Source organism: Puma concolor, chromosome B1 (assembly GCF_028749965.1).
Source record: "Puma concolor isolate L17-30 chromosome B1, mPumCon1.1.hap2, whole genome shotgun sequence".
Taxonomy (NCBI): domain Eukaryota; kingdom Metazoa; phylum Chordata; class Mammalia; order Carnivora; family Felidae; genus Puma; species Puma concolor.
Window position 1 is genome coordinate 114,391,929 of NC_141670.1, and position 252,212 is coordinate 114,644,140.

The following is a 252,212-nucleotide window of genomic DNA, read 5'->3' on the forward strand; positions in this document are numbered from 1 at the left end:
TGCCAGGCTAAAGTACCAAATTAAAATCCTATATCGAGATTCTTATTCCAGATAATTTACCCTCACCCTTCTAGTCACACTCCACTATAAAAACTAGGGGGGAGGGATAGATTGCTTAAGGGGGAAGAAAGGATTGATTATATTACTCTCACTTCCCCACCTCTCTACTAATGTGGTTCTGGCCTGAATCAGAAACTTCATTTGGGTAGGAGTTTTGCAGAACAGAATGGTAGAACACTTCTGGGAAAGAGATCTACAGAATTTTTTTTTTCTAAATCAGATGTGGTATCTTTGTGATAAAACCTGGCACATCAAAGAAACAAAGTGCCTGGAGTAAACTACACTGAGTAGAATGCTCCAGAAGTCTGGCCTCATTCCCAGACTGCAAAATTACCTGGGAGAGACAGCGTGCTCAGGTTACTCTCTTCTCTTTATTCTGATAAAACAGCCTCCCCTCAGAGACCAGGTGTCACACAACTGCCGGCTCCAGCACATCCTGAGGGCTTTTTTTTTTGCTCTCTCTCGGAGTTGTTGGATTGGCCATGTGCTGATTCAAGAGAGCTGGTAGTGGAGTGGAGAAGATCCAGTAGACTTTGATCCCAGAATCGAGTGCTTTGAGTTGTATGTGGTGGTCCATGCCTGTCTCTTTTAGACACTTGTTTCCCTGGAAAAGTTTCTGTCCCCAAGAGTGTAACTGTGTGAAAATTCCATGATGGAATCCCAGAACTTTCCAGTAGTTCAGGTTTTTTTGTTTCCACTGATATTTTGCTATCAGTTCAGGATGATAGTTCCTCCTGTGAGTCACTGTCTCCTGTAGCTTTGTTAAGTGCTCTCTGTCTCATACGCAAGATCTGATTCTTTGCGCCTCAGACCCATTACCATCAAGAAGAGATTTTGCTGAGAATGCACCACAGGGTTTGGCCTGTAGTACGCACACACGGAAGTGAGAGCTAATAAAGCAGCGATACTCTCTTTGTGCCAACAATCAGTATGAAGTGTTAGGACCCAGTTTCCAACGAACCGACGGCCTTGGTCTGCTGGCACCCAATACTTGAGCAAAACAAGGTCAGTGCCATTATAGCATTTTTTTAAATGCCAGTTGTGACAGACTCCCAATTACAAACGTCCTCCAGCCACATGGCAGAACCCATAGCTAAGAACACCCGCACAGAGTATTGAAGAATATTCACAAGCCTGTTGAATCATCCCATTAACTTTCCTCATCCTCAAATACTTTAAAAATTCAGGGCTCATAGAAGGGGAGACAGTAATTCCCAGGCTTCCCTTCCTCCTGAATTACACTTAGAAAAAAGTGAAACAGAAGTTGTTCTGACAATAGAAGAGAAAGCACGCGTGCACACCCATGTGTGGGTTTGGAAAGGTCGTAATAAGGGCATTTTAATTTTATGTCGGGCAAACAAAAGTCTTGCAGTCAGATACACTTCAGTGGAAATCTAGGCCCCAAACTACATTGTAGTAAACTTCTGAGGCAACTCGTTAAATTCAAGAAACCGGTCCCATAAGTCAGGGTCAAGCCATAATTGCAACCCACTTAGGCCAGGATCGAGGGGTCCTGACTCATGTTGGTATTTAAACACTGTTAATTTCTCAACACTTGGCTCTTGAGACTTCTCTCTGGGGGCAGATATCAAGAACTCTCCAGAAGTAGCCTAATCGTGCTCCCCAGGCATGTCAGTTTCAGGCAGGTCTGTCCGGGCATGTTCAGGTAGGAGGCTGCTTGCTGCTAACTTGAAAACCGCTGAGAGATGCAGCCTCTTAGGGGCCCCAGAGCACGTTCAGATAGAAGTTCACCCATAGAAGCTTCACAGAGCAAATCACAGCAATGTTGGACTTGTGATTTTCAAGTGCTTATTTCACAACAAAGAAATATTTTTTTCTTGGTATATTAAAATAAAGTCATAACTTTTGATTTAAAATCAAACTATGTTTCTGGTTTCTTTGATCTCTTGCTCTGGCACTCCAAAGGGGGCATCCTGGACACTACAGCCTACTCAGAAATCTCAGGAAGGTCACTCCACACTTAACACCAATGTTCTCGTGGAACGTAGGCGAGTCACTGGGGGTCTCAAGTAGAGCTCAATAATGACGTAGTCCCCGAACAACTACAGATCCCACAGATACAACACTTCATAATTTACGTGCTTTCCAGACCTATTAGCTCACCAGAGCAGTCATGGGGCAGACAGTCGCAGTTGGATAACCCATTTTACAGACGAGGAAAATTTTCTCGTTAAATCACATGTCACAGCAGTAGAAGGAATGGAATTTTAACACCATCTTCTTAACTTCAGTTTCATTGTTGCCATTCAAATCCTTTGGAAGAAGTAGAGTATATATTAATAAAATTCCAATACCTGGCACCGAACTAGGAAGCAATTTGCCATGTCACTGGACAAAGGGTTTCAGGGCAAAATGTATGTGGGGGAGAATATTTTGAAAGCATAGCACCTCTTCCCCAGGAAGGCACAGCAGATTCATTACCTGCACACCTGTGGACTATTAGCAAGGGTAGTCCTGCACCCAAGAACCTGTCATTTGGGGGATGTTTTCCACAGCCAAATTACTATGAACATGCCTCTTTTTACATCATCTCAGATGAACATGCCTCTTTTTACATCATCTCAGAAGATGGAACTTTTTTTTAAATAAGAAAAAAATTTTTATTTTTTAATTTTAGAGAAAGCACAAGCACAGCAGAGAGGCAGAGGGAGAGAGAGAATCTTAAGCAGGATCCATGCTCAGCGGGAGCCCTACACGGGCCTCAATCCCACGACCCTGGGATCATGGCCTGAGCCGGAATCAAGAGGCAGATGCTCAACAGACTGAGCCACCCAGGCACCCCAAGAAAGAGGGAACTTTATATTCCTTTTATAACCTATTTAACGTATGCTTTTAACTCAGGATAAAATGGGGCAGGGTGGCAGGGAACTCCATGTTACTCAAATTATTTTATTAACTTAACTCAAAAAAAAGAAAGAAGAAAAGCAGAAGCAAACGTAGGGGGTGTTTCTCGTTTTGATAGCAGTCTCAGAAACCCAATACAAATGACTGATAAAACCAGTGATACAATGCAAGCTCCAGAAATGAATGAAGCAAGCATTAAAACATAAAGCATTTTATATCATCGTCTAGCTAACAAAAAAGCTGCACTTACATTATTTCAAAACCCAGAAACTTACTCCAGCAGACTTCCTAGAAGTGGAAACATAAGAATGGGATCCGAATACCAATATTTCAGGAACATGAGCACTCTTGGCTGTTTTTTGCTGTTTCAAAGTGAATGAAATTAATTGGAGTCAGGGAGTGCCTTAAATCAATGATCAGGACAGTTAAAATAATTAAGAGCTCCCCACTGATCGGTCTATAGCTGATTAATCTCCAGTCCTGGCAGATCTGGGGCAGGGTCTCAGTTATTGCCAAACACCTTAGTCTACAGGGGGCCCTGCTGAGAAGCAATGGTGATGGCAGGATGTCCACAATGGGGGGATGGGCTGGATTACACTGAACGCGCCCCCCACCCCCCCACACACACAACTGGATAGTCACACACGTGCCCTTGCATGTGCTGTCTGCCTCATTCCATGCTGTCCTGAAACATCATGTCACTAATAAAAGACTCCAGGCAAGATGAGAAGCTCTGGGTCAGGAAAAGATCAGATCTTACCGATGTAAAAGAGATATATCTAATTCACTATCCATTTTACGCTGTCACCTTTTACATTTTCTTCTGCTTTTCATTGTTTTTCATGTACATAATAACTGAAAGAAGTAACCTTTGGTATTTCACCTTATTTATATATGCATCATAGAATATGTATTTGTGCGGAAAAGATCATACACATACACACTACGAAAACAACATTGCAACCTAAGGGTTAAACACGTGTGCCAGCCCCCTCCTGACACCCCCCCACCCCGCTGCGATCTCACTCCTGGATTCTGCTATCTTTGGTATTTTCAGGCCCCCAGGGTGAAAACCCTGTGCTACACACTGGGCTTTCATACACAGCCTCGTTTTCTATCGACTACACTAATTCCTTTCATACTAGAGGGAAAACTGCCCCCCACCCCCAACACACACACCGGGCATTGCTCTGCTATGTTTTATTTATGAAAACTCTGATGGGTGTTTCTTAAGGCAGCCAATATCTCTCTACAAAGAGAAGGCAGTGTTCACTCTTCCTGCATCCTCCACGGCTCATAGTTCTATGTGCGTTACTATAAAATTCCAGAGCCTTTTTGCAAAACGAGCACTTTGTCTCCAAATTACAAGCAGTTCTAACTTCAACTTCGTCTCAGAGTAATGAAATCAAGACAACATAAATAAACCTACTGAGCTTCCAAACAGACTTAGGCAGCTATGCCAACTCATTTGTTCATTTACCTGTAACGTGAATTTCCCTTGGACCCACCAGCCTGTAGAGACCAACGGTTTACCAGTTTGTAGCTCCCACTGATGCAGGACCTCTGACTTCCTGCCAGGTCCCTTGCATCTAATTCTGGAAACCACCAAGGGGAGTCTTGCAGCCTCTGTCAGGCATTTCTGTTATGCCATCACCCCCACCTCACTTCCTTCCCTCCCTCCCTTTTCCACCAGGCCCAGCTGCTACTGCATCTCTCTGCTGGGACCTGAAGTCTTGCTTTCTGCACAGCCAGGTTCAGCAGTTCTCAGCAGGCGACCACCGCCCACTGCTCTCCTGTGGGGCAGGATGCCTCTTTCCCCTTGGTCACATGTGCCGTGTGAGAAATCTGGCCCGGTTCGCTAGTCAGGGGCCAGGCATGCCTCCAGGAGACAAATTGGGGGAACAGCCATCCTCCTCTGCATGGGCAAAGCTTTCTCCTGGGTTGAGATCAATGGACCTAGTTTCCTTCTCCACTTATGGATAAGTACCCTCCTTGGAGAGTTCATAGCCCCAATGTAACTGGACCTTGCGGCCACTGCATTTGCTCCCCAGACTTACCCAGACACATCCACGCTTAGCAGAGGGCACAGGTAGAGGTCCTTTTCCAGAAGGCCCCGGCCCGGCCCCGTTCTCCTGCGGACTCCCTAACACCTGCCACCACTATAGGTCCAGCCGTCTCCGTGACTCGCTTAAATTCAGCTGAGGCTCCCTGCCACGGCCACAAATAAATAATGAAGTGCAGAGATATTTAAAACAAATCTTTTCCCTTCCAGTAAAAATCGATTTTTGAATTAAACGGGCAAACCGCAGAAAGTCACGATAATTTCTTAGATTTGCTCTGTTTATTCCTGACTCATGGCCCATTTCCTCTGCCTCCAAGTATAAGCACAGGTTAGGGTACGCGTATTTTCTCTTCACTGCACTGTGCTTTTCTACCTTGTGAGGTTCATCTTCACAGTGATTAAATGATTAGTTATTTGTGGACTGTTTCAAGTCTCTCTTCTTCAGTAGACTACAAGCTCTGTAGGACAGGAATCCAGTTTGCCTGTTCTCCCTAGCAATGCCAGGGCATGGCAGAGGGCTGAATGTTAGCTGAAAGGATGAATAAATGTTGGTGTGCAGTTGTGGGTGTAACCTGTACCATTTCAGTGCTCTCACTTCTTTCTCATACCGGCTGTGTGTTTAGTGTGAATGTTTGTACATGTGTGTGTTTCCGTACATCGACAAAGTCCTTGTACTTTTTCATTGTATACTTATAAACAGGCAGAACTGTATTTGCAGCTCCTGGCTCATTTGCTTAGTTACTTCATATTTGCTCACTCTACTGAAAACGTTAAAAATCTCATGTAACGTAGGGTTTGTGATTAGCAAAACTTCTTGTCTAGGACTTCAGAACATAAGCTCTGGGATCCAACTGTCTTGCCCTGCCATCTGCTTGGCAGTAGTTATGGGGCAGGCCTGGGCCTCATTCCCCCCCATCTGGGCAATGGGTATAAAAATGGTACCTACTGCATAGAGTTATTATGAGGATTAAATGAGATAATCCCTGTAAAGTGCTAAACATAGTCCTTGGTATGAAATAATTGCTTAGTAAGCGTTAAGCTAATATTACCACTATTACTATTGCTTTCTCATGTTCTCATTTCTGGGTGGTATATACATGAGCCTCTCTTTATTCTACACCATGAGCCTCGAGAAATTTGCCTATAGAACTCCATTGTCTTATTGTTAAAACACATTCTATAAACAAAGGAAGTGTCTTTTTCAGGCTAATAGATTATTTCCATTAGGGCAAATGTAAAGTTCTTTCCAACATTTTTGTTTGTTTCTTTTGGTAGTCATTCATGATTAGCAAAGATCCTTGAGGGGAAGAAAATATCTTTCACCTAAGCACCCACAGTTTGTGCCCAAATATTATTGTAACCTGTTCTCAGAGATCATTTGTCACCAACAGGCCTACTCCTTGTATGAATATTGTAATAACAAAAAAAATCTTACAGGTGAGTTCCTGCACTCTATAGCTTAAATATCATTTTTTGGCATAATTAATTTAAAAAGTGCCAGGACTATTAATTCAACGCAAATATCTACATGTAAACATCTCAACTGAAACAGAATGGTCTTTTTGTTTTATGGATCTGATGGGTGAATCTGTCAAGAACAAGGGTCTTGTTAGGAGGTTTTCTACTAAAAGAAACTTGACTCCAGGAACATAGATAACTCCCAAATGGTTATTATATTCAAAACACCCTGAAACATATAAAATTCTAAGCTGATTAAACATGTACTTGTCACTCAAAAGTAGTGAGTGAAATATTAATCACTAGAAGCATCGTTCAATGTAGACCTATTCCCTTACCTTTAAGCTCACAAATAAACCTTTCATTCGGAAATGTCTGTAGTGAAGAAAACTGTGTGAATCATCAGAAGCTGCACCTGGGCTGAGAAATCACGTTTGTCTGTCCATTCCAACTAAATTAACTGCATCTCAGAGAGTGTAGGCTACAGATTCTGCTTTAACTACCAAAATTTTATAAACTTCGTTTAATTCAGGTACGATGCCACTAAAAAGGGTTCTCCTTGTCTAGAATTTCAGTGTACTTTCTGTATTACTCTGCAATTATGTTACAGCGACGACATGTTAATTAAAGCCACATGTTTCTTTCAAAATTGCAATTCTAGTCAGTGGATTTATCCAGTGTCCAGCTGTGAAACCAGAATGAAGCCAGTATCCTCAACAAATAGAGTCTTAGAGCCTGTTTCTCCTTTTAAAAAAAAGAGAAGAAATAAAAGAAAAAAATCTTTTATTACATTGAGTTTGTTTATCAAGAAAGATCCTCATTACATCCAAAAAGCTATGTTAGTTCTTCCTAAAATGTCCCATATGTACATATATATGTGCATGTTAAAAAACAATTTGAAGTTTTTCTCCATTTTGAACTGCTCCTCGGAGCTTAATTCATAGGTAGTTTTATTGCACCTAACCATTGATTAAACCTTTCGTTATGAGAACTTTTAAACATACATCAAAGTAAAAAGTGTAATGAGCCCTATATTCCTACCACTTAGATTTAACATTTACTAACATTTTGTTGTATTTCCCATATTCGCTTTAAAGCAAATCCCAGGCATCGTGATATTTTATTCTTACATATTTCAAGAAGCATTGCTTTAAAAAAGAAAAAGACGGGGCGCCTGGGTGGCGCAGTCGGTTAAGCGTCCGACTTCAGCCAGGTCACGATCTCGCGGTCCGTGAGTTCGAGCCCCGCGTCGGGCTCTGATGGCTCGGAGCCTGGAGCCTGTTTCTGATTCTGTGTCTCCCTCTCTCTCTGCCCCTCCCCCGTTCATGCTCTGTCTCTCTCTGTCCCACAAATAAATAAACAAAAACAAAAACAAAAAAAAAAGACATTTTCTTACATAACCATGGTATTGATATTAAGACACCTAGCAAAATTGATAATTTCTTATTACCATCTAGTGGCATTTTTCAAATTTCTCTGCTTATCTCCAAAATGTCTTTCTACAGAGAGCTACTCCTCCTTTTTTCCCATGCCAAATGATTTATTAGAGAAACAGGGTCAGTGGTCTTATGAAATGTCCTACATTCTGGATTCTCTGTTAGCTTGTGGTATCATTTAATTTATTTCTCTGTCCCCAGTACTGCCTATAAATGAGAAATCAGATCTTTTTTTTTTTCAAGTTTATTTATTTATTTTGAGAGAGAGAGGGAGAGTGAAAGCGGGGGAGGGGCAGAGAGAGAGAGAATCCCAAGGAGACTCCACGCTGTCAGCACAGAGCCTGACATGGGGCTCAAACTCACAAAACCACAAGATCATGATCTGAGCCTAAACCAAGAATCAGTTGCTTAACCGACTGAGCCATCCAGGTGCCCTGAGAAGTCAGATCTTAAAGCTTCATTATATTCAGCCTAAGGTTTTAGGCAAGAACATTTTTGGAGGTACTGTGTATTTCTAAAGGAGACGCATGATGCCTGGATTCCCCACTTTTAGAGAGTCTCAGATTGCCCAGGTGGCTCAAACGGCAATCTGCCCCCACTTTATAACGTCAGTATATAATATAATGTCTATATACTGTAGGCATATACTACAGGCTCATACTTTGACATCTTTCAAATGTCTAGTTCCCTATAAGTTTTTCATCTAGTCCTTTTGCCATCCATTCTGATAACATTGCTTGAATCATTTATTTTATTGGAAGTGAAAAATCAACATTTTATCATTTTGTTTCTTTTCTACATTAACTAAAATTCTTTTGCTTAATTAAAAAGCATTCTTCATCACCTCAGGCCATTTGGGCATCCTAAAATAACGTTTATATAGGGAACTATACAGATAGGCAGGATAAGTCCTTAATTCTTTCCTTACATGGCAGTTTTCAAAGTATCATTTTGGTGCACAAGCCACTTCCAATAGTGACAAATGAGTTTTGAAATTTTTTTTTCTCATTCACCCCCTTCTTTTTCTCATTATCTTCATGAACTAATAGAGTTTTATATATTCAATATGTTTCAACCAATTGTAGTCATTATTCTTTTTTGGCTGCTCAAGTTATCCCATTTTAGGTCAGTGGGAGCCCTTTAGAATGGCTGCTTTATCTTTTTGTCATGACCTCAGAAGTCTGATAGCTTCTTTCCTTTTGGCACAATGGGATATTCCTTTCGGTGGGGAAAATTACCAGTTTTTTCTACTCTAAAATATTCATATTTCACAGCGACTCAGAATCCAACTATATCATCAGGTTGAAAATCAACTGATTTCAAAGACTAAAAACCCACTCCTGCTGCCCACAAAAGACATTTTAATTAATATAATCACCAGGCACACACAAGTAAGATTATCAAAGCACTTTGGGCATTTCCTCACTGGTTCTGCAATATTCCTATTAAGTTGGAACAAGACGGTTTTATCCCCATCTAACAAGGTGAGCTGAATAGAAAGTAGAAATTTAATTGTACAGAATATGAGATGCATGTAAACCTTAAGGCATCAGTCATGTTCTCTCACTATTAACAGAAAGCTAGTCAAGGCTTTAGAGAAATTGTACAAAGCAGTCCAAAAAGTATTATGCAAATGAGACTAACTGGCAGTTATTTAATTAAATTCTAGTGAAGTCATTTAAAAGAAGCCTTTTGACCATAAATTTAAATATTTACTCCACATAAAAATAGGTAAAGATTGACCAGAGATGTAATGTGCTGTCTAGAACAAATATTCATTTATTTATTTAGTCAGTAAATATTTATGTGCCTAGACATATGACACATATGACACAGTAACATTTAGTTCTTACAGCTGTGATGTTTTCAATTAATTTCTGGAGATAGGACACACTTTCTGCGAATTTAAACCAATCATGATCAGACTAGCCCATAACCACCAAAGGTAGGATTAGAGTATCGTGATATATTTTAAAGACTTAGACATATGAGGAAGAAATTGGCCTAATTTTCCAAGATATCAAATCCTCTGAGGTCCCCAGCACTTGGCAATTGATAGTCCTTTGTTTTTGACTGTGGTTGGGTTAGAATTTCAAGCCATAAATCTGCTTTATTCTCATTTTGGTTGCCAACTTGTCATTATCACCAGCCCAACCAGCCCCAGCCACCTCATTGTCAGGCATCCTTTGTATCAAAGGGTAAGCTTGAGCCAAATGTATTCTTCCTCAGAGGACTCTCCGTGGCTGAATGGCCCAGGAGATTTCGAACAGGGGGATTTTCCATTAGATTTTACCTCTTTGTCAGCAAACGCCTTGTCACCAGGGCTGTTACTTTTCACTGTTATTTTTCAAGTGTTGTCTGATGGCTCGCTTCAGTTTACAGGGCACCATTGTGGAAAGAGCTCTGTTCTGGGAAGTGAACATTCTAGGCTGCCTATAAGCCCCTCTCTGAACTATTGCGTGTGATTTTGCACAAGCCACTGACCTTCTGTGACCCTCAGTTTCCTCAAAGCCAGATGATCTGTGAGGGTAATGATGACTCCAACTTTTTTCCCCAACTAAAATTAGATATGTCTCTCTAAAATCCTCCTAGAAATCCAAATCGACCAAGGGAAACAAGCTCAAGGTTAGATGCAGGCTACTTTCTTCATTTATGTCACAGTGCTTTTGGTTTTTTCAGCTGGTACAAACTTAAAATTAAGTGAAGAATTTAGGAAAACTAAACGGTATTTGAGGACTTAGAAACCATCATCAAGAACTTGACTTTGATGGGGGGGTGGGGGGGGGTTGCCTGGGTGGCTCAGGTGGTTAAGTATCTGACTCTTGGTTTCAGCTCAGGTCATGATCTCCCGATTCATGACTTGGAGCCTTGAGTCTGTCTCTGTGCTGACAGTGCAGAGCCTGCTTGGAATTCTCTCTCTCTCCCTCTCTCTCTGCCCTTCCTCTGCTTATGCTCGCTTGCTCTCTAAATAAATAAATAAATAAATAAATAAATAAATAAATAAACAAACAAACTTAAAAAAAACTTAAAAAAAAAAGAACTTGAAAACTTAAAAAAACTTAAAAAAAAAGAACTTGACTTTTTTGAGGCACCTGGCTGGCTCAGGAGTTGGCTCACCCAACTCCTGATTTCAGTTCTGGTCATGATCCCAGGGTCATGGGATCGAGCCCTGTGTCAGGCTCCATGCTGAGTGTGTAGCCTGCTTAGGATTCTCTCTCTCTCTTTCTCTCTCTCTCTCTCCCTCTGCTCCCCCCACCCCATTTGTGCTCTCTCTCTTTTTTTCTTAATTTTTTTTTATTGTTTATTATTTTTGAGAGAGAGAGAGAAACTGCGAGCAAGCAGGGAAAGGGCAGAGAGAGAGGCAGACACAGAATCAGAAGCAGGCTCCAGGCTCTGAGCCATCAGGCCAGAGCCCAGTGTGGGGCTCAAACTCACAGACCACGAGATCATGACCTGAACTGTAGTCAGCCACCCAACTGACTGAGCCACCCACGCACCCCTCGTGTTCTCTCTCTTTAAAAAGATTTTTTAAAACAAAGAATAAAAAGAACTTGACATTTTCAAAAAAAATAGGCTGCCATATAGAATTGACGAAATTCATCAGAAAATAATCCAATTCCTCCCTTCACTGTATTGCAGGGATGCAGCCTTGCTTCAAAGTAACTTGAATGTTTTAAGTCTCTAGGTTCCTTCTTTTAGTTGTGGTTATACCCTTGGAGGTTGTATATATAGCAAAATAGTAAAGAGCATGTGCTCCAGAGTCAAACTATCTAGGTTTAAATTTTGCTCTATCAATAACTGGCTGTGTAACCATGGGCAAGTTACTTACCCTCTCTTTGCCTGAATTTCTTTATGAAATGTGGGTAGTAATAGTATCTCCCTCATAAATATATACAATAAAGCTCCTAGATAGCGTCTGGTGCACCTGAGTCCTCAATCTAGGTAGTATGCAGTAAACCAAGCCACCAGTCCTAACCAAAAAAGAGAATTTTGATTTCTTTCAACATACCATCATCATCCTTCATCACCTCCCTCCAAAAGCTCACAAGTCACTACATTGTTTTACAGATCATACAACACCTGCAGGGACAGCTAAATTTTCAAGGCAGTTCAGTAGGGAAACCATAACCTCCAAATATTTCTAGAACACTTTCTTTAATACCTATCCAGTTGCAAATCCATCAAACCCATGCTGGGCCATTATTGCTCTCCTGAGATCTACTCAACAATTCTGTCTCCTGGCAAAGAAAGCAATCCACCTCTTAGGCATTTTTTTTTCCTGAAAGGTCGTATCTACTTGTAGTCTTAGAAATGTCTGTGAATACTGAAATGTGTAAGTTTTTCCCTTTTAACAAGATACCTCAGCCCACCACTCCTACACCACAGATCTCAGCAGCTTTCACTTTCTTTTTTTAAATTTTTTTTTTAACGTTTGCTTATTTTTGAGACAGAGAGAGACAGAGCATGAACGGGGGAGGGGCAGAGAGAGAGGGAGACACAGAATCGGAAACAGGCTCCAGGCTCTGAGCTGTCAGCACAGAGCCTGTCGCGGGGCTCAAACTCACGACCGCGAGATCGTGACCTGAGCTGAAGTCAGACGCTCAACCGACTGAGCCACCCAGGCACCCCTGCAGCTTTCACTTTCAATATTCATAGCCAATAACCTGCACAAAGATCGATCAAGCACTTCCTCTCCCTATGATTGCTGCAATGGTCATATTTTCACAAGAAAACTTTATAAACAGGTTTCACGAAATGCAAAATTTCCCCCAAATTCCTTCACGTATGCTGAATGTGGGAAGAAAATTAGGGTTACTGTTCGAACAGTACTTTTTTCTTTTCTGCTGTGAGAACTGGCCGGAGTAGTTTGAAACTATAAGAGCATGCCTGAGGATTATTTGCTTGTATGTTACAAAGAGATTCACACTTGTAGTTCAGTAGATCACTCTGGAAGCTTCCCAGCAGCTTTCAGAAAAACCATTTTTCAGGTGCTTACATGAAAGGATTGAGACAAAATGGGTTTTTTACACAAAATGTTAATTAATTCTTGTTCACATATTAAAGCATGTATTTTTGTGACTATATAATGTGATACTGTATTCTTTTTTAGCTAGTTGTAAGCAGGAGACAGTGGATTAATTCACCAACTTGGAAATCTTTGCTTGGATTACAGCTGACCAAAAAGAAAAATAAAAGGGGGGGGTGGGGTGGTAGGGGCATTTTTATCTCAAAAACCAATAGTCAGATATTCTTAGGAAAATAGTGTGGGGGGGAATGTGTAAGGAGGCCTTGTGGGAAATCACTGCAATGATCCTTTTAACCCTCTATTTAATAAATTGGCTTGCTTTTCCTCTTCAAATTAAAAGGCCTTTCCACTTAGGCAGAGTTTAACATTAAGGAAAACATAACCTTTGTAGAAGGAAAAAAGGTGGCATCATGTCACAACCATTAAAGGGAACTTTTTTCTAGTTGGAAAACCACCAGCTGCTCCTCCATAATATTATCCACCATGATAATGACAATGATGGCTACAGTGGAGGTTACTGGTGCCCGCCTCTCTTTACCACCTGGAGCACGCACAACCCCTCCCCCCGCCCCCAGCTGCTGTGTGTGTTGGCTGTGTTATATAAAAACACCAAAGAAAACAACTTCAATGTTACAAACACTTCATAAAGTGGAGAGTCTCCATTCGGAGAGCTGCAAAATGGCCCAGAAAGCAGGAAGCTCTTATGAAAATTAATAAAGGGCAACTTCACTACCATGGAGTCAGGAGGTTCAGTAGGGAGAGCTCTGATGCTTGTCATCGATTGCAGGCCCAAGAGGAAGAGCAGGATCTTGCACATAGGTACTATCCCTATCTGGGATACTTCACTATCCCAGGGGAAGGAAGGAAGGCTTCCTCCTCCCACCCCACCCCACCCCAGCAACAGCCCAGCCAATGCCTTGATTCCAACTCAGCCAATGAAAAGCCATGGTACTTTCAGCTCCCAGTTTACTCCAATGGGCTTTTTTTTATTTATAATAGCCTTCCCAACGTCCCACTTTTCCTTTGTAAAAGAAAAAAAAAGTGTTTCTCTCCTTTGTTCTCCAGAGTTGCCTATGGTTTTGCTGTCACTTGCTTGTCCTGGATTGCAGTTCTCTGCCATTCCCGAATGAACCCATCTTTTGCTGGGAAAATAACCAGTAGTTTTATTTTTAAGGTTCACATTAGTTAGTGGCCTGTTCAGGGATCCAGAGAAGATCCCCACATAACTCAGGCTGGTGAGCAAACAGGTGCCAGTGCCCACACAACTGATTGGGTTCGCTGCTTTCTCACCAAACCTGGGGTTTGAGGTTGAGTTTTTTCCTGGATTTCCAGTTCCACGCTTTGTGTCTGAGCTCTCTGGGCTGTATTCAGGATCTGTTTTAAGGCTCTGGTGTTTGTTTTTATCTCTGAGAGATACCCATTTAACCTTCAGTTTGAATCCTGTTTGGAAGCAGGCTCTTGCTACTGAATCTGTGATAGCCTTGGGTCTCACCCCTTTGGACCCAGACTGTTTTTGTTTGAACTGTGCCAGTCTGAGCTGTGCTGGCTTTTGGTCTGACTCCCTTTTGGGGCGGGGCTGTTTCTGTCAGAACTGTGCTAGTGGGAAATGTGGAGGCCTTCAGTCTGACTCCTTTTGGGAGTCAGACTGTTCCAGTAAGACCTGTGCCTATTTGTACTGAGTCCTGCTAGGATTGGACTGTTGCTCCTGCAGCTGTGCTGGCCTTTGGTCTGGTTCCTTCTAAAACTGGACCATTCCTGAAAAACGTCTAAGAAATGGGATCCCAGTCATTAAATGTTTTGAGGGTGCCCCCCTACTGGGTCTCTGGCCAGTTTTATGTTCAAATACTGTGGCCCCTCCACATGCACATTTAAAATTAAGTGGACCGACTTAACCAAAAGTAATTTAGAGTTTCAATGGCCATTATGGGGAACTTTTGATCTCCGCGAACTTGTTTCACTCAAAATTAAATTAGAAATCCATAGTTCCTTAAAAGAAAAAGAAAGGAATACCAAGGAATACCTTTTTTATTTTATTTTTTGAGAGAGAGAGAGAGAGAAAGAGAGAGCATGTGAGCAGGGGAGGGGCAGAGGCAGAGAGAGAGAGAATCCCAAGCAGGCTCCACACTCAGTGCAGAACCAGATGTGGGGCTCGATCCCACAACCCTGGGATCATGACCTGAGCTGAAATCAAGAGTTGGACACTCAACCAACTGAGCCACCTAAGTTCTCCTGAGAAGATACAGACTTCATCTTTTTTTATTGATTAGCTATACTTTTACTTTTTAAGCAGCAGCACTACCAGCATCATATAGACAAAGGTCACAGCTCCCTATACTTAAACATTTTGTCTCCCAAGGGTCATCTCTGATCAACCCTGTAAGAAAATTCATCAAGTTCTGTCTTTAGGTGACAGCAGTGACATGTCTCAAGGGTGGCTAAGATATCCACATATGGACAAAGCTGATAATTCCACCAAATAGGAAGATGTGTTCACACCATGTCATTTGGTTGCAGACAACTGATTTTCCCTGGATTAATACAGATTAGTTTGTCTCTATTTTTTAACTAGCCATCTTTACCTCTAACAGAAACACTTTTATGCCACAGAATTTAATAAACACATAAAAGATTCGATGACACTCACTCATTGGTGTCTTCAAAGAGTCTGCATATGGTTGTAGGTGTTTTGTCTTCTGACACAACATCATTAATGGAACTCAAACATGGGTCTTTGGAAGATATAGACTTTAGATGGGAAATACCTGAGTTTCTCCCCTTTAACCTTTCTTGTTGTGCAAATGTGGCCTTACCTGGCTTCTAACTGCTATGCATTTTCCCTCTTATGTAGAACATGACAACCAGAAAGGTCCATTGAGGCACCAAACGACAAAACCACTAAATATAAAGAACCTGACTACTGATCATCAATGCTTTCAGAGAAAGATCTGGATCAAAGAGGGAAATGTGAAAATTAATATAGGAGAACCTCACTGCAATGGAGTCAGTCAGGAGGTTTGGCATGGCATGGAAGCTCTCATACCCTACTACTTGTCATCAGTTTGCAGACACAATAGGAAGAGACAGACCTGCTGGGACTATTCCGGCAGGATGAAGGAGGGGCTTCCTCCTCCCTGGCAACAGCCCAGCCAGTGAGCAACAGTCACAACTCAGCCAATGAAAAGCCACTGTACTTCCAGTTCCCAGTTTATTTTTAAAGTTAACGCTCTCACAGGATAAAGAATAAGGAATAGGAAGAGAAAAACAGAAAATATCTGATTGACTGGGACTGCATAGTCAACCTTTTTTGAATGAGAAGGAACAATGAAATAAGTGTAGAGACCAGAGATGGTTTAGCATTCAGGGATTGGCTAAGAATACTGTGCCTCTGGTCACATGGACAAGTTTCCTGACGCCAGACTTGGGCACGAGGAGCTCCATCTTGAGCCTAGACATTTATTTCAACAGCTGGTAACAACCCAATGGACAATTGCCCACTCTTTATTACGTATGTGTGTTGGGGTTAGGGGGCAGACAATGCAGACCGTGATCTGGGGCGGGAGCTGCACTGCAGAATTGGTCCCACCTGGGGTAAGGAAGCCAGTCTTTTGTATCAACAGATGGGGCCAATTCTACAGCGCAATGCTTGCTCCAAATCTTCCATGAGGGAAAGCTAGTCTCCAGCGTACATCACACCCTAGTTTAGTTTTTCCTCCTTGTCCTATTGTCACTCCTTCTCTGACTCCTCCTCTCCAGAGGGAACTTTCCCAATAAGTAACCTGAATGAGAAACCCCACATCCTAAGGGAATTAGTATTGCATATGGTCCTAGGAAGCAAAACTGAAGATGGGACTCTGCATCACTAACCTGCTCATCGGAAAGCAGACCACATCACTGGTAGGAGGTGGTATGCTATTATTCCTGCTATGGTGATTGCTATAGACCTTTACCAGGAGAACTGGGATAGAATACAGGTGGAAAGAGGTTCATTAACTGGTGCAAGAGACGGGCATCTGGAAGGTATGTGGGAAAAAGTACCTGTAGGGACTGAGAGCGTTAATAAAGAGAGAAAATGACTGGCAGATCAATTAATCAACAAGTTGAAGCAAAGTACAAGAATAAAAAAAAAAAGGAAAGAAAAATGGCAGTTTTACAGTGACCCTCATCTCCTACATCTGGAAGACTTAATTGTAAGAATAGCAGAAATTAAGAGAGATTGGATTCCCAGCAAAAGCCAAAGTCAGAGCCTTAGAGCGCCTGGATGGCTCTGTCAGTTAGCGTCTGACCCCTGATCTTGACTCAGGTCATGATCTCACACTTCATGAGTTCAAGCCCTGCATCAGGCTCTGTGCCATCAGCACAGCTTGAGATTCTGTGTCTTCTCTCCGCCCTTCCCCGCTTGTGCTCGCTCGTGCTCTCTCTCTCTCTGTCTCAAAATAAATTAAAAAAAAAAAAAAAAAGCCGAAGTCAGGGCCATGGTGGGAAAGAAGTGGGACCCTGAAAATGGAGATGGGGATATTGGAGTAGATGCATTTGAGAACCTTGGCACTCCTGTCCCCCAGAGTCTCTTGAATTCCTGAGGTATGCAGAGGAGGCTCCCTCCCCATTGTTGAAAGGTAGAGCCCTCTGCTCCCCCATACACATCCACTTGAAGAGGGTTCATCTCATTCAAATACCTGACTAGGCAATGCTTGCCCTTCTCATGATCTGACCCCTGCATCCCCTCTGAGCCATCATACCCATAATAATTAGAGTCAAATCCCAGCAAAACCCAACTGAGTAACTGCTGGGTATGCTAAGGATTGAGAAGGATTATCTTCCCAAGCAACCAAACTAACATGGATCACCAGGAGCCAGAGCAGATAGCTGATAGCAGATCAGGAAAGAGAGAAATGGCACAGAACATGACTTACAGCATAGAAAGGATTTGTTCAAGGCTTCCACTTGTATTTTCCGTTAGTTTGGGGAATTTATCATTTTGTTCCTAAGGTTACAAATTGTTTGATCAGCATGATTTTTCTTATACAGAGTGTTTTAAATTTGAATGATTTTATGCAGATCCCCATGACTCCCCACTCCATGAGATGCAGTGGCTTTATATGTTTGCATTACTTCCGTGGCCCTTGAAGGTATTTGTTCGTTGTTCTGCTCTTCTCTCTGACCTTTGCTTTCAAACATCAATTAAAATTCTTTTTATTGCTTTTTGGACCCTCTGAAATGACTTATTGACCTTTCTTGTAACATCTCTGTTTATGTATTCACTTAAAGTTAGCTTTTTTTTTGTATTTAAATTCTATCATAGTTTAATTTCAATTAATATCACCTTTATTCATTCTTGTTTTAAGTAGGTTCCACACCCAATGTGGGGTTTGAACTCACAGCCCTGAGATCACATGTTCGGACTGAGCCAGCCAGGCAGGTGGTCCCTATTCATTCTTATCCAAACTTCTAATCCTTCAGATTGCCTTCTAAAACTTTTTTATTATTCATGGTCACTGTGTGTGAACTTAGTTTTCGGTTATTCATCGGATAGATACTTATAAAATGGTATATATTACAATAAACATGGAAAATTTCATGATCTATTTTAGTGGGAAAAGAGATTTCAAATAGAAGGGGGTGGGGATCTTTGAAAAAGGTATAATGGAACAAAGACAATCCCCAAATCCTTTCTTTTCTCTGTCCTGTTGACCTACTATTCTTTGCCTCTTAAAAATTCCTGCACCTTACTTTTATTTGGTGACTGAATAAATGACTAAAACTAAAACTACAAAATAAAAAGAATCCCATGCCTATCTAAAAGCAGGTAAGCGCCGGGCACTTGGGTGGCTCAGTCGGTGAAGCACTGACTTCGGCTCAGGTCATGATCTCCCGGTTTGCAAGTTTGAGCCCCGCATCCGGCTCTGTGCTGACAGCTCAGAGCCTGGAGCCTGCTTCAGATTCTGTGTCTCCCTCTGTCTCCGCCCTTTCCTTCTCACACTCTTTCTCTCTCAAAAGTAAATAAACATTAAGGTAGGTTAGATTCTGGCATGTCACACTGTGTCTGTGCTCAGGAATAATTATCACCGTCCTCCTTCAACATCTGTCTCCCCAGCTGCACCACACACTCTGTGAGGGCAGCCTCATCTTGTACCCAGCACTTGGGATGTGCCCGTCGCCTTCATAGAGTTTCAGTATGTTTTTGAATGAGTGAATGGAACATAAAAATAAGTGAATAGGGGGCGCCTGGGTGGCGCAGTCGGTTAAGCGTCCGACTTCAGCCAGGTCACGATCTCGCGCTCCGTGAGTTCGAGCCCCGCGTCGGGCTCTGGGCTGATGGCTCAGAGCCTGGAGCCTGTTTCCGATTCTGTGTCTCCCTCTCTCTCTGCCCCTCCCCCGTTCATGCTCTGTCTCTCTCTGTCCCAAAAATAAATAAATGTTGAAAAACAAAAAATTTATAAAAAAAAAATAAGTGAATAAAGGAAGTGATGAGAGAATGGGCCATCGCCAGAAAGCCCTTGCTAATCGTCACAGGTTACTTTTACGGGCTTCTCTCCCCCACCCCTAACCACCCCCTCACTGCCATCTCGAACCCACCTATCCCTTAGCGCCACTTTCTCTTCACTGTCCTGAGTGGTTAGGGTTCCATAACTGAGGCCTGTGTGGAGTTGACAATGGTTGCGCGCCAGGGTCGAGCACCTGCTACTTGGCCTTCTGTGACACCATTCAAGCACCCTCCAGTCACCGGTTAATAATATGCACAGTCCTTTGAACCTAAACTTTCTCATTATCTGTAATTACTCTTTGAGGCACAGGAGATGTTAACAACGAGAAGTGCAATTATCCAGCTTTGCCACGAGAAGCCGCATTTACCAATATCATGATTAGGCAGTCACTAGTTGTAAATATAATCTCAAGCTTATTTCCAGTGCCACCAAATGACAGAAAGTCACCTTTTCCACATGGCCGGGCCAGTTGAGATCAGATAATCACACCATGTTACGCGAGTCCTTGCCTGCAGATATAAGGTAGGATTACTATCAGAGGTGTTATCAAATAGTATTGAGATCTGGTGGCAGAGGTTCTGGTAGTTTCTGCAGTGACAATTGAGAGAGGCAGACTGAGAAAAGAGAAGTAGAACAGAATCTCGCGTCTCATTTGCAGTGCCAGGGAGGTACCGAAGGAACACAGATTTGCCCGAGAATCTTACCTGCCCCCAGGCCCCCCGGCCCTCTCCACACCACCTCACACAGACCCAGATGGCCAGGCCAGCTAACCAGTTTCTTCCTGGTTCCTATGGCAGCTACATGGTAAACTGATTGGCATCACTTCTCTCCAAACCTGTCTCCTGACTGTTGGGGAATTTCATAAAGCTGGCTCTGCCAGTATCTCCACGTCATCTACACAAACCACCCAGAGAAGTTTCTGTGGCGAGAGATGTTTACATAAACACAGCAAAGCCCCCTTACCCCAAGAAAATTATCGTGCAAAAATGTGCCCTTGATGATAAAAGTTGTATTCATCAGGATTCTCACATATAAATGACTGAAACCAAAGCAAACTGGCTTAGGCAAAAAAAAAAAAAAAAAAAAAAAAGATACTGTATTAGTCCACAGCTGGCGAGGTCCAATTAATACAGCTGGAGACAGTTGTTCAAATGATGTCAGCAATTCATAGTCTCTCTCAATCTGCTTCTCTCTCTCTGTTTCACTCTGTCTCTCCCTGTGAGTCTTTTTGTGTCTCTGTCCCTCTGCCAGACTGTCTCTCTTTGTCTCTCTCTCTGTCTCTGTCTCTGTCGGTCTCTCTCTTGCTCTCCGTTTATATCTGTGTCTCTCTGTCTCTGTCTCTCTCTCATGCTGTCTCTCTGTGTCTCTCTCTCTGTCTTTCTAATGCTATCCCTCTCTGTCTCTATCTCTGTCTCTCGCTTTGTTTCTCTCAGTCTCTCTCTGCCTCTTTCTGTCTCTCTCATTTTCTCTCTCCAGTTCTGCATTTCTCTCTTTGGGACTCAGTCTCCTGAAGGCTCTCCCCAGAAGGTGGCAAAATGACACCCAGCAGTACCATCATTATGTCTTATCAGCTTAGCAGCTCAGCCAGAGAGAAAGGGAGTTACTCTTTCTCAGTAGCACCAGTGGAAACCCTACAATCGAGGAGTATATCTTGACTGAGATCAAGTGTCCATTTCATGACCAATCCGTGTAAACCAAGGGATAAGAATGTTGAGAAATAAAGTGAGCCTCACCAACACTGAGAATTGGGGAAGGCTTTTGCCCAAAGGAATGGCAAGTTTCTGTACCAGAAGGAGGAGAAACAAATACCAGGCCGACAATGAGATATGGGTCTTTCTGCTTGCTACAGGTGCTTACTTTTCTGTCTCATTCCTCAGTTAGAGATGCTGGCCTGCAGAATCTTTCCCCTCATGGGGCTGATTCTCCTACATCTGTAGTAATAATACTAGCTCATCCCTTCTATGCTATCTACTTTGTGCTATTTACATGTTTTTCCTCATATATATCTCACAACTCCATATGAATTTGTTACTATTATTCCCCACATCTATAGATGAGGAAACAGAAGCACAGAGAAGTAAGGTAATTTGCCAAGGTCTCACAGTAACTAAGTGGTGGAACCAAAAAGCAAACCAGCCGGCTGGCTCCAATGGGTACTTACATCCACCATACTGTTTTGCCTTTGTAACAATTTTCCTTTATTCGAAACCTAGCCTCAACAACAGGGACGGCACGTGAAATCTTTTTCACCCGAGGCTGACACAGAATTCTAATTTCAGAGCTCGACAGCTCTGTAGTGGATAATGGTACTTGGAATTTCTTTTTTTTACTTTAAAATATAATTGACATAGAACATTAGTTTCAGGTGTACAACATAATGATTCAGTATTTGTATATATTGTGAAATGATCACCACAATAAGTCTAATGAACATCTGTCACCATACAGTTACAAATCTTGTGTGTGTGTGTGTGTGTGTGTGTGTGTGATGAGAACTTTTAAGATTTACTGTCTTAGCAACTTTCAAATATGCAACACGGGATTATTAACTATGCTGTATGTATGCTGTCACCATCCTGTACATTACAATCCCATAACTTACTTATTCTAAAGCTGGAAGTTTCCACTTTTTGACACCTTTCCTGCATTTTGCCCACCCCTCAGCCCCTACCTCCGGCAACCATCCATCTGCTCTCTGTATCCATGAGTTTGTTTTTTTGTTTAAATTCCACATATATGTGAGATTATGCAGTCTCTATCTTTCTCTGTCTGGCTTATTTCACTTAGCACAATGCCCTCAGGGTCCATTCATGCTGTCATGAATGACTAGATTTCCTTCTTTGTGTGGCTGTCTACACCATGGCGTCTTCTTTACGGACACTTAGGTATTTTCCATAGCGTGGCTCTTGTAAATGCTGCTGCAGTGAACATGGGGGTATCTTTTCTAGTTAGCGTTGTCATTTTCTTTGGAAAGATACCCAGAAGTGGAATTGCCGAATCATAGAGTATTTCTACTTTTTTATTTTTTGAGGAACCTCCATACTATCTGCCATAGTGGCTGCACCAGCCTACATTTTCACCAATGGTGCCTGAGAATTGTCTTTTTTCCACATCCTCACCAACACTCATTATTTCCTGTATTTTTTATTTAATTGTAATTAACACACTGTTATATTAGTTTCAGGTGTACTATATAATGATTCAACAATTCTGTGCATTACTAAGTGCACTTTTAATCTCCTTTGTCTATTTCACCCAACCCTCCATCCACTTCCCCTCCAGCAGCCACAGGTTGGTAACCTCCCTCTGTATTTAAGAGTCTGTTTTTTGCTTTGCGTCTTTTTCTTGTCTTACCTTTTCAATAATAACCATGCTAAAAGATGTGAGGTGATATCTCATTGCGGCTTTGATATTCATTTCCGTGATTATTAGTGATGCTGAACAACTTTTTGTGTACTTATTGGCCATCTGTACATCTTCTTTGAAAAAAAATGTCTGAATTTCTTAAAGATTTTTACATTTGATGTATTGACTCAGTCCAAAAAAAGCCATGGAAATAGAGGAAGTCTGAAAAATAACCTTCTCTATAACAGCATTTTCCAAACTTTTATTCACAAACCACTTCATAAATTTTGCTATATCCATATGCCACCTCAACTATTATTTACCTGGAATTTTAATTTAACTTCATCTTAAATTGACACACTTTTTATTTGGGCCTGATATACTTGAAATCATAAACTTGATGTTCTAATTGTCTTTTTCCTAAAACATATTAAATATAAACACCCAGGAAATCAAATTACAATCACAATGAGTGCCACACGTATTACCAGAAAAGGTAAAATTAAAAAGACTGATGACAGGGGCGCCTGGGTGGCTCAGTCGGTTATGTGTCTGACTTCATCTCGGGTCATGGTCTCACAGTTCACGAGTTTGAGCCCCACATCAGGCTCTTTGCTGATAGCTCAGAGCCTGGAGCCTGCTTCAGATTCTGTGTCTCCCTCTCTCTCTGCCCCTCCTCGCTTGCATTCTCTCTCTCTCAAACATAAATGAACATTAAAAAGTAAAAACTAAAAAATAAAATAAAAAGACTGATGATAACACATCCAAACCATTCATGCATCACGGGTGGTAATATAAAATGGTACAACCATTTTGGAAAAAAATTCCCTATATTTCCTCTAAAAGTAAAAAAAAAAATACCTATCCTATAACTTGACAGCTACAATTCCACACAAGGAAGGTGAGAATGTGTACAAAAAGAATAGAATGTTATTCAACTATACAAAGGAATGAACTACTGCAACAGGGATGAAGAAAAACAGGGATGTAGAAAAAAAAAATAGGCTGAGTGAAAGACGTATTAAGCAAAAGCATACCTATCATTGGTTCCATTTATTTGATGTTCCAAAATACGTACATCTACCTATGGTTAAATATATATATATTTATACACACACATAGCAACAGTGGTTACCTGAGGATAAGAAGTAGGGACAGGGATTAAGGAATAACAGGCATCAGGGAGCTTTCTAGAGTGATAGTAATATTCTATATTTGTATAGGAGTTTGGGTTACACTGGTGCGTGTATGCATTTTGTTAAAGTCAGTGAGGTTTACTCACACAGAAAAATAAACTATAAACAAATATTGAACTCTCATTAATGACCTATCTGCATGCTAAAGGGTTTTAGAAGAAATGTACTGATGTCTGCAATGCATTAAAAATAAGATGCAGAAAGTGCATGAAAAATAAGAGGAATTGATGGCTAGATCAAGGGATGGATAGAAGGTTATGTATGTGATAAAACAAGTATAGTAAAATGTTAATTGTAGAATCTAGGTGATAGGTTTATGGGTGTTCACCATAAAATTCTTCCTACTTGACTGTATTTTGACATTTTCCATGACAAAATGTTGGATGAAAAGTAAACACCTAACCATTATAATAAACCATTCACATAGGTACCACTTGAAAGCACATCACCTCCCTCCAGTGGTACCTGTTCATAGTCTGCAAACTCTGCTGTAGCAGAAACTCGCTTTTCTTGATGCCTAGAGTTGCAAAAGAACATTATTCCCGCTCTGTTTAAGCCTATACAGCTGAGTGAAAAATTTATGGTTTAGATTCATATCCATCTCACTGCTTTTCATGTCAAAAATTACACATTTCCTCCAATTTGTCTCAATACCAAGCTTTTCTGAAACAAAGGAACAACTGACTAAAATTTGTAAATGAGCTCTATTCTCCTTCAGGAAAGTCATTCTTGAGGAAAAAAGAGGGATTTGGCTTCTGGAAGTCTTGGTCACTGCACAAATATGTCTCTAATTTAAGGGCATGACAGAAAAAGATCAAAGTTGACACTTACAGAACTTGGTAAGTTTCTTAAGTGCCGCCACTTAAACCATTGTCTCAGATGCTGTTGACAGTCAGCGGGAAAGGCTCAGTTGTGGTATGCAGTTATCAAGCATATAAATCTAATGACAACTCACATAAATAATGATTTGGACTAAAATATTTTTTTCTGACAAATTAATGACAATTATTCACAAGATTTTTTTTTTTAAAGACTTTTATTTTTTTTTTTAATTTTTTTTTCAACGTTTTTTATTTATTTTTGGGACAGAGAGAGACAGAGCACGAACGGGGGAGGGGCAGAGAGAGAGGGAGACACAGAATCGGAAACAGGCTCCAGGCTCTGAGCCATCAGCCCAGAGCCTGACGCGGGGCTCGAACTCACGGACCGCGAGATCGTGACCTGGCTGAAGTCGGACGCTTAACCGACTGCGCCACCCAGGCGCCCCAATTATTCACAAGATTTAAACAATAGGCCTCAGAAGAAATTAAGAAAGCTAGAACAGCAGAACACGCAATATAAAATAAACTACAATAGGGGATTTGGAGTATAGGCAAAATAAACAAAATGATTTTTTTTTTTTTTACAAAGGCAATTACTATCTTGGGCAAGGGAGAAACAGCACTAAAGACAAATATTCAGCAGTCTGAATAGAGTTTGAAATGGAGAGTGTTTGAATAGCTATTAGCATAGATTAAATCTGTGGAAGAAAAGAAAAATGGCACACGCACTTTCTACTTGCTGTGGTATCCAAAACTTCAATGCTTATAAAACACAGAAATCACCCTAATAGGCAATTATAATTACACTGTTTATGGAAATTGTAATTCAAATGCAAACTTCGATTTTACACAATCCAACATTAAAATGAATCAATTACTTCCTGTTAGTGAAAATTAAAAACAACCCGCAATACGGTTTCCTTTTATACCTATGAATATGTGGGTAAACTAGCAGAGGGTAGGAATCAGATCTATGGTTTTTTTCTTGTTATAACATTTATGTGAAAATCATATTTAACCTACTTTAGACAGACTGACATTAATAAGTTTATCTGAAATTTTTAAGAAATGACAGGATGCAGAAAGAAAACTTATCGAGGAAATATGAAGATTAGGGAAATGTCTCCAAGCCTTTGAAACTGCCCCCTAAGGGAAGAGGTCAAACTTCTGTGACTATACCAAAGGGAACTTACACATGGCTGAAAAGGACAAGAGACACTCCTGCCAAGAAGCCAGAGAGAGGAAAGTATGGATTTGGTCCTGATATCTTCTATTTGGCGAAAAAGAAAAACTTTTGTGGAAACAGCATGATGAATAGACACACCATGAACATGGCCAGAATCATGCATAATGCAGTGGTACAGATGCTAACAGACTCACACAAGGACACTTCCATTTATTTTTTATGGGCTTTGAAAATTGATCTCTAAAGTGGTCCCAGGTGAATGTCTCCTTAGCTCAACAAATCTCTGAGAGTACTTTGATTTTCTTTGCATCCCAAATAAATCTATCCATCGTGGCTATGCCTCTTAATTGACAAAATGAAAAGATGGAGAATCAGCCAAGTTTCTGATTAAATTAATGTGCCAGTTCTCTGAATTATGGAAGACCTCTTGCAAACCCCAAATGGATCATATGGTTTTTCTAGGACTAGTTTTTAAAAAGTGAATAAACAATAGGACTGACTCTGACAATCCAGGACTGAAATGAATTGCTACAGGATTTCTTTATAAGCTCCCCAAGCTGGAATAATTTCTTTACCCTCCCCAGTCTCATGCCAGGGAACTTTCTCATTATCCTGTCTCATCCATTCCCATCATCCTCTCTCCACTGCACACTCCTTCAAGTACTTCAATTGTTTGGAACTACCTTTCACTTGAAGCTAAAAAAACAAACAAAAAGCCCCACAAAAAACAAAAACCATTGGAGCCGATTGGAACGGGAGAGCACTGTAGTATCTCTACCAAGGAGTAAGCATCTAAATTAGCGAGTAAAAATAAAATGCGGACATCATTTCCAGTGTCCTTAACGGAGTGGAAGGGTCAGCATCCTGAATACTGGGTAGGCGGGGGAGTATAGAGTGTAAGTTTGAGTTCTGAACTACAATGTTTCCCTCTAGACATCATTTGCAGTTTAGAAGTCACACTTGGAGATTTGGAGGGCCCTACCTGGAGAAGCTACTGCAAAAGGACATTTGACCCTTATAACTGCAAATTTGCACTGAGTTCAGGGATGGCACAAAGATAAAGAATACAATATAAAGGGCTCCTTCTTTAGGATGGCTCACTGAAAGCAAGTCTTTCTTCCAAAGTCTCACTGAAATGATGGAAGAATAAAATCTAAATATGAAAATCTAGTTTAAGAGGATAATTCATTATTTTTTCTTCTCTAGACTATTTTAATTTGACAGGTATAATCCTTAGACAAACGTCAGAAACAAGTTTAACTTAACTGTATGAACAGGGTTTAAAGGAAATCAGAACTGTACCAATTATGCTGGAAAATGACAGTCTCTCCCATCAGAAAAAAAAAAGTGCACAAGTACAAGATATGCAAAATTTGGTTTAGGGAGCCATTTATATAAACATGATCTTGGGGTTTTAGCTACTCCTCTTGTAGATGTATTTTAACATTTGAGCTACCCAGTCGACCCATGGCTCCTGCTGTAAAGGCTGACTAAAGTGCATATTTGTATTATGTCCACCTGCTCTCCTGCCAATAGCTAGTGAGAGCAGTGTGATCCAGGGTAAGCAAACCCAAAAACTGGACCGAGGAACAGGAATTTGGAATTGGGAAATTGGATCAGCTGTATCGTGATTCGTTTGCTACTCAAAGTGGGATCTGTGGGCCAGCAGCATCCATGTCAGCTGGGAACTTGTTAAAAAGTTACACTCCTTTCCCTAGACCTACTCAACCATCGTTTGCATTTTTTATAAGACTTCTGCGTGACTTTGTGGACATTCAACTTTGAGGGACACTGAGCTGGATGCTGGGCAGGGAGCCCTTGAAATGAAAGGTGGTCTAGAAATTGGGCTAGATTGCTCGTGGCACACTGGAGCACAGGCAAGCCAATGTCATGGAGGAACATAAAAGGCTTGAAAAGGCCACGTAGTCAAGAGAAGAGGCAAAGCAGAGCAGATCTGCAGAGTGAAGCAAAGATGTGAGGCCCTGGGGGCGAGGGACTGAGTCACCCCAACTCCATACGGTGCTGCCCAATTCCAGGACCTGGAGACATTTCATTTTCACATCTTGGATGGATGCCCTGTGAACTGTGGCAACTTTACATTGAACAATTCTTCAGTGAAGAATTAGTTCCAATGGGAGTCCCATGCTAATCCCTGATTATTTCTCTATGAGCTTCCTGTGTGATGTAGTTTCTGTTAAAACTAACAAAATTTGGGAAGTTTAGTGTAAAAGGGGGAATAAACCACTTCATAATCCACAGGATCTGTGCCACGTCAGGAGTCCGGTGCTCAGTTTGGACATCTCACTTTTAAAAGGGCACTGACATTTTGGAGTCTGACCTCTGAAGAGAGGCACCAGTGTATTCTGAAAGGTCTAAAAATGTAATCGATAGGGGAATGCAACAAAGGCAGGGATATTTGGCCTCTGGGGGAAAAAGGATTCTCAGGAGCCACGTCTTGAAAAAGGAGATACTATTTTCTAATATTTAAAGGATTAAATGAAGAATCGGTCTTCTAGCTTTCAGAGCCAGCCCAGTGGATGGTTGTTACAGGAAGAACATTCTTGCAATTCCAATGAAATAACAGCTGTCCCTTGAAGTGCCAAGCTGCCCGTGACTACAGGTGTTAAGTCCAAAGTAAAGCGAAAGGACCCTCTTTGGAGATGTGGGAGAGGAAACCCTACTTTGAGGATAGAGCTAGACAACCTTTAGAATATGTTGTATAGCTAAGACTGTCCGCTTACAGGGCCAGGATTACAAGAAGGCTTTTTTTTCTCTTCCGATCATGAGCAAATAGAGTGACTGCTTTAGGGAACCGAGTGATCACTGAAGACCACATTTTTCTTATTTGCCTTATTCTCTGAGAACTCTACTGAGTCTCAAGACAGTTTTTGAATAAGAAGATGGTAACAGTTGTTGGGGGGGGCGGATACAAAGTCGTTTGGAGTCCAAGAGAAACTAAACAAAGCTATGAGTTTGGAATGAGAATGGAACAAACCTGGTCCCAAGAGCTGGAATATGGCGGAGTGTTAAAAAATGCCCATAGAGGGGCGCCTGGGTGGCGCAGTCGGTTAAGCGTCCGACTTCAGCCAGGTCACGATCTCGCAGTACGTGAGTTCGAGCCCCGCGTCAGGCTCTGGGCTGATGGCTCAGAGCCTGGAGCCTGTTTCCGATTCTGTGTCTCCCTCTCTCTCTCTGCCCCTCCCCTGTTCATGCTCTGTCTCTCTCTGTCCCCAAAAAAAAAAAAAAAAAAAATGCCCATAGAGGCAGAGGACCTTAGCTTCTACTTTCTTCCATTTGTGATCTTGATTTCCTTTCTACTTTGATTACTTAAAGTTATCCCTATCCATTATATCATGAAAGAAAGAAGTACAGACAGTCACATTATAATTTCCAGCTCAGGACAAACATATGCATTGCTATATGAATCTGTTGAATAATTAAGCAAACACAGAAGGCTGCACAGGGATTTGAAAAGCAGAATTTAAAACAAAGGAGGAAATCTGAACAATGGATTGCTAAAGGTCAGATTTGTTAATAGAAGATCGAAGCAAATCAAATCACCAAATTTCAATGCCCCTTCTCATCATAATTACAAACATCATTTTTTACCATCCCTAACGAGGTAATTTCAAATGCCAATTTTTATTTTTTCTATTTCCTCCTTTGTTGTACATCACCTTTCTCTCCCCATAACCTCCATTATCCCATTCCTCTTTTATATCCCTCTATGTGCCAAATGTGTTCAAAGCATATAGTAAATAGCATTTTCTGCCCTTCTTCAGGCTCTTGCAACCGTGGAGGAAAATTCCCAGCTCAGAACATGTTAATGCGTCATGCATGCTCCATGGCTTCAGAGATCGAGACTTCAGAAAGCCCAGCTTGGATAAATGCAAGGAATGTGAATAATTCTGCTTTGGAATCCATGAAGTGCTTAGTGGAATTTAGGGACAATTTCTTTTGTGTTTTCACCATCTTGTTTTGCAACTGTGAAATACACATTTTTCCCACTTTTTTTTTTTATTACATGTGGGCAGTTTACAGACATATAGTAATAGTAAAACCACCTACGCACATGTCCATCCCTAAGACTTAGAGATAGAACATTACAGAGATAACCTCAGAAGCCCTGGGTACCCATAAATGAAGGCATCCTCTCCTGGTGCGAAAGACAACTACCCTTCAGAATTTTTTGTCAGTGTCAGAATTTTTTAACGGCCCCACCAGCTGCGTGAGAGTACTTTTCTCCATAATTTTATCACTTAACCCTGCATCCCCAAACAACATATTGTTAGTTTTACCTGCTTAGAAACTTTATATAATGGAATTATTTCTTTCATAAAATTTTCTTTCCTGTTTTCCAGATTAACTCAGATTAAACACTTTTTCAGATTAACCTATTTTCATGTGTGTAGCTATAATTCATTTATGTTTTTTAGCTACTATACAGTATCCCATAATAAAACTATAAAATAATTTCTTTTTCACGTGACTGTTAATGGATATTTATGTGGTCTTCAGGTTTTTGTTATCATGGACTCTTTTTTACGTGCCTTGAGGTATACAGGTGTAAGGGCTTCTCTGGGATATGTGCCTCAGATTAAAATGGATAGGTTGTAGAAATGAACGTGTTCAACTTTACTTGGTAGTCCTAACATGATTATACCAATTAACAGCCCCACCAGCTGTGTGAGAGTACTGGGTGTTCCACACTCTTACTCAAATTTGGACTTGTCTGAGTGGAATGTTTGCCAGAGGCTGAGTGTGAAATGGCACCCCACTGTGGTTTGATTTCCTTGAATACTAATGTGACGGTGTTTCATGCGGTTTTTGGGTCACATTTGTGTTTCCTCTTCTGTCTGTTTTCTATTACAGTTTTTCTCTTTCTATTGTCTTTGGGAAATATTTATATATTCTAGATTTATATCATCCTTTGTCAGTTATATCTGTTGCAAACTTTTTTTTTTTTTAATATTTTTTTTTTCAACGTTTATTTATTTTTGGGACAGAGAGAGACAGAGCATGAACGGGGGAGGGGCAGAGAGAGAGGGAGACACAGAATCGGAAACAGGCTCCAGGCTCCGAGCCATCAGCCCAGAGCCCGACGCTGGGCTCGAACTCACGGACCGCGAGATCGTGACCTGGCTGAAGTCGGACGCTTAACCGACTGCGCCACCCAGGCGCCCCTATCTGTTGCAAACTTCTTAAAGGTACAACTTGTATTTTGACCCTCCTTGTGGTGTATTTTGAAAAACAGAAGTTCTTAATTTTAACGATAATTTATTGATCTTTTCATTTTGGGGGTCTTGACTGAGAAATTCTTCTTTAACCCAAGGTTATTAAAATGTGCTTCTATAAATGTTTTTAAAAGGATTATAGTTTTGCCTTCTTCGTTTAAACATTTTTTTAACGTTTATTTATTTTTGAAAGAGAGAGAGAGGACAAGCGGAGGAGGGACAGAGAGAGAGGGAGACACAGAATCCAAAGCAGGCTCCAGTCTCCAAGCTGTCAGCACAGAACCCAATGCAGGGCTCAAACCCACAAGCCAAGCGGTGAGATCCTGACCTGAGCCGAAGTCGGATGCTCAACAGGACAGACGGCAGGACAGACTGAGCCACCCAGGCGCCCCTTGCCTTCTACATTTAAATGTATATTCTACCTTGGATTGATTTTTATGTAAATGTGTAAGGCAGGGATCTGTTTCATTACCTTCAGTAGGATAACCAGTTTTCTCAGCTGTCGTTACTGATAGTCCTTTCTTAGCCCATCAATGTGCATTGTCCACTCTATAATTTTTCAGGTTGCTGTGTGTGAGTCATTTTATATTCCATTTGTCTATTTGTATATTCCTGTAACAATACTATACTTCTTAGTTGCTATTACTTTATAATTAAATTTCTGATATCTGATAGATCAAGTCCTCTCATTTAAACCTTCTTAATGGGTAGCATTTGATTTTTTCATACATAGTCTATATCCATTTAAATTTACCCACATATTTGCCCTTTCAATTATTCTTCATTTCTTGTATTTTCATGATTTGATCTGGGATCATTTTACTTCTGTCTGAAAAATTTTCTTCAGTGTATCTATTGGTGCATGTGTCCCAGTGTCCTATTTCCTAGGTTTGTGTTATCTAAAGTTACCATTTTTGCTTCATTTTCTTAAACAATATTTCGCTAGATGTCAAAATCTACACTTTAAATATATTTCTCTTTCCACACTTTAAATATATTATTCTATTTTCTGGCTTTCATCATTTCTGTTGTCTTATTTTTGTTCATTTGAAAGTATGTTTCTTATTTTTTTAATGCTTTTCATATTTTCTCATTTTCTTTGCAGTCAAGGTTTTCTTTATATTTCTCTTTTTTTAATTTTTTAAATGTTTTTATTTATTTTTGAGACAGAGAGAGACAGAGCATGAGCAGGGGAGGGGCAGAGAGAGGGGGAGACACAGAATCTGAAGCGGGCTCCAGGTTCTGAGCTGTCAGCACAGAGCCCGACGTGGGGCTCGAACTCACGGAGTGTGAGATCATGACCTGAGCTGAAGTTGGACGCTCAACCAACTGAGCCACCCAGGCGCCCCTCTTTATATTTCTCTTGTTTGGTTTTGTGGCATTTCTTCAATCTGGTTTATCACTTTTCATATATCTTAAAATAGTCTCAGACATTATCTCTTCAAATATTGCTTTTACCACTCTCTTTTCTAGCCTTCTATAATTAAATATATGTTTATTTTCTATTGACTTATTTTCTAGCTTACTAATTATCTTTTCAGGTGTGTCTAATCTCTAAACCCATTTACTGAGTTCTTTATTTTAATTATTGTCATTTTCAGTTGATTTTTTAAAATAGATTCAAATTCTTGCTACAATTCTTTTTCTCGGTATATATTCTTCAGTATATGAACCTATTATTTTAAAATCCATGTCTGTTAACTTCAATAATTGAATCTCCTATAGGTCTATTTATTTTGCCTGTTTTATTCTTTTCTTTTGGTTTTTGGTCAATTGTCTTATATCCTGGTTTACCTGCTAATTTTTTATTGAATACCAAACATCACATGTTTAAAAACTGGAGAAATAATCAGAAGTTTTGAATGAACTTATGTTCCTCTAGAGAGGATTCACTTTTGTTTGTAGCAAAATTAAAAATGAGGTCAGATCATCTTAATCCTATTTGGGAATGAGCTAATTTGAATCTGTTTTTTTGTGAGACCTGGACTGTTTCTAGTTCATTTTTTTGCCTCGGCTATAGCCATTCAAAGATCCTATGTGAAAGTTTGGGTTGGTTCTCAGGGCGACTCCTCTTTCCAGGCCCAAAACTCTGATATTAGTCTCCTAGCCCTCATAAAACTGTCTGCTCACCTTCTCTTCATTTTATCGTGATTCTCTTTTTACCCTTTCATTCTGCTGCTTACAAATTGGTGAATGCCTCAACTAGACAAGTGACACTGAATATCAAGTTTATCTCTTTGCATTTCTTATTCTTTCTATGCAAGATTTTAACCCTTCAAATCCTCACTGCCTTAGTAGCTCTCTGATGCCTTCAAATGGGTTGTTGTTTTTATATTATCTAATTCTTCACAGAAAATGTTTGATATCCTGGACCTTCATAGCCAGACCTTTCTGTTTAAATTTTAGAATGAGTTTGTCAAGTTTTATTTTTTAAATGTGAGATTTTGATATGCCCCGATTCGAGAGACCCCCCGAAAACAAACCACCAGAGTCCAGAATCAAAGCCAAGCGGGAAGGGTCGCTTATTGCAGGTTCAAACCCGGTCCTCCGCACACTCGTTGCCGGTGACGCTAAGAGGCCCCGAGTAAGGATCTTTCAGCTTCTTTTTTTTTTTATAAATTTTTTTTTTTTCAACGTTTTATTTATTTTTGGGACAGAGAGAGACAGAGCATGAACGGGGGAGGGGCAGAGAGAGAGGGAGACACAGAGTCGGAAACAGGCTCCAGGCTCTGAGCCATCAGCCCAGAGCCTGATGCGGGGCTCGAACTCCCGGACCGTGAGATCGTGACCTGGCTGAAGTCGGACGCTTAACCGACTGAGCCACCCAGGCGCCCCTCAGCTTCTTTTATAGACAGGCACAAACAAGTTAGGGATATTTTTTAGAGGTTACAGAGCTGTTGTTGGTTGACATTTAAATTTGAACGCTCAGCAGAACTTGATTGGTTCCCGCCTTTATGTCAGACTACAACCAGCATGCCCTGGCTGGTTTCAGGAACGGGGGGGGGGGGGGGGGGGGGGGGGGGGGGGCAGGTATTTTCTTTGCAGTTGTGAGTACACCTGGTAATTTTTCTCTTAGTCTCTCAATTTGTATTGAAAATTTATTGAATTGAAATTGAATTCAAATATTATTTTGATGAGAATTGACAACTTTAGTATATTAAGACTTCCTACCCCTGAACATGATATATCTTCTTTTAGACCATCTTTCATGTCTTTTAATTAAGTTTTTTATTTTCTCTATAATGGATCTGGACCTGCTTAGATTTATTGATAGTTACTTCATGTTTATATTACTATTGTAGCGTATATATTTTTTCTACCACATTTTCTGGTTAGTGTTATAAAGATATAACACTTTGGGGGTGCCTGGGTGGCTCAGTCAGTTAAGCATCCAACTTTGGCTCAGGTCATGATCTCTCAGTCCATAAGCTCCAGCCCTGCGGCCAGCTCTGTGACAGCTCAGAGCCTGGAGCCTGCTTTAGATTCTGTGTCTCCCTCTGTCTCTACCCCTCCCCTGCTTGTTCTCTGTCTCTGTCTCTCTCTCTCAAAAATAAACAAACATTAAAAAAAAATTGTTTAAGATATAGTAACTTTGTGTTACTTCTTGTAATTTAACTGTAGATTCTTTTTGTTTTCTATGAAAAGCTTTATCATCTAAAAATAATAGAGTTTAATTTCCTTGTTTTCAATACTTGCATATTGTTAAAAATTTAATCTTATTGTCTGGGGAATATTACTGTGTCTACAACATCTAGCATAACATTGAATGAAAATCATGATACTAGCGGAGCATCTGGGTGACTCGGTGGGTTCAACGTCCAGCTTCAGCTCAGGTATGATCTCTGGGTTTGTGAGTTCCAGCCCTCCGTGGAGCTGGGTGCTGACAGCTCAGAGCCTGGAGCCTGCTTCGGATTCTGTGTCTCCCTCTCTCTCTGCCCTCCCTTTCTCACGCTCTGTGTCACTCTCTCAAAAATAAACATTTTTAAAAAATTTAAAACAAAATTCACAGAAAAACGTAGTTAAAATGTAAGCAAGCAATCACCCTCCTCAGTAATAAAAAATGCAAATAAAAAAAAGAAAGTGATGATATTAGGGCATCCTTATCTTGATCTTGATCTTCAACATTTGACCTTAAAATATAATGTTCACTGTGGAATTCTGATAGATTTTTCTTCATCAAGTTAAAGACTTTTCTTATTTTGCTAAGATTTTACATAAATGGATGTTGAATTATATTGAAAATTTTTCCTGCATCTATTAAATTTTTTCTGTTTTGTTACTTTTATACTTATTGGCTTTAAATATTTAGTCAGTTTTTCACTTGCCATATAGTTGTCACTTGGTCATGTTATCTTTTTGCTATATTGCTAAATTAATTTGTTAAAATTTTGTTCAGACTTTTGCATATATATTCATAATTGAGTTTGGCCTGCAATCTTTCTTTCTTTTCTTGTGCTATACTTGTCTACGTTAGAAATAAGTATTATATTAATCCCATAAAACTTTTAAAATTAAAGAACAATTTTTAAGACTTTTTCTAGAGCAGTTTTAGGTTCATAGCAATATTGTGAGCAAGTTACAGATTTCCCATAAATCTCTTGCCCCCACACTGCCTCCCCCTTATTGACATCCTCCACCAGAATGGTACATTTGTTACAACTGATGAACCTACAGTGACATATCACCCACCCAAAATCCATAGTTTACCTTAGAGTTAATTCTTGGTATTGTACGTTCTATGGGTTTGGACAAAGGTATGGCACATATCCATCATCCGTATTATACAGAGTATTTTCACTGCCCTAAAAATCTGTGCTCCACCCATTTATCCCTCTCTTTCAACTCCTGACAGTCACTGATCTTTTATTGTCTCCATAATTTTGCCTTTTCCAGAATGTCACACAGTTGGAATCATACAGTATGTGGCCTTTACAGATTGCCTTCTTTCACTTAGGGATATGCATTTAGGGTTCCTCCATCCCTTTTCATGGCTTGATAGTTCTTTTCTTCTTAGCACTGAATAATATCCCATTGTCTGGATGGGATATATTATCCCATCCATTCACCTACTGAAGGACATTGCTTCCAAGTTTTGACAATTAAGAATAAAGCTGCTATAAACATCTATGTACAGGTTTTTGTGTGGACATATTCAAGTCCTTTGGGTAAATACCAAGGAGTTGATTGCTGGATCATATGACCAGAGTATGTTTAGTTTTATAAGAAATGCCAAACTGTCTTACAAAGTGGATGTACCATTTTGCATTTCCACTAGCAACAAATGAGTTCCTATTGCTCCACGTTTTTGCCAGCATTTGGTGTTGTCAGTGTTCCAGATTTTGGCCATTCTATAGGTGTGTAGTGGTTTCTCACTGTTGTTTTAACATTCAAATCAAGGGTGCCTGGGTGGCTCAGTCTGTTAAGCACCTGACTTTGGCGCAGGTCATGATCTCATGGTTTGTGGTTTTAAGCCCTGCTTCAGGTTCTGTGCTGACAGCTGGGAGCCTCTCTCCCCGTCCCCTGCTTGCTCTTTCTCTCTCAAAAATAAATATTTTTTTACACATGCAAAGTAAAGATGGTGTGGAGCATATTTTCACATGCTTATTATTTGACATCTGTATATCTTCTTATTTTTTTATTTTATGGAAAAAATACGTATAATATGAGAATTAGGTATACCTTAAATATTTGGTTGAATTTTCTTTTTAGATCATTTAGGATTCAATCAAGGAAGCGCAGCACTGGATATTATACAATAAAGAGTTTATTGTAGAAATTAGATCTTACATAATTTTAAGAGCAGCTGGGAGAGGAAGGTCCAGACTAGAGACTTGGAGAATCAGAGGAAAGTCACTTATGAGCATCCCTGATGCAATGAGATGCACAGATAAGGTAAAGTTTGCAGAAGAATCTGCAAAGCCAGGTGCTCCTACCTTCTCAAGTGGGAGCATGAAGCAGAGCCAGTGGGGAGGTTAATGGAAGAGTTTTGTATCTGTGTTAAGTGGTGGCTTGGGAACACTGATATGCATTATATCCAACAATCAGGAAAAAGAGATGAACACCAAGCAATGGAGAGAAGAACAATCTGCAACCTGATAGTAATCACCACAGGGAAGAGTGAGAACTAGCTGGCACCCATGAACCTGTCTTTCACTGTATCTAACCATGATGACCAACCATATCACAAAAACACATAGGAATAAAATTGGGGGAACAGTTCCAGTTTACCAAATTGACACAATGCAAGGCTACCAAATATGTAAAGCTTGATATTTTCCTTGTGGAAAGGTTTAAAAATTTTTTAATTTCTTTAATGAGTTTAGGACTATTCAGGTTTTCTGTTTCTTTCTCTGTCAGTTTTGGTAAGCTGATTTTTTTTTTCTAAGCAATTGTCCATTGGATTAAATTTGAGATTTTATTCCCACAAAATTATTCATACTATTCTCTTATTCTTTAAATGGCTACCATGTCTGTAGTTTTATGCCCTTCTCATTCATAACATTAGTTGTTTATTCTCTCTTTTTTTCTGATTAATATTGTTGTATATTTGTTAAACTTTTTAAAACCACTGACTTTTGGCTTTTTTAATCCTCATTTTTTTCCTATTTAATTAATTTTTCCTCTTATCTTTATGAAATATTTTGTTATACTGTCTTTGGATTTATTCCACTTTTTTTTAGCTTCTTCAGTGGAGTGCTTCTTAGCTCATTAATTTTCTATTTTTTCCTTTATAAGGATATAAAGCTATAAAATTCCCTCTGAGTGCCAGTTTAGTTATATTCCATTCATTGTGGTGTGTAGAATTTTCACAATTGTTCAGCTCTGTGTATTTTCTAATTTCCATTATGATTTCTCCTTTGGCTCATAAGTTATTTGGAAATGTTTAATTATCACTTTATTATTAACTCTAACTTAATTTCATTATGGTCAGAGAATATGGTCTATATCACTAAATTCGTGTGGTCCCCAGAAACTTATTGAAGCTACATTATTAATTAGCACATATTAATTCTCATGAAGTTATATGTTCACTATATATATCCAATTATAATTACTGTACTTTAAAGTCTTCTATATCCTTACTAATGTTTTTGTCTTCCAAGTTTATTAATACCAAGAGTAGTATGATAAAATCTACTGTGATTCTATTTTCTTCAATACTTCTGATAAGTTGTTAATACATTTTTTGCTTTATATATTTGAGGATGGGTATTATGTGTATATGATTATAGAATTGTAATATATTTCTGGAAAAAATAAACATTTTATCATTATGAAGTAATTTCTTATCTCTAATAATGTATTTTATTATTCATCTTCACTTCCCTTCAACTTTGGATATAATCTTTAAGAACCAGTAAAATGAATAGAATATCTGCCCCACTAATTTCTGTAGATTGGATGTGAGAATTAATGAGGTCAAATAAGATAAGGAAGATAAAAATTAGAAGTCATAATGCAAATGTAAGATATAATTCTGGAGAAAAATATTTTAATTCCACAGATTCAAAGACTTTTTAATAGTGCAAACTATCATACATATCCACATTTACAAGACTAGGTAGGCTTAAATAGGATTTGGATATAAATGGTTTAAAAGCTCAATCACAGCCCAGTCATTACCATACTTCTTTAGGTGGTATTTCCTTACCATTGAGGCAACAGGTGGAAATACTAATAAAAGCGGGTGATGATAGTGAAAAATTTTGGAAAGCTGCTATTGACAGAGATCACGTGGTTCTAGAACTCTAATTACATATTCTCTTACCTATCATTAGAAGCCACCACCTGTGTCTTTTGTGCCACTGTCTCCAGTTATAACAAATTAATATGTATTTAAAATTAATGTCCACATTTGACAGGGTATTTCTACTTGGCTTAACAGCTGGCAACAAATGTTAGAGAAATATCTCACTAGAATATACAGACAAAGGGGTTATTCTCATAACACATGGTGTATTAATTACTATTGGAATTATGAAAGTCAACTGAGATTTTCAGAACCCTTATGGGGTTTCTCAAATGCATCTTCTGCTTATAAGCATTCTGCCTTTAAAAAATAGATAAAAATGAAAACAAAACAAAACAAAAACCTTCCCAGCTCTACATAGGCATAGATGAACTGCACAGTGTTGTCTGATACTAACACGGTCATTAATTAATGGTCTCATTAATTTTCTTTATCCAATGCATAAAACTTGATGAATAATCAACCAACATACCCCAAACATATATGTCTGAGGTAGTCATTTTAACGTAAAAAATAAATTGAATGTTTAATCTGTCATGATATTTGTGTACAATGCCCCTTGAAATTCTGACCCAGGGGATTAGGGCTCTGCTCTTTGCCCCATCTTCATGTGCCACTTGCCTGGATTCGAAGCAGTACAAACAAGTTTACCATAGTGTAAGCTAATACTATTGAAACAGTGGTCTTAAAAGGGGCAAAATAATAACAATAATAACATGATTTAATTTTATGGTAAGCATTATGGTAAGCATGTACATGCATCATTTCACTTCAAAGCACAACAATCTTATGACAACAGTAATGTTATTCTCCCCATTGTAGAGATGAGGAAATTGAAGTTTAGAGAGATTAAGTAGTTTGAACAAGGTAACAAAGCTAGTAAGCGATACAATGGGATTTAAATCCAGTCCTGTGGACTTCAGAGACCATCTTCTTAACGACTATATTATGTATTGTCATTATATACATACTGACACCACCTCACCTATATGGAACTGATGTATCTGCATTCTGAGAATGTAGCCTAGAACAGTAAGGAAAAAATAAAAGGATGCAATATGCCAAAAGTCTAAGGGCTAAATTTATATACTTTACTCACTAAATGTTCTTAAACTTGCCTTCAATATACATTTATTCTTACTTTTGGTTACAATGCTAACTTTCTTGGTTATCTGAACACAAGTTTACAAAACAGAAGCAATAAGGAAGGTGATGAGGAGCTTGCAGGGAAGGTAATTGATAGAGACATGAGAGTTGACAGCTTGAAAGTCTATAAGAAAAGTAAAATATTTGGACTCAAGAACCTTTAATATACAGTAAAGGAGCTCTGATCATCACAAAATGGTAGCATCTTATTATGGCTGATGTGTAATGAAGCTCTTATGTTGTCAAGAAAATGTATACTTATGCTTGATGTGTTTTATAAAATGATAGATATACTTATGCTCAACATGTTTTACACAATGATAGAGAAACTTATCCTGGACTAATAAAAGAACATTGGGTGTTTAAAGCAGTAAGGCTTTGAGTATCTCAATACCTCAGAGGTAGTAATAACATCTCAGTTTGTATTGGTATTTGCTGTGACTTTAAGCTGTTTTCACACAAAGGATGATTCATTTTAGAGCTAAAGAAACCAAGGTGCAAACACTTGACTCACTGTCCAGAATGATTCCCTAAATGTTCTCAATGGCAACAGTTTTACTATACTTTCATTATTCTGGCAGATTAATGATATAAGTGAAAAATAGGAACCCAAATAACTCAGGCACTAACGTGGGATTTATAACTCTTAGTTTAGAATGCATCCTAGTAACTGTTTGGAAGATGGTGGTGGAGTAGGAGGACCCTACACTCACCCCGTCCCATGAGTACAACTAGATAACTATGAAGTCATCCTAAATACACCAGAAGTGGGCCTGAAGACAGGTAGAACAAACCTCACAACTAAAGGTAGAGAAGTCACGTCAAAGAAGATAAGAAGTGCAAAGATGGGCTTGGAAAATAAACAGGTAATGGCTGCTGTTGGAGGTGGGGAGCATAGTCATAGAGAGGGGTAAGAGACAGACTAGCACACAGAGAAGCACATGGGGAAAAGGAATCTCCATATCAACTGGCTTAGAAAGCAAGAGGAGCCAAATTCGTGAGTTCTTGCAACCAGCATCAGTTGAAACCTGGAGTTTTAAAGGTCACCAGGCTTGCTTCTGGGAGAGCTTGGAGAACATTGAGTCTGCTCTTGGAGAAAAGGCAGGAAAACATCTCAGGAACATACAGCATGGAAACAGTGATCTGAAGAGCACCTGGGGCACACAGTGGGGAGATTATTCACTCATCTTGCAGCACATCCCAGAGAGACAGCACTCATGGAGAGACCTCTAAGTGAACACAGAAACTGGCAGGTGCCGTGTCCCTCCTCCACCCCTCAGCATAAATACAGAGCCACTTGTGGGAACCAGCACAGCACTGACACTCACTACCTAACTTGCTTACTGACAAGCCCCAACCCCCGTGGAGCTGCCATTCTCAGTTGTGCTTGCTCAGTACCAGGACAGTGGATCCCCTCTACCAGAAGCCCAGCCCAAACCTCTGTTCAAACCACCTCCTGACCTGGGGATTTTGCAGAGCCTCAGTTACGGTGGTGGTAGCGACAGGTCTCATTTCACAAACAGACCAGAGCAAACTTAGTTAAAATGTGCCACATGCAGGCCAGGGACCAAACACTGTTCATAACAGGCAAAGAGGGGCTCTGCCAGTCAACTGGTCTAAAAGATAAAGCAGCCAGGACAAAATAGCAGAGCACACACGGCACCCACTGGAGACACTCCAGGACACACCAGGTCCTGGGAAGCAGGGGCACTGCAGGATCTCTTCTTCATAAGGCCATTGCCCTCAAGAATAGGAGAGGTAGCTGACTTTCCTAACATGTAGCAACAGGCATAGAGACCTAGACTAAATGAAAAGACAGAAATTTATCCCAAATGAAAGAACAGGACAAAACCATAACCAGAGATCTAAGTGAAACATATGTAAGTGACATGCCTGATACAGAATTTAAAGTAATGATCATAAGGATACTCACTGGACTTGAAAAAAGAGTGGAGGACATGAGTGAGACTCTTAACACAGAGATAAGGAATACTATAGCAGAGATAAAAGGCACAATAAACAAAATGAGAAACATGCCCAATAGAATGAACAGCAGTCTGAAAGAAGCAGAAGAATGGAGAAACATCTATCATGCAAATGAATACCTAAAGACAGAGTAGCAATACTTACATTGCACAAAGTAGACTTTAAAACAAAGATGATAACAAGAGACAAAGAAGGGCACTATATAATAATAAAGCGGATAATCCAATAAGAAGATACAACAATTGTAAATATTTATGCACCTAACATGAAACACCCAAATGCATTAAACAGTTACATCAATGGACAGATTATCTAAACAGAAAATCAATGAGGAAACAATGGCTTTGAATGACACACTATAACAGATGGATTTAACAGATATATTCAGAACATTCCATCGTAAAGCAGCAAATACACATTCTTTTCAAGTGCACATGAAACATTCTCCAGAATAGATCACATATTAGCCCACAAAACAAGGCTTAACAAATTCAGATCAAAGTCATACCATGCATATTTTCGGACCATAACACTATGAAACTAGAAGTCAACCACAAGAAAAAAATCTGGAAAGACCACAAATACATGGAAGTTAAACAGCATGCTAAACAATGAATGAGTCAACCAGGAAATAAAAGAAGAAATAAAAAGGTACATGGAAACAAATGAAAATGAAAATACAATTGTCCAAAACCTCTAGGATGTGGCCAAAACAGCTCTGAGAGGGAAGTCTATAGCAAGACAGGCCTACTTCAAAAAGCAAGAAGCCTAGCCTTACATCTAAAGAAACCAGGAAAAGAACAACAAACAAAACCTAAAACAAGCAGAGGGAAGGAAACAATAAACATTAGAGCAGAAATAAATGATAAAGAAACTAAAAAACAATAGAACAGATCAATGAAACTAGGAATTGGTTCTTGAAAACATCAATAAAATTGATAAACTTCTGGCCAGACTTATCATGAAAAGAGAAAGGGCTCAAATAAATAAAATCACAATGAGAAAAGAGAAATAACAATCAACACCACAGAAACGCAATTATAAGAGACTATTATGAAAAACTATGTGCCAACAAACTGGAAACCTAGAAGAAATGGATAAATTCTGGGGCGCCTGGGTGGCTCAGTCGGTTAAGCGTCCGACTTCGGCTCAGGTCACGATCTCGCGGTCCGTGGGTTCGAGCCCCGCGTCGGGCTCTGGGCTGATGGCTCAGAGCCTGGAGCCTGCTTCGGATTCTGTGTCTCCCTCTCTCTCTGCCCCTCCCCCATTCATGCTCTGTGTCTCTCTGTCTCAAATAAATAAATAAATAAATAAATAAACGTTAAAAAAAATTTTTTTTAAATAAAAAAAAAGAAAGAAATGGATAAATTCTTAGAAACATATAAACTACCAAGACAGAAACAAGAAGAAATAGAAAATTTAAACAGATCAATTAATTACCAGCAACGAAACTGAGGCAGTAATCAAAAAACTCCCAACAAGCAAAAGTCCAGAACCAGATGGCTTTGCAGGCAAATTCTACCAAACATTTAAGAAAAGTTAATACCTATTCTTCTCAAACTATTCCAAAATATAGGAAAGGAAGTAAAACTTCCAAATTCATTCTAAGAGGCCAGCATTACCCTGATACCAAAACCAGATGAAGAAACCACTAAAAAAAGAAAACTATATGTCAATATTCCTGATGAACATAGATGCAAAAATTCTCAACAAAATACTAGTAAATTGAATCCAACAATACATTAAAAAAAAACCATTTACCACAACCAAGTAGGATTTATTTCTGGGTTGCAAGGGTGGTTCAATATTCACAAACCAATCAATATGATACATCATATCAATAAGAGAAAGGATAAGAACCATACAATCATTTCAATAGATGCAAAAAAAGCATTTGACAAAGTACAACAACCGCTCATGATAAAAACTCTCAACAGGTAGGTTTAGAAGGAACATGCATCAACATAATAAAGCCCATCTATGAAAATCCTGCTGTTAATATCATCCTAAATGGGGAGAAACTGAGAGCGTTTCCTCTACGGTCAGGAACAAGACAGGGATATCCACTCTCACCACTTTTATTCAACATAGTACTAGAAGTCCTAACCACAGCAATAAGACAACAAAAATAAAAGGCGTCCAAACTGGTATGGAAGAAGTAAAACTTTCACTATTTGCAGATGACATGATACTATATAGAGTAAAACCTGAAAGACTGTCCACCAAAAGCCTGCTAGAACTGATAACCGCATTTAGTAAAGTTGCAGTATACAAAATCAATGTGCAAAAATCTGTTGCATTTCTATACACTAATAATGAAGTAGCAGAAAAAGAGAAATTAAGAAAACAATCCGATTTACAATTGCACCAAAAATAATAAGATACGTAGGAATAAACCTAACCAAAGAGGTGGAAGACCTGTACTCTGAAAACTATAAAACGCTGATGAAAGAACTCAAAGGTGACACAGAGAAATTGAAAGACATTCCATGTTTTTGCATGAGAAGAACAAATATTGTTAAAATGTCTATAGTACCTAAGGCAATCTACACATTTAATGCAACCCCTATCAAAATACCAACAGCATTTTTCACAGAGCTTGAACAGATAATCCTAAAATCTGTATGAAATCACAAAAGACCCCATATAGCTAAAGCAATCTTGAAAATGAAAAGCAAAGCTAGAGGCATCACAATTCCAGAATTTAATTTATATTACAAAGCCGTAGTAATCAAAACAGTATGGTACCGGCACAAAAACACACACATAGATGAACAGAACAGCCCAGAAATAAACCCACAAGTATATGGTCAATTATTCTTCCACAAAGCAGGAAAGAATGTCCAATGGGAAAAACACAGTCTCTTCAACAAAAGGTGCTGGGGAAACTGAACAGCAACATGCAAAAGAATGAAAGTGGATCACTTTCTAACACCATACTCAAAGACAAATTCAAAATAGATTAAAGACCTAAATGTGAAACCCAAAACCATAAAAATCCTAGTACAGAGCACAGGCAGTAATGTTTCTGGCATTAGCTGTAGCAGCTTCTTTCTAGATATGTCTCCTGAGGCAAGGGAAATAAGAGCAAAAATAAACTATTGGGACTACATCAAAAATAAAAGGCTCTGGGGCACCTGAGTGATTCAGTTAGTTAAGAGTCTGACTCATGGTTTCAGCTCAGGTTATGATCTCATGGTTTGTGAGTTCAAGCCCTGCATCAGGCTCCGCACTGATGGTGCAGAGCCTGCCGGGGATTCTCTCCCTATCACCCCTTTCTCTCTACCTGATCCCTGCTCACATGAGTTCTCTCTCAAAATAAATAAATAAAAACTTAAAAAAAAAATAAAAAGTTTCTTCTGCACAGCAAAGGAAACAATGAACAAAACTAAAAGACAACTACAGAATGGGAGAAGATAATTGCAAATGACATATCCAATAAGGGCTTAGTATCCAAAACACATAAAGAACTTATAAAACTCAACACCCAAAAAACGAATAATTCATATAAAAAATGGGTAGAAGACATGAACAGACATTTCTCCAAAGAATACATACAGATGGCGAACAGACCCATGAAAAGATGTTCATCATCACTTACCATTAGGGAAATGCAAATCAAAACTACAATGAGATATGGCCGCACACCTGTCAGAATGGCTAAAATCAACAACAGAAGAAACAACAGGTGTTGGTGAGGATGTGGAGAAGAAGGACCCTTCGTGCACTGTTGGTGGGAATGTGAACTGGTGCAGCCACTCTGGAACACAGTATGGAGGTTCCTCAAAAACTTAAAAATAGAACTACTCTGATCCAGCAATCACACTACTGGGTATTTACCCAAAGAGTAAAAAAACACTAATTCAAAGGGATGCATGCACCCCTATGTTTATTGTAGCATTGTTTATAATAAACAAATTATGGAAGTCGCCCAAGTGTCCACTAACTAATGAATAGATAAAGAAGATATGAGATACACACACACACACACACACACACACACACACACACTGGAATATTATTCAGCCATAAAAAAGAATGAAATCTTGCCATTTGCAACAACGTGGATGGAGCTAGAGAGTATAATGATAAGCAAAAAATCAGTCAGAGAAAGACAAATACCGTATGATTTCACTCATTTGTGGAATTAAAGAAACAAAACAAATGAGCAAAGGGAGGGGGAAGGAAAGAGAGACAAATCAAGAATATACTCTTAAGTATAGAGAACAAACTGATGTTTGGAGGTGATGGAGGGAAGGGTTAAATAGGTGGTGGGGATTAAGGAGTGCCTTTGTGATGAGGACAGAGTGATGTATGGAAGTGTTGAATCACTATATTGGACACCTGAAACTAACATAACACTGTATGTTTACTAACTGGAATTAGAAAAAAACAAAAACAAAAACAATGCATCCTGCAGGCTTAATTGTTGAGTGGGCACATCTTCATTTTCTACTGGCCCACCAGAAATGGAATTGAATCATGCCAGAATGGCCAAATATTCACTGCAGAAGAAAAAAAATATATGACCACCAGTTAGGTGGTTTGTTTTGTAATTTATATGCTTCCTTAAAGTCTCTGTTTCACATATATGCATGAATAACATAATACTAAATGTTTTATCACATATTTTCCTATCGAGCTATATTGTTGCTAGCATATGGCTACTAGCTACAGGAGTCCTATGAAGTTCCAAATGGGGAAGTACCTTCTGCTTCAGGCATGTCCAAATTTGAAGAGCTCAAGATGAATCAATGCATAGAACTAGGGTTTCTCATTTAAAGATTTGAAAAAAGAAAGAAAAAGTAAAACAAAACAACATCTTGCCTATCACAGCTACTCAAATGACTAAGTATTTTCCTTTTCTTCCAAAATTATTTTCAAAGATTTATTATTTAGTGCTTTTAACACATTTTCAATTACCACACAATAATCATTTACTTATATGAAAATGATATGAGTTGGAAATCAAGGCTAATAGGTGAAACTGGAACAATATGGTTTTAAAACAATATAGGGTGGCACAAAAACAGACACATAGACCAATGGAATAGAATAGAAACCCCAGAACTAGACCCACAAACGTATGGCCAACTCATCTTTGACAAAGCAGGAAAGAACATCCAATGGAAAAAAGACAGTCTCTTTAACAAATGGTGCTGGGAGAACTGGACAGCAACATGCAGAAGGTTGAAACTAGACCACTTTCTCACACCATTCACAAAAATAAACTCCAAATGGATAAAGGACCTGAATGTGAGACAGGAAACCATCAAAACCTTAGAGGAGAAAGCAGGAAAAGACCTCTCTGACCTCAGCCGTAGCAATCTCTTACTCGACACATCCCCAAAGGCAAGGGAATTAAAAGCAAAAGTGAATTACTGGGACCTTATGAACATAAAAAGCTTCTGCACAGCAAAGGAAACAACCAACAAAACTAAAAGGCAACCAACGGAATGGGAAAAGATATTTGCAAATGACATATCGGACAAAGGGCTAGTATCCAAAATCTATAAAGAGCTCACCAAACTCCACACCCGAAAAACAAATAACCCAGTGAAGAAATGGGCAGAAAACATGAATAGACACTTCTCTAAAGAAGACATCCGGATGGCCAACAGGCACATGAAAAGATGTTCAGCGTCGCTCCTTATCAGGGAAATACAAATCAAAACCACACTCAGGTATCACCTCACGCCAGTCAGAGTGGCCAAAATGAACAAATCAGGAGACTATGGATGCTGGAGAGGATGTGGAGAAACGGGAACCCTCTTGCACTGTTGGTGGGAATGCAAATTGGTGCAGCCGCTCTGGAAAGCAGTGTGGAGGTTCCTCAGAAAATTAAAAATAGACCTACCCTATGACCCAGCAATAGCACTGCTAGGAATTTACCCAAGGGATACAGGAGTACTGATGCATAGGGGCACTTGTACCCCAATGTTTATAGCAGCACTCTCAACAATAGCCAAATTATGGAAAGAGCCTAAATGTCCATCAACTGATGAATGGATAAAGAAATTGTGGTTTATATACACAATGGAATACTACGTGGCAATGAGAAAAAATGAAATATGGCCTTTTGTAGCAACGTGGATGGAACTGGAGAGTGTGATGCTAAGTGAAATAAGCCATACAGAGAAAGACAGATACCATATGGTTTCACTCTTATGTGGATCCTGAGAAACTTAACAGAAACCCATGGGGGAGGGGAAGAAAAAAAAAAAAAAAGAGGTTAGAGTGGGAGAGAGCCAAAGCATAGGAGACTGTTAAAAACTGAGAACAAACTGAGGGTTGATGGGGGGTGGGAGGGAGGGGAGGGTGGGTGATGGGTATTGAGGAGGGCACCTTTTGGGATGAGCACTGGGTGTTGTATGGAAACCAATTTGACAATAAATTTCATATATTAAAAAAAATAATAAAATAAAAAAAACAAAAAAAAAACAATATAGGGTACTAAGCCTTCATTAGATGCTAGAAAAAGAGGGCAGAATGCTCATTTTATATGTAGTAGGTGACATTTAGTCAAATAGAATCACAATCAGGCATTGTGCCCAATGAGATGGTAAGAGTCAAGAAATAAAAATGGTCTGGGAAAAAATGCAAATCAAACATCTTAGATGAAAATGCTCTTTTCTAAACATAAGTTTTTAAAATAGGATATTTCTGGTAGAAAAGTGGAACCACAAGAAAAGAAGCCATCTCTTCATGGTGACTTGTTGATTAAAGAACACGAAGTACATTTTTTCTTTAATCTGACCAGGGAGCCAATGTTACAGCCTGGCTCAGGACTTCACATGCTCCCAATTTATGAAAAATCAGGTTCACTGAAAACCTTGAAGGAAACAAGGGTTTTCTGGTTCAAAGGTAATGTTATGTTATGAGCTACGGTGGTCTCATGTCATCTCTTTAGTTATCATTGAAATCCTAAAAGAGATAGTAAAAATTTTTTAAAATGTATACTCTATACCTTTAAAGCTTCAGAAATGCTCACTTTTGGAAGAGAAATAGGATTCACACTTAGGAATATAATTTCCTCATAATTGGGAACATTCTGAGTATTGTTTTCTGAGGTCATTTCACTCATTAGGAAAAAAAAATAGATCTTATGATCCTTCAGGGTATCGGCTGTCAATTAAAGCAAAACTTAATACGGAGTACAGAAAAATCTGAATTAACTGGAAGAGGGATCATACTGAACAATTATCTAAGTTACCCTCCTCACCACCAAATCTTTACCAAAATATCTAAGTATCTACCCAAAGAGTTGTGCTTCAGCTCCTTTTTATTCTGACTTCCGGTATAACCAAAGTCTAAGGAGTTGAAGAGAAACACAAGAAAAGATAAGCAAAGGGATTAGCTAATGCATTAACAGAATAATCCAAAAGCCTAAACAGTCTACACTTACTGTATCAGGTGGTATAATGGTAGTAACAATGTCTTAGCTACAAGAATGAGATTTAATTAGAACACCTTGTGTAGTTTTACTTTATAAAGTTACAATGATAGATTTCAAAATTATTTTTAGAAGTGTAAAAATAGGAAGCTTGGCAAATCACTTTGGTTCGACTCTAATATCCCTTACACTATAATTTATTGCTTAACCAGGAATACAATAAGATGTTTATGTTTATAATGATTTTATTTAAATAATTAGTAGAGATTGTTCAAAATGAAAATAAATCTGGAAATTTGCTTACAATCTCATATTTGAAAAAGGTAAAAATTCTGTGCAAACGCATGAAGGGAAAATTTACCATTTTCATTGAAAAAAATTCCATGGGGAAAGGCTAGCAATGCTTGAGAAACACCGATGTCTCTTGGGTAATGTTTTAAAATAAAATATTTTCATTCAAAGATTTTAAAAGAGAAAACATAAGCCAACTAATTCTGAAGAAATCAAATTCTCAGTTAGTACATTTTTTGATTTGGTTTTCAAATTTCATTCTGTGATATTACCAGCATGGACCACACCAATGATAAGTTAAATGCCCACAATGTATCATACCAGTAATTTTAATATTCTAATCATTTTATGAGATTGAGCCAAATGTTCTGTCCAGATAAAAGGAATTACCTTACAACTGACCGAGCCAGTGTGTTTGCCTACTTTAACCCAGATTTCTTCTGGGGCTGCAGAGAAAAAAAATATCTATCTGCATTGACTATTGAAGACAACACAGTGTACAAAGCACTATGTACTTTGGTTTCTAATGAGTTACCTAGTGATTCTCACTGTGACTCTTACTTGAAAATCTGCAGCGGACTGCTTGGAGGAAGAAACAAAAGCACAACTACCTATTTGTCTCCAGGATGCTGAGTAGGTGATTAGTGGCAGAGACTGTGAAACCAAAATCTGTATTTTCTCTATCCTTTTTGAAGTGAAATATTACTGTCTATCAATACAGTTTATACCTCTTGACCTTCCTTTCAATTCCAGTGTTCACTGAGTCAGCTTCTTTTGGTGTGGTAGATCTGAGGCCCTTTGTTGCAGTATGGGGTTTGCTGACAAGAGAGATTGTGACTTCTCAACCCCCAGAGCAATGGGCTGTGCCTCACAGGAAGGGAGATGAAAACCCCACTGCATTCCATGGGGACCAGAGCCTTTATCACTGGATGGTGGAATGCAGCAGCCTTGCTCTGCGCCCATGTACACCTGGGGTTCATTTCTCCGTGATGGCAGTTGCACTGACCCTATACAAAAGGAAAAAGGAATTTTAGGATTCACATCATTCACAATATCCAGCAAGAGAGGCCCTAATAATAGTGGTTGGAGAGTAGGCCTAAAAGATGAGGCACATAATGAATCCATTCTCAGACTACCTGGATCCAATGTTTTTAAAACTTAGTCTTGGTTGGATGAGACGATTCAAAGGCAATACTACCTGACATTCCATTTTAACTTTCTCTGTGCACTTCTCTCCCCATCTGGGAGACTTGAGAACAGAGGCCAGATTTTAAATGCACTTGCATGCCTATGCCCTAGCATGGCACTCGGCCCCTAGCACAGTGCTAACTTAACCTGCACCAACTGATGTTGGTTGAGGTCAATGAACATGGCTCCATGGATCCACCACCAGCACAGCCTGTATTTTAATGGTTTTTCCAGGAGCAGAGAAGGAATTGGCTCAGAGCCAGTCTCAATCTTTTATCTCATTCTCCACTCTATTTCCTTACTGCGGATCTCTTTGTGCACTTCCACCACATATATTTATGAGACAGCTGGACATGATTGGGGGGTGTGATCACTCATACTGGGAGACAGCTTTATGAATGGCCCACAGAGAATGGGTCAAACTGCAGTAGAGTGAGCAAAAAGGGAGATATTTTAATCTCTTCCTGTGTACTCAGCTAACCAAGTTCTTAGTTCTTTCTTGAGTTTAACCATACCTTGGTCAAATCATTGTGCTACTGATTAACTGGCAAAATTATACGTACCTTGACAGTGAATTACTTATGCCATAAAGAATTTGATGCTTTTACCTCCTCAAGAAAAAGTAATATGTAACTACAAGGTACTCCATTACTTTCTAATAATGTTAGTAATAACAACAAAACCCAAGTAACTTTTGAAAATGCTAAATGTGTTCATTACACAAGTAACAACACTAATAACAGCTTATATGAAAACTATATTTACTGTAATTTTAATATTCAATTCTTAAGTGTACCATAATATCCAAGGCTTCCCTCAAGGAAAAAAACTTCTACTGAATTTGGGTTACATGACAATACATGTATGAGACAGAAGTGTAGAGTGAGTTTTTCAAAACAAGAATCCCATGTTCTCTCCATATGGATATCTGAAGAGGAGAGTATGGTAACAAGCATATTTACAAAAAGCAAATGTCAAAAAATATAAGTAGAGTTGAAGCCCCTCTCAGCAGAGAAACTATTTATGTTGGCTCAAAGTTTCTTTGAACCTTTCTAACAGCGTATGATTCAAAACATGTTCAACTTTGTCCTCTGAATTATGAAATAAAACTGACATCTGAGACCCATGCCCAAGATGTCATAATGCAACCCTTGGCAACAGTATTATTTTAAAGGGTGTCTAACTCCATTTCCACGTGAAGCAGACTGAGTTCCAGAGAAGCCTGAGAACCTGGGTTGATTTTATGGCCCCTCTCCCAGTAGCCATGGACTTCACAGATGGCCAGGCATCTGGCTGAGGGCTAGCTCCTGAGAAGACTTGAACACTCCCAAATCGCCAGGAGGACCCCCAGATCAATTTGAATTCAGAAGAACCTTCCTAGTAGAACACAGAACACATTTTCTTGGAGCCATTTATAATTTCACCGGAACTACACCTACAGCTACCAATACAGATCCCAAACCCCGAGAATGACCTCAAAACCCAACTTAATTCAAGTAAGGAGTCACTCATTGTGTGCTTGCTCCAAGTGATCTAGCAGACTGGTATGTGACCAGAGTTTTGAGCAAACGTGCTAACCTCACATAAGATAGGAATCCAATCCAAACACATTTCTCTAAAGTTCTAGGGCATTCCAATACAGCCCAGCTGCTCGCATAGCTTATACAGCTTAACCATTGTTTCTGTGCTTCTTTGAGAGTTTCACATTAAGGAAAACATTCAGGATCCAAGTAAAGATAGCCATTCACCTGTCTCCCGAGAGGAAAACTGGCTAACATCTGCTGCCTCACTGTCCTTGAGGGCCATAGATTGACTTCCATTCCTGAGATTTTGGTGTTCCTTTATAACCACAAACTGCAGAGAATACAAGAGAGGGAAGGAGAGAGAGGACATTGCTATAATTCACAAATTATCTCAACATACATTAAACCAAAGTCTATGGCTTCATTATGTTCATCCTATGGAAAGTGAAAGTTGAAAGGCCCTGCCAAATTTATTGTTCTTGCTAATGGAAAATTCAGGAGCCATACTACTCTACTCATACATACTAGCCATTTAATAGAGAATACTCTATTAAAGCAACTAGGCACTACCAATGGCTTTACTGAAGAACCTATTCTAATTCTGGAATCCCAACTTTTGGGTCATGGATCCCAAGGATACCACTGTTTTACTTTAAGCAATCCAAGAATCCATAAGTGTTCTAACCATTGCCCAAGAGCCAAATAAGATCTCATATGTGTATGTGATCCAACTGTTCAAATATGTGTATGTGTTTACTTTATAAAATTCATTTAAACCTGCTACCAAGTTCTAAGGAATTTGGGGTCATTAATGGGTAATAATAACTAATAGTAGAACTACTATATTTCAGGGATCCACCAAATGCTTTTTCATAGTTGAAGAGCTTGGGAACAAGAATTCTAAAAGGCAGGCCCAGAAAAATCCAGCATTTCTCTTTGGTCAAAAAATTGATTATTTTGTCCTTATGGTATTATCCACAATTGACTGGGCACTTGCAATGCAGGCTAACCAGAGTTCACTGGCTCACATTCACACTAGATAGATTAGCTATTAAAATAGATCAATAAAAAAATAGATCAAGGGGTGTTTGTGTGGCTCAGCCGGTTGAGCATCCGACTTCGACTGAGGTCATGATCTCACAGCTTGTGAGTTTGAGCCCCACGTCAAGCTCTGTGCTGACAGCTCAGGGCCTGGAGCCTGCTTCAGATTCTGTGTCTCTCCTTCTTGCTTTCTGTCCCTCTCCTGCTCATGCTCGCTCTCTCTCTCTCAAAAATAAATAAACATTAAAAAAAAAGAATTGGTCACACACACACACACACACACACACACATAAAGATCGATGATAAAATTAAAGAAAATAAGTTATCTCATGCGGAGGACAAAGGATGTAATTTGCAAGTCCTTCCTCACCAGTGAGTAACCCAGCGGAGGGACTACCCCAAGATTTTAGCTGATCATGCTCTGCTGGCTCAGAAATGGGCTTTCTACAGAAACGAGCCCAGACTCAGAAATACAATGAGGAAAAGGGAACAAAAAAACCTCCCTGCTAATATTTCCCTTTGAGAAAAGTATAGGACGAATAATGACTAGGGAGAGAAATGTTGGTGAATCCCATGAACATGTGTTTTCATTTTCTTATTTTCCACAGTGCTAATTATCTTTCACTGCTTTCTCTTCATTAATGGTCTCTCTGTAGCAATATATTGCAAAAGCACTACATGACCCACTGTTTAAGGGCGCATACTCATTATTTCTGACTGAAGTCAAAATCCAGTCCTCTGCACTGCAAATTTTCCAGCCACATGTGTTTCTTCCAGAAGAACATAAGCCCTAGAATTCTGGGCTGAGCTGGGGAAGGCAGCTGATAGAACCAGATTCGGTTCTGCTGCTTCTCCTGCTAGTTCAGATGCTCAGCTCTCTCTCACTCCCACTAATATCTACAGCAGCAGTTGGTGTTGATGACAATTACGGCAGACAGGACGGCTAGGGGGACAGAGCTCAGCAGCCTGAGACCTCCTAGTATAGCTCTTAACCAACAAGTTGCTCCTAACAGTGGCAAGTGTTTTTGATTTTTTAAAAACTAGATAGAGATTGTTTCTCTCACTCTTCCATGATTTCAACAACATGAATTAAACTTGCTACCCAAAACCTGAATGAAATACCATCTAGACCAACAGAAGCAATAATGGTCATTTAGAAGTCTGCATAGTCATGAGGTCTCAAAGAACTGAGGACATTCTATAGGTAAGTCCACCCAGAAGCACACACTTATTAAATCTGGAGATACAGGGGCGCCTGGGTGGCGCAGTCGGTTAAGCGTCCGACTTCAGCCAGGTCACGATCTCGCGGTCCGTGAGTTCGAGCCCCGCGTCGGGCTCTGGGCTGATGGCTCAGAGCCTGGAGCCTGTTTCCGATTCTGTGTCTCCCTCTCTCTCTGCCCCTTGCCCGTTCATGCTCTGTCTCTCTCTGTCCCAAAAATAAATAAACGTTGAAAAAAAAATTTTTTTTAAATAAAAAAAAAAAAAATCTGGAGATACAGAAGTGGTCTCAGAGGCCACTGAATCCAAACGCCTCCGTGTCCTGAAGAGGAAACAGGAGTTAAATGACTTGCTGAACACTAGACAGCCAATTACTAGGAGGGTAAAGCTAGACTTCACATTGCTTACTTTGTTTGTGTACTCAAGTTTAAGCCAGAAAATAAGTATACACTGAATGCCTATAAGAAGCAGGGACAATGATCACCTGTTAGGTAAAATTGTGGCCATGAGAAAGCTATTCTCTGGGAAAGCACAGTGAAGTGAAGGTGGGGGACTGGGGAAATGGTGTGGGAATGGAGGCAACCTCCACCCTTCCGTAACATCTTCCTAATAATCTTTTCCCTATTCGCCCACAGGTTTCAATCCCACCCCCATGGATCTGCCACATATTCCAGCCTTATCTGCAATGTATACAACAAATATTGCCAGCAGTACACTAAACTAGTCAAGTTACTCTGACAGGTGTCTGGAAATGGAAATTCCAACAGTTTTAAGAGAGCTGAGCCTATCCCAAACTTGCCGTGTACTGTTCCAAGATCAACTGCTGAAGTGGGTGATTTATGAAGCATTTTGAACTTCCCAATCATTATGCTTTTAGGAAAATGTGTAGATTAAAAAAAAAAGAAAGAAAGAAAAGAAAATGTGTAGATTTGCCAGATAAAATATAGGACACCAAGTTAAATTTGAATTTAAATTTAACATTCAGTGTTAAGTATGAATTTAACTAGGTATCCTATATTTTTATTTGCTAAGTCTGGCAACAATTTTGCTGCTGAATTTTACAGATTTAAAAATGTATGTGAAGAAAAGAAATATTAAGAAAATTAGAGCATCAGCTGTATTTCAATAAATAAATAAATACATAAATAAATAAACATCTACAGTGAGAAACCAGAAGAAGAAAGAAGATTAAAAAAAAAAAAAGAAAGAAAATGAGAGCATAATCTTGGGTTTTTAAGACATCCATTTGAAAGAGATTACCTAAAAATTGGGAAAGACTTTTAACATCATCCATAAAAGTGTAAGTTATAGAAAGAAGGTACATGACAGAAAAAAATAATGAGAAAAAAATGAACTAGGATCCATATGAAGCCAATTTCTTGCTTCATGTCCTTCGGTCACATTACCCAAGGTTGGGGACAAGAGGCCATCCCGACCTCGCTGTCTGTAGGCCTACTAACTTCTCTGCTCGACTCTTCATAAGGATTCTTCAAATTTTTTGATGGTAGCTTCTTAGTTCTGCAATGAAGCCAAAGTGTGAGACAATTTCAAAACAAAACACAACCAGAGCCCTTTTAGTGATGGTCAGGGACAACCGCTTTTGCTACTGAAACATAGGTACTTACAATGTATGAGACAGAAGAAATATTAAGAAAGCTAGGAGCATAACTTGGGGTTTTTAAGGTATTCTTTTCTCTGGAACTTTCCAGATGATATTTCATTTTTTCCAAGGTTCTCTGAGATGTTGTGGGCCAGGGGGCAGGGAGCCATGCATTCATTCACTCATGTGCATATACTGACTACTAACTATATCCCAGGTACTACCCTAGTACTGGGGATAAAGAAGTGGAGAAACAACAGCAAAGTCTCTACCTTAATGGACTTACAATTTGGGCGGCAGGGAGTGTCTATGGAAATAATATCATGGCAACTATGACACAGACTATGTTAGCTCCATTTTATAAGTGAAGCCAGTGGGACTAGAAGATAGCAGTGACTCACGCAAGGCACACAGCTACCAAAGGCAACTTAGGAGTTGGGTCACAATGACACAAAACCTAGGCCTCTTCCATTGGCCTGGCGCCCTCTGCTGCTCAAAAGCATCAGATGCAAGGACACACAGTGGAGAACCCAAGAGGATACTATCCCATACTTGCCAAGCTAGGAAACAGAATAGGTCTCTCGCCTCCAAATCTAGCTTTATAAACACTTATTTGTTTGACAAACACGAAGCACAAACTCTATAGAAGGCATGGTGTCATGCACTGAGGGGAAGGGAAGTTAAGGGAGGGAGATCTAATATTAAGCTGCGATCCCTGTCTCCAAAGCAGTAGCCTCTAGAGGCAGAGAGATGGGTACATAATGTATTGAACAGCCATTTAACGCAAGGCAATGAAGGAAATGTTATGGCAAAGATCGCTAGCCAGCTCAAGATTCCGAAACAGTGCTGCTGTCTTGGGCAGGTGGCAGCTAAGTACCTCTAGGAGTGTGACCACCTATCAAATAGGCCTGCCTGGACATCTGATCAAGAGTAGTAAGGAAGGTAGGCACTCCTATGAAAACCATTCTAGAAACTGTGAGTTCAGTGTGACAGATGGTATTGGGTGGTGGTACGGGCTGTTACTGTTTTTAATCAAAGGCATCAAGGAAAATATTGAAGCAAGTGGATAATAGAAACAGTTCCAAGTTGCAAAGTAACAAAGTTATAGTTTGTGACAGAAGTCTTCCTGTTGATTTTCTTACAAGGGGGTCCTTCCAAGAAATCAAGCTTTATGAAGTAATATTACAACATTTAAAAAATTACTTAGTTCCACAAACAAACTTTTGAGAGATATACCAAAGAGTGTTAAGTGCTCAATCTAGACAAGACATGCAAGGGGTAATACAAAAGGAGGAAATAACTGATTATAACTCTTCAAAGAAAATCATTCAGGGGCACCAGGTGGCTCAGTCGGTTAAGCATCCAACTTAGGCTCAGGTCATGATCTCACAGTTTGTGAGTTCAAGCCCCATCTTGGGCTGGGTGCTTACATCTCAGACCCTGGAGCCTGCTTCGGATTATTCTGTGTCTCCCTCACTCTCTGTCCCTTCCCCTGCTTACACTCTGTCTCTCTCTCAAAAAATAAACAATATAAAAAAAAATCAAAGAAAATCATTCAACATGCCTAAGATCTGTACTTACTGGTATACTTTAGTGACATGACAATATTTAGACAAGCAGTTTTAATTTGATCTTCTCAGAATCAATACAGCAGAGTACAAATGCAGTCAAACACATAGCTGAAAATTTGGGTTATCAGTTCCACTGACCAGAACTATTAAGTAAGTAACCATAGATTTGCTCAGAAAGAACTTTGCAGCTCTGGATGCATTCCAGTAAAAAGTAAAAGAAGGCGTTCTGATGAGGTTTTTTTTTTTTTTTTTTTTTTTTTTTGTGAAGAAATAGTTCTTATCACTTTTGACTTAGGTAAATGGGGGTCAGAAGCCAAAAATGTTCTTATTTGTATATAAAGTCTACACAGACCAGCTGAGCTGGTCTTTGAGTTCTAAGTCCAAAAAGCCAGCAATCTGACACTAGCTTTCAACCCAGAGCTCTGAAGAACATCAACAGAACATAAAACTTATTTACTATGTCATAGCCCATAGAATAAGAAAAAATACTTAATAATTATAGCACACATGAACTTGAGTTTCTTGTTTCCATTTTTTCCTCACTATTTGCCAAGCATCTACTTTTCTTTCGGCATTCTGTCCAATGGAATAAATCTTGATTATTCGATATTCTTTCCACAAATCCAGTACCGGGCTAAAAAGTGAAATGGTTATTGTTGGCACTCTGAATTACAAATTTCAAGTTTGTGCTTGAGAATCTTGTCTCTCAAGATGTAAATAAAAGGGTTTAGAACATGTTAGTCTTTAGGGGAAGATTACAGTTCTAAAAAAATCATCATCTTAGGGGCGCCTGGGTGGCGCAGTCGGTTAAGTGTCCGGCTTCAGCCAGGTCACGATCTCGCGGTCCGTGAGTTCGAGCCCCGCGTCAGGCTCTGGGCTGATGGCTCAGAGCCTGGAGCCTGTTTCCGATTCTGTGTCTCCCTCTCTCTCTGCCCCTCCCCCGTTCATGCTCTGTCTCTCTCTGTCCCAAAAATAAATAAACGTTGAAAAAAAAATTAAAAAAAAAATCATCATCTTAATAACATATAGTGTTTATTAAGTCCTATATGCCAGTTCTACACTAAACTCTTTAGTTATTTTAATTCAATTAATTTTGCAATAACTCTTGAGATAAGTACTGTTCTTTGCTTCCATTTTATAGCAAAGGAAATTAATGAATACAAAGGTTTTAGATAACATGCCTGATGTTACTTAAGCATGACAGAGACTTATACCTGTGTAGTCTGACTCTTAGAGCCCACGCTATTAGCCACAACACTAAGATATAGCAGGATCTCAGACAAGCACATCTTGGATGACATTCTGAAATTCTCCACAATGCGTAACACTAGCCTCCTGAATGGTTGTGTAGCGCTGGTAAACGTGATTCGATTTTTATCTGCAGATGGTGGGATAGGTATTTCCCACATTCCCAGAGAACTGGGACTGTTAAATGAGACTTAGGCTCTTTAGCCATATCATGATGAAACTGAATTAGATAAAAAGTCCTCTTTACCCCAAACGCGTTTTGACTCAATAGTTTTGTACAGCAGAAACTACAATAGCACATAAAATGCTTTTCAACATTGATGATGGTGGAGGATGATGTCATTTTTTTAGAAAATGGAAAATAATGGGGGCACCTGGGTGGCTCAGTCAGTGGAGCATCTGATTTCAGCTCAGTTCATGATTTCGCTGTTTGTGGGTTCCAGCACCACGTCAGGCTCTGTGCTGACAGCTCAGAGCTGGAACCTGCTTCAGATTCTATGTCTCTCTCGCTCTGACCCTCCCCTGCTCACACTCTGTCTCTCTCTCTCTCTCTCTCTCTCTCTCAAAAAATAAATAAACATTTTTTTAAAAAAACTTTTGACGGAAAATAAGCAAACAATGTGATACCTATTCCTTCACCTTAATGTAGCATTATTTTTTTAATTAAATGTATAAATATTTTTGTTCCACAGTTTTTAAGTTTCACCTTGAAATTACTCAAAAAACAAAACTGAAGGAACTTCTGGGTGAGGGAAAATACTGATTCCCTTGAACAGAAGTAATAATTTGCAGAAAATTGACTCAGTGGAAGACAGCCATGAGAAATTAATTACGTAGCCTATGGGGGGAAGCATGTGATGCTAAGAGAAAAAAGTGGAATGTAAAAATGCATTATGCTCAGTTAACAACCCCATAAACAACACAGATACATTGACAAAGACTGGAGTGGAACAAGGAAAAGTAAAACCACTGATGTTTCAGAGCAGTGAAATCCTGAGACATTTCTTGTTGTCTTTTATTGTTAACGACACCTTTTAAATAAATGTAGCAAGTCTGTAACAAAAGTTCATCTCAGGGAGGCAGGCATTCTCCTGGGAGGAGCAAGAAAGAGGTTGTAATGGAGGGGCCCGGGGGCTCAGTCAGTTAAGCTCAGGTTTGGGCACCGGTCACGGGTTCATGGGATCAAGCCCTGCATGCGGCTCTGTGCTGACAGCGCAGAGCCTGCTGGGGACTCCTTCCCTCTCCCTCTCCCTCTGCCCCTCTCTCTCTGCCCCTCCCCCGCATGCACACGCGCGCTCACGCGCTCTCTCTCTGTCTAATAAATAAACAAACACTAAAAAAAAGGAAGTGCCAATGGATAGAAAAGGTCACCTGTAGCAGTGCGCCCCCCACAGCCCCAGCAGCAGCAGCAAGACGAGCGCCACCACGCAGACGGCCACCACAGTGACTTGCCGCTGTCTCCCTTGGCCAGCGTGGCGCAGTTCCCATTTCAAGTCCCGGTGCTGACATCGCTCCCCAACATAGCCAAAAACACAGCTGAAACAACACACAAACAGAGGTCAGCAGTAAGCCCTGGCCAAGAACACTTAGAGTTTTCAGATTCGATATCCAGCTGTCTTTCAACCTCTGCATTTCCAGGCTCAGCTCTTTAGAAGCATATGGAAAATCCATCAGGGGTCAGTTGAAAGCACTCTGATTTACACGTTAATGCGGCATGGACTTCCCCCTTTAGTCTGTTTGCCCTGGGATGGATGGGGGATTATTTGCATACCGCCTCTATAAGGCATTGCAGAACATTGATTAAAGATCAGCTTCTGTTAGGTTAAAATCCTGAGGAGCTACCTTTAAGACCAACACAAAGCAACTCTGCCCTAAGAGCCAAGAGAGTTTTTAAACAAATGTTTGGCTAGATTGCAGTGACTGGAGGTCAAAGGAAGGAAGAATTTGAAGGCAGAGCCCCTCACTTGAGACCAGGCTTATAAAAGAATGTGTAGCCTCTGAACAGGAAGTACAGCCTAGTCAGCTGAGGAAACATTTCTTTTTTTTTCTTTTTACAATTTTTTTAATGTTTATTTATTTTTGAGAGAGACAGAGAGACAGAGCGTGAGCAGGGGAGGGGCAGAGAGAGAAAGGGAGACACAGAATCCGAAGCAGGCTCCAGGCTCTGAGCTGTCAGCACAGAGCCCAACATGGGGCTCAAACTCAGAGTCCGAGATCATGATGACCTGAGCTGAAGTCAGATGCTTAACTGCCTGAGCCACCCAGGCGCCCTGCTTTCTTTTTAAAAAAAATCACTACTGACTCAAGAGAAAAGGTCTTAGTGACAACATGTGAACTTTTGTCTATTTTCTTCAAGGGAGAAAAAAACTAAACGGAGGAAAGGGGGCATGCAGGGGCAGTATTTCATTAGTGAAACTGTAACTAGCATTACCAGCCACCAATATGCTTGTCAACCTTTTAGACAAAACTAAATGAAACAATGCTGCCATCTACTGGGAATGTATACTTCCAGAAATTATGGGATCTTGGGTACAACAACTATATTCTATTACTCTTTGCAACGGCATAAACTTTAAAAAATATCCTATTAAACATTTTGAGATACCCACTTGTTAGGAATTTCTTCCCCCCTTGGCCCTGGATCAACTATCTATTATGTCCATATTGTCCGTATCATATGAAGGAATGAATACACAGGGAATTGGTACTGGTCCTTGTGATGGGAAGAGACAGTATGGAAAAAGCATTGGATGGAGCTCCAGAAGATCTAGACCCTAGGCCAAGCTCTACCTCGAGTTGGTCACAAGAGCACTGGAAAGTCACTTTCAGAGAGGGAGGGAAAGGAACTCGCATTTGTTAAGTACCCATGTGTCTGACACTGTGCTAGGCACTTTTACTCATTTTACTTTCGATAGCAAATTCCCATTTTATAGATGAGAAAAATGAGACTCAAAGGCGGTAAGTAACTTGTACCAGGTCGTACAGCTAATGAATGGCAGGGATTTTGTTTGTTTGTTTGTTTGTTTGTTTGTTTAGTAGAGCTGACACACAATGTGACATTAGTTTCAGGTGTACAACATGGTGATTTGACAAGTTTATATGTTTGTTGTGCTCACAAGTGTAGCTACAATCTGTCACCATATATCACTATTACAACATCAGTGACTATATTCCTTATGCTGTGCCTTTTATTCCTGTGACTTATTTATTCCATAACTGGGAGCCTGTGTCCCCCCATTTCCCTTCACCCATTTTGCCCAACCCCTCCATCTCCCTCCCTTCTTGCAGCCATCAGTTTGTTCTCTGTATTTATAGGTCCGATTCTGCTTTTTGTTTGTTTACTCATTTTTTTTAGATTCCACATAGAAGTGAAATTATATGGTTTTTGTCTTTCTCAGTCTGACTTACTTCACTTAGTAGAACATACTCTAGGTCCATCCATGTTTTCTCAAATGGCACATCTCATCCTTTTTGTGTCTGTGTCATATTCCATCACGTGAGCACACACACACAGACACACACATACACACACACACCACATCTTTCTTATCCATTCATCTATTACTGGACACTTAGTTTGCATCTATACCTAGGCTATAATAAATAATTCTTGCAATAGGCGTAAAGGTGCATATATATTTTTTGAATTAGTGCTTTCATTTTCTTTGGGTAAATACCCAATAGTGGAATTATTGGATCATATGGTATTTCTATTTTTGATTTTGGGGGGAAATTCCATACAGTTTTCCACAGTGGCTGTACCAACTTATATTTCCACCAACAGTGTATGAGAGCTTCTTTTTCTCCACATCCTTGCCAATATTTGTTACTTTTTGTCTTTTTGATTTTAGCCAGTGAATGGCAAGTTTGATCTAAATGGTTTTCTGATGTCAGAGCCAGTGTTCTGCTGCATTGGGCTACTCCCAAAAAGGTTTTTTGAGCTGTCTGCACCTCTGAAAAGCTAGTCTTCTAGAGGCACCTGGGTGGCTCAGTTGGTTACGCATCTGACTTTGGCTCACGTCATGATCTCACACTTTGTGAGTTCAAGGCCTGTGTTGTGCTCTGTGTTGACAGCTCAGAGCCTGGAGCCTGCTTCAGATTCTGTGTCTCCCTCTCTCTCTGCCCCTCCCCCCTCCCCATGCTCTTTTTCTGAAAAATGAATAAACCTTAAAAAAATAAAAAAATTTAAAAAAAGAGAGAGAGAGAGAGAAGCTATTCTTCTAGAATGGACCATGAAAGAGAGGATAGGATCTGAGTGTAGTAAGTATAAAGGACCATCAAATTACTCCATGGTTTCCTGGATACTGTTTTAACTCTAGCTATCTTTGGTTATAGTCATTTACTACCAATGCCTAACAGCCTCTTTTAAACTGTTGGATATCAACCTCAGAGATTTTAGGGCCTCAAGGAATATGCCAATCACATGGGCAAGAGTGCTGGGGAGCCAAGGCAAGCTGTAATATCGACGCCTTTCTGGGCTGTATGAGGCCCAGAGCAGTCAGTTAGCATTTCACATGGATGGGCCACCCACTACTAGTTCTTTGGGTTATTAACTAGTCCTGTTAAACCAAGCAAAAGATTCCTGGGTTTATTTATTCAAATAAATTACTCAAACCCGAGTTCATTTGTTTAAATAATTTTAAGAAATTCTGGACTGAAAAAAGGTTCACAAGACTTTTTCACATTGTGGTGTACTATGATCAAGAACTGAGGGCTAGAGTGTGTAGCATTTCTCAAACTGATTTGACCACACAACTTTTTTTCATGAAACATTTCACAGCACTGGAGTTGGGGGATCTTGATCTTGAGAAGACCTGGCCAGAAGGATGTGGGGTGGTTCAAAGCCAATACAGAGTAAACGAGGACCTCCACTTAGCTCAGGAGGCTTGGTCTTCTGAGACTCTCCACACCAGGGAATCTTTGAGGAAGACATGGGGTGTGGAGACATCAGTTCTCACATCCTCTGCACCCCCCAGGGAACTCAGGGATCTCTGTATTGAGGGGAGTTTCCATCACCTGCGAGCAAGGACAGTAGAACAGCCCTTTCTAAACCTGCTCACAGTGTTAAGAACATTCTGCAGAATGATGCCCATGCAGTGTTTCTAATAAAAGTTAGACTGGTGCACACTTCTAGAGATGTGTTATTGTAGAATTTTTAAAAATACAAGGTGAGATCAGCAGGGCAAAAGGAGGAAAGGGTTCAATGTTTGATTAAACCACACTTTTATCAAATGTAGAATTCAAAAACAAAGTTGTGATCTAGATTAATGGGAACTCTGGTGATATTTTAAATATTGCTTTTGATTAAAGGTCCTCAAATGTGAGTGTTATCTCTAGTTTAATTGTCATTTTGTAGCAACCCGTGTTTAAAACACTATCAGGGAATAAGATACTTTCATCAGGATTTAATGACAGAAAGAAAAGCAGCATACGAAAGAGTTGATTAATCATTTAATGAATTGATGCTATTGGGTCAAATGAAAATAATGTACTAAATGCAATACGTAATTGTGAAATACCTTTCACATTATTGTAATGTCTTTTATAATCTAAAAGTAAAGTATCATAGAGAAAAACAAACCGTGACCTAATAAATTTATCTCCGTAATTTCATTATTTTGGATAACAAGAAATTATGAACAAGTAAAAAAAAATGATTCTTATTAACAAAAATCAAGGATAACTACTGTGAACATTGGATTTATTTTAGAAAATTACAACATGCAAATATGAATATGAAAAGGCACCTGGGTGGCTCAGTTGGTTAAGCTTCTGACTCTTGATCTTGGCTCAGATCATGATCTCACAGTTCATGGGTTGGAGCCCGTATCGGCCTCGACACGAGGAGCCTGCTTGGGAGTCTGCTCTCTTTCCCTCTCCCTTTCTCTCTCTCTCTCTTTCTCTCTCTCTCTGATCCTCCCTCACTTGCTTGCATGCTCTCTCTCTCTCAAAATAAATAAACATAAAAATATGAATATGAAGGTAGAATTCTATGAGAATTGAGTCATTTTCACTATATTCATGAACATTTTTCATTATTTTTTGTCTAGCTGACACAATTTATAATGCAAGACCGTTCACTTTGTCACATGATATAACTTGTTCTTCTAACAATTTAGACTATGCTTCTGCTGATTACTATTCATAAAATAATAAAAGCCTTTAAGCTTATAGCATGTATTCATGAGGATCAGAATATTTTATCATGTCTTCCTCAGGCACAGAGAAAATCATCAATGAGTCAGGTGTCTAGCCATAGGAGACCTATTTATTTTTCAGTACCTATCAGTTCCCCCTGATTGACTTCAAAATATAAGATCCATTAAGAGTAAAATTTGATGCGGAACTAGATACTGTGAGTGTGGTTTTCTCAAAAGCTCCAATGGAAATGTTTTCTGAGTAAGTTTGGTAGAGGGACCTATGGTTTCAGGTCACCCTCAGACCTGCTTTTCAGTTGACCGTGTCCACCGTGAACCTGTCATGGGGACAAAAAAAGAGCAAGGGGCAGCAGGTGCTGCTTCCAACACTTGTTACTAAACCACAGAAAATGTAAACACCAACTATTAGAAAATGAAGAAAAAGGGGCGCCTGGGTGGCTTGGTCGGTTAAGCATCCAACTTCGGCTCAGGTCATGATCTCACGGTCCGTGAGTTCGAGCCCCGCGTCGGGCTCTGTGCTGACCGCTCAGAGCCTGGAGGCTGTTTCAGATTCTGTGTCTCCCTCTCTCTCTGCCCCTCCCCTGTTCATGCTCTGTCTCTCTCTGTCTCAAAAATAAACCTTAAAAAAAAAAAATGAAGAAAAATAATTTCTTTGCTAGTTTTGAACACTGAAGGTAAGAAGTTCAATGTGAATATATAATAGTTTTGTAAATTCGGAAACGCATTGTGGGTGTTCTCCATATATGTGGCAGAAAATAAATCAAAAGTATTAAGGGATTCTTTCACAAACCCAAGTTTTCAGCCGGAACGAGAGGTTTATGCCCCAGACTGTACCAGTAGTAACATCAAGTTAAGTAAAAGGGAAAATCACCAATTCTTTAAATGTATATTTACTGTTGGCAGCTTGGCAGTGGGGGGTGATGTGTAGGGAGGGTGCAGCATGCACACACACACAATTTATATACGTGTATTTATATATTTCTACCTAGCAAAAACCTACTTATAGAAAACTCTCCTTGACACAAATCTTATCAATTAGCTAAAAGTTACAGATTACAATATCATATCTCTGTGCCACCACAAAGATAGCTCGACTTACTTGCATGCGTATCTGTCCACTGCTTCAATATACATACACACACCGTTATAGAGGCAGTACCCGTCATAGGATGGGGGGCATTCCTGGTAACTGTTTCTCACAGAATAGCGGCCATCCTCCATGAGAACAGAAGGAGGAGTAGAGTCTACAAGAATCAAAGACATTACCCTTACTTTCTGAAGTGATTAGATCTTTCAGGTCTTAATATCAGGAATTAGTCTCTGTGAACAACCTGTGATACAGTGTCCTTTAGGGACAAGAATCGTCACAAGTGACTCTAGTTTCACTTTCCCAACCAGACTTCATGTCATTCACCATGAAGTCAGCCATTCTTTCTTTGGGTTCAGTATTATCTGACAGAAAGCATAACGGAAGCAAGTAAGAGATTGGTCAATTCTAAATAATTCCATGAATCCCAAGTCACTGGTCTCATTATAAAAGTGCATCTGTCATCCACAAACACACACTAACTGTGTAAAATGACAGACAGCTTTAAGAGGGTCTTACTGAACAACAACAGATCTTTTTATGGCTCATCAATCACCCACCAGTATACAATCTATTACACCCAATACCCTGAAAGCCTCAAAAATTTCTCCCATACAATGCTTTCTTCTAAAAATAATTCAACTTTCAGGGGAGCCCTCAAAGACAAGACTACCAACTTTGACAGAAAAGAAATGTTACCATAAGAGAGGGAATGTCAAAGTGGTAAAAATTCCTTTTATTGAACGATTCTCTGCTCATTAAAAGGAAAACATTAGGATGTGTAACCGACTATATAAGTATTAGTAGTCCTTCAATAGTTTTAAGAAGAACAAATTATTTGAGAAAAATAATGTGTTAAAAAAAAAAGATCTGGGTAAGTGCAGAAATTTCCCTTCTTGGGGTGTTTTCAGAGCTGAGACAGGTGAATTGCTGACAGTGGTGGGGGAAGAGTCCCTGATCCTGGGTTCCAAGGTTGGGGTGAAGGCAGCTCCCTTGTGAGGATGGTGAGAACATACTGCCTGTTGGAGAGATGCTTGAGGAAGCAGAAGTCAACCATTAACATTTAAAAAGGAAAAAAAAAGAGATGAAGTTCTAATTCAGATCAAGAAATACTCATTTTTAAGGTAATATTTTAAAATCTTTAAGAGTGATTCAAAATGCTAAGGGTCTAGATGTCCTTCCTGGCCTGCTTTGACCTGCGAAGTTTTTCCAGCAGTCCCAGAAATCAACATTACAAATTAAGACATTAGTCACACAGTTAAAGACAACCATCTGTATTCTCACCTTTAGTGAATTGTAGTGATAAAAACAGAATTTATTCCAGATGCTATTAAATTAAGAAAATTTGGACTATTTCACATTCTCAAGCTTAGCATCAACCGAATCAGGAAAGTAAACTCACCAGCCGATTGAATCCAATGATTTTCCAGAATCTCTAGAGCAAATACATTGGGGTACAGAATTTTCCAAAATTAAGCCCCTTCCTTGGATTTAGACCACCCACCAACCTACCAGGACATATCTGTCCAGGTTCAGACAGGGTGCCGGCACACATGCAGGTGTAGTTTCCCTCCATATTTGTACAGGTGGCATTTTCCCCACAGGTGTGTATGCCCAACTGGCACTCATCAATATCTGCCAGAAAAAAAAAAAAAAGGAAGTAGGGAGGAGAAAAGTGAGGTGCAGAGGAGGAAAAAGGGTTATACTATTGGAAGAGCCAACATTCTGGGAGGGGAACATATTCAACTTTTGTCATGCTGCGTGCTTTCGGAGGCTTTGCATATTTTGATTAAAAAATTGTATCCTGGGGCACCTGGGTGGCTCAGCCGGTTAAGCGTCCGACCTCGGCTCAGGTCGTGATCTCACAGTTCGTGGGTCGAGCCCTGCGTCAGGCCCTGTGCTGACAGCTCAGAGCCTGGAGCCTGCTTCAGATTCTGCGTCTCCCTCTCTTTCTGTCCCCCTTCCCTGCTCACACTCTCTCTCTCTCTTTCTCTCTCAAAAATAAACATTTAAAAAATTTAAAAATTATATCATGAATATTGGACACAAAGATGAATGGAGTCCCTCAGCTGCCTGCCCATTCAGGTGTTCTAAACTCCTGAAATATGGCTGGATGTTTTCCTGCTGCTTGGGAGAAAGGAGACATCCCAACAGCAGCTCAGTGGGGAGGCTGGAGATTGGTAAACTATCTCTAGGCAAACATTTAGAAAATCAAATCCTAAAAATTCATTCTTAACTTTTGCAAATAGACCTCCAGTCATTGACATACATGTTATGTCAAATAAAACACTTCTGCATTTTTCCTACAGAAATATAAGCTAACTCATCCCTTTCTTTCCCAACTACCATCATTTTCTTTCTCAGTTACCACCCCCCTGACATCTAGATCCTTCCTCTCTTCAACTTTGCATTACTAATAGAACGGCCTTACTCCGTTCCCTGCATCCCATCTGTCCCCCACTCTACTCCTAAACACCAGTGCCAGATTACTCTTCCTAAAGCACATTGCCCATCAGTACACCGCTTGCCTCAAATGCTGCCGGTGGCTCCCTGCTGCCTAGAGCTTAGCTGCCCAAGGTGGCCGCCACTGCCGTGTGTGTGTATGAGCATCTGAAACGGCAGCCAGTCTACAATGACATGCTGTAAGTGTAAAACACTTCCCAGATTTGAAGACTTAGTACCAACATGAAGCAAAAATGTGAAATCTCTCAATAACTTTTATATTGATTACATATTAACATATTAATACCTTTGACATATTGGATTGAATAAAATCTAAAATTAATCTCACCTGTCTCTTCGTACTTTTTGTAACATGGCTATTAGCAAAATTAAAGTCATATATGTAACTTACATTACACTTCTGTTTGATGGTGCTGGTCTAGAGAAGTAAAACCCCAATGACTGATGCTCAGCTTCTAGTCTCCTACATATGTAACCCAACCCACTTGTTATGAACTGTATTGAATCTCCCTCGAGATCCGTATGTTAAAGTTCTAACCCCCAATGGGACTATGTTTAGAGATGGGGACTTTAAGGCAGTAATTAAAGTTAAATGAGGTCATAAGAGTGAGGCCCTAATCCAACAGAATTGAAGTTCTTATAAGAAAAGAGAGAGAATGATCTCACAGCTCCTGAGTTCAAGCCCCGCATCAGGCTCTGGGCTGACAGCTCAGAGCCTGGAGCTTCAGATTCTGTGTCTCTGGCTCTCTCTGCCTGTCCCCTGCTCATGCTCTGTCTCTCCCTCTCTCTATCTCTCTCAAAAATAAACATTAAAGCAATTTTTTTTTAATTTAAATAAAGCAAAGGAAGAGACACCACATGCCCCACCCCCCCCCCACCCCAATGACAGCAGGAAGGCATGTGAGTATGCAATAAGAAGGCTGTGGTCTGCAAGCCCAGAAGACCTGCCACCAGGAATTGAATCAGCCAGCACATTGACCTGGAATGTCTAGGTTCCGGAACCGTGAGGAAATACATTTCTGTTGTTTAAGCCATCCAGTCGATGCTGTATTTTGTTATGAAGGCCTGAGCAGACTAAGACATCGCTTTGCCAGTCTCAGTCTGTTTCTCTCACACCCACTACACTTAGGGATCAGTTGGGCTGTTCTCTACCTCCCAAATAGACCTGTAATATGTTTATTCCTGGAATTCCCCCCCCCCTTCCTTCACATTTCTAATAAAAATTTACTCTTGAGGTGCCAGGGTGGCTCAGTTGGCTAAGCGTCTGACTCTTGATTTCAGATCAGGTAATGATCCCACAGTTCCTGGGTTCAAGCCCCACGTCAGGCTCTGCACTGATAGTGCAGAGCCTGCGTGGGATTCTCTCCCCCCACCCCTCTCTTTCCCTCTGCCTCTCCCCACCCCCTTAAAATAAATAAATAAAAATTCCTCATGCCACAAGGTCCATCCATAGTGATATTTCTTTCATGAAGTCTTTCCTAATACCTCACACAGATATTCTCCCAGTTGTGAATTTTCACTGTAGTTTTTACTTCTCCCATGATGCACACCCTTCTTCTCTATTTATTATTAGCTCTATTTCTTCTAGATCCTGCTCTTCTCGCAAACAAGCTCTACCTCCAGCATTCTGGTCTTCCTCACAGGTCCTACTGCTGTGTCTTTCCACTAATAAGAGCTAAATGAATATATGTCACATTGAACTGCTATCCTGATGGCTCAAATTGAGTCTTTTTTTTTTTTTTTTTTGCTTACTTACGATTTATAATTTCTATGAACTATTATCTTGAGAGTCAGAGAAAGCTTTTCTAAGAAGCAAAAACAAAGATACAGTCTTGGCCAAAAAATACAACTACTCTTAAGAATAAGAATAACAACAATGGCACTTATGTGCCAGGCATGGTTTAAAGCACTATATCTACATATATACGGAGAGGAAGGAAGGAAAGAAGGGGGAGGGAGAGAGAGTCAGAGAGAGGGGGAGAGGGAGGGGGGAGGGAGACAGAGAGGGAGAATGACACACACACAGAGAACAAGAATAGGCCCATTCTTCCATGTGGCCTGAGGATTCCATGCCATCCGGGTAGTCTGGGCCATGATGCCCTGTTGTGTGCTCACTACTGGAAGGAGGTAGGTTAGTGACACAGTGAGAATCCAGACTACAATGAGTTTAAACATTCAAGAAAGTATACCTTCTTTTCTCTTCAAAGCAAATTAAATATAAAGCCTGTTTGTCTAAATTATCTATGAGCCTGCTTAATTAGAGCAGTGACATTTCCCTGACTGACAGCCAAATATGTGCTTAAAAGAGCATTTACAAATGACTGTGGGCTCCACAAAACTAATCTGATAAAGGTCTGATTTAAACCAACCAGATCCAGAAAACTGGTAGTTATGACTGACTTCATCTTCAACCTCAACATGTGGGAGAAAGCAATAGCATTTTAGTGTCTTATCGGGTCATCTGCCCCTCACCGTGAAAAGATTTGTATGTTTTCAGAAGGAAAAGAAAATACTGAAAGAGACATGTTAAAGCCCTGTTAAACTTCAGATAACCACTTCACTGGGCCGTGATGGCTTCAGGCATGTCCCCACTTGTGCGGACTACTATGCTACTGACACCTGGAATGATGGCAGACATCCACTAAGTGAACTCCCAACCCAAAGCCACACCCAGATCTTGGCAGAGGATGGTAATTATGAAAAGAGGTCTTAATCATGCTTTACTTGTATCCAAATGTCAGTGACTTGAATCTCCCATCTTTTTTTTTTAATGTTTATTTATTTTTGACAGAGACAGAGACAGAGTGTGAGCAGGGGAGGGGCAGAGAGAGAGGGAGACACAGAATCCAAAGCAGGCTCCAGGCTCTGAGCTGTCAGCACAAAGCCATCAGCACAGAGCCCAAGGTGGGGCTCAAACCCACAAACCTCAAGCCAAAGTCCGACACTGAGCTGACTGAGCCACCCAGGTGCCCCTTGAATCTCTCATCTTTGAAACTTATCAAGAGCCATCTGATGAACCCCTTCATAGAACCATTTTTCCTTTCTTTCATGCACATAGCAGTCACTTCCAACAGACCTACAGCAGCTCTGCAGTTCACCACAGTTCAACTGCCAAATTCAATGACAGTGAAAATGCTGTACAATTCCCCCGAGGATGGCTCGAGGTATAGAGTGTGGGTGAGGCACGGGGGTCACTCAAATCCCAGAGAAAGAAAGGCAGAGCGGCAAACCACCTCTTCGGGGTTTTGAAGCTGACGACTGCAGTCATAGCACAAGGGCACAAACCTGACTATTCATCAAGAACGGAGATATGTCAGTTTGAACATCACGCAACTTCTCTTTCAGTCCTAACATGTGTGGCACCTAAATTATAGCCTGTCTTCTCCTGACCCACCACACCCACCGTGTTTCATGATTCTCTGAGGCCTGCCTCCACCCTCCTCCCTTGGCACACGTGCTCTCTTACCAAGACAGTGAATCCCATCTCCCCGGTAGCCTTCTGAGCACTGGCAAACGTAGCCGCCTTCAGTGTTGATGCACTTGGAGGAGGTGGGAGGGCAAACGGTGGTGCTTGTCCCACACTCATTTATATCTGTGGGCAACATGACCAACTAGTGAAATATGTACACAAATGAGAGTCATAGGAAAAAAGAAACATAAGCTCAAATACAATCTTTCAGCCGCTTGCAGATGCTATTTGCAAATGTAATGCAGACTCTGCATCTTGGTTGTAAAGTTGCCTTCTGAATCCATTTCTACAGATTTCTCAGGTGTCTGATTAGCTAAGTATGTGTATATACATCACATTGTGCCAGAGTTTCAGACCATGAGAACTGAGATTTTTACAGTAGTCACTAACTTAAAATTTCAAGGCTATCAATATAAAATAGAAACCTATCCAGCAAAACCTCAGCTTTTAGGGGAGAAAGTTGTGTTTTCATTGGAATTGTTGACTTCATAAATTTGACTTGAACTCAAATTCATGTTTCTGAAGCTAATTATATTTTTTCCTTTAATGTCAACTGCATATATTATGTAATTTTAATATAAACTCACTGAAATATAACCACATATCATGTGTTTCATATATTCTATATATACTATCCATCATCTTTTTAGCTAATATCAAATAACTTATTCAATCCTGTTGATCACATAAATCTTCTGGAGATTTTGAGTCAGTATTATCTAGTTCACTGTTTTCCAGATATTATGTGTATTGGCCTTTGCTCTTACCAGAACATAGTTTTCCATCACCAGTAAATCCTTTCAAACACTGACATGTGGCATTTTCTCCTTCTGAAACACACTGAGCCCATGTACCACATCTTATAGGACCACAGTCGTCATTATCTGCAAACAGGGAGAAACCCATCAGATTATTTGCAGACCTCAGGGGGGGAAATGGACTTGACTATTTGGGGTTCTACAGAACATTCCAGCACTTCCTTTCCTGAGTTCTGGGATAGTTAACCTCCAAATAGAAACAATTTGTTGACCTATAAGCTTTATCTATATTAAAGGATCCACCAGCCATATGTTTCCATTTACATGCTCTCAATAAGTCTCTAGTCTTAAAGACCTATTTGGTGTTCAAAGAGCCCTGTGTGAACTTGTTTATCATTTTTTAAAAACCATTTGCAAGTCTGAACCATAACATTCCTAGGAGTGAATGCACTCAAGTTTCAAAAGTTGTATTGTTTATTTGAGAATTTCCAACCATCATGACATACAATAGGGGTCAATATATTCTTATCCCTCAAAGAGACACAGACTAATATACAGCAAGTAGATCTGTGTACCAACATGGCAGAGAAACAATAAATAACAATTTATTATAATAACACAAGATACAATAGAAAGATTTATTGTCAATTTACTAAGATTATGTTTCATATATAAGAGAAATGTATGTCACAAGATTTATGCAGTGACTTGCAAACTTCAAGGCACTTTTACAAAAGTCATGAACCATGCAAACTAAATGCTGTAAATGGATCATTTCATTTCATACTCCATTGAAATGCAAATGCCCCAGGGGATGGAGCTACATGTTGAGCCATAAACATGAGCAACTTTTGTGTTTTTTTTTTTTTCTTTTGACTACTCATGTATATAATCATTCTCCAAATGTCTCCTCTCTTTTGGAGTTGGGGGGCCTGACATACCACAGCAGGATATGAACTATCATCTCTCTATTCACTGGTAAGTTTGCTCATCTGAGTACCGAAGAGGTAAAAGAAGCACTCTAAATTTGTCCATAAATAAAAGAAAGTTAAATGATCTAAGTAGGATTCAGGTTCCATGTGAATGTAGACATTGGGTAATTGCATTTGATTTGCTTAGCTATTTGAGTGAGGTTTCTCTTGTGGGAACACATGCCCTTCATTCTTGCTTGGTCCTCTCCTGTCACTCATGACTCTTCAAGATGGATAAGTTCAGACTAAATCAATTATATTTGATTTGGCATGCATTTGGAAGACTAGCGCTCAAGTCACAAGGCTGTTCAGTGTATAGTGGGCAGTATCCAATTACCCAAGACATTTTAAATCACTTGCAGAATTGCCTTAAATTAGAATATGGCTCAGGATTTATTTGGTAACTTGCAAACCCCAAGGCAGCTTTTGCATAATGAAAAGCAATGGATGTGCCGTTGCAGGGGGATGGGCCATAACCAAAGTTCTTTCTGCCACAAACTTCCTCTGGAAGGAATGCCTAGGCATTCACATTCCTCTTCTCCAAAATATCCAAAACACAGGTGACACTTTTTGTCCAATCTACTTCACATGATTATTGTAAGGACTTGGAAAAAAAAAGTGATTTTTGTCTAAGTTTATTTATTTAAGTTAGCTCTACACCCAATGCAGGGCTCAAACTCATGACCCCAAGATCAAGAGTAGCATGTTCTTTTTCTTTTTCTTTTTTTTTTTTTAGGTTTATTTATTTATTTTGAGACAGAAAGAGAGCGAGAAGGGGAGGGGCAGAGGGAGAGGGAGAGAGAGAATCCCAAGCAGGCTCCATGCTGCCAGTGCAGAGGCTGACACAGGGCTTGGTCTCTTGAATCATGAGATCATGACCTGAGCCAAAATGAAGAGTCGGGTGCTTAATGGACTGAGCCACCAGGTGTCCCAAACTTGAAAAAACGTGATTTTTTTTTAAAGCCTTGAGAATAATAAATTCTACACATATGTAAATAAGGACAACAAAGAAGAAGCGTATTGTGACCGTCTGAATCAGAATTAGCCTTATCACATTAGAAAAGACTCTTGATGGGGCACGTGCATGGCTCAGTTGGTTAAGTGCCTGATGCTTGGTTTCAGCTCAGGTCATGATCTCACAGTTTCATGGGCTCGAGCCCTGCACTGGGCTCTGCACTGGCAGTGCGGAGGCTGCTTGGGATTCTCTCTCTCTCCTTCACTCTCTGCCTCTCTCCTGCTCATGCTGTCTCTGTCGCTTCCAAAATAAATAAATAATTTTTAAAAAAGAAAAGACTCTTGGGACTATTAATTAAACTAATAAAATTAATTCATTTAAAAGTTCCTACTATATGTCAGATCCAAAGAGAGCCACAAATACAGTGATAGAGAATATAGACAGGGGTTCTGCTTTCTTGTGTAATTAATTATTGAAGTACACGTGCGATAAGCACTCTCAAGAAACAATACCACATTCTAAGAGAGCTGAAATAACTCTCATCTTACCTTGTTAGGAGAGTAGGAAAAGCTTTCTGAGAGATCTGAAGGATACATAGGACTTGAAAGGGTATAGAAAGAATACTGTGGGCTGAGAACACAACATCAGTATGTTATAGGCAAGGCCAGTATAACTGAAGCTGGCCATAGAAAGCTGAGGACAGGGGTGCCTGGGTGGCTCTGTCCGTAAGGTATGACTTTGGCTCAGGTTATGACCTCACAGTCCATGAGTTTGGGCCCAGTGTCGGGCTCTATGCTGACAGCTCAGAGCCTGGAGCCTGCCTCAGATTTGGTGTCTCCCTCTCTCTTTGCCCCTCCCCCCATTCATGCTGTGTTCTGTTTCTCTCTCAAAAATAAGTAAACATTTAAAAAATTTAAAAAAAAAAGACGAGGCTAGAAAGGCACACATTGAGGCTGTTGAGATGTGTAAGGACTAGTTCATCCAGGGCCCAACAGGCCATGTTAAGAATTTTAAATTTTATTCATGAATTTAGAAGAACTCGTTATTTTTGTAAACCTGACCATGAAACTTTTTTATGATTGAATTTCTTTGCCATCTTCTATGCAGATCTACTTGCTATATACCAGTGTCTGTGTCTTTGGTGAATAAGAATATATTGATACTAACCTAAAATCTCTTATACCATTTTCAAATTCTTTGTGGCATAGATATTTTGTTTAAATGAAATCTCACTACAAAACATAAATATGACCCTTAGCCTAACACAGGTAGAACTAAAACTTTATAGACTAAGACAAAATAGAACACAGTTTAGATATGGAAAGAGGAGGCAGTTTTCACAAAGGCAATCAATTCCATCCATTCTGCACAAGGTACAGTACAGTCTCAGGTATGAAGCCAGACACAGCCTATTATACAGTATATGTATTCCAATCTTTGGCCATCTCATCTTCCCCTCCATCCCATCCATGTGTCTAATTTACTATCTGTCATTCATCTTGGTCTTGGAATCTCCCAAACATTAGCCTTTCAAAATATGCTCCATGAACCTTTAGGGAGCCCTAGCAACTTTGAAAGGGTTCTCGATACTGCTAATATTTATTAATATTGTTTTATTCTATCATTTGTTTGCCTCCACATCAGACTGTGACCTTGGATGTCAAGGCTATTTTCAGCTCATCATGGTATCCCTAGTGCTTAGCACAGTGTGTAGCAAATAGTCACTAAATGAGGAATATTCCTAATGTGATCATGTTTTCCTGACTTTTTTTCTTGACATGAATTTATTTGGTCCTAATTTTCAAAACTCTTTGGTAAACTCATTACATTAATATATCTTAGCTTCAGTTTTCAAATCTGTTAAGTGATGGGTTGTGATAAGAATCATATTAGAGGTTAAAGTAACTGGTAAACTCTAAACCTCTGTACAAGTTATTATTACCAAAAATATCCACCTCTGTGTTTGCATTTTATAAAAAAAAAAAAAATCACACTGATAAGTTTTATAGGGAGAGGTAAGAGGTCTCCAGGCTCTGGTACACTGGCAAAGGAGTCTGCAGGCCATCAAAGTTGGATGAGCGCTTTAAGTGTATCTAAGATCTTGATGTGGAGCTTTCAAACTTATTTTTCACCACAGATATTTTATTAAAATAAACTCTTGGGGCGCCCGGGTGGCTCAGTCAGTTAAGCGTCCGACTTCAGCTCAGGTCATGATCTCACGGTTCGTGAGTTCAAGCCCTGCATCGGGCTCTGTGCTGACAGCTCAGAGCCTGGAGCCTGTTTCAGATTCTGTGTCTCCCTCTCTCTCTGACCCTCCCCCGTTCATGCTCTGTCTCTCTCTGTCTCAAAAATAAATAAACACTAAAAAAATGTTTTTAATAAATAAAAAATAAAATAAAATAAAATCTTAGCCAGAAATATAAATAAATAAAACATTTCAAAGTAGAGCTGCACTGATTACAGGGCAGAGAGCAGAGTGAAGAAGGGGTGGGGTTTGCAAAAGTTCTAGGGCTGAGCTAAGCCCAGTTTGAACACCATTGACCTCATGAGTAAATAGAATACAGAATATAAAAGAATGAGGCTCCCTAAACTTGTTACATACTGAACAAATTATTTCGTATTTTGGTGATAAACGTGCAGTACAGAAGAAAACAATTCAAATATTTGCCGTTTGTAAACTTTGGAGCAGCTGAAGCAACCAACTTACGTTTGCTTATCAGTTACAATCTACTTTTTCACACTAACCGAAGTATAGCTAGATGGACAAAAGATAAAAAATACTAGGTATGGATAGGGATACACTCATATCTGTTTTGTCTTATTTTTCACCTTTGTTTCCAAGTTAGATTTCTTCAAAGAAGTTTCAGTTCAAAGATTCTCAATGAGTAAAGTTCATGTCCTGTCTAATAGGGAGCCATTTTCCTCAGGCACACGGTTCAGAAAAGAAGGACCAAAATTTGAGTCCAAGGTTTGGCTTCACTAGTTTTGTGTACATTTAGCCAAAGTTAGAGAATGAATTCAGGATTCTAATTAGAAGGATGGAAATTGTTGGAACCAAAGCTATGTTGGAGAACTCATCATTCATACCTGACACCATGATCTCAGCCACTAGCGTATGTTGGGATTCTGTACTGTTATCTTCAGATCCTCTATTCCTGGATAAGACATCCAGTGGCGTTACTTGGTTACTTAGATCTGCTTCACTACCTACTGAAGGTCAAAAGATACAGTTAATTTACCTTTTATGATTCAAGAAAGTTTTGATTTTAACTTACATTTATAGATGTTTGTTGGTTGTAATTTCAAACTTACTTGTACAGTAAGAGCACTCAACTAGCAGTATCTTGGTGACTTAGAAAACCTCACCTTGCTGTACCACACCCTCCCAGCTTCACTCAGTGCACTTGACAGTTGAGGGTAGGGAGAGACAGTGGGCAAAAAGACAAGACCAATTTAGGTACTGGCAAAAACAATGCATAAAATACTAAAATCCTAATGGACATAAACAGCTCATAATCACAGCCTGCTATAAGGACAAATTAATAAGATGATCTCCCCATCCTGCCTTCCATACATATTCTTTCTCCTTTAGGCTGCTTTCAATACTTACTTTAGCCTTATTTTACCTGTATTCAGAAACATGAAGGGGCACCTGGGTGGCTCAGTCAGTTAAGCGTCTGACTTCGGCTCAGGTCATGATCTTGCAGTTTGTGAGCTCGCGCCCCACGTCAAGCTCTGTGCTGACAGCTCAGAGCCTGGAGCCTGCGTTGGATTCTGTGTGTCCCTCTATCTCTGCCCCTTCCTGGCTCATCCTCTGTCTCTCCCCCTCTCTCTCTCAAAAATAATTAAACATTAAAAAAAATTTTTAAAAAGAAACATGGAAGGGTATAAACAAGTCATAATTTAACATAGGCATGGAACCCAGTACATGGGAGAAATTGATCCCCTAAAACACTTAGTGTGTTCTCTTAGTTCTCTAGTGGGTTCCCATTGCACAGAGTCCATAACGTCAAAACTACTTTCACAAATACATGTTATATTGTTTGCCTTTTTTCCCTGTGTTGACTTTGATACTAATGGGGCAAACCAATTAGGCAAAATTACTGGTGCCTCAGTATGAATTAAGGCAATGGCACAAACTCAACTAACAGTCATGTCTTCACTGCACACATTCACACACACACACAAACACACACACACACAGTTTCACTTAAAAAGACAAATGATGAAACAGTAAGAATTATTAATTTTTTAAAATCTCAACCATGGAATACTTGGCTCTTTAATATTCTGTACAATGAAATGGAAAGTATATATAAAACACTCTGTGTCCACACTGAAGCGATGATAGTCTGGAGGAAAAGAACGTGTGTAGCTACAAGTTGAAACTAGCCTCTTTTTCATTGGACATAATTTTTACTTGGGAGACTGACAAAGTATGTTATTAACACTTGGAGATCTGGCAAGCACCTTCCAAAAATGAAGTGAGTATGTTGTTTCAAGAAAAGCAATCGGCAATACTTATTGCCAATGATAAAACTTCAGCTTTCAAGTGAAAAGTAGAATTCTGGAAAAATTTTCCCACTATGCTGAGCTTGACAAAATCTCAAAACTCAAAAGCTTTTCTAATGGGTTTGACGGGAATTAATTAGTGAATGTGACTGGATGTGTGTGTGACACTTGGAAGATATGCAACAACTCGGCCAGCCAGTTTTTTCAAATGACCAACATGATGCCACAAAATCACATATTGGTAAAAGAGCCACTCAAAGTACAAAACAAAAAGAAAACAAAACAAAAAACCCACTGGATTTTAATATAACAGGTGACAAAAAGATTATTGATGTGGCTTCAGATTCCACATTGCAGCTAAGGTTTAAGAAACTACCACCTGTCCAGTTCTGATATACTATCAAAAGAATACAAAAAAGGCATCTGAAAGGCTATTAAATTTTCAATCCTCCCTTTTCCAAATCCACGTCTATGTGAGGCCAGGTTTTCTTCATAGGCTTTGACCAAAACAGCACAACAACAAATTTAACATAGAAGCAGATATGAGAATCCAGCTGCCCTATATGAAGCCAGACTTTATTTTATTTTATTTTTTTTTAATTTTTTTTCAACGTTTTTTATTTATTTTTGGGACAGAGAGAGACAGAGCATGAACGGGGGAGGGGCAGAGAGAGAGGGAGACACAGAATCGGAAACAGGCTCCAGGCTCCGAGCCATCAGCCCAGAGCCCGACGCGGGGCTCGAACTCACGGACCGCGAGATCGTGACCTGGCTGAAGTCGGACGCTTAACCGACTGCGCCACCCAGGCGCCCCTGAAGCCAGACTTTAAAGATATAAATGTAAAACAATGCTATTATCCTCCCTACATTTTTTTTTGTTCCAGAAAATATAGTTACTTCATTTATTTCCCTAAAAATATGTCATGTTCATACATAATAAAATATTATATAAAATTATATATTAAAATATAGATTTTTTTAATTTTAATTTTTATTTTTTTTAACGTTTTATTTATTTTTGAGACAGGGAGAGACAGAGCATGAAGGGGGGAGGGTCAGAGAGAGGGAGACACAGAATCTGAAACAGGCTTCAGGCTCTGAGCTGTCAGCACAGAGCCCGACGCCGGACCGCGAGATCACGACCTGAGCTGAAGTCGGCCGCTTAACCGACTGAGCCACCCAGGCGCCCCTAGTTTTATTTTTAATTCTAATAGCATAACTATTGGTAAATTTAGCCCACATTAACAAAAGCTCTTTGGAGTTTTCAGTCATGTTTAAGAGTGTAAAGTGTCATAAAACCAAAAATATTGAGAACTGTTGTGCTACAGCAACAATTAATAGAAAATTCTGAAAATCCAAAATAACCAATTCTGGTCCATGGATAATTAATCCATTTGTTTGCTGTTAATCTACCACGTAACTTAAACCTTGCCTACCAGATAAATGAATTAAAGAATTTGTAAATAAAATTTAAATTCTCTTTGGTATGAAAACTTCAAGAGATGAATCCAAATTCTCCTTCATTATTTGCATACACATTCAAGGAAAGCAAATCAGCACACTACTGGTTACACATCACATTTGATTTACTCTTCTGTCCTCTTCCTCAAAAACATGATTAGTTATTTAAATGTGGATCACAAGCATTCTCAGGCTAGATTCCCTACACTTATTTAATATCCTAAAGTTATTTACTATAAAGGACTTTGCTTTTTCATATTAAGCCCAGCCATGTGGAAGGAGGATTGTATAGGACTACCTTTAAAAACTGAGGCCAAAATGTCTCTAAACATTATCTGAGGTGGTAAAATGCTCACATTGATTTCCAAGTGTGGGCCACTCCATCGTAAATGGGGGACCAGAGGGCTGGAAACTTAACATTTTGAATATTATCTTTTTTTGTTAATTTTACAACTGGAGGAGGTCAATTGAATTTAGTCTTTAATAAGGAGCCTAAAAATAAAAAATAAAAATTAGGAGCCTAAACTCATAGAAAAGAAAAACAAAACAAAACAAAACAAACTTGGCCTCCCTAAAAGCAGGGAAGCTTTTAATAATATAAAATATTAAAAATCAGCAAAAGCATACGGTTGATGTAGAATTATATTCCTGAGCCAAAGTAAAATAATTTAGCCACATATTTATCATCTTACCTGCCAGTGGTATCTGATGGCCATTGAGGGCCAGACACATTTTCCCATCTGGGGCTTTCACAAAACCTTCACGACACAAACACTGAGTAGATCCAAACCTCTCTTTGCAAATATGTTCACAGCCTCCATTTTGGTGTAAGCAGGGATCTGATCCTTGTGGGGAAAAGAGGTACATTCACAGATGGGCTTGGAGATGAAAAGAGTGCCATTGATACAAATCACATTGTACAGCTTTTGGGAAGAGAAACTTAGTGTATCTAAATGGAGCCTATATCAAGAGCTATTTCAGAAGAGCTCCTAAAGGAGCCAGTTCTAAGATAAGCTCAGAATGTTATTACCTTATGAGTATTTATTGAGTATAGCCAGTGCTTTTGTTCAAGAAGCTCTTTAGGCAGATGTGATCCTTATTTCCTGACTCATAATCTAGTCAAACTGACAAAGGGCAATTCAGAAGGAAGTTACATAGGACACTGGATAATGCTCACTCACTGGCACTCTCACGGGGTGGGGAAAGGCCCCAGTATAGATAGAAGCTTCCATTGCAGGTGTCTAAATTGCACCCCCAAACCCTGACCTCCCTTTCAGTGCCTTTAACCCAAGCATCCTTGAAAAGGAACATTTAATAAAAGCTGGCCAGGAGAGGTAAAGATGAGACTGGAGAGATAAAGCCCAAATTCAGTACCAGATTGTCTTAGTTTAAATCCAATCCACATCTTATGGAATCTTTTTTTTTTTTTTTTTTTTTTTTTTTTTTTTTTAATTTTTGAGAGCGAGAAAGAGCACAAACAGGGGAGGGGCAGAGAGAGAGGCAGACATGAAACCCGAAGCAGGATCCAGGCTCTGAGCTGACAGCAGTGAGCCTGATGCAGGGCTCGAACCCACAAACTGTGAGATCATGACCTGAGCTAAAGTCAGACACTCAACCAACTGAGCAACCCAGGTGCTTCCACATCTTACAAAATTTTAACATCTACCCGAATTAGTGAGAATCCCCCTCCTCTTCTCCCATCAAACAATTAAAATAGTTGCAGATTCCAGCCAAAGAAAGACTGTGTAACATGTCCAGTGTACCTGGTTTTGCCAATGGATGAACTACAACCAGTGATGAAGGCTTCAGCATGCTGCCTCGGAGACGTACCCTATTTTTGCCAGTCCTCTTGTTCACCCTTATTACCGATGGCATAGTCCAATCAGAGAACCACACGTGATCCTCAAACACAGCTATAGCAAAAGGGTGACCTGGAAGCAGTTTAAATCCATTACATACATCTTGTCTCTGCCATGATTATTTTTAAAAGGACAAGGCTTACAACATACACAACTCCTACACCAAATCATTCCTTTAATATAGCTGCTAAGCAAGATACACGCCACTACTACACCTGCATCAAGAAGAACCCACATGATGAGCAAACATCATCTTACAATGCGAGCCCAGCGCTAGGAAGTCCTAGCATTGTTGCACACCATATGGGGAGTGGGAGAATGTGGGTTGATTGACAGAATATCAAGAAAAAGACCAGGATGGGACTGTTTCCATGTTTGGTGATTCTGACACTACAGACTAAGCTTCAGAAAGTGATTTTTAACCTCTCTTTGCATTGGGTTCCTTGTCTTTTGAATGGCAGCAATAAGTACTAAAGTCATAGGTTGTTGCAACGATCTTTAACAATTTGAGGTAATTGAATAGCTGTCTCCTTAAATTCCCATTTCCAACAACACATTTTGCTGCATTGGACCCTTACCTCCTTTCCTATATCTCTTGTTATGCCATATTAGTCCAATGACCTGTGCTCTTAGTCTCTTTCTTCCTGCCTTCTCTTGAAATTTGTCTGTCAATTATCCCTTTCTTTACATCATTACTCTCTTCACTCTACTAGCTTCCTTCCCTTAGCCGATTAATATCCTCATCTCCTTGGCCCCTCTAGCATCTTTTTGTCTTTTTCTTTCCCTTCTTAGCCAAAGTTTTTAAAAGTCATTTATTATCTACTACCTCCATTTTCATGGCTCCTATCAACCCCTAAGTGGGTTCCCTGACCCCACCTCAATTAAACCACCTCGCCATGCTCCTGGAACTGATAAGATATTCAAGTATTTATAGTAAGCAAAGAAACGTTGTAATACACTATCTCAAGTGGTTAGAGGCTAAGCTAGGGAGCCCCAAATTGGGAAGCTTTAATCATGTCCAGTCACATTTTCTGGGACAATTTTTGTTTGTTTTTGTTTTTGTTTTGTTTTGTTTTGTTTTGTTTTTGCAAATAAGCAATGGATGTAATGGATTAGAATAAATGTCTCCCTCTTCTGGCAGCAGACTCAAATGACTTGTCCTGGTGACCACGAGTCTCCATCCATCATTATTGACCAGGGCCTTTAAGATGTATTTTAGTTTCTAGTTCTTCATCCCCAATTAAAGCTATAAGTCCATCAAGGAAATTCTTTTATATAGCTATAAGGTTTCTTTGTTATGGTAAAAAACATCTAACATAAAATATATCATCTTAACCTAAGTGCACATTTCAGTAGTGTTACGTACATTCACTTTGCTGTGCAGCTGATTTCCAGAACTTTTTTATCTTGCAAAACTGAAACTCTATATCCATTAAACAACAACTTCCCATTTCCCACTCTCCTTAGTCCCTGGCAAAACACCATTCTACTTTCTCCTTCTATGAATGTGACTATTCTAGAGACCTCAAATTGATACAATCATACAGTATTTGTCTTTTGTGACTGGCTTATTTCACTCACCATAATGTCCCCAGGGTTCATACATGTAGCATGTGTCAGAATTAGCTATGTTTTCTTAATCTTTTTGAAAAAATTTATTTTTCTTAATTTTAATATTGAAATATAGTTGATGAGAATTAGCTATGGTTTTTTTGAACAAATACCTCACACTAGACATAGTCCTCTTTATTTTTTAAAAAAGTTTATTTATTTATTTTGAGAGAGAGTATGTGCAGGGGAGGGGTAGAGAAAGAGGGAGAATCTCAAGAAGGCTCCACTGTCAGCACAGAGCCCAACGTGGGGCTTGAACTTATGAAACTGTGAGATCACCACCAGAGCTGAATTCAAGAGTTGGATGCTCAACCGACTGAGCCACCCAGACTCCCCTTCCTTATTTAATAGAAGAGCCACAGTTGAATGTTAAATTCAGAACGAATTCCTTCAATCTTTACATTAAATATACTGAGCTAGCAGCTGAGAAGTTACCACTTATATACCAGTAGATGGCACTGTAATGATGGAAATGGTCATTTAGATATTTATCAAATATTTGATAATAGCTTTTAATAAGAAGTTGTATAGTCATTAGATTACAGCAGCAACAGAAATCATTCACAAAATATCTGTTATGCGTTTGGTTTAGCATATGGTATCTTTACATTCTGGATAGGAATTTTCAAATTCCTTTATACTTTCATATAGCAAAGCTATAATTTCCCATTTATTTGGGTGATGTATTTTTTAAATAATATACGCCCCCCCCCAACTAGACTCTATGACTTCACAGGAACCATATTCGTTTTACTCTCTACCGTATGTCCACTTCCATCAAATGATTCAATAAATATCTGTTAACTGCATGGATAAATAGTTTATGGTCATACATAAGTTTTTAACTTCTTGTAAAGTGTACCTTTAATTTTTAAAGAATCTTGTAAGTATATAAAATGTTCAACTATACTTATCATGATCTGTTTACTGTATAATACGAATCTAGAAATTCATTTCCTCTAAATCAAAAAGAATGGACAAAACAATACCTTATACAGATTATTAGTTAGATTCTTCATAAAAGAGACCATATTTTTGCATCTTCTCAACCGACCAGTTTCCAAATCTCCAAAGAATATTCAGTATCTCCCTGGCTCTCATTTTAATATTCAGTCTATTACCAAATCCTCTCAGGTTTTCATTCACAATGATTTTTTAAATACTCTAGTCCTCCACTCCACTTTGACATGGCAATGTTCTATCCGAGGCTTTCATCAGCTCTTGACTGGACAACTGTTGTAGCCTCCTGACTAATTTCCTTCCCTCGGATTTCAGTCCAACCCTAATGCTGTTCCTTAAGTGGTTATGCTGAGGTACCAGTCTTATCATATACACTTGCTGCTTAAGAACATGCAATGGCTCCTGGTACATTCAGTATTTCTCTTTCAACATTTAGCATAGACTACAGCATTTTAAATATATTTATGAATATATACAACACTCCATGCAAAATCTGGAAACTATATTTATCCTTTGCATATAAATGTTTATTCATTAATGTCTAAAGGTGATACTATCACAGTTGTACAAATGACATTGTCTAAAACATAAGAAATGACAACAAACCAAGTTCTTATTCTTAAGAGATCTTAAAATTTTTAATATTTTCCTTCTGATTTGGGGAAATCTTGGCAAAGGGAAATGATTATACGTCACTACGTTTTATCCAGTATTCCAATATGAAGGTAATCTTTGTAGCTCAGGAATCTCCCAATAAGTCTGTCAGTCTGTCTCCATGCCTTTTTTATCATATGGCTGAAGGAGGAGGGCACCTAGGGGTGAGTGTGTGTGTAAACATATTTTGTGGGGTTTGTTTGTTTTTATTTGAGAGAGAGAGAGAGTGAGAGAGAGAGAGAGAGAGAGCAGGGGAGAGAAGAAGGAGAAAGAGAATCTTAAGCAGGCTCAACTTAGATTGGAGCCCAACGCAGGGCTCCATCTCACGGCCCTGGGATCACGGCCTGAGCCAAAATCAAGAGTCAGACACTCAACGGACTGAGCCACCCAGGCACCCCAAACCCATTTTGTATTTCACACTCATTAACACTCATCAACACTCGTTAACACTCAGGCCAAGATTAAGAAATCACCCATCCCAAAACCTCACCTACATCGTTCTGGGCAAGTCTTTGGCGTTTTGAACCATCCAGATTGGCCATTTCGATCACAGACTGCTTGGCATCACACCAATACAATTTGTCAGTTAAGTAATCAATCGTTATTCCACTGGGCCAGACCAGATCAGAACTAGCTATAACCCGTCGGCCAATGCCTTGAAGGGAAGAACTTTCAATTCGTGGATTAATCCCCATATCAGTCCAGAATAATCGCCTTTAATCAAGAAAGCATACAACAAATAAAATTTGCATGAAAAAAAATCTTTCATTCTTTCATCACTGAAAATGTCAACGTAAATCATTTTAAATAGAATAAGCTGAAGTGGTACACTAAGGAACATAGAGAGAATAGCAGTGAACATTAGACAAATAATTCTCAATAGCAAAAATTATCTTTCCATGTAGAGCATCTTGGACAGGAAATGCTGAATTAAGGTTTAGGTCATTGGATAAAGAAGAAATTATTAGTTTGAAAAATTTTACTATATTACTAATTGAAAGTGTGTTCAAGAGCATATTCTTAAATTAGTGTTTCATGCTGCAAAAGGCAATAAATAAAACCTTGTTAGCCTGTCCCTCTGCCATGCATATATAAAACCATATATGTTAAATTACAACATAAAGGGAATAGCATATTTATCTGTTACCTAATTTTATACAATGTACTCAGTTAACTTGGTCAGTTTTAACTTCCATAAATCAGATGCTGAGGCACACTTTTTGTCATATGGCTCATTGCCTTTTATACTGGTTAGTTTGGAGATGGTTATAGTCCCACTTTTTTAATCATATGGCTGGCTCCAAATCAATTATCAATTATTGCCAGTATATTGTTTCCCATAGACCATTGTAAAACTTTCATTAGAAACAAAATAGGGTTAGTCTTTAATCCTTCTGTTTTAACAAGTAGAAAGGAATCCATTATTCTCCTTAATTCTCTAAACCTAAACCAACATCTGTCACCAATATGTTGCTAATTCACAATTAACAATATAGTCTTCTAATCTTTCAGAATTTCTATTTCCACATGTCTAAATCTAGGAATAACCTATCATTTGAACTCATGTTATAATTTTTCTAAATAGAATTCATAAGCCATGCAATCTAAATACTATCCTTCACTTGGGAAATCAATAATGTAGATTTTTAAAGAAAGTACTTAAATGGGCTTGTGTCTAATTGATTAATGAATTACAGCCCACTCCTTTTTTAAAAAAAAATTAAATTTGCTTAAAATGAAGGTTATCTTGGGGCGCCTGGGTGGCTCAGTCGGTTAAGCGTCCGACTTCGGCTCAGGTCATGATCTCGTGGTCTGTGGGTTCGAGTCCCGCGTCGGGCTCTGTGCTGACAGCTCAGAGCCTGGAGCCTGTTTCAGATTCTGTGTCTCCCTCTTTCTTTGACCCTCCCCTGTTCATGCTCTCTCTCTCTCTGTCTCAAAAATAAATAAACGTTAAAAAAAAAAAATGAAGGTTATCTGAATAATGAAGTTTGTATGTAAGAATAGAAAGTCAAAAGACATTAAAAGGATGAGGAAGTCATGCTAACTATATCATTTCTGAAAATTTGAACAAATTTCATGGATGTTCTTGATTTCTGGTTCCACTGAACACCTGAGGTCTTAAGACAAATTTTGGACATTGGTATATCAAACATGAACTGTCTTATGACTTCTGTGGGAAAGTGTCTTGTTTTTACAAATGCTTACTTGGCCATTGGATGGACAGCAATTCCTCGTGGCTGAGAGACCTCCTCCTTGATGATTATTTCACGATGCTTTCCATTTAAATCACTCCCTTCAATGAGAGATTTCCTAAAATGTATGTGATAAAAAGGAACTTGTTACATCAACTTTACTTTTTTTTTTTTTAAGTTTATTTGTTTATTTTGGGAGAAAGTGAGCGTGAGTGGGGAAGGGGCAGAGAGAGAAGGAGAGAGAGAATCAGAAGCAGGCTCCACATTGTCAGTGCAGAGCCCGACATGGGGGCTCAAATCCACAAACCACATGATCACAACCTGAGCCAAAATCAAGAGTCGGACGCTTAACCAACTGAGCCACTCAAGCACCCCTACATCAACTTTACTTTTTAAATAAAAATACTCCTTTTCTCTGTTACTTACTGAAATGCAAAAATAGGCATTCTAAACTACCTCCATCACATGTGCATGCACTCACATACACACACACACACACACACACACACACACACACACACACACAGGTCAGGACATACACCCATGAATTCTACTTTTCTTACACAGTCTTTTATTTTTTTTTTTTTATTTATTTTTTTAATTTTTTTTTCAACGTTTATTTATTTTTGGGACAGAGAGAGACAGAGCATGAACGGGGGAGGGGCAGAGAGAGAGGGAGACACAGAATTGGAAACAGGCTCCAGGCTCTGAGCCATCAGCCCAGAGCCCGACGCGGGGCTCGAACTCACGGACCGCGAGATCGTGACCTGGCTGAAGTCGGACGCTTAACCGACTGCGCCACCCAGGCGCCCCTTACACAGTCTTTTAAATAGCATCCCATTATTTATCCCACGCAATTAAAATACACGGTGAAAGGATAAGGTAAGAGGGACTGTGTCAGGAGGCTGGCAGGGACAAAGCCAGGGGTGTAAATACCACCAACCCCTTTTTTTCACAGCCTCCCAGCTCCTGCTGAACCCAATGAAAGCCAGAGGACAGGTCAGAGATCACAGGAAAGAGAGTAGGCCTCAAAGGGCCACAGAGACAGCCAGCACAAGGACAGCATGGAGAGAGTAATGTTGACTTAATTTTCTTCCATATGATTCTAAGACAAATGGGAGTACTGAAATATTATTTGGTATTCTTTACATTAAAAAAAATAATAACCCTTTGGAATCTGGCAGGGGAGAAAAATCCTTGTCTCCTCATTTTTCCATTTATTTTTTAAACAAACCTTTATTGTCAAATAAATACTGAGCACTTACTGTGTGTCAGGGATTGGCCTAAGCATTGGAGACAATAGTAAACAAAACCTTGTCTTTGTTCTCATAGAGCTTAGAGTTCAGCAGGAGAGGGAGAGAGAATTATAGTACTGAGAATGTAAAGAATGCAGTCACCAGACTCAGGGCAGACACCTTATTGCAGCACACTTTCACCCTGTGTACTAACCTGGGCTTCCCAGCAGCATCCAGGAGCAGGCAGGACCACAGGCAGAGGGGACAAGAAGAACCACCCTTCCCCACCACATGCTGTCTGCTCAGCCTTTTCCCTACTGCAAACTAGAAAAGTATAATTATCTTTAATTCATTCAACAAACATCTGGAAAGGCCTAGCTCTTGTTCTTGTGGACAATGTCTGCATGAAACAGGCCTACCCAGAAACACAGGGAAGAACTATTTTCTCTTCCTTGTTCTGCTAAACACGAAGGAGGTCTCTGTGTGGTTTATTCGAGCGCACTTTCTAGCCACTTGGTTGGGAAGGGGCTTCATATATTCCCCCTTGCAAGTTATGTGAAGGAGAGAGGCAAAGCTAAAACTGGCTCAGGGCATGTGCTGGTCAAGCACACTTTGCAAACTACCAACTCAAGACCCTGATAATCGGATGTGTACTCCAGGGACACTTTTAAAAGATAATTCTATTCCCAGATGAAGTGATTGTCAGAAAGGTACTGCTGGGTGGAAGGTATTTTTGAACTCAATGTGTCAAATTCACTCAATCACAACCGTCACTGAGCCTGTCCCTTGGTGGGAGGGAAGGAATTCTGAGGCCACTTCCTTGTGACCAGGGGAGATAAAACTGTCAGTTCTGATCTCACTGGTACATCATCTCTAAATTCTTACTGTTTTGAGCAGGAGTGAAATGATGAGAATCAAGACGGACATAAGCTCCTGACCCTGGATCTGTCTTAGGCAGGTCTCCTGCAATTTACTTTCAAAGCTCCCCGAGGGGTTCGCCCAATAATGTACTTCTATTTGATTCAGCCAGAAAGCAAATCTCTAACTCTGGTGTTGGTAATGAGAAAGTAAAGACAAGCACGGACATTTGGGTGCAAAGGAGTTCGAGCATGACCCTTTATCTAGTGGAGCATCTCTCTCTTTTTATCCATTATCTAATGGGTCTCAATGCCACTGGGATCCTCCAAAACCCACCCTATTTCCTGACAGGATTGTCCATCCAGAACCGTAGAAGAGCGATTTATACCTCATGGTAGTTTTTTGTTTTTTGTTTTTGTTTTTTTTACCTCAGAAGAAAGAGCAAACATGTTATTTTTACCTTCCTGATGCATTTTTTACTGGGCATTTGACTTCAAGAATCAGGATTCCTTAATGCTAAATAATAGCATTACCAGTGGAATGATCAATTAGCTTCCTGCCTATGTTTAGATGATAATTTGAATCTGTCTTTTCCTAAGCCAATATAAACTGTAAGCATCCACTCTGGTTCTTTTAATTGGTTAGAAGTTCCCATATAATCTAATATCATGAACTTGGAATCTCAGTTATTTGAATCCAATTTCTAGCTAATATCAAGGTTTTCAAACTATAAACCTCTCATTTCCAGACAAATTAAAGGTTTTCTTGTAACAGCTGCCGTTAGAGGGAAGAGGACTTAGAAGGGCTTGTTATTACAGAACTCAATGAACTAGGAAATTTGAGGTCTGGATTCTCCAGGACACGGAGGTGTGTGACGATCTCCTGAAGGCATTGCCTTGTTGTAGGTACCACGGGGCTATTAATCAAACACTGTTAAAATTAAAGGTGCCATGCACATGTGGGAAATATGAGGAGACCCGGCATGCTCAGAGAGGCCAAGAGCGCCTGACATCTGCTGTCCTGATCAACGCTTACCCTTCTGAGAACAGCCGTGTACAAGCTCTGTTATTATGCACAGCTGACATTTTAAAACGTCCTTTCAAGTAGGTTCAACACAGAGGAGGCTGTTATTATGATTTTTATCATTACCACAACTGAAATGCCAGATCTACTTCTTGCTGGCCGCTTGCCATCGGGAAAGTTATTTTACCTCTTTAATTCTCAATGTTTTAATCTTTAAATTGGGGACAAGAAAACTTACTTTTTCAATAGTGTCATCGATATAAAGCTCCTAGCACAGTGTCTGATGCACTTTAGTGATTCAATAAATAAATATCCAAAATATAAAGAAAGAAACGTTTAAGCGAATGAATGAATGAATGAAAATATACTTGCCCTGGATATAAAAGTACCATATTATTGATAACTGTAAACCACACCATTCGTCTGGCTAATTTTTAGAACACCATTTGTTTCCCATGGATTATCTAAACCAAAGAAGATTTTCTGGAACATAGAAAACCTACCCCCAAGCATATAAGCCTGTTCCCTGGAACTTGGAAGGAGTTCTGTGTTGGGACCACTGATTTCATAGAGGTGATATCCTAATTAATTCTATCTTCTTTTGCTTTAACACAGTTGCGTAGGTACCAGATGTTCAGGTTGTCTACCATTACATTTCATTACTTTAAGTTACTCTGAGAAAACATCCTAGAGCACAGAGCATTTCCAAAACCGCTGTGACAGCTGCCTGTACTCTCTGGTTAGCTACCTATCTCAGAAGCAGGGACTGGGCTCTCATGAGCACACATAAGAGGAACAGCCCCTTCACCCATCCCTCTCCCCCATCCTTTACCCTCCTCCCCCCACCCCACACCATTCTGGGGGGGCTCACACAGGCCACACACACACACCAAATGCAGCTGCCCTTCCTGCAGCCCCAAGAGCAGTGTGCCCAGAGGGCAGAAATATCACAATTTCTCTCTAGTTCTGTTCTTTCCCACATAAGGGAAAGTAGACCATCTCTCCAATCTCATGAGGACTCTCCTCACAACTCCCATGTAAAGCCCTGCTCCCTCCTTCATGCTTATTAACAAGGAGCCAGCGTGTGGATTCTAGTCTGTAAAATGAGGGGGTTTGGCTAGTCGATCCCTGAAGCCCCTTCCATCACTCGCTCTGGATGTGTACACCCCTCATTTGGCATTTATTTATGTATGGCCTTATTTATACATCTCTTGTACTGATAAGTAGACCAAGCATTTGTACTGGTTTTGCCTGTGTACATGTGCCTTAGCTCCCTGGCTAAATTGTAAGCTGACCACAAAGATGGACAGCTCTTCACGCTCCTTTGCATTTCCCACAATACCCAGGACAGGGCTTTATCCATAGCAGGTGCTCAAAGGATGCTTGTTGATTGCATTCAGACAGGCTTTGCATTTCTCTGATTACCACAGCCTGAAGTGTGAAAACACAAGCTACTTCCTTGGTCCACACAATTCTCCCTTGGATACAGATCCAATCTTGATGAAAGGAGGAACATCCTGCTTGGTGGTGTGGAGGAGTGGAGGGAATATGGACAGCATTAGGAGCATCTTTCCTCCAGTCCCAGCCAAGTGCCCAGCAACAATTTCTTGAGTACAAAGTGGAGGATGAGGTCTGCGGTATTACCTATGCCATCACTCCCATCCCATGTGGCTTAAAACTGAAGGTGGAAGCGTACCCTCTGTCTGTCCAGTAGAATTTACGGTCAATCCAGTCTATGGCAAGACCTTCTGGCACATCTACTGCTTCCTCAATAAGCCTTTCTCGCTGAGAACCATCCATATTAGCTCTCTCTATCCACTTCAGGGCTGTATGGGCAAAATATATCTACAAAAAAAGAACACAGGCATTTCTCTCTGATTTGCTTTTAAAAAATTAATGTGGAACATATACAAATGGAGTTGGTAACCTTCAGATCATACAGTGTAATCATTAAGAGCTTGACTTTGGAGATAGACACACCAGCAACTGAATTCCACCTCTGCTGCTTCCCAGATGTCTTAGACTCTTGGTTTCCTCATTGGTTAAATGGGGATAATGATACCAAATGCATTCACTGATATATATATATATATATATGTATATATATATATATATATATATATTCAATTATATATATATTCAATTATATATATTCAATTATATATATACTCAATTATATATATATTCAATGCATTCACTGATATATATATCACAGATATATATATATCACAGATATATATATATCACATATATATATATCACAGATATATATATATATCACAGATATATATATATAGATATATATATCAGTGAATGCATTTGGTATCATTATCCCCATTTAACCAATGAGGAAACCAAGAGTCTATATGTGATATATATATCACTGACATATATATATATATGTGTATATATATATATATATATATATATATATATATATAACTCCTTAGACCTGTGCTTGACACATATTTCTATTGCTACTTGGTAGTTTATTAATCTTTGATCATTGGTTAATAACAAAGCCATTATACTTGAACTCTAATGGCTTCTATAGCCTGAAAGTGAACAGTGATGAGCAGTTTAGTGGCAGCTACAAGCTGGGCTGTGTCTTCTACTGCTCAGTCCACAGCACTGCATTTCACTACAAGTCAGGAAACACAGGTTCCTTTCCTGGTTTGGCCCTTATTTATTTAATTGTGCTGCCCAAGTCATTTGACCTCAATTTTCTCAACTGTAAAAATGACAAAGTTAGACTAGATATTTGCCAAAGTTTCTTTCATCTCTAACCACATTTAATTTCATTTTAATTAATCCACCTTGTTTAACAGAACATACCTTGCAAGTGCAAAGCTCTTTTTCAGTCTACTATGCAGACTAGCAAACAGGTACCAGAATTTTGTGAGAGTATTAACCATGAGTCAGATGACAATTTAATGATAGCATGTGTGGACTTTTAGCTGTGAGTACATATATGCACATAAACCTGTAATCAATGATGAGAATGTTCATAAACATTCATTATCTAATGAGTTATCATTAGATAAAATAGGAAAGGTTCTATTCCATAACACAAAAATGGGTACTTCTCATATTAAACAGCACTAAGCTAGAGCTCTTCTCCTCAAACTCAAATGCGCAAATGAATCGCCCGGAAATCTTGTTAAAATACAAATTCTGATTCAGGAGTCAGGGTGGAGCCTGGGAATCTGCACTTCTAACAAGCTCTAGATGACATTGATACTGCTGGCCCAAGGACCACGGTTTAAAAAGCAAGAAAATGAGAACTGGACCAGAGAAATGAAAACTAGCCACATGACTGCAAGTTCATTCTAGGTCTCTTTATTCACCTTATAAAGAACGCTGACTGTGTAGGAAAAAAAACTAGTTTGGTAATAAATGAATCTTGAACTGATTGTTTCTATTAATTATTTCTTTCTGTTAATATAATTCTTCCATGGAATTACCTAAATTCAGTTCAAGGAAAAGAGAGTAGGATTTTTTGCTAGTGTTTAAGTACAAAATTTCTATTTGCAAATATAGTTATATTTGGCTATCAATCCATAGCAATTAAACAAAGAGTTGATTTGCTTCCCTCTGCCTCTTTTGACCATTTACCAGACTGCTTCCTTCAAATCAGGAAGAAACAAAAATACAAAGTTTAAAATTCTAGGAATTAATGCACTGTCTAGTAATAATTAAATGATTAATTAAACACTATGTAAATTTATAATTATTGGGTGATTAACCTCCACAAGACAGTGTAACATATCATTTCAAGCACATTGTAACCTAGCACAAATATAACCAGAAATTAAAGATCAAATGGTCAGTTGATTCAGGTGATAACACAGAAATTTTTAAAACTTCATGTAAAATTGATTATTATATAAACAATGTTGTAAGACTGTCATTCCCACGTGAGTCATAAAATCTGTGTTTCTGATTGCCATGATTAAGAGGTCATTGAATTCCATCTTTCAAGAACTTATATTAAATGCAGATTACTAACCCATACTTCCAGTGTCCCACCCCCACCCACTCCTTCCCCTATCAGTAAATAACTAAAAACCTATTTATGGCAGTCTTCCTATGTGTATGGCACTCTGCTAACCTCCCATCCTCACCTCCAAAGATGAAACTAAATTTAAGATTCTGCCCAATCATTCCCAATAAAATGGCTGAATCACAATCAGGACCCAGGCAGTGTTATGAGAACAGGAACACCCTTAAAATTTGCTAAACGATGTTCCTACATTTCTCTGTGCCTAATCATTCTGAGCTTAGCAGAGGATTTTCAAGTAGCTCAGGTCATCTGTTAGGATAAAATCCTCTACTCTATCCTTAAAGCACAGCCACATCTGTTCAGGCGACAAAACCATACCTTATTTTCCACAGGGTCGTGATCAAGGGCAAAAACCATTCCCATTTGCTGGCTGAGCAGGGATCCATAATCTGTTCCATCAAAACGCACATGTCGAATATCTTGAGAATTGGCAAACAGCAAAAATGGCTGTGGTCCTGTTAACCAGATTCAAGTATGGCTCTGTTTAAAATATGCCTTGGAACCCAGAAAACACTTCTGACTCTTCCTTTTCATTGTACCCACTTTCTGCAGTTCTCGTCTTCGTAATTTCCCACCAGTGTGGTGTAGGTTAAGACAGGCAAGACGATTTCTTGTATGAGGCAACATTTTACCAGATTCCCCTCTGTCTAGGTGCCAGCTCTTAAAGTGCAAATTACTTGTCAAAAGAGCCAGCATCAAATAGTGAACACCAGAACTAGAAGACGCAAGTCTTAGTGCCATAATCTCCTTGATTCACACATATGGAAACATATTAATATTAGCAGATTCATGTCCAAATAAATTCATGTCCAAATAAATACACTTCTCTGGCCTGGGCACTTCTGAAAAGGAGGCATGATTATTTGAGTTAATAACAAGCCCCCTGATAATTTTCAGAGCTCAGATTACACTATATTCAGGCCCTGAGAAGCTAAGAGTATTGGGGTCTAAGGCAAAACTCTGTAAGCTCATCATTATGTGATCCCAGATCACAGGCATAATGAACTTTGGGAGAGATGACATTAATTTCATATAAACCTAGGATTTCTAAAGCTGCTGAGGGACACAAGAGATACAATGTCAGAAGATGAAAAAATTGTTCAAGCATACAACTACATATTAAATGTTGACATAAAAAGGACAGAATTTGTCAAAGTCTTATGATGGCTACATTCACTGCAGAGATGAAAATCAAATCAATCAACAAATATTTATTAAACATCTCTAAAGATTATTCCGGTCATGACTTTCACATATACTGGCATCCCATGCTTGATGTTATGGTAAATATTTGCTGAGTGCTAACTGACTTAGAGATATTCCTCAAAATGATTATTATTTATGTGATTCCTATTTATATTTACAATGTGATTTTGTGTTCCATTTCCAAAAATAAAAACTCAGACTTTCTACTCAGAAGCCAAAGGCGATTTAACTCTCCATCTTTCTAAATAAAATGTTGTCACATAATCTTTTTGCAGAGACACACGTTCAAACATCCACAGCACTAACCTGATGCTGCACAACTTTTTTTGTCCAGTTGTAGGTCATACCCAGGAAAGCAACCACATTCCCAGGATACTGGGCTAAGAGGGAGGCAGAGTTGGCTACATCCACCATTATCGGGTGATGAACAGCCTATAAAAACAATCGCTTGCTGATGATGCTATGCCATTCAAAAATATAACAATTTTTCATCAAAATATTGAAAAAGCCAAGTATATATTAGTTTTTAAATCTATCTCCATCATCATTTATACTGCTGCAAACAAGTTTATTTTTCAGACCCTAAGAACAAAATGTCACCACATTCCATTTTCCTATAACCTGATATCTTGAATGTTAACCCTTCACATCCCAACAGCCCTTGTCCTCTGTTCTGTCACTGAGCTTGAAAACAAGAGCACTGCCAGCGGCTGCAATAAGAAATATCTTTTGATGAGTTTGACAGCTGGTCTAACTCTTGCTGGTGAGTAATATATTTTTTCTCCATGTATTTTTGGCCTCCTGATTTCTTTTGCTTTATTTAAAAAAAAGCTACACATAACTCTTATGCTAATTTTAAGTTACATCCAGCCCTCTATAATGCTTCAGTCTCTATGAAGATCAAAGTAGAAAGATATTTATTAGCTGCAAGGACTAGACTAAGAACTCTGCGTCCATCGTCTTGTTCAATGCTGGCCACAAATACAGGAGGCATGTATGATTAACTTCTACAGATGAGAAAAATGAGAACAAGGGGGGAACAAGTAACTAGTCCAAAGTAAGCCTGCTAGTAATGTAATGCTACCGCATAGCTGTCTAACTTGAAAGCCCTTGCTCATAACTACTACACTATGCTGTCTAAAAACAAAAAAAAAAAACACACAAACCAAAACCTGATATAAACCTATATGGTACTGTGTTGCATAAGTATCTTTCTATGTGTAATGTTGAAAAATCTATTCTCCTTTATCAATAAGATCAATTTTTAGGTGTCACTAAGAAAATTAATGTTTTCAAACAAACAAAAAGTAAATAAACTTACCACTGCATGTTTTTCCATCTGTCTCAAGCACTGAGCCTTCAGGACAGAAACATATAGGACCATCTGATGTCAGAACACAGTCATGGCTACATTTAGATGTATTGCTTGGACAGGAAATTAATTCTAATCAATGAAGCATAACGTCAAGATTAGTGTTAAACCAGATTTGTAGAAATTTAGCAAAATCAGCTGACAATTAAAAAAATGCTATGCTAAAAAGAGAAAGTTAAATCAAAACCAGACATTTATGAAATACTTTGGTAAGGAAATTGTAAAAATAAAGAAAAATTTCAAATCTAAAAAAATTAAAGAAAGATCTATCATTTTAGAAAGTGAATCTAGCTTCCTCTAAGTTTCTTTTATGTCAAATAATATTTTCAAAGTTATTAGTCATCAATATTCCAAAATATTTTATTTTTTTTAATGTTTTTATTTTTGAGAGAAAGACAGAGATAGAGCATGAGCAGGGGAGGGGCAGAGAAAGAGAGGGAGACACAGAATCCAAAGCAGTTTTCAGACTCCGACCCGTCAGCACAGAGTGGAGTTCGAACCCATGAACCATGAGATCCTGACCTGAGCTGAAGTCAGAAGCTTAACTGAGTCACTCAGGTGCCCCTATTCTGAATTTTTTTAAATGGAACTCAGCCAAATCATTTGCAAGTTCATCTGGAAAACTAACAGCTTTTGTCTGGATGGTTATTGAAACAAATCAACTGTTTGAAAAAAACTTTGCAAGAAAATTTGAACACTGTCTAGACATTTGAGGTTCTTACGGAATTATTGCTAATATTCTCAGGTACAACAATGCTATTGTGATTATACATAAAAACTAACTGGATATTAGATGATAGCAGAGAATTACAGCTAGTATTATAGATGTAATAATGTATTATGATTAGGTTTTTTATATACTTACCTTTCAGAGATATACAATAAGATATGGAAAAAGAAATAAGAAATATATAGAGAGAAAGAAATTTATATAGTTGCTTCCCAACCTTATTTTGATTTAATAGGCCTGAGTAGAGTCCAGTCACTCATGTACATAATAACTTATCAAGGTAATTCTGATGCATACTGCTGATCAAGGCCTACCAACCCAGTTCATAGCCACCTTAGAAACATCACTGAAAATGAAAGAAAATAATGCAATAAATACTTACGATGACACCGTTTCCCATCAGGAAGCAGAATAAATCCTACAGGGCATGTGCAATAATAAGATCCAGGAATGTTTTCACACCCAAGAGTACAGCCATGATTCCAAAAGGCACATTCATTGACATCTATACAACGACAACGGTAATCAGATGGTTATTTTTTTTTAATGTTGGTTCATTTTTGAGAGAGAGACAGAGCATGATCGGGGGAGGGGCAGAGAGAGAGAGGGAGAAGCAGAATCCAAAGCAGGCTCCAGGCTCTGAGCCATCAGCACAGAGCCTGATGGGGGGCTCGAACCCACAAACTGTGAGATCATAACCTGAGCAGAAGTCAGACGCTTAACTGACTGAGCCACTCAGGCAGCCTCAGATGGTTACTTTTTCAATAAATTGTAATATTGCTAATAAGTCAGCACAAAGTAGAATATCTCACACTTGTATTTCCTGTAACTGACCATGGAAAGACTGTTTCTGCTACTCTCACAAAGAATTAAAGAAGTCAATTCAATTGTTGTGAAACCATTTTTATTGTCACAGTTTATACTTTCAAATGCATCTGTGTTTTCATACTAGAATTGCCTTCAGGAAAAAGTAGTACAATTTCCCATGAAAAGATGCAGCCACTTAAGGCAGGGACTCATGAAAGTTCTTAATAAGAATAGGATATCCTTGCTCTGCTCTTCAGCCTTCTCAAGGCTGACAGGAGCCTTGAATGTAGGAACATTCCCCAGCAGCTTCATTCTGACGGAAACCCAACCTTCCAGGCCACTGTTTTATGCTATGGCTCTCCCCCACTAGTCCCAGGTCAACAGGAGACATATACTTAACCCATACTTAGGTGTCAAGTTTACCTGACCTCTCACCCCAGCCAATTCTACTGAATGTGTGCTGTAGCCATTGAGTGTTCTTCATTAGTAACTCACTGGAGCTCCCAGGAGAAAGGATACAGTACTTCTCCTGGGTTTACTGAATTGGGCCTGAAGCTTCAAAACAGGAGGAGCCCTAGATAACCAGTCCTGGTGCACAGTGTCTCAAGATCCTGTCACACCTTTATGGGATAAGGTGCGGACTTCATTTACTCTTTGAGGATCTAATGATAGTTATGAAACAATCTTACTACCTTAACAAGATCTGAAAATACTGACATTTTTGCTCACTATCAAACCCATGGAGGTCCATGGAGTCCACTCAGAGAATCCCTGCCTTATATCCAGCTCTGAGTAGCCTCTGAGAGAATTTGATCTAGGAACACAAGACATAAAGGAGATCTGAAAGTTATTACAAAGGCTTCAACAACAACAAAAAAAAATTATTTTTCTGGGGGGGAAGGGGAGAAACCTCAAGTTGCTTTCACTTCGAGGCTCTCCATGACCCACTGGAGAACAGCCCTAGCTCAAGCGGGCTACGCTTGTTTTAGGTAGCTACCCCACAGGTTACCTTCACAGTGCTTTCCATCTGGGCTTAAAGTATACCCCTCCGCACACGTGCACAAATGGGACTTAGAGTCTTGCTCACACACGCTGCCTGTGCAGTTACCTTTCCTCAGCTTGCAGAGTTTCTGACCTAAAAAAGAAGATGGTTTATTTGGAGTGGAGGTGTATTTTGACAAGGGACACTGCTTGATCTCTTCGTGGTTCTTAGAAGTCTAATCTCCTTGTGACAAAAGAAGGGGTGTTGTTTTTCATGGTGGTGACACTGCTTTGGAGCCAAACAGTATTAGTCTGGATTCTGAAGCATTCAGAGAGGCAGCCCACTTACTTCCCTAATTGTATTATTCCTACAAAAGCACTCAGGATCAGACATCCTAATTAGCTGGAGATTTCATTCCTTGGGTTATAAACACTAAACACAAGTTATCAGTTTTTCATTTCTGCTTTACTTACTATAAATGTAAGATATAATAAAATACATTTATATTTATACGTATGCAATTCTATACATTTCTCAGTGCTCATCCAGATAACTGTACTCCTTTTTTAAGTGTTTATTTATTTTTGAGTGGTGGGGACAGAGAGAGAGAGACAGACAGAGAGAGACAGACAGAGAGAGACAGAGAGAGAGAGAGGATTCAAAGCAGGCTCCACACTGACAGCAAAGAGACATATATGGGGCTCCAATTCACAAACCAGAAGATCATGACCTGAGCTGAAGTTGGAGGCTCAACTGACTGAGCCACCCAGGCACCCCAAGATAAGTGTACTCTTAATCCCCTTTATTTCACTCATTCTGATTTACTTTTATAAAAAAAGAATAATAATAAAACAAAAATTCTGAAAATGAAATACCTGTTTAAGAAACAAAAAAGCTTCGGGGCGCCTGGGTGGCGCAGTCGGTTAAGCGTCCGACTTCAGCCAGGTCACGATCTCGCGGTCCGTGAGTTCGAGCCCCGCGTCGGGCTCTGGGCTGATGGCTCAGAGCCTGGAGCCTGTTTCCGATTCTGTGTCTCCCTCTCTCTGCCCCTCCCCCATTCATGCTCTGTCTCTCTCTGTCCCAAAAATAAATAAACGTTGAAAAAAAAAAATTAAAAAAAAAAAAGAAACAAAAAAGCTTCAATCCTAAGAACATCTTTTTTTAAATATAAGAGTTATAGGTTTGATCTACATATTCAGTTTTTAGGATCATTATTTAAAGAACATCTTTCAGACTTAAAATATACCACTGCCATATATCTTGTCCCCAAATTTCTGAGTTTTTGCAGCCAGTATTCCATGTTTTACAAAATAGCCCAGGGTAAATAGCAGAATCTGCTTTGTGAGATAGGTGTTTGGGTTGAATTAGCCAAGTATATGGAACAACAAATGGCCAACTTAGCACCTTTGATTTTCAGAGCCAGAGTCAAGAGACAAACTAGTAACACATGGATCCCTGCTCAAATCGTGCTCCTTCTCCTTTTTTACCAATTTTAACAACGACAGGATAATTTGTAACATGTTCTTGGAGATACAGTTAAGCTTGAGTCTGAGAGCAGATTTCAGGATCCATTTAGAAATGGAAGCCAGAACTCTGGCAAGAGGTGACAGTAAGGGAAGAAGGCCAGGGTCATGGATCAGAAGTCATGGAGGGGTTGAGATCAGTGAGAGCCTATGAATAATGAAAAGGACCCAACAGAAGCTCTGCTAAAAACACAGCTTTGCTGTGAATGGCACAGGGAACAAACCAGTGACAGCCTGAGCTCAGCAGTGCAAGAAGCTGAGGCCATTCTTTCTCTGTGTAGGGCTCTTCCTCTGGTCCCTGTTTATCTACTTATAAAGATGTCTCCTTACTCTGTACCAATTTCCTTCTATTTCAAGTCAGTAAACACTCTTTTTGACCAATAACACCACGACACAGTAAAAACATAACATATTCTTGCCCTCTTGAAAATGTCTCGAGTGTGCATCGAGACTACCTGGCATGCCACCCTTTAGGGATTCTGATTTGGTAAAAATCAAGAGAAAGGCTCAGGAATCTGCATTTCAGGAATCATTCTGATTCTGTTGCTGTAAGTCTTCACACACACTTTGAGGAATACCTCAAACACTGAATACTGAATGTACCAATGAAACTTCCCAGCCTCACCTCAGTTATGAATACCTCCTTTTAGCAAGTCTGTGTTATTTCCTTGGTGATTTTAAACTTGTTTATTCAGGACACCTGGGTGACTCAGTCAGTTAAGCATCCAACTTTGGCTCAGGTCATGATCTCGCGGTTCGTGGGTTCAAGCTCCGAGCCGGGCTCTGTGCTGACAGCTCAGAGCCTGGAGCCTGCTTCGGAGTCTGTGTCTCCCTATCTCTCTGCCCCTCCCCTGCTCAAGCTCTGTCTCTCTCTCTCTCTCAAAAATAAATAAAACATTAAAAAAATTTAACTTATTAGGACATGATGACAGAATTAAATATGAAATACATCTTGCCAATTATTCAATACTGTTGCAATATCACCTACCTACTGAATCAGTTCAGATATACGTTGAATAGTGTCTTGGATACTGATTCCCAAAATTTTGTTTCTTGTCTATGGTTTTTACACTAATCACACATGTATAATTACACTGCTTTCAGGTTCCTACATGCTTCACATGTTCAAAGTGTAACTAAGCAAGATGAAAAATAAAATGATCCAAATGTTAAAAGTAAATGACTAAAATTAGGAGACAAATGCACCCACTTCAAATTTTTTTAAATGTATTTTTTAAATTTTTTTTTTTTAATTTTTTTTTTCAACGTTTATTTATTTTTGGGACAGAGAAAGACAGAGCATGAACGGGGGAGGGGCAGAGAGAGAGGAAGACACAGAATCGGAAACAGGCTCCAGGCTCCGAGCCATCAGCCCAGAGCCTGACGCGGGGCTCGAACTCACGGACCGCGAGATCGTGACCTGGCTGAAGTCGGACGCTTAACCGACTGCGCCACCCAGGCGCCCCTGTATTTTTTAAATTTATATTTATTTTTGAATTTATAAATTTTGCAAGAGAATAACAACAAAAATACAGAAAGGTCTGACTTGGCCTTTTTTTTTTAATTTGAAGATCTAATTGGCTTTATTAAATGATTCATGAATCCAGCAGCACCCTATCTCGTAGGTGGAGAGGCAGTCCCCGGAGTTGGCCTTTTAATGGCACCAAAGTGCTTCCGTTTTCTTGGTAACAAAAAAATCGAGGAATTATGCTTCCTATGAATATCCCTTATAAAAACCTTTCCAAATCCAGCATGATAGGCAAGTACTTAATTAAGGACTAGGAAAACTGAGTTCTGTCTTGATTCTGCCTTTACATCAAATCATTATCTCTTTAACCTTAGTTTCTTAATCTATGAAATAAAAGTGCTGGAATAAATATGCTTTGAGATCACATATTTTAAAAATGAAATTTTTACAGTTCTGTACAGAGCCAGATGTTTGTGGTAAATTCCTCTAAGTTTATACCTCTAAAGAGTCTCAACCTTAATTACTGCTTATCATGTGTTAATAGGGATTCAAACTGCCCAATGAAGAAAAACAATTAGCATCCAGGGTACGGGAAATGCTCTGTTCTTAATCTAGATCTAATATTACTTATTTCTTTTTTGTACTCTTCTCCTACCTCTCACCTGTGCTCACCTCTGCTCTTACTATCATCACCTTCCATCCCACTGCCATCACAATTATGTATGTACATCCTTTTTCCATTAACCAATAAGCTTCCTGAGGATAAGGCATGCATCCCATTCACATTTCATAGTCCAAATGGCATCTAGCATGGTGCCTTTTACAGCACAGGTATACCTCAAACATACAGAATATATGCACAAACAAAGCGGTGATCATGTCACCTGCGACTTAACTCCTTTACTTAGTTTTTCCTTGAATTTCCAGTCAACCTTAGGTTAGAACTCAGATAGACTATACCAGTCAAAGCCTCCTTCCATGCTACCATGCTGCTGATGGTTTTAATGGTACTCCTTAGCAATATATATCACTCTTTAATGGTGAAGATGGGCAGGAAAGCAATCACTATTTCCTCTAAATGGTTAGGCTGAGGATACGACCTGAATTCAGGCACCAAACACTTTAAAAGGTCATTTTAGGAAGTGGCAAAACATAGAGGATTGAGGGCTATATTTTTGTTTAATCTTCTTAATCTGCTGCTGTTCTTCAGCTTCAAATTAGGCCAAAGCTAGCACTGAAAACCACTGCGGCTGACCTCAAATAACACCCCATCCCAGAGCCCAGCAGTGCAGCTTAATTACCTCTGAGATCACATTAAAGCTCCTAATCACGGAGTTAATGTCCACCACCAACTGCGCCTTCAATAAATGCCTGCCTAACACACAGGCTCTCGTGAGCTTTTCTAACGCTGAGTAAATCTGTAAATTTTACCCTGGCTCGTTCTGAAACGGTGCACATGGGATTCCCCAACCTGCTTTGTTTCACTGGTCACCTTTTCCCTATCTCAATTCAGTGTTAAGACTTGCCTCATCAACAGAGCCTTCCTAGTCTCTTCCATTTGAACCCATTCACTTTAACCAGTCTTATAACTAAATATTAGCACATCCAGTATTTAGCATATACAATAAAAAATTGGAATAACATTTTATAAAGCATTTAAATCTTCACATTTAATTTTCAAAAGAAGCCCTTCACTAATCACAGCACATATGATCTTTCATTTTACAGATTAGGAAATAGTGTCTTTAGGATCACATATGGGTAATAAGGGGTAAATCTGGGACTCAAGCTCAAGCCTTCTGGTTGTAGACCCCGTATATATATATATATATTTGTGCATATATGTACACTTGTATGTGTGTGTATATATAACTATGGGTTTTTATAGACACCTATATGTTATTTCTAATTTATTTTCTCTTTTAAATTTGTTTAATATTTATTCATTTTTGAGAGAGAGAGAAAGAGCATGAGCAGGGGAGAAGCAGAGAGAGAGGGAGACACAGAATCTGAAGCAGGCTCCAGACCCCACTGTCAGCACAGACCCGGATGCGGGGCTTGAACTCACAAATCACGAGATCAGGCCTTAAGCCGAAGTCAACACTTAACCGACTGAGCCACCCAGGTGCCCCTATAATATATTTTCTATAAGAACCTAGTTATATTTTTGCTTCATTTATTTATTGTCTTACTCATTACTGAGTTCCCTGAGTAAATGACTTCTTCGATTTCCTTAAAAACTTTCCAAACTGTATATTTATTCTTCTTTGTTAATAGCAATAACAAGGAAGAAAATACTAGAATGGTCATTCTGTGCTATTGGAATTCCCAATTACAATAAAAACAAAAACCACTTAGCCAGAATTCAGCTAGTTGGTATCCTGAGCCACCTAAATTCCTCTAAGAATCAGAACGTAAACAAATCAACAGCCTCTGAACAGTTAAAAAATACAGTAAAACACCTTGGGCTGTAACTTTTTCTGTGAGTGTTCCCCAAGACGAACAAACATTTCTAATAAACTTTAAATTCATAAGTGAGTGATGTCTTGCAATATGAGTAGTACATGACACCAAACATAACAATCACAAATGACCCAATGGTTCTTCCCTCCCTCTCTCTCTCTCTCCCCTCCCTCTCTCTCTCCCTCTCTCTCTCTCTCTCTCTCTCTCTCTCTCTCTCTCTCTCTCTCTCTGGATTGTGGGTGATTGTCTCCCATGCTTGGATGCTCAGTCTCAGGTCACAGAAATCAGTGATTTTGCAGAACGTTGGAAGGTGCCCACACCTGGCACTAGTGTATGTTTTGTCACTTCAAAGCACCTTTGAACAGTCCTTTGGACAGTTCTTTGCTTTTCCATACAAGAGAAAGCTTCGGAATGCTTTTGCTTCATTCTAGGTCAGGCTGCCTGCAGATATAGACCCTTTCCTCTGCTGCCTTATTGCCAGTTACATTAAATACAGTAGATGACAAGATTTTATCAATACTGTGCTGTAGGGATGTCTGGGTGGCTCAGTCAGTTAAGTGTCCGACTTCAGCTGAGGTCATGATTTCGTGAATTCGAGCCCTACTTCAGGCTCTCTGCTGACAGCCTGTAGCACAGAGCCTGCTTCAAATTCTGTGTCTCCCTCTCTCCCACCACCCACTCATGCTTTGTCTCTCTCTCAACAATAAACAAACATTTAAAAATTTTTAAAAAAATACCATACTGTACTCAACATCTGTCAGTGATAGTGAAAGTCCTCCTACACAATAACCCTCCTTTCTCTTGTCTCCCTCACACCAGCCATAAAGGTTTTCAAAAGGAAGCGCAGGTTAATTTGTTTATTTTTCTTTATATTTTGTATTTTCTTTATTATTTTGTATTATATTACAGTATTGTAATCATTTTGATATGAATATTTTGGGGTTGTGGAATGAATCATCTGTGTTTCCATTATTTCTTATGGGGAAATTAGCTTTGATATACAAGTACTTGGGATTACAAGCATGTTTCCGGAAAGAATTATGCTCTCAAACCAAGGTTTTACTGCACATTCTTTTCACTCTCAGAAGAGCCCCTTGGGCCCACTCAGTCTTATTTTGTAGCCATTTCTGACGAGTGTGACCATGGCACCCCACAGCACAGAGATGGAAATGCAAGGTGTTAATGCCACTCCCATTGTCACTCCCCCCCCCCCCCCCAACTGCATTCCCGGCTGGCAGAAGGTACTGCATGATTCCAGTAAGCCCACACATTGCCTCAGCCCAGGTTTCCAGACTACCAGGGCCAGTTACTGGGAGAGGGCAGCTGAGGTGACCCTACTGGTCATCTCTCCCACAAAGACTAGAAGCCTCAATTCAAGGCTCTTCCTAGAGAAAGATGGTACAATTTGAATGTCAAAATGATAGTAACTGCAATGAATAGACACATGTCAAATATTTTTTAAATCTGTGAGTTTATCAAGATGCTTAAAAAGAGACCTTTGGGGCACCTGAGTGGCTCAGTCAGTTAGGGTCTGATTTTGATTTCGGCTCAGGTCAGGATCTCATGGTTCATGAGTTGGAGTCCCACCTAGGGTTCAGCACTAGCAGAGTGTGGAGCCTGGTTGGGATTCTCTGTCTCCCTCTCTGCCCCTCTCCTGCTCACGCTCCCTCTCCCACAAAAATAAATGAACATTTTTTTTAAAGACCCTTTATTTCAAAACAGATAAGGGAAAGAACTGAACATTTAATTTACATTTCCTATAAAAGATCCTCCCCAGGGAAATCATAGTTGATGTAGAAAAGTTCTTCAGCTAACAAATGCATAAGCGGTGATACAATTAGAATGTCATCACTTTGAAACTCTAATGAAAAAAATGGCTCTAGGCAATGATAACCAATAGCTTCTGAAACAATTATGTGAAAGGTTGATGGGAAACTTTACAAAGGATGGACCACATTGGCCACACCTGAACTGCTAATGACCCTTGAATGTCACAATAAGATCCAGAATTAGCCACTACATGTCCCCTAGTGTGATCAGTAGGAAGCATACAGTACCTCCTATAAATTAGTCTTACAAAAAATCTGAATCTGATCAGTCTTGTAGGCCAAAACTACCTGCTTACAGGAAATACAGAATCATGTTAAATGACACCATGGGGTTATGATCTGCAAAATCCAAAATGTGGAAATTCTATTGGACAAATGATCTGGTTTCCCCAATAAATAAATGGCAAAGAAATACCTCAGATTAGAAAATAAACAGAGTCCATGGCCAGGCGTGAGAAAAACAGCAAAAAGTAAGAGCTGACAGCAAGAAAGAAGACAGAAAAATGATAAAAGAACCATTCAAAATATTTAAAAGACATTTCAAGTAGTAGCAATTTTGTGTCAGTGCAAACCTGCATTTAAAATGCAGCTTTGGGGGCGCCTGGGTGGCTCAGTCGGTTAAGCGTCCGACTTCGGCTCAGGTCATGATCTCACGGTCTGTGAGTTCGAGCCCCGCGTCAGGCTCTGTGCTGACAGCTGAGAGCCTGGAGCCTGTTTCAGATTCTGTGTCTCCCTCTCTCTGCCCCTCCCCTGTTCACGCTCGGTCTCTCTCTGTCTCAAAAATATATAAACGTTAAAATGCAGCTTTGGGGGCGCCTGGGTGGTTCAGTCAGTTGAGCATCCAACTCGATTTCAGCTCAGATCATGATCCCAAGATTGTGGGATTGAGCCCTGTGTCAAGCGCTGAGCTGAGCATACAGCCTCCTTAAGATTCTCGCTCTCTCCCTCTCCCCCTCTCCCCTGTCCACACTCTGTCTCTCTCTCAAATGGAAAATAATAGTAAATAAATAAACTAAAACCGAGCTTTGTCTCACACTAGTCTGATGAATGCCCAGTGACATGTACCTTTGTAAATCTGATCCTAGTCATTAACAAAATATCAACAATTATTTATAAAGTTAGGAAGATATAGCCACCCATATTTTAGTAAGATTTTTATGAAAAACAGAGAGATGTAGGTGTTTGAACTGGATCATTTCAAATTATATGAAAACAGAAAATAAGCATCAGTGGAAATATAATGTGGTACAGCTACTGGGTGGAATATAGTATGGTGGTTCCTCAAAAACTTAAAAACGAAAATACCATATGATCTAGCAATTCACTTCTGGGTATATATCCAAAAGAACTGAAAGCAGAGTCTTCAGATATTTGCACACCCATGTTCATTGCAGCATTTTTCACAACAGCAAATACAGGGAAATAACCCAGGTATACATCAACAGATGAATGAATAAGCAAAATGTGGTATATATACACACAATAGAATATTATTCAGCCTTAAAAAGGAAGGAAATTCTGACATATGTTAAAACATGGATGAAATCACGAAGGGGCACATGCACCCCAATGTTCATAGCAGCACCATCAACAATAGCCAAAGTATGGCAAGAGCCCAAATGTCCATCGATGGATAAATGGATAAAGATGTGATATATATATATACAATGGAGTATTACTTGGCAACCAAAAAGAATGAAATCTTGCCATTCGCAACTACATGGATGGAACTAGAGGGTATTCTGCTAAGCGAAATTAGCTAGTCAGAGTAAGACAAATGTCATATGACTTCACTCGTGAGGACTTGAACACAAGGGAAGGGAAGCAAAAATAATATAAAAACAGGGAGGGGGACAAAACATAAGAGACTTAAAAACATTTTTTTAATGTGTATTTATTTTTGAGAGAGAGAGAGAGGGAGAGAGCGTGTGCCAAGCACGAGTGGGAGAGGGGCAGAGAGAGAGGTAGACACAGAATCTGAAGCAGGTTCCAGGTTCTGTGCTGTCAGCACAAAACCTGACACAGGGCTCAAACTCATGAACTGTGAGATCATGACCTGAGCTGAAGTCACATGCTTAACCAACTGAGCCCCCCAGGTGCCCCAACATAACAGCCTCTTAAATATGAAGAACAAACAGAGAGTTACTGGAGGGGTGGGGGAGGGGGGATGGGCTAAATGGGTAAGAGGCATTAAGGAATCTACCCCTGAAATCATTGTTGCACTATATGCTAACTAACTTGGATGTAAAATAAAATAAAATAAAATAAAATAAAATAAAATAAAATAAAATAAAAACATGGATGAAACGAGAACATTATGCTAAGTGAAATAAACCAGTCACAAGACAACTGTATGATTCTACCTATATGAGGTGCAGAGGGTAGTCAAAATCATAAAGACAGAAAGTACAATGGTGATTGCCAGAGGCTGAGAGATGTTATCGTTGATGCATATAGAATTGTGGTTTTATAAGATGAAAAGAGTTATGGATGTTATGGAGATGGATGGTGGAGATGTTATACAACAATGTGAATGTACTTAATGCCACTGAACTGTACAATAAAAATAGTTAAGATGGTGAAGTGCCTAGGCAGCTCAGTTGATTAAGCATCCAATCCTTGATTTTGGCTGAGGTCATGACCTTGCTGTTTAGGGGTTCGAAACTTGCCGTCAAGCTCCAAGCTGACAGCACAGAACCTGCTCGGGATTCTCTCCCCTGCTTCCCTCCTCTATCCTTCCTCTGCTCATGCGCGTGCGCGCACACACACACACACACACACACACACACACACACACACACTCTCTCTCTCTCTCTCTCTCAAAATAAATAAACTTAAAAAAATAGTTAAGATGGTAAATTTGTACCATTATTCTACTACAATAAAAAAATTGGGGAAAAATTATGTAAAAAAAATACTTATAATTCTAGGATGATTCTTTTCTAGAAGTTTCCAAATAACCAAGGTTTTATAGTAGACCCTCCAGCAATGACATAATTAAAATGAATCAGAGTCCCACTTGGGCTGTTTTATCTATACTAATCACTTCCATGAGCAGGTAGACCTCCAGGTGGGAGCAATTCTCCTTCACGAACTCTCAGAACTAAAGAAATTCAGCAATATTTTTTGTGCAAGAAATGAATGCAAAGTATTTTGCACAGTGTTGATGGTAGACACCCTTCATTTACCACAGAATATGCTTTTGAAACTCTTATGAGCATAACACTGGAATCTACATTTTTTTAATGTTTTATTTATTTTTGAGAAGAGAGAGTACTAGCCAGGGAGGGGCAGAGAGATTGGGAGACACAGAATCCAAAGCAGGCTCCAGGCTCTGAGATGTCAGCACAGAGCCCGACTTGGGACTTGAACTCGTGAACTGTGAGATCATGACGTGAGCCAAAGTTGGACACTTAACCGACTAAGCCACCTAGGTGCCCCACTGGAATCTACACTTACAGAATACAAAAAGAAAAAAACACAGAAGAAAGCAAAGATATTTGGACCTTTTATAAAAACTAGTCTGTGAGCAAACTAGTTGCAAAAAATCACCAGAAGCTGAGCTTGAAATAATGTCATTAACACTGTATACAAAGGAGTTCCCACACTGGCTCTGAGATTCATATAATAATGTGGGTGTTGGGACAGCCAGGAGAGCATTGTTGCTTAGTGACTTTAATCACACCAACAAAATTGGGTGATCAATTCTGTGACAGCCCGGGGAGAGGGGTGTGTGTGTGTGTGTGTGTGTGTGTGTGTGTGTGTGTGCGCACGCGTGTGTGTGAGAGAAAGAGAGAGAGAGAAATAGGTTTTGGCCCCATGATCTGTGCACACCAAAGCATTTAACTACTAGGAGGCCATGGATAGATAAGAATACACCAAATTACAGATTTTTTTAAAACAAATAAGGCAAAATCTAAGATAATGAAATGATAATAGTAAGAGTGTGGTTGGGGAAGAAGCATGGTGTCACTCTCTCTGGGTTCAAATCCCAATTCCTCCAGAATGTGACCTTGAACAAGATATTGTGACATTTCTGCAACTCAGCTTTTTAATCTATAAAATAGTAATAATAATCATACCTAGTTCATAGGGTTGTTGTGAAGATTAAATGAGATAATATGGGTAAAGCCAGAGCAGATAATTCTTTACATACTCAATAATTATGACTCTTTATATTATTTCTTTTTGTTGTTGTTGTTGTTGTTGTTTATTTTTTTAAAGTAGTCTGCATGCCCAGCACAGAACCCAATGCAGGGCTTGAACTCATGACCCTGAGATCAAGACCTGCGCTAAGATCAAGAGTCAGATGCTTAACCAACTGAACCACCCAGTTGCCCCTATTTCTATTATTTTTAAGGATGACAGCCTGTGGCATTGTCCTATTTTATTTCCAATGCAGCAGCCCATGCAGCTTCTAAAATGATTATTTCTAGCTCAGACCTCTTTCTTGAGAACTAGATCAATTCAAAGAAAAAAGAAAAAGACACTAAGGCACAATGGGAATGAAGTGAGAAAACTTATTTTAAACATTGGGAATTTAGGGGCACCTGGGTGGGTCAGTTGGTTAAGCGTCCAACTTCGGCTCAGGTCATGATCTCGCGGTTCGTGAGTTCGAGCCCCAGGTCGGCATCTGTGCTGACAGCTCAGAGCCTGGAGCCTGCTTCAGATTCTGTGTCTCCCACTGTCTCTGCCCCTCCCCTGCTTATGCTCTCTCTCTCTTTCTCAAAAATAAACATTAAAAAAAAATTAAAACATTGGGAGTTTAGTTCTAATAAACCAAAGGGAGCAGCCCCAGTGAAGACTGTCCCTTGCACCAAGGGAAAGGTAGGGCTTACAGCACCTAACAAAAACAACATGTACTTAGATATGATACCTCTTTAAAACTTGTTCAGCATATTATTTTGGGGAGAGAGTGACAAAGGGTGTTCTTTCCACTCTTTTTTCCCCCAACTATTGTTTACTTGTTTATTTTTTTATAGAACAAATCTCTTATTTTCCTTGTAGAATAGGCTATACAAAACATTTTGAGTGTATCTCTGGGCTTCTTGAAATTTCTTTTTTTTTCAACTATTATTTATAAAATGTCCTCTATGCACTGGGGGTGCAATGGAGAGGTGTCCTCCTGTCCTCATAGGAGTAAGGAAATTTAGGAAGATGAACAATAAGTGACAGGCGAGGGAAATCTGTTATTCGCGAAAAGTTAACCAAGGCTAATCATGAGTGGGGCAGCAAAGGTGTTTCTGAAAGAAGGAAATTTGAGCTATTTCTCAGAGGATAAGGAAAATGAGCCCATGCAGAGAAGGATTGAAAGCATGTTTCCGGACATGCTGAAAGGCCTGGAGGAAAGAGCAAACATGTCTTGTGGGAGGAAATGAAACCTTTGAACATGGCTGCAGCACAGAATGTAATACAGATAATGGCAAGAGATGAAGCTGAGAACCTTCTGTGAACAGCTGTGAACAGGTTAAATAAAGAAATTGGATTTTTATTATTGGCAACAGAATTGTTGATTGGTTTTAACCAAGGAATGGCATGATTGGGCTCTGATTTCTGAAGGGTTATGCTCCCTGCAGCATGGAAAAGAGAGGCAGAACACTGATGAAGTGGACATTAGGGATGGATCGCTGCCAGATAGAGCAAGAGTGGTTCGATGGCAAGTGGGGAGATTGGTGGCAGCTGGAGGTTGATTTCATGGGGTGGGAGTGGGAAAGAGAGAGGAAAGGGTCATACCCAGATTTCTGCCTTGGGACATGGGGTGAGATGCCACCCACTGAAATAGGGGCACTGGAGTCAGGGAAAAGGGAGGTAAAAGTTGGTAGGCCAATTATTTCCTTTGTGCCAGAGGCCCTTGAAAGAAATCCAAGTACAAATGCTCAGAAGGCAGATAAATATATAGGCCTTAATAAGGAAATTTTCCACATGCCCACTGCAGGACCCTGAGCCTGGAGGGTGCAGACAGCAAGCAGGTGTGGCCCAGATGAGAGAACTGAGTGACCACCCTGAGGAAACTGGTCAGAAGTATCAGAAAACCATCCTGATGGTGAAACTGTGGCTCTACTGCTTGGCTTTGGGGCTCAGCCATTAGCTGCAACCAGCTCCTCTATAACCAGGCAATCCAAATCAATTAGCCATGGATTATTTAAACCAAAAAATGACTGCAGTCTTCCTTATGAAGTTTTGTGGCCTTGCCCTTGGTCGGACAGTCTTCACTGGGGCTGCTCATTTTCATATGCTATGAATAAATCCCCAGTGTTTTAAATCAATTTTCTCTGTAGTTCAACTCTCACTGTGCCTCAGTCTCTCTTTTTTTCTTTTTGGTCTAGATCTCAAGAAAGTGGTCTGGCTAGAAAGAATAGAGTTAGGAGGCAAGCGGACTGCTGCATAGGAAATAAAATAGGAAAATGGCATAGGTTGTATGGCCCTTAGAGACTAACAAGGCACTTAGCCAGATGAGTGGTTCTGAGAAATCACGTGGGAAAAAGACACCTGTTTAATTACATTTAACCCAGCCTGTCTAAACCATTTGATCCTGAAACTTTTTTGGCCCCAAATAATCCCGTAAAATCCCACAGAACTAGTGTCTTTTAGAACATACTTTGATAAGTGATAGTTTAGGCATTTGGCATGAAGTAAGTTTATTGACACTCTCATGTGTATAAATACTTACATTTTATGTAAAAAATAATGTCAGCCAGGCTACACGATTTTTCTCAGTTATCTCCCCACTGAAGTAATCTCATGACTAAATGCCTTGCAAACCAAAGTACTATTACCATCCACCTGTTGTAAGCCCGCTATCCAGAAGGAACTAACAAGCCTTTAGAGTAGTATGTCTTTAAACGTGAAGGCACTTTGGGAACCTGAAGGCAGCTCCATACCATCTTCCTAGGGAGGGACAATTGCATATTTTTGTCTAACCATACAATCAAGAGATTCACAGACCCTAAGTCCCACGTGAAGAATTCCTGCTCTGCCAGGCACTAAAACAATTTACACCTATTTAATGGTAGCTGAAGTAACAGCATCCTTGAAGTCAAAAGCTCTTCACACTTGGAGTATATATGAAGCCCAATCTTTTTTTTTTTTTTTTTTTTTATTTTTTTTGGGGACAGAGAGAGACAGAGCATGAATGGGGGAGGGGCAGAGAGAGAGGGAGACACAGAATCGGAAACGGGCTCCAGGCTCTGAGCCATCAGCCCAGAGCCTGACGCGGGGCTCGAACTCACGGACCGCGAGATCGTGACCTGGCTGAAGTCGGACGCTTAACCGACTGCGCCACCCAGGCGCCCCAGGAAGCCCAATCTTTGATCGATAACTGGAGCCAATATCACCAATGCCACCGTCTTCCAGATTTCAGGTTAGCCTGTAGCTCTGCAGCTGGCAGCGGCTTCCCAACCAAATGTTGTTCTTTGCCAGATTGTTTGAAGCTGTTTTGTAATAAATCATTATAGATTTCCTTCTGAAATTCATGCTTTCAGTTATCGTATTTGACTTCCCTATCAAAAAAAAAGCTGAGTAATAGTGAAGGATTCTGAAGAGTTAAAGTGTTTATGGTGGAAAGAACAACAGACTTAGCACCAGGCTTTTTTTTCTCCTATAATCCATCATTAACAAGCTGTGTAATCTTGGAAAACGCACCCTACTTCTCTAGGCTTTAAACAGTTCAGTTATGAAATGAGCACAGTTATTGCTGACCTTTCTGTTTCACAATACTGCTGTGGACAAACCAATAAAATAGTGTTCATGAAAATACTTTGGAAACCATGAGGTTACACATAAATGTAAGAGGTGCTGATGGACATATCTGTAACTACTACAAATGACACTCAGTAATTATTCATAGTAGTTGTTGGTTCTAATTTTGTTGTGGGTAATCACCACATGGACAATGAGTCATATTTGAAGACAGCTTGAGTCCCTATTTCCCATGGAAGGTATCTGGCAGAATATCAGTTTCACTGTTCATGTGTGGAATATGGTCACCATCTCATTTATAACACTCCACCAGGTTGTTGCTATTTAATGTTATACTCCGACCCACAGATTAACTGTTTCCCACAATTTCTGCTTTACAAATTCAAGTAAATCAGTTTTTAAAAAATGACTTCTCTGGGGCCGCCTGGGTGGCTCCATTGGTTGAGCACGTGATTCTTGGTTTCAGCTCAGGTCATGATCTCACAGTTCATGATGGTGCTGATGGCACCGAGACTGTTTGGGATCGCCTGTCTCCCTCTGTCTGCCTCTCCCTCCCCTGAACCCCCCTCTCCCTCTCTCAAAAATAAATAAACATTGGGGTGCCTGGGTGGCTCAGTCGGTTAAGCGTCCGACTTCGGCTCAGGTCATGATCTCACAGTCTGTGGGTTCGAGCCCCGCATCAGGCTCTGTGCTGACAGCTCAGAGCCTGGAGCCTGTTTCCAATCCTGTGCCTCCCTCTCTCTCTGCCCCTCTCCCAGTCTCACTTTGTCTCACTCTGTCTCTCAAAAATAAATAAATATAAAAAAATTTTTTTAAATAAGTAAACATTAAAAAAAAACTTATCTGACTAAACACTTTATCTCTTGGGATTTATGTTAGTCTTGGAAGTGCCTTATTACTTGCATTAAAAGCATAGTCATTACACAAATAAAATTATAGTTTTAAGTTTTTAAAGAAATCAGTTAAAAATCACTTACACTATTAGTTACCTCCTTGAAGATGTAAGTAATAATAATGTCAATTCCCCTAGATTCTAGCCTCCCTTCAGCAATCTCGTGCCTGTCCTCCTGTTCAGCCTCCACAGCTCTGCTCAGGAGCTATGTCTAGGGCAGGAACAAACACATTTATATACTAACTGTGGCAGGGACTCACAGTCCCTACCATTTCCCACACTATTACCAAACCCTAGTGGCATCCAACAGATAGAAAGAAGAGAAAACAAACAATTCCATCTCGGCTTCGGAACCTCACAAGGCTAATTGGGGATAAGATTAAATGTATGTCAAAACCTGCTTGATATTAAGCTTGTACATATAGCAAAAGTTAGTATAACATCATTCGCATGATAGATAAGCCATATTGAGGAGCCTACCTAAAAAAGGTATGTGCTGAAGAATTCAAACAGAGAAGCCTACATTTAAAAGTAGAAATTTGGGACTATGACTAGATTCAGTCAATCCACTCATTGTATTAACGTTATCTAAAATTCTTCATTTATAAATAAATCAACAACCACTGAATATAGGGTGGTTTAAATAAATTAATAATATATACATACCAGACATGGTCCCTGCCTGCATGGCATTTATAATTAAGCAGGAGAGAAAACAAAAAAGAAAGCAAAGTAATATGTAACTACACCTTAGGGTGACTTCAGTGAAGGGTGTACTGAGAAAAAAAAATAAAAAAATAGGTAATAAGGGGTAGGGCCCTTGCCTCCTCTTGACTGGATGACCAGAGACTGCCTATCTGAGGACATACTGAAGCTCAGAATTGAAAGGAAGTCTAGGAAGAGAAAGGAGTGACTCCAAAAGCCTAAAGACGTGAAGGGGATGGCATGTCATAACAACTATGGAAAGACTTGAGTCAGAATCCAGTGAAGAACAGAATGTTAGATAAGTTTCATCAAATATTGATCAACCTGGTAAAATGTTACATTTCAGTCTAAAGGCACAGGAAAGCTTTTGAAGGGTTTTAGGCACGAGAGTTAATGGATCAGATTAGCTATTTAAGGTCAAGAGGCAAGAACAGAAAGATTAGTTGATTGGCTACTACAACAGAACAGGCAAGAAATGCTGGTTGTTTGGACGATGGTGGTGGCAGCAGAGAAGAGAAATGGATATTTGAGATGTATTTAGGAGGTAGAATGGAAAGGGTTTGGTGGTAGATTGGAAATTGGGGGTGAGGCAGTGGGAGGAATCAAGGATGGCCCCTAAGTGTCTGGCTTGAGCAGGTGGACAGGTGGGGACTAAGTGCCAGACCCTGTTCAAGGTCAAAGATAACTCACCAGGTGCCCAAGCATCACTCTCTGCCTTGGGCTGTAAAAGTGGATGCACTACTTTGATTCCACCAGGTGGTACAAATGATGGATTGAGGTTGATTCTAACCATATCCTTCCCAGTGTGTTTGTTAGCTATCCAAATTGTCTTCTTTTTCCATGTTGAATAGAAGATACGATCACCAAAAAGGGACATTGCAAACAAACTGTGCCTTAAAAAAAAAACAAAAAACAGAAAAAAAAAACCATAAATAATAGCAGAACACTTCTTCCTGGGCTTATTAACATTTCACTTCATTTCAGTGTATTGACTAAATTTTAATTACCTACCTTTCCAATTGTTTCTCCTTTAGGTTTAGAAGCAGATGTTAAATTTAAAATTTTATTTATGTAGTCATAATCTGAATTAATGGGATATGATTTCTAGCTTAAACTTCATTGTCTCATTCTTTTGCTAATCAGCACTTAAGTGTGATGAAAATAAAACAAAGAAGAAAATAGGAATTGTGTAAGAGTGCATTCTGGTTGTATCCATTTCACACTTGACTAATTTCTGCCTCTTACCACAAGCAGGAGAGTCAGTTACAGGCAAGACAGTAAATCAAATGAAACATAGGTGCTTCACAAATACATGACATAGTAATTCAAAAAACAAAAACAAAAACAAAACAAAACTGTAACCAACATGTGAGAACTTACCAGATGCCAAAACTCTGTTAATTATTTTTATTTGCATTTCTTTACTTAATTAATTTTACTAAATTTCACAATAATCCCAAAAAATAGCTACTGCAATTATCCTCATGTTAAAGGAAACTGAGAAGTCATGCAACCTTCCTATAAGTGGTTAATCTTTTATTATATTATAGGACATTATTATATTATAGGACATTATCCTAATATAGGATATCATTTTCTTATATTATAGGACAAGTCACTTGTCCTATAAATGGTAAATCTAGGACTGGTTCTCAAGTCTTTTGGACGCCCCAGTCTGTGCTAAACCACTGGACAAACTTCAAACAGCAATTGTTTTTTACGCCAAAAGCACAACTTACTGCGTAAGGTGTTTGTTAAAATGTACAGAACCTCCATCATAATTACAGGAACAAATATAAGAATTGCTTCCATCTCTATTGTTCTGAATCCAAAAAAGCCGTTTATCAAGCACATCCAGTGACACAGCGGTTATTCTTTCTGACGTCTCTAACAGAATCTTCACTTCCACACCATTGAGATCTGCTCTGTGGAGTCTGCCAGCCACCTCTGAAGACCAAAATATAAACCTGAGAGCAAGCACATTACATAGACACATAACTGAATGTAAAGTCATTTAAATGGCCAACTCTTTCAGTGTTTCAGATGCCCCCAGGATGAGTGTGACTATTTTGAATGAAATTACAATTCAACAAACATTTACTGCCCTGCTGTGGAAATTCCATGTGATTTCAAGTTAAAAAAGCAATTGTGCTTGCACAGCAGCAAATCACGGTACTCAAAAGCACTATTTGTACAGGGAGCCTGCCTTGGTTCAAATTCAGGCCACTTTCTCAATGAGAAGGTCCTTTTGAGTTCAAAATACTATGATTCCAGGAACTACCATCAGAGTTTTGAAATACATTTCAGTGTCTGAAAACAGCAGTTACCTTTCTACTGGATCAATTGCTACATTTGCAGGATATTTTAAGGCGCTTAAGAGAACACGGGAATTGTTTCCTTTCATGTCTGTTACTGTAATGATTCCTTCCTGTTGATTTGACCAAATAAGTTCTTCATTTATCCAATTTATTGCCATTCCTGAAACATTTTTCTCTATATTGCATACTGTCTGTAAAATCAAATTTCAAAATATTAATATTTTCTCATTCACATAACCATTGTTTTCATCTTTATGTATAAAAATCTATTCTTTTAGGTACCTGTCATTTTTGTGCACTCACAAGATCTTAACATATGGCACAGTTAGGGTGCCATTGTTTTGACAGAGCAATGTTAACCCTACCACATGAATATTTCTGGGCATAGGATTTATACATTAGTTTTAAAGTGGAAAACTATCCTATGCTTATTGAAATTAGGCAATCAACTATAATGTACTAATAATTTCAACCATAATAACAGTGGAATTTCCAAGATATTTTAAAGACACTTTATCCATTTGCTAATGGAATTTTCCATATCCTCACCTGAACCCAATTCTAAGCTCTGTGAGATTCTAAAGATGTGCTTGACATTTGTGCACAGAACTTTAAAATAAATGAATTTCTTGGGGCGCCTGGGTGGCTCAGTCGGTTGGGCGTCTGACTTCGGCTCAGGTCATGATCTCACTCAGGTCATGATCTCACGGTTTGTGAGTTCAAGCCCTGAGGTAGGCTCTGTGCTGACAGCTGGGAGCCTGGAGGCTGTTTCTGATTCTGTCTCCCTCTCTCTGTGCCCCTCCCCCGCTCACACTCTGTCTCTCTGTCTCTCTCTCTCTCTCTCTCTGTCTCTCTCTCAAAAATAACCATTAAAAAAATTTTTTAATAAAATGAATTTCTCATTAGAGTCCCACTTTCATGGCCCCTCCTCTTCCATCAGGCCCCTCCCTTTCTATAGGTCCTCAGTGCCCTCATACTATGACCCTATGGCCCAAAGTGAGGGCTTCTCTTTATACCCTTGGGTAGGAGAGCCTCCTGCTCTCTCATGGTAAAAATGACCAAACAAAAATGTCTGTTATCTCCTAATTCCAGGGCATGCAGGTAAACCAGTTAGTCTTCCTAGGGGGTGGAGGGAGGGGGGTGGGGAGAAGCCCTGGTATGTGAGGTTGCAGGTTTCCTTGGCTTGTAAATATTGCCACCATCGCTGATTTCCAGCCACTGACATGACTTGACTGAACTTGGAATGGGCAGAGATCAAAAATCTCACGAGCTTGTACTGTTCCTATACCTCACACAAAGTAATCTAGCCAATCCACTTAACCAGTTGCTAGTATCTTAATATATTAGCTTACCCAGGTAAATTGTATTTTAACAGGTGTCCTTTTTAAATAATGTTTTAATCCAAAGAAGGGAAAACAATGGTGGATTTTAGGCATCAGGTCAATCCTCTCCTAATGACTTGACACAAAGTCACAACTGTTTAATTTTTTTTCCTAGTCTGTGACAGGAAACCCTCCAGATTCTGAGACTCAGGATTTTGAAACTGTTCTTCTACGGATAGTTGGAGAATATTGAGTAGTCAGCCTTGCTAAAGGTGACATTAGTAAGTATCAGAGACGTGATAAAAGAGATTAGCACTTAATTGAAGCTTTTAAGAATAACTGGAGGGAGAAAGGTTTGGTTTAAAGAAAAACAAACAAAACAATGAGCACTTTGTGCTGGGAATAAATGCTTAAGGTTTCTCCAGTCACATGTCTCTATAATCCACCTCTCAGGAATTGAGAGAACATTCCTCCTGCGACTCATTTAAGGGCTCCATCAGTTAGGGAAAAAGACTAAAGATCTTTTGTATGTACTTGAAGCAAAATACTCCACATCTGACACCTGCTTTCTTGTTTTTTTTCCACAGTGCAAACACCTTAAGAATCAAAAAAGGTTTTCCTCCTAAATATCAGGTACTAAAACCCATGACAGACATTTAGACAAAACAGGTTCCCAACTCCAGCACAACTGACATTTGGGGCCAGATAATGCCTTGTTGTGGGGGCCATCCTGTATATTGTAGCATGTTTTGTAGCATCCCTGGCCTCTACCCACTAGATGCTACTACCTCATTCTCCCGCTTTCCCAATCCAGATGTGAACACCAAAAATGTTTCCAGGCACTGCCAAATATCCCGAGTGGCAAAATTGCCCTCAGCTGAGAACCACTGGAAGCAATCATGTAAATAATCTGTACTTAATGAACTTACGTATTTTCAAAATTACATTCACATCCTATTCCTTTGGGGGGCTTCTGAATATCAGTGCCATGTTTATGGACTTATTTAGTAACACACCACAGATACAGATTAAATAAATATCTCTGAGGTGCCTGGGTGGCTCAGTCAGTTAAGCGTCCCACTCTTGCTTTAGCTCAGTTCGTGATCTCATGGTTCATGAGTTGGAGCCTTGCCTCAGGCTGTGCACCAACAGCATGGGGCCTGCCTGGCATTCTCTCTCTCCTCCCTCTCTCTTCCCCTCTCTCTCTCTCTCTCCTTCAAAATAAATAAATGAGGTTTTTTTAAAAAATTTTTTTTAACGTTTATTTATTTTTGAGACAGGGAGAGACAGAGCATGAATGGGGGAGGGTCAGAGAGAGAGAGGGATACACAGAATCTGAAACAGGCTCCAGGCTCTGAGCTGTCAGCACAGAGCCCGACGCAGGACTTGAACTCACGGACCGCGAGATCATGACCTGAGCCGAAGCCAGACGCCTAACTGACTGAGCCACCCAGGTGCCCCGGAATGAGCTTTAAAATAAATAAAGAAACATCCACAAATGCCAGAAACATTTGAATTGGAATGTAATTTTCACTCATCTATACATTGCAAATTAACTATATCATGTTTGTCAGCCTATACAGAAATCCCTCAAATGCTTCGGGAAATGTACTTTACCTCTTGCCTTGTCCCATTCAGAAAAACTCTTTGCAAAAGTTGCCGTTCTAGATCTACCCAATAGAGTCTTTCCTTATAGTAATGAAAATCCATGATCACTGATACACCAGCATCAGCCACCAACTGCTCATAATTAGTTCCATCCAGGTCAATCCTAAAGATACTGCCTCCATGGGAGAAAATTAAGAAGGGTTCAGGACCTGTGTGGGAAGAAAGACATTTTCAGGATTTTTATCTGATTTAGATAAAGTATTTTCCCATGACAGCTAATACAAGTAGACTTAATTCTTAATTACTGTTTTTATATTTTATTTATTTTTATATTTACTTATTTTAGAGAGAGACACAGAGTGTGATGGGGGGGGGCAGGGCAGAGAGAGAGGGAGACACAGACTCTGAAGCAGGCCCCAGGCTCTGAGCTGTCAGCACAGAGCCTGATGTAGGGCTTGAACTCACAAACTATGAGATCATGACCTGAGCTGAAGTCAGATGCTTAACCGACTGAGCCACCCAAGTGCCCCTGGTTTTGTATTTTAAATGAAGACAGTTGTATAGAGAACAAGTTCCTGTAGATATTCCTACTTAATTTTATAAATCGCCTTCTTCACAAATTGATTGTACAAAATGAACATTGCCAATTATGAAAAAAAGAACTACTTGAAGAGAAAACCACTTTCTACTCTGATCTACAAAATGCCCTTTTATGTTAAAAAAGAAACCACCTGTTTTCTATTGTGGATAGGGTCTATATGAAGGTAACTTTTAATTATGTAAATTGGAAATAATATTACAGATATTATCATTTTGGAAATGGAGCCCACCTCCTCTTCTTACCTAATGAACAGAAAGAACTTTGGAGTAATGACATAGAAGATGATGGAAAGAAGAGGTCTTAAGTGGAAACAGGAAAAACTGAAATGCCAGCCTGTGAAAGCTCTGAGATGCTTTGTCTCTCTTTGCATCGCCACATAAAACCCAGCATGCCCAGTTAAATCTGAATTGCATGTATGTTGCATGGGACATACTTACACTAAAAAAAATTATTTCACGTTTATCTGAAATTCAAATTTAACTAGTTGCCCTATATTTTTATCTGCTAAATTTGAGTGGTAGACTGCACTGGAGTTTTGATTGCTGCAGGGCCTTGCCCAGGGCCCTAACCCTATCATCTCCTGTTCCAGGTGATGCCACCTTCCCTCTCAGACTCCCAAGTATCCAACACCTGCTTTGGGAACCTGATACCTTTCTTTGGAAACCTCAGCACATATTGACTGACTCTGCACAGAGCTTGCCTTTGATGCTTCAAGATAATGCCAGAGAATAGCTTCGTCTCCTGCAGCCAGATTAGTCGCCTTGGTCTCTTCTGCCTGAGCGTGAGAAGGCTCCTTCAGCCCTGCCTTTAGATAAGTCTGGGACCTCTGGGATGAGTGGGGGATTGGAGATGAATGCTAACATATTCTTCCTTCTCCGCGAGGTTCACATTATTCTCACATATTATTCACATTGCATCCACACTAGACTTTAATACCTTAATGTGACATAGTGAACATGTTCATTGTTCTAAACATTAAACAGAATGAGGGGCACCTGGGTAGCTCAGTCGGTTAAGCGTCTGATTTCAGCTCAGGTCATATTCTCACGGTCCATGAGTTCGAGCCCCGTGTTGGGCTCTGTGCTGACAGCTCAGACCCTGGAGCCTGCTTCAGATTCTGTGTCTCCCTCTCTCTCTGCCCCTCCCCTGCTCATGTTCTGTCTGTCTCTGTCTCAAAAAATAAATAAAAACATTAAAAAAAAGAAGATTAAACGTAATGATGGATTAACATCCTCTTACTCAGGAATTATGTTCTAAGGTCAGAGAACATTAACTCCACCTTAGAGGACATCAGAATAGATACAAGAGGAAGGAAGGGGTGCAAGATCATGAGAGTTTGAAATTGGTGCTGGCATGAATGTCTAGGAGAATTAGCTCAAATCACTCTTCCCATATCTTTCCCACAACAGAAGACTCCTGCACAGACACAGAGGACAGTCCATTTCCTATTGCCACTCTAGCTGTGGAACCAGAAGTATCATAGAAGAAATGGGAAGAGGGCACTGGACTGAGAGCCAGGAGACCTTGTTTCTAGTCCTGGCGCCATAACTTCCCTGCACAGGACCTCACTGCTACATCAGAGGATTATTGAGGAAAGAAATGAAATTTTATATGGGAAAGTATTTTATTAATTATGGAACACTACACAAATATAATTTGCACTGCCGATTCCCACAACCAAGGTCTCACTATATAGGTTTGTGCCACTGTTCAGGTTTGAACCCCTGGATGAGAACGCTGGTGTAACTCCTCTATCCCACAGCAATGTGTCCTGGAGGAAAAGAAGTCATATAGCAAAAGGCACCCTAAGCTCATAGCTACTGGTCTGTGGGCCTGTAGATTTATTGCTAGGAGTCCTCTTTTTGAAATGTGTATCATGTACTCTCTATAAATTGAACAAATGCACCCAATACGTATTATTAATTTTCTTATGTGCTGATACTTGATACATGAATGATACATTTATTCATTCAATAAAACTTATTTTTTTTATTTATATATGAAATTTATTGTCAAATTGGTTTCCATACAACACCCAGTGCTCATCCCAAAAGGTGCCCTCCTCAGTACCCGTCACCCACCCTCTCCTCCCTCCCACCCCCCATCAACCGTTAGTTTGTTCTCAGTTCTCAACAGTCTCTTATGCTTTGGCTCTCTCCCACTCTAACCTCTTTTTTTTTTTTGTTCCCCTCCCCCATGGGTTTCTCTTAAGTTTCTCAGGATCCACATAAGAGTGAAACCATATGGTATCTGTCTTTCTCTGTATGGCTTATTTCACTTAGCATCACACTCTCCAGTTCCATCCACGTTGCTACAAAAGGCCATATTTCATTTTTTCTCATTGCCACGTAGTACTCCATTGTGTATATAAACCACAATTTCTTTATCCATTCATCAGTTGATGGACATTTAGGCTCTTTCCATAATTTGGCTATTGTTGAGAGTGCTGCTATGACCATTGGGGTACAAGTGCCCCTATGCATCAGTACTCCTGTGTCCCTTGGATAAATTCCTAGCAGTGCTATTGCTGGGTCATAGGGTAGGTCTATTTTTAATTTTCTGAGGAACCTCCACACTGTTTTCCAGAGCGGCTGCACCAGTTTGCATTCCCACCAACAGTGCAAGAGGGTTCCCGTTTCTCCACATCCTCTCCAGCATCTATAGTCTCCTGATTTGTTCATTTTGGCCACTCTGACTGGCGTGAGGTGATATCTGAGTGTGGTTTTGATTTGTATTTCCCTGATAAGGAGCGACGCTGAACATCTTTTCATGTGCCTGTTGGCCATCCGGATGTCTTCTTGAGAGAAGTGTCTATTCATGTTTTCTGCCCATTTCTTCACTGGGTTATTTGCTTTTCGGGTGTGGAGTTTGGTAAGCTCTTTATAGATTTTGGATACTAGCCCTTTGTCCGATATGTCATTTGCAAAGATCTTTTCCCATTCTGTTGGTTGCCTTTTAGTTTTGTTGGTTGTTTCCTTTGCTGTGCAGAAGCTTTTTATCTTCATAAGGTCCCAGGAATTCACTTTTGCTTTTAATTCCCTTGCCTTTGGGGATGTGTCGAGTAAGAGATTGCTACGGCTGAGGTCAGAGAGGTCTTTTCCTGCTTTCTCCTCTAAGGTTTTGATGGTTTCCTGTCTCACATTCAGGTCCTTTATCCATTTTGAGTTTATTTTTGTGAATGGTGTGAGAAAGTGGTCTAGTTTCAACCTTCTGCATGTTGCTGTCCAGTTCTCCCAGCACCATTTGTTAAAGAGACTGTCTTTTTTCCATTGGATGTTCTTTCCTGCTTTGTCAAAGATGAGTTGGCCATACGTTTGTGGGTCTAGTTCTGGGGTTTCTATTCTATTCCATTGGTCTATGTGTCTGTTTTTGTGCCAATACCATGCTGTCTTGATGATGACAGCTTTGTAGTAGAGGCTAAAGTCTGGGATTGTGATGCCTCCTGCTTTGGTCTTCTTCTTCAAAATTACTTTGGCTATTCAGGGCCTTTTGTGGTTCCATATGAATTTTAGGATTGCTTGTTCTAGTTTCGAGAAGAATGCTGGTGCAATTTTGATTGGGATTGCATTGAATGTGTAGATAGCTTTGGGTAGTATTGACATTTTGACAATATTTATTCTTCCAATCCATGAGCAGGGAATGTCTTTCCATTTCTTTAAATCTTCTTCAATTACCTTCATAAGCTTTCTATAGTTTTCAGCATACAGATCCTTTACATCTTTGGTTAGATTTATTCCTAGGTATTTTATGCTTCTTGGTGCAATTGTGAATGGGATCAGTTTCTTTATTTGTCTTTCTGTTGCTTCATTGTTAGTGTATAAGAATGCAACTGATTTCTGTACATTGATTTTGTATCCTGCAACTTTGCTGACTTCATGTATCAGTTCTAGCAGACTTTTGGTGGAGTCTATCGGAGTTTCCATGTATAATATCATGTCATCTGCAAAAAGCGAAAGCTTGACTTCATCTTTGCCAATTTTGACGCCTTTGATTTCCTTTTGTTGTCTGATTGCTGATGCTAGAACTTCCAGCACTATGTTAAACAACAGCGGTGAGAGTGGGCATCCCTGTCGTGTTCCTGATCTCAGGGAAAAAGCTCTCAGTTTTTCCCCGTTGAGGATGATGTTAGCTGTGGGCTTTTCATAAATGGCTTTTATGCTCTTTAAGTATGTTCCTTCTATCCCGACTTTCTCAAGGGTTTTTATTAAGAAAGGGTGCTGGATTTTGTCAAAGGCCTTTTCTGCATCGATTGACAGGATCATATGGTTTTTCTCTTTTTTTTTGTTAATGTGATGTATCACGTTGATTGATTTGCGAATGTTGAACCAGCCCTGCATCCCAGGAATGAATCCCACTTGATCATGGTGAATAATTCTTTTTATATGCCGTTGAATTCGATTTGCTAGGATCTTATTGAGAATTTTTGCATCCATATTCATCAGGGATATTGGCCTGTAGTTCTCTTTTTTTACTGGGTCTCTGTCTGGTTTAGGAATCAAAGTAATACTGGCTTCATAGAATGAGTCTGGAAGTTTTCCTTCCCTTTCTATTTCTTGGAATAGCTTGAGAAGGATAGGTATTATCTCTGCTTTAAACGTCTGGTAGAACTCCCCTGGGAAGCCATCTGGTCCTGGACTCTTATTTGTTGGGAGATTTTTGATAACCGATTCAATTTCTTCGCTGGTGATGGGTCTGTTCAAGCTTTCTATTTCCTCCTGATTGAGTTTTGGAAGAGTGTGGGTGTTCAGGAATTTGTCCATTTCTTCCAGGTTGTCCAATTTGTTGACATATAATTTTTCATAGTATTCCCTGATAATTGTTTGTATCTCTGAGGGATTGGTTGTAATAATTCCATTTTCATTCATGATTTTATCTATTTGGGTCATCTCCCTTTTCTTTTTGAGAAGCCTGGCTAGAGGTTTGTCAATTTTGTTTATTTTTTCAAAAAACCAACTCTTGGTTTCGTTGATCTGCTCTACAGTTTTTTTAGATTCTATATTATTTCTGCTCTGATCTTTATTATTTCTCTTCTTCTGCTGGGTTTAGGCTGCCTTTGCTGTTCTGCTTCTATTTCCTTTAGGTGTGCTGTTAGATTTTGTATTTGGGATTTTTCTTGTTTCTTGAGATAGGCCTGGATTGCAATGTATTTTCCTCTCAGGACTGCCTTCGCTGCGTCCCAAAGCGTTTGGATTGTTGTATTTTCATTTTCGTTTGTTTCCATATATTTTTTAATTTCTTCTCTAATTGCCTGGTTGACCCACTCATTCGTTAGTAGGGTGTTCTTTAACCTCCATGCTTTTGGAGGTTTTCCAGACTTTTTTCTGTGGTTGATTTCAAGCTTCATAGCATTGTGGTCTGAAAGTATGCATGGTATGATTTCAATTCTTGTAAACTTATGAAGGGCTGTTTTGTGACCCAGTATATGATCTATCTTGGAGAATGTTCCATGTGCACTCGAGAAGAAAGTATATTCTGTTGCTTTGGGATGCAGAGTTCTAAATATATCTGTCAAGTCCATCTGATCCAATGTCTCATTCAGGGCCCTTGTTTCTTTATTGACCGTGTGTCTAGATGATCTATCCATTTCTGTAAGTGGGGTGTTAAAGTCCCCTGCAATTACCACATTTTTCTCAATAAGGTTGCTTATGAGTAATTGTTTTATATATTTGGGCGCTCCGGTATTCGGCGCATAGACATTTATAATTGTTAGCTCTTCCTGATGGATAGACCCTGTCACTATTATATAATGTCCTTCTTCATCTCTTGTTACAGCCTTTAATTTAAAGTCTAGTTTGTCTGATATAAGGATGGCTACTCCAGCTTTCTTTTGGCTTCCAGTAGCATGATAAATAGATCTCCATCCCCTCACTCTCAATCTAAAGGTGTCCTCAGGTCTAAAATGAGTCTCTTGTAGACAGCAAATAGATGGGTCTTGTTTTTTTATCCATTCTGATACCCTATGTCTTTTGGTTGGCGCATTTAATCCATTTACATTCAGTGTTATTATAGAAAGATATGGGTTTAGCGTCATTGTGATGTCTGTATGTTTTATGCTTGTAGTGATGTCTCTGGTACTTTGTCTCACAGGGTCCCCCTTAGGATCTCTTGTAGGGCTGGTTTAGTGGTGACAAATTCCTTCAGTTTTTGTTTGTTTGGGAAGACCTTTATCTCTCCTTCTATTCTAAATGACAGACTTGCTGGATAAAGGATTCTCGGCTGCATATTTTTTCTGTCTAGCACACTGAAAATCTCGTGCCAATTCTTTCTGGCCTGCCAAGTTTCAAAAGAGAGATCAGTCACGAGTCTTATAGGTCTCCCTTTATATGTGAGGGCACGTTTACCCCTTGCTGCTTTCAGAATTTTCTCCTTATCCTTGTATTTTGCCAGTTTCACTATGATATGTCGTGCAGAAGATCGATTCAAGTTACGTCTGAAGGGAGTTCTCTGTGCCTCTTGGATTTCAATGCCTTTTTCCTTCCCCAGTTCAGGGAAGTTCTCAGCTATTATTTCTTCAAGTACCCCTTCAGCACCTTTCCCTCTCTCTTCCTCCTCTGGGATACCAATGATGCGTATATTATTTCTTTTAGTGTATCACTTAGTTCTCTAATTTTCCCCTCATACTCCTGGATTTTTTTATCTCTCTTTTTCTCAGCTTCCTCTTTTTCCATAACTTTATCTTCTAGTTCACCTATACTCTCCTCTGCCTCTTCAATCCGAGCCGTGGTGGTTTCCATTTTGTCATGCATTTCGTTTAAAGCGTTTTTCAGCTCCTCGTGACTGTTCCTTAGTCCCTTGATCTCTGTAGCAAGAGATTCTCTGCTGTCAGCTATACTGTTTTCAAGCCCAGCGATAAATTTTATGACTATTCTAAATTCACTTTCTGTTATATTATTTAAATCCTTTTTGATCAGCTCATTAGCTGTTGTTATTTCCTGGAGATTCTTCTGAGGGGAATTCTTCCGCTTGGTCATTTTGGATAGTCCCTGGCGTGGTGAGGACCTGCAGGGCACTTCCCCTGTGCTGTGGTGTATAACTGGAGTTGGTGGGCGGAGCCGCAGTCAGACCTGATGTCTGCCCCCAGCCCACCGCTGGGGCCACAGTCAGACTGGTGCGTGCCTTCTGTTCCCCTCTCCTAGGGGCGGGATTCACTGTGGGGTGGGGTGGCCCGTCTGGGCTACTTGCACACTGCCAGGCTTGTGATGCTGGGGATCTGGCGTCTTAGCTGGGGTGGGTAGGCAAGGTGCACAGGGGCAGGAGGGGCAGGCTTAGCTTGCTTCTCCTTAGGTGATCCACTTCAGGAGGGTCCCTGTGGCAGCAGGAGGGAGTCAGATCCGCTGCCGGAGGTTTGGCTCCGCAGAAGCGCAGAGTTGGGTGTTTGCGCGGAGCGAGCAAGTTCCCTGGCAGGAACTGGTTCTCTTTGGGATTTTGGCTGGGGGATGGGCGGGGGAGATGGCGCTGGCGAGCGCCTTTGTTCCCCACCAAACTGAGCTCTGTCGTCAGGGGGCTCAGCAGCTCTCCTTCCCTTTGTCCTCCAGCCTTCCCGCTTTCTGAGCAGAGCTGTTAACTTATGACCTCCCAGACGCTAAGTCGCGCTTGCTGTCGGAACACAGTCTGTCAGGCCCCTCCACTTTTTGCAAGCCAGACTCAGGGGCTCTGCTTGGCCGGCAAGCCGCCCCTCCGCCCCGGCTCCCTCCCGCCAGTCCGTGGAGTGCGCACCGCCTCGCCGCCCTTCCTACCCTCTTCCGTGGGCCTCTCGTCTGTGCTTGGCTCCGGCGACTCCGTTCTGCTAATCCTTTGGTGGTTTTCTGGGTTATTTAGGCAGGTGTAGGTGGAATCTAAGTGATCAGCAGGACGCGCGGTGAGCCCAGCGTCCTCCTACGCCGCCATCTTCCCTCTCTCCCAAAACTTATTTATTTAAAAGTATTACTAAATGGGGGCACCTGGCTGGGTAGTCAGAAGAGCATATGACTTTTGGTCTCAGGGTCATGAGCGCAAGCCCCACACTGGGTGTTGAGAATACAAAAAAAAAATAAATAAGACTTAAAAAAAAAAAACAAATAGGGGCACCTGGGCGGCTCAGTCGATTGGACATCCAATTTCAGCTTAGGTCATGATCTCCTGGCTCATGAGTCCAAGCCCAGTGTCAGGCTCTGTGCTGACAGCTCAGAGCCTGGAGCCTGCTTCAGATTCTCTGTCTCCCTCTGTCTCTCTGTATCCCACCCCCTGCCGCTCTCTCTGTCTCTTTCAAAAATTAATAAACATTGAAAAAAAAATTTTTATTTTTTATTTTATTTTTTTTTTCAACGTTTATTTATTTTTGGGACAGAGAGAGACAGAGCATGAACGGGCGAGGGGCAGAGAGAGAGGGAGACACAGAATCGGAAACAGGCTCCAGGCTCTGAGCCATCAGCCCACAGCCCGACGCGGGGCTCGAACTCCCGGACCGCAAGATCGTGACCTGGCTGAAGTCGGACGCTTAACCGACTGCGCCACCCAGGCGCCCCGAAAAAAATTTTTTTAAATAAATAAAAGTATTACTGAATGGGAGGTTTCCAGGTTTAAAAAAAAAGGAGAAAGAAAAGGTACTTTAAAAATTTTAGACAGAATATAGCACAACACTTTGTACATAATAGGTACTCAAAATTTTTGAATAAAAAAGTAATAAAGAAACAATTATAATTTGCTAATTTGTTTGGCTTTTACCAAAGGAACAAAGCCAAGGACACCAGCAGATCTATCAAATTCATAAAAGCAGAGTCAATCCTACAGTGGTTATTTTACTAATAGCAATAATAATAATAATAATAATAATAATAACAACAACAACAAACTTCCACATCTTGATCTCATTTATCCTTAATATAACACCATGAGCTAGATGGGCCAGATATTACAATGAATAAATCAAAGAGAAATCTGAAGAATACTTAGATCCATAAAACACAAACCATAACATTAACTTCAGTAACTTTTCAAAAAATAGAAAATATTTATTACAGTACTAAGTATGAATTAATGAATTTACTCTTCCGATTTTTCCCATTCACTGGTGAATCATAGATAGCATCTTCTTGGAACTAAAAAGATCCTAAACATTACCTATCAGTGTTTCCTAAAATTGTGCAAAAGAATCAGAATGTTGTATGTGCGTGTGCGTGTGTGTGTGTGTGTGTGTGTGTGTGTCTTTCGCAGACCCCTTCCTTTAAGATTCCAATTTAGTATAAGGGCTGGGCTGAGGGTGAGACATTCCAGATGATTCTTACATCTTGGTGAACTGGAAATCATAGATTTAGTTGAGATGAGGAAATCCAATGATGTTTCCCAACGGCCACCACTAGTTGGTGCCCAATTAGCAGCCCAATATCACCCTCTTTCCTGCCTTGGTCTGGATTGCCATATGTTAAGACATTACAATCTTCATTTTGCTTATGTAACTGGTTTTAATTCCACTTCCCTCAAAACATTGCTCATTCCCCCCCCACACACACACACACACACTGTTGGCATCATTTTGTGTAACTGTAGGGCCTGGGTGAGTATTTGTAGACATGAAATGTAACATGATTCTTTTAAAAATGAAAGACTTTGAAAATTGGGCTTGGTAAAATAGTCATTCTGTATTACCACAGGAAATGATAAATAAGTTAGGGTTTTTAAGACCTGTCAAAGACTCTGTAAACATCAGTGTGTGGGACAATTTGTGGATCTGAATGTCAGCAGAATGTGCATGTTGGAACAGCTAAAGTTTCCCGTGGCAAAACCTATGGTGTTTATTTTGGGTGCCATTCAGTAAAAGGGAAGTGCACAGAAAATCAAACATTACTTCTAAGGAATACAAACCCCAAAACAGCAAACTGGTCACAGCAAATCAATTGAAGCCTCTGACTTCTCAGCCTGGGGATTAACAGGGGATCTGCAGAAATTACAAAGGAGGCCAGAATGCTTGGAGCATCCTGAAGATGTTCATTAGTGACTCCAAGAGCTGGTTCAGAGGTCAATTAGGAAAAGCAGGTTTTTATTGAAGTGGGCGGTAGAAACAGAATATTTCACAACAGTCCCTTTTTCACCTGCTCTGAGCTGGTGGGAGAGGTCCCACACAGGTAAATGGGAAAAGGAAGCCAAGCTCTTCTGCCCCCTGCGGGCAAAGACCCACAGAACCTAGTTAGCACATAAATGATCCTGGCAATCAGATTAACAAAAAATCCTGGGCTTCTCTCAGGCCCATATGGCACCCTGCTCTCCCCACCACAGGCTTCCTGCTCTAAATCTGGAAACAGACTGCAGGTTCACAGGACAGACAGTGAAAAGGAAGCTCCAGGCCTTCAGGATTCAACAACACCATGCAGAAAGAAGGTAGATTTAAAGTGATGGACCTGATGACATAAGAAAGCTTGACACCTTTCACTGCTCCTACCATAAAGCCCTAAGAAGAGTCATTTATTACTGCCTCTCAAGAGGCTGACTTGAGGGGCAACTTGGGTTTTATGAACCACAGAAAGTTTTATTTCATTCTAAAAGACTATCCCCATCTGTTTTGGTGGACAATCATAGCTTTTTTCTCAGCTTATTCATTAGTGTCAAAATTCAAGGCAGGTGAGAGAGAAACCAAGTGACCCAGAAATAATACATCCAGAAAGGGGAGCCAGAGAGGTGAATTTAAATCTTAATTCTGAAAGACAAGCCTAGGGGCCCAATTTTGCTTTCTGAAAAATGCGAATGAAGTTTGCCACCCTAGTCCCAGAGTGGTGGTAGACATGTGTCATCTAAAGCAGAAAATAGCCCCTACCTAACCCTCAATCCGATTCTCATTGTCAACCTTAAGAGGTCTTCCAGGTTCTCAGGATGGTAACTGGGACAAGAAGGTTCTGCAGATTTTTTTTTTCAATAGGACTTCTCACCCTTTAATGTGCCATTACACTTTTTGATACTCCAAGAAGGTAGGTGGTGAGTATCACCAGAATAGCAATAGCCAACATCTTGGGTGTTATCTCTTAGGGTAGCACATTGAATGTATTGTTTCATTTAGTTGGATAATACCAGCAGGTGGGTTCTCAGTGTTTTCATTGTACAGAAGAAGAGACTGAAGTTGGGAGCAGTTAACGTGACATAGTCACATGGCCAATAAGTAACAGATTAATTATTTATAAATAATAAAGCCATGTCTTTCTGATCACATAGTCTAGCTTTTAAACATCATGCTGTGCTGCTTATCTCTAACTGAATTTAACAAGAACTCTTACCAGTTAGGGTCTCATAGTTCAACTGTGTCAAGAAACCCACTTTGGGAAACACTGCTCTAGGCATGTTCACCCTAAGGCCAGATTCTCTGCATCCATGTTCCAGGAACTGGTTAGAAAATGGGTCTGTTTAACACAGGAGCCAAGAATACACAATGGAGAAAGGACAATCTCTTCAATAAATGGTGTTGGGAAAACTGGATAGCTACCATGCAAAAGAATGAAACTGGACTACTATTTATACCACACACAAAAATTAACTCAAAATAGATTAAAGACTTGAATGGAAGACCTGAAACCATAAAAGTCCTAGAAGAAAACATAGGTGGTAAGCTCCCAAACATTGGTCTTAGTGCCATCTTTGCAATCTGACTCCAAAGGCAAGAGTAACAAAAGCAAAAATAAACAAATGGGACGACATCAAATAAACAGCTTCTGCACAGCAAAGAAAACCATCATCAAATGATAAGGCAACCTACTGAATGGGAGAAGATATTTGCAAACCATATATCTGATAAGGTGTAAATATGCAAAAATATAGAGAGAACTCCTACAACTCAAAAACACAACCAAAAAACCCTATTTAAAATTGAGGAGAGGGGCACCTGGGTGGCTCAGTTTGAGTGTCCAACTTTGGCTCAGATCATGATCTCACAGTCTGTGAGTTTGAGTGCCATGTCAGGCTCTGTGCTGACCGCTCAGAGCCTAGAGCCTGCTTCGGATTCTGTGTCTCTGTCTCTCTCTGCCCCTCTCCCACTCACAATCTGTCAGCCCCCACCTCAAAAATAAATAACATTTTAAAAAATGGGGAGAGAATCTGAGTCTACATTTCTCCAAACAAGACATAAATATGGCCAACAGACACATGAAAATATGCTCAACATCAGTAATTACTAGCGAAATGCAAATCAAAACCATGAGATAACACCTTACACCTGTCAGCAAATCAAACCATGTGATAACACCTTAACACAATTCTCTTCTTTCACTACTTTAAGACAATGTTTCTCAAATTACAAGCCTAAACAAATAAACATTTGCCTGTAGATACATTCTGAGTATCCCTAGACAAATAGACAAAAACAATAAGAAATTAAAAAGTGTTGGATTCTAGATGCTTCCTGAGTCCAATTTCATTTTTCTTATTAATTCCACCCTGACCAACCAGTTAATCCTAAGCCCCAGCTGCACACATAGCTATACAAATATAGAGAAAAAATACTTCATGTAATTTCTTTGGAATATTGAAAGCATATATGATGGAGTAATTAGGAAAAAATAATTAATTGGAAATTTTGTGTCATACTCTATCATCAAGGATAATAACAAATCACAGAAAATTGTGGGTAAGATGATTGTGAGGACTTGGCTCATCCCAAGAAACTAACTTCAGATTTCTCTAAGCATCATTAAGCAATGGTGTTCACAAAGCAAAGGTGTTCTAAATGTCTCAGCTTATGGTATTGGGTGGAAAGTAACAGCTAGTATTTACTGGAAACTCACTAAGTCAAGTGTGAGTCTAAGGACCTTATATTGACTAATGTATTTAGTCGTCATAAAATCCTATGAGGTGAGTACTGGAAGCTCATATCAGCTACACAATTGAACCTTATTAACTTCAAAAGTTGAAGCCTAACACAATCTGCCAGGTATAGCCCATCAACTGAAACTGAGGGAGCGCTCTCATGCAAAATAAAACAACAGCAAGGTAACACTAGAACCACCTATCTACTGCTCCACTTTTTCCTGTGACAAGATCAATCCACATGTGTAATGCACCAACCACAATTCACTGTTTAAAATGTGTCCTTTGTTTAAAAAATGGCATTTCATCCTGTCTGTTGGAAGTAATAAAACCTAGTCATTTCCTATGCATCAACATAGCTTATGTGACAGAGGGATATCCATGCACAGTGTGCTTTTTTTTAGGTTTCTGTTCCAGAAGATAATCTATCAATATTTAAAGAAATTCACCTATCATCCTTTCTTTTTTTAATTGTGTGTGGGGGGGGGGGAGGAAGAGCACACAGGAGAGGGGCAGAGAGGGAGAGAGAGAATCCCAAGCAGGTTCCACATTGCCAGCTCAGAGCCCAACGTGGGGCTTGATCCCACAAACGGTGACATCCTGACCTGAGCCAAAATCAAGAGTCAGATGCTTAACCAATTGAGCCACCCAGGCACCCCCATTGTTGGGTGCTTTTTAAATGCATTGAAATTTTAGATGGAAATTTTTCTTCACATATTCTTTCTTCTCCTTATATGAAATTGTTGCCAGGATTCATTAGAATAATCAAGAAATATAAGTTTCGGTTGGTTTTTCAAATTTGTTTTCCAAAATATAATAAACTTTTTGATCCACTCAGAGCTTTTAAAATTCTCAACAATGTTGCTTAAATCTAAAAGATCTATATTTCCACATACTGGGTAAATTAATGACAATAGCCTTTGCAGTTTCCCTGCAGACCAAGGAGAGGTTAAATTCCTTTCTGCTGAACATTCTATAGTAAACAGAACAACTGTATGCTTCAGAGGGAGGAAAACATATGAAGACTCCTGGTAGGTTCTAAACTCTGCATGTTTTTCAACCTCATAAGGGAAGGGTCCCAAATACACAGGATTGTTGTCAACAGCTGTATGGTGCTGAGTGTGACTGATCTTCTGTAATTGATCTGTTTATAAAAGGATGCAACCTATGGAAGAAGAAAGACCCTTCTTCAAGCTTTTGAAATTTTAATCAGAAAAGTATTGAAATGAATAAAATAAAACACTATTTCTCAACTGCCACATCATGTGCTAAAGAACAAGGCAGCTGCCTTGATGTTGTTAGGACCGTCTGTATCCTAACAACCATCTACCCACAAAGAGAATCACCTTATGAATGGAAATCTACCTACAAAGACAAAGCTGGTCTGTAGCACCCTGACAGACTACTCTGGATGGAGGAAGAAAGTACTACTGTTCTCTGAGAGGCCTTTTCTATCCTGCCACTGGGAGGGGGCTTGCAAATAAATCAGCCCATACCATGAATCATTGTCATGGGGGTCTGCTGGCTCTCAAATGCCTTCACACTCACACAAATTCCAGCATTCTAAGTATCCTGGGAAATACTTGGGAAACCCAGACACTGAGAGACATTAGCATGGTTAGCCAGGCTTGGGAGAATCAGAAAACCAAGGTCATAAAGTGAAAACAGATGCACACACCAATTCAAACTCCTGGCTTAGAAAGAAGGTCAAGAGGTGATGAGAGCAAAAGTTTCTGCCTAATATTTGGCTAAAACAACTGAAGTTTCCATACATTAACTAAATTCCAGCATCAAAGTGACATAGAGAAACTGAAGGACTCCATAAAAATCTGCTTTTTGCTCCTTTTCCTGCTTCTATTCTTGCTAGGATGCTCAGTTAAGCTCTTGCTTAACGCTCAGTTGGTTAAGCGTCTGACTCTTGATTTTGGCTCAGGTCATGATGTCACAGTTTGTGGCACTGAGCCCCACTGCACCCCCACTTTACATATGCCTCATAGTACAAATAATGTATGTCCTCCTTGTAAGGAACAAGGAGTTAATGGTTTCTTTAGAGTCTTCCAGCACATTAGATAACATCTAAGGAAGGACTGGGTGAGAATGACCGAGTGAAGCCATCCTGTGCATATTCCAGACCACCAGCACTAGACATCTTGACGCCAAGATCCTCTGGCTCCAAGGAATAAGCGACGTATGGAGGACTTATGAACCCTTTTCCTTGTTCTGACTAGATCCTGGATGCCTGGGAGGATATGTACACCAGACCACAATCCTCAGTAAAAACCCCAGATCCAAGCAAAGATGAGACTATCTTTTTCCTTTCTGAGTCTCTTGGATGCTCTGTCTGTATTCGCACTCTTTCTATATCTTCAATAAACTCTGCTCTCATGCCCTCCCAGCTCATGTTTGATTTCTATCCTGCATGTAGACTCTCTTGGCTGGTCCTGTAGGAACGCCTCTGGGTCCTTGGACCCAGCCTGCCTACACCAAAAGGAAACATTTGAATTGAAGGTGTTCAGGACAGGGCCCCCCAAGAATGTGCCACTTTGGCATGCGGATTATTTTGAGCTGAAGGCACTTGAGACCCTATGGGCTTAAGAGGAAATTTTGCCCCTCCCTTAACTACATAGAAGAATCTAAATTGGGGGCCCTTCCCAGAATAAGAGTTATTAACAGAAAGAAATTTTACCTGAATGATCCATCTGCATGGCAGGGCAATCATCTAATTACCAAATATCTGCTCTTCTTATCACCCTGTGAATAACATTCCTTTTCTGAAAGTCCCAAACCCCTACCCGTTTTTAGTTCAGAATGATACATATACTTCATTTTGCCTATCGTTCATGGCTATGTGGATTCCCCATACATATACTTACTAAATTCTATTTTCTCCTATTAATCTGTCTCATGTCAACTTGATTCTTAGTCCAGCTAGAAGGACCTTTTAGGGGACAGGAATTCTTTTTTTTTTTTAAACCGTATGTTTCATTTCAAAAAATATATCAGGTTCTTTTCCAAAGAACATATACTTGAAATTTTTGGAATATTGGAATTTCACAGTTTTACAAAATTCAGGAACTGTCAACTTTCTTCCTCTCTTAATGGTCAGTTTATGTTCCTTATTTTTTTCTTCCAAGATTTTATTTAAATTCAAGTTAGTTAACATATAGTATAGTATTGCTTTCAGGAGAATTTAGTGATTCATTGCTTACATATAACACTCAGGGCTCATCCCAACAAGTGTCTTCCTTAATGCCCATCACCCATCTAGCCCATCCCCCACCCACTTCCCCTCCAGCAACCCTCATTTTGTTCTCTATATTTAACAGTCACTTATGGTTTGCCTCCCTGTTTTTATCTTATTTTAGTTTTCCTTCCCTTCCCTATCTTCATCTGTTTTGTTTCTCAAATTTCACATATGAGTGAAATCATACAGTATTTGTCAGTCTCTGACTGACTTATTTCACTTAGCATAATACACTCTAGTTCCATCCACCTCGTTGCAAAAGATTTCATTCTTGATGGCTGATGTTCCATTCAACTTTTATGTCACATCTTCTTTTTTCATCAGTCAGTGGACATTTGTGCTCTTTCCATAATTTGGCTATAGTTGTTGATAATGCTGCTGTAAACACTGGGGTGCAGGTACCCCTTTTAATCAGTATTTTTATACCCTATGGGTAAAGACCTAGTACTGAAATTGCTGGGTCATAAGGTAGTTCTATTTTTAACTATTTGTGGAACCTCCATACTGTTTTCCAGAGTGGCTGCACCAGTTTGCATTCCCACCAGCAGTGTAAGAGGGACTGAAATGGTGGCATGCAATACCAGTATTTATAAACACTATTATTAATAAAGAATTTCTACAAAATGAACCTGAATTCTTGGTTCACCTAACATGCAAGTAATAGCTCCTTCACAATGAGTAGTACTACCATTTTGGATGAAAGTATTGACCTTTGGGCAAGAAGTAAATAGACACTGGAGGAAATTATGTTCCAATGCTTCAGGTTTTTGTTGTGCTGTTGTTGTTGTTCCTGCTGATTTCTCAAAGTTAATTCTAATTCTAACATTAGAAACTATAACAAAACATTGATTAACATAACATTTATAACAGAACATTTTGTTCCCTAACTCTAGTATTTCTCAGATTTGGAGTAAAAATTAAAACTGAACTAAACACTGAACTGCTTCATGAAATTTGAAAATTTCTTGAATAATGTTTAGAAATTCCTTGACAGAAAGCATGTTCTTTAAAATTGATCTGGACATTCTGAAAAAGCTCTCCAATGTAATAGTTTCCAGTTGTTGAGGTTAGCTAACGTTTTTTGTTTGTTCGTAACAAGTTTATAAAACTATCTTATTAAAATAATTGCTAAAATATCTTAGTTTGAGTAATTTATATGTATTGGAAAGTTGCTAGTATCCTCTACTATAATCAAAGTGACTTAACTTTCTGTTTAAGAATATTGCACAGACTTGGGAGGGTTTACTTTTTAGGTAAGAAATACGTGTTACCTTTTATCTGAGGTCCAGTATTTGATTTTGTAACAGCATAAATTAATCTAAATAAATTAGTACAACAAAATCTACAAATCAATGATAAAAATAAGAGATGATATATACTAATTGATTCACAATCAAAACTATTTGATTCTCCTACTACAGTAGTTCCCCCTTATCTACGAGAAATACATCCATGACCCCCAGTGGATGCCTGAAACATCAGATAGTACTCAACCCTAAATAAACTATGTTTTTCCTTATAATAAAAATTATGATAAAGTTTACTTTATAAATTAGGCGCAGTAAGAGATTAAAAACAATAATTAATAGGGGTGCCTGGGTGGCTCAGTCGATTAAACATTTGATTCTTGGTTTCAGCTCAGGTCATAATCTCATGTTCATGTGTTCAAGCCCCACATTGAGCTCTATGCTGGTGGCACAAAGCCTGCTTGGGATTCTCTCTTTCCCTCTCTCACCACCCCTCCCCTACTCACTCTCTCTCTCTCAAAATAAATAAATTTAAAAAATAATTAATAATAAAATAGAGCAATTATAACAATATACAGCAATAAAAGTTATATCGAATATTGTCTCTCAAAATATCTTATTGTACCATACTTATCCTTCTTATGATGTGACATGATAAAATGCCTATGTGATAAGATGAAGTGAGATGAATGATAAGCATTGTGATGTAGTTTAGGCTACTATTGACCTTCTGACCTTATGTGAGGAGAATCATCTGCTTCCATATGACTGCACAAGACTGTAACCACAGAAAGCAAATCCGTGGATAAGTGGGGACTACTATACTAAACCACTAACTGGGAAATATTCTGCCTCCCTTAACCTTGACCACCAGTGCCTCTCATCTGAGCTTCTCTACCTCTGGTCACACCACTGTAGGAGCCCAGTGCTCTGGAAGTCTCTCCTACCTGCCACTTATTATATCACTTCATCTGAAAGAGGATTGGCCTTTTTCTCATTTTCCTCAGCACAAGTGAGATCAATCTCTAATTCTTAATAAGACCCTCTTTAAAAACTGGAAATAACAGGAAAGAAGAACAACCCCTAGAGGAGCTTCTAAACACTGGTCAAGGCCAGACCCATGAAGGTCTCTTTCGAAGTCAGTACCCTGCCTCACTTCTGACTTGGCCAAAGAAACAACACTCTTCAACCTTGGAATTCCAGAACCCTGAAAGAGTCTGAGAGTCCAGGAAAATGTCTCCTCTCCAGGTAGTATTCCCACCTGGGACCTACCTCTAAGAATCTTCACTTCTGTCTCAAAATTAACATTCTCCTACTGTGGAAAGAAAAGAGGAAGAAAAAATGGTTCAAAACTTTGTGGTCAGAATGTCTTTTCTGAGAAAGTTATTTTGTTTATTAAAACACTTCATTATGCTATTTAGTAATTTATTTTTTTCTATTATTTAAAAAGGGAGGCCCAGGATATGATCAGAAAACAGACTTGAAGGGGCAGCTGGGTGCCTCAGCTGGTTGAGTGTCCAACTCTTGATTTCAGCTCAGGTGATGATCACAGGGTCATGGGATCGAGCCCTGCATCAGGCTTCATGATAAGCGTGCAGTTTGCTTAAGATTCTCTCTCTCCCCCTGCCTTTCTCCCCCACTATCACTCTATCTAAAATAAAAAATATAAAAAATAAAACAGAGTTGGAGGAAGAAGAATTCTAAAATATTCTGCATAAACAAAGGGAAGTGAAAAGAAAGACAGGGTAGCAATACTTGTATCAAAAAAATAGGCTTTAAAACAGAGACTGTAGGTGTGCCTGGGTGGCTCAGTCAGTTGGGCATCCAACTTTGGCTCAGGTCATGATCTCATGGTCCATGATTTCAAGCCCCGTGTCAGGCTCTGTGCTGAAAGCTCAGAGCCTGGAGCCTGCTTTGGAATCTGTGTCTCCCTCTCTCTCTGCCCCTCCCCTGCTCATGCTCTGTCTCTCTCTCACAAAAATAAACATTAAAAAAATATTTTAAACGGAGACCATAACAAAAGAAGGACACTAGATAATCATAGAGGGAACAATCCAACAAGAAGATACAACAATTGTAATTATTTATGCACCCAACATGATAGCCACAAATACATAAAACAGTTAATAACAAACATAAATGAAGTAATCAATAGTAACATAATAATAGTAGGGGACTTCAACATCTTAATTACATCAATGCTAGATCACCCAAATAGGAAATCAATAAGGAAACAATAGTTTTGAATGACTAGATGGATCTAACATTGTATCCTAAGACAGCAGAATACACATTCTTTTTTAAGTGCACCTGAATATTCTCCAGAAGAGATCACACATTAGGCCATAAAACAAATCTCAACAAACTCAAAAAGATCAGAATCATATTATGTATCTTTTCCAACCATAATGCTATGAGACTAAAAGTCAACCACAAAGAAAAAGCCTGGAAATAACACAAATACATGGAAGTTCAATAGCATGCTACTAAACAATGAATGATCATCTAGGAAATCAAAGATGAGATTAAAAAAAAAAAAATACATGGAACAAATAAAAATAAAAATACAAGAGTCCAAAATCTTTGGATGCAGCAAAAGCTGTTCTAACAGGGAAGATTACAACAGTACAGGCCTACCTCAAGAAACAAGAAAAATCTCCACAAACAGCCTAAACTTACACCTAAAGGAGCTACAAAAAGAAGAGCAAACAAAATCCCAAACCAGTAAAAAGAAGTAAATAATAAAAATTAGAGCATAAATAAACAAAACAGAACTAAAAAAAATAATAGAACAGATAAATGAAACCAGGAGCTAGTTCTTTGAAAAGATCAATAAAATTGACAAGCTTCTAGCCAGACTTATAAAAAAAAAAAAAAAAACAGAGAGAGAGAGAGGATTTAAGTAAACAAAATCAGAAATGAAAGAGGAGAAATAACAACCAACACCAGAGAAATACAGGAGTTATAGGAGGATGTTGTGAAAAATTATATGCCAAAATATTGGACAACTTAAAGAAATGAATAAACTATTAAAAACATATAACCTCCAGGGCACGTAGGTGTCTCAGTCTGTCAAACATCCAACTTCGGCTCAGGTCATGTCATGGTTCATGGGTTTGAGGCCCATATCGCACTCTGTGCTCACAGCTCAGAGCCTGGAGCCTACTTCAGATTCTGTGACTCCCTCTCTCTCTGCCCCTCCCCTGCTCGTGCTCTGTCTCTCTCTCAAAAATAAATAAATATTAAATATATACATATATTTATATAACCTCTAAAACTGAATCAGGAAGAAATAGAAAATTTCAATGGACTGATTACCAGCAATGAAGTTGAGGCAGTAATCAAAAAAACTCCCAAGAAACAGAAGTCCAGGACTGGACGGCTTCACAGGTGAATTCTACCAAACATTTAAAGAGTTAATACCTATTCTCAAATTATTACAAACAATAGAAGAGGAAGGAAAGCTTCCAAATTCAATCTATGAGGCCAGCATTACCCTGATACTAACAACAGATAAAGACACTACAAAAAAGAGAACTACAGGCCAATTTCTCTAATGAACATAGATGCAAAAATACTCAACAAAATATTAGCAAACTGAATTCAAACAATACATTAAAAAAATCATTCACCACGATCAAATGATTTATTCCTGGGATGCAAGGGTGGTTTAATATTAACAAATAAATCAATCAATGAGATACATCACATCGACAAGAGAAAGAACAAAAACCATATGATCATTTCAATAGGTGCAGAAAAAGCATTTGACAAAGTACAACATCCATTCATGATAAAAACCCTCAACAAAGTAGGTTTAGTGGGAACATACCTCAGCATAATAAAGGTCATGTATGAAAAACCCACAGCTAACGAAAAACTGAGGACTTTTTCCCTAAGATCAGGAAGAAGACAAGGATGTCCACTCTCACTATTTTTTTTCAACATAGTGTTGAAAGTCCTAGCAACAGCAATCCAAAAAAATAAAGGGCATCCAAATTGGTAAGGAAGAAGTAAAACTTTCGTTATTTACAGATAACACGATAGTGTATAAAGAAAACCCTGAAGGCTCCACCAAAAAATTCTAGAACTGATAAAAGAATTCAGTAAAGTCACAGGATATAAAATCAATATACAGAAATCTATTGCAATTTCTATACACTAATAATGAAGTAGCAGAAAGAAAAATTAAGAAAACAATCCCGTTTACAATCACACCAAAAAGATTAAAATACCTAGGAATAAACTTAACCAAGGAAGTAGAAGACCTGTACTCTGAAAACTATAAAACATTGATAAAAGAAATTGACAATGACACAAACAAATGGAAAGATGTTCCATGCTCATGGATTGAAAGAACAAACATTGTTAAAATGTTCATACTATCCAAAGCAGATTTAATGCAATCCCTATCAAAATACTAATAGCATTTTTCACAAAACTAAAGCAAATAATCCTAAAATTTGAGTGGAATCACAAAAGCCCAAATAGCCAAATCTTGAAAAAGAACAACAAAACTGGAGGTATTACAATCCCAGATTTCAAGATATACTACAAAATTATAGTATACAAAACTGTAGTAATCAAAACAGTATGGTACTGGCACAAAAACAGACAGATAAATTAATAGAACAGAACAGAGAGCCCAGAAATAAACCCATGATTATATGGTCAACAATCTTTGACAAAGGAGGCTAGAACATGCAATGGGGGGGAAAAAAGCAGTATCTTCAACAAATGATTGTGGGAAAATTAACAGCTACATGCAAAAGAATGAAACTGGACCACTTTCTTACATCATACACAAAAATAAACTCAAAATGGATCAAAGACCTAAACGTGAGACCAGAAACCATAAAAATCATAGAAAAGAACACAGACAGTAATTTGTCTGACATCGGCTATCGAAACATTTTTCTAGATATGTCTCCTGAGGCAAGGGAAACAAAACCAAAACTAAACTATTGGGGGCACCTGGGCGGCTCAGTAGGTTAAGCATCCAACTTTGGGTCACATCATGATCCTCTGGTCTGTGAGTTCGAGCCCCGCGTCAGGCTCTGTGCTATCGGAACAGTTCAGAGTCTGGAGCCTGTTTCAGATTCTGTGTCTCCCTCTCAGCCCCTTCCCCACTCACGCGCTCTCTCTCTCTCTCTCTCTCAAAAAATAAACATTTAAAAATAAATAAATAAATAAATAGATAGATAGATAGATAGATAGATAAAAATTTAAAAAATAAACTGTTGGGACTACATCAAAAGAAAAAGCTTCTGCACGGTAGAAGAAACAATAAACAAAACAAAAAGACAACCTACTGAATGGGTAAAAATATTTGCAAATGACATATCCAATAAGGGGTTAGTATCCAAAATATATAAAGCACCTACATAACTGAACATCAAAAAAAAAAAAAAAAAAACACCAAATAATCCAATTAAAAATGGGCAGAAGACATGAACAGACATTTCTCCAAAGAAGACATACAGATGTCCAGAAGACACATAAAAAGATGTTCAACATCATTCATCATGCAAATCAAAACTACAATGAGATATCACCTCATACATATCAGAATGGCTAAAATCAAAATCACAAGAAACAAGTGTTGGAGAGGATGTGGAGAAAAAAGAACCCTTGTGGCACTGTTGGTAATGCAAACTGCTGCAACCACTCTGGAAAATAGTATGAAGGTTCCTCAAAAAGTTAAAAATAGAACTACCCTATGATCCAGTGATCACACACTGATGCGTATTTACCCAAAATATACAGAAACACTAATTCAAAGAGATACATGCATCCCTATGTTTATTGCAGCATTATTTACAATAGCCAAATTATAGAAGCAACCTAAGTGTCCATCAACAGATGAATGGATAAAAAAGAAGTGGTGTGTGTGTATGTGTGTATATACATACTAAGAAATACTGAACATACATACTAAGGAATACTAGTCATAAAAAAGAATGGAATCTTGCCATTTGCAACAACACAGATAGATCTAGATGGTATAATGCGAAGTGAAATAAGTCAGTCAGTGAAAGACAAATATATGAATTGATCATACGTGATATTTACAAAATAAAACAAATGAACAAAGGAAAAAAGAGACAAAAAAAAAGACTCTTAACTATAGAGAACAAATTGGTGGTTACCAGAGGGGAAGTGTAGGCGGAGAATGGATGAAACAGATGAAGAGGATTAAGAGTACACTTATCAAGTGGCTCTTGAGTGGCTCAGTCAGTTGGGTGTCCAACTTCGGCTCAGGTCATAATCTCACGGTTCATGTGTTCGAGCCCCACTCTGGGCTCTGTGCTGACAGCACAGAGCCTGGAGCTCACTTCGAGTTCTGTGTGTCTCCCTCTCACTCTGGCCCTCTCCTGCTCTCATTCTGTCTGTCTGTCTCTCTCTCATAACTAAGTAAATGTTAAAAATAATTTCTAGGGGCGCCTGGGTGGCTCAGTCGGTTGAGCGTCCGACTTCAGCTCAGGTCACGATCTCACGGCTTGTGAGTTCGAGCCCCGTGTCAGGCTCTGGGCTGATGGCTCAGAGCCTGGAGCCTGCTTCCGATTCTGTGTCTCCCTCTCTCTCTGCCCCTCCCCCATTCATGCTCTGTCTCTCTCTGTCTCAAAAATAAATAAACATTAAAAAAAATTTTTTTTAATAAATTCTAGGGGCGCCTGGGTGGCTTGGTCGGTTGGGCGTCCGACTTCGGCTCAGGTCATGATCTCACGGTCCGTGAGTTCGAGCCCTGCATCGGGCTCTGTGCTGACAGCTCAGAGCCTGGAGCCTGTTTCGGATTCTGTGTCTCCCTCTCTCTCTGCTCCTCCCCTGTTCATGCTCTCTCTCTGTCTCAAAAATAAATAAATGTTTAAAAAATTAAAAAATAATAATAAAAATAAATTCTAAAAAAAGTACACTCAGCATGATAAGCACTGAGTAATGCACAGAATTGTTGAATCACTATATTGTACACCTGAAACTAATATAACACTGCATGTTCACTATATTGGAAATACAAATGAAGTAAATAAATAAAATGTTCATAAGGATTAAGAAGGCCTTAATAGATTTACCTAATAGATTAAGGAAAGAGGGCTAGATACAGATCACACAACCCAGGGAGAAAGAGGGGCCAGCTACCATCGTGGAAGGCTAATGCCAAGAAAAAGAGATGAGTGGTAAGTCTTTGCCACAGAGAATAATCACTTACCATTCAAGAACTAGAATGAAAAATATCTTGTTTTGTTTAATGTGCTGGATCAGGGCGTGGCTAGAACTTTTCGCCGAAAGCCTTTAGTTAAAAGTCTGCACCCTTATATGTGAGAAATAAAACAGGTTAACGTCCAGTGTGAGGTGATGGAGTGTGGGAAAGAGTCAGCACGTGAGAGAAGTGAGGCCCAGAGTAGATGAGTAATTCAGTGGAAGGACCAGAGGGAACAGAGCCTTACATGCCACATCACTGTCCCCAAGTCCAGGAACCCTCCAAGATAAAGGGAGGAGACACTGGGTTTCCCCTAACATAGGATGTTAGAATAGGATATTTTTCTTGAACAACTGAAAACATAGTGACCTCAGCAGATCATAGAGCTTTGGAATATCAGAAACTCCAGCCCATCCTTAGAGATGTGGTATGGGCTTCTGGTCCTTTTGAAAGAATCTCAGCACAGCCCTGCTGCCTTTTTATTTCTTCTCTTATACACTCTGAGAAAAGTCATTCACTATGAATAAGTCCCCTGTACTTGAAAACGAAATTAGCAATCCTTTTGTTTCTCTCTTCATACCTAAGTGAACAGAGATTAGTGAAAAAAGATAAAGCATTTGTTCCATCATGTTATTACTTCTCTAGAACAGTCTCCCCCATGTAGGATGTGTACTACTTAGAGACTGGATGAAGATTCACTATTGTGTGGAAAGGAAATATTAGAAATATTATGTGTTGTGTAATGTTCATAGTTGTAGTTCTCCATAGCATGTAAGTAACTGACAAACAGACATCCTGAGAGCATATGCCCACATTTTAATCGTTTTCTTGATGGGACTGAATTGGAGACTATTGATGTTAAAAAGAAAGAAAGAAAGAAAGAAAGAAAGAAAGAAAGAAAGAAAGAAAGAAAGAAAGAAAGAAAGAAAGAAAGAAAGAAAGAAAGAAAGAAAGAAAGAAAGAAGGAAGGAAGGAAGGAAGGAAGGAAGGAAGGAAGGAAGGAAGGAAGGAAGGGAGGGAGGAAAGAAAGAACCATTCATTCACTCTAAATAAGAAATGATCTCAAGTGGATTTTCATGAAGGCAAATTTGTAGCTGGTAAAACCAGATCCTGAATTTACATGAGCCAACTTACTAGTCCATTTACTTTTAATGGGAGACAATTACTTGCTGTCTCCTGAACACAAGCAAAGAATTCCCACCTTCCAACTTCTAAACTGAATGTCAAATATTTGGACAACCCAACTTGCCCCAAAATGTAAATTCGTTTAAATAATTATTTTATCATTTCTTTATATGCCCTCAACAACTTTAAAAATCTTAGAGAAGGGACGGCTGGCTGGCTAGTCAGAGGAGTGTCTGACTCTTGACTTCAAGGTCATGAGTTCGAGCCCCACATTGGGTATACAGATTACTTAAAAATAAAATCTTTTAAAAAAATCTTAGAGAAATTGCTTCCAAATATAAGAAAAAAATATGCAAGAATTTAAATAATCATTTTCAGGGTGCCTGGGTGGCTCAGTGGGTTAAGCATTGGACTCTTGATTTCAGCTCAGTTCATGATCTCACGGTTCAGGGGTTCAAACCCTGCATCAAGCTCTGTGCTGACAGCGCTAAGCCTGCTTAGGATTCTCCCTCACGCTCTCTTTCTGCCTCTCCCCTACTCATACTCTCTTTCTCTCAAAATAAATAAATAAACTTTAAAAAATTAAAATAATCATTTTCAAGTGGCTTGTTTTCGCTACTGTTATAAAAAATAAAATTATTACTGGTAAGAAATCTAACAAGCAGAAAGACAAGCACTGGAACTGTAGTTCCACAAGGGCACTAACTCAAAACAGGTTGAAATGTTTTCATATTTTTAACAACCATTTCTCCTGATTACAAAAATATGTTATAAATGTTGAAATTATTTTGACTACATTTTTAAATGTAAAACTATCAAGTTTTTCAATGTGACATTTTTCTGTGTACAAAAAAAAATTCAAGGGGCGCCTGGGTGGCTCAGTCGGTTAAGTGTCCGACTTCGGCTCAGGTCGTGATCTCGCGGTCCGTGAGTTCAAGCCCCGCGTCGGGCTCTGTGCTGACAGCTCAGAACCTGGAGCCTGCTTCTGATTCTGTGTCTCCCTCTCTCTCTGACCCTCCCCCCATTCATGCTCTCTGTCTCAAAAATAAATAAAAATTAAAAAAAAATTCAATTATTGTAGATGAAACTAAGCCATAGTTAGAAAATACTACTACTATCACCACCAATAAAAATAATCTCGAGAACAACAAAAATATTAATAGCAGCTAAGACTCATGGAGTGCTAATTATGTGCCAGGCTCTGTTTTATGCACTTCATATGTATTAATTTAGTGGTCCTGAACTCAGGCTGCCCATTATGGCCATTAGAATTGCCAAGGGAGAATAACAAAGAAAACGATGGCTGGATTTCACCCGCAAAAGAGACTCTGACCCAGATGGACTAGAATAATAACCTGGACATTGGTGAATGTAATGTGCAGCCAGCATTGAAAACAAATACATTAACACAATCCCGAGAACAATCCTGGAAGGAGAGAGTAATTATCTCTGTTTTGCAGCAAGGAAAATGAGACACGTGATACACAAGCAACAGGATTTGAACCCCAGTCTATCTCCAAAACTTGAGTTTTTTACCACTAAGCTCTACTACCCCTCAAAAAAGCACAAACCACTTAGTACTTGAGGGTGTGGTTTCATTCACATGGTATGCATAAAAGATCATTTCTATAATTTCTTTGCTGTTAGATTAAAAAAAACTTTGGGGCTGTCTGAGTGGCTCAGTCAGTTAAGTGTCCAACTTTCGATTTTAGCTCAAGTCAGTATCTCATGTTTTGCGGGTTCGAGCCCAGTGCTGTCAGCACGGGAGCCTGCTTGGGATTCACTCTCTTCCCCGCCCCACTCTTGCTCGTACACTCTCCCACTCTCTCTCTCTCTCCTCTCTCTCTCTCTCTCTCTCTCAAAATAAATAAATAAACTTAAAAAAAAATTTTTGCATAACCTTGGCTGTAAAAACAAACAAGGCTGTGATCCTGGAATTACTCTGCTTTGCACATGACTGGAAAGCTGAGCAAGCCTTAGCCAGTGCTGAAATCGGGGATTTCACTGTTTACTAAGCGTGATCTCCCCGGTTGGCTAACTTGGTGTCCCAGGATCCCTCCTGCAGTCAGCTGTCTCAGGGTTGGCCTGTACTTCTTCCTCACCCTTTATTTACCAAGAAAGTTCAAATAAATAATACAGGTACACACAGCAAACAGGAAAAGTTTCTTTTTTCAGCTGATATTTCCCCTCCAGGGCAAATAGGCTTGAAAGTTCAGAAGCCATTTGCCAGCAGTTTTCCTCATTGTACTCTTCACCTATTCTAGCTCAAACAGAGGCTAATAAAATACTCATTTAGTTTAAAAAAAAAAAAAAAAAGGCAGGAGGGGTAGTGGGGAATGAGAAGAAAACCCAATGCTGTGTTACCAAGAGGTTTATCTGGCTACCAGTCACATGAGTGACAACCTTGCATAAAGTAACCTGAATCTTGTCAGACCACAAAGCATTCTTCCTGCTGGCCAGAGGTGGCCTGTCTCAACGCCAAAGGCAAGAAATAAGGTGAGTAGAATTTAGTTGGGAGAAAAAAAATAGATGATAGCACTCTATCTGTTTACAGAGGAGAAATACTACCCTCTGAAATGCCGGGGGGCACAGGGTGTGACCCAGGCAGTTATCAGCTAACATGAGATGGGGAGTGTAAGGTAGGGGGGTTACACCAGTGACTTGGCAAGGAACAAGAGAGCAGAGGCAGAGTCACAAAGTGGCATCCAGACCTTCCACACTCTGTGGGGTCTGTGCCACTGTTCAAATAAGGCATCTCATGGTATGATTCGATCAAGGTGTTTTAGACAAGAGGACATGTACTGAGCACAATCCACAGCCCTCTGTGCTAGGTGCATGTCATGTGTCATCTCATGTGACCTTCACAACAATCCTGAAAGGGGGGTATTATTATTTCCCAGCAACATTCCAGTAGTAAATAGGTAGAATGGATTTGAAATGAGGTACATTCGCTTTTAAAACCTTCCACTCTGTGGCACACTATCTCTACCCTGGGCTTCAGGTTTATTTGGTGCAACCAGTCTCAGTGAAGGCACTTCTGAGCCACCATCAGGGAGGAGCACAAGGCAGAAGCTCCTTTGCTGGCAGGAATCGGGTTGTTCCCTAAGACTCTAAAGCTATGTGTAACAGTTCATTTCTGTAATTTTTTTGCTTTCTCGGGTTCTGCTTCTTGACTGGCTCCTACCATCTCCCCTCACATCCTAGGCAGATGGCAATGCCCGCCCCTGGTCACGTGCCAACTACTCTCAGAAAATTCTCCCACCCCAGAGAGGCTCCAGTCCACTTGACATAATTGTCCCAAAGCTTTTATTTCTGCTCCAACAGCTGAGTAATCAGTTCATGGGGTCATTTGGCCTTTTGTCACCCCCTTTTTGTAGCTATTCTCTGGGACTATATGATTAGCAGGTCAGGGAGAGACTTCTCATTCATTCAGGAAGAATGTATAGAGTATATACTATCAAGGGGGAAATGTTCTAGGTGCTGGAGACATAGAGATCACTAGAATTCAGTCCTTCCTTCCAGTGCCCTAGGGCTCTGCTCACTTGTTACAATGAGTACTGCCTGGAGACAGAGTCCCGAATTCTGAGCAAGAGCACCTGATTTCCTCATCTGTAACTTCCTTCATGGGAGAGCCAGGGCAGGAGCCCAAAGTCGGCAGTTTGACTCAGAATTGTTCTCTTTATTCCAATTATTTGGTGCTGTCTTCCAGAGGCTTCTGGTCTGAGAACTGTACTGTGTTTCCTTCACCCTACCTCTTTTTGGGAGCCAGACCCCTTTACAAAAGGTCAGGATGACAGGATAGGTATGTTAGGGCAGTCAGTGCCCTCTGATGAATGGAAACGGCTGCTCTGTTTGAGCAGCAGTTTGGAGACATACCCAAGGAATAAATAAAATGAATCGACAGTAAGAGAGGGTGAGAGAGAAAGAGGAAGATGGGGAGAGAGGGAGAGAGGAAGAAGTGGAGGAGGCGTAGGGGAGAAGGAAAGAAGAGAAAGGGGGAAGAAGAAGAGGAAGGAGGGGGAGAGAGAGATTTTTCAGGCAAAGTCCTTAGGCAGGATTGTTATTTGCATTCAGTAAAAGTCCTATTTCTCCTTGATTAAAAACCCACTTAATATCAGAGGGGGTGTGGCATATTTATTCACCGTTATTTCTTAGCAGTGCTCAAAGTTACAATGCACCTGTTACTAGAACACTGAAGTTGCCGTCAGAGATCCAGACAGGGCAGGAGAGGGGAGGGAGGGGAGGAGATTTAACGTGAAACTTGGCTTAACTTTCACAATTTCAGAATTACATTTGTTCCCTATTCCCTTCCCATTTTTCACTGTTTGTTTTTTGTTTTGTTTTGTTTTGTTTTTTAGCAAATTCTGAGTTCTTACACAAAGTTATCAGAAAGGATCTTTTTTTCCTTTATGGCTTACATAGAAACAGTTTCAAAAAAAAAAAAAAAAACTCCATCTGTTTCCTCAGCTTCCAATATAAAGCTAACCAACTGAGTATTACTCTTCATGTCAGAATAAAGACAGAGGTTTACATGAAATGCTCAGCTAGTTATAAATGAGAACATATTCCCTCACACACGTAAGAACAGTTCGGGAGCTGTGAATTTTTATAGTTGGTAGCAGATTACCTCTAACAACCAGGAAGGAAATATACATGCATTAGAAAACAAAAATTAAGCCAATATATACACCCAAAGACAAATCATAAAAACATATCCAAGTATACAAAACAGAATGAACAGGTATTTGAAGGCAGTTTCTGGGAAGATGTGAATGCCTTTTCATGAGATTACTTACCCACACAAGTAGAATTCCCCTTTCCTGAGGAAGAGCCTTCAGAACAGTCCCAGCCTTGCAGTACTGAGAGACTAACAAAACTAAATTTAAAAACTACTGGCAACAGAATGATAAGGAAGAGCAGCATAATCTTGATGGGCTTGAACTTTCAATAGAAAATAACTTGACTTTGTTCGAGCATAGCCCGGGCAAAGTCGGTCCGTCTGACCCCAAGCGTGTCCCCCTGGGTTGGCCTGCAGCCCTGGGGCATCTTTTAATCCGCTGTTTTGCTGTAGTCCTCCAGTTCTGTCTCCTTCAACTCAAGACAGCCTGAAAGGGACACTCCAGGAAAGATTTCTTTCTCTATGTTTTTGGGAAGTCCAAGTCCCTAAGAAATGCCTGACACCTTTATGACAAATTTCGCAGTTGAACAGCCACACTCTGGAAGCCTGCAGCTGACTTCGCTATGATAGGCAGAGCGGTGTAGGCAATGGCTAGAGAGAGAGAAAAGGAAAGAAGTGATGGAAAGTTCCAACAACGACCCTTGATGAGGCTGAAGGGAGAAATACAGAGACAGGATTGCTCCCCAAACAGTTTCTCTTTATGAAAAGTAGAATGACTCCCTTTCCTTTTTAAAGCCCTTTTGGCTCCACCTCCTCTCTCCCTTAGTGACACTTGAGTGAGCCTCTGTTTGCAAATGTGAATGTGGGCAATTCCACGCTACAGGAAAGCAGGGACGGCTGCCAGAGAGGAGATAACTGGCTACTCACCATAAATATTCCGGGCAGAACTAGGGAGAGAGCAGTTAGGGGGCTGTGGAGTTGCTCCCGGTGTCTTGGAGGTACCTGCAGAATAGTGACTAGGCTTTAATGTCTTGAAGGATAGAAACAAAGTTATTTTTTTTTGTAATGTTTATTTTTCAGAGAGAGAGAGAGAGTGAGCAGGGGAGGGGCAGAGAGAGAGGAAGACACAGAATCTGAAGCAGGTTCCAAGCTCCAAGCCCAACACAGGGCTTGAACATGCAGACTGTGAGCTCATGACCTGAGCCAAAGTCGGCGCTCAACCGACTGAGCATAATGGAAACAAAGTTAAACCATGCCGAAGGTGGTGAACAGCAGTGCCAATAATTCAGACTTAGGAGTAATTGATCATTCACAGGAGCAATATTAGAGCACAATGTCAACACCAGTGCACATTCCTGGAACTTAATCGTTTTTTCTCTCCTGTATATTTTATAGCGGAATTTGAAAGATTATTCTTTCCAAATCAAAGGGAAATCCCTGAAGCCAAATGAAGAGATACAGTATGCACAGACACCTTTTCTTTCAGCATGAGCATAATAAAACATCATGAGGGGCCAGGAGTGCAGGGAAAGGAGTGGGTTGTTATTATAGAGCCGTGTTGGAAAAAATAAGCTAATAGTGCAAAATCTGGGAAGCACTGGAAATCCAGCAGAGCTGAATGCTGTCCCTTCTCAGACAATTTAGGCTATCTTTTCATGTATCAGGGATAGAAAATAAAAGCCTGAAGCATCCACTGGCTATCTCCTCAACCACTTTGCACTTGGAGAAACAGCAGTTATTTCGTCGGGAGGACACCCAGGGTCCAGAAATATCCAGCAAGGGCAAACCATTTACACCAGAATTGATGGACAATGGAAATTTCTGCCAGTTTACTTCATCCTGGAAAACAAGCTTTCATGTAAGTTGCCCAGAGGTAGTGTTCCAAGTGCTAGTCGAAATGTAGATAAAGTGATAGTCACAAAAATAACAGTCACACTAGTGAACACCCATTCTGGAAGAGAACGGGAAGAACTCCAAGCCTTTTACGCATATTTAATTATGTCTTCATCATTCCTCAAATACTGGGTCACTTTCTGAAACAGCTAAAGTCAGGATTGCTCTGATTTTAGCCGGCCTCTGCCAGACAGCTCTGATTTCTTACAGGAGAAACAGACCCTGGCGGGCAGCAGAAGTCATGTGGGGGGATGTACGGAATATTCCATTGCTTTCTGAACTCACTTGGACTCAAGAGTCGGCGTGAGTGTCCTCCAAATAACCTGCACTAAGTTACCAACCTTGTTAAGCTTCCCCTTCAGCAAAATGCATTGTCAGTGTTCCAGGTGACAACAATTAGAAGGACAGTCAAGTATCAAGCTGGATTAGTCGAGAGGAGTGAGGAGGGTGGTATGAACACAAATAGGAAGTAATCCACAACTATATTTATTCTATTTGGATATGAATATCTCTCATATTATTCTAGGTTGTAAAAAGGCTCACTTTCCCAATTACATGCCACCTGGGCTGATGTTATCATTAATGTTGAGCATCAGCCCCTTAGGAGATGACAGAGTCAGCATGGCTATGGTGGACGCCAAGACTGGTGACTGATGTAAAAGATCAATCTCAGCTAATCCACAGACAATCCAGGGTTTCCCAGATAGCAAAATCTTAAGACAGCTACCCACCCAGAAAGGACTTGCAGGGGTATTTTATTGCTCCATAGTCTTACTCCTAGATAAAACTGAACCTCTCCTGGGCAAATGAACGTCCTCCTTATTTTAAAGTTGCCCAGAAATCAGTTTTATGAGAGAAATACCCACTTAGTTTCTGGGATTGAGTTAAATTAACTAATTCATTGATTAGTTAAACATCTATATCTGATAGGGCACTGTGTGGCGTACATGAAATAGAAGTCATGGTCCCCTAAGTTCAAGAGCTTGCTTAGGTGGATTAACAACAACAAAATATAGTTTATGAGTATGAGCTAATGAATGGCCAGTCACCAATTATTCTGGTGTCAGGAAGGAAGGGGCAACAGCAACAAACTGTGGACTGGAGCATGCAGTGAAGCTTTGTGTGATACACAGGAAATCTCAGATAAGCATAGGGAGGAAGAAGCATGCTGACAAGAGAATGTGGAACAGGAGTGGACAAAGTGGACAAAGAAAAGAAATGCTTTTTTATTAGATCCTCATGGGACACAGCTCGATGGGACCTGCTGGCAGGTCAGGAAGAGAATTAGGCATTAATGGCAAAGAGACATCTCTGAATGTTTTTAAGCATACCTGGACATCAGTAGGAAACGGAGGGGGGGGGGGGACTATCAGGAGACATGGTTATATGTGTTGGTCACCCTTCTTACTTTCCAGATAAAACTTTCCTACTGAAGCACAAAGCATCTAATTCTCCCAGGCTACCTATTTGCTATATGCACAGCTGCTATTATCACCACCACCACATCATCTACAGATTGCTCCCAATGAGCCAGGCATATAGGAAGTAGATGCTTTATTCACATCACCTCCAATCTTCCACATCACCTCGCCAGGTGGATATTATTGGTCCATTTCACAAACGAGGACACTGGACATCAGAAAGGCTGCGAGATTTTCCCAGTATCACACACAATTCAGAGTATATGAACTCTAAAGTCATTATTGTCTCCTTGTGAGCAGTGGTTTTGATCAGAATAAACAGGCTGGGGCATCATTAAAAGAAAGAGCAAAACTTAACTACACGTGTGTATATGACTGCAGGAACCAGAAGTGACAAGGCAGTGTATTTTGCTAAGAGTAACTATTAGCACTTAACATCCACCTGCAGAAACAAACTATTTCATGGACTACCTCTATCAATGACTGTAAGGTGAATCAGTGTAGTTCCTACAAGTTTGAAAACATTTTTTTTGCTTTTCAGAGAGAAAGCTGTTGGCATGTGTCTGGCATTCTTGGGATTCATATGTGGCAGAAACTGAAATGGTTTCAAGGGGAAGAAATTGGGAGAGACACAGTCACAAGAGTTAGCCACAAAAGGCAAATTATAATTTATCAAGATATAAATAAGAGATTTAAAAGTTTTATTGAAAAAGAAGGGCAATTGTGCTCCTTAGCATTTACCCCAATGAGCTGAAAATTTATGTCCACAAAGAGAACCTACAAATATTTATAGCAAGTTTTATTCATAATTGCCTACGGTTCAAAGCAACCAAGATGTCCTTCAAGAGAAGAATGGATAAATAAACTGTGGTATAGCCATACAATAGAATATTATTCAGGAATAAAATGAACCATCAAGCCACTAAAAACATGAGAAATCATAAATGCGTATTGCTAAGTGAAAGGAGTCAATCTGAAAAGCTACATACCATATGAATTCAACTTTATAACATCCTAGAAATGGCAAACCTATGGAAACAGTAAAAAGACCAGTGGTGGTCAGGGGTTGGGGTGGAGAGAGATGAACAGGGGGAGCACAAAAGATTTTTAGGGCAGTAAAACTATTCTGTATAATACAATAATGGTGGATACATGCCATTACATAATTATATATTTGTCCAAACCCCTATAATGTACAAGAGTGAACTCTAAACTATGGACTTCAGTTAATAATAATAATAATGTATCAATATTGGCTCATCAATTGTAACAAATGTAGAACACCAATGCAAGGTATTAATAATAGGGAAACCGAGGGCGGGGTGGGGAGGAATACAGCAATTCTCTGTACTTTCTGCACAATTTTTCTGTGACCCTAAAACTGCTTTTATGAAAAACAGTCTATTTTTTTTTTAAGAAAAAGAAAGGAGTCACTATCCACTCTCCAGGGAAGCAATGCTATACTTAACGCACACATCAGTTAATGCCATACTTCTACCAAATGAAATCAGATTTTAAAAAGCACTTGGTAAACAAGAGTAAAAGAGGAATCCTGCCCACCTGTCCTGGGGTGGACTTTTCAGTTAAGTCCACCCCAGTCACCTAGAAAGGTTCCTCTGACCGAGAGGAAGAAACAAGACTCCAGAAACTGAACAAATAAAAAAGAAGAGCAGAGCAATCTATAATCTATAATTTATAATTCTATGAGGCAGCAACAAAATTTAAGTCTAAAAGAACAGCTCATTTTAGACTGCATTGCATTTATTTACATAATCTCAGCATGCCTGTTTGTTTGCAACCTGAGGAGTTTCTTGGGTGAAATTTGAAACTGGCCCTTGTACACGCATCCTGGGCTAGGAGAGACAGAAGAAAGAGGCAGGCCACTCCAGATTGACAGGTGGCAGTTTTTTTGTTACTGTTGTTGTTACTCCTGAAATTCAGAATCTTACTTAGAATCTACTTAAAGTAGGGGGAAAAAACCATGTCAAGAAAGACCAGGTGGAAAATGGATTTCCAATAAAATGGAATTTGGGGGCAACAAAGGTCTAAAACGCCACAAAAGAGAAATGGCACCACAATTTTACTTGAACGATGGCTAATTACTTGCATTTTTGGCATTGTTAATCACTGAATCTGGGTTTTCCTCTGAATTCCACATAGAACATGCACTGCACAATTTTATCGTAAAATACCTGCTTTTTACACACATTTTAGGATAAGCTAGGGAGGCGGCAGTTTCAATAAGCAAGGAAACTTACTTACATAGGAGGCTTAACACAGGAGGCTGCAAGACGAGTGCACCTCTGCACTCCCTCGCCAAAATGTTAAGAGTTTATACAGAAGCCTTACCTGGGTTCTCTCACATGTATTGTACAGATAGTCTCAACAACACTTTGCTCTCTCAAGGTTGCATCTTTGAAATGGCTCCGGCTACGGGAACCATGAGCGGAACATATATTCCAAGTCCAGGACAGGAGGTGAGGAGCCTCTAACTGCGTGGTCCCGCCCGCGGGTCAACTGGCGGTCAGATCCTCTTGACGACCTTCTCCAGCAATACCTCCGTCGTCATTCTCTCAGGTATTTTTAACTTCTAAAATGGTAAGGTTTAGGGAAAGAACCTCTGGCTTTTTATGTTAAATCATCCACGGTACAATCTTTCCGCTGACCTTGAGTTCCGACGAATCTGTAAGACGCATAGTTGTTACTAAGTACAGAGCGTTCGAAGGCTGACGGGAGTACTAGAGACGCTGTAAACTTCATGTCATTCAAACTACTTGTTGGAAACTTATGAAAATGCAAACCACAGTTTGCCGTTCTTCCTTTGTTCTTATTGTATTTATAAAACTGTGAAACAGTATCTTCTTTCTCTTACCTCCAAGGAGAGAAATTATTTGGGGGTAAATAATCATAGTTTACCACTTAAAATTGGAAGGATAGATGGTGGAAAATATTTGAGTAAATGATATATTTTTAAAATTTCAAACACCAGAGAACTAAAATAAATTAATATTGCTTTCATTTGGTTTTCCCAGCCTGACTTCTAATTTAGATGCATTCATTTTTTGTTTTTATTAAAATAAAATTCATGCAGGGGTGCCTGAGTGGATCCGTTGGTTGGGCATCCCACTCTTGATTTTGGCTCGGGTCATGATCTCACAGTCATGGGATCGAGCCCCACATTGGGCTCTGTGCTGGGCATGGAGCTTGCTTGGGATTCTCTCTCTCTCTCTCTCTCTCTCTCTCTCTCTCTCTCTCTCGTCTTTCCAAAAATAAAATAAAGTAAAATAAAATTTATGTAAAGAGAACAGATCTTGTGCGCAAAGTCTGATGTTGGTAAATGTATGTACACATTTAACAAACACTATGACCAAGATGTAAAATGTTTGCAGTACCACCAAATTTTCCCTTGTGCTCTCTCCAGTCAGTCCCACCCCCATCCACAGGCAACCGTTGTTCTAGTTTCTATCATAGTTCAGTTTTATCTGTTCTTGAATTTGATATGAATGCAGTCATACAGTAGGTTCGCTTTTGTATCTGATTTCTTTTGTTCAACATGTTTTTTGACATTCGGCCATGTTGCATGTATTGGTACTTCTTTCTTTTTTATTGCTAGGAGTATTCTTTAGTATGAATATATAGCAATTTGTTTATCCATTCACCTATTGATGGACGTTTGGATTGTTTTTAGGTTTGGCTCAATGAATGTTTTTATTTCTGTTTAGTTAATACCTAATTTCTGGTTCATAGGTTAGGGTTTAACTATGTTTAACTTCATAAGAAGCTGCCAAACATTTTTCCCAAAGGGGCTGCTCCATTTTGTGCTCTTATCAGCAACACATGTGAGTTCTGGTTCTCCCACATCCTCACCCACATCTAGTATTGTCCATCTTTTTAATTTTAAATATTTTAATAAGTGTGACTTAACATTACATTGTAATTTTAATTTGCCTTTCCCTGATGAATGATGGTGTTGACCATCTCTTCTTATGTTAATTGATGATTCACCTTTTGTCAGTTGTCTATTTGTATCTTTTGCCCATTTCTTTATTGGGTTTTTAAAAAAATTTTTTTTAATTTTTTAATTTATAGTTCTTTATATTCTGGATATAAATTCATATCTGTGTATTTCAAATATATAAATATGTATATCAGCTCTGTGTATTACAAATATTTTCTCCCAAGCCATGTCTTGTCCATTCATTTTCTTAATAGTGTCACTGATGAGCAAAAGATTTTAAGTCTGATGAAGTCCAAGTTATTAATTTTTTTCTTTATGGTTACATTTTTTGTATGTGTTTTTTCAAATAAGTTATTGCTTATTCCAAGCTCAATATATTCTGATGTTTTTTTCTAGGCACTTTAGAGTTTTAGCTTTTATGTTAGGGTTTGTGATTCATCTTTACTAATTTTTGTATATTATGTGAGGTTGGAGTAGAGGTTTATTTTTCTCCACATATGTATATACTGAATATATACTTCAATTTGGGGAGAACGACATCGTAACAATAATAAGTCTTCCAGTCTATGAACAGCCTATATTTCTCCATTTATTTTAAGTCTTCTTTATTTTCTCTCATCAATGTTTTTCACTTTCCAGTGTAGAGTTTTACATATCTTTTGTTAAATTTATTTGTATTTTATGTTCTTGAATGTTCCTATACATGAATAGTTTTTCAATTTTCTTTTCTTTTTTTAAAATTTTTTTTAATGTTTATTTTTGAGAGACAGACAGAGCATGGCTGGGGAAGGGGCAGAGAGAGACACAGAATCCGAAGCGGGCTCCAGGCTCTGAGCTGTCAGCAGAGAGCCTGACTTGGGACTTGAACTCACAGACCGCGAGATCATGACCTGAGCCCAAGTCGGATGCCTAACCGACTGAGCCACTCAGGCACCCCCAATTTTATTTTCTATTTGTTTGTTGCTCTTTTATGGAAATAAAATTGAGTTTTATATATGGACTTAATATCCTGCAGCCTTACTAAATATTTCATTATATAAGGAGTTTTTTTCAATGAATCCAAAGTCTAATGTGTTTCTCCCACAATACCAGATGTAAAATTTAAAATAAGACACATAGTCATGTTTTTTTCTCAAATATCAGCTGCCAAATATCAGCCATCAGTCAGGAGCCACATCAGGAAAAAGACTGGAAAAGAAAACCTCTAACTGGCCCTATGAAAAGTAGACATTAATTACATTTTATGGAAGGTAAATCTGAAGTTGGAGAAGCTAAGGATCTGACCCAAAGTCTCAGAACTGTTGAGTGATGGAAATGGTATCGAGTGATTGAGATAGACATACGCTCCAAGTCTGTCTGACTCTAGAACTTGTGCCTAAACCACTAGTTTCTAGGACTTCTTTTATTTTGCTAAAAATGCCAAGATGGGCACCATCCCCCATGCCAGCTCCTGCGACCAGGGCACCAACAGGAAAATATGAGTTACCCTGTCCATCCTCCTATTCTCTTTTGCCAACTTCTTGGTGTCTCCCCTATGTTGAGAATTCCACCTGATAAGGTCCCTCTGGCTGCTGGTTGTGTTGTTTGAAAAATGAAGTAGTCTTTTTCAGTGATCCATAAAGATGTGCCTGGAGATAATAAGAAAAAGAGGCAGCCATTACATTAAATAAATAGATGTCCTGACCATCAAGGAAGTTTAATTCAGTACTCAAGACAGGGAAGTCAAATGTGAATGTAAGAAAACAACCTGAAGAATGAATGCAAGTGTTTGTGGCATAACCAATAAATGGTGTTATTCCAAACTCTACACAAAGACTTTACATATATTGGAGAAAGAGGAGAGGAAGAGATTTAGCCACTTTTGCTGAGACCAAGACATCTTGGAACAATTGTTTAAACACTTGAATCTCAGATCCTGTGATAGCTCACCTGAATTAAATCTATGCCATGGAAAGGATTCATTCTCTCATAGGTCACCTGTGGCTCCAGTTTCCCTGGATGCATTCATGTATTCATTTTAGCCCTTTCATTAAATATATCTGCTAAGCCAAGAATAACAAAATTATACAACTGTGGCATTGTACAGATAAAATTTGTGGGTGGTATTTTTAAACTATGCATCAGAATCTGACTGCCTTATTTATTGAAAGGAAAATTACATTGCTTCCAGGGAGTTTGGGAACTATCATCTTCATTCTTAATCCTCTCAAATGAAGGAAATTACAATATAAAATTGAGCTCACTATGCATATAAACAAGTAAAATGATGGCCTCAGTCCTCCCACGTGTGCTGAGGCAAAAAGAAGCATTGAGATTATCTTATCTGGGCCTTAGGCTATAGCTTGTCCAAAATATAACTTCCAGAAGGGATCCACTTTATAATTATGACCAAAATGAACAGAACTGAGATTTGTGATTGCCTGGCCCACTCACAATATAGCAGACTTTGGCATGATTCCTGGCTTATATTCTTATTCTATATATTAGGAAATAATATTTTTTATTTCTCACCAGTTAGATAAGTGGTCAGTTTAATATAACACATATGTTGATCTTGTATCAAAATAAGTCTGACCTTTAAAAGCCAACTTGCATTTGGTACAACTCTTTTAGCAAGCAATTTGGCAACACATTTCAGAGCCATAAAAATATTCATAGGCGGTGACCGTGTAATCTCACACTTGGCAATTTCTCCCTAAAGGAATAATCTCTCCACAAAAAAAAGAAGTTATAATCATACAAAAAGGTATTGTAATATTACTCATGGTAGCAAAAATTAGAAAGAGTGTTCATTTACAATAACAGAAATAGTTAAGAAATTATGAGAATATGATATACTCATTAAAAGGGAAATGTTTGTTGCAGTATTAATAGAAAAAATACAAATGCTTATCTGTCCTACAATTATAGTATTTATTATTTTTGAAAAACAGATAAAAGACACAGAAAAACTGATAGTGATTTGTTTGAATAAGCAGTAAGTTTATGGGTGTTCCTTCCTTTTTAAGTTAAGATTTGGTTGTGTAAGTTGTAATTTTATGTATTTATTTTTTGCCCATAATCCAAACTTCATTGAAAAACTGACACCAAAATAGGAGGTCACTGTTGTATACTTTAAAAAATTAAACATAGGGGCGCCTGGGTGGCGCAGTCGGTTAAGCGTCCGACTTCAGCCAGGTCACGATCTCGCGGTCCGTGAGTTCGAGCCCCGCGTCGGGCTCTGGGCTGATGGCTCAGAGCCTGGAGCCTGTTTCCGATTCTGTGTCTCCCTCTCTCTCTGCCCCTCCCCCGTTCATGCTCTGTCTCTCTCTGTCCCAAAAATAAATAAACGTTGAAAAAAAAAAATTAAACATAATTTAATTATCTTGGTAGAGTGACTTGAATTACTGAACTGATAAGGCGTTCTGCAATGTAACACAAATTCAAGAGGTTATGTGGATCATTAGTGTTGCTTTCTTCTAGTTGAGCACCCTTCTGTGAGTCTGGCCTTCCCTCCTGTTGGCTGGTCCAACACTGTTGAACAGCCTACACAAAGAACCATCTGAGCATGGCTGAAAACTGTGATAATCTTGTAATAACCTAGACATTTTACATCCATAAAATAGGAGTTTGGGCTTTGAACTAACCGTTTCTTTTTATGTTTTTTCTTTTCTTCTTCCAAGGACAGTGTACTAAATCTCTAGCCAAAGCCATGTTGATCCTTTCTCATTCCCAGCCAGTCCCAATCTTTAAGGCTAAAGTTGTAATTTTAAAACAAACTTAGTAAGGTGCACCTGGGTGGCTCAGTCGGTTAAGTGTCCATCTTTGGCTCAGGTCATGATCTTGTGGTTCATGAGTTCGAGCCCTGCAGCAGGCTCTTTGCTGACATCTCAGAACCTGGAACCTGCTTCAGATTCTGTCTCTCTCCCTCTCTCTCTCTCTCTCTCTCTCTCTCTCTGCCCCTCTCCCCCTTGAAAATAAATATTTTTAAAAATTAAAATAATGGAATTCCCTTAGAATGTTTCTCTGCTTCTAACAGAGCCACATTTAAACTACTCAAAATTCCATCTGGAATTCAAGACCTCACAGGTAAGGATTCTTCATTGTAGCCTCAATAGTTCATGTCAAGAACATTCAGGAGTCCAAAACATACATTCTATTTATTTAATTTTTAAAAAAATTTTTTTATTAACGTTTATTTATTTTTGAGACAGAGAGAGACAGGGCATGAACGGGGGAGGGTCAGAGAGAGAGGGAGACACAGAATCAAAAACAGGCTCCAGGCTCTGAGCTGTCAGCATGGAGCCCGATGCGGGCTCGAACTCACAGACTGTGAGATCATGACCTGAGCCGAAGTCGGACGCTCAACCGACTGAGCCACCCAGGCACCCCCATACATTCTATTTAAAACCTGAGACATAAGATGGAATGATTCTCCAAAGGATGCTTGGTTTAAAATTTCAAATCTCTATCTTCCCCATTATTAGCAAATTAATTTGTATCCAACATATTACATATTTCCAACATAGGAGGAGAAACATAAAGAAGCCTTGACAGGACAGTTTTTCCCTGACAATTACTGAGAAAGGACATGGTTACTTGACATAATTATTGAAATTAGGCATGTGTGGGTGGAAACATACACTTAATACTGTTTTATATGATAATTTCATATTTCCACCTGAAGTAGTTTTTTAGTCTATTTTTTATGTATAGGTACAGGTTTACTAAAGCATTTCCTTTAAAATTTCTCTTGAGAATATTTGGAGTTGGCCCACCACTGTGTCTCTTCAAGATGACACTTTCCATCACTTCCTGTCAAGCTTGTCTTAATACTGTTAAATATTTTACTTTTCCTCAGTTAAGTGTTAACCTAGTAATGTAATATGATTATGGAGCTTTAAAACAAATTTCCATGTGGAATGTTTCATGTATAGGAAATATTAGTTATATAATAATCTTTTTTAATGTTTATTTTGACAGTGTACATACATGAGTGGGGGAGGGGCAGAGGGAAAGAGAGAATCCCAAGCAGACGCCACACCAGCACAGAGCCCAACTCAGGGTCCAGTCTTATGAACCATGACATCATGACATGAGCTGAAATCAGGAGTTGGACACTTAACTGACTGAGCGACTCAGGCACCCCTAGATATATAATCATCTTTATCCACATCTGAGTCTTCAACAAGAACAAATGAACTCCTGATTCACCATTCTTTGAGAAAAAATAAATGCCTGAATAGAAAACATAGCCCCCAAGAGGGTAGTCAAATCTGAATTAGATTGGCTAGGGATCAAAAGATAAAGGCAGGAATTGTGGCTGTAAATTAAAAATTTTTACATTTATGAGGAAAAACATAATTTTTTATCTTTTACATTTACTGAGAGATATACCAAAAGCATCGAATCAAAAATTAGAAATCATTTTTGAATGTATCAGTGATAATTCATGTATGAGGTCTTCTGGATTTAAAAAATATTTATAGTAGGCCTGGCATTTATCTGAAGGGATTGGTGTAGTTTGAATCATTCTTGCAGCACCATAGGAGTCACGTTCTACTTCCAATGCCAAAGAACTCCTTCACTCTTAGGAGAAGAGCAAGTATGTTAATAAACTCATGATCACACAAATAAGAAAGCCGATGCTGGGAATAGCCCTTGGATACATTTCCCATTTCCTTTTATGACTCTCTAAAATTATTATTGCTTAATGACTGGCTTATTCTTTTTAAGTTTTTACTTAAATTCCAGTTAGTTAATATACAGTGTAATATTAGTTTTAAGTAGAAAAACTAAATCTAGTGATTCAACACTTCCAAATATCACCGGGTGCTCACCAAGACAAGCACTCCTTAATCCCCATCACCTATTTCACTCATCCCTCACCCATCTCCTCTCTGGTGATCATCAGTTTGTTCTCTACAGTTAAGAGTCTCTTTCTTGGTCTGGCTCTCTCTCTCTTTTTTTCTTACGATCATTTGTTTTGTTTCTTAAATTCCACCCATGAGTGAAATCATATGGTATTTGTCTTTCTTTGGCTGACTTATTTTTGCTTAACATAATATTCTCTAGCTCCATCCATGTTGTTGCAAATGGCAAGATTTCATTCTTTTTTATGGCTGGATAATATTCCATGGTGTGTGTGTGTGTGTCTGTGTGTCTGTGTAGGAATATATATGTATCACCTTTATCCATTCATCAGTTGATGGACTTTTGAGCTGTTTCCATAATTTGGCTATTATAAATAATGCTATAAACACTGGGGTGCATCTATCCCTTTGAATTAGTATTTTGTGTTCTTTGGGTGTGCATGTGTTGGATCATAAGATAGTTCTATTTTTAACTTTTTGAGGAACTTCCATACTGTTTTCCAGAATGGCTGCCCCAGTTCACATTCCTTCCAACAGTTTAAGAGGGTTCCCCTTTCTCTGCATCCTCGCCAACAGCTGTTGTTTCTTGTGTTTTTTATTTTAGCCATCCTGACAGGTTTGAGGTGCTATCTCATTGTAGTTTTGATTTGTATTCCCCTGATGATGAGTGATGTTGAGCATCTTTTCATGTGGATGACTGGCTTATTTTTATTTAAAGTTAATTATTGCAGAGGGAACTACTCCAAAGTACTCTTATCAGATTGCTAAGTCACATGACCAAACGTACATCTTGTTAATAAAGAGATAGTTACTGGCACAGAGCAAGCACACGGTATATCTTTGTCAAGTGAAGAAATGAATGACTATCAAGTTAAAAGTAAAAACAAACAGATGAAAACATCCTGCAGTATGTGTGCATGCATGTGTGTGTGTGTGTGTGTGTGTGTGTGTGTGTGTGAATAGAGACTCAAAAACCTACCCACAGACAAATAGTTTCCAAAAACCCAATAACAGAAAAGTCCTCTGTGAAGCTGATGGTTATGTGAAGTACCTTTCCCCCATACAAGCCATTCCCCAAATATAGCATCATCCCAAAGTAAAACCCCACGTCATCATTTGGAAAATTCTGAGGAATACTAAAGGAGAATGGAAATGCATTGCTTCTACCCTCAGAGGAAATGAGGCCACTGGGAAGGGGAAGCCATGCACCCATGTGAGAAGCCCTGTGACCCTATATAACCTCCCAGCTGCCTAGGGAACAAAGCCAACGTGTGGATCTCAACCTCAAATGCCACGATGAGAGAGAGAATCTAGTGTGTGGCATTTGAGCCCCATAGAGACACACCCTGTTTTCTACCACAGCTGTCCATGCTGTTCTTGGATGGGTACAAGGAGGAGGCCAACTGAGAGCAAAGTCAGAGGGCACAGGAGTGAATTTGGTGCTTAGACTCACTTACTATTTAAACAAATTGATCTTTGCTAGAATTATTTTTAAACCAGAACTTCATTTGATGGCTCTGTTCCTTTGTTTTTTCCAGCATGACACAGTGCTTGGAGCAATTCACAGTTACTGACTCTGTACTTAACATTCACCTAAAAGTCACTGATAAAATTGAGAAACAAATCAAGAGAGAACACCAAGCTCACCAAAACCCAGTAATATGCCTTTTACTTAATCTACTGTAAACAGACTACTTACTCTAAAATGAATAGAGGAAATTTTTCATTATCTTAGAAGTCTATTTCACATGCTTTTTAATGTTTCTAAACACCCAGCTAGTCACATTCCTGAGAAGGGTGACATTTCTGGGGCACAGAAAGAATGGTATTCATAGATGTTTCCCCAATCACATTACTGCCTCCTGCCAAGAATGTCCAGTTGATTGCTCAAGGGAATGTATCTCACCTGAAATCCCTTGGATTGCATACATTTGTTTTATGCTGACTGTACTGGGTCAAATTCTGCTGGGCATTTAGTCCAGCAACTCTTAACCAAATTCTGTTCTTCTAGTCTAACATCAGGCTGCACTGAAGTAAGGAAACCTGGGTACCAATAATGGCTCTGACCTTGGATAAAACACTTATCCTTCTGGAGGTGCTGGCTTCCTTCTCTGTGAATTAAGAGTGTTGTACCAGATGACTTCTAAGATGTCTTTTGACTCAAAGATAATATGTGTTATGATTGGCAGTGAATTGTAAATTACAGTTAATTTTTCATCCCCTGAAAGGAATCAATCACAGCGTTTTATAAGGAATAATGGAAAGCCACCTCTAACATCTTTTGTTACCAAAATAGGGAAAATGAGGCCCATAGAAAAAAGGTATCCCAGTTAGTGGTGGAACAGACTGAGACCAAAATCTCTTGACATGTTGTCATGTACTTCTATAACAGGCTGTCAAACACTTGTCTACTGAAAATGGAAGTCTGGCATGAGCTAAGGAGTGGAGGAGTCAAATGCCCCTCCTCTCTATTCTTACTGCTCTTTGCTAATTTTTCTTCTACCACTTACTACACTGCATTATAATTAGTTGAGTGCAGGTTTGAACAACATACACACACAGACAAGCATGCTCACCCACAAAGACACTTATGCACACTTAGATTGTGAACTCTTTGAGGACTTTGTCCACTCCAAAGGGTTTTACACATGGTAGACACCCCATAAACATTTGCTGGATGTCATCCACGAAATGCTTCTAGGAGAATGTATGAGAAGCCGGGGGTACCAACAGTTTACTCCTCCTCTACTCCATGGTCTACTCCCCTTCTAGATTTTGCTCCAATAGCCCATAAACACAACCCGCAGATACCTACATAGAGATAACAGTGACAACCCTTATTACTGGAGGCGCAGTAAGTTTCAGCCTACAAGATGCCCTGGTGAAGATGGATTCGCAAATATGGTTTGGACTCAGACCAAAATAAGGCTTCACGCTTCCCCCCCCCCCCCCCCTCCTTCTAGCCTTGGGAACTATTGGGATGAAGAGCTAGATGGACAAAGAGACTGAAAACAGAGGACTGCAAACAGCCTTGACAACCACCCAGGCACCCACAGAGCAGACAAGTCATCCTGTCACCCTCCTAGCCTGGTCACACGAGACCAGACATCAGGGAAGGCATCTAATTCTGACCAATCCATGAGGCAGGCAGTGCAGGAGGTGGGGGGCAGGCTCAAGTTTGTGAGTCTGTTGACTGCAACTAGGATCCAGTTGACACCTGACTTTCACATTAGCAACTCCTCTTTCAAAAAGAGGCTTGAAGAAGGGGAGGAAAAAAACAAAACAGGAGAAAGAATGCCAAAAGAGCTTCTGGTGATACCTCCTTGCATGGAAATATCAAGATAGAAAAACAAAATTTCTCCCCTTGAGAATGAAACAATTATTTAAATTGTGAAGAATTTAAATCAAAAATATAAAATAAAATCATTTTTAACAGAATACTGTATTTTTAATGTTTATTTTTGAGAGAGAGAGACAGAGCACAAGCAGGGGAAGGGCAGAGAGAGAGGGAGACACAGAATCTGAAGGAGGCTCCAGGCTCTGAACTGTCACCACAGAGTCCGATGCAAGGCCCAACTCCTGGACCACAAGATCATGACCTGAGTCAAAGTCGGATGCTTAACTGACTGAGCCACCCAGGCGCCCCCAGAATACTCTTTAAATGGTTGTATTGGTTTTATAAAATAAAACTTACTGAGAATATTTGGGTGATTTATATGAGCCCATGGTGAATTTTTAATGTTTAAATAAATATGTTTCCTTTATAGAAGTAACATGATTATGGCAGAAAATTTGGAAAATATAAAAACACAGCAAGAGGGAAAAAGTTAATTGCTCATAGTCTCAGCCCTCTGGAGGCAACAATTAATAACAAATGCATTTCCTTCTGCATACTTTTTAGAGTTTTGATCATATGATGTAAATGTTAATTTTAGTTTAAAAAATAACATCTTTTCTAATAAAAGTAATATGCATTCATTGTAAAAAAATTTCTTGACAAATACAGAAAAAAAATCACTCTAAAATCCATAATTGGTATGTTGTTACTTTATGCCAAAAGGAAAATGAAACATGAAGTGCCAACATTTTGCTTTACAAAGCTTTTACGAAAGTCCCTGGTTTTGAATCTGCAAAGAAATCATAGTAGAAAGTTATACTTCTAAGGTAAGCTTCTATAGTTATAATTTTAAGGTAAATTCACATATTTCTAAGGTAAATGCTGAGCTAAATTTGCTTTCTCATTGGAAATTATTCAGAAAATTCTTTAGACACATCACTTCTTCAGATCTCTTAAATTCATTGTCTGTACAGTGTACACAGAAGAAGGTAAAAAAATATCCAACTCAATGCCAACGTCCTAGTGGTCTCTCCAGGCTGTATTCAGTTAAGATTATAGCTCAGAGATGGGGGGGGTTAGTACTAAAATTTAGACACACAACTCTACTTCAATCATAGCTAAGCTTTTGGCAAATAATATCAGTTAGACATCAGGAAGAAGCTCTAATGCAGTGGTCTCAACCTCAGCTGTGCATTATATAACCACCTGGGGAGATTTTAAAATCCCAGATAGGTAGGCTCAGGCCAGTGAAATCAGAATCTCTGGGATCTGGCATCAGCATTTTAAAATGCAGGTGATTCCAATGTATAATCAAGGTTGAGACTCCTGCTCTAGGGAGAAAACATTGCCCCCAGTAATGTTTAGAGTGCATAGAATGTCTTTTACCTAGATGACCATACCCTTGTCCCACAATGTAGATTAGAGCTAACTAGAGGCAGGGAATATTTTTTGTTTTCTGTTTATATATTTTTTTAAATTTTTCAGTATAAATATATTTTAAACATAGTCTGATCCTTCTATTGTAACGTTCCAACAATTTTTTTTAAATTTATAAAACTAAGTTAATTCACCAAATATTTAATTCACCAAGATTTTGGATTATATTTGCTCTCTACTTCCCATCATGCATAGATTAAAACTGCATATAAATTAGAAGTTTCACAGTAAATACAGCTATAAAAAAGTGCAGGAGAACATTTGGAGAATAAATCTGCGATTTGAGGACAGTAGTAAGGCCAGAAATTATAAGTGTGAATATGAACTGATTTAGCTATACAGCAATGTGAAATCTCTCTATGCAAAACACCACAATGCTAAACAGTATGTGAAAACCAAGGGAAGAATATTTGCAATGTGTATGGCAGATGTACAGTTAATATCCTTAATATTTAAATATTCTTACAAATTAAAAAGGTAAAGACCAACCCAAAAGAAAAAATGTGAAAAGTCAAAAAATAAGCTATTCACAAAAAAATAATCAACCAAAATATATGGGCAAATAGACGTTCAATCGCAGCAAGAAAAGCATTAATTCAAATTGAAATAATAAATGGCCTCTTATGAGACTATAAGGAGGTCTTGATTCTCTCTTAGTGGGGAAATAACTCCAAAATATCCTTTTTCCAGATTCACCAGTTTTCTTAACATTTTGCCACATTTGCATTATCAATCTCTTGCTCTTTCCAAATACATATAGAAGAATAGGTTGCATACATCATCCTACACCATTCCTCTTTACTCCCCAATTTTACATGTGCATCTCCATTTTAATCTTTGATTATCCTTTGTAAGACTTTGTTTTCTGCCATCAAGCAAAGAGCTAATAATTTAGCTCATTCTTGTTTCAGTATAAGTATATATCAGAGCCATAAAACTATTCTCCAAAGGAATTTCCTTGGTCATGATATCACCTATTAAATAATCATATGTGACACCTGGCAAATTACAGACATGGTCACTTACTTCTGAGAGTTTGACCTCTGAAACATGACCACAATCAATAAATTTGTAGTCATAAATGAAGAACTCTGAATTCCAAGAGAGTACAAGACGGCCAGTTTATCAAGGAGCTGACTGCCATGCATGCACATACGCACTAGATGCACATGCATATTCAAAGAAGCCAAGAAGCTGGGACACACCCATTGAGCTATGCTTTGAAATTTAAAACCCCAGGTGTCCAATTTTACAAATGTGCAAATTGCTAAAGTGAAATAAGATTCTGCTAAGGGTAAAAGGATATCAGGATTGGCAGGAGTGTGTGAGGAGGTGGAGGAAGGAGTCCTGAGGATGGAGAATTCAATGAATGTTGAGTTTGTAAGTATTTTCCTGGGCCAAGGAAACACTCCATTTGTCCACAAGAAAAGGAATCAGCTGCTGTGTTTGGGCATTGGCTATAGATATAGTGTGTTGGAACATATGGCATAGATCATGTTTAAACAAATACCAAAAATGCCTGCCTAAAGTGGTCGTATTCTAATAATACATATGCACCATTGAATTCTATCTAAAGATGCACCTTGGGGCGCCTGGATGGTTCAGTTGGTTAAGCATCTGACTTGATTTAGGCTCAGGTCATGATCTAATGTTCATGAGTTTGAGCCCCAAGTCTGGCTCTGCGCTGACAGCACAGAGCTTTCCAGGGATTTTCTCTCTCCCTCCTTCTCTTCCACTCCCCTGCTCACGTGCTCTCTCTCTCTCAGAGTAAACTTAAAAAAAAAAAAATGCACCTTAATTGCATTAATATCATAATCAATTTTCAGTTTTTCAGTTTTCACTGCTGATTAAATGTTAGCCTTCCCTAACAAGCTAAGGAACCTGATTTAACCACTTACATTCCTTGAAGTTCTGTTGTTTCTTCCAGTATGAGTTGAATATGTGAAAAATGATTATGATCATAAACTCTGCCAACCCAAACAAAAATAGTTTCATTCCAAATGTCTATCTAGGGGATAGGGTTTTCATTTCCTACCTTCATTCTAATCTTTGATCTACTATCCCGCATTGTTGTTTGTTTTTCATACTTTGAAACAATTTCAAACTCATAGAAAGTTACAAGTGAACTCCAAAATATCCTTTATCCAGATTCACCCATTGTTAACATTTTGCCACATTTGCGCTGTCAACCTCTTGCTCTTTCCAAATATGTATTGAAGCATAGGTTGCATTATCGTGGTACATCATGACCCTTTACTCCTCAGTATTACATGCACAATTCTTAAAAACACGAATATTGACTTTATTCCCTTACATAACTTCACAACAGTTATTAAATTCAAAATACTTACCATGGATATAATACTTTTACATAATCAATCATCCTTATCCCAATTTTGCCAGTTATGTCCTTTATACTTTTTTTCTCTTCGAAGAGTCCAGGATCCAGTCCAGGATAACACATTTTATTTAGTTGTTATTTAGTCTTTAGTCTCCATTAATCTGGAGCAATTTGTCAGTCTTTCTTTATCTTAATGACAGAAGTACTTTCAAAAAATACAGGTCAGTTTTTTTCAAGTGTTCCTCAATGTGGGCTAGTCTTTCTCATAAGATTCAGTTTATTGCATCCCCAGCCAGAATACTGTGTAACTGATACTGTGTCCTTCTCAGGAAATCATATATCAAGGCAGGTTATGTCTGTTGTCCCCTTACTAGTGATGTTAATTTTCTTTTCCCAATGGTTTGTTCTGCTTATCCACTGTATAGTTATTATTTTTTCCCATTGCAATAATGAGCAGTCTGTGGGGAGACATTTGGAAAATCATGCAAATATCCTGATCCTCCTCAAATTCCCGCCCCCCCGATTTGTCATTCATTGGTGATTCTTGCTCAAACCAATCTTCAGTATGATAATTACAAAATGGTGATTTTCCAACTCCTGATTTATCAATTTTCTGATATAAGGAACAGCTCTTCGTTGTCTATCTATCTATCTATCTATCTATCTATCTATATTCTTACCTAACTACCTACCTGTCTGCTATATACTATCCATGGATTGACTCATGGATCTCTATTTTACTAAGTGGGTTATAATTCATTACTGTCTTTGCTTATTTTTGTGTTCAGATTGTCTCAGATTTAGCCAGGAGAAGTAGCTTCAAAATGGTTTCAAGGGGGTTTTTCACATTACCCCATCATTTTTTTTTTTAGCACTTCTTTATATTCTGACTCAAGATGCTTCTGTTTCAACTCTTACCTTCCCTACCACAGTCTTGAAATCAGGTGTTTCTACAAGGAATGTTCCTTTTATTTATTTTTTTTTAAATTATTTTTAACCTTTATTCATTTTTGAGACACAGAGAGAGACAGAGCGTGAGGTGGGGCGGGGCAGAGAGAGAGGAAGACACAGAATCCAAAGCAGGCTCCAGGCTCTGAGCTGTCAGCACAGAGCCCGATGCGGGGCTTGAACTCACGGACCATGAGATCATGACCTGAGCCGAAGTCGGACACCTAACTGACTGAGCCACCCAGGCGCCCAAGGAATGTTCCTTTTAATGGGGAATGGTATTTAGTAGGCAAGATTTGGGGACTAAATGTGCTGATTACTATTAGAATATAATTGCTTATAGCTGGTTCAAAAGGCAAAGAGCAAAAAGAGGCAAACATATGTAGATGGATGCATGGATGGATGGATAGATAGATGAAATAATCAGTTCATACCTTCAATTCCAAATTTCAATCCACCCGACCAAGTTTTTCCTTGCCTTTCTTTCCCCCCTATTTGCATCTTCCTGCACAGTATAAATCTTGTTTTCCAAGAATATCAACCCATTCACTCATCCTTTATTCCTACAATGCATAGGAAATCATTTTAGAATTGTTATGCTTATACCAGAAAAAAGAAAGGCTTCAAGATTCATTTGTGGGTCTTTTTTCCCCCCTGGACCAAGATTATGGAGTAAAAGGACTATATTCGAAAGTCACTTGGGAAAAACTTCCATTTTTAGTAAGACAGAATATATACTTTTCTTTATTCTGTTCATTACAACTAATAATGTGGACTTTATACGTAAACAGAAGACTCTGAAACATGGAGAGAAGGCAGACTAGCCAGGCACTTAAGACCCAAGGGACAACATGGTGATGAGTTCCCTGGCTTTTCCTTTTGGCTTCTGTATGCCACACTTGGAGCTGATGATGCTGGCGATCCAGAAATGCCAACAAGCATAGACAAAAACAACAAAAGGCTGCTTTCTCTAGCCAAAGAGTTAGGAAAGCGCAGCTTAGCAAGACAGGAAACTTTTGGACAATAACCAGTTTACTCCAGTCAGATACTGAAGACAAAACTGGGGCCCCATCTTCACTGAAGCAAAAGCCAGGTGAGGAGCTTAGACTTTGATCCTTGCCACTCTGTAATGAAGCATCCTAGCCTCTCCCCACTACATGTTAGTCTACAATTATCTTAAAATTAAAATTTTAATTTAAAACAAAAATGAAAAACATATTTGAACTATTTCTCCCCCCCTTCAATGTAGACAGATTACGAATCGGAAATACAGTTTGAATATTTTGTTTTTGTTTGCATTTAATTTATGTTCTTATTTTCCCATACTTGTGGTTTCAATTGTAATTTTTGAATATATGGAACATGAATAAGCTTCCGAAAGGAAAGCATTTTCGAAAAGTATACTCACAAAAGTGTACTCTTTCCCCTATTCTTTCCACACTAAACCACCCCCACCTCACCCCCTAATTCTCCACGCACATCCTTAGTAGGCAATCTGTTTCAATGCTTTTTGTTACCTGTGTTCCTTTGAAAGAATAAGCAAATATATGTGTGTATGTTTTATTACCTCCCTTTTTTTCTAAGTAGTGTCTACCTCCAGAAAAACACAGTTTGTTGGTATTTTTATTGGGATATTAAATTTATAAATTAACTTGGAGATAACTTATATCTTGATGGTGTTGAAACATCCTACTCAGGAATAAGGAATGCCTGTCTTTTTGTTCAAATTTATTTTTATATCTTCCAGGTTCGATTTTTCCTTAAGTAAATTTTAAATACTTCACATTTTATTTATTCCTAAATATTTTAGATTTGTCTTGGCTATTGTAAACAAGGTTTTCTTTTCCAAGGTTATTATTTGTATATACAAAAGTTTTTAATTTTGGTGTGTTGATTTTATATGCTGCCACCTTGCTGATTTTTGAGTTTTTGTCACTAATTCTTTAGGTTTTCAGGCATTGCTATAACATCATCTGCAAGTAGAGATAATTTTACTTCCTTTTTTGTTGTTGTTGTTCCAATTTTGTTTTCTCTTATCTAATTGAGTTGGTTAATACCTCTAGTACGATGTTAAATAATAGTGGAGACAGTAGGTATTCTTGCCTTGTTCCTGTCCTTGGTGGTATGTCTTTGTGTTTTCACATTAGGTAAAATGTTACCTTTGTGTGTGTGTGTGTGTGTGTGTGTGTGTGTGTGTGTGTGTACACATATGGGCACATACACACATATATGTGAGGGTATATACATTAATATATGTGTATATATGTTAACCTTAATCATATCAAAATATATGACATTTATCAATCAACAATCTATGATATATGAACATTATATGTAAAGGAAGTATTCACCTTTTTTTTTTTTGAGAGTCTTTATTTAGGAATAGTGTTGAATTTTGTCAAAGGCTTTTTCGGAACTATTAATATAGAACTTTATATTAATAGACTTCCTAATATTGAATGAACCCTGCATTTCTTTATAAACCCTTCTTAGTCATGATGTTTCCTTAATGTGGTGTTGAAGTCAGTTCACTAAAATTTGATTTTGGATTTTTTGCATTACTATTCATAAATGATATGATCTGAAATATTCTCCTTTTTAAACTATCTGTTTTGCTTACTTTAATCACTTCTATTTTTATTGACGTGTGTATTTGCCACTTATGAGTATTCTGCTCACTGCTTTTTTAAGTACTTGATTTCTATATATAGAATTTTAAATTATCACTGTTTCTCAGAAATTCTGAAATTTCTGCTCATATTTTAGCTTTCATCAAGAGTTGTTTGTTGTTGTTGTTGTTGTTGTTGTTTTAATATCTAAGTGGGAAATTCTACTTGCTGGATCGAAGATGATGGCCATACATTTCTTACACACTCTATTGACAGTTGGGTTCTATTTACCTTCCCCTTTGATTATGGATTTGGCTGTATACCTACTTACATCAACAGAATATGTTATTGTGGGTATATCTTGTAGGAGGACTGTCAGTTTCTGATTTGGTTGCTTGAATCCCTGAACCACCATATAGGATTTCTGACAACTCAGCTACAGAGACCAAGTACAGAGTCCCTGAAACTGAGTACAGTTTCAAGTACAGAGTCCCCCAAGCCATCTCAGCTGATACCATAGCATCAAAAATGAACAACCTAGGGGCACCTGCGTGGCTCAGTCAGTTAAGTGTCTGACTTCAACTCAGGTCATGATCTCATGGTTCATGAGCTCAAGCCCCTAGTTGGGCTCTGTGCTGACAGCTCAGATCCTGGAGCCTGCTTTGGTTTCTGTGTCTCCCTCTCTCTCTCTCTCCCTCCCCAACCTGGGCTCTGTCTCTCTCTCTTTAAAATAAATAAACATTAAAAAAAGTGAAAAAGAGGCAGACTATTATTTTAAAATAAAAGAAGAAAAGAAATTAACAACTCAGCTAAGCTCTTTCCAAGTTCCTCCCTAACAAAATTATGTGCAAAATATGTTTTAAAACACTAAGTTTAAACCTCTTAGGAAAAGGGGGAAATAGCTTTCTATCTTCTATAGACTTAAAGTTAAGTATAGAAAATTCCTGGCTTGCATTTTGTTTCCCCTGAGTTTCCTCAAAAAGCAGCTCTGCTGTATATTGTTTAGTATGTTGTTTTTTAGAAGTCTGATGCTACCTAATTTTTCTAACCTTAAAACTAAGTTGACCTTTTTGCTTGGAAACCCTGAGGATATTTTGCTTTGTTTTTAGAAACAAATAGTTTTAATCTTTCTCTGTTTGGTGTTTTGCTTGCCCCTCCCCCCTTTTTTTAAATTCTCTTGGCTTTTAGGAAGGCATGCATTTGTTCTTGTTTTAAAGGGTCTTTTATAGTGGGGTCTTTAATTCTCTTCTTTCCTACTTAACATTTTGCTATCTTGTCTATAATTTTATTTATTTTTTTTATTTTAGAGAGCACGCGAGTGGGGGAGAGGGGTGGAGAGAGAGAGAGAGAGAGAGAGAGAGAGAGAGAACACGAACCTTAAGCAGGCTCCATGCTCAGCACAGAGCCTGACATGGGACTGAATCTCACAACCCTGGGATCATGACCTGAACTGAAATCAAGAGTTGGACACTGAACCTACTGAGCCACCCAGGCACCCCTGGTCTATAATTTTTAAATAGTAGTCTTTGACTCCAACATTTTACTTATATAGCAGACAATTAATCTTCTGCTCTCCTATTTCTCTATTTCCTCTCCTCTCATTTTTTAGTTGCATTCTTTCTACTCTGTCAGTTTGTACACTGTTCACATACAATTCTTCCACTCATGTACCCACTCTTGTTTTAGTCTTTGCTCTACAATTAAATGTGTTAAATGATCAACATCAGTGCATTTGCTTTAATTTCCCCCCTTTTGCTTCTTTCTTTTCTTTATTACCATGCCTTTGACAAGTACCGCTTTTCTCTAACTCCTTCTCCCCTAAAAGTAATGCTTTTCCAAGGCTTCTAACTCTGGTCCCACTCATTTGCATGCCTCTTCCCTGTAGCTTATGCTAGGAACTACCAAGTCTCAGATGTGAGGTCCATGTATTTGCACTTGATGTTTGCTTTTCATTTTCTGGTGGTTTTGTGTTTTTCCTTCACATATACACTCAGCTCTCTTCTTTCTTGCAGTCCCTTAAGACTTCCTTCTCCTGTTCTCTATACTTACCAGTTTCCAGCAATGGCAGGGCATTCATTGGAATTTGATGTTTATTTCTTTCACAGGCAATTCGTATTTTATGCTGTTCTCTCCTAATGCTAAAAATATGGGTCATATGTGGTTTTATTTGCATTTTTTTTTGTCAAACTAATAGTTTTGGGGTGATGATTTTTGGAAGGATGCATGGAGATACTAGGATTCCAGGGGCAGCCATTATCCTTCAGACCTGCTCTCTTGCCTTCTGAGATGTTTTCTCTTACAATTCTTCTGTACTTTTACCTTTTTTCATTACTCCTAGGGATCACAGAAAGTATAATAAGGAATTCAGTGTCAGTGAATATCAATGCAATTACTCTAAGCATTTACTACTGTCTTAATGTTAAACACTTGGGAAATTCCATAAGACAAAAACAACACCCTTAATAAACAATGTATTAAAATAATGGCAATGATAGGAAAGTTTCTGCTTTTCTCTAAGGACTTGATTGTGCTTGCAAATTGTACCAAAATAATACATAAACATTGAGGATTTTTTTCCCTGAATAATTAAGATAGAAATCATCAATATTATATTCTACACCAAAGAGAAAAAATTACAGTAACTCTCATCCAACCACTTAGTTGAAATTAACTGCATAAAAGGAAAACAACACCAAAATATGCACTGGGAATATAGCCTAATTTGTTTCACTACTTAAACAAATCAAGAGTCAGGTGTTTATATACAAAATCAATTTTATTAGAAATTAAACAAAAAGTGGCTACTCATCAAGACAAATATTAGCATTCTCTTTCAACTAAAACCAAGAATATACTTTTATTAATTTTTCTGTCTCTCTGCTACAGTCCAAGTGTTTGACCAGAGGACTTATAGTCTACAGTGTCCTTCTAGGTTCTTAACCCTTTCTTTTTTTAAGTTTATTTATTTATTTTGAGAGAAGGCGGGGAGAGGGGCGGCGGGAGGGGGAGAGAAAATCCGAAGCAGGCTTCATGCTGCCAGCACAGAGCCCAATGTAGGGCTCAATCCCACAAACCTTGAGATCATGACCTGAGCCAAAACCAAGAGTTGCACACTCAACTGAGCCACCCAGGCACCCCAGTTCTTAACACATTCTTGCATGATAAAGTTTCTAGATGCTTGGTGATCTTGGTTTTGCCTTCCTGTGGATACTCCATAGTTTATCAAGGTCCCTGTTATGGCACCAAAAATTAAATTTGCTCCTGTAGAAATGGTTTATTAATGTAGAGTATAGAGGGACTGTTACCTTTCTTGATCTACCTACTACTTATATTAAAGTAACTTAATGCTACCATATTTAGCAATTAAATAACTCTGTTGGTTCATAGAATGATTGTAATCATTCTAAATCTAAATTTAAAATCTTAAGTCATAGATTTTTTTTATCACTTGAACATTCATATTTGTGCCAATTTAAATGCAAAATTTAATATTGTCCCTGTTAGATTTAATTCTACTAAAAAGTCATCTAAGATCCTTTTCAAGATTTGGTGTCTTCACCTATCATATAAATGTGTTCATTGATAGCTTTATTCAGCTATGAAAAAAAATCTCTAATAGAGAGCCACAGTTCTCTGTTTTTTACCCTATTCTATTTGAGGTTTCTATAATTGACGTGGATGAAGATAAGCAGAGCACCTTGGAGAATATGTACCAAGATATTCAAAGACACAGAGATGCCAGTTTTTACCCCCCCCCCAAAAAAAAAGAAAAAAAAGAAAAGAAATTGATTAGACAGAGAATTGCTCTATATTTTTAAAAATTCTGAGATAGAGTGGAAAATCACATGGTTTTCAATTAAGACAAAATAATTAAGAGAAATGTCTCTTTTGGCAGCCACTTAGAATAGTTGTTCTGGTTTCTCAGATGTACGTTCACTTTCCCCTTCCATTAGGAAAAGTTTGAGAAGCACCAACATAAGACACCCTGTCTATTTTCATGTCCTCTGTAGAGTTGAGAAGTCTGTATTTATCTAGTCATTTACAAAACGCTAAATAGGGTAGAGGCACCCTAGCAGACACTTTCTCATGTTATTTAAAGCCATTACTAGACATTCTTGAGAGGAAGCAACCCATATTACTCCATCAAGGCAAGACAAATAACAATAGCTAGCTGCTATTTGATTTTCAAGCAGTCCTTTGATTGATCTGCCTAGTAACCTCATAAAAAAAAACAGGCAATTCTGGTTTATTAAAGCTTCTCCTTAGTTGATATTTGTTGGCTGCTAATGACCATAATATTCATTTCTGAATGCTCAAAAACAAGCCTTTTAACAATCTGTTGTCAATTCTGCAAACATGAATCAAGTTGCCTGTAATTTCCAGAACCCACCCTACTCTCCTCTTCAAAAATAAACATGAAAGTTAGTCACTTGTGGTCTTGTGGTATCTCTCCTATTTGCCATGACTTTTCAAAGGCTACTGAACAGTAGCTTTGAGATGATGGCTGAAAATTCTTTTACCACCCTAGTAATATATCTGGCCTCATAACTCCTTATCTATCCTGGGCTAAAATTTTCACTTTTCAGTTTCTTCTCCATATTCAGTTTTAAAACCCATTTAGAAAGGAGAAGAAAAAATAGGAGTTGAATGATTCTGCTACTTCTCTGATATACTTTCTCTTATCATCTCTAAACAGTACACTTATTATTTCCTTTTTCTTTTTAACAACAAAAAACGCCTTACAGTTTCTTCTAGTCAACCATATATGTATATATATATTTTTTACATGTTTTATTTATATTTTGAGAGCAAGAGACAGAGTGTGAGTGAGGGAGGGGCAGAGAGAGGGAGACACAGAATTTGAAGCAGGCTCTGAGCTGTCAGCACAGATCCCAACACGGGGCTCAAACCCACAAACTGTGAGATCATGACCTGATCCGAAGTCTGACGCTTAACCGGCGAGCCACCCAGGTGCCCCGAGTCAACCATATTTTTGATCCTCAGTTTACTGGGGGCCTTTATTTATGACACTTTCATAATAGATTTGCATATATATATATATATATATATATATATATATATGATTTAAACTTTTAGATTAGTAGACAGCCATTTAGCTTTCCTGAGCTGTCTCCTGTTTTATTTGAATTATTTCATAATTTTTCAGCTAAAAGTTTTTGGGTTTTTAAATTCTCCCTTTGTTAGCCATATTCCCTTTTTGAAACTCAAGTCTGTGGGCCAACATTTTTTTTTCTTTGAACTTTTTGTAAGTTTCCCAAAGTCCGGGGCACTTGTCTGACTCTGAAGTCCAGGATTTTCTTTTCTGGCCATAATAAACATTAGCTTGGAGTTCTCAACATTTTTTATGTCATAGCATATCATTTTTTATAGTCTCACATGTGACACACCCTCACCAGTTACCCAAGTTTTACAAACCTCAAATATATCTTATCTGAAAGTAAAACATTGTAATCATATTTAATTGTCATGTGTATTGGTTATGTATCAGTTATGATCACTCTCCACAGTGCTTAAGGTAACATTGATAAACAGGCTGCTGATTATATAGGATTCCATGCTGCTTGCCATGTCAACCTTTTTTTCCCACTCAGGAAAGTATACTTGTGGGGCACCTGGGTGGCTCAGTTGATTAAGAGTCCAACTCTTGATGTCAGCTGAGGTCATGATCCCAGGGTCATGGGATCGAGCCCCACATCAGGCTGCACACTGAGCTTGGAGCCTGCTCTCTTCCTCTCTATTTGCCCCTCCCCTGCTTGCTCTCTCTCTCTCTCTCTCTCTCTCTCTCTCTCTCTCTCTCAAAAAAAAGAAAAGAAAAGAAAGAAGGAAGGAAGAAAGCATACTTGTAAGAACATAAGAGCAGTGATATTATCAGGATAACTTTACACTCAAATGTATGTATTTTTAGAAAGTAGATTATTTACAATTTTAGTCCTTTCACTATTAGTAACAGATTACTTAGGACTTACTTCATGTACCAAGTCCAAGTTGAAGATGACAGAGGTGCTTTCTCTTCTCCACACCAGCAAATATCTTTTCCTCATTAGTCAAAATAAGTGTAGGCCTCACTTGTTTTTTTTTTTAATATTTATTTTTGAGAGAGTACAAATAGGAGAGAGACAGAGAAAGAAGGAGGCACAGGATCTGAAACAGGCTCCACGCTGACAACAGAGAGCCCAACACGGGCTCAAACTGACAAACCATGAGATCGTGACCTGAGCCTAAGCTGGACACCTAACCAACTAAGCCACTCAGGCACCTCATCACTTGATTTTGACTACGAGGGAAGTCAGTACTTTACTTCATCAGGGTGTCCCAAGTTTCCTGTCTTGACAAATAACATACCTTTGTAAAGTCTGGGTCCCATTTGGCTCAGTAATCTGTAACATTCTCCTGTAGTCATCATTTCTAATGTAGTGGTATTTTGGCAGTCTGTTTATATGAACCCTTTAAATATGGCAGTGAACTCCATGAGGTCTTTAGAGTAAAGAAATGCAAGTTTTTGCAATCTATTAATTCAAAATAAGTTGAGCCAACAACTTGAAGTGAAATACAAAATTGCCTGTAAAAGGTATCTTTCTAACAAATCTTAACAATTCATACTAAATTTTAAATCATTAGATGATTAGACAATGCACTCAGTGATGAAAGCACCAAAGAAGAATGGGCTGGAAAGGAAAGAGAAGGAAAAGAAAGGAAATTATACAAGAAGGGGACATTTGGGAGCTCTGGACAGGCCATCCATCCATGCTGGTCTCCTCATAATATGCAGAATATTCCTAAACTAGAAATATTTTTCCTTTTTAATTAAGAGCCATTTGGAATGAATGATTTTTCATTATCCAGCTGCCTGTATTATAATTTTCACAATGTGTTACATTAAAGCCTGTCTATTCCTTATGAAAAATACAGGATTTTCTTAGAACTTGCTTCTCAGGGTATTTCAGAACTCCTGACACACCTTTATAAATCTGTTCTGTACTCCAAAATCTCTGATGTAAAGGGAATATAATCTTTAGTAAAGGTGGTGATAAACTTCTTTAAAAAAAAAAAACATAAATGTTATGTGTGACGCCCCTTTCCTATCTATTTATATGCCCCCCTCCAATTCAATTTCCGTGATGTTTTTGACCTAGAAAATCTGACCAAATTAATCCATTGAAGCTGCTCTTCAAGATCCTAAAACATCCTTTTCAGATCTAAAAAGAATTTTCAGAGTTCTTCCCTTTATCCAGGAAATCAAAATATAACATGGCAATGGGTGATGGGCATTGAGGAGGGCACTTGCTGGGATGAGCACTGGGTGTTGTATGTAAGCGATGAATCATGGGAATCTACCCCCAAAACCAAGAGCACACTGTATACACTGTGTGTTAGCTAACTTGACAGTAAATTATATTTAAAAAACAAAACAAAACAAAATATAACCTGGCAAAGGACAAACAACTTAGCTGTGGTCCTTTGACTACCTGAATATCTTCTGACAAAGCAGAATGGGAAAAAAAAGAAATGAAGGAAGAAAGGGAGAGGGAGAGAAAGAGAAGAGGGAGGGGAAGAGAAGAGTGAATATCAAAATATTAAGGAGATTGTTTCAAAATGAGCACTTATGTTTTTAAAAAGATTCATACAGTCTGTTAGCAAATGCATTAGAATGCAATGGTTACTATTTTTAGAAATGGACTTACTATGTTCACAATCCTCCTTTTAAACTTATTTTTCCTAATACCTATGTTTCTAATGATAAGGGAAGTTTTTTCTTGCAATATTAATACAACCGTACAGTATTGTAATGCATAATGGTACCAAGAGCTAGCGCCCTCCCTCTCCAATGGGTTGCATTTAACCTTAATGAATGCAAAATTCTATACTTTCCCACTCTCGCCTAGTAGGCAATGGCAGTAAATAGCCACAGCAAATGCCATAAAGCACTTCAAGCATGAATGAACATCAAGGCTTACCTGGTTATGCTAATATTTACTTCTTGGAAAACTATCTTTTTAAAATTCAGACTTTACTTTTTGACAACTATTCTCACATGAATTTATTTTTAAGAACTAAGCACTATCCTAAAACATACTATTAACTTATTAAGCAGTACCCTAAACATTATTTCTATGGACATCTTCCACATAACAAAAACCCAGACTATTTGTCTTTTTAGTTCGGAAGTCACATGGTAGTTTTTACGTAATCTCTACACCCAACATGGGGCTCAAACTTACAACCCCGAGATCAGGAGTTACATGCCCTATTGACAGCCAGCCAAGTGCCCTTCGCATGGTATTTTTTTTAAGCACAATTAAAAGCACTCCATTTGTGATTTTCATAGAGGATGTGAAAATCTGTCCAAAAGTCATCCAAACAGAGGGTCAACCACATCCTCAGATCCTTAATTGTGCGGAAGAAATTTTATGGACTTCACATGTGCCTGAGTTGTAAAACCTTAGCAATAATACTCTGGTCTCAAACCTTCACTTTTAAAGGTCACCTGAGATTCCACACTTGACCTAGAACAAAGCAGCAATTTTTCAGAATCATCTCTGTGCCTTCGTGTCCAAAGTTCCCCTATACTTTGAGACCTGGGGGACAGGGTCTCAAATTGAATATAAGTCTCTTTTGCCAAATCATCTTCCCAGAAGGATTCTGACCCACATTGCAGTTTACAAACTTTGTACAACAGGAAAAATATCAATGGCAAGACAACAACACAGGCAGTACCGCTCACCACGATAAGGAAAGACACTTGAGAATCACCTTCTTCTTCGACTCTGTCAACAGAAAAAGTGATACATTGGTCCTTCTGGGGAGGCACTCCCTTTGGACAGACGCATGCTATGTACTGCCTGCCAGGCTCCAAGCCATCTATGGTTACTTGGTCCTTGCTGGAGTCTGCATTCAGCAGCAGCAGGTCCTTCTCACCATACTTGGAATACAACACAGTCACCTCGGACTTACGTGTAGTGTTGACAGTGTTCCACATCAATGTCACACTCTCTTCAGTCTCACTGACTACTCTGAGATTTTCTATTGTGGTATTTGTCTCCATTGGCATTGCTTGATCCAATGACGCCAACTCTTCATTTTTACTTGCACTAGCTGAAGGAAGCTTACTTCCACCTATCTCCGCCTTTACATTTCTTTTCCCATCTGGGCGGAGCTGGAATGACTGCTGGCTGGCCATGGTGGGCTTTGTTGAAATTCTGGTGCTTAGAGTTGTGATTGAAGATGCAATGGAGGAGAGGAAAGGAGATAAGGAGAAGAAAGCAGTGGAGGGAGGAGAGGAAGTAGAAGTAGAAAGAAAAATGGAAGAAGCAGGGGAAGAAGATGAGTTAGAGGACCAAGGAGATGACAGTGAACCAGGTATGGATGTAGATCTAGATCCTGGCTGGGCTCTTTGCTCAAGGTGATCTCCAGTTCTTTCAGAGGTGTCTGATAATACCGTGGTTGTGACAACACCAACCACTGTCACAGTAACCACAGCTTCTGACATCCCAGCCAAATTTTTGGCCTTACATTTGTAATCCCCAGCATCCTTGTAAGAAATGCCTGTCAAACTTATTATGGACCATCTGACTCCTTCTCCTGGAGATTCCTGAATTACTGTAAGAAAAAATATATATACTCTGTGAGGAAAAACTCAAGCAACATGCCAACCTATCTGGTTCTACATGTATCCCTTTCACATAAACCAAGAGGGAAATGGCACACTGCAAATCTCTGATGGCAGGTGATAAGTTCTGTAAATTGTCTACATGGAGGTCTTTGATATGCTGGGTTCCATGAGGTCTATATGGGGAATGGTATTTTAAAAAGACATGGGGGGCTATGAATTGGGAGACTTGGTTTTAGTAAACGTTAGTCCATGAATTAGTGTTTGATTTCAGACAAGTCAATTGGTGTCTTTAAGCCTCTGTTACTATATTTTTAAAATAAGAGAAGACAAAGTGGTCTCAAAGATCGTTTCTAATTTTAACTCACTATGAAATGGTTATTATAAGATCTTACTTAAATATTTCCCAAGATATTTTTTCATTGTAATAAAATGCTATCTATCTACATAGGCGGCTGCCATAGCAGATAACTTTCTGGCATAGAGGAGTCAAAATTAGTATTCTCAATCTTTCATTTAATAGTTAATCTAAATAAATTAGTAAACCATGGATTCTATTATTTGCAGAATAATATACAGTTTTTGCAAAATTGGAATTTTACTTTCCTAAAGACTAAAATCTAACATATTACCATTCTGTCTTGGTTTCTGAATCTTTATGAAGAATAATAATGTACTGAGCACTATCCTAGGATCCCAGAATTTAGCTTGCTACCTTAAGCTGTGGGCCTTTTACTGTCTATTTATAAGAATATTAGGCCTTAGCTATTTTTTATTCCATCAGGTTTCTTTATTTCTATCTTGATTTACATTTAGCTTCAGTGAGTTTTTAAAATATATCACTCTAATTAATCAGAATATCACTACTGAAACTAAAGCCAAAGCACTGAGTTGGTCAGAGTAGGATCTGAAAAGTCTATGTAACCAATTTTTCTAAAAATTATATACTTTTTGTTTCATAATAAGGTTTGCATGTAATTTAAATAATGATTTGAATACTCATTAAAAAATGGGAAACCTATATTAAAATCTTTTTTAAAGAAAACTGTAATAGATATACATTTGAAAGTGATCCATATCCCAAGATGATGCAGCAAGACAAAGGCCTTATTTGCAGTCATCCATCCATTGGATCATGTTGTTTCTGTCTAAAAATCAGATTATCTAATTTCATCTACATAGTTAGTCAGATAAACTGAGGAAAAGATTAACGAATAAAATGAACTTTTCAAAGTCCTTTCACCCAATAATTTTGGTGTATTTTATTAGAATTAACTAGCCAATTTCAAATCACACAAAACCATGAGTTTCAATTAGACCTTTGCAAACTTGTTTTATAGGCCTAAATTAAGAAAATACCTGTATAATTAACTGGTGAGCTGTCAGATCTGGTCCACGTGAGCTGTGGAGTAGGCTGGCCAGTAGCATCACACCGCAGCAGAACATTACTGCCCAGAGCAGATGTGATCTGGGTGGCCGACGTCATCACTGATGGCTTCAAACACTGTTCCAACTCAGCCCGCTGAAATAGAATCCCTGTCAGGCGCTCAGGTTCACTACATATCATCAGTGGATCAAGAAGCACTATAGCAGGGTCAGCAACTTTTGACAACTCGATCATTTTAGAAATGTGACAGTCACAGAACCAAGGGTTGTCCTGCAGACCTAAACCAGAAGGGAGGAAAAGATTGATAAAGGTTATCAACAGATGACTTCAGTTTACATCATAGTCACTTGGGCAAGCAAGCATTTGCGCTGTCTCCCTAAAAACAGAAGTGCTTTGAGAGATGAAAGGGGAGTCACCTCTCTGTCAGTTTTGCCCTACAATCTGGCTACCTGAATGAACATAGCCTGTCATTTCCGACCATTAATGATTGTAGCCAACATTTACTGAGCATTTACTCTGTACAGGTCTCTGTTCTAAGGATGTACCTCTATTATTTAATCCCAAAAATCCTGTGAAGAAGAGTATTAGTGTCCTCATTTCAAAAATGAAGAAGCTGAGATATAGAGAAATCAAATGATTTGACCAAGGCCACATAGCTAATCAGCATCTGAGCCAAGATTCTAATCCAAGTACCACAGAATACTATAAATACACTAATAGAGATATTTCTAGCATGTTATGAAAGTACTTCTATTACCGTAGGTATTGGAGGGTGTAGAGAGACACCTAACTCTGCCTGCACTGTGTCTTGGGTTTGCGTGATGTGAAGACCTTTGGAGGACAAGTTCTGTGTAGCATGTAGAGTGAGATGCAGGAGATGTCAGGAGGTAAGACTGGAGACTGGGAGAGGCTGGAACAGAGCTTGCCATGAATGCCATGCACGGGGGCCGTACAGGTGCCCTACCCAAATCCCCCTTCAAGAGAGAAGCAGCAGCAAGGAATAGAGTTAGCTGACAGCCTCCGGTTGGAGGACTGCCTCAGCTTTCAGAACTGTTAGCAGACATGCTTTGGCCTTCAAGAAGAGTGTCTGTGAGAGCTTTAAAGGCAAGTGAGGAAAATGTAACTATTGGAAACCAGAAGAAAGGAGACCCTTTTATGGAGTGGCAGAAAGTTTAGAACACTGCCACCTGTGGTAAACATGGAAAGGAGAAAACACATTCAAGGAAATGAATGTTCCAGCCATTGATATTTCCTTCCACACGGAGTGTTGAAACTGCTGCCCGGTTCTCCTTGCTGCTCGTAGTAAAATGTGAAGGGCAGACAACAGCTAAAGGAAGAACTGCTAAATATAAAGGAGCCAAAACTTGCTGGGTTGAGTAATAAAATTGCTCTTAAACCCAGCCTCTCCAAAGTTCTCAAATTAAGAAAGGGCTTCAGAGCAAAAATCAAATCCAGAGACAGTGAAAGTATGTAATTATTTGCTAATATCCTAGAAGGATCTCAGGTAGTGCTTCAGAGCCTTTGGTCAGACAAAAATCTCTCTAATGATATTAAGGGTGATGTCCCATGTAAATAAAGTGCAAAGCTGAAAGAGATTTATCTCAAAAAGATTTATGGTTGTGGCTTTTTACTAATGGAGTGGATTATAACATTGATTCATAAGGAGAAAAGACAATCATAATTTTTAAACATTCTAACCATGTTAGAAGATTTAACTTCATTCATAAATTCTATTTATGTCTCTTTATGTCTATTTTTATTAGAATAGCACTTCATGAGTGGTTCATATTTTTCTGCCAGAATTTATAAAAATTTACAGTTTTTTTATCTTCTATCTTAGAAATTTCACTTCTTCCATGGATGAATTATCTTGAACTTCTTCCTCTTACATTTAGTCCTGTGAATCTATGACCAGTTCTCTAATATCCAACTTGCCAGCAAACATCAAATTCATTCTGTCATGTAACAGTTAACATGTGGATAATACTTTTTGCTCTCAAAACACTTGTTATGCTAAATTTTTGCTTTATAAAAGAATAACAAAACAAGTTGACAGTTATTGTTTCCTGTATGACAAATATTGTACTTGTCAAGAATTGTAAAGGGTCTGAGTTTTATCCAACTTTAGGGTGACCAGTTGGCAGAAGACATAAGACTTCTGGTCAGAGATGAAGGAGATCTGGAGGAAGACGTTATTATCTCCTTTATACTGGGCAGTAAACATGCCTACCCTTTGCTCTGGAGGGAGATACATCTTTACCTTCCAAAGCAGTTCTCTACATAAACATCCTTAAAAAGATAGTTCAGAACAAAAGGCAGTGAGTGCCCCTGCTCACTAGACAGAAATGTGAGACACCATGGAAAATTGTCTTCCAGCAGTGCTAAGTATGCTGAAGGATTTGTCTACCTCAAGCCTGACAATAGCATGAGGTAGATAATATTAGTATCATCATCATTTTATTTTTTTTTATCATCATCATTTTAAAGAGGAAAAAGCCAGCACTCAGAGAGGTTAAGGGTCTTCCTGTCGTTACACAACTGAATATAGTCAGGATTTGAACCTCAGTATCCTGATTTTAAATCTCATTCCCAAGCACTGTATGTCTTATATTGACCTCAGGAAGCTAGTGTGATTCTCCAAGTCTCACATCAGAGGATGCTAAAGCACAAAGAGATTACTGCCTTGATTCTGTAAGTAGCTTAGAGTCCTAACTAAATCCCAGATGTTTTAGCCTCCTAATCTACTACCCCTTCCACCGTAACTCATTTCATCACCTAAAAATATTTAGGGCCACCGGGTGGCAGCTATAGTGCTGTTATCTATAAACACGTCAAAGCAGCAATGTCCGGAGCACAAATGTCTACATGGGGAACCATCCAAGAACTGTAACATTAACGGGTCTACTCATGCTTTGAAACTGTCCTAAAAATGTGTTAATGGTGAAACAAAATTCTCTTAAAAATGAATCCTACTTTTACGTCTAAAAGTTATGTCTAAAAGTTACATAAAACAGGAAAATATTTTAAATCCCTCAAAAACATAATGTTTATTCTAGATTTGAAACATCCAAGGTCAAAGGAACTTTTAGAGCTTGAAATAATAATAATGACCTGAGTGCTGAACACATTCATCAGGTGTTTTGTGTTTTTTGTTTTTTGTTTTTTTCCTTTGGGGGACAAAGGTACAAGAACTCCCTGAAGTTAAACTGTTATTTGCACTGCATTCCTTCAAGGCAACACACCCACCACAGTCACAGTAATTTGCATTAATTAATTTAGTTTATGTAACTATTCTTGGATGGGGCAAGCCAACTTTGCCTTATTCCTTTTCTAAAAGGATAATGTTTTCCATTTATCACAGTAGTTGAATTAATTGTGCTATTTTGTGTGTGTGTGAAAAGTCAGCAATAAATTCTTGTACCAAAGTTATTCTATAAGCTCTTGAAAGCAAAGACCATGCCTTAGTCCGTTTTGTAATGACAGTAGTGTCTAACAATTCAAGGGGGAAAGTAAAGTCTTTTCAACAGATGGGTGCTGGAACAACTGGACATCTGTTTGGAAAAAACCTCAATCCCTACCTCACGCTACACTCAAAGACTATTTGAGATGGACCACAGTCATAAGCATAAAAGCCAAGAATATAAAGCCAGAGACTGAACATAATAGTTAAAATTATAAGGAAAACAGAATATTTCTGTGACTTATAGGAAGACAAATATTTCTTAGATGAGACACAAAAGGCACTAACTATAAAAGAAAAAGCTGGTAAATCAGACGTCACTAAAATTTAAAAATTTCTTACCAAAGACACCATGAAGAAAATGAATAAACAAACTACAGACTTGGAGACAATATTAATAATACATATAATTGACAAAAGGCTTGTATTCAATACTAAAAAGAAAATGACTTTTAAAAATTGTATATTGGCATAAAGGAATATAGCAATGACCAATGGCCCAATGAAAACATGGTCAATGCCATTAGTCATCAGGGAAGGGAAATGCAAATTAAAATCACAATGCGAAATCACTCCCTGACCACCCACCCCTAGGAAATGACTGAAATGAAAAAGACTGATAACATCAAGTGTTGGTGAGGATATGGAGCAAGTAGACTGTTACACAGTGCTAGTGGGGATGTAAAATGGTACAACCTCTGGAAAATTGGCAGTTTTTTAAGGAGTTATATAGCCATCTTAGGACCTAGCAATTTCAATCCTGGGAATTTATCCAAGAGAAATAGAAAACAGGTGCCACAAAAACCTTTGCATAAAAATGATAACAGCAGCTTAATTCATAATAGCTAAAAACTGGTAAGAGCCCATGTGTCCAAAAACAGGAGAAAGGATAAACAATTCATACATTCATAAAATTGAGTATGACTCAGCAAAAGGAACTATCTGTACATGCAGCGACACGGATGAATCTCAAGAACAATAATGCTAAATGAAAGAAGCCAGGCACAAGAGTGTATTTTAGATGATTCCATTTACATAAAATTCTAGGGCAAACAAAATTAACCTACTGTGATAGAAATAAAAATAGTGGAAGGGGTGCCTGGTTGGCTCAGTCAGTTAAGTGTCCGACTTCGGCTCAGGTCATGATCTCATGGTTTATGGATTCAAGCCCCACATGGGGCTCTGTGCTGACAGCTCGGAGCCTGGAGCCTGCTTCGGCTTCTGTGTCTCCCTCTGTCTCTGCTTCTCCCTGCTCACGCTCTGTATCTCTCTCCTTTGAGGATAAACATTAAAAATTTTTTAAAAAGAAAAAAAAATAGTGGTTGCTTGGAATGGAGGAGATTGACTGAAAAAAGACAAAAGGGGAACTTTTCCAGTGTGATAAAATTATTCCGTATCTTGGTGAGGGTGTGGGTTCTGTGGAGGTATGGCATTTATCATCATTTTCTTTTTTTTTTTTTTTTTTTTAATTTTTTTTTGTTTGTTTTTTGTTTTTTTTTGGTTTTTTTTATCATCATTTTCTAAGTTGTGTATTTAAGATCCATGGTATGTAAGTTATACTTCAACTCCTCAATTTAGAAAAGGTTTGAAAAACAAAAGAATGATATCTCTGGAGATAAACTGAACTTGAAGCTTGACTGCCTCTCCACCAGCTGTAAAAAGGTGGTAATACAGACCCACTTTATGGTATTGTCCTGAAGGCTGAGATACTGCCAGGGAGTCCTTAGAAGAGCACCTAGCAAGGAGTCAGCCTTAACTGCGTGGATTTGTCTCCTTGGTGCCTAGCAAAGAACAAGCATACCAACAGGGACTGACAGGTGTTTGTTGAATTAAATTAATGCCATTTTAGAAAATTTTGTGGGAATACTCATGTGGCCGCTGCCCTTTGGGCAAACTTAATTCTAATCTGGAGAAGAACTTATGTTTGCAATTGAGAAAATTTGGGTGCCAGTAAAAAGCACTCAGAAAAGCATTTTATTATCCTCTCCTACTGCAAGCTTTTTCCTCCAAGACAAAGAGTGTGGAGCCTCACAGTCTGCCTGTGTAAATATTTGTCTATTCTGGAGAAAGAGACCATGGAAATTTATCTGTATTGCAAATCAAAACTCCAATCTAGTTTCACAGTTCACTTAAATGTTTACTTGCAAGACACTTGTTTATGTTTTTATGATACATTAGAGGATAATTTGATTAAGCTGATATTTTTACTCATGTAGAAAGAAGAGTCATGGAAAAGCCTCTCCCTAATTTTTTATATTAAATAAATATATGATTTAAAGAGATAGTAATGCATACGTGAGGAAACTAACTCTAGTGTTATTACATACAATACATTACAAAAGAGTGTGGAAGCACATGGGTTCTGGAGCCAAACAGCCTGTATTCACACCCCAGCTCCATGAGTATGATGAGTAAATTTGGGCTTGTGGCTTACCTTGTGTCTCAATTCTTCTGTAAAATGGGGATGAAATGATACTTAATACAGGGTTAACGTGAGACTGGAAGAAGTTATATATGTAAAGTATAAGAACGAGACTTGGCCTTGAGTAAGCACTCCATCAATATTACCTATTACTATTATGGTTACAAACAGAACCGCTGTCTGCTAACAATAATGAACACGGTACAATAACAAATAAAAGCAGAATGTGTTCCACCATAATAATAGAAAAGTAAATTCTAGAGGGTACTTGGAAAGATATAATTGCTACAGTTAAAACCTGAGTTCTAGAAAAGCTAGAACTGGTTCTCACCACCATATTTTAATGACGAAATTAGAAGACTCCAATATAGTTAAAATAACAGAAAAAGCCAAAATAGAGGAGTCTTTCTTTATAAGACACATCTATCTCAGTCACAGCTGTTGCGGATTATTGTTGATCTAAAATTATAACCTCAGAGACTGTCCACCTCATATTCTAAAGAACTGTCACATAAAATATCTTATAATATTCTCATTACAGTCTTATGAGTCAGAAAAGAGGGAGTGAGTCCTCCTATCTCCATTTTCCAGATGAAAAACCCCGAGTTTTCTGTGCGTGATTCACACACATGAGCCAGTCTTTTTTTTTTTTTTTTCTAATTTTTTTTTAACATTTATTCATTTTTGAGAGACAGAGAGAGAGCGTGAGCGGAGGAGGGGCAGAGAGAGAGGGAGACACAGAATCTGAAGCAGGCTCCAGGCTCTGAGCTGTCAGCACAGAGCCCGACGCGGGGCTCAAGCCCACGAACCAGGAGATCGTGACCTGAGCCGAAGTCAAATGCTTAACTGACTGAGCCACCCAGGTGGCCCGAGCCAGTCTTCTTATTAGAGGAGAGCATTTCTTTCCCCTTTTGTTACATAGCAGGCTATGATTTTGCTAAGATCAGCGGCCACATATGGTTGGGCATGTTTCAAAATATCTTTTGTTATTTATTATCATTATTATCATCACTATTATAAAAGCAATGCATGACCAAAGCAGAACATTTTGAAAATATAGAATACTGAAAAGATGTCCCACCACCCAAAGAGGACAATTAACCAGCTAGTGCAGCTAGTGTATTTTTAAATTTTTTTCTTTGCACATTTTATTTATTTGTATTGTATTGTATTGTATTGTATTGTACTGTATTGTATTGTATTGTATTTTAGAGACAGCATTGCAAGCAGGGGAGAGGGACAGAGGGAGAGATTGAGAGAGAGAGTCCTAAGCAGACTCCACACTCAGTGCAGGGCCCAACTCAGGGCTGAATCCCACAACACAACCCTGGTATCATGACCTGAGTCAGAGTCAAGAGTCAGACACTCAACCTACTGAGCCACCCAGGCGTTCCTCTTTGCACATTTTAAATAGTTATGATCATGAATATGTATAATTACATACCCTGATTTCTCAGTTTAATGTTATACCAAAAGTATTTTCATGTCACCTTTTTAAAGAATCTGCTTTTGAACAATCTGAACCCTGAAGCATAGATAAAGATGTTTATCTCTTAGGACTGTGAGATTTCATAACCCTTTTCAGTTTGATCCCTAAACTTTTATCCAGATTTAACTCACAAGGTAACAATATTAATGTCCCATAAATCAATTCTTCATAATGATATTAGCAATATTAGTGACTAGTCATTAGAGAGCTATTAATAAGAATTTATTAATTTGATTTTATTTTCTACTATAGATCTCCATTTGGTAATTCTATTAGAACCAAGAGTCACTTTCAAAGAAACTTAGAAAAATGTGTAGAGAAATAGAATCTCAATGTTTAAGACAATTTCTAGCTATTAGTCTTACTCATAAGGACTAAATTAGTGGCTAAAATAGAGTAAATAAATACTGCTGTACAGGTTTACACGGTGCCTGTCATGCTGTACATAATAAGAAGGACTCCACAACTATTGTTAAATTAAACTAATATTTTTCCCCAATCCATCCTATAATATTCCTTTTATTCTCTAATAGAAATGTTTGAAATATTAGATAAACAGTAGGTAAACAAAAAATAGCCATATAATAAAAAATTACATGACTTTTCCTCTTCGTGTCTGTTTTTTATCACTCATATTTTTAGTCTCATAAGCACCAAAATGTATTTACATTTCAACAAAAGCAATGCTAAAATCATTTAAATGCTGCCACAGCATTTTTCCTTTTTATCAAAAAAAAATCTCAGTTATCTTTATTTATAATTTGCTTTGGCAAATATTTGAGCATGTGATATTGGTCAATAGGAATTCCTGGCACAAATTTAGCATCGAGTTGCCTCTCACGCCAAAAGGCTGATAGTCATTTCCCTGGCCAAAGACCCAGTTCTTTCATCCTGAGAAATACAGCCTCTCCTGCAGCCCTGATGGACATAAATGGTGAACTAATGACCTAGGCTTACTGGGTGAACAAGAATTTAGGAAATCAACTTGATCAGAGCCTCAGGCTTGTGTCACACACAAAAGTATGAAAGACCTCACTGCCCACAGATACCCCTTGAGAAGGGTCTCAGTTCCCTGATTTCAATCTGGCAACCACATTTACCGGGCATTTGCCATGTGTAGAGCGCCGTGCAAAGCACTGTGGGAAGATACAAAAAAAGGAAGAGATAGACTTACTGAAAGGAGTTTACACTTTAAGAACCCAAGACAAATACCCATAGAACCTAAACAAAGTCAAGATCAAAGTCTACAAAACATATCACAGTTAAACTAAGAGACCAAATCCACTAGGCGACCCCAATAACTGGTGCCTTCATCATTTCTTTCTAGATTAAGAAAATTTGGAAGCTGTTCTCCCTAATTAATTAAACCACTGCCACCTCATAAAGATGCCAGTGCCCCTCTTCTACTCCTGAAGAACCTGATGAAGGGCTGAAAAGAGAACAGAGCAGGTTGACTGTGGCAGAGCATGGAGCATTGATATGTTCACAGAAACAGGGCAGGTTGGTAGGTGTTGTCACTCAGCCCCAGTATCTCTGACAGCACCATCAGTCTCTCAGTTTATGAAACTAACTCTCCTCGCTCCTCCAACACACATACTGCCTGCCACCCTCCCTCCAGCGCTCATAGAGAGCCATTACACGTTACACAGGGTAAACAAGTCAATTGACCCTAAGTCAACCAATAAAGTGCCATTCCACCAAAAACTCAAGTATAGAGTAAAAAGCCAAATTCAATAAATGTGAAAAGGCTGAACAGCTGAAGGCACGCAAAGCAAATAATCTGGACCCAAGAAGCCCAGAGGCTTCTGAGCTTACCAAGAATAATTCTTTGTGGTGAAAGGTCCAGGCTTCTTGACGATGTTGTAAGTAAGTGGGACCAGCTCTCCAGGAAATCTGGTGGTAGTGTGGTTAGCCTGTTGCTTGATAAATCCAAGTAGACAAGGTTCTTCAGGTACCTGACCACTTCATTAGGCACACTGGTTATTTTATTGTTGTGCAAATCCAGGGTCCTCAGCTGGGGCATGTCCAGCAGAGATGCCCAAGGGAAAGCGGCCAGAGAATTTCCATCCAAGCGCAACTCATGCAGCTGCTTTAGGTTGTAAAAGCTGCTGGCATCAAGGCTGGCCACGGAATTGTAAGTCACCCAGAGGTACTGGAGCTCCACCAGGTAGTAGAAGGCCTCTGCGGGGATTCTGCGGATGACAGTCTTCTCAATACGTAGCTTCACAGTTTCCACAGGGAAGTTCATAGGGACCTCGTTCATATCCAGGTCATTACATAGCACCGACCTAGTGTCACAAAAGCAGTGGAAGGAAACCTGCTTTCCAAGACCCACGTGAAAAAATAATACTTGAAACATGCATCAGTTTTTCATTTCCTACTCGTTTTCACAAAATACCTGTTCAGCCTGGCTGACCTATTCATAATTCATCATCACCATCATCTTCTTCTTTTAGGTTGAATCATATGAAATGGCCATTTTTGTAGGATAAAAATGATCAAATATCAGCAATTTCATGTGTTTCAACCTACTATTGATGGAACTCTTTATGTGTCAGACCTGTGCAACACACATCACATCCACCTAATTTATCAACAGCCCTATAAGGTAGATACTGGGTAATAGGTAAGGGCACCGGCTCTGGAGTCAGGCTGATCTTGGTTCAGATCTAAGCTCTGCCACTTCCTTTGTGGACATGAAAAGCCACGTCAGTCCCTCAACTTCATTTTCCCACATGGCACTGTTAGGATGATTAATTGAAATGGGTGTAAAATTTTATACCTTCCTGGCACATAATAATGGGTGTTTGCCATTTTTTATCATTAATCTCATTTTTACAGAGAAAATAACTGAGGCCCACCAATGTGCGGTAACTGCTGAAGGTCATATAGCCAGTGGGTTACACAGCCACCTATTAAACCCACATCTGTCCAACTCTACAGTACACACTTTTAACCACTTTAGGAAATGACCCATATTTTTAAAATCCCCTGTTAACGTTATAAATTGATCCCTTTTAAATAACTTAATTTTAAAAAGGAAGGAAGGAGAAAGAAAAAAAAGCCAAGTGTTCACACTAGATGCTTAAAGTTGAACTCTATTTTAATGTGACCAGTGACTTCCTTTCAGCCTAAGGAATAAACCAGAAACTGCAAGTTTATTTCTTTTACCACTCACTAACTTAAGTGACCTTGAGTAAGTCACATTGTGATCTTGTTTAATGGCATTTGTAAAACAGGCATAGAAAAACAAGCCTGTCCCCTCTGTGGATATAAAGTATGAAGAATCAGAGAATTTAGATTCATTTTAACCTGAAAAAAAGACTTATTTATCCCTCATTCATACTCACTCCCACTGGATTGCTGAAAAATGAACAATAAAAATTTTGCAAAGCATAGTCTAAATTACAGTCTATTATACTTGTAGTACATAATAACAATGAAACAGCCATTTGGTAAAAACAGGACATTAAACCAGTGAATTTTAAAAGCCAGTGTATAATGTAAAGGGAAGTAGGTAGCAGAAAGCTGGAGTGCGCTGACAATATCATCTTCTTTCTGTAATTTTAGGAGAAGACTATGGAATCATTGGAATTCTCTAGGAACACCTCTTTTTCTTCATCTCTATTCCAAATTACAACTTTCGGTGCTATTTTATAACAGAATGGTAAGTCAGCATTCCAGCGTAATGGAAAAAAGCCTGGAGAGGAAGCTGAAAGACGTAGCATCTTTATCAACCAGTCACTGCGTCAACTCAGTGTTGTGACCTTGGGACAAGTCATTTAATCTCTGTATGATTGTGTTTCTTTGTTTATAAAAGGACAGCAGTCAAACTAGATTATTTCTAGAGTCCTTGCCAGGCATAATGTGCTATGGTTTTTATAAAATCAATAATGGGGTTATCATGGGGAAAAAAATAAACATTTCTGTGGCTGTTTCCTCAAAATTACGGAGTCCCTAGTCATTAACTGCTTCATATCTTTTGCCAAGTAGGTCTTTAATTTGTTACATTCTTTCCTTGTCTTAACCTACTTAGTGAATATCCCAAAAAGATACAAAGAGTTGGTTAAGTAAAGTCCAAACAATAACAAATCAAATTACTCAAAAATATATTTTACTTGTTATTGTTTATTTGTTTAAAGTTGTAAGATATAGTGGCCTGGGTTGCTCAGCTGGTTAAGCGTCTGACTTTGGCTCAGGTCATGATCTCCAGGTTCATGGGTTTGAGGCCTGCATCAGGCTCTGTGCTGACAGCTCAGAGCCTGGAGCCTGCTTGGGATTCTGTGTCTCCCTCTCTCTCTCTGCCCCTCCCCTTCTCGTACTCTGTCTCTGTCTCTCTCTCTCTCTCTCTCAAAAGTAAACATTAAAAAATAAAAATTAAAAAAATAGTTTTAAGACATAAATTGGGTGATTCTTTTAACTAATTATTTTCAATGAGAGTCTCACTGTTCACTTCAACCAAGCCACAAAATAATCTGGTTGTTATTAAATATCCTCCCCCCCCCCACCTCCCCCCCACCAAAATCAAGTTCTACCAGGTTTAGCTAACAACAGTTCTGTTTTGCATTTAACTTCTATCTCAAAGGACTCACTACATTATTAGTATGTAAGTATTCTCACTCCACAGGTAGATGTTAAAGCAGCCCAGAGATTAACTTCAGTGAGGCCCCCCAGTGTCTGCAATAGACAAGGCTGATTTGTATCTTTCCAACTTTTCTTTGTAAACTCCAGTACCTTAAAATGAAAAATTCTAACTATGAACAATTCTAAATTCACTCTTGTAATCTTCCTTCCTACTTTTTAAGGTCTATCCAGAAGACATGAAAAAGAAATGGGAAATCAGGGAAGCAAATGCTCTGGTTACCTCCTAGATTGGCCCTCCCTCTCATGCCTTCTGTAAACAAGCTGAGCTGGCCACACACATTTCAGTGGTTTGACCTAAAAGGGACAGGTTGTGAATATGAGTGCAGTGAAGATTTTGGTTACACAGAATGTGTTTGAGAGTCTCAGATAATTTGAGAGGGTTTTAAGAGCTGAATTGCTCAAAATGAAAACAATGGAGTGAGCAACTGGTATTAACACAATTAAGCTAAAGCTTAGGTAAATTAAATCTTCTGTCCTCTGATACCTGGTCAACAATTTGCTTTCAAAATAAGGCTGCCTAGTTGGAGTCCTTTTCCAAAAAAATCATTAGAACACTTAATAGCAAGGAGAGGAGCATACCTTGATCCTGTGCCGTCATTTCTGCCATGATAATCGCAGGTGCACTGTGAAGGACATGAACAGCTCACTCCCTCCAAAAAGCTAATGAGCACAATGCACAGGCATGCTGAAAGACGCATCGCTCCTTGTAGAGGTTATTTGAACAGAAAGTAAAAACCAAATCCTAAACTTCAGAAACTGGTGTGCCAAGAATGCAAACAGCCATTTAGTAACAGCAGATTAGATGGGATTAGCTGAGATCTGTAGTTACTTAACCTTCAAGTGTATTTTACAGGGGATCAATCGACCTAGGCTTTGAAAATGGTTTCAGCAAAGTAACACATTCCAAGGAATATGAAAATCAAGCACATGTCAAGAAAATTTCAATAGTTGCCCATCTCCAGATTTGCAAGGAAATGCCTATTAAATCCTTTTCCTATAAATGTAATTGCTACTATACTGTGAAGATACACTTAACGTTTAAAACAATTCAATGTTTTAGGGGTGCTAGAAAATACTGCAGCTTATTTATATAACATTATAAATTATAGTTTTTGCATTTGTGATCTCCAAAAACAAAGTAAACAAAACCCAGTACCTAGATTTTTTAGGCAAAATGCTTCAATCCACCACTGAGTAGCAGGACCCAGGCTCTGGTGAGAATGTCTCCTGCAGCTCTCCCACATCAACTCAGTGCAGCATGTTTGTTTGTAATGAAGGCCATTATCTTGGTTTAAGAATATATTTTATTCGGGGCGCCTAGGTGGCGCAGTCGGTTAAGCGTCCGACTTCAGCCAGGTCACGATCTCGCGGTCCGTGAGTTCGAGCCCCGCGTCGGGCTCTGGGCTGATGGCTCAGAGCCTGGAGCCTGCTTCAGATTCTGTGTCTCCCTCTCTCTCTGCCCCTCCCCCGTTCATGCTCTGTCTCTCTCTGTCCCAAAAAATAAATAAATGTTGAAAAAAAAAATTAATTAAAAAAAAAAAAAAAAAAAAAAAAAAGAATATATTTTATTCTACATTAGTTTCCCAAGTTACGGGCATCAAGCCAGATCTGAAGATCCATTTCTTTTAGCAAAATTAGGCTCTATCAGAAAACAAAAATGTAATTCAATAATTAAAAACTACCTCCAGCCCCGTGTCAGGCTCTGGGCTGATGGCTCGGAGCCTGGAGCCTGTTTCCGATTCTGTGTCTCCCTCTCTCTCTGCCCCTCCCCCGTTCATGCTCTGTCTCTCTCTGTCCCAAAAATAAATAAACGTTGAAAAAAAAAAAATTAAAAAAAAAAAAAAAAAAAAACTACCTCCAATCACAGAAGATGGAAAATCCTCATCGACAGTTGATAGTCATGGATTTAGTGGTGTGTGTGTGTGTATATGTGTGTGTGTATTGATTGGCCTTGCCTGATCACACACACACACACCCACACACACACACACACACACATATATATAATTTAATCTTGCTATTATTGTACTGGGTAGTTCCATCAATCATCTTTAAACCAAAAAAAACTTTTTCAAAAGGAAATTCTATAAAAGTAAGAATATTATGGGAAGTTTTATTTAAAACTGATAGAATGCATATAGAAACAATAAAGTCAGCAAAATGTGCTCAATTAAAATAAAATACTGCAGATTTTAAATGTCCATTATTTAAACAGTATTACATTATCATACTATGCTTAATGGTTATTTCAAACAACAAATACCTGAGTCTACAAATGCATTCCACATTCAACAGTTTTTTTATTGAGTGCCTACTATGTACCAAGCAACATGCAGTTATGTGCTAAGAATACATCAAAGAGCAAGCATACAGCTATCAATAGCCATTTCAGTTAAGCAAGACAATAAGTTCTACAGATCTGCTGTGCAATACTGTAGTCACAGTTACCAATACTATATTGTACACTTAAAAACTGGTTGAAAGGGTAGATTGCATGCTGTGTTCTTGCCACTATGAAGTAAATTTCAGACAAAATAGGAACAAAAGAACAAAACACAAAAAACCCACTCTGATTAAATTAAGTCTAGTGGCAAATATATGGAAATATATATACAGAAAAATGTTAATTGAAAATGCAGAATACATAATAATATACAGAGATTATATTGCTATATAAAGTAAATATGTGCATCAACTAATGTGATTTACAAGCAAATGTTTAATATTCATTTGATTATTTTTGTTAAATAGTATGTTAATATTTGCATTAAAATTTTAAGAGTGAAATGCTAAAAATGTTTTCCATCTAGTTCCATCTAGGAACATCCAACACCTCATTTCTGTAATTTACTTACTGAAGACTATTTATTATTATTAATTTATTTGAATATTAAAATAATGGCTACTTCTAGTCTAATGGAGGACCCAGGGAAGTTACTTGGTCATTGATACAGTGTAATGAATGCCACGATTGGGAGAAATAGAATGGGCCTTAATCTCATGTGCCTAGCTTCGTCAAAGGAGATGGACATAAGTTTACATAAAGGACATAAAGAAACATTCACTACAGTAGCCATCCCACAAATAGAAATAGGAGAAACACTTGAGGCATTTAGGGTCTAATAGGACAATAATCTATGTATCTGATCTAAACACAATCATATTTAAAATAAAACTAAACCATTGGAGAAAAAAGTAAATAAAAAAATTTTGATACTGTGTGCTTTTTCTCTTATTTCACTTTCTTCCAGAAGTCAGTGGATTTTGAGATACATCCATTGGTAAAATACTTGTCACGGGCATAGGTTGGTGATTCTCACATTTGAACATGGCAAACATCGCCTTCCGAAATCTACAGTAAAAAAGGGGAAATCTGGCATTATCCTATAATGATTTGGAACTATTAAAGCATTTTCAAATATGGCTAAGATGCCTCTACTGCTAATTGACATCTCCAAATAAATTTCTGCCTCCAACTTTAAAAGCATTCATAAATGTATAAGGTATATGGTACAGTTACAGACCAGTTTTACACCACTGATTATAAATATTGAAGGCATTTAATACAAATCAATAGTTATGCCTGTTTAAGATGACACTTCTAATGTCAATTACAGTTTACTTGAACCAAGGATGTGTGTTTCATGCATTTGTTCTTCTGAACAAAGGCCAGTTGAAATTAAGGGGAGCTTGAAAATGACTAATCTTTCCAAAAGAACTACCAATAGGCTCTGAATTTAAAATGTGTTCTTGGGGCGCCTGGGTGGCTCAGTCGGTCAAACCTCTGACTCTTGATTTCAGCTCAAGTCGTGATCTCACAGTTCGTGAAATAAAGCCCTGCATCAGGCTCAACGCTGACAGCGAGAAGCCTACTTGAGATTCTTTCTCTGACTTTCCCCTGCTAACTTATGCATGCATGTGCACCCTTTCTCTCAAAATAAATAAAAATGTGTTCGTTATTCTTATGTGGTCTGTTTGCTCTTAAAAGTTTTTATGTTTCCCTGTATTCCTGTAGCTAAAGCTGCTCTACCAAACATGTGCCTAAATAGTGTAAGTTTAATAGAAGCATCGCTGGCATTCCAGGATCAAATTACCTGACCTCTACTGAGATTTTTCTTATCAAATATTTAAGGACAATAGATTAGTTATTCCACCTTTCTGCAGTAACAGGAAATAAAATAATCTAAGCTTCACAGAGGAAATATTGCTGAGTCCCAACAAGGGGGGAGAGGGGAGAGTGGGGGATTCTTTATTATCCTGAATGACTACCCACCCCTGAAGTCCTTTTATTTTAGCACCGGGTTTTTCTCTTGCATCTGAGTGTCTTCTGTTCTAATACACAACTATGCTACCCACTTATGGATTTCAACGTTGTCTTCTTCACCTTGTCCCTTTTCTGGTAATAGAACCACTCTTTTCTTTGGAAAATCAATTCCATGTATTTTGGGTGGGGTAACCACGAGAACTAAGCTGAGCCCACTAACAACTTTCCAGCAGCTTTTCGATCAGGGAGCTGTCTGAGATGAAACTCGAGTTTGGAAAAGCTTAGATGGTAGAACTTGGGTCTTGTGTTGCTGTGATCATCTCACCTCCATGTGGGAAGAGGGTCTCACAGAACTGGAGCTCTAGGCATTTAAGGGCCTAGATGCTTCTCCAGTTGCATGAGCCAAATAATTTTTACACTAGTTTGAAGTGAATTTCTGTCACTCTCCAACCCCCCTAAATTTTTTTTAACATTCTTTCTATATCTGTTTTTTTTCAAAGCATTTTAGACATTACTTACTTTTTATTAGCAACCACATAAATACAGGGATTGTAGAATGTAGAAGATTTTGCAAATAGTGGAGCTATGATGGCCATTGAGGGAGGGATCTTCTTTGGGTCACCAAAAGAAGCCCATAAGCACACGATGGAATAAGGGGACCATGCCACCAGAAACATAAATATCATTATCACAGACATCTGTAAAATAAATCAATATTTGGCAAACCCAATATCTAAAATATTGAAATTTTTTAAATTTTTTAATGTTTATTTTTGAGAGAGAGAGAGAGAAAGAAGACAGAGAATCTGAAACAGGCTCCAAGCTCCAAGCCATCAGCACAGAACCTGATGTGGGGCTCAAACTCACGAACTGTCAGATCGTGACCTGAGCTGAAGTCGGATGCTAAACTGGCTGAGCCACCCAGGCACCCCAAAAACTGAATTTTTCCAAACCTCATTGTACTTTGCTTATGTGCCTGAAGTCCTCTATGATAACAAGAACTTGTTAAATGAGTAGAATGTTATACAGATGTAAAGGATGTCCTCTTTATCTGGGAAAGGAAGAATACAAAAGCTGGCTTTGATGAAAGGCACATGAAAACCCACTCTTAACCCATTTCTAGTAATTGTGCTATGGACTGCTGGCATTGTGCTTTTTCCTCTCACTCTCATTATTTGCTAATCTAAAAACTAACCTTCTCACTTTCTAAGTTCAATCTTGAAAAGACCAAAGTCCTGTATTGAGTTCACTGTATTGTAATACAGAAGCTCCACATAGATGTACAGTGCAGATAGTTTTGTAACGCAGCTCCCTTGCATCTCCTTTATATAAAAAAAATATAATTTTTACATTGTTCCTTATTGATTTTCCACTAAAATGATAGAGGTTTAAAAAGATCTAAACCCTTAAGGTCTGAGAATCACAGATTAGACAATAGCCTTGTAAAAATTAAAACTGAATAACCACTGGGCAAGCAGCAAATTATTTATCAGACACAAGAATAATTTAAAAATAAATTTAAAAAACTTTTAAAAGTACCATCAGTGAGGGAACATGAAATAGAGACTAATCCATTACGCAGAACTTCAGAAAGTCCCTGGATGTGGAGGTAACAGCTAGCTCTGAATGTAGGGCAGCACATGGAACTTAAAATAGCAGAACTCATTGAAATCTGCAAAAACAGACAAACTTCTGAATCCCCTTACCATTCCACCATGCAACTGCCCCATCCTCTCCCCAGAAGAATCCCAGAGCTTCAGTCTAAGAGGTAGGAAACTATAGGATCTTGGGCTTAGCAGAGAGCTGGAGCACTGTAAGAAAGAGGGGTGCTGCATGCTGTCTGTCCCCTCCCTGCTCTGAGCCATGAGAATCTGTGAAAACAGACTTGTGCTTCCCACTAAGGAACATGAAAGAATCTCCTTGGGAACTGACCAGCCCAGAAGAAAATACCTGGAGATACAGAGTGTCAGAAATTCCCCCCAAGGAAACATCCCAGTGAGGAGCATGTCCGGAGCTCACAATCAGCTTTTTAGTGTATCACTTTTTAAATATGCAGGAGACAGTCACTGACCACCAGATACTGAGGAAACAAACTGACAGGCAGAGACAAAAATGGTGTGTGTGTGTGTGTGTGTGTGTGTGTGTATCTATCTAATGTATATATATAAATTATATACATATATATGTACATAAACACACACACACACACACACACACACACACACACCCCACAATGGAATATCACTTACCCATAGAAAGAATGAAACTTTGCCATTTGCAACATGGATGGACCCAGAGGGTATTATATTATGCTAAGTGAAATAAGTCAGACAGAGAAAGACAAATACCATATGATTCCACCTATATGTGGAATCTAAGAAACAAAACCAAATGAACAAACAGACAGACAGAAATAGACTCATCAATATGGAAAGCGTGGTTGCCAGAGGGGAGGAACATAGGGGATGAGTAAAATAGGTGAGGAGAATTAAGAGGTACAAACTTCCAGTTATAAAATAAATAAGTCATAGAGGTGAAAGTACAGCATAGGGAACAGTCAATAATATTATAATGACATTTAATGGTGACAGATAGTAACTACAATTATTGTGGTGAACATTGTATCATGTAGAGGATCATTGAATCACTATGTTGTACACCTGAAACTAATATAACATTGTATGCCAACTATACTTCAATGATAATTCTTTTTTTTAAAAAGATACCAAAAAATGATGCAGAAATTCAGGGGAAACAAAAAATATGTGATGAACAGAAATGAGAGAAGATACATATCCATAAAACAAGAAGACGGGGCTATTGAAAAGGAGTAGAGGGTGTAAACTAATTCTTTTTTTTTTTTTTTTAATTTTTTTTTCAACATTTTTATTTATTTTTGGGACAGAGAGAGACAGAGCATGAACAGGGGAGGGGCAGAGAGAGAGGGAGACACAGAATCGGAAACAGGCTCCAGGCTCCGAGCCATCAGCCCAGAGCCCGACGCGGGGCTCGAACTCACGGACCGCGAGATCGTGACCTGGCTGAAGTCGGACGCTTAACCGACTGCGCCACCCAGGCGCCCCTAATTCTTTTTATCTATAAAAATGGGCTTTCTCCTATGCCCTATCTATAAAAGAAAGAGGAGAATTTTTAAAATGCAATAGAAAAGTTGAACAATGTGATTAGCCAGGATTGGGGTACTGAGGTGAGTCATGCAAGGGCAGGGTGAGATCCTATCTTTATTTAAAATTTTATATTTTGTTCAATGAGTTTCTGACATTAATTTTGATTTTTTTTTTAAAAATGCTACATTAACTGGAGCACCTGGGTGGCTCAGTCAGTTAAGCATCGGACTTCAGCTCAGGTCACGATCTCACGGTTGGTGAGTTCGAGCCCCGTGTCAGGCTCTGTGCTGACAGCTTGGAGCCTGGAGCTTGCTTGGGATTCCGTGTCTCCCTCTGTACACCTCCACCACACTCACTGTGTGTCTCTGTCTCAAAAATAAATAAGCATTAAAAAAATAATAAAAATACATTAACTACTTTGTGTGTTGGCGGGGGGGGGGGGGGGGATTACTGAGTTTTGTGGTGCCTGAATAAATTTTGCACCCAAGTCTTGAGCCTCATTTTTCTCACCCAACCCCAGACATAGACATGGTTGAGGAAATCTCTCAGAAAGAAACAAACGGAAACAAAGCCCAAGACAGAGACAACATAGGAGAGAAAATTTAAGAAAATTGGAAGGTAAATCCAGGAAATTTAATATTAAAAAAAAAAAAAGGACTTCCAGAAAAAGAGAACAGGAAAAACAAAACAGAGAGAGGAAATCGTCAGAGAAATAATACAAGAAGTCTCCCAGAAGGGGAGGACCTGAGTCTTCATATTGAAAGAACTCACCAAGTACCCAGCACATGGTGAATAAAGAGCCCCATCAAGGCACATCTGCATGAAATTCCAGAAAATTGGAGACACAGAAATGATCCTTCAAGCTTCCAGAGAGAATGCATAGATCACTACAAAGAGACTGTCACAAGCATGCTGTCAGCCTTCGTAATAGCAACACCGGAAGCTGGGAAGCTATAGGGCAATGCTTTCAAAACTCTTTGAAAATTGTTTTCTACTTAAAATTCCATACAAGGCAAACAGTCAAATATAATCATAGAATTAAGACATTTTTCAGGCAACAAAATCTTTAAAAAATATACCTCCCTATAATCTCAGAAATCTACTTGAGAATGTGTTCCATCAAATGAGAGAGTAACCAAGAAAAAGGAAGATACGCAAGCCAGAAAACAGGTGATTCAACCCAGGAAAGAGGCCAAAGGCATTCCCAGTTGGTGATAAAGAGATCTGAGGATGCTGGCAGTGGTCTTAGAGAAGGGCCAGTATAGAGCAAGGCACTTGGAAGTGCCAGGAGGGACTGTTCCAAAAAAAAAAAAAAAAAAGGATAAAGTCAATTAGTCTCTGATGCATTTGAAAATATTGAGAGGAGGGGCGCCTGGGTGGCACAGTCGGTTAAGCGTCCGACTTCAGCCAGGTCATGATCTCGCGGTCCGTGAGTTCGAGCCCCGCGTCGGGCTCTGGGCTGATGGCTCAGAGCCTGGAGCCTGTTTCCGATTCTGTGTCTCCCTCTCTCTCTGCCCCTCCCCCGTTCATGCTCTGTCTCTCTCTGTCCCAAAAATAAATAAACGTTGAAAAAAAAAATTTTTTTAAAAAAGAAAATATTGAGAGGAGATTGGCACTTCTGGTAGGGAGTTAAGAGATGAATTGGCAATAGGTACACAGAACAGTAACCATAACTATGGTGGTGGGGAGGGTAGGACAGATGGGGAGCAGAAGAGGGGACAGAGAGGAGGAGGGAGGAAGAAAGAAAGGAATGAATTATTAACCCCAAAATAAAAAAAATTTGTTTAAAAAAATACAAATCACAGAACCTTACAGAGGTCTGCAATAAACAAAATTTAGGTAGTTACGATAATGTAAAATAATGTAACCAAATATTAACATTATACTGACAAGATGAGGAAAAAAGGTTGGGGTAGAGGAGTGGGAAAGATATTATAAGAGAGCTAAATTCTCATTGTCCATAGTGGGAAATCAAGAGTAATAGCAAATAAAAATATCCAAAACAGCAGATAAACACATCATTTAGAAATATGGAGGCAGGGGCGCCTGGGGGCTCAGTTGGTTAAGCATCTGACTTCAGCTCAGGTCATGATCTAATGGTTCATGGGTTCAAAACCCCACGTGGGTCTCTGTGCTGACAGCTCAGAGCCTGGAGCCTGCTTTGGATTCTCTGTGTCCCTCTCTCTGCCCCTCCACCACTCGCGCTCTGCCTCTCTCTATCTCTCTCTGTCTCTCTCAAAAAATGAATAAACATTAAAAGAAAGAAAGAAATATGAAGGCAAACAAGAAAAAGAGCCAGGGAATAAGAATCAGGTGTTGGGGAGAGGTGATTATAATATAGACCACATATGTGTAAAAGCTCCATTGCAAAAACATTTTAAGGATTTTAATCTTACCTTTGTCACATCTACCTGATTTGACCAATCTCTGTTGAGGTATCCAGTGCAGTTACTAGTATCATGACATTTAATGGTTTGAGTGACATGGTAATAACAGTAAAACATCACTGTCAAGGGTACAATAAAATTTATCACAATAACTGTCATCGTGAAAGAAACAAAAGATCTGAAAACAAGAAAAGGGAATCATTAAATCACTACTTGTTTAAAGTGCTAAATAGGGCAAAGGAAATAGGACAATATTAAAAATAATACTAGCACTGTTAAACAGTCACTGTATTATTAAATAGCTTAGGAAGGATATTTAACTAATTCCTTTAGACTAGGAGTTGGCAAAGTGTAGCCTACAGGCCACACCCAGCCTTGTCATCTGTCTTTGTAAATTAAATGTTATTGGAACTACATTCATTTATATACTGTCTATGGCTGCTTTCACAGGCAGGCTTGAACAATTATAACAGAGACAGTCTTGTCTGTAAAGCATAAAAATATTTACTATTGCCCCTTTACAGAAAAATCTTAAATTTAGATTCAGAAATTTTCTACTGTTTTTCTGAGTAGTCTTTCGTTTTCTTTAATAAACGAAGTTACCCTCTTTTTCCTGGTAAATACAGAGAAGCAAAACTAACAAACAAGCGAATCCTTACAGTGACTAATTTCAGCTTTATCACCAGACCATCTTGAAAAGATAGTAGGGACTCAGCCTGGGCTTCCCGCGGAGCTGCATGCTGTCTAGCGATATTAACACTCCCTTTTCCCTTTTGGATTCTATCTCTGAGTTACAAATACCGAAAGGGTGCTTCTGTGCCCACTTTGGTGCCACGGGAGAGGATGTAAAAGGGTAAGGGGAACAAGGGAGCTGGATGGCCTTTACTTGCAAACAAGAGTAATTCAATGCTGGATTCACATGTCACCACCAAGGAAGCACTTTGCCACACTCTGATTGGAAAACATTTGACCTGACCTTAAATTTGAAATGGTGAGAAAATGTCTACATTAGAAGTATTTGATTATAAAGTGTAAATGTGTCTCTTACGCATCATTTTTCCTCCAGTTTATGGTACAAGTAGCCCCAGTAGGATCTGGGGCATAACTAGCCCACCCTATGATAGGCATCAAAGCCCAAAAGAGACCATTGAGCCAGGCCCCCAGAATCATGCTGATGTAAGTGTTGGTGGTCATTCTTCTTCCTATTAACAAACAGATGAAATATTAGCATCATTTGCCAGTGATGAATTCATACCTCCACTTTGTTTTTACGAACTATTCAAATTTGTTGTCAAGTAGATTTTTTGCAAAACACTTTAATTCATTCAGAGGCCTATCTATGTGAATTTATATTCAGAAAAGAAAATGGCATTTAAGCCAAAACCTGAATGATAAAAAGGGTCAGCCAGAGGACAAGCAGGGAGAAACACTTTCCAGGCCTAGGGAAACAGCATTTACAAAGATCCCCAAGTGGGAAAGGCCTTGTCCAGTACTCCAAAGTGAGAGGCCCTAGCCAAAGCTGGAAAGATAGCCAGGGGCCAGACCACACAGACCCTTGGAGGCTGTGCTATGAAATTTGGATTTTATTCTAATTATAATAGGAAATCATCGAAACTTTTGAACAAGGATTCTCAGACAAATAAGACTGACCATGATTACAACTCATCACACACACACACACACACACACACACACACACACACACATATATGCATGTGTGTATATGTATACATACACAAACACACACACACACATATAACATGTATATGTATATGTATATGTATATGTATATATATATATATATATATATATATATACATACATATGTGTGTGTATATATATATGGGTTTTTTTTTTTACATTTATGTTTTAAAGTAAATGTGTGTTAAGTGGTACTTAGGCAGGAAGTACCTTCCGTTGAGAAAGTTGAGAGAAGTACTATACCTGAGTTAGGACTGCAGATGGTCAGGTATCGATCCATAGCCACAACAGTGAGTAATCCAATACTTGCCATTCCAAAAAAGATATTCAACCCAGCATAAATCTAAAAATCAAAATCGGAAAGAACCCACTATTCTACATGCCCTCCCAAGAGATATTTACATTTTTATTCCAGTGTTAGAATATATTTTAGATACATTGAATGTTTTTTATTTTAATAATTTTAAAATACATTTTCCATTGTCATATTGTAACTGGCTTATTAAAGGCATTTATGGAAAGTGCTTTAGGACTTCACTAATTAAAATAAACTTAAAATTTTAAGACTTAAAGTAATACTTCTATACAATATATTCTATTAACAGAGTAAAAAACAAACTATAAATTAGGTACAATGCATATAACCAACAAAATACTAGTGTTTACAAGGTAGACAACTCAACAAGGGGAAAAGACAAACAGAAAAATGAGTGATTCACACAAGAGGGAATCTGAATATTTATGACATAAGATGTAAACCACAATATGTATTCAAAGAAGTGCAAATTGTAAGATACCATTTAGACACATAAAAATGATGAAAAAAAATTAGAAGTCTGATAGTCCCAAGCATTAGGGAGAATGTGGAATCATAGAAGTTCTCCTAATTGGCATACCCATTTTGGAGAGCAATTTGGGCACATCTAGTGAAGTTGAAGATGAATATTCTCTACAACCCTCTCCTGAGAAATATATTTAAAGAAACTCTCACATATTGTAGGAGACATGAATAAGAATGTTCATTGAAGCCTTGTTGGTGAAAGAAGAACATGGGGGATAAATACTCAATAACAGAAAAATAAGTACATTCAGGTATGTTCATAAAATGGAATATCATGTAGCAGTTAAATTGAGTACATCCAACAACATGGATAAACCTCAAAAACATGAAGATTGTATAACACAAACAATACATCATTTATACAGAATTTAAAATATCCATGCAGTTTAGTTTATGCACACCTAAATATGTACTAAGATAGAAAAACATTCATGGGAAAGAAGGAAATATGATTGGATATGGTGCTCAATGGCCTTCAACAGTATTTTTCAAGTTTTATATCTTTAAAAAGCAAAACAACCTGAAGCACATATTGCAAAACCTTAAGATCTGACAAAACTAGGTGGTACACACATGAGTATTCATTATTCTCTATTACATTGTATTCTCTATTTTATAATTTTTAAAATAGTAAACTTTTTAAAATAGTAAACTGATTTTAAAAATCAGGCCAAAAGTCATGTCTGCCTACTAGGATATGCAAATTAATATTTATATATTTTGCCAGTAAAATTAATAGTAGATATAATTAATAGCAACTCCATTGGAGGACTTTCCATAGGGGAAAAAACCTGATAGCTTAACTGTATTACTTCGATATTACGATATTGTCATTAAATATTTTATTGTTCCAAATGAAAATAGGATATTTCTTTTTGAATATGCAGATTTTTACTTTTCTTCTCTAGCTGAATGCTAATTTTTTTGTTTTTTCCTTTGGGTTGGGGAAATTTCGAAAACATAATAATTGCTACCAAGGTCATTTCTCTTATTAAAGAATATATTTCCCAGTCACTCCTGAAGTTCTTTTCAGTAAGAGCGCTTTATCTATTATCCTATGTGATCTTATTTGATTGAAACCTGTGGGAATTTTTTTAGACATTTAAATTTACATCTCTTTAATCTATTTTATTTTCCTTTCATTCCAAAGGATCTCCAATACCTGACATCCTGCATATCCAAATTTCCAACTTCCATACAGATCTGAAGCTGCAGACATGGGATATCCAATGCTACTGACCCCTATGTCAGTAACAGCCAGGTTAATGATAATTGCATTTGTGGGAGTCCGAAGTTCCTTGTACTTAATGAAGATGCCCAGAACTATTATGTTGCTGAGAATACTTATCATACCTGAGAACACATACAAAAAAAAATCACTTTTTTAAATTTGAGTGTTTAAAAGTAGTATCAAAATTAAATATTTAAGCCCCTTCAAATAGCAAATCCATTTTAATTCATTCATTTGAGGAGCTTCAACTGTTCTTAAAACTGTAATATCTTCACAGCCTTTTTGTGCAATAGAAATAATAAAATAACAAAGAATTTACCAATTGCATAAATAGCACTGAAGGCTGGTTAATCACTCTCCCCTTGAAATTGCTCCTTTATCTTTCATAATACCACCCCTGCTGATTTTTAAGATATATGTATGACCATACTATCTCTTTTGGCAGTCTAACTTCCTCCTCCTCCTTCCTGAGGCCTGAAGCTTTCTCTCTCTCAAGTTTCCTTTCTCGAGCCTCAACTATGATTCTGTCCTAACAGCTCTTCTGTCTCGTTCCAGCCTTGACCCATGCTCCAGTTCCATATCCCCTTTTCCTTCAACTCATTGTCATTAAACATTTATTAGGGATCTATCATGTATAAGATCAGATCATTGTTCCAATATTTCTTGAAATTCATCATGTTCAAATCAAAGCATCCAACACACACACTCACTCACACACATCTGCAGAATGCACTCTGTAAGGTTTGCCTATCCAAAAAGGAAGTCAAGCTGGCTTTTAAGTACATTGAGAAGCTTCACAGGTGATAACACGCTAGTCAAATTTCCACAAACTAGGGTCTGATTCTTAGCCTTGCAGGTCCCAAAACTCATTGTTGTCAATGCCCTGGAACAGGCTGGACTCAGGTAGATAGATGACTGAACTTCATAATCAGAATGGCCATGTATTAATATACAATAAGCAATATTGTTGAGTGGACCAGACACGTATGTTAGCCCAATTAACAACCTACATGCTGCAAAGGATGTGTAAATATCCCAGATGTGGGTCATACCAGGTCCTAACAGTGGGGATGGGGAAGTAGATTTTGGCTGAGAGAGGCTAGAGCCATTACCAGATTCCTGGGGGCTAAAAGAGGGGTAAGCAACAATACAGAGTTGTATTCACCATTATGAAGAGTACAACTGGTGCGCAGTCCCCAGCAATTCTAATGAGGGAAGGTTTTCAAGCACCAACACACAAAAGTATCAGCTGGGGAAGAACTTCTTGACACCCTCATCCAAAACTTCCTTTTAGCATCCTGTCACGCTAAGCTTCCAGATTCCCATTCTTTCCCTTCCTTGCTGGGGCAGAATAAGCTTGCTACAACATAGAATTAATGTTTCTTCTCAGAACTTTCAATACTCTCCACTGGCTGTAGGATAAAAGCCCATATGTCCCAACCTGATATTCCAGTTTTTGCCTTAATTGGTTTTCACTTTCTTTAAGCAAATTTCCTCACTTGTCAAAACAAGCCCTCCATTCTAGTTATTTATCAAATACACAAGGCTTGTTGTAAATTTTGACTCCAATTTCTTCCACTTGGAACAACGTACTTTTTTCCTGTACCTATTCAATCAAATGCTACCTATCCTTCGAAGTTCTATTCAAGCCCAGTTCTGCCCTAGGGCCTTCCCCTACCCACAGTATACTCTCTTCTCTAAATTCCCAAAGTGCTTGCTTAGATTATATATTATTAATCTTATGTGATGATATATTCTTTAATGTTTATATATTCCTAGTCTTCCCATCTAGATTTCAGGCTCCTAATGACTCCTGTGTTCTATGAGTATGTGGCATATAGATTTATTTAATAAACAGACCACAACTAAAATTCATATTGTTCCATTTCTATTATTCCTGCAAAGCATAAGTAAGGCATAGTGATAGCAAATTTGATGATTTTTTGGCTCTATTTTTATTTTTTTAAGATTTAAAAAAATTTTGTTTGTTTATTTATTTGTGAGAGAGACAGAGTGCAAGTGGCGGAGGGGCAGAGGGAGAAGGAGACAGAATTTGCAGCAGGTTCTGGGCTCCGAGCTGTCAGCACAGAGCCCACCGTGGGGCTTGAACCCACGAACTGCAAGATCATGACCTGAGCCGAAGTTGGACGCTTAACCAACTAAGCCACCCAATGCACCCCTTAAGATTTTATTTTTAAGTTATCTCTACACCCAACGTGGAGCTGGAACTCATAACCCTGAGATCAAAGGCAACATGCTGTGCCCAATGAGCCAGCCAAGGGCCCGCTCTTTGGCTCTATTTTTTGCATCAAGTATTATAGCATGCGTACAAGAAATACTGCAAAAAGTAATGAAGAATCTTTCTAAGCTAATTATAAATTTGATGTTTTAAAAGTTCATATAAAACATAGTACAGTAAGTTGTTGCCTACCAAGTACACAGCCAGAATAGAGTTAACTATTCTGGGGAGGTCTTAGATATAATGGGGGATATGCGGTAAACAAGTTGGCCCTTTATTTGCTCAGCAGCTATCTCAAGCTCTCTGCTCTATTTCTCAAACTGCGGATATTTTCTAAGGAGTAGATAATAATAGATCATTTAATAGTTCAGTCTACATTAATTCCCCCTTGGCTTCTGTGGCTTTCTTTCAATCTCTTTGGTAGATCTTACTTAATCTATACCTGGCCTTTATTTCTCCATCTCTCTTATTAAATATGTGCATTGTCCAAGTTTCTGTACCAGACCCTTTCTTTTCACATTCAGTACATAATCTTGAGTGATTTCATACATATCCAAGTCTATATGCTGATCCTTTCCAGATCAATCTCATAAAATTCAAACCCACGTGTCCAGCTTTTTACTGGACATCTCTCAAACTGAACCCAGAGACTTTTCTCCTCCTGCCTCAAACCTATTCCTCCCCAGGTGGTTTCCTATCTTGGTGAATAGCTTCACCATCTAACCAGGAGCCCCAAACAGAAATCTTGTCATCTTTGATATCCCCTCTCCTTCTCCTTTAATTGCCACACCCAACTATCAGTTCTAACTTTTGGCTCTTGAGTGTGTCTATTTCTTTCTATCCCCATTGCCACTTGTCCCTCCTCAGGATCCTTCTTAATCTTAATCACACAGGGGCCTCCAATGTGGACTCTTAGCTACTAATAGCACATTTCTAAAATGCAAGTGGAATCACATTATTCAATGACTCACCACCCTTATGACTTAGGTGATTCTTCATTACCTGATACACAACCTCCTCTGCAGCCTAGTATCTCTTGCCCTTCACTTTACAATTCATTCATAATGAATTTATTTCACATCTTTAATTTACCATGCCCTCTTGCCTCCCAGCCTTACCTGGATTAAGAGACAGTACTCAAGTTGATAAAAGTTTATAAGGGAAATATTAAATTGAAAATTAAAAACGAGGGGACCTGGGTAGCTGAGTCAGTTGTGCATCCAACTCTTGATTTCAGCTCAGGTTGTGATCTCATAGTTTGTGGGTTCAAGCCCTGTGTTGGGCTCTGCACTGACAGCATGGAGCCTACTTGGGATTCTCTCTCACCCCTTCTCTCTCTGCCCCCCCCCATCCATGTGCACTTTCTCTCAAAATAATTTTTTTTTTAAAGAAAAAATTAAAAACAAAAAATCTAAATAAGTTCTTGGTAAAAGTAACAAATGAAATAAATGCTTTATTCTCATAGCTTTTTTGGTTTGGGTTTGGAAAGATGAGTAGGTTTTATTAAATTAGGGGACCTAAAGAACAATAAATCTTTCAACAGAAGCATGAAGAGGTTAGATATGCTCCCTTCAGTTTATCCGAAAACCACAACCAAATAACACATACTCATCGTATTCCTTAATAAAACTGACCCTTGGGGGCACCTCAGTGGCTCAATCGGTTAATTGTCCAATACTTGATTTCAGCTCAGGTCATGATCTCACGGTTTGTGGGTTCAAGCCCTGCATTGGGCTCTGCACTGACAGCCCGGAGCCTGTTTGGGATTCTCTCTCTCCCTCTCTCTGTCCCTCCTCAGCTCCCACGTGTGCTCTTCCTCTCTCTCAAAATAAATAAATGAATTTTAAAAATTGAAAATTTTTAAATTAAAAAAACAATGACTTTTGAGGTTAGATGTGAGGGCTCTAGAACCAAAATGTCTGACTTCAAATCCTGGTGTAGCTACTTAGTAGATTTGTGTGTTGGGCAAGTTACTTAAACACTTTGTCTGTATAAACAGGGAAGATAAAACTAAGTCACTGACTGACTTAGTATAAGGATGAATTATTCTATACGAGTAATTATTTAGAATAGTGCAAAAATTCAAATAACAGTAGCAGTAGTTGGTAGTGGTGGTCATCTTTGTAGTTGTAGTAAGATTGCTATTATTGTTACTGCTATGAGCACAAGAACCAGAGAGAACAATTTCTTAACAAGAAATTGTCTTTGTATGCTATCGTTTGTAAACAGATCAAAAAAGATAGCTTTTCTTGATCATCTACAAAAAACTAACTAAACCAAAGGTTTGTATACCAAGTATTTCTATGTAATTGTGACGATTTTCTTTAATTAGCATATTGTTTTCTCATATTGTTTCAACCACAAAAAAAAAAAAAAAAAATCAAAAAGAAACTAGAACTTGTCCAGTCAGTACTTATCATACAGAGGTATTCAAATGAACAAGCTAGCATAGTACTAAAATTTACAAAAATTATCTGAGGAACCATAATTTCTAACACTAAAGTAATTGTGAATTATAGGAGAACTAAGCAATTATAAAGAATAAACTGAGTACCATAGGATTTGTTATACTTTTCACTCCACTTTTGAATATATTCGAACATTTTCAAATGTCAATACAAAAAATGATAACAACCCAAGGTACAGTTACTTCTAAAACTCATTACTGAGCATAGAGTTGAAAATGAAGTTACTGCTTAGTATAAAATTTATACAATTCAACCTCTACCTAAAAAAGATGAGACAACTTCTATTGTCATTCCCCCATCCCTCTTTTTCAGTAAACACCTTTATCTTAATCCAATATACATCAGTGACTGTGTGCGTGTGAGGAGAAAGAAACACGTGTCCAACATCTACTGTATGTGTCGTTTAAGTCACTCAGTTTTACTCTTCACAACAATCATGACAAGTATCTTATTCTTAACCTGTTTTCAGATAAGAAAATGGAAGAACACAAAGCTGAGGGAATTTGCTCACTGTTGCATAGATACTAAAGGATGAAATCCAAAGTGCAAGAGTTTTCCAATACAGCATTCTGGGAATGAGCTGAATTTCCACCTTGTCTTCAACAACAATACAGTCTGCTCTCTTTTTTTACAACTTTCATTTTCTTTCCAGGACCTTAATTAGATTTCCAGGATCTTAATTAGATTCCACCACCAAAGACAAGACGACACAGAGGATGTGTGAGAATAGTAAATGACCTAAAAATACTTTTATGCCATGGTACACACTCTTCCCCAATAAAGCCTTAATTTGACAATGTAATAACCAAATATACGGATGATTATTAAAAAATTATTCATTTTATAGAAAACTTTTCTCAACCGCACTTCACCACTGTCACATTATTTATCAGGATTCAAAATAACTTATGGCATTAACCACCCTTAACAATGCCTTCACTTATCCTTCCATCCATGTTCTCCCACTCTACAGCCAGGAAACGGGGCAAGTAGTATCATCCCTATTGCCCACATGAGCACCCCAACTCAGAAAAGATAAAGGACTTGAAACATCTCTGATCCCATACTTTTTTCTACTGACTTATGCTGAAAAACTGTTTTTCTTCACCCATTTGAAAGAAAAATAAGTTAATGGAGTAAACATCCATACCTGCTGTGATCAAGTAAGCTGCAACAATATTGTGTTCAGTCTGTGAAAAGACCGAGCCATCTTCATTTTTAGAGTCTGAACTGTTGTCTAAGTTATTCCTTAGCATTTTGGAGGGAAGAAGTTGAGACAGCCTTCATAATGAGCGTTCAATGATTATAAAATGTCTTAAGAGTCGATGAAGAAGAATTTTCAGAACCAATCATTTCCACTCAAAGACCTCAGAGAAGGGCCTTTTCATAGAGGCCCTCCCTTAACAAATTTAATTGGGCTAGTGAAAGGATTTTAATTCCCAGAACAAGGCAAAAGCTTATTAGCAAAATACAGAGAAATAACAAGCACCACGCATTTTAAACAATTTGGGCATCAGCTTAGTATCTAAGGAGATTATCAAGTGCACACATCCCATTCAAACAATAAACATACTCAAAAATCAGTGTGGGAGCTGACTTAACTGATTGCTGCTGGAAATCAGTCCTGAAATTAAGAACCAGCTTTGGTCACCTAAAACTATTCAGGTTAAGGACCCTACTTTCTGTTGAGCTATTTGAGTTTTTCCATTTCAGTTTCTTTTTCCAGAACAATTTGAATAATCAGACATAAAGAAGTAGTCTCCCTCCATCCTTCCAAATCTCACTCCCCTAAAGGTAGTAGTAATATTTTTTGGTGTACATCTTCTCTAATATATATTCATACTAGGATTTGAGGTTTCTCCCACTTTTTTTTTCTTTTAAGCAAAAAGGGGTAGATATGCATATACAAAATCATTCTGTAACATATTTTCCCCTAAAGCCAGATCATAAATTCCAGGTCAATAAACCTAAGTCTAACCTATTAATAGCTTGTATTTCATAGCATTGATATAGTTTATTTTACAATCCACCTCGCTTAATTTACCCTATGCTTTGGTATGCACAAGTAATTATCTAATAATAAAAGTCACAGAATATATCAGCAAAGTATCTGGATTCAGTCATTCATCTTAAGAAATACAGGACAATTCTAGTATTTTGGACTCTTGTTAACAACCCAAAAAGTAGGTTACAGAAATGGGTTATAATCTAGCATGAAAATTGTTAGAATAAAACATTCCTACCACTTCCCCCCTCCCCATACTCTTATCGTCATGTAATATTACTAAAATTTGATTCTTTGCAATATTTCTTTTAAATCAGTAACTTCAGAGAAATGCTAGATGCACCAAAGTTAACAGTGCAAGCATATAATAGAACCACTAGAGGGCTATATTTACCCGCTGAATTTAATTTTATAACTTGGAATGGCACAGCAGGAAAGGACCCAACATAATCCTTTGCCTTAATTCTCCCAGCTATGTAGAAAATGAAGGGCGGTTGATCTGTCCCAGATCTTACAGGTACCCGTACTCAATTTTTATAAATGTAAACTAATGCTCCAAAGAGTTATCCATACTCTGAGTGAGTCTCATCAGTATTCCAAGATCAAAATATTTTCAAATGATCATAAAGCAATTAACACATAAGAGGAATTCTCCTTTTTAAAAAAAACTCTGGGTTATTGGGTTTTAAGGGTTGGCTTTGGGTTGCTTGTTTTTTGCATTCAGTATACAGAATAAAACAAATTGAGCTTTCTTTGGTTCACAGGTTCATATTCATTTTCTTTTCTGTAAGGGATTATACCTAGTTTTGGCATCCATTTAAATTTCATTTGTAAGAACTGAAGAAAAAACAATTCCGAATTTATCTGCTGTAGATAAAAGCTATATAGTTTGAGTGTGATAAGTACAAACTACTTTTTCATGCTTCATGACTGATGCAGAGAAGCTATACTGGGATGAGGCTTAGAACTCTTATGTATCACTTATGTACAAAAGTGAAATGCAATAAAGGGTGCTGATGTTCTCACATACAAAAGGCAAAGATTTTGAAAAGAGGTGTTAATTATAAATAATGTTAAAGTACTGTTCTACTCACCTACTGTTTTAAAGATTAGCTATATACAGGGCACCTGAGTGGCTCAGTGAGTTAAGTGTCCAACTTCAGCTCAGGTCATGATCTCATGGTTTGTGAGTTCAAGCCCCCGCATCGGGCTCTGTGCTGACAGCTCAGAGCCTGGAGCCTGCTTCAGATTCTGTGTCTCCTTCTCTCTCTGCCCCTCCCCCACTTGTGCTCGGTCTCTCTCTGCCTCTCAAAAATAAATAAATGTTAAAAAAATTTTTTAAAGATCAGTTATATATGTAAACAAATCATTTTTCTATCTGAAATCCACTGGGTCTAAGCTTACTTGTTCCTTTTAACTTCAAAATTAGCTCTGGTTTAATAAACACAGGTCTATATAACTTAAAGAAATAAAACACTTTATTTTAAAAATTACAAGTATGCTTCAAATGAAAACTGTCCATTTATTAAGCACCCAGAGTTCCAAGCATTGTACAAAACATGAAAATACTTGCTCATACTCTTTTAGAGCAAAACTGCTTATTCTGCTGCACTCATTTTTGCATGGTGTTGACATTTCAGTTCCACTGTCGTAAGAGGACCAGATCTTCAAAACTTGCTCAGGAAACAAGTTTCTGATCCATAGAAGTAGATCATGCAGGAAGTTTCTCTGTTAATGTTACACTTAATGTCCTCTTCCTGGTTAACAGAAAATGAAAGTATTAAGTCTACAGAAAAATGAATTTTAATAGGACTATATTCCAAATGTCAAGTTTCAACTCAGCATTAGTTCTTATACTGTTTAGCCAACCGAATTTAACTATCATTCATATTACATTTTATTTTCCCTTCAAAGGGAAAAGCAAGAAAGTGACATAAAATAAAGCTATATAATAGGCTACAGCCAAGAACACCATAGTGTTCTATATACTGGGGAAACAAATAAAACTGAACAGAAACTTTAAAGGGGAGATAATATCAATTTCAGAAATTCAGAGATTCAAAGACTTTTCTTCACACTCACCTCTGAAACCTCCACCTCCTCTTCCTCCTCTGAAACCTCCACCTCCTCTTCCTCCTCTGAAACCACCTAAAAACAGAGGAAATTTTAAATTACCGTACCCTATCCTACTCCCATCAGCCTAACACCCTAGATTACAACTTTCTAAGCAAGTATTCTGTTTTAATGAATTACAAAAGCTGGTTTCTTTAAAATCCTATTTAGCCCTGCTGTTAAATGTAGGAATACCTCAACTTTTGCTCACATTAATTACTTTTTTGATTGAACGAAGGCTTTTTATCCTAAGAACAAAAGGTAGCAGACAGGAATGGTTTCACTCTGGGGATACTATAATAAATACAATATTTAAAGTTAATTCAGCTGCATATGGAGCAGCACTGATGCTCACATGTTGAATAGAAAATTTAAACTTTTGAAGTATCCAACACATATTTGGCCTCCTGTTTGAGTCTCCATTTTTACTTCTTTTGGTTGCTAACTTTGTAAGGAATGATGAATCGTAAGAAGAGGAAAAACCAACATTTCTAAAATAATGGTATAAAAATATAGAAGTTTTAAGACAGATGAGTCAGTTTTTTCAATGTTACATATGAGACTGAATATAGAATGGGAATAAAGAGGAGCTTATTAGATTCTCAAAAATATTTAAGAAAGACGTATTTTCAGATTTCTTAAAGAGATTACCTCCCAGCTATCTGGACCGAAAAAAAAGGACGTTTAGAGTGAAATAATTAAATTAAGAAAGGCAAAGGTGAAAACAGAATTCTACTTTCTGATTCAGTAACAGAAGATGTCCAACTAATTTTCAGCTCCCCTTCCTAAAGCCTACTTTGCCATCATCCTGTCACCCACCCACCACACCACTACTCCCAGATCTAGTCCTACTCAGTGCTGCACCCCACCTTATCCCCAGCCCTGTTCATCATCTAACCCTCATAATGATGAATGTTACAAAAGTTTTGGGAAATACATATATCAAAATGCTGAAATCCAAGCAATGAATTTATTGGTTAAGTCTTTGACATAACATCAGAAGATAGGGGTTTTATTTCTGGGACTGCCAACGGCTCAATTAGGGCAAATTAACTTTTGTTAGCCTCTCATTTCCTCATCCAAAATAAGACTATCACCTAGCCTACAAGGCTCTGCTGAATATTACAGGAACATACATGCGTGTGAAAAGAATACGACAAGCTCTCAGCATAAATTCAACACCCAGTGATATTAATTAAAAAACTAAAATTCAGTCAAGATAATCTTATACTTATAAAATGTTCAACAAAACACGAATAACCCCACAGAGATAAAATCTCTCAAAATTATACTTTATTAGGTTTTCGAAAAGAAAGTCATTGAAACTAAGCATTATTACTATGGCAACCTGCCAAGATATGAAACTAGCTTATCTAAAAAAACAAACACAAGGGAGGTTTCCCTATATACAAAATCAAAGTGTACTGTGTGAACTGGCTGCAGCTGTGAAATCTCATTAGAAATTTCCCTCACAAGTAACTTACCACCTCTGCCACCTCTGCCACCACCTCCTCTTCCTCCTCCTCGACCTCCCCTGCCACCACCTCTTGGAGGTCCCTTCTCACCGGGAGGCCGAGGTAAAAACCTCTGCAGTGGTAGCAGTTTATATGGGTCTATATAAAACTGGAAGTGTAACAGAAACGATTAATGTGATGATTTGGAAAGGAGTACAGTACAGTCATTAAGAACTACACACGACTCAAAACAACCTGATTGAAATCCCAACTCTATTAACTACTGTGTAGCCGTGGGCAAAGACTTAACTTCTTTGTGCCTTAGTTTTCTGACCTGTCAAATGAAGAGAATCAAGTGCCTACCCCACATAGTCTTGGTGAAGATCAAAAGAGTAATGTATAAAAGCACTTCAACTTTGCACACAATAAGCATTACATGTATAGAAATAAAAACCTAGACCAATTCAATCTCATTTCTCTTTAGAAACAGATGTCTTCCAAAAATTAACTACATTTTCACTTTACAGACTTGCCCTAAGAAAAATGAAAGCTTTTAAAACCTTAACATTAAAATTCAAAATAAAGCCCAGGCACACTCGCTATTTTAAGACTTTAATAAAGGATCAAATCAGTAACTATTTGCTGAACATACAAAGTAATAGAGAATATGTATAAACTAAACCCATCCATTATTTGGAATTAAAGAGGTTATTTTGCACAGTAATGAAACATAATGGGGTGTATCTCAATTTTACATAAAACATGCATAAGGAATTTCAAAATGATAAATTACTTATAACAAGATGTCTGAATCCCTCTTTAGACTACCTTATCATTCTTCTTTCCTTCAGAGCCCATTCATTAAAAATAGTACCTAGCTCTGCACTACCCGATATGGCAGCCACTAGCCACATGTGGCTATTTAATTAACAACTAAAAATTCAGTTCCTGAGTTACATTAGCCACATTTCAGGTGTATGATAGCTACAAATGGTTAGTGGCTGTTGTACTAGGCACGAGTTTTCATCACTACAGAAAATTCAATTGGGTGGCACTAGTCTAAAGATTATTATAATAACATAGGCTGGATAAGGAGGGCCCGAACCATAACAGTGGATCTAGAAATGGGGAGAGGTAGAATGTACCAATTTAGCATCTGATGATAAAAAATACTAAATAATACTGTGAGAAAAGGCAGGCATGGAGATCAAATTTAAATGGCTATCACAAACAAATTCTTTTTTTTAGGTCACCAAATGAGAAGCTGGGCTGTCAGGCCCACCTGAATCAGTTCATTTCCCCGGGGATACTTGGCAGGTTTCTACAGCCAGTAGCAGCCCTATGCTAGCAACAGAACACTGTCCCCATCTCATCTCCTATTCGTATCAGGGTTCTGGACCCACTCCACTCGTGCCATAACCTTTTGACCTCCCTGTTGCTAAATCCAAAGAACACTTTGAAGCAACATTTTGCCACAGTTGAGCACTTCCCACTGAAAACACTGTTCTCCTGACTTTGGTTGATAACCACTTTTATGAAACTCTCCGGATTTGCGTCCTCCATTTTTACTAGTGTGACTTCTCAGTCTCCAAGAGACATATAAATTTAGGAGGTACCCCAAAGCTGTTTTTCTCATTCTTTCTTCCCAGATTGTATCATATACTGTCTCTACAATGACAACTTTCCAATTCCGTCTCTAGTCCAGACTCTTCCTTCGAGCTCCTGTGTGAATATCTCACAAGTGCTTCAAACTCATTAAGTCTAAAACTGAATTCATCATCTTCCCCCTACTCCCTTCTTCTCCAGCGTTTCCTATTTTGGTACTGTGGTGACACTGTCCACAGAGATGTTGAAATCACACATCCGAAAGGTGGGGATATATTTTTTTAATTATTTACGTGCGCACTAGGGTGGGGCAGAGAGGGAGAGAATCCAAAGCAGGCTCCATTCTCAGCGCAGACCCCAATGTGGGGCTTGATCCCACAACTCTGGGATCATGACCTGAGCCAACATCAAGAGTTGGATGCTCAAATGACTGAGACCCCCAGGTGTTCCAGGGTGGTGACATTTTTTAACTTCAACTGATCAATTACCAAGATCTATGGATGGCTACTTCCTCTATCTCTCATAAATCCATTCACTCTTCTCCATTTCTACTGTCACTACTACCCTAATCCAAAATGTTACCTCTTCTGGGACTAATGCAGCAGTCTCCGACTTGGCCCCTTCACATACAGTACTAACTGCTTTCCAGGGTATGCTTTTATTTTGCCAGTGGTCTTTTTAAGTATAAACTTAATCATATTCATCCTAATATTTAAAAACAAAACTAAACCTAATGTCTAAACTCTTTCCCATAATCTGAAGGCATTAAGTAACCCAGCCACTGCTTACCTCTAGTCGCTCATAAATGTTCTATGCCCAAGCTATACTTTTGCCTTTTTCAGATCCTTAAATTGGCTTACTGTCTTAGAGACTCGCACTTACTGTTTTCTCTACTTGTAATGTGCTTTCTCCTCCTCTTTGACTAGCAGTGGTTCCAAACTACATCAAAATTATCTTAACTACATCAAAACTGTCCAGGAGCTTTCCTTTTTACAGTTGAATCCTGGTCCTTAACTAAGACTTACTAGCTCAAATTTCTAAGAGTGGAACCAAGAAATACGTGACCTTAAAAGCTCCCCCACATATTCTAAATTTTTTTTTTTTCAACGTTTATTTATTTTTGGGACAGAGAGAGACAGAGCATGAACGGGGGAGGGGCAGAGAGAGAGGGAGACACAGAATCGGAAACAGGCTCCAGGCTCTGAGCCATCAGCCCAGAGCCCGACGCGGGGCTCGAACTCACGGACCGTGAGATCTTGACCTGGCTGAAGTCGGACGCTTAACCGACTGCGCCACCCAGGCGCCCCCCCCCCCACATATTCTAATGAGCAACTAGGTTTGGGAATCACCCCTAGTCAACTTGCAGGTCTCAGCTTCTAGCTCACTTCCTCAGAAAGCCAACATACTAAATTTGGTCCCAATGGTAGCATTTGCATAGTAATATGTATTTCTCCTTCACAGCATGTATCAAAATGTAATTGAAATTATTTGTGAAATCATTTAATATCTGACTTCTAATGTTTCATAATTTAATGTTTTAACTTAGAATGTCTGGTCCTCTAAGATGTCCAATAAAAGAGTTTTACATAAACAAACGTACGCCAGCAGTTATAGAATTTGCTAATATAAGAATGATTTCTGAAAGCCTGTATTAATTACATTTTTTTAAGTTGATTTATTTTGAAAGAGCACACGTGCGAGACAGCAGGAGCAGGGACACAGAGAGAGGTAAAGAGAGAACTCCAAGGAGGATCTGCGCCATCAGCACAGAGCCTGATGCAGGGCTCAGAACTCACGCACCTGACATCGTGACCTGAGCCAAAATCAAGAGTCAGACACTTAACTCACTGAGCCGCCCAGGCGCCCCTTAAATAAATTACTTCTAAAGATCAGTAAGTTCAATGTCTAAAATACAGAACATCTCAATTTACGATATACTGGGGGAGTCTCAAGGGCTCTATGTAGCACTGTCCTAAGGAAGGTCATTCACTTATAAAACCACCGATCCTAGTTATAAGCTTGACTCACCTTCTGCAGTTTTTTAAACGAAGATGCCTTCATATTTTCTGACAATTTAACAGAAAAATACTATTGGTTATATTAAGGAACAATTAAGATCAAAGAAGGTAACCTTCTGAATTCATATGTAATTTTAATAACAAGTTTAGAATATATGGCAATATGTAGGCAAAGAAATGAGTTTCCAAAAGGAAATGAAGTTTTTGTTTCTAAAACTTCTAATTCCACACTCAAGGCAAAGTACCTTAATCCTGTAGCACTTATCCAAATGACAATCATGTCTAAAACCTTCCAAAAAAGGAAGTCACTCTTATAGAGCCTTTCTTTTTAATATATGGAGATACATTCTCCTCTCTTGATTCTCCTTTATGGTCCAATCTTAGCAATACTCTGTCCAATTTAATAAAGCAAGAAGTTTAATTAAATCAATACTTAGCTCCAGAAAAAGCAAATGGTAACCCTTCAAAAAGATCATTGGGCCTTCTAATTAAAAAGGATACAAAATCTCTAAGTTGTCCAAATATTTCATCCACTTTACCAATTTGTTCTTTGTTCTCTAAATAAACTGGAGCATTGAAATAAGGCACCTTATTTTCGTCTGTAGTACATTTACAAACTATGTCATCTTCACAGGGATGCAGGAACTCTCCTAATACTGAAATAGGACAAAAAAAAAAATGTTAAAATATAAAACAGTCTCAAATGATATTGACCCAACATTATCTGGAAGCTTTCTTTTGGGTTCCTGGGATTTCACTTTATCTGTTCTCCTCGGAGGCAAGAAAAAAAAAAAAAGAAAAAAGCCCTAACTGCACAACATATTAGCTTTGTGGCCTGGGGTAAGGCTCTTACATCTCTGCGTCAGTGTCCTCATCTTTAGTAAGGGGCTAAGAACAGTACCAACATTTAATATATCATACTGTGAGGAGTAAGTACAATGATAAATGTCAAGTACTTAGTACAGTAAGACCAAATAACCCCAAACAGATGTTTTATTATAATAACTATCATTACTAAGCACTATACTTACATTTTGCTGTCTCTTTTCTTCTCCCCAGTCCCTAACTGTAAATTAGTCTTTGTTCTTTTTTTTCCCTCCCCTTTTATAACTTCTCACTACCACCTCTTCACCAATGATGCTTCACTCTTTTTCAAGGAAGTGTGGAATCTCAAAAGAACTACCTTTATTTCTAACTGACTGTCACCCCAAACTAAAACACTCATCACATCCTGCAAAACCAACTCTTCATCCCTATCACCCAACCTTAAAACCTGGAATCTTTTATTCCCAGTACTAGCCAAGTTCTACTGAATGTTTCCATTGAAATCTCTCCCATCAAACTGTTCCTTTTTTTTTTTTCCTCACTTCCACCATGGTCACAGTTCATCATGCATGGACTGTTGCGATAGCTTGTGTGCTAGGACCTGTGACTCTAGCCATTACCCTCTACAAACCATTTTGTACACTGATCCAACCTCATCTTTATATTAGACACTCTTCATCCTTTCTCCTCTTTGATGTAGGCTTCTACTGTCAAATCTCTATCTCACTTTCCATAACTTCCATCCCACCTCATTGATAATTACTCCAAAATTACTCTAATTAGGTCCTTTATCTTGCTTTCCCCCCCTGTAGTCTCCCTTCCGAGCAATTTTTTTCTCACTCCTCTTATTTATGCATAGTAATTGAGAGCACGGGCTTTGGAGTCAGAAAACTTGGCTTTGTCTCTCAAACATATCACTTACTGATCACTTATTACCACGACTCTAGCAGACAAACTTAACTCTTAATCACAGTTTTCTTATCTGTAAAATGGGGAAAATAGGAGTAAGCACACAATATTACCCATTTAATAACTTCCTTTCAGCTCAAGCTCAACTTCCACCTCCATGATACATTATAAGTGCTCTTTTGCTCTCTTGATCCCCCCTTAACATTCTACAGCACTATTATAACTCACTTTACAGCACTTCCACACCCCACTCCCCAACCAAGCACTAACTTCCGTATGAGAGCTGCTAGTGCTATCTTTCAGCACGTCATTCCCAAAATTAAACCCACAACTTCCGCCCCCAAGAAGGGTAAGCTTTGAAACCGACATACAAACTACGTGTTCCGGAGGTCCTTGGTCTTGGCCTTTGTTAAAGCCTCCGCGGCCACCTCCTCGTCCAAATCCTCCTCTGCCGCCACCACCACCTCTGAAATTACCGCCTCCACCTCGGAAGTGGTTGTTGCTGCCGCCGCGATTGAAGCCCCCACCTCGATTAAAGCCTCCACGACCTCCGCCTCGAAAAGACATGCTTACTATACCTGGTGAGAAAAACAGTGCGTACCTTTTGGTCACTGTGGCCTCAGGGTACACCAAGTAACCCCTCTAGCCCCTCTGAGCCACGGTCAGACCATAGAGGCGGACAATAATAAGAATAGCAACCTTGCCACCTCACCCACCGCCAAGCCGCCAGTGACAACCCGAAGGGTGAGGAATGTTACCTCCCCATAGCCTTACGCGCGCGGACCGACCACTCACCAGCGTCGTCGCCCACGCTTAGCACCTCCGCCCCCAGCGAGCAGCAAGGTGTTCACGCCGCAATCCCTTCACTCATCCCTCCCTCCCGCACCTGGGTTCCGCGGCCAGCCATTCTCCGCTCCTCCCGCTCCCTACCTCAACTCACCCACGCCACGTGCACCTCTGGCCCCGCCGCGCACACCCACCCGTCCACTACTTCCGTCGTACACCAGCCTCCTCGGCCACCGTACCAGCACAACGTGGGGACGTAGGAGGGGAACGACAAGAAACTCGAACGGGTTTACAAAAACGCCAGTCACCGGCGGAACCCGCGCCGCTGTCACCTTTCCACAACAGCCTTCAGCGCTGGAGGAGCCGCAATACTATCTAACCTCAACCACTAGCTTACGGCATTCAGGTCCACTTTCCTACTGAGGAGCAGAGGAAATGACGTATAATGGTGGCGTCCTTTGAATCCAGACCTTGCCGGAAGTGCCGCCTCGGTGTTGCCCTGGGAGACGGTTGGCGTTGGTGATCCGCTCCCTCTCCCGGGGGTCCGGCGGTTAGAGGTGGCTGTGGACTCGCCGTGAGCCCTTGCTTCTCAGGCTGCAAAATGGCCTCCTCGTTCGTTACCCCACAGTTGTAAGGAGTTTCCAGCCGCGCTCTGGCCCGAGGTGGATCTGGTCGCGTCGAAACCCAGTGCGAGGGCTTCCTGTGTTTTTTTGAGCTTTTTTTTTTTTTTTTCTGGACCCTTTGAAATATGCACGATTGTGAGCTCGACTGGTCCATCCTTTTGTGCTGACTAGTCCGTCCTTTTGTGCTGTGGTTTCACTTGTTAAAGGAAGAAAAGATGCGTGTGTGTACTTTCCTTTTAAAATGTTGTTTTTTCTTTAAAAACATTTTTATGTGATAAAAAGCCAAACAGTTATTTGTCTTTTGCACCGAATAGTTTATTCGATTTGTCAAGTACGTTTTTTGTTTTTGTTTTTTGTCAAGTACGTTTTGAGCACCGACAGGCTGTACGCCATCAATACTACAAGCCCCTCTTTCTTTAAGCCTTGATATCTAATTTCAGCTTCTGGTGAAATTTCTCTAACAAAGAAAGCTAGTGACCTATTTGTTAAATTTGGTTGGTGTCTTTTACACCCGAATCTTTGGAGACCTTACTTTGGTATTGGACACAGTCGACTGCCTGCCTCTTTGAAAGGGTGGAGATTGGTACCTACTTCAGAGCGCTATTTTGATTCGGAAAGAACTTTGCAAACTTCACTATGGAAATACTAGGTAGGAATTATAATATGCTTTCTACACTAATGTATAAGCTTCTTGAAAAAGCCCCTAACAGTCCTACATAAAAAGGGAATTTGATAAATGTATTTTTTATTCAGATTTGGTAAATGTACCTTAAATTGTGTAAATCATACAGAGGAGAGTTTTTCATAAATGCCCTGCTCTATTTTGCTTTGCTTCGTTTAGCATTTGCATTCAGTGTTTCCACCTCGATATAATCTACAAGAATTCGAAAGTCCAGCAATAACAACAGGGAACTACAATATCCCCTCACATCCTGAGCATCTCTTTGGCTTCAAAATAAGCGCTTTCATGTTTAAATTTTCCATCTGTACTGCATGTAATGATATAGTCACCTTACTAAAAGAGTTTACTCATGCCATAGCCATCCGCAGGACCCCCAGATAGCTCCCCATTTCCTTGAGCAACAAGTCTACAGTAAAATCTCCCCATTGACTAGGTCCTCTACGTGATCAGTTTTATTCGCCTCCTGTGTTGCACACCATCCCTCTGCTTAATCGGACCCGCGTCGTTGCCTTGCTTCTCTTGGTTGTTGTCAAATACTTCCTGCTTAGAAAAGTTTACTTTTCCCATCCAGCAGACCAGACATTTTCTATCTTTTTTACCCTGGAGAACTCTTAAAATAATTTTCATGTCTCAGAAACCCCTGTATAAAAATGTTATAAAATGTGTGTGTGTGTGTGTGTGTGTGTGTGTGTGTGTGTGTGTGTGTAGGTATGTATGTATGTGTATGTATATATATGCATATCTCTCACATGATCGGCAAGTTGTAGACATAATGATCCAATATTAATTGTCAATACTCTTTTTTTAAACTCTGGTAAAATACATATAACAAACTTTACCATATTATTCATTTTTAAGTGTATAGTTCAGTGGTCTACATTGTTGTGCGTGCAAATCTGTTATTTTGAGTAGAGAAGGATGTTTTTCTCTGAATCTATTTACTTTGTCCAACCTATTCTGTGTAATTTTCTTTTCGTTGCAAAGGATATCAATTCTGATACAAATTGAGGAGACTCCCATTTTTCCTTTAATTTTAGTAAAGGTTGCAAACTGATTTTAGTGACTGTTAAACTCTTTATATAGGCCTCTTTTGGAGTAAAACTGTTATTTTTGAAATGAAAAAATAATGAAATTTACCTATTTAGTATGAAATCTTTTCTTGACTTTTCCTGTATATACCATCAATTCTGAGTTGGTCTTAAAACCAGAATACAGGGATTTCATTTTCAACTAAAATAGGATGACCTGGGGCACCTGGGTGGCTCAGTCGGTTAAGCGTCCGACTTCGGCTCAGGTCATGATCTCACAGTTCGTGAGTTCAAGCCCTGCGTCAGGCTCTGTGCTGACAGCTCAGAGCCTGGAGCCTGTTTCAGATTCTGTGTCTCCCTCTCTCTCTGCCCCTCCCCTGCTCATGTTCTGTCTCTCTCTGTCTCAAAAATAAATAAACATCAAAAAATTTAAAAAAAAATAATAAAATAGGATGACCTTTGTCTTTGTTCTTAATGCTCATTAGATAAGATAAAGCTTGCTCACACAAGTAAGAAGTAGAAAAGTACAGTAAAATATTTACTACTTTCCTATGAATGGTAGGATGCTTTTCTTTTACAGAAATTCAGAACTTACAGAAAGGCAAATCAGTGAATTTCATCTTATGTTTATAATCATTAATTCACAAAATTCTTCCCCTTTCAAAATCAGGTGCTCAGCCTCAGAAGAAGGTTCAGAGAAAGGAGCCCTCATTCAGTCATAAACTTGTGTTGAAGTGGAGGGAAAATACTGTTTAGTTTTGTTCTATAGTTCCTCAAGGTGGTTTGGTCTCAACTTGAGAGTTGTTATTTCCTAAGTGCAAACAGCAGTCGAAACTTCAAGATTTCTTTTTGCCATGTGATTTTTCCAAAGATTCAATTTCTAGGGGCACCTGGTGGCTCTGTCAGTTAAGTGTCCAACGTCCCACTTCAGCTCAGGTCACGATCTCAGGGTTCACGAATTCAAGCCCTCATTGGGCTCTCTGCTGGCAGCACAGAGCCCTCTCCAGATCCTTTGTCCCCCTTTCTGTGCTTCCCTGTGCTTGGGCTCTCTCTCTTTCTCAAAAATAAACATTAAAAAAAACTTCCTAAGTGCAAGCAGCAGTGGAAATTTCAAGATTTCTTTTTGCCATGTGATTTTTTTCAAAGATTCAATTTCCATTTAAAACCAAAAATCTTGTCACTTAAAATCAAGATATTTTCTCCAGGCTCTTGAATATATTCAATTAATTTAACTAGTTCATGCGATGAAAAAAATTAGTAGGCTAGTTTCTGCAACCATTCTTTTTTTTTTTTTTTTTTTTTTTAATTTACATCCAAGTTAGTTAGCATGTGGTGCCACAATGGTTTCAGGAGTAGATTCCTTCATGCCCCTTACCCATTTAGCCCATACCCCTCCAGGAAGCCTCTGTTTGTTCTTCAAATGTAAGAGTCTCTTATGTTCTGTCCCGCTCCCTGTTTTTATATTATTTTTGCTTCCCTTCTCTTGTGTTCATCTGTTTTGTATATTAAAGCCCTCATATGAGTGAAGTCATATGATATTGTTCTTTCTCTGACTAATTTCACTTTGTGTAATACCCTCCAGTTCCATCCATGTAGTTGCAAATGGCAAGATTTCATTCTTTTTGATTGCTGAGTAATACTCCATTATATATATATATACCACATCTTCTTTATCCATTCATCTACCAATGGACATTTGGGCTCTTTCCATACTTTGGCTATTGTTGATACTGCTGCTATAAACATTGGGATGCATGTGTCCCTTCGAAACACCATACCTGTATCCCTTGGATAAATACCTAGTAATGCAATTGGTGGATCATAGGGTAGTTCTATTTTTAATTTTTTAAGGAAAAATTAAAGGAGGAACCTCCGTACTGTTTTCCAGAGTGGCTGCACCAGTTTGCATTCCCACCAGCAGTGAAAAGAGATCCTCTTTCTCCACATCCTCGCCAACATCTGTTGTTGCCTGAGTGTTAATATTAGCCTTTCTGACGGGTGTGAGATGGTATCTCATTGTGGTTTTGATTTGTATTTCCCTGATGATGAGCCATGTGGAGCATTTTTTCATGTGTTGGTTGGCCATTTGGATGTCTTCTTTGGAGAAGTGTCTATTCATGTCTTTTGCCCATTTCTTCACTGGATTATTTGTTTTTTGGGCGTTGAGTTTGATAAGTTCTTTATAGATTTTGGATACTAACCCTTTATCTGATATGTCGTTTGCAAATATCTTCTCCCATTCTGTCAGTTGCCTTTTAGTTTTACTGATTGTTTCCTTTGCTGTGCAGGAGCTTTTTATTTTGATGAGGTCCCAGTAGTTCATTTTTGCTTCTGTTTCCCTTGCCTCTGGAGACGTGTTGAGTAAGAAGTTGCTGCGGCCAAGATCAAAGAGGTTTTTGCGTGCTTTCTCCTTGAGGATTTTGATGTTACATTTAGGTCTTACATTTAGGTCATCCATTTTGAGTTTGTTTTTGTGTATGGTGTAAGAAAGTGGTCCAGGTTCCTTCTTCTGCATGTCACTGTCCAGTTTTCCCAGCACCACTTGCTGAAGAGACTGTTTTTATTCCACTGGATATTCTTTCCTGCTTTGTCAAAGATTAGTTGGCCATACGTTTGTGGGTCCATTTCTGGGTTCTCTATTCTGTTCCATTGATCTGAGTGTGTGTGTGTGCCAGTACCATGCTGTCTTGATGATTACAGCTTTGTAATACAGCTTGAAGTCTGGGATTGTGATGCCTCCTGCTTTCGTTTTCTTTTTCAAGATTGCTTTGGCTATTTGGGTTGCATACAAATTTTCTGGTTCCATACAAATTTTAGGATTATTTGTTCTAGCTCTGTGAAGAATGCTGGTGTTATTTTGATGGGTATTGCATTGAATATGTAGATTGCCTTGGGTAGTATTGACATTTTAACAATATTTGTTCTAACTATCCAAGAGCATGGAATATGTTTCCATTTTTTTGTGTCTTTTTCAAAGAAAGGACAAGAACCACATGATCCTCTCAATAGATGCAGAGAAAGCATTTGACAAAATACAGCATCCTTTATTGATAAAAACTCTCAAGAAAGTAGGGATAGAAGGATCATACCTTGAGATCATAAGAGCCATATATGAAAGACCCAAAACTAATATCATCCTCAATGGGGAAAAACTGAAATCTTTCCCCCTAAGGTTAGCAACAAGACATGGATGTCCACTCTCACCATTGTTATTCAACATAGTATTGGCAGTCTTAGCCTCACCAGTCAGAAAACACAAAGAAATAAAAGGCATCCAAATCAGCTAGGGGGAGGTCAAACTTTCACTCTTTGCAGGTGACATGATACTCTATGTGGAAAACCCAAAAGATTCCACCAAAAAAACTGCTAGAACTGATTCATGAATTCAGCAAAGTTGCAGGATATAAAATCAATGACAGAAATCGGTTGCATTCCTATACACCAACAATGAAGCAACAGAAAGAGAAATTAAGGAATTGATCCCATTTACAATTGAACCAAATACCTTAAAATACCTAGGAATAAATCTAACCAAAGAGGTGAAAAATCTGTACACTGAAAACTGTAGAAAGCTTATGAAAGAAATTGAAGAAGCCATTCTTGATCTTCAAAGCATTTGGCAAAACCTAACCTATTGTTTTCTTCAAAGTATTACTGCAGTTCACTTTTCAGCTCAAACATCTGTTTGAGAACCAAACATTAAGAACCAAAATGTGTTTCTCTTACTTTGTAACAAATTACCTCAACACTTAAAACAATAAACATTATCTTGCACAATCTCTGTAGGTCAGAAATTCAAGAGCAGCTCAGCTTGCTGGTTCTGGCTCAGTCTCTTACGGTTGCAGTCAAGATGTTGCCGGAGGCTGCTGTCACCTGGAGGCACAACTAGTGATGGAGAATGAATTTCTCAGGTGGCTCACTCATACACCTCGCAAGCTAATGCCTTCTATTGCCAGGAGGACTCAGTTCCTTACCACCGCATGGGCCTTTTACAGAGTGCTTTAAGTATGCTCATGACATGGCTGCTGGCTTCCCCCGAACAAATGATCTCCTAAGCCATAAGATTTTATGCATTGTGGCAGGAGATTTATGTTGTCTTTTTCCAGGTTTTCAGTTTCTTAAACATTCTTTAGTGAACTAGACCTTGATAAGTTTAGCCATTTCTGTTACATCATCCCAAATGTTTTTTTCATTTCAGCTTGAAAACTTTCTGACACCCACACTTCTCTGGGAAGAAAGCAGTGTATTATGAATACACCAGGTTTTCTGTTTTTGTAAGAATGAACCCTCTTAGGGTACAATGTTCAAATCGGTAGGGTACCTTCAGTGCAGATGCCAGTGCACTTCCTTCAAGAAGTACCTTTTGTTTTCAATATGAAGACAAAACTGTAAAGGTATCTGGGCCTTTGCTTGTTTAGGGTAGCATTTTATAGCAGAAACATTCTCTTGAATTTCACCACAATTTATGTATCTTACAAGTGATACCATATGTTGAAATCTGTTAATCCATCATTCTGGAAGTTGCTTTTTGGTTTTTTATATCAAAAAATCTCTTCAACATTATGTGACATGTCACCAATTACATCAATTCATCAAATTCTCATGTCTTATCCCAGCAATTTACTCTAGAATTGCAAGGTTCTTACCAGCTGTGGACCTTTTTCCGTTTTCAGTCAGAAGTTCTGCTACTTAACTTGCTTTCTGGACCTTTTTACTGAAGGTGACTTTTGTTCGTTTGTTTTTGGTTGGTTTTTTGTTTGTTTGTTTTTTGTTTTTTTACTTTTTTACTTTTTTTTTTTTAAATGTTTTACTCTGGGATTCCCAGGGCCATTTTAAATTATTTGCTCCTTTACTGTGATTTGTGGTTAAGTGTCTTTTCAATTTTGCTGGAGCCATTGCTTTATTTATAAATTATGATTCTTCAGTACTAATGTTATCAGAATTACCTAGACCTAGAATTCTCTTCTATCTCCCACTTCATCTTTAAAATCACCACATGGGACTTATGTCATGTTTATAAAACAGGTGCTAATAAAGTGTAAAACAAGCCAACTAAACAAAGAAATCACAAAAGGAAATGAAATCTTTATAACTCACTTTTAATCTACAAGCTCCTTGTTTTACAATATTCACAAAATTACAAAGCAACAGGGAGGCATCTGATTTATAGCACTTACAAAGTGTTTCCTTAGATTTAAAACAAATTTTTTTTTAATGTTTACTTTTTTTTGAGACTGAGAGAGACATAGTGTGAGCAGGGGAGGGGCAAAGAGAGAGGGAGACACAGAACCCAAAGCAGGCTCCAGGCTCTGAGCTGTCAGCACAGAGCCTGACGCGGGGTTCAAACCCATGAACCATGAGATCATGACCTCAGCTGAAGTCGGACACTCAACTGACTAAACCATCCAGGCACCCCACAAAGTCTTTCCTTAGAATTTACTCCTTGATTTTTTATCATATCAGGAAAGTATGTTTGCTTTTAGCTTTCTTTAGCTATGTGTAAGGGAAGGCTGGGGGAAGATAAGGAGATATGGCTCAAGAGGGAGAAGCTGCTGCCATCAACCTATCATTCCTCTCTCAATACAATTCAGCACTCAGGACTATCAACATCATCCCATATCTCAGATCAGAAACAGAGTGAACTCAACCAAATGGACATAGTCATGCAGAGACTGCCATATAGGTGAACACCCTTCAGCAAAATTACTAACAGGGCTGCTTAATCACTATTCATTACTGCAAGTACTGGCATTGCATGGAGAATTCAAAAAAATTAAAAAGTTTCCCCTTTCTTCTCTGGAACTTCTAGTAACTTCTCAGAACCCCTACTGGCATCTACAGAACTCCAACTGAGAAATCTATACTAGATTCTGAGTTCCTGAAGAGTGGACACTATGTCTTCTTTGTTTTGGTATCCTCAGCATTTAGCACGTTGCCTATTAAAAACAACAACAACAACAACAAACAAAAACTGATGCCTGGTAAGTATTTGCTGAACTGAACTCTATAATTTGGATCTTTTCCCATTCATTAAAATTGTGCTTGTCAACAACTGACTACAGAATGATGGGCAAAGAGATTATAAAAGTAATGGAGGAAAAAAAGAAAAGGGGTATAAGTAAGCGTAATTACAAGATCCAAGATCTAAGAGAGCATACATCCATTTGTACTACTTAAAAGTTAGGAAATCTAATTAAAATACTTGGTAAGGAGATATTCTGAACAACAGAAGAGAAAGGCCTGAAAACCTTACATTGAAAAATAATTTTTTTTTAATTTTTCTCTTTATTTTTATTTTTTATTTATTTTTTAAATCATTCATTGTCAAGTTAGCTAACATACAGTGTATAGAGTGTAGTCTTGGCTTCGGGAATAGATTCCCATGATTCATCACTAACATATAACACCCAGTGCTCATCCCAATAAGTGCCCTCCTCAATGCCCATCTTCCATTTTCCCTGCACAGCCCCCCCCCCATCCCTCAGTTTGTTCTCTACATTTAAGAGTCTTTTGGGGCGCCTGGGTGGCGCAGTCGGTTAAGCGTCCGACTTCAGCCAGGTCACGATCTCACGGTCCGTGAGTTCGAGCCCCGCGTCGGGCTCTGGGCTGATGGCTCAGAGCCTGGAGCCTGTTTCCGATTCTGTGTCTCCCTCTCTCTCTGCCCCTCCCCTGTTCATGCTCTGTCTCTCTCTGTCCCAAAAATAAATAAACGTTGAAAAAAAAAAAAAAAAAAGAAGAGTCTTTTATGGTTTGCCTCCCTCTCTGTTTGTAACTTATTTTTCCTTCCCTTCCCTTCTCTTCCCCTATGGACTTCTGTTAAGTTTCTCAAATTACACATATTAGTGAAAACATATGGTATCTGTCTTTTTCTCAGTAACTTATTTCACTTGGCATAATACCCTCCAGTTCCATCCACATTGTTGCATATGGCAAGATTTCATTCTTTTTCATTGCCAAGTAGTATTCCATTGTATATATAAACCACATCTTCTTTATCCATTCATCAGTTGATGGACATTTGGACTCTTTCCATAATTTAGCTATTGTTGATAGCACTGCTGTAAACATTGGGGTACATGTGCCCCTACATATCAGCACTCCTGTATCCTTTGGATAAATTCCTAGTAGTGCTATTGCTGGGTCATAGGGTAATTCTATTTTTAATTTTTTGAGAAACCTCCACACTGTTTTCCAGGGTGACTGCACCAGTTTGCATTCCCACCAACGGTGCAACAGGGTTCCCCTTTCTCCACCTCTTCACCAACATCTGTTGTTTCCTGAGTTGTTAATTTTAGCTACTCTGACCAGTATGAGGTGGTATCTCAATGTGGTTTTGATTTGTATTTCCCTGATGATGAGCAATGTTGAGCATCTTTTCATATGTCTTTTAGCCATCTGTATGTCTTCTTTGGAAGTGTCTATTCATGTCTTCTGCCCATTTCTTCACTGGATTATTTGTTTTTTGGGTGTTGACTTTGGTCAGTTTTTTATAGATTTTGGATACTAACCCTTTATCTGATATGTCATTTGCAGATATCTTGTCCCATTCTGTTAGTTGCCTTTTAGTTTTACTGATCATTTCCTTTGTTGTAAGATTTTTATCTTGATGCGGTCCCAATAGTTCATTTTTGGTTTTATTTCCCTTACCTTCGGAGACATATCATGTAAGAAGTTTCTGCTGCCAAGGTCAAAGAGGTTGTTGCCTGTTTTCTCCTCTAGGATTTTGATGGTTTCCTGTCTCATATTTAGGTCTTTCATGCATTTTGAGTTTGTTTTTGTGTAAGGTGTAAGAAAGTGGTCCAGTTTTATTCTTCTGTGTGTTGGTGTCTGGTTCTCCCAGCACCATTTGCTAAAGATGTCTTTTTTTCCATTGGATATTCTTTCCTGCTTTGTTGAAGATTAGTTGGCCATACATTTGTGGCTCCCTTTCTGGGTTCTCTATTCTATTCCATTGGTCTATAAGTCTGTTTTTGTGCCAATACCATATCATCTTGATGATTACACCTTTATAGCACAGGCTAAAGTCCGGGATTGTGATGCCTCCAGCTTTGGTTTTCTTTTTCAACATTACGTTGGCTATTCGGAGTCTTTTGTGGTTCCATACAAATTTTAGGATTGTTTGTTCTAACTCTCTCAAGAATTCTGGTGCTATTTCAAATGGGATTGCATTGAGTGTGTACATTGCTTTGGGGTGTATTGACATTTTAACAATATTTGTTCTTTTAATCCATGAGCATGGAATGTTTTTCCATTTCTTTATGTCTTCTTCAGTTTCTTCACTAAGTTGTCTATAGTTTTCAGCATACAGATCTTTTATCTCTTTGCTTAGGTTTATTCCTACATATGTTATGGTTCTTGGTGCAATTGTAAATGGGATCAATTCCTTGATAACTCTTTCTGTTGCTTCATTATTGATGTATAGAAATGCAACCAATTTCTGTACATTGATTTTATATCCTACAGCTTTGCTAAATTCATGTATCAGTCTAGCAATGTTTTGGTAGAGTCTTTTGGGTTTTCCATGTAGAGTATCATGTCGTCTACGAAAAGTGAAAGTTTGACTTCTTTGCCAATTTGGATGCCTTTTATTTCATTTTGTTGTCTGATTGCTGACGCTAGGACTTCTAACACTATGTTAAACAACAGTGGTGAGAGTGGACATCCCTGTCCTGTAAGAAAGCTCTCAGTATTTCCCCACTGAGGATATTAGCTGTGGGCCTTTTATATATGGCTTTTATGATGATAAGTATGTTTCTTCTACCCCGACTTTCTTGAGGGTTTTTATTAAGAAAGATGCTGTATGTTGTCAAATGCTTTTTCTGTTTCTATTGACAGGATCATATGCTTCTTATCCTTTCTTCTATTAATGTTATGTATCACATTAATTGATTTGTGAATATTGAAACAGCCCTGCAGCCCAGGAATGAATCCCACTTGATCATGGTGAATAATTCTTTTAATATACTATTGAATTTGGTTTGCTAGTATCTTGTTGAGAATTTTTTCATCCATGTTCATCAGGGAGATTAGCCTGTAATTTTCCTTTTTAGTGGGTCTTTGTCTGGTCTGGAAATCAAGGTAATTCTGGCTTCATAGAATGAGTCCAGAAGCTTTCCTTCTCTTTCTATTTTTGGAACAGTTTGAGAAGAATCAGTATTTTTTTTTTTTTAATTTTTTTTCAACGTTTTTATTTTATTTTTGGGACAGAGAGAGACAGAGCATGAACGGGGGAAGGGCAGAGAGAGAGGGAGACACAGAATCGGAAACAGGCTCCAGGCTCTGAGCCATCAGCCCAGAGCCCGACGCGGGGCTCGAACTCACAGACCGCGAGATCGTGACCTGGCTGAAGTCGGACGCTTAACCGACTGCGCCACCCAGGCGCCCCGAGAAGAATCAGTATTAAGTTTGCTTTAAATGTCTGGTAGAATTTCCCTAGGAGGCCATCTGACCCAGGACTCTTATTTGTTGGGAGATTTTTGATAACCGATTCCATTTCTTCGCTGGTTATGGGTCTGTTCAATTTTCTATTTCTTCCCGTTTGAGTTTTGGTAGTGGGTGGATGTCTAGGAATTTGTCCATTTCTTCCAGGTTGTCTGGTTTGTTGGCATATAATTTTTCATAGTATTCTCTATTGTTTGTATTTCTGTGGTGTTTGTTTTGATCTCTCCTCTTTCATATGTGATTGTATCTATTTGGGTTCTCTCTTCTTTTTGAAAAGCCTAGCTAGGGGTTTATCAATTTTGTTTATCCTTTCAAAAATCCAGCTCTTAGATTCATTGATCTGTTCTACTGTTTCTTGAGATTCTGTATTGTTTATTTCTACTTTAATCTTTATTATTTTTCTTCTTCTGCTGGCTTTGGGCTTTCTTTGCTGCAGTGTTTTTGGTTCCTTTAGGTATGAGGTTAGACTGTATTTGGGATCTTTCTTGCTTCTTGAGATAGGCCTGGAGTGCAATGTATTTTCTTCATAGGACTGCATTTGCTGTATCCCAAAGGGTTTGGACTGTTGTGTTTTGATTTCCATTTGCTTCCATATATTTTTAAATTTTTTCTTTAATTTCCTGGTTGACCCATTCATTCTTTAGTAGTATGTTATTTAACCTCCATGTATTTGGAGGCTTTCCAGATTTTTTCTTGTGGTTGATTTCAAGTTTTCATAGCATTGTGATCTGAAAATATGCATGATATGATCTCAGTCCTTTTATATTTGTTGAGGGCTGTTTTGTGACCCAGTATGTGATCTATTTTGGAGAATGTTCCAGGTGCACTCGAGAAGAATGTGTATTCTGCTGCTTTTGGATAAAAAGTTCTGAATATATCTTCTAGGTCCATCTGGTCCAGTGTATCATTCAAAGCCATTGTTTCCTTATTGATTTTCTGCCTAGATGATCTGTTCATTGTTGTAAGCTGAGTATTAAAGTCACCTACAAGTACAGTATTATTATCAAGAAGTTTGCTTATGTTTGTGATTAATTGATTTATATATTTGGGTTCCCTCACATTGGGGACATAAACATTTACAACTGTTAGCTCTTCTTAATGGATTGACCTGTTAATTATGACCCTTTCTTCATCTCTTGTTACAGTCTTTGGTTTAAAACCTAGTTTGTCTGATATAAGTATGGCTTCTACAGCTTTCTTTTGACATCCAGTAGCATGACAGATGGTTCTCCATCCCTTCGCTTTCAATATGCAGGTGTCCTCAGGTCTAAAATGGGTCTCTTGTGAGCAACATAAAGATGGATCTTGGTTTTTTATCCAATATGATACCCTATGTCTTTTGATTGGAGCATTTAGTCCATTTACATTCAGAGTGATCATTGAAAGATATGGATTTAATGTCATTGTGTTATCTGTAAGTTTCATGCTTGTGGTGATGTCTCTGGTCCTTTCTAGCCTTTGCTGCTTCCCACTCACAAAGTCCCCCTTAGGATCTCCTGCAGGGCTGGTTTAGTGGTGATGAATTCCTTCAGTTTTTGTTTGTTTGGGAAAACCTTTATCTCTCCTTCTATTCTGAATGGCAGGCTTGCTGGATAAAGGATTCTTGGCTGCATATTTTTCCTATTCATCACATTGAAAATTTCCTGCCACTCCTTTCTGGCCTGCCAAGTTTCAGTAGACAGGTCTGCTACTACCCTTATGTGTCTACCCTTGTAGGTTAAGGCCCGTTTATCCCCAACTGCTTTCAGAATTCTGTCTTTATCTTTGTATTTTGCCAGTTTCACTAGGATATGTTATGGTGTTGACCTGTTTTTATTGATATTGAAGGGTGTTCTCTGTGCCTCCTGGACTTAGATGTCTGAATCTTTCCCCAGAATAGGGAAGTTCTCAGCTATAATTTTGGAACAAAATTTTAAAAGGACTTAGCCAAAGTTGACTTTAAATTGGAAACCTTAATATGAACTCATGGCTTTACTTTTTTAAACTTTTATTATTTAAATTTCAAACATAAACAAAAGTTCAGAGAACAGTATAATGAATCTCTATGTACCCATAATCCAGTTTCAACAATTAGCCAGACTTTTGCAAATCTTGTTTCATGTATTCCTTTATTATTATAAATTATATATAGAAATTATAAACTTATAGCTATTTATAAAACATTTGTTAAAAACAAATATTATTAATTTATAATTCTAAAATAATTTGTGTTATTTTATTATTTTATAACTACAAATATATACAAAATATATATATTTCTTTTGGCTAGAGTATTTTGTGGTAAATCCCAGATAATTTTTATTTTTTTCAAATTCTTATTTAAATTCTAGCTAGTTAGCATATAGTGTAATATTTGTTTCAGGAGTAGAATTTAGTGATTCATCACTTACATATAACACCTAGCGCTTATCACAAGAGCCGTTCTTAATACCCATCACCCCTTTAGAGGACTTTTTAAACCTGAGCACAATACCATTTTCACACCTAACAAAAGTAAAAATTCCTTAATATAGCTAATAACAGTCCATGTAGAATTTTCCCAAATTATTTCAAAATGTCTTTTAACAATTCCTTTGAACAAGTGAAGATCCAAACTTTGCCTATGCATTATATTTTATTGAAATGTCTCTTAAGTCTCTTGTTCTTGATCAGTTTCTTCTCCCTATTTTTTTCATGGCTTTTATTTGTTGAAGAAACTGAGTCTTTTATCTTGTACTATTTTCTAACCTCTTTGTGGTATAAACCATGTTTCTCTATTCTCTGTATTTCCTACAAATGGGTAGTTCATGGTAGTGAGATCTGGAGAATTGTTCAAGGTTCAATTTTTTTTTTTTTTTTGCAAGAATATTTCCTAGAACACCACATGAGGAGGCACTTGACATTGGGTTGCCTCTCTTGACAATATTAAGATTGATCAGTGGGATCAGTGTATCAGCCTGAATTGTCTATTAGAAAGCTCCCTTTTAGCTTTTCACCTGATGGTTTTAGCAACTGTTGATGATCATCACCTAGATTTATTGGTTTATAAGAGGTTACAAAATGGTGACATGCTAATTTTATCATTCATTCCTCTGTAATTATTAGCTGAAATAAAGAACTTTCCCTCATTATTGTTTAATATTTATATTTATTTCAATCCTTTGTTATTATTGGTTTTTTAATGCTTAAATTGCTTCATCTTTGACTTGTGAGAGCCCCTTCATGTTGGGTCCTGTGTCTTTTAATACCACTCACTAGCCTCTAATACCTTTCTTGCTTTCTGACACAAGATGTCTCTATCTGACTTATCTTATACATTTCCTACCCCAGTCCTTTCTCCAAGGAGCCCTTGCTTCTTTTAGTGGGAAATAGAATGTAAAAAGCACAATCTGGGCACTATGGGGGTGGTCATTACTTCTGGATTATCATGACTTCTAGGCCTTATCAGTGGACACAGATAGGAGGTATATATTTTTAGAAAGAAAAATCATGGTTTGTACTGATATTTTCAATTCAGAGTTAAGACTACAATGTTTTTGCTTCTTTAAATTTAGACTTGTGCCTCTTTTACCCTGAAATTATGACATTAACCTAATTACTTATTTACTTGAGCCTGCAGATCTATGTGTGTGTGCATAAAATAGTTGTCAAGTAAGACTGCTGAATCTTAGCTAAGATTTTGTTTATATCAGTTTGCTAATATTTCATTTAGAATTTTTCACCTATGGTCATAAACGAGGTTGATCTGTTGCAGGGAGTATGGCCAGAGTCGCAAAAGATGAGTCCACAAACAAAATGCAGTTAAGTGAAGGTCCTCATACTCAAGTCGGAATGAGGCCCCACTCCAGAATGAAGCCTCTTTTTATTAGGATAATTGCTAAAGGCTACATGCATAAAGTCATCTAAGCAAGTATAGTAATCAACTTAATGGTTTTGCTTTTCAAGGTTGAATTTCGGGATGATTGTTTTTTATGATACTAGGAAGGGTCAGGTGTGAAGGAGGATCTGGCCCTGGACAGTGTTAATAGCTCTAGGCAGTCCTTGTCCCTTCCTGTGCAGCTGCTTTCAGCTGTGTAAACATGTCCTAAGGCCTTGCACCTTCTCAAGCCTTTTCCTTTTGAAGTCTTTTCCTTTGATAGTTCTCTCCTGCATCTCCCACATCTCCCCCTTTTTCTTTCATTTGGCAAAGCTGGAGGGCAAAGACAGAGGCTTGTGAGGCATATTCGTGGCTTGTCATTGTCCTCTTCTCCAGACTAGGTATATGCCAAGTAATAAGACAAAGATTAATATAAAATACTGATTGCAGAAAAGCTTAACAGTTTTATATAATTCATTGGATTCAATTCTGAGATTCGATTAGTTATCTCAGATAGAGAAGGAGCACCAGGGGCGCCTGGGTGGCGCAGTCGGTTAAGCGTCCGACTTCAGCCAGGTCACGATCTCACGGTCCGTGAGTTCGAGCCCCGCGTCAGGCTCTGGGCTGATGGCTCGGAGCTTGGAGCCCGTTTCCGATGCTGTATCTCCCTCTCTCTCTGCCCCTCCCCCGTTCATGCTCTGTTTCTCTCTGTCCCAAAAATAAATAAAATAAAAAAAAAAGAGAAGGAGCACCAGAAAGCATCTCAAGTTTATTTTTGAACGTTTCATAAATGTCCTTTTGCAATTGGGCTAGATCAGCGGAGGTATTACCTTGATTAAGAAGGTGTCGATGCACCAGGTCCCATGATATCTTGGATTGATTATATACATGGGGAGTGATACAAAAAGTGGTTATCTTCCAATCACATTGAAGCCTTACCTGTTATTGTAAACTAATCAATTGATCTCCTAGAAAAAGAACAGCATGTTCAAGTCAGATAATTGGCTCTCTATTCGGTTAATCAGTCAGCCATTGGCTGTTCCACAGCCTTTCTGACTCTTGATGCCAGTTTTGTACAAAGTGGGTAGTTTGTATAGTCTGGTGTAGTGCAAAACTGGCTGTGGCTGCTGTAGCTGTAATAGCTATAATCCCAAGTAGAGCAGTTACCAGTAAAGCTACAAACCATTGGGTGCGATGTAAGACACGTTTCAGTATTTTATCTAAGAGAAACATTTCAGGGGAGTGTTGCCAAAACCGATCCATGATTACAGGTATCCAAACCCCATGTTGTGCCTTAAGGATGTATAAGCTTTGTTTTTCCTGTTTAAAAGACATAGTAGAATTAAGACAAGTATAAAAGGAGCAATTACGGCAAGTAAGAAGATGGTTATCAGGGTCCCAATGAGGCATACCCAACATAAACAGAAACATAAACAGAAAAGGAAGTCTGACACATGCTTGAATTTTATGAGTCTCATTTAATCTAAAAGAGATGGAGAATTTATTTGAAACATTCATTAAGTAGCCTTTCCAAGCAGCCATGCCTCATAATCCAGTACCAGTTTTCCAAAGTTCTGAATAAACTGGCCCATCTGTGGACTGCGGGAGAGTCATCCCTCCTTCACGCCATACAGGGGGTTCAGATGTTATATCTGAAACAATGTCGTCTTGATATTGATGCCATTAGAGCTCTTTTTTGGAGTATTTGGTCTGAGCAGAGCCTACAGAGGCCCAATCAATGGGCCTCCTTTGGAAGTATTTAGAAGAACTCTACCAACCTCTCCTCTACAGAGCTCCCAATTAACCCATTCCTCAGGATTTATGTTTTTTTTTAATTGACATTGAGGCAATTTAGGAGGGTGATTGTATGTAATTTTTTGACTTCTCATGGAGACTCCCTGTAGTAAGTACAATTTTTTTTGCTATCCATGCCTGTGAATGAAATGTAACACAGTGGTCGCCTGTTCCAAAGCATAGAGGTGGCCCATCTGCACTTACAGAGTATTCAGGGATTACCTTTCTTGCTCTTGTTCAGTTTGGAAGGGTAGGTTAAGACTGGCTCCTTCCATGAACTCTATCATCATTGCTAATAGGAATATCCCAGGCTAGGAGTGTTATGCTATCAAACATAGGTGTTTTAAGGAGATGAGCCCAATATGGACATTGAGCTTGGCCTGGACAAATGAGGGCAAGGAGTATAATCAGGCTCACACATATTGAATTTTTGTTAATGGCAGAAATCATGACCCTCAGATGCAAATTAAGGGTATATGCAATATCATTCTGTTATAAGAGAATGCTGGCCTGGTTAGACAGGCATTCAAGGCTTCCCCATGTTATGTTAGGGGCAAGGACTTGGCGTTTGTAGAGTGGCTTCAGGATGAGTCCATCAAGAGGCTTGTTCCATCTTGAAGAAGGGGGCCAGTGGCCGTTTACTCAGAGTCATTTTCTGGATGTTCTGGTTTACTGGAAGATATTCTGGGGGTCTCCATGATGCCATGGTAAGGCTTTACCAAAAGTGAGGGAACCCACAGAAGTCTGGAATCTGAAAGAACACAAGCATGTCCTCAACCCCAGGTGAGAAGTTTCATGGGCCCAGTCCGTGTGGGCCCCCCTTCAGGTGTTTTGCATAGCACCATAGGGTGAGAGGGTTTATCTTATTTTGAAGAATGTCACTCAACTGCAGTTAGTCCTTGAGGATTAAGATTTAAAAAGTTAAGAGTAATCATAGCATGATCAAGAAGGAGCTGAGGTTGTAATGCAGACAGCCAGGGGTATCTCCCCCTTTTTGTTTTTTAATAGGTTTTTGAGCGTAATATATGCTCATTTTATAATTGTTTGGCCTTGTGGATTATAAGGAATGGATAATTCCAACCAAGGCTTAAGTAAGACAACTTAAAACGGTGTGTTGTTTTGTTGTTTTACCCTTTATGTTAAAATTATATTTATTTGTTTACTTATTTATTATCATTAATAAAAATGTATTTTTTCTGTGGTTATCATAGGATGCATTAATTTTATTTTTGTTCAGTGGTAACTTACATATTGATCATTGGCATTTGAGGAAGGGGGCTAAAGGGCTCAAGTTAAGGTCTGTTCCCCTGTCTTTTTCAGTAATGTTTATATAAATAATGTTTTAGCCATGTGGATATCCATTTGAGACATGCAAAGGGCTAAGTTTAGTAAAATGGCTCCCATGTATCTTAGTAAAAGCCCCTTACATATTTTCCATCTTTCATATGGCATAGGCATCCATTCCTCTGCTAAACAGGAACAACACAAATGTGGAGTATTTGGAGGCTGGCACCAAGGGTTTTGCCATCATTTCCCCAGACTTTGGATTAAAGGAGGAGGAATTTTAATCTTAACCTTGTATACTTTTAAAATCCGTTTATTTTTAACTTTAGTTTGGGTTGACTACACATAAAATTTCTTTTTAAAGGTTTTTCTTCATGAACTTTCTATCACTTTTTTTTGCATTTAGATTTTGTCCCAAGCCATTTCTCTCCAAAAAACCAGCTCTCATTTAGGACAAAATTACTTTCTTTTTTTTTTTTTTTTTTTAACTTTTAATAAAAATATATTTCCATTTCTTATATCTTTCTTTTATATCTCCTACTTTTCTACATATAGAGTTGCTTTTCTTATTTTTAGCAGTTTTAACTGCATGTAGCAAAATTTTAACTCTTAGAAACCTTAGTCTCCAGTGAAAAATAAGTAGTTACCAATTGTGAACTCTATGTTTTATCAGAATTTTCTTGAAGGGCAAACTTATGAATCCATTAAGCACAAGGCATGTTTTATAACAGTTCAAATATCCTTAGTTTTTTGCAACAAGTCAAAAGCACAGACCTACATCTAGTAATTAGTGCTTTAGCTTTTTATCTCATTAGCTGTCCAATGAATTTAATATTAATTTATCATGCAAGCAAAACTTTAACGTTTTAGGTTACCAAAGACATTGAAAGCTATCTTAACAATTACCCATGAAAAACTATGAGGCAAACAAAGTTAACCATTACTTTAAGTCATCCTTTTGTTAACAGATTGGAACAGAGATAATGTGAGTTTATTCAACCCAGTGATTTATTCGACCTAGTACATCTTCGTAGAATAAAGTTTTATATTTAATGTTGATAACTTTAAAGACAGAGCTAACAAATTTAAATTAGTTTAAATATTAAATGTTTTACTTACCATTTAAATCCTGGGAAGTTTGTGATAACCTTAGGAAGTTATTATAAAGCATATCCTAAATACGATTACAAATCATTATAAATCTTAACATTTTATTTATTTAACCAACGTGGCAATAAAAGATCCTAAAGGCAAATGTATAGCATTATATAGTTGTTAGCAAAACCTAGTTCCTTTAACATTGAGAAGTTTTACCTAAGCAATCAAAGACCTGATAAAGATGAAACCTAAAGCCTTGGTTTTTTGGCAAGGAGAAAAAAAAAAAAAACAAAAAACAACCTTTGTTTACATTGTCTTATCAAGAGCAGAACAGTACAAGAAACTTTGTTTTTTGAACAGAGAGAAAAGTGGAATTTTAACCTTATACCAGTATACTTTTAAAATTCCATTCATCTCAACCTTAGTAGAATAAAGTTTTATAATTAAAAAATTTTTTTTCAACGTTTATTTATTTTTTTTTGGGACAGAGAGAGACAGGGCATGAATGGGGGAGGGGCAGAGAGAGAGGGAGACACAGAATCGGAAACAGGCTCCAGGCTCTGAGCCATCAGCCCAGAGCCCGACGCGGGGCTCAAACTCACGGACCGCGAGATCGTGACCTGGCTGACAGTCGGACGCTTAACCGACTGCGCCACCCAGGCGCCCCTAAAGTTTTATAATTTAAAAGACATGCCTATCTTAGTAATATTTTATCTGTGTTTTCTTAAAAGTTTACCATTGTTAATTTCTTCCTGTGGAACCAGTGAGGAAATTTAAAGTTGTTTTTTTTTAATTTTTTTTTTAACATTTATTTATTTTTGAGACAGAGAGAGATAGAGCATGAACGGGGGAGGGTCAGAGAGAGAGGGAGGCACAGAATCTGAAACAGGCTGCAGGCTCTGAGCAGTCAGCACAGAGCCCGACGCGGGGCTGGAACTCACATACCACGAGATCATGACCTGAGCCGAAGTTGGACGCTTAACCGACTGAGCCACCCAGGCGCCCCCAGGAAATTTAAAGTTTAAGGAGGTTTTTTGTTTTGTTTTTTTTGTTGTTGTTGGTTTTGTTTTGTTTTGTTTTGCCTTTTGACAGCTGGTACATCCTCACCTCTAAGAAGAGGTGAGGTGTCGCTGCCGAGAGGCCTGAAGGCAGACAAAGGCTCAGAGGGCAAACCATTGCTAATAATTTGGAGAACTTTCCATCTTTTTCTGTGTTGTGGAAAAGTTTAAATAACAGAGGAATAATCTTTCCTAAGAAAGTTAGTAAAACTTAGTGTCTTTGTCTTAAGACATTTAGTGTCTTAAAATCTTTAACTTTTCTATTTCTTCTTGGCTATTAATTTATTTGAATTTTCTTTCCTTGAAAGTTTTATCCAAATCTTCAGATTATTTGATAAATTGCACATGCCTTTATCACTTAAGGTTCTAAGTGACAAGCCTCCAGACCAACTCTGGTTAACTATAGTAAAAGAAAATTCATTTGGAAGATAATAGGATATTCACACTATTGATAGGAGGCTACGAAACTAGGCTTAGCAAGTAAGGATACTCAGGAAGGCCAAAAGAAATCACAGGAAACTTGTCTTACAAGTAACAGCTGAAACGTCTGACGGGTACAAGGCTGCTGCTGCTGTTGCTGCTTTAGTAAAGAATTCCCAATCGGTTCTTCTGTTCTCCTGTCATTTAACTCAGGATCCAAACACCAGGGAGAAAGATTCTTTGATCAATACCTGGTCTGTAAAAGGGAATGGATTTCTTAACTTCCATTTTGGAAAGCAGGTGACTAGAATTACTCTCCCACCAAAACAACCCATAATAGAAGAAAGATAATTCCACAAAGAAAATTGGGAACCTATTATGAATACAAATGGATGTTGTTGAAAGGGCGGGCCTACGCCGGCCGACTCCATCTTGTTCTGTGTCCTTCACCTTGACCGCGCCTCCTCCCCTTGAGTAACCCCCCCCCCACCTGCCTTAGAGGACTCGGACCCTTCCCCAGCCAATCGGCTGAGGTCGTAGCCATTACCTCACCAACTGCCCCTAGGCCCCAATAAAACCTTTGTCCTTTTGAAACTCGCTGCTGCATCGGTGCAGGTAGGGGATTGAGCTCGAGCTAGCTCGAATAAAGGCTCTTTTGCTTTTGCATCGGACTCGGCTCCCTGGTGGTCTTTGGGGATCACGAATTCTGGGCATAACATTGTTAGCCCCCTAAAATTTTCCACTTCAATAGCTTTTTCTCTTAAAATTGTTTTAGTCTCTGGCACCTGGGTGGCTCAGTTGGTTAAGCATCAGACTTCAGCTCAGGTCATTCTCACGGTTCCTGAGATCGAGGCCACATCACCCACATCAGGCTCTCTGCTGTCAGCACAGAGGATCTTTCCTCTGTCCCCCTATCTCTGCTTCTCCCCTGCTCATGTGCTCTCTCTCCCTCTCTCAAAAACAAACACTAAAAACATAAAATAAAAATTGTTTTAGCCTCTCTTTTTTTAATTTCTCAAA

The 252,212-nt window shown here is 38.9% G+C and overlaps 4 protein-coding genes, 2 long non-coding RNA genes and 1 pseudogene across 22 annotated transcripts; 1 reads left to right on the forward strand and 6 right to left on the reverse strand.

Annotated features, from left to right (window-relative positions):
• Window positions 1-36,917: 36,917 nt before the first annotated feature.
• On the reverse strand, window positions 36,918-47,067 carry LOC147581821 (uncharacterized). The gene is made up of 2 exons (XR_015250294.1): window positions 43,433-47,067; window positions 36,918-43,166 (listed from the first exon to the last, which is right to left on the reverse strand). It is a non-coding gene; the product is annotated as an uncharacterized LOC147581821 (long non-coding RNA).
• A 2,606-nt stretch (window positions 47,068-49,673) lies between these two features.
• On the reverse strand, window positions 49,674-153,907 carry EGF (epidermal growth factor). 7 transcript variants are annotated; one of them, XM_086704400.1, is made up of 24 exons: window positions 153,312-153,906; window positions 122,348-122,547; window positions 119,418-119,599; window positions 118,830-119,057; window positions 117,781-117,983; window positions 100,540-100,665; window positions 99,106-99,228; window positions 97,943-98,065; window positions 96,928-97,053; window positions 95,734-95,870; window positions 93,049-93,197; window positions 88,250-88,354; window positions 86,535-86,758; window positions 82,724-82,891; window positions 81,653-81,805; window positions 78,075-78,194; window positions 73,071-73,187; window positions 72,301-72,426; window positions 67,884-68,006; window positions 66,384-66,528; window positions 60,498-60,662; window positions 56,114-56,225; window positions 52,674-52,779; window positions 49,674-50,744 (listed from the first exon to the last, which is right to left on the reverse strand). In XM_086704400.1, the coding sequence occupies exons 1-24, from the start codon at window positions 153,436-153,438 to the stop codon at window positions 50,494-50,496; spliced, it is 3,639 nt and encodes a 1,212-aa protein (XP_086560526.1). In that variant the 5' UTR covers window positions 153,439-153,906; the 3' UTR covers window positions 49,674-50,493. The 7 variants fall into 7 exon arrangements, with proteins under 7 accessions (XP_086560526.1, XP_025777117.1, XP_086560529.1 ...); XM_025921332.2 differs by having other exon boundaries at window positions 78,075-78,197; XM_086704403.1 differs by lacking the exon at window positions 78,075-78,194.
• Window positions 153,908-158,751: 4,844 nt separating this feature from the next.
• On the forward strand, window positions 158,752-219,438 carry LOC147581822 (uncharacterized). 3 transcript variants are annotated; one of them, XR_015250296.1, is made up of 5 exons: window positions 158,752-159,024; window positions 164,424-164,473; window positions 170,318-170,421; window positions 213,428-213,538; window positions 218,685-219,438. It is a non-coding gene; the product is annotated as an uncharacterized LOC147581822 (long non-coding RNA). The 3 variants fall into 3 exon arrangements; XR_015250295.1 differs by lacking the exon at window positions 164,424-164,473 and having other exon boundaries at window positions 218,685-219,437; XR_015250297.1 differs by lacking the exons at window positions 164,424-164,473; window positions 170,318-170,421 and having other exon boundaries at window positions 158,761-159,024; window positions 218,685-219,436.
• On the reverse strand, window positions 163,751-164,173 carry LOC112858610 (small ribosomal subunit protein eS27-like pseudogene; annotated as a pseudogene).
• On the reverse strand, window positions 179,687-201,263 carry LRIT3 (leucine rich repeat, Ig-like and transmembrane domains 3). Its single transcript, XM_025922368.2, has 4 exons — window positions 200,539-201,263; window positions 197,131-197,603; window positions 187,917-188,222; window positions 179,687-186,547 (listed from the first exon to the last, which is right to left on the reverse strand). The coding sequence occupies exons 1-4, from the start codon at window positions 200,655-200,657 to the stop codon at window positions 185,391-185,393; spliced, it is 2,055 nt and encodes a 684-aa protein (XP_025778153.1). The 5' UTR covers window positions 200,658-201,263; the 3' UTR covers window positions 179,687-185,390.
• On the reverse strand, window positions 202,236-219,915 carry RRH (retinal pigment epithelium-derived rhodopsin homolog). 3 transcript variants are annotated; one of them, XM_025922313.2, is made up of 7 exons: window positions 219,366-219,904; window positions 213,440-213,630; window positions 211,680-211,779; window positions 210,784-210,937; window positions 209,745-209,913; window positions 204,743-204,921; window positions 202,236-203,311 (listed from the first exon to the last, which is right to left on the reverse strand). In XM_025922313.2, the coding sequence occupies exons 1-7, from the start codon at window positions 219,469-219,471 to the stop codon at window positions 203,197-203,199; spliced, it is 1,014 nt and encodes a 337-aa protein (XP_025778098.1). In that variant the 5' UTR covers window positions 219,472-219,904; the 3' UTR covers window positions 202,236-203,196. The 3 variants fall into 3 exon arrangements, with proteins under 3 accessions (XP_025778098.1, XP_086560537.1, XP_086560536.1); XM_086704411.1 differs by lacking the exon at window positions 204,743-204,921 and having other exon boundaries at window positions 219,366-219,911; XM_086704410.1 differs by lacking the exons at window positions 202,236-203,311; window positions 204,743-204,921 and adding an exon at window positions 208,033-208,211 and having other exon boundaries at window positions 219,366-219,915.
• A 1,761-nt stretch (window positions 219,916-221,676) lies between these two features.
• GAR1 (GAR1 ribonucleoprotein) lies at window positions 221,677-230,525 on the reverse strand. Of its 7 annotated transcripts, none has more exons than XM_086704418.1 (7): window positions 230,400-230,525; window positions 229,515-229,721; window positions 227,911-228,065; window positions 227,420-227,479; window positions 223,817-223,955; window positions 222,303-222,368; window positions 221,677-221,977 (listed from the first exon to the last, which is right to left on the reverse strand). In XM_086704418.1, exons 2-7 carry the CDS (start codon window positions 229,708-229,710, stop codon window positions 221,964-221,966), a joined length of 630 nt encoding a protein of 209 aa, XP_086560544.1. In that variant the 5' UTR covers window positions 229,711-229,721; window positions 230,400-230,525; the 3' UTR covers window positions 221,677-221,963. The 7 variants fall into 7 exon arrangements, with proteins under 7 accessions (XP_086560544.1, XP_086560543.1, XP_086560541.1 ...); XM_086704417.1 differs by lacking the exon at window positions 230,400-230,525 and adding an exon at window positions 230,262-230,377; XM_086704415.1 differs by lacking the exon at window positions 230,400-230,525 and adding an exon at window positions 230,169-230,375.
• Window positions 230,526-252,212: the final 21,687 nt, after the last annotated feature.

Coding starts and splice junctions, on each gene's coding strand:
- GAR1 (XM_086704418.1), bottom strand. CDS start 229,710: ATGTCTTTTCGAGGCGGAGGTCGTGGAGGCTTTAATCGAGGTGGGGGC. Junction 223,956..227,419: donor CGTTTAAAAAACTGCAGAAG/GTGAGTCAAGCT, acceptor TTACACTTCCAG/TTTTATATAGACCCATATAA. Junction 222,369..223,816: donor TGGCAGAGGTGGCAGAGGTG/GTAAGTTACTTG, acceptor CTCTGTTTTTAG/GTGGTTTCAGAGGAGGAAGA.
- LRIT3 (XM_025922368.2), bottom strand. CDS start 200,657: ATGCGTCTTTCAGCATGCCTGTGCATTGTGCTCATTAGCTTTTTGGAG. Junction 188,223..197,130: donor ACCACAAAGAATTATTCTTG/GTAAGCTCAGAA, acceptor CTTCTGGTTTAG/GTCTGCAGGACAACCCTTGG. Junction 186,548..187,916: donor CTCACCAGTTAATTATACAG/GTATTTTCTTAA, acceptor TTTTTCTTACAG/TAATTCAGGAATCTCCAGGA.
- EGF (XM_025921332.2), bottom strand. CDS start 153,438: ATGCTGCTCTTCCTTATCATTCTGTTGCCAGTAGTTTTTAAATTTAGT. Junction 122,548..153,311: donor GGGGAATTCTACTTGTGTGG/GTAAGTAATCTC, acceptor CTTCCCACACAG/GTCCTGAACCCTTCTTAATT. Junction 68,007..72,300: donor AGATGGGATTCACTGTCTTG/GTAAGAGAGCAC, acceptor TTTTTCTGGCAG/ATATTGATGAGTGCCAGTTG.
- RRH (XM_025922313.2), bottom strand. CDS start 219,471: ATGCTAAGGAATAACTTAGACAACAGTTCAGACTCTAAAAATGAAGAT. Junction 210,938..211,679: donor CATCTGCAGTCCTAACTCAG/GTATAGTACTTC, acceptor GTTTGTTAATAG/GAAGAAGAATGACCACCAAC. Junction 204,922..209,744: donor ATCAGGTAGATGTGACAAAG/GTAAGATTAAAA, acceptor TTTATTTTACAG/ATGTCTGTGATAATGATATT.